This window comes from Pagrus pagrus, assembly GCF_965226575.1.
Source record: "Pagrus pagrus genome assembly, chromosome: 12".
Lineage (NCBI taxonomy): Eukaryota > Metazoa > Chordata > Actinopteri > Spariformes > Sparidae > Pagrus > Pagrus pagrus.
The window spans coordinates 9,405,958-9,640,419 of NC_140196.1; the positions used below are offsets into that span (position 1 = coordinate 9,405,958).

At 41.2% G+C, this 234,462-nt stretch overlaps 16 protein-coding genes across 35 annotated transcripts; 11 read left to right on the forward strand and 5 right to left on the reverse strand.

The window, feature by feature from the left end:
* Nucleotides 1-503: 503 nt before the first annotated feature.
* Nucleotides 504-26,922, reverse strand: kif1ab (kinesin family member 1Ab). 10 transcript variants are annotated; one of them, XM_084369479.1, is made up of 49 exons: nt 26,499-26,922; nt 25,230-25,388; nt 21,130-21,203; nt 20,726-20,905; nt 20,511-20,579; nt 20,058-20,236; nt 19,837-19,948; nt 19,412-19,489; nt 19,176-19,241; nt 19,049-19,066; nt 18,856-18,934; nt 18,685-18,763; nt 18,058-18,200; nt 17,847-17,885; nt 16,674-16,804; nt 16,403-16,482; nt 15,321-15,396; nt 15,162-15,241; nt 14,979-15,085; nt 14,753-14,836; nt 14,406-14,586; nt 14,223-14,295; nt 14,038-14,128; nt 13,792-13,940; nt 12,948-13,126; nt 12,678-12,815; nt 12,456-12,574; nt 12,258-12,343; nt 11,954-12,119; nt 11,429-11,609; nt 11,121-11,211; nt 10,894-11,012; nt 10,732-10,787; nt 10,502-10,610; nt 10,288-10,354; nt 10,077-10,161; nt 9,859-9,964; nt 8,794-8,817; nt 8,529-8,643; nt 8,256-8,389; nt 8,098-8,159; nt 7,843-7,988; nt 7,530-7,718; nt 7,331-7,402; nt 6,534-6,640; nt 5,456-5,575; nt 5,117-5,309; nt 4,912-5,030; nt 504-4,610 (listed from the first exon to the last, which is right to left on the reverse strand). In XM_084369479.1, the coding sequence occupies exons 2-49, from the start codon at nt 25,333-25,335 to the stop codon at nt 4,553-4,555; spliced, it is 5,115 nt and encodes a 1,704-aa protein (XP_084225605.1). In that variant the 5' UTR covers nt 25,336-25,388; nt 26,499-26,922; the 3' UTR covers nt 504-4,552. The 10 variants fall into 10 exon arrangements, with proteins under 10 accessions (XP_084225605.1, XP_084225603.1, XP_084225602.1 ...); XM_084369477.1 differs by having other exon boundaries at nt 11,984-12,119; nt 16,674-16,873; XM_084369476.1 differs by having other exon boundaries at nt 7,358-7,402; nt 16,674-16,873.
* Nucleotides 26,923-29,586: 2,664 nt separating this feature from the next.
* On the forward strand, nt 29,587-33,289 carry agxtb (alanine--glyoxylate and serine--pyruvate aminotransferase b). The gene is made up of 11 exons (XM_084369504.1): nt 29,587-29,911; nt 30,446-30,638; nt 30,769-30,833; nt 30,941-31,041; nt 31,135-31,205; nt 31,291-31,375; nt 31,494-31,592; nt 31,754-31,823; nt 32,475-32,570; nt 32,663-32,791; nt 33,050-33,289. The coding sequence occupies exons 1-11, from the start codon at nt 29,639-29,641 to the stop codon at nt 33,155-33,157; spliced, it is 1,290 nt and encodes a 429-aa protein (XP_084225630.1). The 5' UTR covers nt 29,587-29,638; the 3' UTR covers nt 33,158-33,289.
* Nucleotides 33,290-34,157: 868 nt separating this feature from the next.
* On the forward strand, nt 34,158-38,643 carry thap4 (THAP domain containing 4). Its single transcript, XM_084369512.1, has 5 exons — nt 34,158-34,316; nt 35,953-36,112; nt 36,828-36,937; nt 37,220-37,323; nt 37,525-38,643. The coding sequence occupies exons 1-5, from the start codon at nt 34,292-34,294 to the stop codon at nt 37,639-37,641; spliced, it is 516 nt and encodes a 171-aa protein (XP_084225638.1). The 5' UTR covers nt 34,158-34,291; the 3' UTR covers nt 37,642-38,643.
* A 289-nt stretch (nt 38,644-38,932) lies between these two features.
* bokb (BCL2 family apoptosis regulator BOK b) lies at nt 38,933-48,921 on the reverse strand. The gene is made up of 5 exons (XM_084369510.1): nt 48,588-48,921; nt 47,800-48,136; nt 45,405-45,533; nt 41,249-41,412; nt 38,933-40,055 (listed from the first exon to the last, which is right to left on the reverse strand). Exons 2-5 carry the CDS (start codon nt 48,020-48,022, stop codon nt 39,930-39,932), a joined length of 642 nt encoding a protein of 213 aa, XP_084225636.1. The 5' UTR covers nt 48,023-48,136; nt 48,588-48,921; the 3' UTR covers nt 38,933-39,929.
* A 5,387-nt stretch (nt 48,922-54,308) lies between these two features.
* elovl1a (ELOVL fatty acid elongase 1a) lies at nt 54,309-59,348 on the forward strand. The gene is made up of 8 exons (XM_084369508.1): nt 54,309-54,677; nt 55,314-55,406; nt 55,604-55,794; nt 55,908-55,988; nt 57,148-57,204; nt 57,314-57,419; nt 57,571-57,710; nt 58,237-59,348. The coding sequence occupies exons 2-8, from the start codon at nt 55,346-55,348 to the stop codon at nt 58,543-58,545; spliced, it is 945 nt and encodes a 314-aa protein (XP_084225634.1). The 5' UTR covers nt 54,309-54,677; nt 55,314-55,345; the 3' UTR covers nt 58,546-59,348.
* Nucleotides 59,349-60,460: 1,112 nt separating this feature from the next.
* cdc20 (cell division cycle 20 homolog) lies at nt 60,461-64,384 on the reverse strand. The gene is made up of 11 exons (XM_084369503.1): nt 64,219-64,384; nt 63,710-63,920; nt 63,216-63,358; nt 63,032-63,128; nt 62,808-62,933; nt 62,377-62,573; nt 62,173-62,267; nt 61,874-62,090; nt 61,591-61,716; nt 61,082-61,199; nt 60,461-60,945 (listed from the first exon to the last, which is right to left on the reverse strand). The coding sequence occupies exons 2-11, from the start codon at nt 63,897-63,899 to the stop codon at nt 60,767-60,769; spliced, it is 1,488 nt and encodes a 495-aa protein (XP_084225629.1). The 5' UTR covers nt 63,900-63,920; nt 64,219-64,384; the 3' UTR covers nt 60,461-60,766.
* Nucleotides 64,385-66,131: 1,747 nt separating this feature from the next.
* On the reverse strand, nt 66,132-72,674 carry LOC311266881 (uncharacterized protein). The gene is made up of 6 exons (XM_084369509.1): nt 72,402-72,674; nt 71,076-71,258; nt 70,728-70,985; nt 69,144-69,242; nt 68,826-68,843; nt 66,132-66,894 (listed from the first exon to the last, which is right to left on the reverse strand). The coding sequence occupies exons 1-6, from the start codon at nt 72,469-72,471 to the stop codon at nt 66,809-66,811; spliced, it is 714 nt and encodes a 237-aa protein (XP_084225635.1). The 5' UTR covers nt 72,472-72,674; the 3' UTR covers nt 66,132-66,808.
* A 5,426-nt stretch (nt 72,675-78,100) lies between these two features.
* ppp1r7 (protein phosphatase 1, regulatory (inhibitor) subunit 7) lies at nt 78,101-82,945 on the forward strand. Its single transcript, XM_084369505.1, has 10 exons — nt 78,101-78,204; nt 78,993-79,088; nt 79,305-79,360; nt 79,883-79,948; nt 80,115-80,245; nt 80,359-80,521; nt 80,656-80,772; nt 80,855-80,959; nt 81,099-81,185; nt 81,980-82,945. The coding sequence occupies exons 1-10, from the start codon at nt 78,165-78,167 to the stop codon at nt 82,154-82,156; spliced, it is 1,038 nt and encodes a 345-aa protein (XP_084225631.1). The 5' UTR covers nt 78,101-78,164; the 3' UTR covers nt 82,157-82,945.
* A 2,247-nt stretch (nt 82,946-85,192) lies between these two features.
* Nucleotides 85,193-94,540, forward strand: ubxn7 (UBX domain protein 7). The gene is made up of 11 exons (XM_084369501.1): nt 85,193-85,313; nt 87,176-87,329; nt 87,540-87,604; nt 87,731-87,796; nt 87,899-88,011; nt 88,375-88,521; nt 88,884-88,974; nt 89,588-89,718; nt 90,092-90,596; nt 92,268-92,347; nt 93,460-94,540. Exons 1-11 carry the CDS (start codon nt 85,208-85,210, stop codon nt 93,619-93,621), a joined length of 1,620 nt encoding a protein of 539 aa, XP_084225627.1. The 5' UTR covers nt 85,193-85,207; the 3' UTR covers nt 93,622-94,540.
* A 9,301-nt stretch (nt 94,541-103,841) lies between these two features.
* LOC311266871 (serotransferrin-like) lies at nt 103,842-111,897 on the forward strand. The gene is made up of 17 exons (XM_084369497.1): nt 103,842-103,951; nt 104,041-104,189; nt 105,145-105,247; nt 105,344-105,535; nt 106,068-106,197; nt 106,371-106,426; nt 106,739-106,902; nt 107,039-107,192; nt 107,299-107,462; nt 107,556-107,652; nt 107,745-107,765; nt 108,229-108,393; nt 109,262-109,412; nt 110,392-110,459; nt 110,558-110,739; nt 111,195-111,387; nt 111,531-111,897. The coding sequence occupies exons 1-17, from the start codon at nt 103,912-103,914 to the stop codon at nt 111,575-111,577; spliced, it is 2,076 nt and encodes a 691-aa protein (XP_084225623.1). The 5' UTR covers nt 103,842-103,911; the 3' UTR covers nt 111,578-111,897.
* A 2,702-nt stretch (nt 111,898-114,599) lies between these two features.
* Nucleotides 114,600-123,392, forward strand: LOC311266872 (serotransferrin-like). Its single transcript, XM_084369498.1, has 17 exons — nt 114,600-114,680; nt 114,770-114,918; nt 116,462-116,564; nt 116,663-116,854; nt 117,554-117,683; nt 117,857-117,912; nt 118,298-118,461; nt 118,582-118,735; nt 118,833-118,996; nt 119,103-119,199; nt 119,292-119,312; nt 119,780-119,944; nt 121,280-121,430; nt 121,860-121,927; nt 122,026-122,207; nt 122,701-122,893; nt 123,037-123,392. Exons 1-17 carry the CDS (start codon nt 114,641-114,643, stop codon nt 123,081-123,083), a joined length of 2,076 nt encoding a protein of 691 aa, XP_084225624.1. The 5' UTR covers nt 114,600-114,640; the 3' UTR covers nt 123,084-123,392.
* Nucleotides 123,393-125,378: 1,986 nt separating this feature from the next.
* eif4g1a (eukaryotic translation initiation factor 4 gamma, 1a) lies at nt 125,379-145,156 on the forward strand. Of its 4 annotated transcripts, none has more exons than XM_084369469.1 (32): nt 125,379-125,859; nt 127,704-127,830; nt 127,916-127,999; nt 128,230-128,262; nt 128,989-129,009; nt 129,337-129,516; nt 130,266-130,365; nt 132,230-132,423; nt 132,630-132,722; nt 133,638-133,713; nt 134,128-135,105; nt 135,202-135,290; nt 135,873-136,062; nt 136,420-136,553; nt 136,797-136,916; nt 137,072-137,464; nt 137,592-137,738; nt 137,848-138,084; nt 138,225-138,329; nt 138,554-138,874; nt 139,086-139,203; nt 139,300-139,402; nt 139,643-139,995; nt 140,101-140,225; nt 140,344-140,516; nt 140,641-140,766; nt 140,974-141,055; nt 141,146-141,244; nt 142,085-142,228; nt 142,347-142,428; nt 142,570-142,710; nt 143,672-145,156. In XM_084369469.1, exons 2-32 carry the CDS (start codon nt 127,756-127,758, stop codon nt 143,851-143,853), a joined length of 5,298 nt encoding a protein of 1,765 aa, XP_084225595.1. In that variant the 5' UTR covers nt 125,379-125,859; nt 127,704-127,755; the 3' UTR covers nt 143,854-145,156. The 4 variants fall into 4 exon arrangements, with proteins under 4 accessions (XP_084225595.1, XP_084225596.1, XP_084225597.1 ...); XM_084369470.1 differs by having other exon boundaries at nt 125,380-125,859; nt 132,230-132,381; XM_084369471.1 differs by lacking the exons at nt 128,230-128,262; nt 128,989-129,009 and having other exon boundaries at nt 125,380-125,859.
* Nucleotides 145,157-147,863: 2,707 nt separating this feature from the next.
* Nucleotides 147,864-155,574, forward strand: fam131aa (family with sequence similarity 131 member Aa). Of its 2 annotated transcripts, none has more exons than XM_084369506.1 (5): nt 147,864-148,133; nt 152,166-152,277; nt 152,369-152,548; nt 154,327-154,461; nt 154,614-155,574. In XM_084369506.1, exons 2-5 carry the CDS (start codon nt 152,187-152,189, stop codon nt 155,153-155,155), a joined length of 948 nt encoding a protein of 315 aa, XP_084225632.1. In that variant the 5' UTR covers nt 147,864-148,133; nt 152,166-152,186; the 3' UTR covers nt 155,156-155,574. The 2 variants fall into 2 exon arrangements, with proteins under 2 accessions (XP_084225632.1, XP_084225633.1); XM_084369507.1 differs by lacking the exon at nt 147,864-148,133 and adding an exon at nt 150,291-151,911.
* Nucleotides 155,575-158,873: 3,299 nt separating this feature from the next.
* Nucleotides 158,874-210,780, reverse strand: clcn2a (chloride channel, voltage-sensitive 2a). Of its 7 annotated transcripts, none has more exons than XM_084369490.1 (25): nt 210,697-210,780; nt 191,090-191,258; nt 183,195-183,326; nt 179,735-179,863; nt 179,205-179,338; nt 178,749-178,838; nt 176,420-176,443; nt 175,859-175,937; nt 175,004-175,129; nt 174,718-174,802; nt 174,186-174,287; nt 173,157-173,259; nt 170,378-170,533; nt 170,222-170,291; nt 170,026-170,136; nt 169,299-169,512; nt 169,062-169,195; nt 167,296-167,534; nt 166,694-166,805; nt 166,517-166,563; nt 164,571-164,633; nt 163,981-164,019; nt 163,783-163,887; nt 162,131-162,217; nt 158,874-161,982 (listed from the first exon to the last, which is right to left on the reverse strand). In XM_084369490.1, the coding sequence occupies exons 2-25, from the start codon at nt 191,256-191,258 to the stop codon at nt 161,461-161,463; spliced, it is 3,072 nt and encodes a 1,023-aa protein (XP_084225616.1). In that variant the 5' UTR covers nt 210,697-210,780; the 3' UTR covers nt 158,874-161,460. The 7 variants fall into 7 exon arrangements, with proteins under 7 accessions (XP_084225616.1, XP_084225615.1, XP_084225612.1 ...); XM_084369489.1 differs by lacking the exon at nt 210,697-210,780 and adding an exon at nt 205,990-206,286 and having other exon boundaries at nt 173,157-173,241; nt 178,758-178,838; XM_084369486.1 differs by lacking the exon at nt 210,697-210,780 and adding an exon at nt 205,990-206,286 and having other exon boundaries at nt 178,758-178,838.
* Nucleotides 191,666-193,820, forward strand: LOC311266859 (zona pellucida sperm-binding protein 4-like). The gene is made up of 8 exons (XM_084369461.1): nt 191,666-191,975; nt 192,074-192,261; nt 192,464-192,561; nt 192,651-192,808; nt 192,885-193,077; nt 193,158-193,305; nt 193,406-193,481; nt 193,653-193,820. The coding sequence occupies exons 1-8, from the start codon at nt 191,714-191,716 to the stop codon at nt 193,754-193,756; spliced, it is 1,227 nt and encodes a 408-aa protein (XP_084225587.1). The 5' UTR covers nt 191,666-191,713; the 3' UTR covers nt 193,757-193,820.
* A 5,754-nt stretch (nt 210,781-216,534) lies between the features above and the next one.
* LOC311266869 (solute carrier family 12 member 9-like) lies at nt 216,535-225,374 on the forward strand. Its single transcript, XM_084369492.1, has 14 exons — nt 216,535-216,875; nt 217,660-217,794; nt 218,051-218,188; nt 218,339-218,436; nt 219,399-219,600; nt 219,821-219,928; nt 220,163-220,274; nt 220,590-220,747; nt 221,316-221,398; nt 222,635-222,759; nt 222,877-223,069; nt 223,182-223,356; nt 223,792-223,938; nt 224,070-225,374. Exons 1-14 carry the CDS (start codon nt 216,668-216,670, stop codon nt 224,942-224,944), a joined length of 2,757 nt encoding a protein of 918 aa, XP_084225618.1. The 5' UTR covers nt 216,535-216,667; the 3' UTR covers nt 224,945-225,374.
* The last annotated feature ends 9,088 nt before the right edge of the window (nt 225,375-234,462 follow it).

Genomic DNA, 234,462 nt, shown 5'->3' on the forward strand with positions numbered 1-234,462 from the left:
TACCTTTCCAGTTGCTTATGGACGATAATGTTTTCTTGTTGAAAGGGAGGAATAAAAGCAGCCTCAGATCTGGATTTAGGAATTCAATATCTGTTGTTCTAATTCTGTTATTGCAAAGTCAGGACATTCTTGATATTGCGCAGACAAGTCAAATGGACATGAAAATTAAATTTGATAGTGAATAAGATTAAAATTATTGTGGAAAAAGATTCCTACAGTTGTAAAATTGTAAAGAAATTGACTAAGCCATTCATGGCTTTTGTCTTGTAGATGTCAAGATGTATCTGCAGCTTGGTAGGACAATATAAGGAAACAGCAGTCCCACAAGTTGACTGATACCGTGCACAATAGTGATGCAAAATCATAATCATCACAGAAGTTAACGCAAACATCTACTCGTCCATCTGCGATAAAATAAACTTTACTGCACATGGTGTGTAATTAGAAATGTGAACAAAAATTTACAAAGACGACAATAATACACATCACACTAACACGTTTCATAAGTTTCAACACTCATTTATTTATTCACCTTATTTTTTTCTTGACAACTTTTGTTACGTGTCCACAGACATGAGAAAGAACTCCAGAACACTCAAAAGATAAACGTGAGCACTGAGATAAAGACTTCATCACAGGCTTGGACCTGTTTCTGCCTCTGTCAAGCAGCTCCGAGCAAAAGAGCAGACCTTGGGATATTCAACCCGGTCCACGACGGCCACCTCACCCACACTGAGCTGAAATGTGCAAAAACTGATCCCAGATCAGCTCTCTTTACTCTGACGTGACACTTGACGAAGCAGCAGGCCTAGTTATTCTTATTCATCATGGTATACAGAGGAAGAGAGAGTTAATATCATCTGTGTGATGAGACCCAACACAGAAAATCTCCATTTATATACAAGACAGAGCCAAGAGGAAGGTTTCCAGTTAGTCATTACAAGGATCATGAATGACAATACTTTACAAGAAGCACTTTAGGGGGGAGATAAGCTGTTGTCATTAGCAAAGGGGTAAGGCAGGAGAGAGGGACAGAGTACAGCAGAAGATAAGTGGACCTGCATGCATCGATCCAGAGCTATGACAGTTAAAAAGCGGCCAAATATAAAATAATCAACTCATTTACCTTTCAACGATTATTGGCCGGTGCACTAAAACTGTCTCACAAAGTGTTTATTCCTTAACATGATACCCTGAACTATGAGGGCTGGAAGCATTGCAAGTCATCCGCCAGTTTTAAACTAAAAACAAATCAATGCAATTTGGTGCAGCGGTTTGTTGGTGGTTTGATTGCTGAAGCAAAAATGACACAGTCTCAGATATATAACCTTCTCCTCCCGTCAGGACAGGGCTGTAAAATGTTTTTTAAACACAAGCCAGTCTTTTCCATACATTCTTAAAAACATCATCATATAAAATCATAGTAAATAAAGATGCTTTGTGCATGAGTGCAATATATTATAACATAATAATATAATAACATAATCCATCCTTCAAAACTTTATAAATAAAACTTTCCTTTGTCTTCTGTTCCAGCAGACAACACACAGTATATATCTTTGAGTTTTTTACAAAACAATTTAAGTTGATTATACCAAGATGACCCAAAACATTCAGAAATAAATGCCACAATCCCATTAAATGCTTTGCTAACAGACAGAATACAATTTTAAAAATCACAGTAGCAAAAAGTACCAACACATCTGAAGTGAAATGTGAAATAAAATCACAAATTTTGAAAGTATCAGGCTGCATTGCTCAACAGGTTGGCTGGCCCGTGGCGTACAGAGTCCTGAATACTTTCTATTGACTGATTATACGTCAGTCTGATAGTTGACAAGAGGAAAATGATAAAGACAAAATGGTTGGCTGACCACGTCTTTGATAGAGGATGTTCTTCAGATACAGATGATATCCCCTTAAATGCAGATAGCACAACACAAATTCAGCAGGATAGCCTGTTATTCATTTACCAACATTAACTAACACTTGGGGTCATCTTGGTATAGTGGAAAATAACATATTGCAGGTAAAATAAACTAGAAACCATCCCTGAACATAAAAGTCAGCACCAAGCTCATCATACTGTACTGGTTTCCGACACAAGCATCAGGCTGTCAAATATCTAGCAGCTACAGTACAAAAGCTAAGAGCAAAGAGGGGGGGCATTGCTTTTACTGTAAATGCAACATTTACGGTCAATGATAATGAGATATACGCTGTAATCTACTGTTACAGGCTGTACCAACATACTATAATAGCATCATTGATAATATTCACTCTCCAAAACATTAACATAGATCATCGATATGAAAAAAAGCATCTAGTTTAACTCTACGTAAAAGCTTAATCCTGGACACATGTGACTAACTTCAGTGACAACGATGAAGGAGGGAGAGAAGAAAAAGAGGTGAAGAAAGGGAGGCACTATCTGGTGCATGGACAACGCTCTTGCCCGCTCAAAGCAACTGCCTTCGACAGATTACAGGTCCATGGTCAGTTACAACTTTCTATTTTAGCTACTAGACGAGACTTTAAAAGTAAACTTTAATGCAGCAACTCGGCTGACCCATAACGGACAGAACAAGCGCTCATTTGTTTAAAGTAAAACCACCAATCTACAGTACAGCTGTCCTCCTGGTGTATTTATCATGTAAAACATCTTAGGTCAATTTAGGTGATAAGTGATAAGTTTGTAGAAACAGTTTGGGAAATACAGTAGGCTTCTTCGCATTCTTGCCAACAGGTACAGGTGGAGGTTACGCATGTAACCAGTGTTCCCCGAGGGAGGAAAAGTCAGTGCAACACATCAGTAACGGGACTGTGTCTTCACAAGGATACTACACTTTGGTGTTTGTGCTGAAGTGATTTAGTCTAGCATAACGACTGGAGATGGTGAAAGCTAGGCAAAAACATTTATTGGATTGGATCAACTTTTTGTAATTATTATTATTGTTTTTACATTAATGTTGTATTGTAGTGTATTACATTGCTGTTGTTCCTTTTTTCCTTTTCTTGTTTCATATTACATAATGGTAAAGATTAGAGCTTAGGAATGCAGGTATTGTTACCAAGGTTGAGCAAATTGTCCTTTTTATTTACATATTTACAAGTTAACTTTGGTGCAACAGCTTTTTTCTGGGGTACGGCAACACCACTTGGACAAACCACACACAGAACTGCAGTACACTGTAAGTTTAGTTACTGCATGTATATGATTACATTTGCGAATGATTACTTCGGACTGCGTTGCGCGGCTGTCTGTCATGGCATATATTAAGGGAAACGTTGCGAGCATATTTGAATTAACATTATAATTACTGCCCTGTTAGTGGTGCTGGTAGGCCGGTATTGTTACCTGTGGACAGAACCAGGCTAGCCGTTTCCCATTGTTTCCAGTCATTATGCTAAGCTAACCCAACCGGCTTCTTGCTGTAGCTTTATACTTACCATACAGCATCGTGCCAATCTTCTCATTTCCTAACTCCCGGAAAGAAAGCGAATACGTTTATTTCCCAAAATGTCAAACTATTCATTTAACATCCCAAATATCTGTTAATGCAACTGTACAAGTGGACAATGATTTGAAAGATTTAGAACAATAAAATAAAGCTTTGGTAAGAACAAATGTGTGAATGATACAACACATCAACTCAATAAAGACAATAAAGTGCCATGCAACATAAGTGGTCAGTGGTCCTGTCACAATAAATAACAGTGCAGAGAACCGACGATAGCAACGATAAATAACGATATTCTTTGTGGTTCTAAGCACAAGGGATCATGTTAAAAAAAGGCAAGGACACGAGCCATCTCTCCTGATAATGGATTATTTTGCCTCAGTGTAGTCAACGAACTCATTTAGAAAAGGAAACGACACTAACAACAACTCACCCTTTTGTCCTAGCAAATCCCTCATGCTACTTCAAAGTTGAAACGACTGATCTGTTCTTTATCTGAAACCTCTGCAGTGAAACGAATACTCTATGCTGTAGAGCACCAAGCCAATCCAAACTGAGGTAATGCACAGTATATGATGGATACATGTGGAGCTATTGTCATTTTTCCTCCTCATCTGACGGCGTTATTTAGAAATACGTGAATGGCTGATTCAGACCGGGGACTTACTTTTCAGCTACTATGATGAAGAAGGGACTTGACCTTCTGATAACTATACACAGGGAACTAGTAGCCTCGCAGATTTCTACATGAAAACTAATCAAAACTAGTCCCAATGCCCAGCACAGGTAAGTTAATTAACAGGTTTAGGTGGTTAGTTTGTCTTAGGTTTCTTCTAAAGGTCAGGGGGGAATCACACCATGCAGGGTTTTCAGGTGGCGGCTGCAAAAACAGAGAAAAGACGGTTTCGTTGGGTTTTGGGATGAGCGATCGAGTGATGTTTGGGACTGGGACAGTCATCATATAGAAGGTTATTTTAATGAGTTGTATAATGTTTATATGGTCTATGTTCATTAGAGCAGGATGGTAAGTGGAGCTTTTAGATTGTATTGTTTTGTTTGTTTGCTTGTTTTCCGTCGGACCGGTTCACTTCTCACATCCTCTGAGCAGCGGGGGCCGACTGGACCGACTTTCTCCGGGAGAGCTTTGACCTGAGGAGAGGAGATCAGAGAAAGAGGACTAAATCTATTTCTTTGAATCAAGCAAAATAAACATTTTAATGGTGTTTTTATTATGCCACTAATAACTAGCAACTATAGACAACCATAAAGGAAAGAAAAGCACTTTAACAGACGACTATGGGACCTGTGAAATTGTTACTTTTAAAATATACACCACAAATTGGATAATCTGTGCTGCTGAACAGTTTGTCCTGGATGTCTTATGTGTGATTATATTGTGTTATGTTGGATTACCCCTCTACAGTTCCTCTGTATCATCTTCTATCTTTACCTGATGGTGCCGGCTAACAGTGGGTTAAAAGCGTACAGCCAGTCGTGCATCTCTTTATCATTGGTGGCTTGAAGCAGTATCCCACGATGCTCGGTGCACACAGCAAACGTGTTGGGAGTCTGTAGATATGAAATAGTAAAAATAAGTTCAAGCGGGACATTTATTTAAAAAGACGTGTTATTATTGAACCGAAGCTGGGTCGTACCCGCAGTAAGGTCTGTTTGTCTTCACTGTATTCCACCTTCGCAGACGACAGGTTGATGACGGCTCTCTCAACGCTGTCCCTCTCGCTGCGGTACAGGTAGACGTAGGGCCGGCGCACCACCACGTAACGCTTCACCCAGCCGCTGGTGTGGGGCTCCAGGAAGTGCAGGTAGCCTTTCTTTGACACAATGGGGCTGCATACAGATAAAGAAATCGTTGTGTTAAGAAAAACTGACACAACTTTTCTTAATTCCTGTTCCCCACAGGAAAACAGTTTGCAGGTTATTGATAAAATGTTCAACCACAGTGACTCAGGATTAATTATTGTGTGTGGTCAGACCTGACACGAATCTCCTGGATGTCAGGAACAAAGGTGCATCCTCTGAGAGCTTTCTTTCTGTCCACTGGGCTGTATGGGTCCAGATCTGGTGTCGAAGCTCCTGAACTGGGTTCAGTGTGTCTACACAACATGAATAAAGTGTTTATAATGTGACAAAAGGAACATACTTGACTGCATTCATTTAAAGGCTTCAGTTACTGGCAGGATTGTGGTTAAATGGATTACATATAATTGGGATTATGTAATAAGTGATTTGTCAATGATTACATCTTCAACTAAGTTTTGTCACGAATATAAATATGCCAAGATGTGTTCTTCCGAATATCAAAGTAGGTTAGTTGTCTAAGTTTAACAGTTTTATGAATGGTGTTTTTTTGTTTTTTTAGGATAATAATGGAGTTTTTATTCCTTTTTATTTACACTAAAAATGGAAAATGAACATTCTGAGTAAGTGCTCCTTGCATTACAAGACCAAATACCCCCATGTGGCCTTTGATTTAAAAAAGACAGCAACGACAGCTTACAAACTAGAAACAGCATCCTACATGTTGTGTCACGTTGTAGAATACACACAGTACATCTAGAGGGTGGACCAGTACTGTTTATGTAAAGGTCAAGGTAAAAAAAGCCATTTTATTTCTGTTTCCAGAGAAAAGAAAGATTTTGAATGCAGAACCTTCACACATAAAGCATTTTTACATTGTGATATTGCTCCTTAAGTGAATAATTTAGCATTATTTAGCATATCAGAAGCATTTTCTATACACCTATGAGGCATACTACTTTTCCTGAAAAGAAACTGACAGAGCCAGCAACAACAATGGGTTGCTGAGAGTAAATGTAGGAAAATCGAAGCTTAGATGCAGTGTTTTGGGACAGTCAAGCAAAAATCATCTACTGTATCACCGAAGCAGGAACTGTAATCAAAAGACATGTGCAGATTATCTAATATTACAATAAAGAACCTTTATTTTATTCATCTCCTCAGGCACAGTGAAGCGAGGTATCTTAAACCTGACAGATCTATACGTTGTATTACAGTGATACTGCGATGAGTAGCAGCATTAGCATCACATACCTGATGTCATAATGTCCCTCGACCAGTGAGGGGCAGGTAGAGGACGGAGTGAGCGTGCTCAGAGACGAGGAGGAGTCTCTCATTAGCGACGCCGACATCTCAGAAAGCTAAAACGCACCCAACCACACACAGAGACACATTCACGACAAACCGTGCGTGGAGCAGCACGCACACACACACACAAGACCAGAGGGACGAATACAGATACAGACAAAACAAACCGGCAAACAATTAAGCACGTACGACACAGACATGCATTCAGAGAACAGCTCAATCAGACAATTTGTCATTTTCTAGCAATGTACTGTAATGTAGAACCATTCCTGTACCATTATAATATAAATCCTCATTATCTAAGAGCCCCTCGCTGATTAACATGTTAAAGAGGACATGCAGGAGTAACATTGGGTTAGTGGAAGCCTCGCAGGGTCTAAAGTGGAGGGATGAGGGTGGGTAAAGGAGGAAAAGAGAAGCTAAATCAATTTAAGGTATGAGATATGGATGCACTGGTTGGACAGAGTGAAGCAGTAGACCTGAGTCAATATTGTCTCTCATCCAGCCGGTTCAAATGAAGCCTGGGAATAATATTTGACTCATGTCTACTGAGTGGTTAATATGACAGAAGACAGAAGATGGGACAAGGAAGAATGAAATGTTGAAAAATAGAGGAATCTGTGCAGGAAAAATGATAGAATGATGAACGAAGAGAATGGTTGAAGTGCGGGGCTTTAATATTTTTGCGGTAAAGGTTCAGAAGGATTAACGGGCCGGGTTAGAGGGCCTAGGCTGGGGCTCACCTTGCTCTCACTGGCACTGCTGCTCACCTGGCTGTACTCCCTGTTGAAGGTGTGCATCAGAAGACGCAGACACTGGAAAGAAGAAAGTGAAAGACCTTTTCAGACGATGTCAAATAAACTCTGTATCGGATCAAAACTATTTCAGAACGAACAGTTAAAGTGAGATGAAGCGCTGGAGGCCTCGGAGAGCAGCGGTCACCTTGGCAGCCAGCTCCCTCTGCCTCTGGTTGGGGCTGTCGAGGGCAGGGCTGCTGCCAGGACTGTGGCTGAGGACGGGGCTCTTTGCAAAGTCGCTGATGTCGCTGCTCTTGTAGAGCGCGTCCTGTCCTGCCTGCAGAGTCGCCTCCAGCTTCTCCCTCAGCAGCAAGTAGTGCCTGGTCTTCTCCACCTAAAAACACCAGCAGGTACAAATTTAACATCAGCTGTTGTGATCCGAAAAGGCTCGAAGGGAGTTTCATTGGGACTGTTGACATTTCAAGTAGGTTGTAGAGAAGATTATTAGATTGGATCACCTCCTGCAGTAAACTGAGTTTCTCCAGCTCCCACTGGTGGTCCAGGATGAGGCTGTCACTGCGAGGCCTCCATCCAGCCAGGTTCTCCTCTCCTCGGACGTACGCCACAGAGGTGTCCAGCACACGTCTGCGACGACGCTGCATGCCTGGACAGAAGTAAAAACAAGAAAGATTTTCATAAAATGCTTTAAAAAATACAAACAAAGGAAAGTATTTGTTGTTTTTACTGATTATTTTCTTTGATTTCAGGCTCACCCGGACTTCCATTGTCCGCCACGTGGCAGAGGGTGACTTCATAGACTCCAGTGACGCGGTTACTGAGAAGGAAAAACATTTCAAAAGTGTTGAGAAGTGAGACGTAATTAGTGAAACTACCAACACATTTCTGACTGTGTGAATCCATAAATCTGTACCTCTCAGAGGGCCGGAGGCAGCCGGTGCTGAAGAGGTTTCTGATGGAGCGAGAGGCCGGCAGCTTCGCATCACGGGAATAAAACACCATGCAGAAGTCTTTGGTGATCACTGTTGGCTGAGTGCAGTTCTCCATCTAGTTAAAATACATCAGACAGTGACAAATCAGCCCGCCAAGTATCTGACTATGATGGAGATGAATTTCTATGGCTAATTCTACTAACAACAAATTAAGTAAAATGACTGTCACTAGCATCACTTGTTGTCTCCAGTACCTCTAGATAAGCAGAGAGGGTGATGTAGATCTTCTCTCCATAGGGAGTGACTCTGTTCAGCAGCAGAGAGTTGTGCATCGAGCTGTCCCACGCTGCCTCAAATCGGTAGAAAGTTCTGCAGCGTGACAAACAAAAACGTCATCATCTGTCTGCATGATTTTTAGAAGACGAGAAGAGTCAACTTTATGAAAATCCTAAGAGCAAATGGACACGTTGTTCTCAGAAATAAATATTGAAAAGACAAAAAGTGATTGTCATTTTATACCTATGATCAACTCCCAAGGAGACGCTGCCGTTAACAAAGAATAAAGAGAAACAGGACACGAGTTAGAAACTTTTAACTGCAGCTGTTAAAAGTTTGAACTCAGCAAATAATACTGATCAGTGCAAGCAGAAAGAGGCATTGAAGGTAAGGCTGGGCAATATGGCCTGAAAATAAAATATTACATTATCCATAGGCAAGATCTGGATACATGATATAGATGTAGATATTTTTAAAATCTCTTATAAAGAATTTTATAAATGGCAGGACTTGGCGACCAAATACCTTGATATGGATGTTGCAACAGTATTGTATGGAGGACTAATGGTACGTTCATAAAATACTAACACAATGAGATATTTGATGAATAATCATCAGTAATGTCGATATAATGACTAAGTGGGTAGAGACTAAGATAAGGACAAGAACACTTATAACTCACTAACAATATAATATATCATATATACAACATATTGCCCAGCCCTGATTAAAGGCAAACTATATTCGACTATAAAAAGCACATTGAAGCAATGTTAAATTACTAAACAAAGCAACTGATATATCATAATGAAGCAGAAATGCATAAAAGCAATGTAAAAAACTAAACAAAAAACACAGAAATAAATATATTTGTGGTAAAAGAAATAAATAAATAAAATTAGGGGGTACCGCAAAGAAGAAAATAATAAATAAATAAATAGATTTAAAAAATCAATAAATTAATATTGAAAATTTCAAATCAAATGGGAAAGTAAATAAATAAGGTAATTAATATAACGGCAAATAAATGCAGAAGCTTTTAAAACAAAAATATCAATCTGTGTCAGATTTTAGAAATAAATTCATGCCTATACTATTTTTTTAAAATATTATTTTTGGCTTATTTAATGGCATATTAATTAATGTATTCATTTATTTAGTGATTTTTAATATTGGCAGTTTTGATCCTCTATACAGATTTCCCTACACAGGTTTGTGAACACGTTGAAAGAAGACAGCTGTTGTTGAATATCAAGTAGTAAATAAACAGACAGAGAAGTAAATGAATACTCAGTCTCAGAGTCATACTTGTCGTTGTGTTTTGGCCAGAAGTATCCAGAAGACAGGATGTTGAGGGACAGGATGTTTGGGTCTATGATGGTCTCATCGGCCTCTGGTGTGTTTCGAATGCGACCTGAAGACAAACGAGTCACGATGAGAGAGAAAATATCCTTCTAAAGATTTCTTTCCCACTAAAGTCAAACCATCTTGGCCAGAGACGTGTTCGAAACGTCTTTATTACTCACCGATAACCAGCTCCTTCACCTCTTTCCACTCGATATCATTTCCTGTTTCATGAGCGATGGTGACTGTGATCCTCCTCTGAATGCCCTGTGGAGTCGAGAGAGAAGACGGGAAGAAAAACCTTTTTGTTTCGGTGGTGAAGATAAAAATATATTAAACTACAACACAGACGCAAGAAACATCTGGAAACGTGATGGTGTAAAATAGTCAGACCTGATGTAAGAGGAACGTGCCGTGGCAGGGCATCCCGCCCCTGTGGTCAACAACAGCTGGGATGTAGCTAGAAACAGGGAAACAATCAGCACATTAATAATAATTTTAAATTCTTTAACTGAGATGACCTTTAGATTAACTGCAGAAACAGACAAAGTGCACATGATCATCCGCGTGCCTCGCTTTGTGCTACAAAGTGGAAACACTGACTCACTCTCCGTTAGCTTCCAGCTCGCAGATCTCAAAGAAGACCATGAGGTCGTATTTGGCGTGACAGGGTCCTGCGGTGGAGCGAGTCAGGGTGCTGAGCTTTGTGGCCGGCACTGGAGGAGAGAAGAGCGAACAGATGAATGAGTGACAGAGTAAATGAGACTGTACTAAACTGAGCTCAAAGGTGGTTAAATGTGTGGTTAAATGTCAGACACATTGAATGTCACTGCTAACCTGGTTTGGATAAGGGCATCACCCTGGGGAACTGCCTCCTGGAAGGTCTCAGTGGACTAAAAGACAGACAAACAAAAACGTGAGGAAAGTTTCTTAACATCTGAAACTGACACCTCAAAATTATTAAATTGGAGGAAATTAAAGGTTAAATTTCTCCCTGACCTGATCAGGTCTTTGCAGAGCGGAGGGAAGGGCTGTTTCTGATAGTGACCGAACACCTCGAAGACGATGGGCTGAGTCTTGATGTACTCCACGAAGGACTTTGTCACCTCCACTGTGATCTAACAGAGAAGAGAGGAAATACTTTAAAAGACAAGTACAAATATTTCAGTAGCAGTAATCATCAATATTTGTTGATAATGGGTCCAAATATGCAGTTTAGTGTTTACATTTTGAACATGGTAGAAGCCCAGCGGAGGTCCTCTTCCTGTGTTCTTCAGCGGCTCGGTGGAGAAAGCTTCGTCATGGCGGTGGATGAAGCTGAAAAAGGTGACTCCATTAATATGCCATTATTATCTAAGAGTAGAAAGTTGAACTGCATGAATAATTTTACTGAATTTAAAGTGATTTATCATTTTTATTTGCATTGGATTGGATTTATTAGATGTTTCACAGAAGAAAGAGATTTCTGACGAAAACAAGGATTGGAACTGTGTCTCAAAATAACATGATACAGGACTTTGGTGCTTGAACTCACTTGAACTGGCAGAAGATGTCGGCGTACTCGGCCGAGATGCTGGAGGCCTGCAGGACGGTGACTCTGAAGGTGAAGGTGCTGCCGATCTTCAGGTGCGACAGAGCTTTCTCTGGGGAGAGGTCCAGAGGAAGATCCAGACCCAGACCTGTACTCTTGACTGGGCTTTGCGGAGCCTCGATGGCTTCATGGAAGAAAAAAAATGCTAATTTAGATAATTATCCTATTCATTAAAGGATTTAGTTCAACACTGGTGTACCATTAACTTTAGCTGGGTCAACTTCAAGGCCTTTAAGGACACAGATTTTGGTTGCTTATCAACAAATATAAAAGGTCAAGCTTTTCCATTTAACTCCTCCATCCTCTTTATTCAAGGCTAGCTGTCACTTAAAGTGGCCGTGCCCTTAATCATGCAAAAGTTGATATAATTTAAACAAGTGAGTTATATAAACAAATCACCCCTTGTACCAGACTTTAAACAACATTATATGTGCATTTTAACATGGGGGTCTATGGGGATTGACTCGCCTTGGATGTTGCCGCTTTCTGTCTCCTCACCTGGACAGGTGTTGTTGTTGACTTCATCGGCAGAGATTCCAATGTCGGCGGTCTGTCCTTCTCCCTCCACGATTCGCAGCTCCTCCTGGGAGGTGTTGGAGTGTGAGAGACTGCCAGGACACGACTCGGTCTGGAACTGAAGTAAGACGGTAAAACAGTCTTTTATCTATTTGTTCACATCAAACACGAACATTTAAGAAATTCTGATTATTTAATCCAATCACTTATATCTTTTAGTGGTCATAACTGATACCAGTACAAATCACTGTCGTACCTTCTCAAACTGTTTGTCTTCAAAGGAGATCTTGGCAGTGCCTGACTGCCTCACACCGGAGCCATAATCAGGGGCCTCTTCATCGGCTGAAGTGAGGCAAAACAAGAGGACGAGATGTTAAACGAGCTTCACAATCATTCTACATAATAATAATAAGTCAAAAGAGCAGCGACAATGCCGTGATAAGACTACTTGTACCTGAGATGGCCTGCACAGCCACTCTGAGGAAGCCTTTCACCTCTCCTTTCTCACTGACGATGGCCACGCGATGTACCAGGGGCACCGGGTACAGCAGGTTACTCAGGTACACAAAAGCCCTGAGGGAGAAGGAGGATGTGATCAAAGCGACTATTGAGCGATGAAAGAGCCGGATTTAAATCAAAATCAATATCATTCGCTGGCGTTTAGTCGGTGACGAACCTGCCGACCAGACGGAACCAGGGGAAGCGGTCGTAGAAGGGGTCGCCTCCGGTCAGAGCGTGGTCACAGTCCTCCACAGCACTGCTGGGGAGCTCTGCAGCACGGTCGTACATTTCTCTCATCAGGTCCAGCCTCTGCCTGCAGGGGGCAGTATAACAAGAGGAAAAAACTGACATATCTTAAGTGTATGTGCTGATGCATGAGTCAAAACTGGATATAGAGACAGAGCTGAAATAAAAACACATATCACAGCTGACAAAACCACTGTACCTGAGTTTCTCTAGAGTCCAGTAATGTGTGGCTCCGTTCTTCTGATCCTGCACTTCAACGGCCACGATGGTTCGAGGGAAAGGTCGTCTCTCCCTCTCTTTGGCCACACAGGGTGGCAGCAGGTCGGGGGGCAGGGGAGAGTAGAGAGTGTCGGTCAACAGGACGAACTGGAACTGCACCTGTGGACGACACGAGGAACAAGACATGAGGGACTGCTTGTTTTATACCCTCCTGCATCCCGTCTCAAAGAGAGAGGAGAAAGAGCAGGTCTGACGTTGTAACATTTTCCTTCAATTAACAGAAAATATCCAGCACTAAGGTAAGAGCTTGATCTTCTGCTCCTTGTAATACAAGCAGCTTGGAGGGCTCATCAGAAACTGAGTGAGACATGAAACAGTGAATGTTAATTTTAGCCTAAAACAAGTCAAAATTATGCTTTGTCATTTCTGCCTTCTGCCGCAGCAATTTTATATTCAGTATGCAGCGCCGCGTATTACATTATGATGACTCACTGGAAGACAATCAAGTGAGACAGACTCGCTCTGATGCAAATCCAGTTAACCTCAGTTTTGTCAATGGCCACTGACAGACACTTTTTAATCAGCACTCTGCCTGCAGTCTGGACTGAAGAGCTGACTCTTCATGAAAATGGTGAGAAATTTGCACTCTGACATAAAAAAAAAAAGATTATTCTCATCTAGATATTGTGATTTTAAAGAGGGATAACACCAAGGAAACAACAAAGGACAGATTTTAGACAATCTTAAGGCTTTTACAACAAAATGGAAGTAGGAAAAACCTGTTTTCTGTTTATCTAAAACATAATCTCACAGTGCTGCGTTACCTTTTTCTTCAGCTCCACACTGATGGCATTAGCCTCTTTGAGGAAGATGGCGTTGCCCCAAAGTAGATCCCTGAGAGAGGTGAACTGGTAGAAACGCCACTTTCTGAACGCCCACAGAGCCAACTCAGTCTCACGCTCCGTCCACGGCACTGGAGGGCACAACACAAGACATGGGTGAATACCTTTTGACCAGAAAAGAAGAGAGCCGCCTGATTCAGATAATAATGGTAAAAGTGACAGTATCACCTTCCTCCTCAGGCTCCTCTTCTTCCTCAGGAGACTCCAGGTACCGAGAGTCGACTTGTCTCTGAAGAGCTTCCAGTTTACTCTCGTAGTCCTGAAAGGACACACACGATTCAGATCAAGAATGGCCGTGTTAGAACTGGTAAATAAAATAGTGAACTTCTTTATTAAATGCAGCTCGCACTCACCAGCCTCTGCTGCTCCAGCAGGTTACTGGCTTCTTCTCTTTCTTTGCGGTACTGATCTTCGAGCTCCTGAAGCCTGAAAGGAATTCAAAACTATAAGTTAAAACAAACAGTAATGATCAGTGAATAGTAACGTAATGCAGTGAGCCCAATCATCATCATCAACTCAGTTTCTTCTCCACACACCTCTGCTCCATCTCCTGCTTCATGTCGATGCCTTGTTTCTCCAGCAGCTCCCTCTGAGCGAAGGCCCAGTCGACCGGCTCCACCGGCGTCTCGGCGCACGGCGTCCTCTCTCGCTCCAGACGAGCCTGCTCTGGATCATTGAAGCGGAACACGTGGCTCTTCCCCATGATGATGCGGTTCCCTAGAAAATCAAATGGAAAAGTTCAAATGCAGGAGACTCACTCCTGATTAAATGTTCGTATTGATGATTTTGTATTTTCCTTTGTTGTGTTGTGTATTTTCTGCTTTGCCTCTAGATACGATTACTTCCTGTTCTCTAACAAACTAATATAAAGCGTCAAACATACCAGACCGCAAAACAATAGGAGAGGTCACTCTCTTCCCGTTGACGTACGTCTCTGTCCCCTCACATGGCTCCAGGATGACACATCCTGTTCAGGACAAGATTATACAGCTATTACAGCAAAGTATTTGATAAATATACAATATAAACCATGGCTTTCTTATTGTTCAACATGTATATATATATGTGCCGTTTATGTCACACTGCCATTTGGCACTGGCATCCTTTACCTTCTCCCTGAGGGCCTGTGGTGCTGCTGAAGGTGCAGTGTTCATCTTTGATAAAATGGCCGCTGAGAACAATGTCTTGGCGAGTCTTGGCATTCTCACGGCCAACCCTGAGGGAAGATGATCCATTTGAGTCTCAGGAAACAGCACAATATCTGGATTAGATCTGAAAATGTAAAACCTTACTTGGTGGTGCCGTCTTTGATGTAGTACAACAGACACTCTGACATCAGCGGGTCTTCGTTCAGGTTCACCAGATGAGGGGTCTAGAAGGGCAAATATAGTTGAGTGTTTGTGTGAGTTTAGATAAATGTAAATATTGTGCAACAGTGAAAAGCATCTCACCTTTTTCGGGGAAAAGACGCCCACGGTGCCTCCATCTTCTCTCATGGCGACACCCATTTCAGCCAGCAGGGCCTCTCTGCAGGAGGCAATCACACAGTTAACACCAGAACGTATCATTTACAGAGAAAAATAAGGTAAAAATAGTTCAAAAGGTATAATTTAAGGATATTTTGCCTTTGACGTTACTTCTACCGTTGTTAATTTTAACACCCACTGTTCAACCCACAAGATACTCGGACTATGTCACTCATTTATGGACTGCTGCTTCTATGAAAAGTTGAACATAAAAATGCAATTAATGCATCATTAGATTATTAGACTATGGTAATTTTCATAAAAAAAAGCCCTGCTGTTAGAATTAACCAAAGAAAACACAACTGAAACCTGCAGTCATGCTAACAGCTCACTGAGGCTGTACTTTGACAGAGCGGTAGATTGAGCTTGATGCTAGTTTGCATGCTAACATACTCAGCATGACAATGCTAACACGCTGATATTGAGCAGGTGTAATATTTATCATGTTCAACATCCTAGTTTAGCATTTTAGAATGCTAACATTTGCTAATTAGCCCATTAACGACACAACTACAGATGAGGCTGTTGGGAGTTTTTTTGACCTGTTGGTGAGAGATGAACAGTCACTATAATTCATCCTGAGTGGGACACGAATGCCTGAAGTGATTTTCATAACAATCAGTGTTTGAAACATCTCACTAAAGCACAGAAATGTGAACCTCGTGGTGGCACTCGAGGTCAAAAATATCACCAGAGTTATTAGGATGCATCCTCTACAAGATATAGGACAGGAAATATTTGTACACAATTTCATGGCAATCCGTCCAACAGTTTACTCTGGACCAACCAGGACAATAGACAACGCATTTTCACCCAAGCGCTACAAATAGGATGTATTTATACTTCAGCACGAAGAAGGAAGTGGTCTGGCATCCAACACCGTGATATATTCTTTAAATAGGTAGACTCACCCTATTAAAAGGCTAAACATATTGTACATTTCTTGGAGGAGATTAATCTGATCACGCGATGACACCATGACTCATGCATGATTATGTTTTACTTACCTGTCCATACGGATGGCCTCAGTTCGTCGCAGCTTCTCCTCCCACGTCTCATTGAGCTCTGCAATGATTTTCTCCGTTTCCTGTTGGCAAAATTAAGATTTAAACTTCAGCACACTCAAATTTGAATTATTAACTTTGCTCAATCTTGGATTTTTAAGAGCCTCTCCACCACATTTCTTTGATTTTCTCATCCAAACTCACCTCACTTCTGTCTGCAAGCACATATCGAACCTCCCCACACACTTAACAGTTTCACCATCACCCTTCCTACCTTGAGCCTCTCAATGGCCTCCTCGCTGGCCGGGCTAAAGATGCGGTCCTGGAGGTTGGCGATGGACCCGGCGCGACTGGACAGGGCCGAGAGCGAGGGCGAGGGGCTCATTCCTGTCATGGCATTGGACACTGCGGAGAGATCACCCCTTTGATTGACAGCCTGGCGATTATTCACAAAATTCTTGTAATCGCACAGGTCTGCCAGAGAGAGAGGCGTCGCATGGGAAGTGAGCAAGGAAAGAAGAAAGGAAGGACAGACGGACGGAAGGTAGGAGCAGACGCCGGGTAATTAAGGAGAGACATCAGGGATTGAGAAGGAACACGCGGAGAAACAGATAAGAAGGAGGAAAAACAACAACAAGGGAACAACGGGGAGGAGTACAAAAAAAAGAAGAGAAAGCTCAAATAATGGATCAAAGAAGCAGAGGTCATTTGCTTACCAAAGCCATCGCAGACAGAGACAAAAGAGCAACTCAAACTGAGAGCGGGCACAAAATGCCAAATTCTTCTCTGACAGTGAAATACACGTGGACGACAAGCTCGCAAGCATGAGAATGTTTTTGAGAAAGAAAATCAACAATATATTCATCACTACAATGCATGAAGATCAAATACAGCCCGATTTGTTGTCTTTTGTCTTATGTGTGGCATGTCCTGATGTTTTCCAACTGTTCAGCACAGCCTCTAAGCACCTGACTCATAGCTTCAATCAGCTCCACACACAGAGAACCAAAATGGCGTCCTCCCAGTCAGTCCTTTCTTCCATGATCACTGATCAGCTGGCTTTGACTCTGTCTGCTTTCAGATTCTCAATGAACCACAGGATCAGGAGCCAATTTAGATTTTTTGCTTTAATGGGGATGAAAGTTTTTAGAGGCTGAGAGAGAAAAAACACATCTTGCCATGGAAACCAGAACTAAAGGAAAGAAAGGAGGAGGCCATTTTGCAGAATTCCTGATAAAAGTCACTTACAGCAACAAGGTTTAAACTCTGATTATTGTTTGTGTTGCTCTAAATAATCGTGTCTTTCACTTGATTCACGTCTTGTCTGAATGTCGTCATTTATAGTGTCTTGTTAGTTCGGTCTCTGGTGTGGTAAGAGAGGAAGAAGGCCGGCTCGGGATTCATTTCTATTAGTTGCAAAGCGCAGGCTTGCTCGAGTTATACACACATTTCAAACCAGTGATGTCGGGGCCGGTGCAGCGATACGCTGATAGGACAGAGGAGAGAAGAGAATGAGCGTGAGCGACACCCACACTCCAAGTTACACCATCATCCTCTGTCTGACACGTACAGTCAGAAGATAAACTGCACACAAAAAATCTAAATTCAGGTTGTGCGTGTATGTGGATATACGAGTGTTTTGTTTGAGGGACACTCACTCTCGATGATGTCTCCCAGGCCCTGTGCAAACAGCAGGTCTTTGAGGCGAGCCACCTCCTCCTTCAGCTCACGCACCAGACGGTTGTTGGGGTCCTCGTTGATCACAGCGTTGCAGCGGATCTGTTTGGCGCGATCGGCATACCTGCAGGGACGGAGGTCGTGGCGGACATGTAACCATTACGCTATGAAACATGATGCCTTGTCCTCTGCATACTGAGTAACGAGGACTAATTCATGACAATATGAGCTCAAGGGGAGACACTATGTTAATAGATACCACCATGAATCACTCCATCACTCCTAAATCAGAGAATATTGACAACATCCATAAATAATCGAACGTTGCCAAGTTTATATGAATGAAATGTTATGTAAATCAGGCTATAAATGATATATGAACAAATCCTATAAAATCCTTTCAAATATAGATAGAAATTAACCTGGAGAGGGTTAGGGTTAACCCATTTTCCTCACTAATATGCAAATATATCCAGCAAAATGCTCAAAAATCTAACCAGTGCATCTGTTCTACACGTGACATTATCGTCAAAATGTTATTCACGGAGAAAAGACGCATCTGATTTCAATGATCTTTAAAAAGAGCTTTCACTGATATTTTCCCTCACCGGAGGGTGCTGAGGGTCTCATCGTAGTTAATATCAGCGGGGCTGAGGGCGGCCACCATGGCTGTACGAGAATTTCCTCCTGAATGACAAGAACATTTGACAATGTAATAATTTAGATAGCGAAATTATTTTATCATGTTCAAAGCTGAGGTTTATGTAAGATGTGTTTACCCAGATTCTCCCTCAGCAGCCAAGTCAGGACTGAATCTCTGTAGGGGATGAAACTCTCCACCTTCTTCTTTTTCTTGTTCTGCAAACAGAAAAAACACAATATCTCCTCTGATCACACCAGAAAAGTGCTTAAAAAATATATTGAATCTTTTGTATTAGCTGTTTAAAATCTGTGATAGTTGGTATTACTCACCTTGTTTGGTGCTGAGTCCTGAAAAAACGGAAGAGAGATGCCAACGTTTGTTATTTTGAACAGCATTAAATACAAGTTTGTTCCAGAGTAATTTTATGAAGTGTTAAAAGAAAACAAAAAAACATACCACTTCAGCAAGAGCTGAAATAACTTTCCCCAGTGTAGTTAGAGATTTGTTGATGTTTGCTCCTTCCTGCAAATACAAAGAAGTAAAAGTCAGTTTTATCAAGTTTTTTTCCATCTATTCACAAGAACATTTTAAATTAGAAATACTGCTATCAAACAATCTTTAATAATGTTTCTGTGGCCTCCGAGTGTGCAGTAATACCATTAAAACAACCTTAAACATCAGCTGCCTCTCACCTTCAGTCTGGTCCCTTTAGCACCGGTGGAGTCGGCCCTCTCGCTGCCGGCCAAGTCCACCAGACTGATCTTGCTGACCTGTGATGATACAAAATATTTTCAAAATAAGATGAAGGAGATAAAACATCCACCGCAGCATACATATTTCACTTGTAAATGCACCGGGAGAGCTGGCCGGGGAGCATCGTACGTGGTTATCAATCAATACAACAACACAATCATCAGATAACAATGCCACAGACGGCCTCGACTCGGGTCATTAAAGGTAATAAAATTATTAATCTCTTCTGAGGCTGCTGTGGTGAAACAAGGTTCAGAAAAAGAAAACTCCTCCTCTTATTGATTTATTTGTCTGAGAGGCAGAAAAACATCATTTATTTCAGTGCTACAGGGAGATTTGACTGAGCTGAGCTTGTTGTCAGCACCTTTTCCGATGTGTTCTCCGACTCCATGTCGTGTTTCTTCTGCGTGAAGATGATGTTGAAGACGGCGTGGGAGCGGCTGCTGGTCTCGTTCATGTTGGTCGCAGCCACAGTCCTGAAAAAAAGGAAAAACGCTGCATTCAATGCGTATTACTGACTTATTATCTGCTCCAGCCACTGAATGCCTCATGTCTTCCACAGTCCACTCAGTCTCGTTCTGTTACCTGGCCTTGTTTCCAGAGTCCATCAGGTCCTGGATGTCGTTGTATGAAGTGACGGCGAGCTTGGACAGATCTTCGACGTAGGGTCCCATCAGAGGGTGCTCTCTGACACGCAGGTTTCCTTTGTTCTTGGGATTCAGCAGGTCACGCACACGCTCACAGTAGATCTCCATGTAACTCACCTGCAGGAGGCAAAGAGCAGTGTTTTAAATAGTGGCCAAAAGTCATACTTAAATAAAAGTAAGGATGTTGTGTTAAAATATTACTTTGGTAAAAGTGACAGTCACCAATATGAATAGTAGAAGTCTTAAAGTATCTGATATTAAGTTAAATGCACAATATGTCATACTTTTATACTTGTTTCATGATTGAGACAAACTGTCGCACAGAAAAGCCTCCAAGAGCTCGAAATGTGAAAAATAGCACACATGAGCATTAAAGTTTGACATCACTCACCTCCACAGAGTAAGACATGCTGTTGTCATTATTGCTGCCATTGAACTTGGTGAAAAGGTCCTCGCACAGCTACAAAGAACAGATGTAGAACAGATTGTCACTGCTGCGGTCTCATTAAAGATTAAAGACGAGAAGATATTTGCTTCTCTGTCGGCAGGAATACGTAAATCCTTTTGTATTTTGTGTTTAATTATAGATTATTTATTCTGTATTACCAGAGGTATGATTCCTTGCTGGTCCTTCTCCTGTCGGCCCATCATGGTGTAGCTTTTGCCTGCTCCTGTCTGGCCGTATGCAAATATGCACACGTTGTAGCCTTCAAAGGCATGAAGCAGCATCTCCTCTCCGATGTCCTTGTACACCTGCATCTGGGACGCATAGTTGATGTCCTCAGGCTGCAGACAGAGAGAATAAAGGCAAAAAGATGAGAGAGGCGAAGAGATGAGAGAGGCGGCAAGTTTTCACAGCATTTTTCACAGCATGAATATGTGCTCAGTCTTAGTGCTTTGATGTCTCTCTGACATCAAAACACGCTTGTTGCTCAAACAAATGCGTTTCTTCCCCAGTTAAGTTAAATACTTGCTTTGTTTAAGAGCAACTGAGTACATTTCAAACTCACCGTGGTGTGTGACCAGTAAGAATAGTCAAAGTTGAAACTCTTGTTTTCTTTCGGCTGTTTGGGGTTCAGGATCGCTAAAATAGAAGGAGACAGATCAGTTAGAGGCATCCGAAACAGAGTCACTCTAACAATCTTAACATTGTTTCTTTTCAGTCTTGTTACTGTCCGTTTTATGTAACCTGCAGACTGCAGACATTTAAGTCAAAAACCTTCCCATTTAAAACACTCTCATTCGTCTCATTGCACCTCTGCAGTACCTTTATCGTCTAACACACACAAATTCAATATAAATTAACAAAAAATTTCCGTCATGATGAATTTATTCCATTTATGCAGTGTCATCTTGATTATAAACAGCTTTTCTTGGTTGTTTTGATGCATTTGCTGGAAACAGAGGCACCGTTTTGAGGGAGAAGTGACTGCGAAAACTCTGATCCTATTTGCCAAATGCTCCAAAACGTGCCGTGTTCTCAAAACTCTTAGTACAACAGTCAAAATCATTAATTGGTGTCTAAAAAAGAAAATTCTGTAACATTGTAGATGGTGATGGATCTTGAAGGCGTCCACAATCTACTGCTTGAGCTTTAGCTCGCATGACAGATGATAAGCTTGTGCCAAAAAAGAACGATTTTTAATGCAATATTGTGTTTAAATGGTGCAAATAGAGAAATCACTGGCAATTAAATTGATTTTTATATTATTTTTTGCCTGATCGCCCCCCCATAACAGAGTCTCTTCATTGAGAACAAGACTGACCATTTCAGGAGAAGACTCTCATTCAAACTGTGTTCAGTGTCTATAATTGTGTTAAATGTCTTGAAAAGAAGCATAAATCTAAATGTATTGAATGATAACGTTCACTCTTTATTTCCTTTGTCTTATTTCATATTTTATCTGTCATTCAATCACTGTTTCCCCTCTGCTTATGAGTCGTGAAGTGAACGTCTTATCTAAAATCATTAAGAGTTCGGTGATTGCATTTGATGTCAGTGGAGAAAAACGCATTGCCCCTTTATGTGCTTATTTCTAAAGGAAAATAATCGATCTTGAACCACCAACACATATAAATAGAGGAGCTACAGATGGTTGACTGGTAACTAAAATGCATATAATCTGTCACAGAGGGCAAGGTTTGATTCCAAGTTGTGATGTTTGTTGTCACCTTGTCCCATTACTTTTTTTTTTTAACCACCAAATAACAGCAAATAGTGCTTAGAACAAAATATATACACAGTAATGCAATACTATTGTGGTTAAATGAAAGCATGCACTCTGAGTTAAAACAGATTTATCAGCATTTTAAGTGTCAAAACTGCATCAACATAGAGATGAGGCCCACAGACCAGAGACACTACAGTGCGGGTCAAAAGCAGCAGTTTTTAAATGCATCACTCATCCTTTTCAAAGAGAGGAGGGGCAGAGGAGGGAGCAGAATATGAAACAAGAACTGAGCCGGAGCAGCTGCTCTTCTGGCTGCAGACTGAATCCACTGCATCGCCCCCTGTGGACAAGTTCATCACAGCAGCAGCAGCAAGGTCCTGCTGAAACATGCACTCAGCCAAAAACAACACAGCGTGACCATCCATCCATCCATCCATCCATCCATTAGCAGATAACGGGGAGCAGTGTGATCACAAAGCATAAAAAAACATAAGAGGACAACTGTTGGAAAACGTGAGCCCTCACATTCAGCGGTCAGAGAAGTTACTCAGACAGAATAATGAAAGTTTGGCTCTAATGAGGTCATTACAAACACACACAGCCACAATAGGCTCTGACACACTCCCTCTTTTCTCTTCCACATACACACACTTGCATCAGCTGACCCCTCGTCTGGCCTCGACCAGAACAACGAGGTCTTTTTGGTCCCTGCAGCTCGTATGATGAGAGGAGAGCTGCGGCAATCACTACATCCTACACACACACACACACACACACACACTGACAGGCTTCAGGCCTGACTGAAGCTTTTGTTTCGTTCTCAAGCTGCCAAGATGCCGCATGCCTCCCTGCCCACTCTCTCGTTACCGGAGGGCAAAGCTGTCTACAAGATAAATAACTGGAGGTGAAAAGGCTAAACTTGTCTCGATGTAGGTCACAGGAATTAGATCAAAACAGGAGCATGAAGGTCGCTGCGCCTCTGTGTTTCACACCCTGAAATCACGAGCGAGACATTAAAAACATACGTGACCTTAGAGCTGCTCGATCAGACTGTCTCAATTATTCACATGAACGTGTTGTGAGGCGGAGTGGAAAATTACCAAAGAGCCCTTTTTTCTTTGGAGGCTTCCTGTCAGCTAACATGAAGTATTCAACGTTTCAGTTACATTTTTCAGTCAGTTATATTCATCTCTTTTAGGGAGTAAAGACAAAGGACAAAGAATACAGTAAGAGTGATATTTCTAAAGAAAAGGAAGGAACATATCACTGCAGATTCATTTTACAGATTATATACAGTATGCATGCATGGTACTGTATATTTTATGTATTATATCTTATTTCCTGATGAGTCCTCCTCATTTTCATTTTTTTCTGACAACATACGTGTTTGTTTGCAAAAAGAACAGATAATCCGGGTTAAAGTTGGTGTTTATACATCGCTTTTAGCCCACTAATCCCCGAGATTAATTTCTTTTTTTAAAGCCCCCATCCGACATGTTATAAAATATATAAATACTCTTCAGCTCAGGTTTTACTAAAAAGTAATAGGGGTAGACTGATTATCAGCCTGGTCAATTATCGGGCCCTATTGCCGATACAATTAATTAATTTAGGACGAACTACTTTGGCTCTGATGCAACATCCTTTCGCCATCACAAGTTATATCTTATTAGTAACTAGTGCCTAAAGTTATTAACTACATTTTGTGGATTGGAAGATTAAAGTAGCAGAAAATGGATATACCTCAGTAAAGTACCTCAAAATTGTAAAAGTAAAACACTTGAGTCAGAACCTCAGAATTGCCAAGTAAAGTAGACTATTATATATAACCTGTTAAGCCCGAGCGGAGCCCAATGTGGCTATATTTTGAGCACCTATGGTAACATATAAGGGGGGAAAAAAAACGCAATTTGTTTTAAAAATCTTTCATTTATGCTGTGTGCCAACTTAATTTACTCAGACCCAGTGACATATATACTTATACTTGCACATCTGAACACATATTTCAAGTGTTCTCTTTATTATGATACCTTGATTACTCAAATAGACCTTGTAGTTGCAGAGATAGGTTAAGTTGTACGAGCTAAAAAGTTTAAACAGCTTTCAAATGATTAGATTATGTTACTTGGCCATTTTGAGGTCATTGGTTTCCTCAGTTTTTTTAAATAAAGTCACTTTGTCAGTCTTTTTCAGAGTCGTTTCACAGAGAATTAAGTGGCAACTATTTTGATAATCCATCAAATCTTTTTCCAAGCAAGAATTCCAATTATTTACAGGTTCAAGCTTCTTAAATCTGATAATATGCTGCTTGTTTTGTCTTGGTTGAATAATGAGTTAAATATCTTTGGGTTTTGCACAGTGGATCAGATACAACAAACAATCTGAAGATGTCAGCCCGGGTCCTGAAAAATAATAATAGCCATTTTCCACTATTCTCTGGCATTTCACAGAACAAAAGATGAATCAACTGATTGAGAAAATGATCGGCAGATTAAAAGGATAATCATTCATTCATTCATCATAACAGTCATCATTAGCTGCAGTGCCACATGTTAAACTCAGATCTACGGTGAGCGCAGAGACACTTTCCCTCTTTAAGTAGGTGGATGTGAAAACAGCCTTCGTGTGTCAAAATCTGCAACTAAAATCTTTCTGCAATTAAAAAAACAAACATCCAAGTGAAGGGACTGAAGGGTACGAGGGACTTTCAACACCACTGGAGGGTTCAATTGTGGCTTTAACCAAAATAGGAGAAATATGAAAGTATAATAATTGAAATCTGTCCCAAAGACTGACATGCTCTTATCTTGCTGCCATTACAGTGTGGTCATAATATGCAGCACATATCCACAAACCTAAACATTCAGATCCGTCAGAGTTGACGGTTACAGCCACATCACCTCAGCTCAACTCAAAGAACGACTCAGATTTGAACTCACTTGTTGTGTTTCCTGACATCTGAATGATGCACTTGCTGTCCTTCCCCATCTCTCTGGAGTTGAAGGGTCGGACCCTCACCGCCACCTTCACCGAAGCCCCCGCCATGTTGCAGGTGGGTGTGTGAGCGAGGAGAAGAGCTGATGTCACACAGCTGGAACCTGCACAGGTAGATGATGAGAGGGGTTTAAAAAAAACAACGCAAGCAGAGACGTGTCGGATGGAAACAGGGCTTCCCTGTTGTTTTGGGGTGATTTAAATTATTTATCTGAGGTCTGTTGTTGTTATTACAATTCAACATTCAGGACAGGGGCCTTGTTAGCTTCAGCACACAGCTCAGACTGCGACTCATCCTCCATTTCCAGGCCCTGAATCGGTCCCTTTGGCTTCAGTCAGCTCCCTAAAACACGCTGACTAAAATGCTGGGTCATTATTTGGCAGGAAGATCCTCAGCATCCCTGTTATTCCACAATAAAATGGCTGCTTATTCTTCCCGGCATCATCATCATCATCATCATCCCCTGGCCTCATCCATCACTGAAGGCTGGAGGCCTTGTGATGAAACTGGATCCCCTCTCTGCCTCACAGAAAATAACACACATTCATAAATGTCTGGGATCAGCTGTGATGTTTTTTTCACAGCATCTCTGCAGTAATTTGCTTCTCACTTCAGTTGAAACCTCTAAAGGTGGCTTTTATCTGTTTTCTCTGCTCATCACCAGGAGATTTAGTGATTTTTTTAAACGGTTTATTTGCGTATTTTGCGCGGCGCACATCCATCAACTCAGCCTCGGATCGATGCCAGACACAATTCCTCCTGAACATCTTTACAAAGGGCTGAAGGACGCTCATCCTGAGGGGACATTTGCGCGTAAAGACAGCGAATATTCATCTGCCATGTAAATATTGCCTCCTCCATCTTGCTCTGCCTGCCGCACCTCAAACACAGGCCGCGTAAACACAAACGCCACAGACTCCACATCATCTACCACTGCGTCAGAAAGCAGGTCAGAGCTGTAAACACATTTACATCCTCTATTAGCTCGTGTGTTCATCTATGTCGCTCGGGGTGCAGGCGGTGTCATTTGTGCTCATCTGTTTGTTTGTTTTTAAAGACAATTGTTGACATCAAACCTCCTGACGCAGCGTCCTTATTTACCCAAAAGGCCTCGAAATCAACAATACGCACACGCACCGTCCTCGCCGAGGCGTGACACTCATCAGCTGCGATGCTGCGCCGCGAAAAACACCTCAAAGGAGCCGTTTCTTACCTCAGCAGCTCAGCGTCGACGACCGCAGAGGGTGAATCCTCTGCCCATTCAAAAGCAGGAATCCTCCGCTCCCTCCTTTCTTCAGTCTCCTCAGCAGCCTGAATTATTTTTTCTGTCTTCCTGTCGTCAGCCTACAGCATCCCTTTCCTTGACGCATCCATACATGGAGAATCCGCCGGAGAGCGAGGGAGAGAAAGAGGGACGTGAGCCTCGGCTTCAGCAGCGGCGCTGGGTGGGCTGCTGCCGGAGCGGTGCGTCAATTAGAGGCGAGGAGTGGGAGACAGGAGGAGGGAGGAGGAGGAGGGAGGAGCGACGGCCGGATGAATAAACAGGAGGATGGATGCGGGATGCTCCAGCCGCGCGACGTCAGGCTGTCCGTCGGTCCGTCAGTCAGTCTGAACCGAGGGAAAATGGCGGTGCTGCTGTGGCATGCCAGCCAGGGATGCTGGGAGGCAGTGATGACATCAGCATCAGCATCATCGGCAGCCATGAGGCACAGCGATGCAGCACAGAGGCACCACAGGGGGAGGAGGGGGGATGGATAAGAGGACCCAGAGTGACAATATATGGGTGAAAATAGGAGACTAGAGGTTTAGAGTGAGACTAGACAGGAGAAAATGGCCCACAGCTGCCATCACACATCAGTCACATCAGCTGTGAACCACCTTTCTCAGAGGGTCAAACTAAAGCAGCATGTAGTAAACCATGACTGTGTGGAAGGCACAAGCTAAATGTTGTATCTGCTTTTGTTTTCTTTTACATAACATCGAAATAAAACCGAATAAACAAGAAAATAAGGTCCCCAGAACACTGTTTGAGGCTAGAAAGGTGGCAGGGTCCGCCACATATAAACAAAGTAAAACAGTATAAAACTGTGTTGTCCTTTAAGGTCGGTTTGTTTATTCAGTCATAAAAACAAAGGGTTTGTTTATTTAGTTTCTTTAGGCGTAAAAAGTTAGTCAGTGAAGATCGTCCTCTTCTGATTAGCTATCAAGCTCAAATGTTCTGCAGGTGTTAATGTTAGAGAGACACATGTTTTTAATAGGAGCAGATTAGGGGTGGGCCCATTCACTGGACCTTTACAGGGTCCAGTATTATTCACTAACTTTGTGGCCTTGCAAAGATCAGTTGTGTTATTATTATTTCAGTTCCGATTGTGCTCAGGTGAAGCTTTATCCACAATAAAAATGTTTTGAGTTAAATTTACCACAAACTAAAACATATTACTCCATGGCTCCCAGTCCTGAAGCATCAGGGTCACCATGTGGACAGTAATAATCAGAATTTCAGATAACGCACTGCCTACTTATATTTGGTGTGTGGAAATCAATTTTAACCTGGGACTGGATTGGTCGGTTGAACTGACCATGTGGCCGTGTGCGTAATATCCCATTTTGGATGTTAATGTCCTCAGTACTGACACTGTTATGATGCCCTCTATGACTGATCTTGCATATAAACACTGCTGTCTCTCTCTTTGTGTCCATCCCTCCCGAGCTCCTCCTCCCACTCTGTTTGGGCAGATTTTGAAGGTACAGTCCAGTTCAAAGGCCGCTGAGAAAGAGTCCCATTTATTTACCAGTGGTGTAATTATTTACCCAGTCTGACTCAGAGAGGGGCCTGTTCGCTGTTACAAAACAGTTTCAGATATTCCACTCAATTCCTGTGAAAAGGCAGAAAAACAAACATCATCTCTCTAATTCGTGTAGCTAAATTCAGCTTTTGTTTCCTTTCTTGTCATTTATAAAATGCCACTTGAATGGAATAAATCTTTAACATAACAGTACAACGATAAAGTAAATGTTTGACACTGATGTGTTAATGGTAAGCTGTTTCCATAGACAGTGCCACAATTATAAGCCACAACAACTCTCTCTCCATTAACAATACAGCCTCTCTACTAGGGCTTGGACAGCTCTGTACACACAAATCTGGAGTGAAACAAATTCAAAATAAAAATAGAGATGTGATATTAATGTTATCCCACACAGATACTACCAAACGTGAAAACGACTTATGTGAAACATGGAGGACGTGGTTTTAATTTCACAGTCTTTTCATCGTAAGGAGCCAATCTTGTATTTTTAATTTCACCTGGAAAATTATTTTTATTAAGGCTTGGATGTACTACACTCTGCACAGATAAAATCACATTGGAGATGTATGTATGTATGTGTGAGGTGCCACCTGTCTCAGCTGAACTCATAGACAACTAAAGTTGAATCATTTTCTATTCTACTCACTTATTCTGAGGGTGAAACTGGACCGTGTGACGTTTCATTTGAAAAATATCTGAAACAGTAGTGTGTGTGTGTGTGTGTGTGTGTTTTGTTTGTGAGTGTGGGGCTGTACATGTGCCTGCCCCCCCCTTCCTCCTCTGAGGGAGCAGATTGGCTCTCTGAGAGGAGACTCCTCTTCACAAACCCAATGCTGCTGTGTGACATGTGGCGGCAGACAAAACCAACAAACCACCCACAAACTAACCTAAGCGGGTTCAAGGCTGCCAAGTTCAGGTCTTCACTTCTCTAGGCCTACACGAGTTCAAGAGTCCTTAAGGTGCTTTAAGGAGTCACAGTAATCAGTCCTGGTGGATCCAGACTGTAACAAAAGTGCCAACACTGACAGTCTTTGCACTGGAGGCACTTTCTGTAAATGTAAATAAAGATATTTTGTTTTAAATGTTTCTTTTTCACATAGATATCAGAAGTCTGGACACTGTATAGGCTGGACCATACATAATAATGCCCATGATTTGTGGTGTATATTTCCACTTAAAGGCTGATCCAAATGGGAAAAGTGTCTTGATAACCAGCTGCTCAGACTCTATTTGAGTATTTTACCAGTTTTGAAAGTTTCATAAGTTTAAAACTTGAAATACTGGTGCCATTTACAGAAGTTAACCAAAAACCTACTGTTACAAACACCTTTTAGTATGATTTACTATAATAAGTTGATATGCTACTGTGTCCGTTATTGCCCTGAAGTCAGGGGCAGGGTTGGCAATAAGGGGAGGCACACCGTCCCGTGGCCAACAGGTCAAAGACCTGTTTGTTTTAAATCTTCACTCAAACCTCACAGCCAGGCTCAGTTTCTCCGTCTCACTCGGTGCAGGCTTCTCAGGAACCAGGACAGCAGCCGTGATGCAGCGGGCTTTGTTCAGCCGGAGCGCGCAGCTCGCCCAGCAGGCAGCAGCGGCCCTCGACAGTCCGGTGGCGGGGAGGAGCGCGCCCCTGCTGCAGCGACTGGACCGCTCCATGTCCTCCGTCACCATCCCGCCGCCCGCATGCATGCTCAAGCCGCTGGAGGCTCCGCTGCGTTACCTGTTCGGACCGGGACCCTCAAACGTTCCTCCACGCGTCTTAGCCGCAGGGGGCAGGCCGATAATTGGTCACCTGCACCCGGAAATGTATGAGGTAAAGTCGGGCTGAGTTGCTTTTGTATATTTCCGTCCAATTAAGCTTCTTTCAGGTGGAAAAACACTTTCTCTTAACTTTAGTACAGTTTGGAGGCACAGGTCCATTGACAGTCAGTAAATCCTAAAATACACTCTGGTAATTTTCCTTTTGCTTAGGTAAAATTGGTAAAACAATTTTCCCACCGCTGAAAGTTTTATGGGACCAATTTCAAATTAAAAATGCTGTAACCACTGATGTTAATAATTCAATTTTCTGTTATTTTCATACTAAGAAAATATCAATATTTGTATGGGGTCACAGATCAGAACAGTTTGTGCGTAATTGCGCACAGGTCGTGTTCTACCCACCCGCTGAAATCAATATCTGACAAATGTGGCTAAAACATTACATCACAAACGTAATGTAGCCTACATACATATATTTGAATATTACTAAAGTGCTGTGCTCGCTGTCTGGATTCTGTTCAGAGTATACAAACGTAAATTCTTGGAGACGGTGCTGTGGTCATCACGCTTTCATTGTGTTTCATAGATTATGAATGACATCAAAAAAGGGATCCAGTACGCCTTTCAGACAGAGAACAACATGACTATATCTATGAGCGGCTCCGGGCACGCAGCCATGGAGTGTGCTGTGTTCAACACGGTGGAGCCCGGGGAGAGCGTGCTCGTGGCCATCAACGGAATCTGGGGAGAGCGCGTTGCAGACATCGCAGAAAGAATGGGTACGTATTTACGCACGGTTTTACGCACGCATCCACTGGGTCTCCAAAGAAGAGAAACAACTACATATAACCTGATTGTTCTTTCTTTCTTTCTTTCTTTCTTTCTTTCTTTCTTTCTCTCTCTCTTTAGGTGCCAATGTACATAGAATGGTAAAATCACCAGGAGGATATTTCAGCAATAAGGAAATTGAACAGGTAGGCACAATGTCTCTGAAACAGCCCATAACTGACTCACCCTACAAAAATAATCAGTTACAAGTCAGAGACCATGTCATTAAACTCATTTTCATATCTTTCTGTAGGCCGTAGAAAAACACAAGCCTGTCCTGTTTTTCCTCACACACGGAGAGTCCTCTGCTGGCCTCTGTCACCCAGTTGATGGAATTGGAGACATCTGCAAAAAGTGAGCCTCGATTTCCCCATAAAATGCACAGTTTCATGTGTTTACCAAATTATTTTGTCACATTTCTCACTGCTTACTGTCAAACTACCGCAGACATAACTGCCTCTTCCTGGTTGACACAGTTGCATCGCTCGGTGCAGCACCAATTTTTATGGACAAGCAAAGTAAGACACTGATGAAGGACTCAATTCTGTTCCCTCCTACCATGAGCTGATGTGTGATATAATCTCCCTGTTATTGTGTCCCCAGATATTGACATCCTGTACACTGGTTCTCAGAAGGCTCTGAACGCACCTCCCGGCACAGCACCCATCTCCTTTAACGAGAGAGCATGGTAAGGAGGGATTCTGTGGTGTGTTTCCATATGCATGATTCCAGCCCAACTGCATAAAATCTGAGGCCAACAAGTGACTAAAGCAGGCATCTCTTTGTCTCTCTGTTACCCCTCACAGCCAAAAGATGTTTAACAGGAAAACAAAACCAGTATCTTACCTGTTTGATATGACACACCTGTCCAACTACTGGGGTTGTGATGGCCAACCAGCCAGACTGTAAGTGCATTATGATTCCCTTCATACCACCTAAATCTCACTTTAACTGTGATTAACTTTTATTATTATTATTATTATTATTATTATTATTATTATTATTATTTTTAAACATCAGTGCACATCGGTGAATAAAATGTGATCATGTGTGTTCTCGGCTTTAGATACCACCACACTGGTCCAGTGTCTGGTTTCTTTGCCCTGAGAGAAAGTCTGGCAATTCTTGCTGAGAAGGTAAAGGGACATTTCACCCCTTTTTAGTTACTTTAGTGAAAGACATTCTCGGCCTTTATTTATGTCGTCTTTCCAATTATTTTTGTTAACCAAAAATGTATCAAGGTATCAAATTATATTATGGTCTGTGTACTAAGCGTTAGTTAATGTGTAATAAGTCCTTACAATATGCTGATGTTAATAAGACAGTATTATTGTTAAACCTTTACTAAGCTTTACTTTATTATGCATTTATTAGCAGTTAACGTTGCATTAATAGTTGACTTTGCAGAATACATTTGTTTATTATGCTGTCAATAACACAAATATTTTTAATCACACAAAATAATGTTAACTACAATGACACTCAGTAGAGTGCTGTGGTCATATTCACAGATACCAGATACTTTATTTCAGCACCTTCTTCAAACACTCTTAATTTTACAGCAGGGAGTTTGGCAGGGGTTCAAATTATTGTCTGTGGCATCAATTTTTTCCCCCTTTAGCTAATTACCATTTTTAGAATCGACGTCTACTTCTTTAAAATGGACATATCGCTCTGAATTAGCCTCTCATAGTGCAGTTGTTTTGTGTGAGGTATTGTTGGAGCAGCTCCCGTCTACCTTCATGTCTGATTATCACATACTTCTATTCATCTTTGTCTCCCTCTAGGGGCTGGAGGAGTCCTGGAGGAAACACAAGGAGGTGGCGGCCTACCTGTACAGAGGACTGGAGGACTTGGGCCTCAAGCTCTTCGTCCCTGAACGGGTGAGGCAGAGCCTGTAACGGACTGTTTATGTTGCACTATAACTGATACTTCATCCGTGTTGTGACCACTCATTTTGTGACGTGTCATGCAGGATTTGAGGCTTCCCTCCGTCACCACAATCGCCATCCCTGACGGCTATGACTGGAGGGAGTTGCTGACCTACATGGTGAAACACCACCAGATTGAGATGACTGGAGGCCTGGGCCCTTCCATCGGCATGGTAAGTTGCTGCTGGTAGTTCAGGCCTGTACAGTGGACAGATTAATGCCTTAACTTTGTGGTCATGAGCTAAATTATCATTCCTGTATTGAGAAATGTTTCCATGAGAAATAATAGTCACCTCATTCCCACTGTGACGAGGTGAAAAGTAATAACAGGAGCAGCGCCATCAGTTCGGTGTCTTTACAGCTGTCTGAATCATGCTGCTGAGTCACTGCAGGCTCTGATGCACTGTACTTTCCACCTCTCTTTTCATTAGGTGATGAGGATCGGATTGATGGGATACAACTGCGAGAAAACTAACGCTGACATGGCACTGCATGCCCTGGCAGACGCTCTCAAGACCTGCAAAAAGAGCAAGGCTTAAGAGACCAGAACAAACACTTCTGAAAATTGTCTGTGCTTTTGACTGCACAGACTTTATAAAACATAGGCCACAAGCCACTATTGTGTAAGAGTTTTGAAATGAAAAAGCCAATATTGTCATATGGGTCATGCTGAGCGCACTGAAAGATTTCAATAAAGTGTGCTTTATTTTATCAAACTCTTCTCCTGCTTCAATGTGCGGTAACAGCTTACCACGACTCCCTGCTCTGATTGTGCCGTCTATAAAAGTACATCTCAATGGAGCCACATTGTTGCAGAGTGACTAATAATTTAGTGCCATTTAATCATCTGATTTTATACCAGGTTGATTTATTAGTGGCATGTCCTGTGCATCACACATGTAGGATGACATAGGCTAGAGGAAGGACCCCAAAACTGCTTTAGCTTTTGAGGTTCCCCTCCTGGATGTAGAACAAATTACAACAATGTTTGTCATATTCACTAAGGTCTCCCACAAATGAAGTAAATTCTTGCAAAAAAACATTTGCCTGTCCAATCGGTTTAATCAACATATACTGTTTCACAGCTCATACATGAAGGAAGTGCCAAATAAATATGGGCCAAAAGGCTGATCTTACACCTGAGCTTATGTTATTTCATAATGAAAGCTGCGATTGATCTAAAACTTGGTGTGACAGTGGACAGGGGGGTTCCTCTGTGATAGAAAAGGGTATTTCCTGTGGTCCCATCACTGCAGACAGTATCGGTGTGTGATGTTTCGTGTGTGTATGGAGACAGTAGATGATGCAAATGTCCCTTTGCTTGCATACGAGACAAGCAAAACGCGTATACATGTGTCATCTCATTTAATTGTAAGAGGAAAATGTGGTTGTGCAAAGTTTACTGCATGTAACTACAATCTCTTATCATCTACCTACTATATTGGGAAACCATTCTGTGGAAAACTACATTTATTCAAGGTTATCTAACACATAGTGTTTTGCTGTATTAACTACATTTCCCAAGATTCCTTGCTCTTATTGGACCGGCTGTAAAACGACGTCACACTGGATCAACAACATGCAGCGCAACTATTAATTTAGTGACGTTTACCTGTTTTGCTTCCGCCAGATTTTATGCATTTCTACTCGTTTGACTGCGCTTTCATTCAATAATGGCGTGTCCTTTTAACCACACAGGTAGGATTATATTTCAGTTTGTAATTAAGAGTAAGAAATATTGAATAATGTCAACTGTTAGCTAGCTAGTTCCAATGTCACGGTGACCACAGGCTAACCAACTACCAACTCTGCGCATCAGGTTAGCTCCTTATTAAATACCTAGTAGCCCTTAACGGAATAATGTACATTATATTATGAAAGTCCAAATGTAAAATGTGTCCTTTAGTATCTCGGTGGCCCTTTTTTTTTTTTTACATCCAACTCGAGCCTACCGTTGACGGTTGAGTTTTCATTTAAGCTAGCTAGCTGCCAAAACGAAAGTAGCTAACATCAGCTGCCGTGACGGCAAACACACAGCAACGGCCGGACATGTTCAGCCGTTTGTGTGCTGAGTCCTCACGTTGCAGTCGGTGATCGATACATAAATGATGCTGTCATAATTGCGTCTTGTTTTAACGTTTAGATTTTCATAAATGCGACGTACGACAGTCACCTCCCTGTGTGTTTTCCACTGAATCGTCTTCTTCTGGTTTTTGGTTGTCTTCTTTTCGTCATTACTGCCACCTAGGGGTTGACACACGCTGCTGCTTCACAGCCACAGAGAGATGAAAAAGCACCAAACCCTCTGTCCTTGTGTGGTTTTTCAGTGAATAGTGTGTTACTTCATTGTGAGGCAGTATTTAGATATAATAATGATAATAATCTTTATTTCCATGGCTTAAAAGGCAACATAAAATGCTTTACGTAACAGTCAATGTTAATTATGCGCCACATACTGTATCTGGAACAGACTGCAGGTCTGCTCCGACTCACCTCTTTTAAATCAAAGGACCTTTCTGTTTGCCACTGCCTTTCTCTGAAGCAATTTCAAGGCTTTGAACTGCACTGTGACTTTTATTCTTTAGTCTTGTCTCTTTTAAACCTTTTCTATTTTAGCTTACTTTCCTATTTCTTAACTTGTTATAATGTTTTTGTTTCTTGATGTCTTCCTACTTGTTTTTAATGTCTTTCAATGTAATTTCTATGCCCCTGTGAAGCACTTTGAGTTGCCTTGTGACTGAATTGTGCTATACAAATAAACTTGCCTTGCCTTAATGATAAAATATAATAACTGCAAAATTTAAAGTACAATGAAACACTTAATGCGTTGAATGAGTCATGATTTTAGTGGGAATACTTGCATTTATTTTCACTGAAATAAAATCAATACAAAAGATGTAAATGTGATTTCTACCAACAGGGCATGTTCCCTTTTGTCTATTTGTTTATTCAGAGTAAAATAAAGATACACTGAAATGAAAGAAATGGCAAGATAAAGAATAAAAGGTGAAAAAAGGCGTCTCAACACCATTATATTGTAGAAACACATGTCCTGGTGCTATGACAAGTCAAAGCGTCCACTATAAAAAAAAAATTGTGTCTAATTTACAACATCTAGTACTCAGAAACTGATCTCCAGTGCCTGTAATGTCAGCTGACTTGTAAATTGTTCTGTCACATGGTATTACCCAAAATATATGTAATTATCTCTTTTTTCATATTAAATTCAAACTTACTTCAGATGTAAAGTAATACCAGTGTATTTAGTATATATGGCATATTTCGATTTCTCTGTTTTCACAATAATACAGCATAAACTGTTTGTGTGTTTAAGCATCAGTGGAGTTGAACCCAGTCCTCCTCCCTCTGGACTGGCTCCTGGGTTCCTGGGAGTCAGATGAACCCGGTGAAGGCTGTTTTCCGTCCATAAAACCGTTCCACTACACAGAGAAACTGAACTTCAGCCATGTGGGACAACCAGTCATCAACTTTATGTACGTTATTGTGAGCAATCACACTTCACCACCTCCAACCACTCCCTGCATCAATGCTGGGTGTGATTGGAGATGAACTTTGATGCACTTACAACCACACCCAGCAGTAATGTCACAGCAGGTCTCGAGTACATCACTGCAGCAAGGTGAGAAGTTAAACCACTGGAGGTCAGCAAAAGCAAGATTTTCAGGGAGTGTTGCTGTTGGAAAGCTGGTGAAAAAAAATACCTCAATGATGTTAGACAAATGAATTGAGAGGATCCTGCAGGATGGATCCTTGCTTTTACGTTTTCAAACAAGTCACATGAGCTTCTCTCCAGTGGTTGAATGAATGTGAGTTTGAGAAGAGGTAGGATTTTCTTTACTGTGAGTGTTTTGTGGTCTTTTTTATCCACTCTGTCATGAGTGCATGAGCTCACAAAAGAGGTTTTAAGTCACGTTTATGATGAATTTACATTTTGCTCAGGACACAGCAGAAACAGTGCAAGCAGAGAAATACCAGACCAGGAAACACTGAGTGTCTGGTATTAAATGTTATTATGGTAAATAGATGCATTAGTCATCCTGAGCCCTAATATAGATGCACTAGATTTGCAATGCTAAATCACTGGTGTGTGTGCGTCAGTACTAAAGTGAGAACTGCTATTGATTCCTGTCGTTTAGAAACCATGTTGACAGACTTCATCTGATTCCTCACTGTTCCTGTCTTTGACAGGTTTAATGCCTTCCACGCAGAGAGCAAGAAGCCAATGCACAGGGAGTGCGGCTTCATTCGAATGCAGCCCGGAACAAACAAAGTGGCATTCATCATCGCACAGAACTCAGGTAGTGAGGATGAGGAGAGAAAACTCTAAAATGTATGTTTGGCTTAAAAACACACCAACACACCTGAATCAGCTCGTCATCAAGCTCTGCTCAGGTGATAACAACCCATTCATTTGATTCAGGTGTGTTAGGGCAGGAAAACAGCTAAATCACGCAGGACAGGGGGCCCAGAGGAACGGGATTGAAGATAAAATAATAAAATATAGATCACTCATTTCTTACTAGTATAAATTGAAATTAAAATGTGCATGTACTGAGTTTTTTGTGTGTCTTTTTGTGCAGGTTTAGTGGAGATTGAGGAGGGAGAGCTGACAGCACAACAGCTGACCCTGCAGAGCCAGTCTGTGGCTAGAATCTCTTTTGCCCGGGAGCCACATGTTCAGCAGGTAAAACTGACTCTCTGATCAATCATCATATGCTCGTCATCAATATTAGTTACTTCGTGTATTTGCTAAAATCAATTCTGTGTAATATTACTGCTCACAAAACATCAACTCCAGCTTTTCTCCGGAACTTATTTTGATCAATAAAACAACTTCTTTGCTTCTTCTGAGCGATGACCTCGCCTGCTCTTCTCCATCTCTCAGATTTCTAGAGTGTTTCAGCTGCGACCTGATGGCAAGCTGGAGCAGACAGTTTCCATGGCAACAGACAACCAGGAGCTGATGCAGCACTTGCACATCACCTACCGTCGGTCATCTTGACCCAACGGGCTTCTTGAACAAAGAAATGCCTCGGTCAGGGACGATAAAAGTTGCTAAAAAAAAAAAAGAGCTCGATCAATAATCACAGCTGAGTCAGATCATATGAACAAATATACAGCAATATAATAATATATGAAGTGGTAGAGGAGTTATGGTGCCATATCAGAGTATCTGTGTACTAAAATAATATAACTGAGTAGTGTTTAGGCACTACAACGAGGCAAATCCGCCCAGAGTTAATGCTAGTCAAATTAAAAAGATTAAAGGGGCCCTGTGGAGTTCTCCTGTAAACAAACAAAAGTGATGTTTACGTCCTGTTGCCCACCAAAACACATTGTGTGTATCCTCGAGGTCTAAGAAATGCGTCTAGTGCGTTTCCTTACTCGGGACATTTTAAACCCTGCGTTATTTATGTCCATGTCTACTAGCTTGCTAGTTTTCTTCTTCCCTGCCTTCTCTGCCACACTGCTGCAAAACTTGGCACATTACCACCACATGCACTGTAGAGCAGTCGAATAGTGTGAGATATCAGCAGCAATGTGTACCAAACAAGATAACAAAAGGGAACACATCCATAGAAAAATGGCTACAAAGTGCTTCAAGAGGGCAAAAACTCCACAGGGAACCTTTAATCTAACAACGTTAAGACTTCATATTGCACTTTTATTAAGCTGTTGCATTTAATGGCCTCCGTTAAGCATGGGTGCTTCCATTATCTTGATAGTTATTGTCCAGTTATTTAATCTTCTAGCTGTAAAGCTTATAAAGCACTGATAAATTATTGTTAAGCACCGTCTTCTTATCTTTACCTGTACTTGCACTATCATAAGATTGAACGCTAAAGTAGCTGCTTTCCTTTTGGATTAAATACACTGAATTTTGAGTGCATTTTGTGTGTAAAACTTGTTGTGTAAGTTGTTCTTACACTGGGCCAATAAACGGGACCCCTTGAGACTGTAAACCTATTCTGGTAGTGAAATAAAATTATGACCCTGAAAATAAGCACGTCTCCTTTTTAAGAAAGTTATTTCACCTGTTCTTTGTATTGATATCTTGTTTCTTAGCCTCTTGTTCCACCTTTAAATGTTTTATGTGGTCTAGCAGGCTTTCCTCAAACTCAAAATGGACCCATTAAACCAGAGTGAAGCAGTTTTATTGCCATTTTTGTTTGAGTTACTTTAAGTTCACTGCTTTTAAACTGTCAAGATCGTCTCATAATAAAGCTGCCTGTGTACCAGATCAGTGGGATAAAGTATCATAAAATAATCAACATAATAACCAAGTACATGGGTGAAGATTTTGTCAAGTTTATTATGGATATTTAAAAAAAAATGTTCATACACACATTTATAAATTAACACTGTGAAAGTGACAACCATCAAGCATACCACACAATCATCCTTAAGAGCCGTGGTCGTGGCGGCCTTTATACTGCAGTGGCTTCAATCTAAATAAAAAAATAAAATCATAAACTATTTACAGATTAAAAAGGAATCGGTACCTACAAAACCTGGATGCAGTACGTATCGTTCCTCTGTCCTTAAGGTCTTTGGCCAAAAATGGGCAAAATTAGACCCAACATTTCTCGGTCAGTGGTGTTTAAATTGCAGCAATAAAGTTAAGTAGGTCACAACATTTTTTGGTAAGAGACACTTTTGTGCTTTGGTTAAGTACAATAGTGTGAATTTAACCCATATAGTTGATACCAATTGATATCACTCTTAGCTGTGAAGAGAGACACTGTTGCTTCATCGCCTGATATCTTTTCAGACTCAGAAAACTAACAGGATCCAGCCAGCTGAGCATCAACTGTCATTACACACCTTCATTACTCCTTCAGGGACATTTTTCTGAGACAAACATCACATGAAAGCATCAGACAGTTTATCTCAGGAGCGCAAACAGCCTCCTATTGCTCACATTCACTGTCATACATTGCAGTTACAACACTGGAGAAGCACTGGTTGGTGTAAGCAGTATGAAAATGTGTAGAAGAGGTGGAATGACACAAACTTGTTCCACTGTAATTTATGCTGTTAAATATCACCGTGACTACTCTTTGACTGAAGGGTAATCACTTACAGACTTATCTGACAACACAACATGATGCTGATGAAACATTTGCCGATGGCCATTCAGCAACAGACTGATATCTGCTGACAGGCTCAGTCTCCATCGAGCACAGCGACCACCTCCACTCCATCGTTTATTGACAAGTCTGAGATTTCAATCTCATGTATCCAACAATGATGACGATGATGACGACAGCGACTCCTGTGTGCGGCCGTTCACGGTTCCTTCATGATGTAGACGTACACTGTAGTGAGGAAGTACTTCAGAGACTCGATGGAAGAGGACAGCCAGCTGTGTTCAGGCGTGAGATCCTTCTTCACCACACATTTTGAGATCTCCACCTGATAAGAGGACATTTGAATTAAAAAAATTAGACTACAATGAAACATCAAGTATTAATTCTAATAAATTTTTAGCCTAATACATTCCAAATGTTAGTTTTCAGGAAATTCAGGAAAAACTGCAGCACTCCAGTGGTTAAAACATGACGAGCCTTTACAGTCATGCCTTCTCCCATCGAAAAAACTGAATAAATCTGAGGGAGGGAGGTCAGCGGGCCACGATGAATTTACTGTTACGTCACACCACAAAAGAGACAAGAATTAGCTAGCTAGCATGCCGTTTCCTAACTGTATGTTTGTCTGGTGTTGTGCTTGTGTTGTCTCACGATTGGTTTGTAAAACAAACAACCAGCAGCAGAGCTGATGCAGCGGATTGTCTGCTGTATTTTCCCCAGTAAACACACTGACCGCTTCGGCTGTCTCAGCTGCAGCGTCTTAGAGTGGGAAAGCAGGGCAGCCCTGCAGACAGCCCGCCCTGCAGACAGCCAGCCTGTCTGCCCAGAGACACTCTTGAGGCATATTTTGGCTTTAAAAATAATTTCATGTTTTGATCATTTTTGTGAAATGTACGTCATACTGTATGCTCTGATGTTATGAGCCTTCTACTTCACCGAATGTATCATTTCCCTTCATTTTAACCAGTGGGGTGCCGCATTTTCACTTTGCTTTGAGAAAACAAACACTTCAAATATGTCAGACTGGCATTTTTAAAATAAATCTTATTTGAATCGAGCAAAACAAATGGTTAATAAAAATGCTTTTTTTTTTTTCGCTGTCTTTTACCCATGAGACGACCACAGAAACAAATATGACCAATCTTTGCCTTAGATCAGCTAACAGGAAGCTACAGAATGTTCAGAAGAGCTTTGTGAGCGAGCCACCATCAGATTTTATGTAACTACTCTAACTCGGACTCAGAGCTTATGAAAGCAAACCCAGCTCCGATCCATAAACAAGATAACAAGATAAATTAGTCATCTAGCTTCAGCAAAAGCACGTAGAACACAGAAATGTTGCCAGTGTTTTTCCCTCTTGCCGTCTCAAATGTCAAATAGTTTAAATGTCATGTTTCCCCCAAAATGTCACAGGGACACTAATCCTACAGCGGCATTTATCATATAGAAATCAAAAGGGAAAATATGCTTTAAACATTATCACAAACACCTTCTAAACGTCTAAGAGCAGTCTCTTACCCATCCTCCTCGTCTCTTCAGCCAGGGGACGAGAAACTTGCGGACGAACTGGCCCAGACTGTCCACTATGATGTGAATGGTGGTCGGATGGCCTTGTCTGACACAATCCACTGCCAGGGCTCCGGCTACTGCATACATGGCTACCACCTTACCCCACGTTATACCTACAGCCAGAAAAACAGACATTTCATGTCTTTATTAAGGTCTATAGAAAGATGTGCAAGCCCTTATGCTCATCATTAATGTGTTGCTAAAGCCAACAAAATATTGCTGTTAAACACACAGTAACTTCTGCCACTAGGGGTCTCAATCAAAACAATGAAACAAAAGATGAATTTTGATGATGCCATGTAATGAGGGATCATAAAAGGCATTTCCTTCATTGTTAAACAACCACCATTGCCAGTGAAGCTTTATTCACGTTACGTTTAGTCACGTTTGCTAACTTCGTCACTCTCTGACATATTATCTGATGTTTCCCAGGAAGTCAGAGTGAAAGGCAACCAAACAAGATGCACTGTGGTTCCAGAAGATTTTTCGTATTCTTGTATGATTGCAAAGTGAATATCCTAAAAGATTCAACAAGACGTCTGAAGACGGCGTCAAACTTGTTGCAGCTCCATCTGACTTTAAGACCTGTACATACGAACAGGAATTTGTGACATCACTACTAGTTTAGAGCCAATCATGGTCCAGTATACAACTTACACAAATATGTTGCTAAATCTTGAAACCTCCAGAGCACGCACACGGAGAATAGACTGTTCAGTGAAGTAGGCGACATCAACTGTTAAACTGTTTAACTTTGGAAGCGAACAATAGGGATGGACCAATTAACAGACTGGCCTATTATCTGATCCGATCCCTCTGTTACTATTAACCACTCTGGTCTCACCCATGTCCCGCCCACAACATTATCTGATTGGTTACACATTAGGAGTAATAGCCCATCAAAATGTAATATTCTGAATCTGCAAAGTGACGGTGAAATGTGGTGGAGTTAAATGTTGTGGCGTTTCACTTTGACTGTAAATGTACGTATATCGGTTCCAAACATGGGTTATCAGCCTCCTTGATTACTAAGGATCAGCATCTGCCGCCCCCCAAAAAACAGCAATCAGTTTATCTCTAATTTGCATATTCATTGATATAAGTTTTATCAATGAAGGAGAAGAAGAAGATGTTTAAGTTTAAGAAAAATCATATTAGATACAAATAAATCAAAGCTGAGAATTTAATAAGTCTGCAGCGGATCAGCAGCTTCACCAACTCAAGCCGATGTTGATTTTGTCTTGCAGTCACAGAGCACTTGTTTGATAAGTGAGAAGCAAAAATCACACTTTATTCTGAAAAACCTATTCCTCAAGCCTCCACGGTGGCAGAATTTCCTGTCTGGAATCGATAAACTGCCACATCTATCCCAGCATAAACACTCCTTTCCTGTCCTTGTGACACTAACACCAATCTCCTCGATGGTTTCTCCCCTTCCTCAAAGCCTGTTACATATTCTGTGACCTGACGCGACGCATGTGGGGCAGTCGGTGGACCTTGCACTGAAATAAACTGTAAATACAAGGTTTAAGTCAACAAACCGGTGCATTTGTGTTAATGCAGCTGATAACACGTCTTACAGCGCCGGCTGTAAATCAAAGAGGGTGAGACTGTGTTGCCTTTGCTGCGAGGTGGGTGAACGATGACGCAGTTTTTTGCTGTGCGTCAACAGGCTCTGAAAAAGATTTCGTCTCCACCACAAGAGTCATAAAGATGAAAAAATCTGTCCTCGTTTCTAGCTAAACAATCCGCTCTGATAATTAAGGGCATCCGGCCATTTCTAGGTACAGTTTCCAGGGCAGCGGGGATTGTTATAACGACCGCCAGTGATGGAGTGCAGGGCCTAATGGCATTAGCCTCCTTAGACCGGCTTGCACTTTCATGACTGTTTCTCAGAGCTGACCCACAGCGTCTGACTGAGGCTATAAGGAGCTAGAGTTCTGGGCAAGCTTAAATGAGATAACCGTCCACGGAAGCTGTCAGAGTACGTCACGTCTCACTCCCTACAGAGAAGCAGGCCAAGAATAGATGTAAGATTGTCAGGGATAAAGCTGGAGGAGAGGAGGGCGGAAAGAGAAAGAACAGGAGTGGGAGGCAGGCAAAGATAGATAGGACAGACAAGCCATGTTGATTTTACTGAGGGAGACCACAGTACAGATGGCCACTTCCAAAAAAAGTATACATAACATTCCTTTGTGGGCTCTAGATTCATGTAAAGCACTTGAAGACATAATTAGGAATGACAAAAAGCCAAGCAGGAAAAACAAACTTAGATGCTCTTTTCTATTTATATCCAGGTTTTAACCCGTCCCAGAAGGCTAGGGCAGCCCGGGTTCACCGCTTTGTTATTCTACAGGAGGAATCCCACGCTGTTTCCAGAAACTGCATCCCCGTGACGTCAAAAAAAGCACAAGTTTTTTCCAGAGCACAGGCATGAAAATTATATTCAGTCAGTCCGTGTTTGATCCGTCCTGGGAATGTGCCAGTTTGCAGTGGTGCATCACACCGCGGTCAGACCATCTAATCTTCCCCCGGAGGCTCACACAAAGGACATAAAGTTGGCCTTTTTATTTGGATGCTTCAAAATGTCAGCGCCGCTTTGGAAAGTGTACAAAGCACATCTGTTGTCAAGACAACGTAGGACAAGGCCGATCGCCAGCACAAACAAGAACAGACTAAAAAGGGTCTTAGCACTTGTCAGGTCAGGTCGTGACCAAGCTGGACTGACAAAACCAAAGTCTTCTCTCAAGACCAAGACTGAATAAACACTTAACCAGAAACCATTTTATGCTCATTCTGTTCTGTTATTCACTCAGGACAGGCCATCAGTTTTAAATGTGACATGAACATGATATCACGTTGCTATTCTGAAGTATGGTGAAGTAACTGTATCACTACTACTAACCCTGATATCAGACCAATATTACAGCCATAAGTCATAAATACAAACCACCTAGTGTGTTGCATTTTCCATGATGTTTGTTTTTTTATAAAGCATTATTAGGACTGAGCCGACATGACATTTCAGGTGGACTTTGGACCTGGTGGTGACCCAAGATTAAAAAAACGAAGGGATCGTAATTCAATCGATCCAATAGGTGCCGAGATATTTCACTCAAAAATCACAAATGTCAACCTCATGGTGCAGCTAGAGCAGCCGGATCGTCATCAAAGTCAATCGGATCCATCTTCTGGAAACCATCAATGTGTCCAAATGTCCAAATGTAATGGCAATCCATCAGTCTGAACCAAAGTGGAGGACTGACTGAACAACAGATGGACATCACTGTCCCAGTCTGCAAAAACTATTTCCTAAAAAATCCTTGGTCCTTGGTCACAGCACAGGACCACAAGGAGACAACATGCAACGATTAAGTCCAGACACCTAGAAGAAGACATTAACACTGATTCGTTATCAAGAGTGGCAGTCATGTATTTGAATAGCACAATATCTACATCAGTGTTTATGTTCTTATTAATTAAACTGGCAAAGGACAAGTTCTTCAATATGCTTTCACGCCTCCATTATAGATTTCATGGATGAATAAACCAACATTTCGTCGTGTTTCGCTGGTGGTTGCTACACTGAGAAAAGAGAAAACAGTCCAGTTGTCATTGCGACAGAGGTGCCAACAATAATGCCACTCAGAAACTCTGGTGTGTTTGCCATACGATGCCGAGATTCAAGACTAAAAGTAAGGTATAATAATCTCCTTTAATCCACCGTTTGATCCAAACCTCCAAGCTACCAACCGATCCGTGCCATCTGATTAGGAAACACCATTATGTCTAAACTTAGTGACTCCAGATAACTGTAGGAGCAATTATGTGTTAGATGAAGTCTCACTCCACCTACGTATGATTCACACCCTCTCACTCTCTCTGAAAGGCACGTCCGAGCCAAAAGAGCCTGATGGAAACTACAGAGGCACACCTGTTTAATCACAGTCACTGCCTTCATCAGGAGCCTGAGACACCGAGGAAGTGTAAATCACTTCCTGTGCTGGCAGAGGACTACATGTTTGGTTTCTCCCTCGGATAACATACATTATCATCATCATCATCATCATCATCATCATCATCTACGTCAGCAGCAGCCGTGTACCTGTTGAGAAGATCTCTGTTGCCACCCCGATGAAGGCATCTGAAACCATGCTCTCCATGGCAACAGAAATGTTGAGCTGCCGCGCCACGTTCCTGTACAAGCTGGGCTGTATACTCTCCAGTTCATCGCCTACGTAACAGACCAAAAAAAGAGAGAGAAGCATCAGAAGTCTGCTCGAGGTATCACAGTTAACCTGAATGAAAGAGACAGAAACAAAAACACGGATCATACAAACTATCGTATCGTTCAACTATTCAACTGATGCAGAGTATTTATTCTGTTGTCAGGATGTTAAAGTACATCATGTACTTCTCTGCTGGCATCTCTTAAAAAGACGCCGGGCACTTAAGCTCCCGTCTTCACGCCCCTCATGCTCATCATAGCATAAAATATACAATATTCAGTCCATTTAAAAGAGTCAAGCCTGGAGAGTTACTCAGTCGAGTTTCTTAGGTTCAAGCTCTGTTGACTCATCTCCGTCGTCAGCTCTCCTTTTATCTAACGTAGATTTGAAAGCAGCAACTCTTTGGTTTTTAGGCCCGAGAGCAGCGATCATATCACACCAGTCAGCTCTCAGTGACTTCCTGCTTAAGCCACATTACATATTGAGAAGTTACCGATTGCTTTGAAGGCAATCAATCTATCGATCTGTGTTGGGCCGCAGAGCGTTTCAATTCCAGTAAACAGAACTTAAAGCAACATTATGTAACTTTTTTATCTCAAAATAACAGCTACAAAATCGTGTTGATGGTGCAGTGTCTTGTAATAGGGTGAATGGTGTCTCTGTCTCAGCCTATCACTGTTCTGCACTATGTAACGTCAATGAGAGGGTAGGATCACAGCGTTACACACATGTTTACTTCAACGTACAAGTTTTCAACACATATTACTGTTATGATGTAATGAGTTTGTTTGTAGTCTGCACCTACGTCTGACAAATTGTTACGGACCTGCAAATTCTACATAATGTTAAGTTTTTAATTTTGAAGCCTTGAAAAGAAGATTTATGTTTCATCTTAACCTGCTCTTGGAAACAGACACAATAAACTTTCGTTTGAGAGTCTGTTGTTTTTGGCTCTCACTAACAATTATAATCAATTAAAGTCTGATTGGTTGATTGGTTTGTTGGTTTGTCAGCAGGGTTACAAAAAAACAACTGAACACATTTCCACGGGACTTGGATGCGAGATGGGTCTCGGCCCAGAATAGATCTGTTAACTTTTGGTGTGGATCCGGATGAAAGAATTGTTTTCTCACTCTCTTTAAAAGATGCTACTTGTAAGAAAAGTTGATTTTTGAGTCTCATTCCGAACTCATCAAATAATGACGCTTTGGGATTGTCGGACAGGTCAGTCACCATCCCAGAGCGTCATTACTTGACAAGTTGGGAGTAAGAGTGAGATAGGACAAGCTCAAGTTTGTTTAAGCAGCTAACGAGTGATACAGGGCTATCAAGTTTGATACTGGATTACGCTTGACTGATTAAATCTGAGGTATGCGCTCTACTGAGTGTCATTCTAGTCCACATAGGGGGCTCTCTTTTAATTTCCATCAGTTTGTTAGTTTCTAGCTTATCTCAAATCTGTGTCAACATATTTCTGCTGGCATCTGATGAAAAGTTAAGCCGTGATTAGTTTCTGGCACAAATTTGGATCCAGCTGAGGAATTTTCCAGGATTTCATATTATACGAGATGGTGACAGTATCAATAAATGCCACGCCATATTTTCTCATGAACTGCTGCCTTTACAAACATGACAAACATCTGGCTCATTTATTCCACCACTGTCCATCACTTGGTGTATTTTGAGACCCAAACGGAAAATACTGAGCATCCACAGCAGACTAAAAATGTCCTTTCTATCTTTGTCTGTCTAGTAAAAAATGAAGTTGAGGTTTAAGACACAGACAACAGCAACGTCCTCTGTGGTCTCTCTACTGTCGACACAAGCTGCAAAAAGATAATTTTACTTCCTTTTTATCTCATTGTTTTAATTTCTTGTTCTCATAAACCCCCTTTTAGCATCTGACATGACTATTATGCTACTTGCATCAGACAGCTGTTTCATCTTTCCCTATCAAATGAAATAAATAATAAAGTTTGAGACTCTGCAGCCTTTGTGGGGGCCTGCACTCTCACAAGACATTTCTAGTTTAAAGAATTATGTTTTAATCATGTTTATGTCGACCTTTATGTTAAGTATTAGGACCGAAATGGTACAGAAACTGTAATGTGGCCACTTCAGCTTGCTCGAGCTATCCTCCGCTGAATTCACAAGGTTCAAAGTACACAAGGAAATAACGATCATGCCCTTGAATGTGTGCATATGTTGCTAGAAGATGTGATTTTTGTGAAAGCCCCTCATTTAACTGATGTTTGTTCAGGTTTCTCTTACCAAGACAGAGAAGAACCATAGAGACCTCGGTGAGCGCTGCGTTTGAGGGAGAGAGGTTGAGTTCAGCTTTGGACCATCCCAGTCCAGTCTGGTTGAGCCTGGACAGTATGTAGTCCCTGCACAAGGCTTTGGACTGGGACACCAGCTCCTTCTCAGACAACGAGCGGTCAAACACATCCAGGACCTCTGCAGCGAACACAGAGGACCGCCGCAGGACCTCCATGTCCTCCTGCAGGGGATCTGGGTCAGAGAGCTGTCTGACCTCTTGGGATCAGCGAAGTCTCGGTGTGTCCTCTCTTTATCCCAGAGGAGCCAAGTTTAACACCGAGGACAAAATCTGCAGGGAGAGAAAAGCCTTAGTTAGAGGCAGCTTGAGCAAAATGGTCAGCATTTATCTTGAAAGGTGCTTGAGCAGCTTCAGTGATTAAATCAACAACCATTCCTGCTGTCTATACATACTTTGGGTATATAAAAGACACCCAGAGTCTAAAACTGAGCAGGAACTTACATAAGAATATGATGGAGGCGTTATTGTTGTGAGTCACATGGTGGGATAGTCAAGATATTGCTACACTTCTTGGATTATGCAACAGCAAGCTGATACCACAAGATGACAATGGGAATATATATTTTTTGTTTTTGCTGCTAGGACACAAACAGTCTTATCGTGATTTCAGATTAAAAAATGCATGAAGCATCCGTTTGTCAGTGCAGCATGAAGTCGCCTGATAAAGAGTAGAGTATTATACAGATTAAATAAAGATCTGGGCTGAAAGAGCCACGCTTACCTTCAACGGCGTGTCCACATTGAGATGTCCTCTCCAATCAATTAATTAATTAATTAATCAAGGAACCTGTCAGTGTGTTTGAGGTGTTTCACAGCCGGAAAAATTAAAAATAAAAGTCTCTCCTCTCAAAGGAAGCGTTTCCAGACCATAAAGAAAACCCACTAAAGGCGAAGATTTGTCTCATGTCTCATGTCCAGGAGAGATCATGGTGTGCTGCTCGGTCCACTTGTTTCCCCGCGAATCACCGACTGAGGCGCGGGACGCAGCTGGAGGACGCCTACCTGTTGTTCCACCTTCCCGTGGACGCGTTGGTTTCACAGTGAGGGGAAGCCCGGAGGAGGAGTTAGACGCCTGCCTACCAAGAAAAAAACCTCTCGACGGCAGGCAGAGGGAGACAAATCAACCGCAGCTGCATGTCCATTCACAAATCTGGGCAGATTAGTCCTCACCAGACGTTTTCTTCCACTAAAACTTGACTTTAAAGTGTGTGGTGGTGATGTAGCCCAATCTGACATGTGACTGATTAAATTGGGGTTTCCCAGTACAGGTGTAGCCAACAAGGGTGTCACTCCACAGCTGATCTCCTACGAAGGTTTATGTAAGTGTTCCCTGCTGGGGCAAAAGGTGACACACCTTTAATCCCGTTCAGAGCAGGTAAATATAGGTGAGGTGTCCTACTCTGCTCTACAGCTCAGAGATGAGGTGATGCTGTATGATATTTAAATGTTAACTTTTTAAAAGCAGGCCTATATCAAGATACAGTGAAGTCAGAGCCAAAGCTTGTTTTTAAACAAAGAAAACAGGCCAGTCAGAGGTTAACAGGGGAGGACTTAGCCTGTCTGAGGCGCAGGGGCAACACAAAGACAAGAGGGCACCAAGTGCATCCAGTGGGGCACCAAGCAAGCAGGAAGTTTCTAATCCGTACTTAGATAACTTCTACGTTGTCACGAGTAACATTACGCAATGGTTTCTGACCGCGGTGAAGTTAGTTTTAGGTTGGATATTGGACAGACATTCACTCCGGAGACACCCAGCGGTGTCTCTTTCTCAGTTTCACCCAGTGTTGGCAGCAGGAGGACGGTTAGCTGCCTCCCAGAGCCTCGTGCTGCGCTGGAGGCTGATTTAGGGACCATCAATAAATGACCCTATTGTTTGTTTGATTTACACAAAAACAGTGTTTTATTCATTCTGACTTGATGATATTAGTGAAAATTGTGATTTAAAAAACTTATAGTAAACTGATTTTATGTAGCACACTTATTTTGATTGCTAATGTGCTATGTATTTATTTAGCAAAAATGTTTTTATAAGGCTTTTTTTTTCAATAGCTTCCATGTCATGTGACCCAGTGACTCCAAACCAATGCTGAATTGTATTAGTGAATGGGACAAATAAGACACACAGACCCTTGTAAGCCTGCATAAGCTGCTTATTAATAAGACTATATAAGTGTTGATAATGGCATAATAAATACGTTTGTTGTTAGATTATAATACATTTATTAGCCCTCACAAGAAACGTGTTAAAAGTTTATAGACCAATTAAGAAAGTTATTAAAAGCCTATATTTGCTCACACATAAGATAAGAAAAAATCAGATGATTAAATGTGTCAGAAAACACAAAAAACAATAAAAATGTATATAACATAATTTGGAAAAATTGTGCCCAATGTCAGCAAAAAACAAAATAACAAAAAAAATCAATAGACAATGATCCAATAAAAATATAGGAAAATATTTAAAAAATTAATACAAGGAAAAAGGAAAAAAAATGTACAAGAAAACTTTAGACTTCATGAATTAAACTTGATGACAGTTTTCTTTTAAACAGAGACTACACAGATGCAGATGGCAGAAGATGGGTGAGGACTAAATGTAGGTAACAAATCAGTCTTGTCTGCTGAGCTCTTTTGTTGTAGTTAACTGTTTGGCCTGTAAGTGTCGCTGTTACGCACTTGAGATCATTTTGAACTTTTCTGAGTTGGTGTGACATTTTTCTCAAAACCAGGCACAGACTCAGCCCAACAGCACTAAATAAACACAACACGGTGACATTTGGAAGTGGTGCAGATAATAGTTTGATTTATTATGGAGTGATTTATAATCAAAATCAAATTACAAAAAACGTTTTAATGCTGTTATGCTATAAAGAACATTTCATTTTATTATGACCTTTAGCAGTTTGTCCACAAGCTTGTCTGGGAAAGAAACTCACCAGTGTTTTATTTTTGTTATTATTGTTGTTTTTGTTGTTGTTGTTGAAAATAAAGTAAAAACAAAGATGTTTGTGTTCACTGTGAATAAAATCAATGAGGTTAAACCCAGAATCTCTTTATTGGATATTTAAGTTGGATCTTAAAGGCCGATTAGCTGTTGATATTCCTCCATAAAATTGAACTGCTATAATTAATCATTAAATGTAAAGTGTCTGATTGAATGAATGAAACTCAAAACAGTCGTGTTACTACGAGACAAAAACAGGCCCCTGTTTGTTTTTTCCTCTCGGAGACGTTTCAGTCATTAGCATGTTAGAGGGTGAGTTTCAAAGGAAAGTGTGGCTGGAGGAGAAAACCTCGCCCCCTTTTGAGTCAGCGTTCATTTGTTCAAATGAGAAACCTGAACTGTTAAACAGGATCACAGCTGACCCTGTTTCATGGCTGTCAGATCCAGAGTGTATAACAGTTGTCAGTAAAGGTTGGATTACAGTTATTGTCGTGTTTTTGACCCGATAGCTTGTCAAGAAATGGATGTTACACAGCGAGCAAACGCAGTCTTTATCTGATAAGACACCACTTGGAATCTTGTTTTGTCTCGGAGTGATACTCCAGATACGTCAGTGTCAGCAAGAATGCAAAAGATGAATTCATGATCTTTGGTGATATTTTATTTGGCCACCTTAAGTTTCACAAACTCCTCACAGGGAGAAAAGCTCGTCTACATTCCTGCACATCCATTCATTCTGTCTCATCCCGAGGAATCTCTCCTGTCTCTTTCTTTCCAATTGGCTAATTGGGGACGACCGGTGTGTCTCGAGGCTGCTGTCCCCTCTCTGGTTGTGCAGACAGTCCACAGACAATGTTATGCTGTTCAGTTTTTTTTGTTACTTATGGGATAAATCATGCTACTGAGCCTAACCTAAGATGAAGTCGATGTTAAACTGTCACAAGACTAAGTTAGAACAGGGAGCATGTTGTAGTGTGCAGTAATGTGGCAGCTATGAAAAACAGCTGACTGTGCGGTCGGAGACAATGACACCAAGTCGCACATTCGCAAACATGTCAGTGTGCAAAATGCTGACATGTTTGAGTCATGCTTTGTTGTTTTCTGCACATTTTTTGTGAACAAACAGGCATTATTGTGTTAAAATCCAGTGTACAGTAAGAACACATTATCTTAAAGTTGTCAACAAACACATTTATATCATATTGGGTTGAATTGCCACATTACTTTTGTGCCTTTGAATTTTTAGAGAGTAAATAATGGAATGAATAATTTTACTACTGTTGTCATCTAAATTAAATTAATGAATGTGATGTTTTTGTGCAGTAAACAAGTTGTCTTTATTCCAGTCTGTTCCCAACCTTTCCTCCCTGTTTGTTGTGTTGTTTGCTTGTTTGTTTTCTCTTCATGTGTATGTTTTAATTTGCTTTGTTCTTTTTCTTTTTGTGTGCTTTGTGTTTATATATTCTCACAAACATATGAGAGAAATAATGATAAATGTCTGAAAGACAAAGTTTGGTTTGTTTTAGTATTGTGTGTTTTGTATCTTTGTTTATTGTTATCTTTAATGTTACTGTTTTTGTTAACTGCCAAGGATACCGTGGGTGCAAATTATCCCTCTTGCTAAAGCTAGCAATGCACAATCCAATTAATAGAAAAATCTCCAGTCTATACAGAAGTTTTTTTAAATTTATCAAAATGTATATATTTTGTATATCAAGTCTTTATCATATTGCCAACCACTCATAGATGGACTAGCTCACTATCCAGATCCTTCTCTGTATTTAATGACACTGGCAGCTTTGCAAGAAATCAGTGCAGCTTCTCCTTCACAGAAACAAGCAGGCCTCTTTAGAGGTCAATGAGTGAAACTTAATCTTTGAATATGTTAACAAGCTCAGTTTCTCTTCCATTGGAGTTTTTGATGACCCAGTGCAACTGGGGCTGAGAGCCACACCCTCAAGTGGCCTTTTAGGACCTTTTCTGAGACATGTACCTCCAAGAATACATATGAAAGTATCAAATGCAGTGACTGTTGCTTTCGTTTTCCCCAGAATTTACTTTGCGACAAGCTGTGTAGCACAGGGATTGTATTTAAAGATATACGCAACTTTATTTGTTTGTTCAAAATGATTCCAGCAATGTTCAAACCCAGAGAAATCCATCATTTTATTCAAGGTAACGTTGTGTTTAATTGGTCGCTTGTCACGAGAATTTCAGGGAAAACAACACATGGTAGTTGGCGAATGTGAGCAAACGTAACATGAGTGAAACTTTAAAACATTATCTCGTCCATGAACATGGCATGTAAATAGATTTTCATCAGCAATAGACCATATTCACAAAGGCGGCCATTTTCCTCCAACTTCACGGTCGCATCAAAACAGCATCATGTCAAACAGTAGCGTTGGTAGACGTGTTTTACCTTGAAATATGGCTCACCGTCCCTCCGGATTAAACTACTCATTGTGTTTACAGTTGCTAATAAATCAGGAAGCACTGAAATTATAAGAATTTTTTATCTTATATGACTTGTACCTTTGAAAACAGCGGTACAACATTCAAGCTTCCCAGGAATACGGCCTCCGTGTGAATACGGTCTATGGTGGTTGTTTAAGAAAGAAGACAATGACCGCCACGCTTTCATGATACTGAAGTGTTTTGTTTTGTTTTGACTGAGAGACCACAGCAGCAGAAATGACAAGCTGCGCGTTTGACTCTTAATATTAAACTTAAAAAGTAAAACAACGTGTGGCTCTGCTTTGATGTGGGTCACTTCTTAATCCCTTTATCTTTTTCAATGGAAATTCACCATGTCATATTTACTTTTACATTATTTTAAACTGATTAAATATCTGGGGTTTTCCTGCAATTCATCAATGAGACACCATGTGCTAAACTGTCATACAATGGGCTATGTAAACACAATGAGGATTCCTGCCTCCTTCCCTGTCTCTCGTGCACGGATTCTTTTCATTCCAGCCGATCATACGTGTGGAGGAGTAGTTATGGTTCCTCACGCCCAGTGTTGCTGGTGCTCGGGGAACAGGTAAAACCAGAGGCGCAGGAGAGCTCGTCATAGCTGGGAGGGTTGGACTGGAACCCAACCTCGGTGCCGCGCCACTGGGAGGGATGGGTGAAGGGAAAATGTTACGCTCAGCTTGTGAATGTCTGATATGTGGTCTCACCTTTGGCCCAAATCATGTGAAATGATCTCATCTTTACTTTAAAACTCTTCTCATGTTATACATTTTCACCTTGTAACTTTAAAGTCAGCAGTTTCCTCATTTTAGTTTAACTTTTCACAATAAAAGCACGTTGATTTTTTTAATACTTATATGCATTTTTATTGTTTTTTATTGGAACCAGTCATCCCTGGGGGCTTGGTTTCTTTAACCTGGGCCTTCATCTCCTTCACCACCATTCATTGAGACAGGCCAATCACAAGCAGTCAAAGTGAGGACAGGAAGGTGGAGCCTAGCATTGAAACAGGGTGTGGTTCTGAAACTAGCAAGCTCTGTAGTAGTGCCTTGGGGTTTAAATTGACTTGAATGATCCCAGTCCCATACTTAGCACAGCCGGCTTCTCACTCACTTCAACTCATCGCCCTCTTGCTTCCTCTCTCAGTCTTTCTCCTTTTTTTGTTACCGGTGAGACCTTCAGCTCTTGTAGGATTTTCAAGTAAATAATCAGAGACACTAAAGGACAGCTGGGTGCTACCAGCACTGGACTAGCTTTGCATGTAGCTTGGCTTTTACCTGATCCCTCTCACTGGTGTTGGATCCTCTGGACTGAGTGCTGCCTGCCTTGGCTGTGCAGCTGATTTCCTCACAAACAGGAGCGTGCGAGCTGAGGACTTGTGCTCAGCAGGTGAGTCACTCACAAAAGCAGGTATTTTAGCAGAGATCGTGTAACATTTGTGCTGCTGCTGTTAGAAATGACTGGTGTGTTTTGTCAGATACAACTTCCATTACATGGTAAAATAAGACAAACAAAACATTTGTTACTTTTAATGCTTTGAATGAAGCGTGGTCTTTTGTTCATTTTGTAGTTCCCCCCACTGGAAATCTCTGAGCACTGATCTCGGTAGCTTGACTGGGTTTGCCGTATATGGGCCAAGTTCTTTGCCTCACCTGTTTGACTTGCTCTGTTAGTCAGCACGAGAGTATTTCATTGTGTTTAGAGTGACAGCTAGCTCAGATGTTTCACAATCCTTCATAAAACATCCATAGATTGTAGTTTACTCCTTGAATTTCTAAACAAATTAAAGCTTTTGAGTCATTTCATGCTCCACCTTGGGTTAGGCAGTAAAAGGCGCTGTATTATTTTTTTCAAAGGTTGTACACAAGGGCACTCGGGGGTGTTTGATGAGCCTGTGCAGCTGTCTCCTGTTTGCTCAGTCAGTGGGAAAGCAGGTGGAGCTCACCTGCCCAACCAACCTCACTTTCAGCTCAGCCTCATCGCCCGGTTTCCAACTCTCTCTCTTCTCTTATTTTTGTTTTTCAGGGGTTTAATAGGACGAGAAACGAGCTGTCACCATGCTGCAAGACGCTGTGTCAAACATTTTAAAATTCCACAATTATGTGCAGGCGAGGACTGGTAAGTGTCTTTGTCTCTGTTGTAGATTTACACCTGTGATTATGTTGAAATATGAATGAATAACTGGTGATGTGAAATACTGTGTAAATTTTCTTTTCTTGAATTTGCCCAAAGCGGTGTATAAATTGCATACTGTTGACCTTCCCAGATGTGTGTGTATGTGAGACAATGAGGACTGTGTGTGTTTTCTCCACCAGATGCCCGAGTCAGAGACTACCCACTGATGCAGAGCCCGGTACAGATGACCTGCATCCTGTTGGGCTATGTCTTCTTCTCGGTGTACGTCGGACCTCGCCTGATGGCAAACCGCAAGCCTTTCCGTCTCAACGTAGCCATGATCGTCTACAACCTCAGCATGGTTTTACTTAATGCCTACATAGTCTGTGAGGTAAACAAAGTGATTGACAAGTTATTTGCTGATGGGAAATTCCTGTTTCCTTCTTCATAAACCAGAGTGTTTGTGAAATGTTTAACAGCTGCTGATGTGTTTCTAACACCCAGTTCATGTTGTCTGGATGGGGCACCACCTACACGTGGAGATGTGATCTCATTGACTACTCAAGTAGCCCGCAGGCTCTTCGGGTAAGTCCCTGAACTGTTCTGCCGACACTGTAACTGACATTGTTAAGTTGAAACAGGCCAAAATAGTTTAAAACTGCTGCCTTACATGTGTGATTTAACTTTGGCTGAGTAATTTGCACTGACGGAATGTAACCAAGTACTTCTACTCGAGTACTTTAGTCTGTTATTATGTTTTTGTGTTGTACGTCTCACTCTTGTGAACGCAATACCTCAACTGACGCCTTGAGGGAAATTCTAACAATTTGGTACAAATGTTCACTTAGACTCGAGGATGAACCCATTACATTTTTTTGGTCAAAGGTCACTGTGACTCATAGTCCCATTCTCTTGAATGCCATATCCCAGAAATGCATTGAGAGAATTTTCTACAAATTTGGCACCAATGTCCACCATGACGTCAAAATTGCTGTTTAAGTGTTTTTTTCACATATATTATTATTATCAGGTTATTTAATGACTCTAGACAAATACTTTTACTTGTTGCTGGAGTAACTGCTAACGAACGATGACAGAGGCCAGTTACAGTAACAAGGTAATTTATGGAGTTTTTTGGTAGACTTACTGGTAGCTGTGTTGCTGATTTAAGTGCTATACTGCTGCTAAATGTAGTTACCTGCCATTAGCATGGTGAGCAGTCCTTGTTTACTCAGCCCGGCCACAGAGAACCACCTCATTAGTGCATTCGTCAAGTTTGCCTCCGTCTGCTCGGAGGCTGAGCTGCTCTGTCGCGGTCTGGCCGTGTTAACTGGGAGCTAAGTGTCAGAAGAGTCAGCGGCGGCAAAATGATAAAGTGATGACATTTTATATCCAAAAGATCAAAGGTCAACTTCACTGTGACATCATAATGTTCTGGGAAAAATGGCAAAAAGAAATGTTATTCAGCATCAATCTGACTGGTGGCTGGAAACATACAATAAAAATGTATTAAAGACACACAAAATCTCACATGTTCTCTCAACCCAGGCAAGACTAAAGTTCTGTCTGGTTTCTTTTTTATTTATTTATTTATTTACAGTGTGTTTGGTTCAATTTATTCAACCTTAAAAAACACAAACCTTTAGGCTCAGCGCTCTAGTGGCTTTAGAAAGAAAGATTATTGTCTTTGCAGGATTGTCTACAGTCAGATATTTAACAGAACCTTTCTTCTTTCTCCCCTCAGATGATCAAAGTAGCTTGGTTGTTTTACTTTTCAAAATACATCGAACTCCTCGACACAGTAAGGACCTTTCCATCTCTACCATCATTTAAATTTTCGACCTTTTCTTGTGACTTTTTTAACCGTTTTTTGCATGTTAACTTAAAGTTTGATCTTTAATTTATTTAAGGTATTCTTTGTGCTGAGGAAGAAACAAAGCCAGATCACGTTTCTCCACGTATTCCATCACTCCTTCATGCCCTGGACGTGGTGGTGGGGCATCACCTTGACTCCTGGTGAGGTTTACTAAGCGTGATATAAATGTGAAACACTTCGTACATGCACACATTACGCACAAGAAACAAGGAATATAAGTTACTTTCACACTACTTTGCATCCAAAGAAACAGTTGTATGACACAATTCTGTGTATGTTTCCCCTCTGAAGTAGGGGGAATGGGCTCCTTCCACGCCTTGGTGAATGCATGCGTCCACGTTATCATGTACTTCTACTACGGACTCTCTGCCGCAGGACCTCGCTTCCAGAAATACCTTTGGTGGAAGAAGTACATGACCGCCATCCAGCTGGTAGGTCTCCATTTTAAAGAAACCGTTTACCCCCAAATTAAAAATGCAATTTTTCCTCTTACCTGTAGCGCAATTTAGACATCTAGATCGTTTTGGTACAAGTTGCCAAGTTTCAGAGAGGTCTGCCTTCTTTCGAATATAATGGGACTAGATGGCTTTCGGCATGTGGTGCTCAAATAGGCAAAAAAAAAAAAAATGCTTGTGTTGTGAGCAGTTTTATGTAGGAACTACAAGTGGGTGACATAAAACTGCTCATTACAAGGTGTGTGGATTATCTTGAGTAACCGGGTCATTACTTCTGGAAAGATACACTGATGTTGAGTTTTTCAAGTGTTTGTTTTTGGCGCTTTAAACACCACAAGCCTAGTGCGATATAGCTCCATCATATTTGAGAGAAGGCAGAAGAGGAAAAATGTGTTTCTGATTTTGTGGTGAACTGTCCCTTAACTATTATTTAATATTACTATGGATCTGGTTGCAGATTAAATTTTTAACAACAATCCGTCCTTTCCCCGTCATTTCACAGACGCAGTTTGTTTTGATATCCGTCCACATCAGCCAGTACTACTTCATGGAAAAGTGTGACTACCAGAATCCCCTTTGGATCCTCCTCATTTGGATGTACGGCACGTTCTTCTTCCTGCTCTTCTCCAACTTTTGGTTACAGGCCTACATTAAGGGCAAGCGCCCTCCCCCCAGCAACGACAAGCCGAAAACGAACGGCTCGACCAGTGAACCTATCACTGTGGTGGCCAATGGGAAACACCTGGGGAACGGGACTGCACACCACCACACCAATGGCACAATCCTCCTGGGCAAAGTAAAAGAAATCTAACTTTGTGACTCTGGAAATGAGAAGGAGGCTCTGGAGAGCTACGTCATTCATATGCAGGAGCACGTTGGAACTGCACAGATTTCAATATGCTACTTCTAAACTTCGTAATTGTGTATATAATCATAGTTTTTCTTAAGCACACTTGTTGGGATATGAATGGCATGTTGTGTTTTGCCGGTGATCTCTACTTTGCCACATTGTGTTTGTTAGTTATTGCGAAATCTATTAACTGTGATGAACACTGTATGACGACAATTGGTGCTCGTTTTCTCACTGATGGTATTTTTCGACCCACGCAAGTTCGACTTACACTAACTGCTGTTTAGCTGGCATGACTTTGTCGCTTGGGAGAATCGCACAGTTTCCACTGAAGGCTAGCACATTTAAATAACTGCTACTAAGTTACATTGTAAATGTCAAATATTTAGTTTTTTGTTGTTTTTTTTTTATTTATCTTTTCAAATAAAATACATTTTAGATAAAGGTCTGTGTCATTTGGAAAGCAATTGTGCTCTTTGTAAGACACATACCACACCTCAATTTTTCAATTTTAAGAATTGTGGAAAAGAAATGTTATACTGTATATTACAGTATTGATGCATTTTGCATTTTTGCATAATTAGGTAGTGACATATACACTGCTTTGAATGTTCATCCCTATGAATCCATTCTGAGTTTTGCAAGACTGTATGGTCTTTTCTCGCAGCACACTGTGTACATAACGATAATAGAAATAAAGTGCTTTTCTATTAAATTAGGATAAAATAAAAAGTGTGCTGTAGACGTCTGTTTCTGAATATCACTGCAGAATGTGTCTTAAGATTGATAAATGTACGAGGTTTCTACTGTTGTTTACACGTGCAGAGGAGGGATGATGATTTGAAGCACTGCTAGCCTTTTTAGAAATTGATCTTATTCATAAAAACTGAATGAGTGGATGTTTAGATGTATCCAGAAGCTGTTTAAATGTTAGTTAACCCCTCACAATGTCCAAGAGATTAACTTGTTTCTGACTTAAACAGAAATAAAAACTCTAAATATTTTATTATTTTGTTATGTTTCACCTCAAATAAATCTGATCCAGGTTTTTTATGATTTTCTACACAATGTCCGTCCAAACAGGCAAATAGAGGCCCGATGAAAGACTTGACTGAAAATAATGTGCACAGGCACCATTAGCTAACAAGAAAAAAGACAGGAAAAAACAAATGAGAATGTAATTTTTTAAAATCCTGTTATTGTAAGCAACACAATGGCAAATAAGCATTTTGTGTTGAAAAGTGTTGGGAACATCAGGGCTCAGGTGAAAAAAACTTTTAGACAGCCTCCAACATCTGCGAATTAATCTCCATCTCCATATAAATAGACAATCTTGATTGAAAAAAAAATAAAATCAAAACAAAAAGCCTGATTCTAGCATCAAAAATGAATGTGTGTGACACTAGACAGTTGTAATATTTGAAATGAAATTCGATGTTTGAATGCAGTGTTAACTTGGAGAGAACATACCTGGTAAACCATAAATAACTGAGCTGTATAGATCTGTCCTCGTGTCAAACGTCTTTAACCTGGGTCTGCAGCAGGTTTAAATTATACCTCAGACAATCCCTCTACGGGACTCAGCAGGTTCAGACTAAACCACAAATGCAAAATTATCAGAAGTACAGCACTGCAGTTACAGTCAGTGACACTAAACAGGTTTTAAACCAGTCTTAGACCACAGCTTCTCTACTACCAACACAGGTCTATTACTTAGAAGTTGCAGGATAAGCACACCATTTCTATTCTTCTGGCAGGTGTCAAGATGCCGCGATTAATATAAAATGTCTTTCGCTACATCTTATTACTTGCCCTAGTCCTACAGTTTGCAACACGGAAGAACTAAAAGATGCCTTCAAACTGACAAAACCACACATGGGGAACAAACCATTTATTTATAACCCATCTTACTGTATACAATGCATCAGAATTACAATAAAAGCCAAGTGAAGGTCATAAATACACTTCAAAAAACAGAACTGCTTAAAAGCCAACACTAAACAATTGTACTTTACCACATAAGGCCTGTATAAACAACGGAGACTAACAACCCCCAACACCACTGATCAGAGAAGTAAAGTTGCCACTTAAAGGCAGAAACACTGGGGGGAAATCTTTATTGTGGATAAATAAAACATTTGCATACAACTGATTTCATAGATCAAAAAACCTCAAAACCTAATTATCTGATTGACTGGTGGATGACACCGCTAGTTGATTTGACCATCCTCTCTTTGGCTGCCTTCTTTACGGGATCCACTTCGAAGCACTTCCACAGACGAATAGTCTCGTCTCCAGCGACAGTCGCAATGGAAGAGCAGTCTGGGCTCATTGTCAGGCTCAGGACTCTGTCCTCGTGGCCTAAAATAAAAAGCATTAGATGTGTTAATACAAGAAAACGTGAAGTACAGCACTTCACTGAATGTTCCCTTTAAAGTAAATTACATGTGAATTACAGAGCCAGTCAAAAATAAAAAAAATAATAAAAAGTACTTACCGTTGAGTTCTGCAACCTTGGTGAGAGAGGGGTACTTCCAGATAACGACGCTGTTGTGGGCGTAGCCATGGGCAGAGACCAGCTCCTTGTAGTTGGGCGCAAAAGCCAGTGACGAGATCTGAAAAGTAAAGATATGCGATTTGAGGAAAGACTTTCATTGTCACCTCCAAGTTAAAACAATTTCCAAATTAAACAGTTTATAATCTCTACCGTGGGGTCTCTCAATCAAAACAATACATGTAAATAGTGTGGCATTGTGGTAGTTGCCGTCTTTGTTGCTAAAATCACCAACATTGCTGATTAAATCTACAGACTGAGCAGAAAGGTTTACAGACTAGGCACGTACGCAAGTTTTATTCACATTATCACGTTTGCCAACTTCCTCCCTCAAAGTTATAGCAACCAGACAATAGACATTTTAATCCAGAGATGTTACATATTATATCTTTAAGTACATTTTCAACTAGAATAACCATTGAACCTAAAAGGATCTAGAAGTGTGTAGTTACCTGAGACTGAGTGTCAAGAGAGCTGATGCAGGAGCCGCTGTTTACATTCCAGATGCGGATGTGACGGTCGCTGGTCCCACCTCCAGTTGCAAGTATACTTGGCTGCCACGAACACCAGGCCAAAGCCTGAAATAGTGACAACATATCCAAAAGTGAATTTCAAACTCGGCACGATCTACAGCAGAAGATTAAATACAAGTATTGACACTTTATCCTGGCAGTTTTAAAAAGGTCTAATTTGCATTCTGATGATGTTTGCCAGTTCAGGTATGAAGTCCCTCACCTTCACAGCTCCTTGATGTTCACTCCAGCAGCGGACCGGCTGCGACTGCGCACGGGACCATACACACACCAAGTTGTCATTGCCTCCACTGGCCAGGTATCGGCCATCGGGGGACCACTGCAGCCCACAAACCTCCTGTGAGTGACCAGTGAGCGTGGAGATGTGATGTTCTGCCACCCGCACATCATGATGGTGGATGTGTCCTGATCTCGAGCCACTAAGGAAGAAACATTACATTTGAGTCCAAAACACAACACTGGAAATGTAATCTTTTATAACAGGTGAAGAAACAACTGTACCTGGAGAGAACATGGTCATTCCAGCTCAAGCTTCCAACTCGAGCCGTGTGGCTGGCCATGCTGCGCAAACGCTTCTGGTTTTCAACATCCCACAACTAAAAAAAAAAGGAGACAAATATGTATGAATACAAACAATTACGAAACAGTTCTTTGAATGCCATGCGTCCCTATGAACGTAGCTGGGGTGTTCATTAGCACACTGACCTGAACTTTGCAGTCACTGGTGCCGATGGCCAGGTAGCTTCCCTCTTTGGTCCAAGACAGTGAGCAGATGTAGTCTTCCTCTCGCTCCAGCTTCATGAGAAGAATGATGTCTCCTTGAGTGGCATCCCACAGGTAAACACTGTTATGAAGCGCCACAGCCATGATATTTCGACTACTCCAGTCAAGCAAATTCAAATCTGGAAGAAAAACGACAAAATAAATGTTTGCTAGGTTTACAGGAGTGCTTTGAGGCATAAAGCTCAAAAATACACATAAAATCGTTATATTCAAACACAAAGACTAACACCGTACTGATATGCAGCCTCACTGGATTGCTCTAAATCCAAGATGTGACAAGTTACGCATACATAGCTGTTGGTTAAGTATAAAATATTTTCATGAATGGATGTCATCAGGAAAAGCAAACTTACAAAAATCATTTCGAAGCTCAGGAGCATCCAAGATCCTGTCAGGAGTTGAAGATATGTATCTGGTCTTCTTCATAGAGGCAGGCGTTATAGCCTGACTGTAGAGGACTTTCAAGTTGTTTTGATAGCCTGTAAATTAGACCCCAAAAAAAGCAAACAATAAATTTAAAGACTCCTTGCTCTCTGCAGTCATGCAATATTCCTGCCAAGCATTCATATAGCCTTACCCTCCGGAGCATTCAGGGGCTTCCCGCCAAGGTGCAGGATCTTTGCATCTTCGATGTTGTATCCATTTAGTGACATAGACAAGGCCTTCTGGCTTTCCTTTAAAAAAAACACAGTTTTGGCGTTAATTAAATTCTCAATTTACAAAATGTATAAAAAAAAGGTGGATGTATCAGAATAACGTACTGATGATCCTCCTTGATTGTTTGCGTCCACAGGCTCATTCTCCTTTGACAGCAGGAAACTTGCGACATCCATTTGTTTGCTGTTTCGGGTGGGAATGAAGCGGTCGCCTCCCATCTTAGAGGGCGTTTGTTTTTTATTTTTGCCTATGATACAAAAAAAAAAAAAAAGTTTAACATTTGAAATTGCACCCATTTTTCACAGAAAACTGCCTATGAAAACAATGAAACCTGCTTTCTAAAAAGGTCAGATGTTGACATATATTCATATGGAAGTCTAAAACATCCAAGTAGATCTTTAAAAAAAAACCACAACATTAAAATTCAAGTCAATTAATCCACTCCCAGACAACACAAACGTAATTTTAAATGAGCCAGACTGAAACTTAAGGTTCACTTAAATCAAACACTGCAGTATGAAAAACAAAATAAAGGAGGGGCCCGGCCTTTGAGCTTTGCTGAGCCTCAAGTTGGACCCGTGCACTGGGCACACGTTACCTGGTGTTTTGCTCGGTGTTTTTGATGAGCTCAGCGACGAATTGGCAGATTTACCGGGCGAAAGACCGTTCAAGGCGGATGTGTTTGATGAGCTGGCCTTCCTCTGCCACCTCGCCATGGGAGCGTTGGTGATGGGCATGTCCAGCTTCAGGATACTGTGGATGTCATTCTCGAAACCAAACTGCGCCATCTTTCCAGGTTTTCACACGACCTGTACATCAGGACAAATGAAGAGAGAGTCAGATGTGCAACAGCAACATGCTAATATAAGCTACCGCTGAACGAGGGCTAGCTTGAGAGCAATGCTAACTCTCAGAGGGTCTCAGAGTTAGCTTAAATAAAACTTAAACTATATTTCAACCACAGCTTTCTTTGTCACTTCAGTTAGTTAGTTAGGTACGAATGCAGTTAACCTCACTTAAAGTAAACAACCACAAGTTAGCATACAATTCAGTAGCGTTAACCGCTTTAAAAGTTTAATTACCGTTACGTAGTAATCTGAGACATACCTGCGATGATTAACCGAAACAAAATGTGCCACTTGTACACTTCACAACAATCAAAATGAGCTCTCCTCTTCCAGAAAACGTGGCATACGCTTGCAGCAGCACTGGCCTTTCTCTCTCTCGTCGCTCTCCGAAGTTTGAATTTGGTGCAGATGACGCCACACCGTTTAAATCCCAGAAAGCGCCCCTGTGATTGGTTCATTCAAGGAGGCACCGTTATCGCCATGGCATTCCTATGGTAACGCCTACGAATGCGATTATCTGATTGGTTGACGGGAACTTCCTGAAAGCTCAACGCCGGAAAACGATCCTCCGCCCCAAAAATCTACCGCCATCTGCCGGCCACGAGAGGATGTTAGGGTAGTAAAAATCAAAATATATGACGAAGGAAAAACGACATTATCTGAGGAAAATGTAGTGTAGGTTGCTTCACTTTGAAACGTCAGACAGACATTTATTAAATGTCTTCATTTGATCATTTGAAGGGTGAAAAATATATTTGAAGGCGATATAATCACAGAAAAACTCAATGTTAAGATCACATGTGCACAGCTGCAGTAATACAAATGTGTGTCTGATTATACTATATTATATTATATTATATTATATTATATTATATTATATTATATTATATTATATTATATTATAAAGTTGAAGGGATACATCAATAGAGGACTCATTTTATACTGGAATATAAATTTAAATGCAAATATAACATAGGCTGTAGTGCATACTGTAGCCTATAAAAAATACTGTATGAGACATTAACCTTTAGATCCACTCATAATTAACTTACCCATGATTTATTTATTCACGAGAACCATAGTGAACATCACTTCTCAAATGTCAAATTATGATTGTGGAGTTATCTGATTGGATTAAGAAAATAAAATACTTCTCACAATGTGCAGGATAAGATAACAAAGCAAATGGTTGAGCCATTCACAGCTGATCAGTTGTAAAAAGAAATAAGATTCACTCCCATTTCACTTTCTGTTCATAGTACTCCACATGAAGTATTGTCAGCGATTGAAAATGCGATTTTTTGAGAGGTAGTAATGCTGATATTAGATTCTTCTTTTTCCTTTACAGTTGATTAATACAAAATGTTCCTATCAAAGTAATAATTCCATGACTGCTCTTTGATTAGAAGCAAAGATTGATTTTGTACCCAAATGTATGTGTGATAATTACATTAATGGGATTAAACGACTGATCAATTAAGTGAAAATCTCACCGCATGCATAATATGGATGGTGTGCTCTAATGCTCAAATATGATCAAAGCCAAAAAAAATACAACTAGAGTTATGTTTTGGAGATTATTGACCTACAATAACATAAAATGTTGTGACTGCAGCAACCAGGAAGCATACGTTCCTGAAAATAAAATAAATTGACAGCATTCATTATCAGTGGATTTCTACTAAACCTCATTTGTTCATTCATTAACTTTGGCATTAAAGGTGTAATCAGGCACAATTATCTTGGGAGCGCCATGAACAGACAAATTAGATGCTTGAATGTATGAGTTTCAAAAGTCTAAACTTCTTAACCACCATGAAACCATTACATACACTTATCTGACATTTTTTATAACTCAATGATCACTGATGAGGTGCAAATGTCCTACTCACTCCCCCTTTGGTTATAAACCGCCTCATCAGTATTTTAAGAGGGTGAGTAAAGCACTAAACAAAAGAACAAGGCAACACTAAAACTGCTTGTAACAAGTGCTTCATTTTAGATAATCCTTTTAAGTAAATGATTAAGAGACTGAGCTACCAAAACATAAATGAACTGTCCAGAATTATTATTATTTTTTTAAAGTGAATTTTGGAATTTGCCTTAAAATCAGTTTTCCTTATATCGCAGATACTAAGTGAAATAATAAATCTGACAATATAAAACAAAACATGCCATAAAAGTATCTTTAATTCAATATTTTCTTCACATTTTACATGAACAAACAACAGGGAAAAACAGACACTCACAACAATGTACAGTATCACAGAGAAATATATTTTACCAAATTAACCAGACTGTTTGAATAACTACAGACTTAGTCAATCCAGTGTTTGGCAGAGTTTCTCTGTGAATGGTCTATCAGTGGCAAAACACTTGATTTCAGCAGGGCTTTATCTACAGATTGATAAGACAGTTTGTGAAATTGTATGTCTTAACTCACAATAGATACTGTGTGTGCTTGTGTATATTTGTTTACTTGCGTTGCTTACTCCAGGAATTAAGACGTCTGCCCTTACAGTTACAGTGCAAAATGAAGCTTGTACATTGCTGCAGCTGGTGAATATATTAACATTTCTTTGTGTGTGTCTATATGTGTATATGTGCACGTTTTGAAAGTATATGCAATAAAAACACCAATGTAAAGTGAGATACATGCATTAAAGTGCATATGATAATGTTGGTCACAGATGTTTCATACAGTGAGCTGTTGGTACTTCAGCTTAAGGTTTGGTTACATTCATGGAGCAACACAGTCTGACTGTGTTGAAACAGTAAAGAAGACATTCAGCAGTAGAAATGGAGCAGCAAGCTCGAACGTGACCCTGTTGACCAGCTGGAACTTTTAATTAAAGGGTGCGGTAACCATTGGCCTTTACCTCTGGAGCCATTTCAGTCATGTCCTTCGGATAATGTATAACAGAGCCAATAACACCTGCAAGGAAATCAAAGAGATTAGGCTGACATTCATAAAAGGAAAAAAGAAAGCTAACATAATGAGCTGCACACTCTGAGAGGCTGTTCACATTTGGTATCAACATGCGTCCTGAGTGATCCAATCACAAGCAGACAGCTTAACACCCATCAGTTCACACCTGGCATCAACACGCGTCTCGACATACACCGATCAGCCACAACATTAAAACCACTGACAGGTGAAGTGAAAAACACTGATCATCTCATCACGATGCGATGTTCTGCTGGGAAACCTTGGGCGCTGGCATTCATGTGAATGCCACTTGGCACACACCACCCATCCAAACACTTGTGGACCAAGTACACCCCCACATCACAACAACACTACCCGATGGCAGTGACAGCAGGACAATGTGCCCTGACACACCGCAAACAATGCTCAGGAACAGCTCGAGGAACACAATAAAGGACCCAAGATGTTGACCGGGCCTCCAAATTCCCCAGATCCTAATCTGATCGAGCATCTGTAAGACGTGCTGGAGCAGGTCTGATCCATGGAGGCCCCACCCCCTAACATACAGGACCCAGAGGATCCACTATAAAACGCCCTGGTGCCAGACACAACAGGACACCCTCAGCGGTCTTAAGTCCATGTCTTGACAGGTCAGAGCTGTTTTGGCTGCACAAGGGGAACCTTCACAATATTAGGCAGGTGGTCATAATGTTATGCCTGATCAGTGTATGTCTGGACTCCTTGTGATCGGATCTCACGCACCGAAATGCAAATAAACACGCACATCAATGAAACAAACAGATAGAATAATTTTTAAAAATAAAGTTTTGTCGAATTAACAAGGAGGCCCAAATAGTTAATAATTTGTTGTGGACAGCATTTCACAAAGTTTATAAGTTTCTCCTAACTCCACAACTCACAAAATTGAGTGAATTTTAAAGGGAGTCTGGGGACTTTCTCCACAGTTTCCTATATTAGTTATTGTTAACTGTATTTGTAAAACATGACATGTTTACCTACAATAAAATATCGTCTTCTTCCATAAATTGAGTGTAATGGATGAAATCAGTTGAAACAGCAGCTGGGAGTTAAGATGTACTTCGACACAGAAGCACAGGGGCTGGTACAGTGTTGCCATGACAAACTGACACTTTACACAAGGAAAGAAACAACTTAATGTATTTCATTTCACGCCAAATTTAAAAGAAGGCATTAATGATTTAGAATTTGTCGTGGCAAAGTTTTGCAAAGTTTGTCAAGTTTCTCTTTCACTCAACAACTCTTAAAATCATGCAGTTTCTATAGGGAGTCTGGGGATATTGCCGTCACTAGTTCAGTGGTTAGTTTGCCTGTTGTTGTGACTTCTCCTTGTTTAGTGGAGGACATCAGTTGAGTAGGCGGTCCTTCAATGTGGCCCGGGACACATGTGGGTACACACTGCGCAAAGAATGTGGTCACATGCGGCCCAGAAGACCTCCAAACGTGGTCCGAGTCATCGGATCTCAAATGCATCCTCGATGCATCTTGGGGTGTTCACACCTTTACTTAGAGCTGTGCACTTGTAATCAGATCACTCAGGATTTATGTTGATACCAAATGTGAACAGCCTACCTCTAGGTCACTGTCCAAGATTATTGCTTTGCGTGTCACTTATAAAAATCTTCTGAACATTAACAAAGTCATCCCTGTGTCAACAGCTGACCTGCAATTGCAGTCATATTCAGTAATAATAAAACTGAGGTCGTACTGTATACACAGTAACCCTGAATGACACACCAACACCTTGAAAATGAAAAGATCATGCCCATCCTAGGGGGATACTGTTTGGATTTGATTTAATATTTAACTCTCTGGCTGTCTTCTCCCATGACTGTTAACAGAGAAGTCTCCAGTCTGCTGTGAGCTCAGAGAAAACATAGGGAGTGTTGTTGTCTTACCTCCAGGGTGCCTCAGACCTAGGCAGAGAGTGAGAGAAGGACAAAACACATGACTATGCTTTACATTTCCCCGTGAGTATGAGAGCCCATACCAAAAATCATGTCACAGGACATGTGTGAAAATAAACCCAAGTTATGCTGCATTTCATGCGGGTAAATGACGCAGTAAAGTAAAGCAGATATAAAGATTGTTTGATTACTGCATATGATAAGATATTTTTTATGTAAGGGTGCTTTTGGGAATCTCCCTGTGATTAAAGGCTGTACAGCTTGTTTTACCATTATCCAAACGGAAAGTAAAAAATCTTATTTACTCACCCAGCCTTTTGGAGAGGAGGAGGCTGATTATGATAAGTCCAGTAAACGCCGTGAGTGCCAAGATTGGGATCAGAAACCGAGGCAAAGGAGTCCCTGCAGCTAGAAAACATTCCAGAAATAAGTAACCTGAGAGTGTCAACTGAACTGGTCACCATCGAATGTGTTGGTGCTGTATGTGGAGGTGGATTGTTGCAATCACTCGGAGAAAACTGATGTTTCACTGTAGGATAACACTTTCACTTGTGTCATATGACCCACAGTCAAATGCTATCAGCTGCCTCCACAATCCACAGCCAGCAACAGTGTTCAGGATTTCTTCTCTCTTGATTTTCAACACTAGAAATATTCAGGACTACCAGACAGGTACAGCTATGGACCCAGAAAAGGTGTTATCTAATATTGTGATTAATTATATCTTGTATTAGTCACCTTGCAGTGAGAATATCAGTTAGGACTGCACAATATGGTTATGGCGTAACTTTCATTTTCACTTTAAAAAAAACTTAAAACCATGATGATGTTTACATTTTGTTGAATTCTGCACCAAAGAAACAGGTTTCTGTGCCGCTCTGCAGTTCGTCATTATAAATCTGTTCGCCACACAGTATACTCTTTATTAAAAATTGCAGCTTCTTGTGATTTGGATATTGCACTTTGCCATATTTCGATTTGATTGACTGATTGTGCAGCTCAAATATCAGCTAATTAATAATACAGAATGCGCCCTACAGCCTGAGGTTAAAGTTGAAAACGTTCATTCACGTCTCAAAAGCATCAATCAGAGCTAAAATCAAAATGCCATTGTGGAGGGAATTACTGTATATTATTCTTATTGATGATGTCATTATTTTGCAACTTGATGTTGGCTCCAATATACAGTTACAGCTATTGTCACAGGTCCAGTGTGTAGGGTTCAGTGGCATCTAGCACTGAGGTTGTAGAATGCAACCAACAAAACACACATCACCCTCCCCTGCACAAAAAAGAAGAAAGGCCCTCCAGCGTTTGGTTTGTCTTCTCTAGGCACACATTTTAAATAGAGCTAGATAGTGTAGTTTAATGAGAATTGCTTGCCTGGGCCATACGCCAAAAAGTTTCCTTCCTTCACGGTTTACTTCCTGGTTATGCGGCCCACAGAATAAGCCCTGCCCATTGACTTTACATTTTGATGGCAGCACAGATTTTTTTTAATCACTTTTCTTGGTTCAAGGAAAGTTTGATGAAAATTAAACCACCATAAATCAAAATTTATAATAAAAACTGTCATTATTGACCTTTAAGTCAGTTCGACGGGTCCTGTCAACAGTCAACATCTCACTTCTAATGGCGGTCTATGAGGAAAATGCATTTTGGGCCACAGGGAAATGTTTTGGTCACAAGGCAAAATTAGAAGAAAAGCTAAACATTGTCTCAGCATCCAGGTCTTAATAATACATTCATGGTGCTGGGCTCCTGTGAAAACATGGCGGACTCTGTGGATATAAAGGCTCATTCTAAAGCAACGAGTCCTAAATCCTACATCTGCCCTTTAAGTAAAAAAAAAAAGATAGGTAACACACACTCAGACACAGAAAGAATATTTACCTGACGGCTCTCCAGAAAGCCTCAATTCTCTCATTAGCTTGATGCATCCCTCCTGAAGGCGGATCCTCTCCGTCCTCGTGCGCTGAGGCTCCTGGTCCCACAACACTTTAAGGGCCTGTGCTTGCGGTACTTGGGCTGTCCACGTGTCCGCGTGGTCCAGACTCAGGTAGACCTTCCCATCGTAGAACACACGGTCGGTCCAGTGCAGCTGAGAACCCTCCAGTATGCACTCCCGAGACCGAAGGACAGTGTGGTTTCCTTATGAAGTGAGATAAAAGCTATTAACAAACAAGTTGTCATTTTTCACAGCGATTACAGTCATTAGTGTCACATTAAGGTTTTTCTTACTCGTGGCTGAAGTCTGGTTGGCACTTGTATGAGTTGGAAGGAGTGCATCAGCTGACAAGGTTTGGATGATTCGGTCAGCTTCCTGGCTCGTCCCAGTGAGAGAGACTCCATTGAGAAGGACCTGGTCCACGACCCGCTGAGCACCCACGACTCCCGACTGTTGGACCTGCACGATGATGGTATCTGATGGGAGACAACCAAAATAGATGCATTAACAGCTGAGAAAAGGGATGAGAAAATGAACTGGACTACAATGAACTTTAAATTGGGGATGAAGCCTCAATTTAATACTGATGTCTCTATCGACAAATAGGACAATCAGCGTGGAGATTGGCTGTTCCTGTTTCGTTAAAGTAGCTATTGTTAATACCATGTCATGAGTTGTATAAGTCATGAAGTGAAAACTATTTTTATGGCGCAGCGCTGACGATGAATTGAGTGGTGTCACACCCTGAGGAAAGAAGCTGCTCTGCAGTCTAGTGCAACAGTCTGGCACTAAGATAAAGCTTGCTTTGTTTCACCATCATCATTGTTTGTCCACAGGTGCTGCCAGAATCAAAATAAATACATAAATAAAAGAGTTCCTTGTAGAAACTGGCCCACGCCACAATGATAGAGTACACATTTCAAAAGAAGCAAAACATGATTAGAAAAGCAAAAGCAAAAGCAAAAGTACTCATTCTCATTCAACTATGATCTCATAGATAACTAAAAGTGGAACTAACGCCAGTGTCAACAGTAACTGCACACTAAATTTCACAACGGCAGGATTTATTGCAGGGTTAATGTGTTGACATTGTGCAGGTGTAGCAACATGACACTTGTGTAAATCAGCTGCACAATAACCTACTTGTGTAAAGAAGAGGCGTTTAAGTGTGAATCTCAAAATTAAAAGGGGCACTAACTCAGAATTTTCATATTTACAGTATGAATGAGGTAACAAGACAAACATTATGTCAGATAACAGATATTTATGTTTTCTGTAAACTGAACAAACAAGCTGTTAATATTTATTTTATAATAAATAAACACGGTCCCCAGAAGGTGGCGGGGTCTGCCAAATATAAACAAAGTAAAACGGCGTGAAATTGTGTTGTCCTTTAAGCTCAGTTTCTCCAATCAGTTTGTTTAGGCAGAGCTTCCTCTTCCCCAAAACTACATAATGCACCTTTAAAATGACTGCACAGAAAAGCTGCAACAGGTAATGTGAATTGTTTGCAAAGGCAAAGTTAACGTACATAACCCACTTTTGTCTTAGTCTTCTCCTTAGTGTCATTATGTCTTGTTGTTGTAACGCAAAGCAATTCAAAGACACACCCTTCTTACCTACTGGAGCGGGAAACCCCAGGGACAGCTCGCTCATCATCAGCACGAGAAAGGCAAGAAAATGCATCATAGCGTCTCTTGTTTCGGCTTCAAATCCAGCAGCGTTCAACCGTCAAGGAAAACCCGTCAGAGTTATAAATAGCACGGATTGTTTAAAGCCATTTAAACGAAACCAGTGCCGCTATAATACAGCCTAGACTTTGTGTAAGACGATAACTTCAGCACAGCCCTCCTCCTCTTCTTCTTTACGCTCTCATCTCGGTTTCACTTTTAGCCTTGTTTAAGTGTCCGTCTGGTTCGCCTCTCATTGGCTGATGAAGCTCACACGTGGTCCAGCAGGTCCTCGCCCATCACGTCCTGCGTGTCAGGGCCCACAAACAAACAAACAGACAAACAAACACCTGAGTGCAAACGACTACCTGAGGGTAAAAACTAACATAACCGGTTGTGTAGGTGGGAGGAGAGAAAATTCAGTGTCACAGGTGACAAAGTCCTGCAATGAAACTGTCATGTGTGATCAGGAAAGTAAAACTAATTAAGAATGAAAGTCTTGTGAATTATATGAGAAAATTAAAGCTTTAATTCTGATGCATTAGTGTGGAAAGGGACTTGAATTTCATTTGCCAACCTGCCCATCAGTATCAGTTTGGGGTTCAGTATCTTGCTCAAGGATACTTTGACGTGCAGCCAGGGGAGCAGGGAATCGAACCAGCGACCTTCCAATCGGACTGGAGGACCCTGAAGTTATCATCAGCTAAAACATTAAAACATGGCGTACGCGTTAATAATGCATCACTGATACTAATAAAAATCCAATCATATACATGACTAGGAAGGATTACATGAAGGATTGTATTGGTTTTACTTGTAATTATTAAGTATTGCTACTTCTGCTTCAGTAAATTATCTGAATACTCCAACCATCACTGACAACTACTTCAAAAACATATAAACTATAAGATGAGATTTGGTTTAACTTTAACTTTAAAGGTAATGCTGAGAAGCAAACGAATGTAAAAGTGGAGTTGCAGCAGTCCCGTTGTTTGAGACCGGCTGTCTTTATTTGTTTTGGGCTGATTTTCCCTCATGACTAATTGCAGCGGATTAAGATCTCCTGTGCACAGGGTGGGGGGACTGACTCCTGATTGAGGAGTGGAAGCAGCTTTCCCTCCGAGCCAATCGTGGTGTGACGACACCCTGTTTGTGAAGGCTTAAAAGAGCTGGGGAATCACTCTCAGTCTGAATCTGTCCCTGACCCATTGGGAGCCTCATTCCCCTTAGATTGCTAGCCAGAAACTCTGGTCTGTTTAGGCCCTACTGTGTTTTCCTGGCTGCCCACATCATTCTAGTGAGGAAAAAGTGAGGTGTTTATTTGGGAACCCCTTGAAACCCAAATCCCTACACACCTTCAGTTTGATATTTTATTTCTCTGGGGCTTGTAGGAGCACATTTGTTTATTATACCCGGACGAGGCATTTGTTTATCGGCTTATTGTCCAAGTAGCGGACACTGGGGCGTTCCCCCTAGATTTACATGTTTTTGTTGATATTTGTTTGTAGGTCGGGCCTGTAAGCATTTTACTGCCAGTACCGCCACAGAGTCCTTCCGCTGGTTTTCCCTCTGATATATTTTGCACTTTTTTCTACTGAAGTACACTTTTGAATTTTGTTTTGGTCAGTGGAGTTTACAAGTGTTCGGCTCCTCTCTGTTTATTCAGCTGCTGTGGAACAGGAAATGGTGCTCTGTCTCTAACGCCTTGTGGCTTTCCCTGTCAGTGTCGATGAAGCTGCGGTTACTCGGCCTTTTTAGTTAGTGTCTCTCTGTGGTGGCTCTGCTCAGATAATCTGACACTAGTATGTTTTGTTTTATGTTTCATGTTATTATGCCACACACATTGTGTTTTTGTAGTTCATGCCTAGTGTCCTACTCTCTCATTGGCTGTAATCTTTGTTGTTGAGATTGAGCATCATGGCCTGCTGGTTTTGGCCCAGTTACATAGTAACTCTGCTGTGGGTTCACTGGTCATGGGTCAACAAGGAGAGGGAAGACACCATCAAACTCTTCACATGTATTTTTACTACTCTGCACAGATCTAGCTTAGTGAAGACTCAAGAGAAATGTATGAGGAGAGTCTGTCCACTAGACTTTAACTTATAGTCGGACATGTCGAAAAACTCCTTCGGGAGCGAGGGGAAAAAAACTCAGGGTTAGTTGATGTAAATCTTAACAAACTCAAGAGTTTCTGGCAAACACCCTTTGTGGAAAAGGGCCCTCGTCACTTTGTCAGAGCAGGTCACAGCATTTAGATCTGCATGTGTCTGTTGTTGCTCATCCGACTTCACCTTTTTAAATTCCCTGAGGAATAAAAAAGTATGTTTGGACTATCTGTGCAATAACATACGGGAGGTTATATTGTTTCTGTGCCTGTGTAACACCCAGACAAAAAAAACCCCATTCTGTTGTTTGTTTTTATTCTTTTTTAAGAGTTAATAAGTAAATTTAATTGTTATCTACCTCGTCAATGATTCTTTTTCAGCGTGATCCTGCATTGTGTCAGTTAATGTAAAACTCCTGAACTGTCCCTTAGTGTTGTCCTGTCTGACACAGTCGGTGGTTTCTATTTGTCTGATAACGAGGAACACTTTGTTCATCTCTGTCTCTCAGTCCGCCGATCAAAAAATTACAGCAGGTCAAGCATGAATGCTGTGTTCCTACTCTTATCACACATGATGCTCCATTTACATGAGTATACTAATGATAACATGTTGTAGCGAGTATCTCCAGTATGTGTTACGCACATGTGAAATGTCACATGTTCTGCTCTGTTCTGATAAGACTTAAGGATAATCATTTGGGCACTGATGTCGCGAGCAGCCTTTTATATGAAGTGCCTCAATCTTCTGCAGGCGTATTCTTAAACAGGAAGGTGTGCAAGATATTCGGGATGTGACTGTATAAACAGTCTGATGTGAGAGTGCAGGGGACTTTATAGGGAGAGGGAGGGGAGTTTAAGAGTCAGACTGTTTTATGCTCTGTCATCCAACATGGCTCCGCAGTGATATACAGTATACTAATGAAATGACTCGCACCACACTTTTAGACGATCCTTTCACAAGCATGCAATCCTGCTCAGTTGAAATTATATGTTTCTTTATGTTGTTTTTCCTTTTTTAGGTTTCTTGAATGTACATCTGCCTTTCTTATATGGCTCTCATAGCATTAGTGAGCTGACACTGCATAAACCCTGCGTCACCCTCATTGTGTAACAGACTGATACACCCCGAGTGTGTGAAGGAGAGATATCGCAGGTACTTCCTTCCTGCTGCTGTCAGACTCCACAATCAGCACCATTTTCTTATATTGTTTATTTTTTCACTTTTATTATTGTTTATTGTAATATTATGGTCCTTCGGCTGCTGTGACGCACAAGTTTCCCCCGTTTGTGAGTTGAGATCCCGTGTAGCCAGCTTCATTTGGGCTCATTTGTCCTTTTATGTAATTATCCTGTGTTATTTTCCACTCATGTCAACATCAATTCAAGATGGCGGCCAACTGAAGCCCATGAGACATACGTTGACCTTGGCAGCATGAAAAATTCTTCACTGGACACGTCAGGGTCCCAAAATAAGACGCTATAAAAATTCCACGCTGGTACATGGAAAACTATTTCTCAGCTGGACTACTTAGGTCCAGCACGGACTGAGTGTGAACTGGCAGCCCTTTAGCAAGGCACAGAGCCAGCAAGTGCTCAATCTATGGGATTTCTCCCATTAATTGCATGTCTGGTCCTGTGTGCATGTCTATATTCGAGCCTATGGGTGCACATGTGTGTGTGCTGACTGTTAAACTGAGCGACAAAATTGAATATCCACCTTTAGGATTAACAGAGATGTGGACACTGTCATTGTGACCTGAACTCCAGTGGACTCAAGCTACTGAGAATAAATAACTTGAGACTCGACTTGGACTTTGAGCTTAAAAACTTGTCTGTGTTCATGTTATGTTTTAAGTTTAGTTTTTTACATTTGTTTAGTCTGACTGCCGGTATTTCACTGTTCGAAAGTAACGGGGATGGAATATTTAGTTATTGAAGAAGAAATAAGCTCTTTATTATTTATTATTATATTATTTAACTGAATCTCAAATCATATACAAATTCAATTCATTGTCTTTTTGAACAGGTAAGACTCCACTACAGAAATGGTGAATTGTAATAAGTAAATAAATTGTATGTAATAATAAGGTTACTTTATTTTAGAGCACACTATAAGATGTAATAAGCTGTACGTTTTGTCAAGTTAGGCAAAAACTAGAAATTATACGGTCTTTATTATACAATAAACATATATTAGACACTGGTTTATTCATTTAGGTTTTTTTTATTGGTTTAAAATAAATATATCAACAGTTAACATTCCTTTATCCCTCCAAAAAATACTGAAAAACACCTGAAAAAAGTGCTTTAAAATTGAAAAATATTTGACAATGTGTTACTTACTTCTTGTGTTACTTTAAAAGCAAAAACAAAAAACAAAAAAAAGAAAGAAAGAAAACGCCCCAGAAAAATGTCACTTTCTTTCTCCAGGGTCAAAACTGCAGGTTTCTCAAACTATGTGTGCACACGCATGGGTGGCTGTCTGCTTCACAGCTGACCGTAGAGGCCTGAGTGTCTCAGAGGCTGATTAGCGAAGCAGTTACAGTCTTATTGGTGTATACTTTGTTTGTTAGGATCATTTTTTAAATTGCACTCTTGATCACCTGAAATGTGTGACTTTAACAGGATCGAGTCACGAAGCTGGGAGCTCAAGGTACCACAATGAACCTTCTCTGATCTCTACAGAAATGATTTAATCTTTCATCAGAATATTTTCTTGCCAGCATAACAATGAATCATTCAGATTGATTTAGAGGAACATTAATACAAACGCTTTGAACCTTTGTTTCAGACACCTGCAGAATGAGGTGCTCGTAACGCTCAGAGAGACGATGAACGCTCCAACTTCCAATCTCTTGATGATCTGAAGGAAGGAAGTGTGAAGTAGCTTTCATTGTCACTGTGATCAATTGTCTTTTCATGATCATGAGGATGACTTGACCTATGATGGATCTGACTGTTGTTTCCTCAACTAGGTGCTTCAGAAGAAAAACAACAAAGCTGAGGCTGAAGACTGTATCGAGGCAAGAGTTAAGTTGTCTGTCAGTCCCTCAAGTGTCTGTGTGGCATCATCGTCATCATCATCATCATCATCATCAGTACAATAATAATGCAATATTTTGTTCATACTTGAGAGATACAAGATGTGAATATTGTCCTGGTGTATATGTGGCTTTTGCCATTTCATCACAAATAAATACAGATATCTGTTCACCTCTGTACCTTTACCTGAAGAAGACACGATCAGATCAGTCAGATCCACATCAAATAACAGACGGTAGTGTGTTTGGTGTTTTTCCTTTTTATTCGTGGCGTTAATCACAACTGACAACAAGGACTTTCATACTCATAGTCATTTTGATCACTAGATTTTTTCATTTGAGAGCATGAAAAAAACCTCACTCATGTCTAAACCCTGGCTGTGACCCTGCTGGTCAGTGTGGTCCTCCCTCCTCCCCTGCCTGTTGCAGTGAGCACGGTACACTGTGTTCACTCCTCTGGCCCTCAGCTGTTCCTCAGTGTGCTGCAGCAGCGCCCTCTTGTGTCTGACGTCAGTATGAGCCTCCACCGGATTGGCTGGGCGGTTGTCAGGACTGTTTACAGGAAACATGGCTTCCCGGTCTGTTGGAGAGCTCCAAGAAATGGAAGGTGGGTAAATATGTCAAAGATGCGCCCGAGCCACGATTATATTAGCTGGACAAGTCGGTATTAATATAGAGAAACGTGTCTATTTTTATATGAGCACATCCGGCGATTTGTTTTCCTTGTTACTCATCAGACCTCTCCATCCTTAGCTTGCTAGCTAACAAGCTAACAACAACCCTTGTTAGCTGACGTTAATCAGTTAACTCATGCTGCCCTGCTAATCGATATCTATCTCAGTTTCTCTACCCTCTTGGTCGTATTAATGGTTTGTAAATTGTTTTAATGCTATTGTAGCTTGTCTGCCCATACAACATGTTACCAATTTTGGCTCGTAAACGTGTCTACTGTGGTCCAATCAGCTACCCTGCTAGCTAACATGGTTAGTAGCTAGTGTTCAGCCTGTGTCAATGTAAGAAAGCTAACCCTAGCTTGCTAGTTGTCTCTAAACTAGTAAGATTGGAAACAGCATCACATCAGCAATTGAAACAGATTTAATTAGATAGGAAGTTTAGTCTCGATTCAGCACACATGTTTTAGCGATGTATTCACGTAACAGGGTGCAGAAACATGATCTTGTTAGCATTAATGGTTTGTTCATCCAGACAGAGGCAGGATGCTCCACATGACATCCCCTGCCTCATCAGTGGGCGAGGTGGAGCTGGGCCTAATCTAATCGTTTCATCATATTACACGTGCATCAGCTCAACGTGTCACTGATACAAAATCAGGCAGCAGCTCTGCATCTGCATGGTGTCATGTAGCTCTCTCTTCTCTTTGTCTGCTGACTGTAGTGGACAGAAGGGGTGAGTCCGAGGAGTCTGGTGATGATGAGACCAGAAGGAGGAGTATCAATGGCGACGTGGATCCCAATCAGCCCTCTAACACAAGTAAATCTGCACACCTCCAACATGTCCGCCACGTAGAAAGGGACACGAGTCTGACTGTCAGATGTGATGTAATTCAACACGAATGATCAAAAAGTGTGACACAGCATGGCAGCATTACATAACTAAGCTTTTTGTGTCCGTATCATGTCTATTAATACTCTACCTTGGTGTAATTCCCATATTGGTTTATCTGATTTAGTCTTGCTTTCATTAAAGATAAAGAAGAGTCTCCTGTCGACATGGACACCATAACCTTGGACCCGGAGGAAGAGGTAGGAAGATTGTCTAAAACTTACAACTCTGGCCCCAGATAATGTCTTCAAATGTCTGGTTTTGTCGACAAACCAAAGATATTCAGTTTGCTTTGACAGAAGAAGCCAGATGATATTCTCATTTAAGAAGCTGGAATCAGAGAATGTTCACTCTTTTCTTTAAAAAAATATTTGATTAATTGATTAGCAAAATAGTTGCTAGTAAATTAAATAGTTGACAGCTATTCGATTGATTATTGTAGCTCTACTTTTAGTAAAATGTCCGTCTCGTCTAATGACGTGCTTTGGTTGGAGCTGTAGTTGTGTTTTAGGGAGTTAGCTTGTTTGTGGTAGACTGGACTTATTTGCAGTGCTGCACTGTATGCCATGTCCTCTATTGACAAGTGTTTCGCCACTTCACCTGTATTTTTGTTTTCCGTTAAGTCCATGTGTGGGCTGGGCACTTGTGTGTACATGACACAACAAACCTTAATAACTGCTTAAAGACAGTACGTCATCCTAAGCTGTCTGTTTTCTCCCAAGGATGTTGATCTTGTTCATTGTCGTATTGGAAAGATTGAAGGATTGGAGGTGCTACAGAAGGCGAAAGTGAGTAACCTCTCGGAAAAACTACAAGTAGACTTTGTACTAGAGGAATTAGTGATATTTTCTTTATTAAATCATAACATAAATGAAGGATTAAGAGCTCAGTATTAAAGTGCAGCTATTGATTGTATCTGTTAATTGTTTTTCTTTCATCTGTCTCTTCATACAGACACTTTCCTTACGACAGAACCTCATTAAAAAGATTGAAAACCTCGACAGTTTGTGCTCACTGCGGGAACTAGATCTCTATGACAATCAGATCCGCAAACTGGAGAACCTGCACCACCTCACAGAGCTGGAGTAAGTAAGAAAAGTGTAGAGATTTCATCCAAAAAGACAACGGGTCAAGTTATTCATGGCAAATCCAATTTCTGCATATGAGCAATGAGCATGTCTGTTTTACCGACCCACAGGCAGCTCGACGTGTCCTTTAACCTTCTGAGGAAGGCGGAGGGTTTGGAGCAGTTGACTCGGGTGAAGAAACTTTTTCTGCTCCACAACAAAATTGGCAGCATTGCCAGCCTGGAACAGTTAACGGACCTGGAGATGCTGGAGCTGGGCTCCAATCGCATACGGGTAGGACAAGAAGGGTTGTTCAAACCTGGAAAATCAATACGACACATTTTGTTCTTCTTGTCTTTGGTGTGAAATAATTATTGAATCATGACGTTGAGCTTATTTGTGTCTCTTTCATTCGGTTTCGTTCACAGGTCATAGAGAACCTGGACACACTTTCGTCTTTGCAAAGTTTGTTTCTTGGCACCAATAAAATAACTACGCTTCAGAATCTGGACGGTTTACACAACCTGACTGTTTTAAGCATTCAGGTATTGTCACGCAAATCTTTTCAACACTTGTATGTTGTGTATTCTGGAAACATTGGTTAATAATTAGCACATTTCTTCGCAGAGTAACAGGATTACTAAAATCGAGGGCCTACAGAACCTCGTCAACCTGAGAGAGCTCTATCTGAGCCACAATGGCATTGAGGTCATCGAGGGCTTGGAAAACAATGTGAGTTATAGAAATTCCACAGCCTATTTCTGAAAGGACTGAATGCCAAACTGTCCATCATGTATTTTGCTAACTGTGCAAACATGCACAACAAAGTTTGTTCTGTACATTCCAACAACGTTTGTTTTCCCCCTCACAGAAAAAGCTAACAACCCTGGACATCGCAGCCAATCGAGTAAAGAAAATTGAAAACATCAGCCATCTAACAGACCTGCAGGAATTCTGGGTAAGGATGATTTGGGAGGTTTAACAAGAACCTTTTGATAAATGAGCACCTATAGCTTTACCAGCTCACCTTTTCCCCGCAGACATCTTGACTCGACGTAGCAGGAGAAGCACAGGTGTAACAATTACATTAACAGTGTCTCTGATCCATTTAAAGTCTCAGTAAGCCAAAGAGCCGACATGCACAACAGCAGAGCTTACCTTAAGGGCTGCAAGTATTATATCATGACACAACAGTTGTCCTCTTGATATTAAAGGCTGCATTACAGTAAGGTCAGGCCATTTTCTGAACTTACCAGACTGCTCTACTTGTTCTAATACTTGACTTTACCCACAATATATCAACGTCATCTATCAAAAATCACATTGTGTAAATATTTTGGAAAAGTACTAAACTATTTTGATATAATCTTTCTTGAAAAATCAAATCAGTTATGAGAATAGTTGGCGATAGCTTGTTATGACTATGACATGTAAAATTCTTCTTCCGGTGCCAGCCATGTTAAGATATGCTGTATTTTATGTCATTTATTATCTGTTTGAACACACTGTCTCTGTTCACAACATTATAGAGTGTAATAACCCTTTTTCATTAAATGTTTATATACTGCTATGTAGCATTTTTATTGATCTAGTGATTTGAAATGTTAATCTATTCATTTTTAAAGTCTTAAAGTCTTAAGAATTGTTCTTCTTATTAACAATTTTGTTTAAATGTACTCCACCTCCTCCATACCGTATGTCACCAGTCTGTGTTGTCCTCTGATTAGCTACATTGCGTATGCTTCTCCCCAGATGAACGATAATCAGATAGATAACTGGTCAGATCTGGATGAGTTGAAGAATGCCAAGTCTCTGGAGACGGTCTACCTTGAAAGAAACCCTCTACAGAAGGACCCGCAGTACCGGCGAAAGATCATGCTGGCGCTGCCCAGCGTACGCCAGATCGACGCCACCTTCATCCGCTTCTAAACTGCTGCGTACAGCTCACCTGCCACCTTCAGTGTTCGCCCCCACCGCCCTGCCTGCCCACAACACAAACTTCATTTTAAAATGCACTGGCCTCACTGAAATCACGTAGTCACTCCGTACACAAACAAACATTCCGACACTAAACTCACCCACGGCTCACTCGACATACATGTATGCATGTATGCACTCATTCACACCTCGATCTATGCTATTGTATGGACGCTTATTTATTTATTAAGCAGGATATGAACTGTGAAGGTAATTCCCCCTGAAAGTACCCCAAGCCCATTTCTTCATTTCTCCTCTGAACTTATTTTCCTTTTATTGTTTTGCATGTGGGATAGAGTACAGAGACCTCGTCTTTCCTCCATCATGCAGTGCCCATCAGGAAAATGATTATTTATCACTGTTTAAGTTGCACTGCTGTCACGTTTGAGGAAAGGCTGGCATTCTTATTATTTGAGGGATTTTGTTGCGGGTTAATTTCTTTTGGTTGGACAGGATGAGACTGTTTTCACAAAGGTTCACAGCGGGTGGAAGAATGATTCAACTTGAAAGAGAAAGTCCGTAATAAAGTATAATTTACATATTTTAATCTTAAGAATACCTCGTTATCTTCTCCTTTGGTTCCAACGTGCTTCAAAACTGTCCTGAACAAAAACTTTAGAGTCAGAGAAACGTATAAAAGTAAAGCCTAAGTGACGCCATGCAGATCCTCTTTAAATCTGTGTTTTTCAGGAAAACGGCAGAATCTGATGAATCATTTTAATAAACTGGTATCATAACCGATGAAGGGCAAATTTTAATGTCCGGCAGCCTCGTCTCTTCCTTGTCCAGATATTTTACAGCTCCTATGCCCTGTGTTATTTTTTTATTAATAAGACTGACCTCTGCAGTAAAATAAAGCTCATGAGAATGTAAAGTCATTTAACGTATGTCCATGACACCCCTCCCTTTTTTTCTTTTGGTACCTTGAACACATCATTGATTACAGCCAATTCCCAAAGTCTAACAACTTCGGGAAACTTGTTCGTAATTTTTTATTTGTTTTTAACGGATAACGGTAAAATGTAGGTTGTATTGAAGTGAATTTACTTACCGGTGGTGAGTAAAAGTGTTGTTAACTAATGTGATGCTCAGACAATTTTTTAAACACATTTTGAGGTTTAAAACGCTCAAATGTGTAAAAAAGACACGACAGTGACACATTCTGCAATATTCTCATTTGGCCTTCAGTATTGCTTAAAAATAGATATTCATGTATATTTAACATGACCTTCAACAAAAACTAAGTGACCTATTCCTATTGTCCCCTGTATATAATGCTTGAGTGCACTTGAATTATTCCCTCTTACAATTATAACGTGATGCATCTTTTCTATGAAATAATAACTTCCCACCTCAGGGCTGAAAGGTCACGTGTGTCCACAGAGCAGACGCATCAGATTTCAGTGCGTTTCTGGGTTTACATGGAGAGTTTAAGATAAGTGCTTTCTGTGCAACAGAAGATGCTGACCATTATCGTCTAATTCCTTTCATGTGGGACTATAATTATTAAAGTGGCCTGAGTTAATATCGAACCTCCCTTTGTAAGCAACAAGACAACAGCTTAAAATGCTGGTTTGTATTATTGGTGTTTTGCTCTTTTTCAAATGAATTGACATTCAGATTATAAACCTTTTAAAAACAATTGTTCACGATTAGAAAACTAGAACATTTATGAGCCGTTTCAGACTATCAGCAAAACTGAAGGACACTGTGCATTATTGATGTGAATGTAATCTTATTTTATATTCAGCTTTAACTATAATTAAAATTGGCCAGTGGGATTAGAAGTGTCACTTTGTGTATTTGTAAATATAGTTTGGACATATCAATGATGTAGAAAGTCAGTGCCATCACCACTTTCCCTTTGTAAACTGAACTCCTTTTTTTTCTTGTTTATGCCAGGCAGGACAACAGATTCGTGTGAAATAACGTAATTAAGATCTTAACTTGACCTCGATTGGTCACTGAAAGAGCAGTTGTTCAAATTGCTGGTAGCTTGTCGTTGGTAGAACTGATTCTTCAGGTTTTGGACTCGGTTGAAGCTGTTTTGAAACTGAATGTATTATGCAAATAATAAAATTACACTACTTAAAGCGCAAATCTGTGTAGTCTTAATTTATTATGTATAATATTTGTCATGACTAGTCTGAATTTTGAAATTGAACTGAACAGTCAAAGTTATTCCTCATCTTTGATTTTAACTTTATTTATTTACAACAATAATATACAACAACAGTGGCCCAAAACAGTGCGGAGACTTGGTGCAAGGAGTGAATCAGTCCAGTATAAATACACTAAACCTATTTAAAGTCTGCATAGCCTTTTTGTTCTTCATGTCGAAAGGTGCCAGACAGTCCATCTAGATTTGTGGATGTGAAATTGATCTTGAATGATCAGCAATTGAATTATGTAGGTCACTTCATCCCCATGACAAGATTCACCATCGCGTCAAACAGACGACTGTGCACATAACACCCATTTTCCTAGTGACAAACTGCTGCATGTGAAAAAAGTGTATTCCTCTTATGAATCTGTCTTATAAATACATTACAACAAGACTTTATTTTATAATACTCAATCTTTTCATTTCATCTCTATATCTTATTACTATGTCATTTCTCTTTTGTTTTTTTTTACCAGCTATATTGTTGTTTGACTTTATTACCTATTGCAATTAAACCTTTTTCCAATGCACACCACCAAATGCAGAGAGGACCAAAATAGTTTCGTTCCTGTTACAACTTGGTTTAAATCTTAATATCCATATTTACAATTAAATGGTTGTTAAGCAGATGATGTTTAGGGTGAAATTATTTAAAAACTTAAGGGAACTGTATTCAAACAAACAAACAAACAAAATAAAATACCAACTTGTTTCAAAGAACTAGCCAGTGACACGCCATTTGTAGTTACTGAACCACATAACCCACAATGCAGCACAATCCTTTGGTGACGCATGGGGCTCGCGCCGCGCCAGACAGGGGGGAAAGGACGGCGTAGCGCATGCGCCACATTTATGTTGTTGTTTGTGGCGGTAAGATGGCGGCGCTCGGAGACACCTCAGCTCCGGGGGTGAATGGGTTAATACAACAATTCACAGCAATAACAGGTAAAAATAGCCTTTTATTTTGGGTTTGGTCTATCAAGTAGGTTTGGTTTGTGCAACAGGAAAAGCTCAGGAGAGAAAGAAACAGTAAGAGCAGACAAGAAAATGGACGTTTAGTCTTGCCCTGGCCCCTACGCTGTCAGTGCTGTGCAGAGGGAAAAACCACAGCCAGTTATCTGATAAACTCAAGTGAAAGACTCGGAAAAGGGCTCATTAAGCCACCTGCTTTGAATACGATATTACACAGGCACTTAAAAACATCACATATTCCTCGTGGTGCTCATTAAAGACACCATATCGCCAGCCTAGAGCTGATTCCCAGCTCCTTTTTGCCCTGCATGTTGTTTGATAATGTGGAATGGACGTCGGCTGTGCAACATTTCCCTTCTTCATCACCAGCCAGGCTTCGTGTGGTGTTACTGTCATCTTCACTCAGGCTGTAACGTGAACAGCACTCGTACGAGCAGCGTTTACGTCTCCGACTACTCGCCGAGGTCTCCTTAATTGTTTATGTGTGCTTTGACGCGATGGACAGTGTTTAAGTTTTAAGTTATTTAACGGAGAAAAGAGGAGAGACTCAGTTCGGGGGCTGCTGCTGGACTTGGAAAGTGAAACGGACATGCGCAGTAGAGACGGAAAGATCATTGTAGCCAAACGGAGCTGTACACTCATAAAAAGACCCAACGTTAATGCTTAAATCTGCTGTTTTATCACATGCTAAATATTTTTTTCATAATTTTATGCATTGTGGCGGCTCACGATCTTAAAACATCTTGCCACAGTTCTGGTGTTTCCTCACGTTTTTGCCTGTCAATCACTTAGCATACACGTTAGCTACACTTTCTGCCATACCTTTTAGCCTTTTTATTAGACTAGATGCTTTTTTTCCCCTCACACTTTTAAAAGGTTTTTCCGGCTTTATTTTGCGTAGCGTTCAACTTGCAATCACTATTTGGAGATGTGGTTATCCCTGATGGTAAAGTTAGATTACTGCTGCACGTACACCCCATGATTGGAAAGTTTCATTCTGCATTTGAACAAAATGAGGAAGTACATTTGTACAAGACTAGACGGGATGTTAACATTGACCAGGTAGTTGTTTCAATTGTGTCCAAGTATGCTTTGTCACAAAATAGCGGAATGAATGAAAACTAGTGGCCCTCTGAAAGACAACTAATTAAAAAAAAAAAAAAAAAAAAAACGTGTTGGCAGTATGTGTACATGATAAGAAGTAAACAGATTGTATGCATGAAGAAGTATTGTACTTTAAATTGATCCATTTAATAAACAATAGAAGGGCTGCAAACATATTCTACTATATAAGTGATGCTGAAGTAATGTATGTTACTATAAGATGTGTCATCACTGTAGATTTTGGCAGATAACTAACAGGAAATTGCAGAACAGAAATGACAAATATTTTTTTGGTAATTTAGAAACATTTTCCCCAGTACATAGTTTGTACCCCCGGCCCAGAGAGCACTGACAAATCCTGATTAGGACATATTATGGTCACGAATCTTTATCCAAATTACAGGAGCCGTATGAAACATTTTTGTTCATATTAAAATTTGAATATTGACCAGTATATATCGTTTTTAATCCCTTTGTTTTATAAAAGTAACTTTAAAAAGCTAAAACATGCACAAAAAAAAACCAAGACAGGTTTTTAAACAGCTTATTTCACTATAAAACAGGGGATCTTTGAAGATCAAATTCTCATATGTTACTGAGTATGTACAGCTTTCCGTCATAGATTTTTTTCCCCCATGAATTACATGGAAATTTTGAGTTGTCACACACATCTGCATTACAGTTTTTGTCTATTGACAATATCAATATGCTTGTGTCCAACGCTCTTCTAGGGGCCACAGAGAGTGTAGGAAAACATATGTTGGAAGCATGCAACAACAACCTGGAGATGGCAGTGACCATGTTTCTCGACGGAGGTGGAATCGCAGAGGAGCCCAGCACCAGCTCCAGTTCAGCAGCTTCAAGCAGCAGAGCTCCCCCTTCAGAGTAAGCTGATATTTCTCCTCACAAACTTGTGTCAGACAAAACTAAAATGCTTCAGGCCTTTTTTCTCCACATTTCTTGATTGTTTTTATAGTGTTCCTAATGTTCTCTCCTAATTTACAGTTGTTATTAAGTGAGCTGGAAGGAATGATTGACTGCTGTAGATTGATTCGCATCTCAGAATAACACTTTATATGTTGCCTTTTGTCTCAGTGAAGTCCGAGCACCCATTCCCCAGAAGCAGGACATACTGGTGGAGCCAGAACCTTTGTTTGGAGGTATTACGGTGCTTCCTTTCTTTTTCAACCTCATGCAAACAGATCTTTTACTAAATATTTTTTTTTAGCTGTGCTGTTTCAGTCATCTGCTGAATGTGACTGTTGTTGTGTCTGTTACACATGCAGTGCCAAAGCGAAGAAGACCTGCTCGATCCATATTTGATGGTTTCCGAGACTTCCAAACAGAAACAAGTGAGTACATTTAAGCTTGAAAATCTGCCACGTTTCTCTCTGTGTCAGCCTTTTTCACTGTGTCTTTACTCCCTATAATGACCATAAATGTTCTTTTCTTAGTTCGCCAGGAACAGGAGCTGCGTAACGGTGGCACGGTGGATAAGAAACTGAGCACCCTGGCAGACCTTTTCCGTCCTCCCATTGAGCTCATGCACAAAGGCAGCTTTGAGACGGTGAGGAGTCACTCAGCGGACACTTTACACCTCCCGTCTTAATTCTGGTTGTGTGAACTTTCAGTGAAATTTCAGATGGTGACCATGTAGATCTCAGGTGGGACACCAGGTGTGTCGAGCATGCAGGTTGTCATTTTTGATGATGCTTTTTCCCTGAGCATTCTTACAGTGTTTGAAATGGGCTTTTAAAATGGAAACCTGTATAACCACCATGACATGTAATGGCATGACATAGTTGGTTTTCCATAAAGAGACTCATGTTTACTTGGTGGATTGAGTTAATTGTCCTTTTGGTCTGTATCCAGACTTACCAATAATGACTAATGACTGAATCCATTCTATATTCCTCTATTGTGCTTTCAGGCAAAAGACTGTGGACAGCTGGAGAACAAGTGGCTAATGATCAACATACAAAACGTTCAGGACTTTGCTTGCCAGTGTCTGAACAGAGATGTTTGGAGTAACGACGCAGTGAAGACCATCATCAGAGAACACTTCATATTCTGGCAGGTATGCAGTCTCAAAACTCATGGTCACAAGTGATCTACAGTGCTTTCACATTCCTGAAAACTTTGTGTTGAGGTCTTTGCAAGGGTCCAGCTGCAAAACTGATTCAATGGGAAGGTCATGTGATGCAAAAATAGAAACCATAGGTCATACAGCAACAGAAATGGTACTTAAAGTAGTGTTTAGCAGTGCAAAACAGTTGAAAGAAAGATTTTCTGATTGTGGAAAAAGCCTTGTAAAAGGCCACAATAACACACTTTGTCCTGAAGTCCAAACCTTTACATGCTTTTATTTACACACAAGTCACTCATTTCAAGAATATCTGGTGTAATACGTATTGTAATGTGCATTTTCTTTCATTACAGGTATATCACGATAGTGAAGAGGGACAAAGATACATCCAGTTCTATAAGCTGAACAAGTTCCCCTATATTTCCATCCTCGATCCCCGCACAGGTGAGTGGGAAGTTAGTCACAGCATTATCCACAGTTCTGATGCCTGATCTCCAGTGACACCATGTATCTGCTGTTTCTTGGGTGGAGTTATTTTTGAGAGAGGGCATCATATCCATCCCGCATGCGTACCAGTTTAAAAGGACAAGACAGCATTAGACATAATACATTGCATTTGTCATCATAGGCATAGAACAAATTATGTTTGGTCGCCCTCTGAAACCAGCAGCAATAGAGCACAAGAGCAAGACAGATAAGAAGAAAATATCTTAAACACTATTAAAACAAGAGTAAAACAAATAAAAACGAGAAAAAACAAGGTAGAAATAAATAAATAAGAAATATATGATGAGGAAAATAAACAAGATAAACATGATGAAGAGATATGATGAGGTCCTAATACTACAAGGTATCATTCAGGAAGTAATAAAGAGCAAGAGATCCTTTTTATATGATTACTCGATGGGATCAGTAGAGGCCAACAATAGGTTTTTGACTAACTAGAAAATGAAGATATCTGTTACAAGATGTCTTGCCCTAGCTGTTTACATCCACAGAATATCTGCTTTTGCTGATTTGTTGTTGACCTGTGCTCTTGGAAACGTGTTCACTTTAGGTCAAAAGATGGTGGAGTGGAACCAGCTGGACGTGGCATCGTTCCTGGAGCAGGCGACTGGCTTCCTGGCAGAGCATGGGCAGCTTGATGGACCATCGTGCCATGCACCCCCTGCCAAACGAGCTCGCTCTGTGGGTCTCTCATCTCATGTATCATCTCTAACTCTCACATTTGTCTCTGTGTGACTCTGTTGGATTTTTTCTGTCACAACTCAGAATTATCTATCAATTGTAGGGTTATTATCTGGGATTTTCGTTATTATATGTCGTGACACTACATGATTGTTGTCTCTTCCTGGTTCGAAGGCTGCTGCATCACAGACTTACTGATGATATTTTTCCAAATTTGCACATTATCCTTTGAGGGCTTCATTAGTAACCTCCAAAGATCGTCACATTATCATAAATACTGACTTATTAGTAGGCTATTTTAAGACACTTCTCTGTGATTTTTCCAATTCTTCAATTTGTTTTCTACAGCTGCACCCTCTGTTTTCTGTTCCAGGAGAGTTTGATTGACGCCAGTGAAGACAGTCAGCTTGAGGCAGCAATCCGAGCCTCCCTACAGGAGACCCACTACGAGTCCTCAAATGCCCCGGAAGCCCCCGATTCTCCCCGATCAGACGACGAATCAGACGCAGAGCCTTTCTCTGACAGCGAGGGTCCTATCTCTGTCGATGGCTCAGACAGCGAAACGCCAGTACCCCACGAAGAGAAAAGTTCCACCAGCAAACACACCCCGCTCCCCTCGGCCACTGCAGCCCAGCAGCGTCTTCATCCCGATAGTTCGACCTCCTCTCACAGAAAGTCTCCGTACAAAGAAAACAACCACAGTCACAAGAAAGAGGAGAGCAAAAAGAACCACCTGGAGCCCTCGGCTGCTGGTCCTCGTCATCCTCAGCCCGAAGCAGATTCTGGAGGGAACCACTGCACCACATCAGCAGAAAGCGCTGGACCATCCAGGACCAGCACCACCCCACCCTGTGACGATGACTGTCCTGATGACAATGGTACGTCAACATACACCTGAAACACCGATGTTTGTGTGTTTTATAGTAAATTTCTCCAGCCTGCAGAAAGACCACTCTCAAAATGTTCATTAATAAGCAGCATTCAGCAGTACTCAGTGAGAAACACAAATTTAGATTTGAGAGGTCACAGCATAGATATTCAAAGTAGAACTACAACTACATGTATGTGGTACGACATTACAGATATAATCGTGAGATCTCAACAACTGTATTCAACTGTGTGTACTTTCTCATTCACTGTGAGATCTCACTATACTCTAGCTCTATACTGCTGACTATGGACACTGTTTTTCAAGGGACAATGATAGAAGGTCAAAGACCCATTGTTAGAGGTGTACACGGAACGCTCATGAAGACTTCTTTCTATCTGACATTATCACCGGCTAGTTTGCTAAATCACTTATCACCCTGCAGGATGAAGAATGTCAAGAATCAATTGAGGCCTGTTTGCACTGCACATACAATTCATTCTCAGACTAAAGCTCTATTTGCACGGGACAAGTATTACCAGGGGACCTCATGTGATCAAGAAATTTCCTCCATGTTTCAGGATTTAAAAAAAAGACTATTTTACTTAAATTTACTGACATTATTCCCCAGATAATGATGTCAGGGCTCCATTGCATTAACATTCAAGAAGCATAGCCTCTGTTTATCAGCAGCCACATTAATTATATAGTCTAGAGTTGTGTTGCTCATTTTTTGCATGTACATTTCAGCTCATTTAGCTCAAGTAATGGATGCTTTGTGGCTGTACTTTAATGCCTTTTATCACAGCATAGCTGTTGGCTGCTGTTAAAGACATTATGAGCTGCAATCAAATGTCTTTTTCAGTCATCTAACAACAGAAAACAGATGTTTAAAAAGAAATACAACCCAAAATAATATTATCACATGACCTCTGTGTTTGGATTTATGTAGTAAATAATATGCAGTGGAGTATTTACAAATTACAGACATGGCAGAGTTGCACGGGAATAATATCAAAGACAAAAGGTAATAATAGGTCTGTGCCAGTCAGCATGTTGGTAATTTGGGGTTGTATTTCATTTTGAATATGTTTGCTGTTGTCAGACAACTGAACAATTCTCAGCTATATTGACGTTTAAAAGAAGAAAGACAAAGTTAGGAGCATCCAAAGGTTTTCATACTCAAGTACAACCACAAAGTATCTTTTACTTAATCCAGAGCTGCAAATGTGTATTTCTGCTATTAGCACATGCAGAAAGTAGGCAAATCAACTCTCATCTGTCTTAATGTGGTTGCTGAAGAACAGATGCTTTACTTTGAAGAGTTGATGTTACATGGAGCTTTGACATCCTGTCCAGGAGATGATGTCAGCCAATATGAGTAAAATACAGATGTTGCTTATCCCATGTGAATGCGCCACACCAAACACATGGGGTCATTTGGTAATACTAGTACTGTGCAAATAGAGCTTCAGTGTGTGTTTTGTTTTTTGCATTTTTCATCTGCAAATAATTTAAAGTGTAGAAGGATGTGTGCTGTCAGTGATTAGCCCAACAAAGTCCTCATTAAATTATGCTGTATGTTCTGCACATGGCCACTGCTTCCTTTTACTGATTGGATAGAACATCTGCATCATTTCTGAAAGATACTAACGTCTTCTCTTTTTTTTTACTCCCACAGGTCCCAAAGCCAGGTTAATGCTCCGCTACCCAGATGGACAGAGAGAGCAAATTTCCTTGTCTTCTAGAGCAAAACTTTTGGTGAGAAAACACCATAATAACTATTATAAAGGAGAAGTTCAACATTTTGGGAAGTGTGCCTCTTGGCTCTCCTTGCCGATAGTCATATGAAAACATCAATGTCACGTTTTTGTCTAATGTACAAGTATGGCACTTAGCTTAGTTTATTTAGCCTTAGCTTAATATGCATAAAGACTGATAGAAAATAGCCCGCCTGCTCTGCCTAAAAGTAAAAAAGAGATATCTGCCTTCCAGCATCTCTGAAGCTTGCTAATGAACACATTACATGTTGTTTGTTCGATTTAAACAGCAGTTCAGCAACTTACAAGGGGTCATGTATCTGTCTATTTTGCACAACATATGTACTTGTACTTCATTAGTATTTTAATTTTCAGCTTCTTCATACGCCCACTCCACTACTTTTTGGAGGCAAATATCATATTTTTACTCCACTATGATTATTTTATAACTTGAGTTACTAGTTACTTTGCAGACTGCATCCTGTATCAGAGCCAATCCAGCACATTTTTAATTTCATTTTTATTATTGGCAATCAAACTTAAAAATAAATGCTGATTCCAACAATCAGAAAAATGCTGAGTATCGGATCAGATGATGAGCCAGGTGGATAATTAGTCAGCCCATAGTACACAGTATTTACATACATGTAAATATATGTAAAAAAAAATGTGCTCGTATTTTTGATACTTAAGTACACTTAATATCAGATACTTAAAGACTTTTACTTAAGAACGATTAACATTGGTGACTTTTACAATTACTATTATTATTATTATTAAGTAATATTTTAACACAATGGCATTTGGGTGCTTTTTCCAACTCTGTTGTTGTTGATAATCAGTGAATTTTAGAGGGCCTGGTAGGTGGATTTTTCACATTGGACAGAGCTAGGTGAGATCTTTTTCCCTGTTTCCAGTCTTCGTGCTAAGCTAAGCTAACTGGCTACTGGCTGCAGCTTCATATTTAAGCTTATTGCCCTGAATGTCAAACTGTTGCTTTAAGTAAAATAAATGTGAGCATTTCCTCTTTATGCCCAGTTGACAGTGCACATTATCACATGAATACTGATTGTTATTTAAAATGTCTGACCTCTGTTATCTTCTTAATTCAAGGCCCTGGTCAGACACGTCCAGTCCAAGGGTTACCCTAACGAACGCTTCGAACTCGTCACCAACTTCCCCAGAAGGAAGCTCGCCCACTTGGACTATGACATCACGCTGCAGGAGGCGGGGCTTTGTCCACAAGAGACTGTATTTGTGCAGGAGAGGAACTAGCCTTGTCAGACACACTCACTTTTTGCTTGTCTGTATCTCTCTGATAGACCTCACCCTTTCACCAATGATCTGGGACGATGTTACTGGCCTTGATCCCATAACCTTCTGTTCTCATGGAATTAGGACCCGGTTCTTGCCAAGACCACTCGTAGTGGATGGACTACTTTCCCCGCCACTCCACTAGTTTGAATACTGACATCTCTACTGACAGCCTAATCCCTTTGTAGTGCTCTACAGTTGGCCAGTAAGGTGTTACGGATGCCAGCACTCTTTAATTTTATAATGTGACTTATTCTTTTCTGATGCAGGCTTCATTTTGTTCTGAACACTGAGGCTCATCAGGACAGAATATATACAATATAGCTCATATTCAAATAAAAAATACCAAAACAATGGATCAGTAGTTGATGATGAGGCACCAGGGACTTGTACAAAGAGACTTTTACCTCCCATAAAGGACGTTAAATGTCAGAGTTTATTTTCTAGGTCTTCTTGTTATTTTCTGTACCTGGGGACAGATAAAGGGAGGCTCATTCTTGTTTATTTTGACCCAAATTTGGTCTCACATGGTCATTGTTTGAACAGTTGTAATTATTGGAAAGGGGGGCACTAAAAGAAAAGTCAAGAACACGTGTCAGACCCTGTGACACACACATGTAGATCTGAGCGGATTCGAGTTGATCTGCACATTTTTACTCGAGTTTCTATCGGCTAACTAGAGACTAGTAGATTGTTTTTGGATTTCAACTTTTGATACAGAAGGGAATGAATGAAGGGTGGTACATCTCATCAGTCGGACCTACACTGTACAGAGATGGCTTAGAGAGACTGATATTTAGCTGTAGTCGTCGTTTCCTTTCTTTTTTTTATATGCTGCCAAGAAAATATGCTGATGTTGAAATATAACCACCAAAACCAAGGGAGATTCTGCTTGATCTTTTGTTCCAGTTTTGGTTTGTCCTCTAAATAAAACTCAAACTACACGATGTGATGAGACAGATATAGGATCTACCCAGTGGTCAGAATAAATGTTGGCAGTGTATGCTTCTGTAAACCACGGTTATGTAGAAACTTTGAGTTTCTTTAGGTTCATGTTGTGCTTCTGATCTGGTTAGCTTTAGGCACAAAAACTGGGGATGCACGATATATATCGGACTGATAAATTTCAGCCTGATTTTGGGAAATTTATATCATCAGCCATTTCTCAGTATCGGTGAAATTCTAGCCGATAAATGGTGCCAATTATATAAAGCAAGATTTCGTTAACTGACTTAATAAGCGCAGCATTTACAAACTGATACAATAAGTGACTGTTTGCACCCTGGAAGTTGGTTTGTAATCCACCAATGACGATGAAGACGAATAGGGCAACAAAGAAGAGTAGCAGCTCGTTGTGCTTGTGCCATCAAACCGCTGCACCTGGAGCCATGCAGTGTAAAGTAAACAAACACGACTGGAGATGTCCCAACTTCTCATCAAAAATATCAGTTTTATTGTCACCACAAGGACAGCTGGACATTGTCCCTTGGTCTTCTTAGGTATAGTTATCCTTACAAATGTTAAAACGCCACGGTCCCCTGTCAAAAATATCCAGTGGTTTCACATGTGCTAATGTTCAGTGACTGCTGTCACTGGCTGGGCAGTCTTCTCTCTTTTAACTCAACAACCATCCCCTCCACCTCCTGATCTGAAAGTCGGGTCATAAAGATGACATCGGAACGTGATATGATATTTATTGTACAATTATCAATATGGTACGCAGCCTTTGACGCACAAATGTGAACATATCAGTGGTTTGCAGAGATGTTAACTGCCAACATTTTGTGCAGGATCCAACCAAAAATTATATCAAAATAAATACAGAAAAAATGTTAGAAGAAGAGATAAGCAGCAACTCCTGACAATCAACTGCAACAACTTAAAAGGCAAATGGATAATGCGCTTTAGATGGAGTGCATTTTAAAGAAATTTGATCATTTGTGTCTGTAGGCTCCTTTTTTAGTCAGATGATGAAAATAAAACCCATAGGAATTTCATATCATAAACTGCTACCTAGTCTTGCATGTCAGATTATCAGATGTGTTGCAATTGAGGCCTACATCAAAGACTGACGATGTTTAGTAAATGAAACGAATGACGACAGTTCATTATCAACGTCAGAGTTCTCAATTGAGACGTGATGAGAACTGGGATACATGATCATAGAGCTTTTAGGTGAGAAATCATGTTGACTTGTATAGGATGCCACATGGACAGCTGGTGGCAGTAATGTGCCTTAAATGGCAACGATTCTTCAGTAAACAAGGTGACGAAGACCACCACCAGCCAGTGTAAATAATTAAGATTAAGATTAGCTCTACTAATGTTTGATGGACTTGGAAATTACTACAGGAGTTTTTGTTTTTGAGTGACAAACTCACAAGAAAAAGTAATTGTGTACCTTTTAAGTCGTTGCAATTGGTCCTGTGGAGTGATGTTTTTCCTTTTCTGTTCAGCTTTTCTGTATTTAAAAGTTTTTACCAAACGCTCCAGCCCTGGAAGAATGGAGGTGATGTACTGTATGCTGCCATGACAGTTCACTGGTATCCAAATAAGCTCCTTGGTACAAAGTCTGCTTGAATCACAAGCAGATACCTTTCTGTTCACAGTTAAAGCTAAGTTAGTACAAACCTATTCATTGTGAATAAGCCAATCAGGGTGACAATGGAAATAAGCTGGTGGTAACTATTAATAGCAATATAACTGACCTTTATAACTGAATAAGAGCTATAACAATTTGTCGATCCAAAAGAAAATTAGTTGCCATTAGTTTTGATGGTTGCAGCGTCTTGAATGTAAGAATTTGCTCTTTTTGCCAACTGAAGAGTTTTTTTTCTTGTTTGGATAAAAAGAAGCAACTTAAAGACGTCACTTTGTGCTCTTGGAAACTCTGATGAGCATTTTTCACAATTTTCTAACACTATAAAAAAAAATGCAAATAATGTTTTGTTGCAATGCTAAACTGAACTACTGGCAAACACACTTTTTTAAGGATATGGGCTCAAATCTTAACCTGTGATCAATTCACAATTTCTCTCATCCACAGTACTGGTGTGGTAGATTGGGTATTGTTGTCTCTTGAAGATCAACGATGGGATAAAAAAGAAGTGTGTCCAGTACTACATTATATAGAAACAACCAATTTAATGCTCCATTTATAATGTCTGAAGATCACATGTAGTGTCAAGCCTCTAATTATTTTTTCATATTCCCCTTCCAGTAAGGGGCCCAACTGATAATAGTAAGCATGTTTATACGGGGCAACGGTCAGAGTTGAAAGAAAAGGACTTGCAGCTGTACAAACAGATGAGGACACCGACTGCTTCACTGTCCTTGCTGTGTGGGTGCTGCAATACATGGGGGGCATTCCTTCATCACCTTGTTTTTTGGTGTCACGGACAAACGGCGGGAGGTAATATGCCGATAAAGGGCTCAATAAAGTAGTACTGAACCCTTTACCCCCAGAAACAGAAATGCTTTATTTGCCCTGATCAGCTCCCGAAAATACAGAACAACAAGCCATACAACAGAGATATCTCAGTATTCTTTGCACGATAGCATCTGCTGGGTCTTAGATGTTGGAAACAATGTTTTCAAGATTAGGAATATTCTTAGATTAATCTGCAGTGAAAATAATTTGCAGTGATAACCTGCATTCAAACCCAAATGTAATCGTCAGTGCTGAAAGGTCGATGAGGTAACCAGGACAGCAGACAGCCGTCAGAACTGGCCTGTTTGAGGTTTCGTCTGTTGCATAAGAAGGGTGTTGACCTCGGTCATCTCTGGACCTTTCAGCTGCTTCTCAGAATGGAAGTCAATCGAAGTTAATGTGTGATCAGTCCTGAGTTTAAAGGGGCACTCGCACCAATTCTACACACAAAGTTCAGTTTGTTTGTCACAAGGATTACGACTCAGCCTGGGAGGACAGTTGTGTAATGTCTTCTGTGGCTCTGGAGGAGGTTTCTAAAACTTGAAAAATTTAAGCTTGATGAATTTTTATTATTATTTTGGGCGAAAGGCATGAAACAGAAAGCATGTGTCACAAACGGGAGGTGAAGAGATTAAAAGAAGTTGGCATTTAAGAGGCATGGAGGTCTTGGGAAGATGCTGTTTAGTTGCATTATGGGAAATGTAGGATCCAGTATTTTAGAAGCTTAAGTCAGGATATATCTGCTGCTGTTTTTCAAATCTGTCTCCCTCAACTTTATGACAGCAATACTATATCACGGGAATACCCGTAATATGCAGAGATGACTGGATCCTGCTGTTTAGAGAAGCATGTTTGCAGATGGAAGACTTGAATCTCCTGAATCGCCGGTGAAATGTGTTTGATGTCACTCCAGTCCTGCAAAAACTGCTGGATATCGTGTTCACAAGAAGTGGACGGATGGACGGATCTACTAGCAGTTCCACCAAACACATATTTACCCCCAAAATATCTCAGATTGATTAATCATGATGACTTTTAGAAGTTCCAAAGAAATAAACCTGTCCCATATTTTTATAAAACAGCCATAAAATAATAATAATTGAGAATTTGTAATCAAATTAATACAAATGTATTTTCTGAACTTAGTGTGTTTCTTCTGGTGTGCTCCATTATTCATCTCACGGCCTCTCTGATGTATCATGGAGGTTAGGAACTAATAGACTAAACTACTAAACTGTAAATAAAGTAGGTAAACGTTACTTCCGCCAGCTACAGGAGTAAAAGGCTACCTACGCATTGATACTGTTAACACACATTTTGTTTCAGCAGGACTTTTATTTTTGGTACTTTAAGGACATTTTACTTTACCGTACTTTGACTTAAGCGTGTAATAGAGTATTTTTACATTGTGGTACTAGTATGATTACTGAATACTTCTTCCACCACTACAAAGGCACAGTAAAAGCTCACTCTGAACATCATAACAGCACGAAAAACTGGTATGAGCAGTGTCAATACCTCCTGATTAACATTCCAGGTGTGTTTTTCTAGAAACTGTGCTTGTTTTCAAAGCGTGCTCTCGTCATGTGTGGGTATTACAATGAATCATCACTGACTAAGCTTTATGTCAGGGCCATCTCCTGCAGTCATACTCAACTTTTACTTAGTCAGGTGCAAAACACAAAATGTTTTGCCCTGGCAGCACTTTTCTTTCATGTAATACATTCACTTATATTGTGGACAATTATTACGTAGATCTAAAGGGGAGGGGTGGTTGCTATGATGTAACATAGAGCATATTTTTCATGTACTTGTGTCTCACCACACCGCACGGACCGAAAGTGTGTTTGTATGTAATGTCCGGTCTGTAATGCCTTGTTAGCCCTGTGCTCTGCATGTTTCAGGGGAACAATCATTGATGATAAGCTTATCCGCTCTGATTTGGCACAGTCAGGAGTCAGGAAGGCCCCGTGGACTCACAGACGTGCAGCCAATCACAAGAGGCCCAGAGGTATTTCGGGAAGCTGGATTACAAAACTCTTCATTAGTGAAAAAAAGGGAGGGGTTTTAAATTAATAGCACCAAATATTTCTTTGTTTAATAGGCTACTACAAACGTAAATTTGGGATTTTTCTTAACTTTTTTTTTTTTTTTCAGTAAGTGTTTTCTTGTCTGTGGATGTTTTTATTGCCAAAGAAAAGTGTTAAAAAGAAAACAACAAATAATAAAAGAATAAAAGAATAGAAATGAATATACATAGATAAGTAAATAAGAAAAAGGAAAATAAACTTAAGTATAGGAGTAGAATAACAACCATGCCAGATTTCTGAATAATTAATGCACACAGCATAAATGTCAACTTGTGCACTGAGCACAGCACAGTCATGTTTTTGGCTCGCTGACTCAAGAGGTGTCATTACAGTGATGCTGCTGAGTCAAGCGTCAGCACAGATTGACAAAGGCACAGTAATCTGTGAGGGTTCAGGGAACTGACGCAGGGATAAAGACTCAAATCAACATCAATCATGAGAGGAAAAGACAGTCTTTCATCAGTCAGAGAGCAATAACAACGTAAAGCTCGCAAACCAGTGGCTACGTCAAGCAGGTCTGATGACTGTTATTGGAAACAGGTGTGATGTGAGGAGCTGCAGTCCTGAGGACAACTGGTCGACGGGTGAGGAGTTACAGGAGATGTTGGTGACCGGAACAAGCTGAAAACAACCTGTCACGCTTTTATTTATTTGTTTATTATTTTAGTAAACATGTTCAGACATGGTAACAATTAGAAAAACTCACTTTTCCAAATACAGTTACACAGTGATTTGTCCTTCACACACAGTCAATATAAAAACAACAAAATCATAAAAAATATCCAAAACAAACCAACAAAACATGAATACAACATGGAACAGGCCGAATAAAACACACATATATATGTATATACATACACACATTATATATTAGTTGAGTTAGTATATATGTATACGTCAGTCTATATAGGTGTGTATGAAATTATGAGTTAAATGAAGGGTTAATATTTTGTATACAAATTATAAATGAATGAATGATGTATTGGGTAAAATTGGCTTATTAAATAAGTGTATACTCCCTACTCCTTTTCAAACTTGTTGTTTTTGAGAATTTCTTTGTTGAATTTGTTGTATAGGTTACTGTTTTTCCATTGTTTCAGTTGTTCTTGTCTTGTTTAGTTTGTTTTCTTTTATTTTTACATGTTTGAAATAAAAATATATCAATTCATCAACAATAAAAGTGATTAAAAAAAGAGGAAAAAGGAGAAAACTGATTTACTATATTAAAAAGTAAGTTCTGAGGAGTGATTTTTCAAAAGGCAGAAAATTAAAGGTTACTTACCTTTTATTTGAATACAATAACCTACTTCCTCTGGAGGCTCCTCGCTGCACTGTGCGGACAGCTGAGAAAGCATCAAAGAATCAATCAAGAACCTACGGTGAGTATATTTTTAGGGCTATTCTTGATCGAATGTCAATTTCAAATCACGTGCACTGCAGTCATGATCTGCTGATAGTGCGTGTCACTGAATCATGTGACACAAACGTGTGTGTGTACACGCAGTGTATGGGTTTGTGTCGGTGGACAGGGGAGAAAATAAAGATTTAGTCATGGCAGGGTGAGACTAAGGTCAGGGTTACATGGTTCAGCAAACAGAATTTTGTGCAAAATCTATTATGGCACCTGATCAATCATCAGGTGTTGTGTAATGTGCTGATCTCTTTTTTTTTTTTTTGACTTTGACAAACAAGGATTTAGCTGCTTTAAAAGGTTGGTACGGAAGCCCTAAAGGGCCACGCATTCATACATTTTATTTCCTCCGTTTTCCCGTGATAACGAGTTCATTTCATTTGTTTTCTCGAGATCTCAAGTTATTATCTCGAAATAACAACTCCCGTTTTCCCCAAATAAAGGGATAATTTTCTCGAGATAACGATATAATTAATTAATTACATTATCATTTTTATAGTTTTGATATGATAAACTTTAAGACTTTACTCAAGAACTATTTGTAAGTAAATATTCTAACACCATATCTTTACTTTAATTTGACTTTTACTTATTTTGGGTACTTTATACAACACTGTGTGGATGTTACAGGACAAATGATTTGCTTCTTATTTTCATCACTTTTCTTATCGAATAAAGAACAAAAGATAGAAACATCTGTACAGAGCTCGTGAAAATATTCAGCAGTTTTTATGAGTTTTGGTCCAGCGGTCCCATGTTTCTTATAGTGTCCTCCCTCTTCAATGCTGGGAAACTCCATCCCATGTTTGCATGCAAATATTTGCTTTACAGGGCAAAATGTATAAGAGTTATAGTTTGTGATACAGCACAGTGACTGATATCTTCATCTGCAAACCTGAAAATCATTTATAAATTTTTTTTAACACTGATTTATATTTCCTGCTTTATTTATTTGCTTAAACAAAAACTTATGCTATAAAATATATAATGTAAAGTATAAGGTATTGTGGGTGGTAGGCTCAGAAGGCTACACACAAGATAGCACATTCAAAATAAAAGACAAACAAAGAAAAATAGAGCACAAAGCAGTGTATAGAACAGGGTAAGAGAGATGGGCGAAGATAAAGAGACAAGAAAGTGGCGAACAATGTAAAATAACATGGGAACATCTTTTCAAAAGCCTCTGATATTAAGTTATGAAAGAATTTGGCTGTTGATGCAGGATGGGGCTGTCCTCTGGTTACCAGACAGGCTCTGGATAATAAAAAGATGTAAACGATTATTTCACTTCCTTTGGCTCTTCATACCAGGAACCTCTTTTCTTACCTATTGTAAGCAGGCTATGAAGGATTGGAGTTGGTTAGGTAAACTCTCATCCATTCAGTCGTCCAGTGTCACATATCGGACCTTCCAAAGTTGCACCATCCGTGACCCCTCATGAAACATGAAATCTATTGTGAAAGCGTTCTGGCAGGTGTAGCTGGGAACAAAGAAAGATGTGTTGTAGGTTGAATTTACAAATCAACAGGAACCTTTGCTCTTCTGTTGGGTAACATCGTCTCTGTAAACACGACTCTGATGTGGGTCACTGCTGCTTTTCTCAGTAAATGCAATTTTTCACAGATTTTTGCCTTTTTCTTCTGACATTTGTGGCTCTGTGTGTGTTTAATATAGCCGAGCCATAAAGCTCCTCTTTAAGTCTCTGTGTGACTGAAGTGAGCTGTATTTCCAACCCTAATGATGAAGCATAATCTTCCGAGAACACTTTAATTTACATTCTTGAATCGCATATGTCCATGCATTCCTTGTTCTGTGGACTAAAATAAAAAGGCATAGAAAAAGAGTGACTAAGCCTACAATTAAAAAGATTTATTCCTATCTCATAATGTATCATCCTTTGTCCGCCTGCTCATCCCTGTGTCCAAGGCTATTCGTTTATTTATAAAGATCTCAGCTATTTCATTGTTCTATATAGGTTAATTGGGCTTTTTTTTTTAAGTAACTAAAAAGTAGTGTAATAAGTAATTTATTACTCTACGCAGACTAATATTGTAACGTAATATATTACTTTAAGACGAAGGTAACTAGTATAATTGCTTTTTAAAAGTAACTTGCCCAACACTGTGCAGGACATATAGCAAATGTCATGTTAAGGCTGCAATCATACAATTTAAGGGCAGAAGGTACGGAAGCCCTAAAGGGCCATGCATTCATACATTTTATTTCCTCCATTTCCCTGTGATAACGAGTTAATTTCATTTGTTTTTTCGAGATCTCGAGTTGTTATCTCGAAATAACAACTGCCGTTTTCCCGAGTAAACGGGATAATTTCCTCGAGATAACAAAACTTTGTTTTCCCGAAATAACGATATAATTAATTGGAGATCTCGAGATAACAAAACTTTGTTTTCCTGAGATAACGATATAATTAATTCGAGATATACTATAATATATTAATATATATCAATATATTTCTCAAGATCTTGAGAAAATTATCCCGTTATCTCGGGAAAACGGCAGTTGTTATTTCGAGATAATAACTCGAGATCTCGAGAAAACAAATGAAATTAACTTGTTATCACGGTAAAACGGAGGAAATAAAATGTATGAATGCATGGCCTTTTAGGGCTTCCATAGCTAGATGCATCCCAAATTCCTTCTTTATTTAGGGCCACCACCGGATATTGATAATGCGTCATCACTTCGCGTGTTCAACCGGGCCTTACTAGATCTGAGCCAGCCAAGGTGATAAGAACCTGGGTCTACTGCAGAGTCAGTCGACCCGGGAGTTTATGCATTCCCATTGCACACAAAAGCCCGATCTTAGCGGGTTTAAGTTGGATTTTTGACCAGTGGAAAACAGAATTGCAAAGGAGGAACGTGTGAAGCTTAAAAATGACTTGATCCTATTCATTGTTTTATTAATTATTCATTAACTAATTAATACAATAATTAATATTATTAATATTATTGGTTAATAATGTATATATATGTATATATAAACATTAAGATAACATAGAGGATCGTGTCTTATTCAGCTCCTCTGGATGATTTCAGAATAAATGTAAATAGTTTCATTAGTCTGTGAATTTCCATTATGTGGACATCTGGGACAGCCCAATCTGTGTTTCTCTGCCATCTCCTGTACCAGCACACTAAAGTACACACACCCACGAGCCTCCATGCACGCGCACATTAGGAAACCTGAGCAAACAGTGGGGTTTTTTTGTTTTTTTTTCTGTCAGAGAGGTTTTGGTATAAAAGGCCGAGCTGCCTCCTGCACACTCTGCTCTGCTGACCTGGAGACCCCGAAGTCCAGCATGAAGACTCTCCTCCTTGTGGCGCTGCTCGGATGCCTCGGTAAAGACTTCATGCTTTTATTTCCACCACAGATTCTTTACAGGCTCGATCTGTCTGCATTTGTTTTACAATCCGTTTGCGTTTTGCAGCCGCCGTGTTCGCGGCCCCCGCTGAGAAGGTGAGATGGTGCGTGAAGTCGGACCAAGAGCTCCGCAAATGCACGGACCTCGTGGCCAAAGCCCCCGCGTTCTCCTGCGTGAAGAGACAAAACACCATCGACTGCATCATCGCGATTAAGGTGAGGAGAGAAACACTCACCAGAACATTAATGAGAACTTTGATTTAATCTTTAAGCAAAGGCCAGATTAATTTTCTTATTTTTACATTGATGATCGATTGATTGATGGTGATGGAAGAACGATTCAGATCATTTACTCATGTCCTTAATAATTAGTTATATATTATATACTTATAATTACAAGAAGCCTACTGCTTGTCCTTCAATCCAATCTTGATTAGTAAGATAACAGAACTATTTCCACCAAAACAAGCCTGAAAGTATCACAACTACAAATATATTTTTATTATATTTTTTTAAATATGAGCCAAAAATAGTAATTAAAAATCTGAATCTGCAGAGTAAAAAGTACAGATGTCATAATGTTGTAAAGTAACAAGTACAGTATTTCCCTCTGAAAGGTAATGCAGATAAAATGTAAATACTTAATTAAAGTACAAGTATCTAAAATTGTACAGTACTAAAATAAATCTGCTTTGCACCAAAATGTGAAGATACTCGAAAAGTTGCATTTTATGTAAAAGGGATGGGACGATAAAAGATTTTTAGATTGCCATTACTGAAAGTTGTTGTACAATGTAATAGAAATAAATATATCATTTATCCTTTATTTGTTCAGGATGACCTGATTTATGATTACTTATTCATTTGATTGATTGGTTTTCATAAAAAAAAAAAAAAAAAATTAAAAAAAAGATGTTCCAGGAAAAAAAAGTTAATGAGGTCTATTCTGGGCCTCCATCCATCCCCAATAGAGGAGCAAAAAGTACAATATTTCCTTCTGAAATGAAGAATAAAGTTGCATTTAATGAAAGTATTGAAAAAGTCCACGTATCTGAACACTGTGCAGAACTTCAGCACTTGAATAAATGTGTTATTTTCCACTGCTGCATTTATTTTGGAGTTGTTGGAGAGGTCAAGCATCATTTTGGTGGTTTGTGTCGCTTTAAATCAGGCTGGTGAAGCAGACGCCATCACTCTGGATGGAGGAGACATCTACACTGCTGGACTGAACAACTACGACCTGCACCCCATTATTGCTGAGGACTACGGCACCAGTATGTTTACTGATCAGTACAAGAAAGAGGATGTCTCAGCATTTTTTATGACCTACATGTGAACTTTTGGCTCATGATTGTTCTGCATTCATCCAGCTTCGGAGACCTGTTACTACGCTGTTGCTGTGGTGAAGAAGACCTCTACCTTTGGCATCAGAGAACTCGGAGGGAAGAAGTCCTGCCACACTGGACTCGGGAAGTCTGCAGGCTGGAACATTCCTGTCGGAACCCTGCTGTCGATGGGTTTGATCCAGTGGTCAGGTTCTGAAGACAGCCCGGTGGAGGAAGGTGAGTGACACAAAATGTTCAGTTTAATCACTTGGTGATATACGCTTATTTGCTCTCTTGCTGAGAGTTAGATGAGGATATATGAAGCCACAACTAGCCGCCGGTTAGCTTAGCTTTGATAGAGACACGGGAAGACAGGTGTTTTTTTGTTGCTAGGCTAGCTGTTTCCCTGTGTTACCATTTGTGAAGCTAAGCTAAGCTAAATGGCTGCTGGCTGTAACTTCATATTAGATTTAAGGGTGGTATCAATCTTCTCATCGAACTCTTAGAAAGAAAGCAAATAAGCATATTTCCATAGAGGCTGTTTTATAGGCTGATTTCAGTATTTTTATTCCCATTATATTCAAATTTGACTACATTAAGGCCAACAAAAATAACTGCTTTTAATATTTCCATACCCAACATTGATGTGATCTGACGCAGCTTTTACACCTTCACGTCAGAAATGTAAAAAAAATCCAAACAGAAACATTCTTAAAACCTCGGTATTTCACAAATCTTTGCCTCTGCCCTGCTTTTTTGTTTCTTGCAGCTGTGAGCAACTTCTTCAGTGCCAGCTGTGCCCCAGGGGCAACAGTCGGCAGCAAACTGTGCCAACTGTGCAGGGGAGACTGCTCCAGGTCCCACAGCGAGCCTTATTATGACTACGCCGGAGCCTTCCAGTCAGTATCAGTCTTTATTGAATCCTTCTCCATTCTACTATGACTTCTACTGTCCTCTATTAACCTCAACACATGTATTGTCTGAGTGGTGACCTGTCACAGTCAGACTGCACACTGCTGGTAACAATCTGACCTGTAATGCTGATGCACCTGTGGACTGGTCTACTTTACAGATGTCTGGCAGACGACGCTGGTGAAGTCGCTTTTGTGAAGCATCTCACTGTCCCTGGTCAGTATCACACAATCATATTGTCAATTCTGCCGGATGTATAGGACACATAGAGAAGACTGAAATGATGTTTCTGTAAGACCTCAGTGTTTGCATATACGATTGTTAAAATGAAAAATGCGTGATTTCTTTGTGAAGGATTTTCCTTAAGCTAATTATCTGCTGCAGGTGGATCCAAACTGTACATAACTACATAAACCAAATATTTCAACGTAACATAATGTGGTAGTGAAAGGAGGGTTAAAAGCTTCATTCAGAACAAGAAGATTGGAAGAGAAAAAACCTTTGAATCATTGTTGTTCACACTCTCAGAGTCCGAAAAGCACAAGTACGAGCTGCTGTGCAAGGATAACACCAGAAAGCCTATCGACAGCTATTCAACCTGCCACCTGGCCAAAGTACCAGCTCATGCTGTTGTCACCCGCAAGGACCCACAGCTGGCCGAATTAATCTGGACAAGCCTCAACTCAGTGCAGGTATAAAACATGTTTATACTGCACAGAGAGAGAGAGAGAGAGAAAGAGAGAGAGAGAGAAAGCAGTGCACGGACTCATGATATAAAGGGATTCAACTAAACATGTCAATAACATCTGCTTACTTTTTGCCTTTCAGGAGTTTAACCTCTTCTCCTCTGAAAACTATTCACCTGCCAAAAACCTGATGTTCAAGGACTCGACAGTGAGGCTGGTGAAGCTGCCCCCGAACACTGATTCCTTCCTGTATTTGGGAGCCGAATACATGAGCACCATCCGCTCCCTCAAGAGAGGTACTATAAGCAGATAATCACATCTTAACATCTATAAAGCATCAGATAAAACCATTCATTGTTCGGCAGACACTGGCTTACGGTTATGTTGTACTTCGCTTTCCAGAGCAGATCACAGCCTCTACATCCTCTGCCATCAGATGGTGTGCTGTGGGCCAAGCCGAGACAAACAAGTGCGACGCATGGAGCATCAACAGCATGACTGACAGTGGCACCGACATTGAATGCCAGAATGCTGCCACAGTTGAGGAGTGCCTGAAAAAGATTATGGTAAAACACCCTTGGATGAAAATACAAGTTCTGGTACTAGCTTGAGCCACATTTTGTGGCGTCTGTCTCTGATTTTTCTTGATCATCCTGCAGCGTAAAGAGGCTGACGCGATGGCAGTGGACGGAGGGCAGGTGTACACAGCTGGGAAGTGTGGTCTGGTTCCTGTTATGGTGGAGCAGTATGATCAAGGTGTGAGACTTAGCACAGAAACCATTACATACAATCCTGTGTTTAACTTTACCTTTTCTACATGACTAATATTTCTCTGTCTCTGTCTACAGCACAATGCAGCACCACTGGAGGTAATGAACCCGTCTATATTTCTGTTCCTTCTAGTTTCAGTGATGTAGACTAAATTAAATGTTAAAACACTTTATTTCCTGATAATTTATGGGGATGTGTTCTGCAAAGATATATGTAGTTGGTGCAAATTATAAGAAAAATATAATCCATTTAAATCCATTTCAGTATTCATTCATCTTAATCGCTTATGGGACAAATCTTACAGACTAAAAGGCTTCATAGGTTATGCTAGCAGTTAACTGGAATTAATTAATTGGAAAGGTACCAAATTACATGGTTATATTTAGGAAAGTTCGTGAAAATTATTAAGAAATTATTCGTTTGAGCAGAAAAATATGCTTGTTTTTAAGCTTGTATCTGCCAGCTTGGAGATTTACTTTTAAATTTGATAAAATAAATGATAACTAATTATTATCTGTCCGATAGCTTTCTGAATCTTCTTCTGCACTTGCACTCTTGCAGGTACAGCCTCCTCTTACTACGCTGTTGCTGTGGTGAAGAAGAATTCAGGGGTGACCTGGGAGAGCCTGAAGGGGAAGAAGTCCTGCCACACGGGCATCGGCAGAACTGCCGGCTGGAACGTCCCCATGGGCCTCATCCACAAACAGACTGGTGACTGTGACTTCAGTAAGTGACTTTATGCTTCTTCTTATTCTGCTCATATACCACTAATTTGAAATATCAAGTATGTTAAAGCGGCTAAAAGGAACTATCAGTTCTTGTTGATTCTGGCGCCCCCTGTGGACAAAAGTGGTACGACCACTACCACAGCCCATTGTAAACATCTTGATCTGGCCGGCCTGGGCATTTTTGAAAGAAAGGAATGTATTTAAATACTTTTTTTTTTTTTTTAAAGCAGCATTAAGTTTTTTTGCCTTAAAATAACTGCATCAAAATCCTTTTGTGATGCTTTTTGTTTGGAGTTAACACCTACATCACATCTGACAAATTGTGACAGACTTTGGATTTGTATTCACAACAGTGGTGTTGCACCAAGAAACAATGGGGGGCACAGCTGTTTACAGAATGCATATAGCGATGATGTTATGTAGGCCCGTCTATTCGTGGCTATGTAAGAGTAATAACTGTTTGAGTGCCGTTTATACACCGAGGTTACATGGAAGCCCACGGCTAACAGTGTCTCATATTGTTATGTCTTCATTGTAAGCCAAGAGCAACATATAGCTCAGTAGCAAGGCCAACATAAAATGTTAGTGATAGGCCAGTTGTTCTATCCACTGCCGTACCACCAGACTACTGAGCAGCTTCTTTCCTCAGGCTGCATGACTCCTCAATTCTTGGGTTAAAAAAAACCCAACGATGTTTTCCTGAAGTGTTTTTGTAATTCCGCCCAAAAACATCCACCCTACAACGTCTGTGCTGTCGAACACCGTAACATTACCTGCACTGGAAGAAAAATAATTTTCGGGAGATGTGATTTCCTTTTCCACACCTCTAACCCACCATTCTGTCTGTGTCTCGTCCTTCTCCTCAGGTAAGTTCTTCAGTGAAGGCTGTGCCCCTGGAGCAGACCCCGCCTCTGTGTTCTGTAACAAATGTGCCGGCAGTGGCCAAGCTGTGGGAGACGACTCCAAGTGCAAAGCCAATGCTAATGAGCGGTACTACGGCTACGCTGGGGCCTTTAGGTAAAATGCAACAGTTAAATTATTCACAGCATAAAATTTTATGTGCATGCATGTTGAAGAATGGTTTGACATTTTAGGGAAGGCGCACATTTGCTTTCCTCCTGTGAATTAGTAAAGGTTCATACCACTCACATGTCTGTGTGGAGCCTGAAACAAGAGGTTGTTAGCTTTGATTAGCACACAGACTGTAAGCAGATGGACACGGCTAGCTCTCTGCAACAGAGTTCATCTCATTTTATATAGAAATGTAAAAATATGTAGTTTTAGGAGGGCCTCTAAAAAATGTATCCACCCACTCACTGGAGCTTTTCTGCTGGTTGCAGCCGAGTAGTTTTTATACTTCTCGTTCTGTATGGATTAAACAGTTGAGATAAAATTGTATTAGTTAATTACTTAGCTTTGTGGCTACTTATAGGCATCATTTTGAAAGTTTTAAGTGAGCCTGACCGCTAGCTGTTCCCATTCGCTAAGCTAAGCTAACTGCCCTTCCAACTCCAGCTCTGTACTCAAAGGCCAACTCCCCAAATTTTACACATTAGTGCAACTGCATAAGTGAAAAAAGTAGTATAAAGTCTGTTGTGGCTCCAGAGGAAGCTGCATGTAATCTGATAAATATCACTCAGTGGCTAAGTTGCATTCTGGGTAATGTAGGCGACAGGTTTTGAAAAGCAGTCCACTGGTCCGGCATTACATTCCTGTAACACTGTTGGACTCATTATTGATTTTAAAATAAATGAAAAAAATCAATAAAGCAGGAACAGAGAGAGCCTTCTGCTTCGTTTTTGTTAACCTGTTAACACACTTGAATGTGTAAAAATGGTGGAGTTACCCTTTAACACAGGATGGTATCAATCTTCTCATCTAACAAAGTGAAAAAATATATATATTTCCAAAAATTAAACCAAACTATTCCTTGAATTACTCCTTCTGAACGTCCTTCTTCTTATGGCCCCATTTAATGTGTTGTGTGTCACTACAGATGTCTTGTTGAGAACGCCGGCGATGTTGCCTTCATCAAACACACAATTGTTGATGAAAACAGTAACGGTAAGAGCCCGACACTAACCTGTTTTTCATCTCAGCCGTGACTGTTCTGTTGCCTACAATGCTATAACATTCCTCCATGCTGTCTCTCCTTGTCAAAGGACAAGGTCCAGCATGGGCTAGTGGTGTGAATAAGGATGACTACGAGCTGATCTGCCCGGGTAAGACTGCAGTGCCGGTCAGTGAGTACCTCTCCTGCCACCTGGCTCTTGTGCCCGCACACGCTGTTGTGACTCGTCCAGAGAGCCACGGCGACGTGGTCCGCATTCTCCAGGACCAGCAGGTTGGTGGTGATTTTTAAGTCACCTTTAGTTATTGTTTGCTTCACTTTATCAGAAGTGTAGAAGTCTTTTTGGTGTTACTGCACGGAGCAGTTTTGTTGAACTATGAAGTATTACATTTGCACTGCATATTATCTATTTTGCTTTATTTTATTTTTATTTTTCTCCCATGCTGGAAAGTATGCAGATGCGTTGTTTTTTGTTGTTGCATCTTTGAAATCATTCAAATTCTGTGCCGTTGTTTTTCAATCAGTTTTACTCCAGCACACAAGCAAAACAATTATTTCTGTGAAACTGCAAAGACATGCAATATTTGGTACTGAGGTGGAAATATAGAGGGTAAAATTCGTGATTTGGGGGAATCTTTTTGCACCATTATTTTCAAGCCTCACGTCAACATAATATTTTTACCCTGTTTGCCTCTGTTCCAAACCTTAATTTTGTTTTCCTTTGTTAGACCAAGTTTGGTACCGGTGGCAGCGATCCCACATTCAAACTGTTCCAGTCGGAGTCAGGAAAGAACCTCCTCTTCAAGGACTCCACTAAGTGTCTGCAGGAGATCTCATCTGGAACAACCTTCGAGCAGTTTTTGGGACAAGAGTACATGGGTGCCATTACTTCACTCAGACAGTGCACCGACAGCACCCCAGGTTTGTACAACTGTGGGTTGAGTCGAGATTAACAGGACAATAATTTAACAGATACGCCTAGAAGCATCACACACTCACCATGAATATGACGTGTTCCTGAGCTGCATTGTAAGAATGTTTTTGTCTTTGTCTCTGTCCATCAGATCTGGAGAAATCTTGCACTTTCCATTCCTGCCAGCAAAAAAACTAGTGGCGACCATTGACCACGTGGTGCCTCATTCTGTCCTCAGTAATTCAAGCACCCTACCTACACTTCCCACGCTCGACGCAAAAATTGCCTTGTGTGTTTTCTTACTGGTCTTGTTGTAGACGTTTTTAGGATCGCAACCAACAAATAAAAATCACATGAATACCAGAACCTACAAATCAACTATTCCGTACCAATCATCTCCTATTGTAGTTATTTTCATGCTGTTGAACCGTAATGTTACATTACCTGTGTTATTGGATCAATGTTTAGTATTGCAAACACATGCCTGACTTTTCTCAAATAAAGCCTTTTTAACGCTCTTTTGTGTTGACTATAAGGTTTGCTTTTGTAATTGTGAGTTGTTTGTATGGAGTCAAATGAGTGCCATAAAAAGAGATAATTAGTCTATAAAATAATTAGAAAGAAATAGTGATTAAAAAGAGGAGTAGATAAAAGAATAAGTAAATATAAAATGAGGAAATAAAAAGAAATTAAAAAAAGGTGAAATATACAAAAACAAAATATAAAATAAAATCTTATTTTCACATTAATTTGTTCATTTATAATTCACTTTGCACATTATGTATATTCTTTTATTTTAATGTATCTATGATCTATCTACAATAATATCATTTATCACTTTATTTTTCCTGATTCATTCCTTATTTTTCTCCATACTTTTTACATGGTCTTATAATTTGTAAATATCACTTAAAAAGTAAGTACACAGTAGTTGAAAAGTATGTAAAATATATATAAAGTGACAATAATATTAAACATTTGGTACATATGCAGGGTTTCCCCCAGAAAACTTGTTAAGCCCGGTGGTAGGGTGGCCCACCGGTGCCCAAGCTGTTTTTTTGTGTCAGGGGCCTGACCCTGACCATTGACTGATGGCAGGGCCCTATAGGTAACAGATTCATTAATGGAGTAGTAGAACTTAGAAGGAGTGATTCCATAAGGCTTTAAGATCAATGTTAAAAGTTGACTGGAAATTTGAAAATATTATCATTATCATGTGTGTTATTATTGATTATTTTATTATTATTATTATTATTATTATTATTATTATTATTATTATTAATGATTAATACCAATAAAAAAAATCACCAAAAATATGCAAAAGCCCATCCATCCAAAACAGCTGTTGTAGTATGACCATGAGGAGACTCTTGGTGTGTGTGGTGATTTTGGAGTCTCAATACTGTATAACAGTGGAGTTATTGATTTTTGTTTGCAGCGTCTTGCTCTTGTATTGCAATTTGCAGACGGTCCCTGCGCACTCGCCCGGCGCATAGCGATCAATGTTCTCCGTCCAGCTCGGAGGACGGCTTATTTTTGTAAAAATCGGCGTTTTGGTCCTTGTAGCTCGTAGTCTATGCTATTACGGTGGGATAGAGGAAGTCCAAGGGTCCCTTCTTCTGTCTCTGACTGGATGTAAAGTTGGCGGCCGACTTCTTCCAGACCGTCTAACACTGCTAGCTCAGTTTGCACATCCATATCGGCGTTGAGCTGAGCCAAGTCATCCATCAATCTATCCAGACGAAACTGAACATAGTCGTTGGTTGCATGGTTCTCTAAATCGTTCGCTAATGATCGTAACTCATTCGCAATCGCTCGTACAAAAACTGCCATTACTAAACCAGAACTGCAGCTAAGGGTTAGCTGAGCGGGCGGGCTGGTAGCCAACAACATTCCTGTACACGAATCAGCGTCGCTAGTAAGGCAGAAGTAGTCGACTCGAATCGAGCACACTCCTGTAACCAATCATGCTGTTGACTGAGGTTAGGACCTCCTACCTCATTAATATATGGACACAGAAATACAGAAATAAATAAATGTAGGTGAACAGAAATGTAGAAATAAATATAAAGCATTTATTTATTATTTTATTTATTTGTTTATACATTTATTTCAGCATTTATTTATTTATTCATTTATTTCAGCATTTATTCATTCCTGTATTTATTTATACATTTATTTATTTATTTATGCATTTATTTAAACATTTATTTATGCATTTATTTATTTACTTATTTCAGCATTTATTTATACATTTATTTATTTATTTATTTATACTTAAGTCATGTTTAGTCCTCCACAGTATGCAGGCTTATACTGAGCAATGGCAATCCTTTTTTCTGTCGGCACAGGTGGTCGGTGGCTCGGGAGCAGTGTGCGAAATACCCGTCAATATTCGGGGGTCCCCATCTCCCGATTGTTGCGCAATACCGATCTAAACCCAGTCATTGACCTTACCTCAGGTTACCTCAGGTTCCACAGATCCGACCTGTGATGACGTTCTAGACTCCGCTGTAAGACATCTAGGCCTAGCCTTTATATACATATCTATGGTCCCAACAGCCCCGAAATGACTCGTTTCACTATCATAATTTGAGCTGCACCGTTAATTATTTTACCCCCATTCAAGCTAGCCCGGCGCCAAACCAGAAGTTAGCCGGCTCAGTTGGATCCAGGTATTTTCATAGCCGGAAGTCTATTCCTTCTTTATTTAAGCGCCACCACCGGATATTGATAATGCGTCATCACTTCGCGTGGAGTTTATGCATTCCCATTGCACACAAAAGCCTGATCTTAGCGGGTTTAAGTGGGATTTTTGACCAGTGGAAAATAGAGATGCAAAGAAGAAATGTGTGAAGCTTAAAAATGACTTGATCTTCTTAATTGATTTATTAATTATCAATTAATTGCTAGCTATATGAATTAAAAATAATATTGGTTAAAAATATAAATATTTAGATAACAGAGAATCTTTTGTGAATTCCCATTAGCCTATGTGGAGACAGCCCAATCTCTGCTTCTCTGCCATCTCTTGTATCAGCAATAAAGCAATTTCCCCTCTGCGATCAATAAAGTATGTCTGATTCTGATTCTGGTTAAAGTACGCACTCCCACGAACCTCCATGCACGCGCACATTAGGAAACCTGAGCAAACAGTGTTTTTATTTGTGTTTTTTTTTCTGTCAGAGAGGTTTTGCTATAAAAGGCCGAGCTGCCTCCTGCACACTCTGCTCTGCTGACCTGGAGACCCCGAAGTCCAGCATGAAGACTCTCCTCCTTGTGGCGCTGCTCGGATGCCTCGGTAAAGACTTCATGTTTTTATTTCCACCACAGATTCTTCACAGGCTCGATTTGTCTGCATTTGTTTTACAATCCGTTTGCGTTTTGCAGCCGCCGTGTTCGTGGCCCCCGCTGAGAAGGTGAGATGGTGCGTGAAGTCGGACCAAGAGCTCCGCAAATGCACGGACCTCGTGGCCAAAGTCCCCGCGTTCTCCTGCGTGAAGAGACAAAACACCATCGACTGCATCATCGCGATTAAGGTGAGGAGAGAAACACTCACCAGAACATTAATGAGATGTTTGATTTAATCTTTAAGCAAAGGCAAAATTATTATTATTATTATTTTTTTATTGATGATCGATTGATTGATGGTGATGGAAGAACGATTCAGATCATTTACTCATGTCCTTAATAATTAGTTATATATAATATACTTACTGATTGATTGATTGATTAGTAAGAAAACAGAAGCTTGGACATATAACAACTACAAATATATTTTTATTATATTTATTTAAATATGAGCCAACTATTTTTGATTAATCTTGTAGCTGGTCAAGCTGGAGTTAATCAATAACAATGCATCATGTTTTATAACATTTTTTTTTTTAAATTAAAAATCTGAATCTGCAGAGTAAAAAGTACAGATGTCATAAGAATGTTGTAAAGTAACAAGTACAGTATTTCCCTCTGAAAGGTAACGCAGATACTCAAAAAGTTGCATCTTATGTGAAAGGGATGGGATGATAAAAGATGTTTAGATGTTTAGATAATGATGAATATCCTCACATGAATGACTTGAAAAAGCCGTCCAGCACCCTGTCGTACAGTCATTTATAGGTTTCTTGATTTGTTTTGAATTGCCTGTCACCGTGGCTGAAGTCATGGCTTGTACATTGTATCTCCCCAAAAACAAGTTAAATTGGTGGTTGAGGTTACCACCATTTATTTAGATAGATAGATAGATAGATAGATAGATAGAAAAAACGAAAAATAGACACCAGAAAATATGAAATTTCAATCAATCCATTCCCCCTGCCATAAATGAGAGTTATTGTACAATGTAATAGAAATAAATATATTATTTATCCTTTATTTGTTCAGGATGACCTGATTTACGATTACTTATTCATTTGACTGATTGGTTATGTTTCCTATCTTTGTTGCAATGAAAATATTTGTTTCCTAACAAAATGTAAGATTAAAGTGATTCCAGTATGTTTAAGTGCAATTGTAGTCTTTATTTTTTATTTTCTTATTTTAAGTAATATTTTGCTATGTAAAATATCAACACTAAAAGTAGGCTACGCATTATGCAATATATAATAATGACGTAAGTCATCAATAGTATTGATGCATGAACAAGAAAGCAACGTCAACAGAAAAAAATCCAGGATCAAAAGTTAATGAGGTCTATTCTGGGCCTCCATCCATCCTCCATCCAAGTTCTGTGGAAATCCATTTGATAGTTTTTCTGCAAACCTGCTGACAAACCAACCAACCAACCAACAAACAAACAAACAAACAAACAGACAAGGGTAAAACATAACCGCCTTGGTGGAGGTAATAAACATAGAGGAGCAAAAAGTACAATATTTCCTTCTGAAATGAAGAATTAAGTTGCATTTAATGAAAGTATTGAAAAAGTCCACGTATCTGAACACTGTGCAGAACTTCAGCACTTGAATAAATGTGTCATTTTCCACTGCTGCAACAAAACATGCATCAAAACATTCTGCATTTATTTTGGAGTTGTTGGAGAGGTCAGGCATCATTTTGGTGGTTTGTGTCGCTTTAAATCAGGCTGGTGAAGCAGACGCCATCACTCTGGATGGAGGAGACATCTACGCTGCTGGACTGAACAGCTACGACCTGCACCCCATTATTGCTGAGGACTACGGCACCAGTATGTTTACCAATCAGTACAAGAAAGAGGATGTCTCAGCATTTTTTATGACCTACATGTGAACTTTTGGCTCATGATTGTTCTGCATTCATCTTCAGCTTCAGACACCTGTTTCTACGCTGTCGCTGTGGTGAAGAAGACCTCTACCTTTGGCATCAGAGAACTCGGAGGGAAGAAGTCCTGCCACACTGGACTCGGGAAGTCTGCAGGCTGGAACATTCCTGTCGTAACCCTGCTGTCGATGGGTTTGATCCAGTGGTCAGGTTCTGAAGACAGCCCGGTGGAGGAAGGTGAGTGACACAAAATGTTAAGTTTAATCACTTGGTAATATACGCTTATTTGCTCTCTTGCTGAGAGTTAGATGAGGATATATGAAGCCACAACTAGCCGCCGGTTAGCTTAGCTTTGATAGAGACACGGGAAGACAGCTAGCAGCTCTGTCCAAAGATAACAAAATCCACAACAAGCTCCTCTAAAGATCACACATTATTATATTTGTTTAATCTGTACATAAAACTGAAGTGTAACAATTACAAGTTGCAAAAACAATCGGATGTTTTACACTCCGATCTAGACACAACTTGTTAATTAGTGAGCTTTAGAGGTGCTGGTAGGTGTTTTTGTTTCCCCGTGGCACCATTTGTGAAGCTAAACTAAGCTAAATGGCTGCTGGCTGTAGCTTCATATTAGACTTAAGGGTGGTATCAATCATCGAACTCTTAGAAAGAAAGCAAATAAGCATATTTCCATAGAGGCTGTTTTATAGGCTGATTTCAGTATTTTTATTCCCATTATATTCAAATTTGACTACTTTAAGGCCAACAAAAATAACTGCCCTTAATTTCCACACCCAACGTTGATGTGATCTGACGCAGCTTTTACGCCTTCACGTCAGAAATGTGAAAAATCCAAATAATAAACAGAAACATTCTTAAAACCTCTGTATTTCTCAGACCTTTGCCTCTGCCCTGCTTTTTTGTTTCTTGCAGCTGTGAGCAACTTCTTCAGTGCCAGCTGTGCCCCAGGGGCAACAGTCGGCAGCAAACTGTGCCAACTGTGCAGGGGAGACTGCTCCAGGTCCCACAGCGAGCCTTATTATGACTACGCCGGAGCCTTCCAGTCAGTATCAGTCTTTATTGAATCCTTCTCCATTCTACTATGACTTCTACTATCGTCTATTAACGTCAACACATTTATTGTCTGAGTGATTACCTGTCACAGTCAGACTGCACACTGCTGGTAACAATCTAACCTGTAATGCTGATGCACCTGTGGACTGGTCTACTTTACAGATGTCTGGCAGACGACGCTGGTGAAGTCGCTTTTGTGAATCATCTCACTGTCCCTGGTCAGTATCACACAATCATATTGTCAATTCTGCCAGATGTAAAAACAAAATATCAGAAAGTGTTTATGAATACGTGAATATTTACAAGTTAAGCCAGGGTTCGGTGGGGACAGTAATAAGGTGCAGGTCAAGAACAGAAACTATGATCTATTCTACTATGTATTGTATTCAGCACTTGAAGAAGTAGAAGTTCAAAAGAGCCCATTTAAACTCAAGCTAATTATCTGCTGCAGGTGGATCCTACACTGTACGTAACTGATATATTGGGACTGCATGAACCAAATATTTCAACGTAACATAATGTGGTAGTAAAAGGAGGGTTAAGAGCTTCATTCAGAACAAGAAGATTTGAAGTGAAAAACCTCATTGTTGTTCACACTCTCAGAGTCCGAAAAGCACAAGTACGAGCTGCTGTGCAAGGATAACACCAGAAAGCCTTTCGACAGCTATTCAACCTGCCACCTGGCCAAAGTACCAGCTCATGCTGTTGTCACCCGCAAGGTCCCACAGCTGGCCGAATTAATCTGGACAAGCCTCAACTCAGTGCAGGTATAAAACAAAAATATTTATACTGCAGAGAGAGAGAGAGAGTAAGCAATACACAGACTCATGATATAAAGGGATTCAACTAAACATGTCAATAACATCTGCTTACTTTTTGCCTTTCAGGAGTTTAACCTCTTCTCCTCTGAAGACTATTCACCTGCAAAAAACCTGATGTTCAAGGACTCGACAGTGAGGCTGGTGAAGCTGCCCCCGAACACTGATTCCTTCCTGTATTTGGGAGCTGAATACATGAGCACCATCCGCTCCCTCAAGAGAGGTACTATAAGCAGATAATCACATCTATAAAGCATCAGATAAAAACATTATTGGATGGCAGACACTGGCTTACGGTTATGTTGTACTTCGCTTTCCAGAGCAGATCACAGCCGCTACATCCTCTGCCATCAGATGGTGTGCTGTGGGCCAAGCCGAGACACACAAGTGCGACGTATGGAGCATCAACAGCATGACTGACAGCGGCACCGACATTGAATGCCAGAATGCTGCCACAGTTGAGGAGTGCCTGAAAAAGATTATGGTAAAACACCCTTGGATTAAAAAATACAGGATCTGGTACAAGCTGAAGACTTTTTTTTGCTCCTTTTCGTGGCGTCTGTCTCTGATTTTTCTTGATCATCCTGCAGCGTAAAGAGGCTGACGCGATGGCAGTGGACGGAGGGCAGGTGTACACAGCTGGGAAGTGTGGTCTGGTTCCTGTTATGGTGGAGCAGTATGATCAAGGTGTGAGACTTAGCACAGAAACCATTACATACAATCCTGTGTTAAACTTTACCTTTTCTACACGACTAATATTTCTCTGTCTGTGTCTACAGCACAATGCAGCACCACTGGAGGTAATGAACCCGTCTATATTTCTGTTCCTTCTAGTTTCAGTGATGTAGACTAAATTAAATGTTAAAACACTTCATTTCCTGATAATTTATGGGGATGTGTTCTGCAAAGATATATCTAGTTGAAAAATATATATAAAAATATAATCTATTTAAATCCATTTCAGTATCATTCATCTTAATCGCTTATGGGACAAATCTTACAGACTAAAAGGCTTCATAGGTTATGCTAGCAGTTAACTGGAATTAATTAATTGGAAAGGTACCAAATTACATGGCTATATTTAGGAAAGTTCATGAAAATGAATAAGAAAATTATTTGTAATTGACGGAGCAGAAAAATATGCTTGTTTTTAAGCTTGTATCTCCCAGCTTGGAGATTTACTTTTAAATAAAATAAAATAAATGATAACTAATTATTATCTGTCTGATAGCTCTCTGAATATTCTTCTGTACTTCCACTCTTGCAGGTACAGCCTCCTCTTACTACGCTGTTGCTGTGGTGAAGAAGGGTTCAGGGGTGACCTGGGAGAGCCTGAGGGGGAAGAAGTCCTGCCACACGGGCATCGGCAGAAGTGCCGGCTGGAACGTCCCCATGGGCCTCATCCACAAACAGACTGGTGACTGTGACTTCAGTAAGTGACTTTATGCTTCTTCTTATTCTGCTCATATACCACTAATTTGAGATCACAAGTGTGTTAAAGCAGCTAAAAGGAACTATCATTTCTTGTTGATTCTGGCGCGATAGATACACACTGGGATTTACATCCTGCTGTGAGTGTCAAAGTTTCAAATCACTCTTGCAGCAGATCCCTCTTGTGTTTGTGTGTCGCTTGATCGCTCAAAGCAGGATGTAAATACCGGTGTGTATCTATTGCGAGTCTCGTTCATCTTGTCTGGCGCGGCTTCCGTAGTGCAAACGCTGTGAGGGAGACTTGCGTGAACGCGGAGCGTGCCTCCAGGCAGATACAGTATAGTGACTGTTTAGGCTAGAAAAATGTCCTAAATGACATCGTTTCGAGTAAACTCTGGATGTCGCCACTTCAGGACACTTGGATTGCAGCGGACGAGCAGTATGGAGGAATATTACAAAGTTTTGTGTAGTGTTATGGACTTTTTTGTCTCGGGCATCACTTACGCTCGTTACATGGATTATTGTTGCTGGAGGGTACCCCCGCGGGTCTCCAGCTGCACTTTGAGGAATAAGAAACTACACCGGACTTCTCATCAGCATGTGGGTGAGTCGATAATGACTGAATTTTGTTTTAGAGTGAACTATTCCCTTAAGTTCTCAACATTGTCTCATAGTGTTATGTCTTCATTATAAGCCAAGAGTAGCAAGGCCAACATGAAATGTTAGTGATAGGCCAGTTTTTTTGCGACCATCTAGAGAAGTATCCACTGCCGTACCACCAGACTACTGAGCAGCTTCTTTCCTCAGGCTGTGAGACTCCTGAATTCATCCTCACCACTCCACCATGAAAAATAGGTTTAACTTTCAGAATAAAAAAACAAGCTAACCTTCTCGCTGATGGTCCTCTTTACTTATGTAGGTCATATAGAGGCATCAGTGTTTAACCAGCCAAACACTCATAGAAACATAGTGGTCCCATTCAGTGGAAATGTTTTACAGAACTGCAATGTTGTAAAATGTTCACATATTTAATTTGTTGGCCTACAAAGTCCACTTGTGGCAACTAAAACATTTATTTGTAAATGTCACAGTATGTTTTCACAATTCGAACTTGGATAAGTTCAATGAAATACTGTTGTCTTTGGTCAAAAAAACCCAACGATGTTTTCCTGAAGTGTTTTTGTAATTCTGCCAAAAAACATCCACCCTACAACGTCTGTGCTGTCGAACACCATAACATTACCCGCACTGGAAGAAAAGTAATTTTCGGGAGATGTGATTTCCTTTTCCACACCTCTAACCCACCATTCTGTCTGTGTCTCGTCCTTCTCCTCAGGTAAGTTCTTCAGTGAAGGCTGTGCCCCTGGAGCAGACCCCGCCTCTGTGTTCTGTAATAAATGTGTCGGCAGAGGCCAAGCTGTGCAAGACTTCTCCAAGTGCAAAGCCAATGCTAATGAGCGGTACTACGGCCTCTCTGGAGCCTTTAGGTAAAATGCAACAATTAAATTATTCTCAGCACAAAATCTTATGTGCATGCATGTTAAAAGAATAGTTTGACATTTGCTTTCCTCCTGTGAATTAGTAAAGATTCATACTTTGTTTTTGAAACCAGGAACATGATCCACAATGCACCTTAGCCACTGACATCAGTCAAGGCAATTTATCAGATTACATGCAGCTTCCTCTGGAGCCAAAAAAGGCTTTATACTACTTTTTCACATAATTAGTTGTACACCCCAAGACCTGTTAACACACTTGAATGTGTAAAATTGGTGGAGTTACCCTTTAACACAGGATGGTATCAATCTTCTCAAGTGAAAAAATATATATATTTCCAAAAATTAAACCAAACTATTCCTTGAATTACTCCTTCTGAACGTCCTTCTTCTTATTTAATGTGTTGTGTGTCACTACAGATGTCTCGTTGAGGGCGCCGGCGATGTTGCCTTCATCAAACACACAATTGTTGATGAAAACAGTAACGGTAAGAGCCCGACACTAACCTGTTTTTCATCTCAGCCGTGACTGTTCTGTTGCCTACAATGCTATAACATTCCTCCATGCTGTCTCTCCTTGTCAAAGGCAATGGTCCAGCATGGGCTAGTGGTGTAAATAAGGATGACTACGAGCTGATCTGCCCGGGAAAGACTGCAGTGCCGGTCAGTGAGTACCTCTCCTGCCACCTGGCCGTTGTTCCGGCACACGCTGTTGTGACTCGTCCAGAGAGCCACGGTGACGTGGTCCGCGTTCTCCAGGACCAGCAGGTTGGTGGTGATTTTTAAATCACCTTTAGTTATTGTTGGCTTCACTTTATCAGAAGTGTAGAAGTCTTTTTGGTGTTACTGCATGGAGCAGTTTTGTTGAACTATGAAGCAATACATTTGCACTGCATATTATCTATTTTGCTTTATTTTATTTTTATTTTATTTTTATTTTTCTCCCATGCTGGAAAGTAAAAGGTTGCCTCCCAGAAAAGTCTCTGTCCTCAGCCAGACACATACTGTCCTGCTCTTTACCGTAGCAGATGCGTTGATTTTGTTGTTGCATCGCTGAAAATTCAAATTCTGCGCACAAGCAAAACGATTATTTCTGTGAAACTACGACATGCAATATTTGGTACTGAGGTAGAAAGATACAGGGTAAAATTCATGATTTGGGGGAATCTTTTTGCACCATTATTTTCAAGCCTCACGTCAACATAATATTTTTACTCTGTTTGCCTCTGTTCCAAACCTTAATTTTGTTTTCATTTGTTAGACCAAGTTTGGTACCAGTGGCAGCGATCCCACATTCAAACTGTTCCAGTCGGACTCAGGAAAGAACCTCCTCTTCAAGGACTCCACTAAGTGTCTGGAGGAAATCTCAGCTGGAACAACCTTCGAGCAGTTTTTGGGACCAGAGTACATGGCTACCATTATGTCACTCAGAATGTGCCCCGAAAGCACCTCAGGTTTGTACAACTGTGGGTTGAGTCGAGATTAACAGGACAATAATTTAACAGATCCACCTAGAAGCATCACACACTCGCCATGAATATGACGTGTTCCTGAGCTGCATTGTAAGAATGTTTTTGTCTTTGTCTCTGTCCATCAGATCTGGAGAAATCTTGCACTTTCCATTCCTGCCAGCAAAAAAACTAGTGGCGACCATTGACCATGTGGTGCCTCAATAATTCAAGCACCCTACCTACACTTCCCACGCTCGACGCAAAAATTGCCTTGTGTGTTTTCTTACTGGTCTTGTTGTAGAAGTTTTTAGGATCGCAACCAACAAATAAAAAACACATCAATACCAGAACCTACAAATCAACTATTCCGTACCAATCATCTCCTATTGTAGTTATTTTCATGCTGTTGAACCGTAATGTTACATTACCTGTGTTATTGGATCAATGTTTAGTATTGCAAACACATGCCTGACTTTTCTCAAATAAAGCCTTTTTAACGCTCTTTTGTGTTGACTATAAGGTTTGCTTTTGTAATTGTGAGTTGTTTGTATGGAGTCAAATAAGTGCCATAAAAAGAGAATTAGTCTATAAAATAATAAGAAAGAAATTAGTGATTAAAAAGAGGAGTAGATAAAAGAATAAGTAAGTAAACAGAAAATGAGGAAACAAAAAGAGAAATAAAAAATGGTGAAATATACAAAAACAAAATATAAAAGAAAATCTTATTTTCACATTAATTAGTTCATTTATTATTCACTTTGCTTGTGTATATTCTTTCTTATTTTAATGTATCTATGATCTAGCTACGATAATATCATTTATTTATCACTTTATTTTTCCTGATTCATTCCTTATTTTTCTCCATACTTTTAGACATGGTCTTATAATTTGTAAATATCACTTAAAAAGTAAGTACACAGCAGTTGAAAAGTATATAAAATGTATATAGTGACAATAATATTAACCATTTTGTACATATGGACCTGTTGCAGTGTAGTGTTCAATAACAAGTACTGTGAGCGGTAACTCATCCCGATAAGAGATTCCAACATATATTTATCACTAAAATAATCATCACTTCATTTTACTAGTTGGAAATTTATTTCACAAACCGAAATATGAAAATATAAATACTGTGTGTGTGTGAGTAGGCCAAAAACACATGGGACACCAGGCTTTTTTAGTATTCTGGCCGTTAACAGTCATAACATCCTATATTACAGGGTGAGTATTCAGAGTACATGGATTAAATCTGTATCGTGCTTTCGCGATGTCAAAAATTAGGCAATAGACAAACACATTCTTGACTGAAGCTGTCGGCCAGACAAACCTGCTGTCGGGCTCCACGGCACAAATGAACTTTGGGCCCTTAGTAAATAATACAAGACACACCTCAAGGCCTTTATCTTTTGATTCGGTTTTCTTTTACAGAAGCACATATTCCCAAACACTTCCTGAAAAGCTTTTGAGCTTTTGACTCTAGTCAGACGATTGTTCCAGCATCTCAGCTGTGGGATTTGTTGATTTCTTTTAGTCATATGTGATTTTTAACTCAATATCTGTTTGTTGACTGTTTGTTGGAACAATAAATATTTATTAGTTATTATTATTTTTACCTGTGTCTGTTTGTTTTGTCGGTTTGTCAACAGGTTTCCACTAAACTCAGATGGAGAACGGGTCTCGGCCCAGAATAGACCCTGTTAACCCTTGGTGCAGATCTGGATAAAGGGGTGGATCTAGGAATTTTTTCTCACTTTCTTTAACATTGTGAGATAGGGCACTTTTCAACATTTAAATAAAAATCCAGATCTAGCGGATTTAACTATGTCCTTATAGAGGGTAGTCTTTCAGCTATACAAATAACAAACAGGGCACTGGATTAGACTGAATTAAAGGGCTCTGAAAATATTCAAATGTTACTTTTTTCTGGCATTTTAAAGAGAAAAATATGAACTGATTAGTGAAGGAATCATTGTCAGATTACTGGATTATGAAAATAGGGCCTAATTTAAAACTCTCATTATTTCTATAGTCAATAATTACCTATCTATTAACCACGAGTTGAGTGAGTTAAATGAGGTGCACGGCAGAGTACAACATTTCTGTTGTATGGGCCATTTCATTAACTAGCTCATACTTTGACTAATTTGACAAAAGGACACACATCGGCACTCTTCAGAGAGAAACTTTTTTCAGTAGACTCTGTGGTTGGAAAGATCAAACCTCCTTTAGTCAATAAAGAGTGAAAAAACAACAAATCGCTTAACACCTTGCGAAATACATTAAATGTGTAGGCCATATTGTTTTCGTTTAAGCTACACATATTGGGAGCAAACATATTATAAAATTCATACATGTCACAGAATAAACAATCAAGAGTGACACTGAAATATCCTCCCTTATTTTGAGCAGTGTGCTACCTGGATTATTAAATGGCTGTGAGGCATGGGCGGATGAATTGATCTGAGCTCCTGTATCACGTGACCCAGGAAGCAGCATCACGTCGTAATTTTCCCGGAAGTTACCCATGCGACTTGGAGGCGCACCGGCTCCATAGACCAGAAACATCGCATTATGGCCTCGCTCTGAGCCTCCTGATGCGACAGTTGTGTACATACCTAACCGGCAATCCGTCACCATCGACGCCTTGATCATGGACCTCCGGTCCAGAGGCTTTTTTCGGGGCCATCGGAATTGTCAATAGTACTCCCGAAGTACTATATTATTTGATTTTGAGCACTGTCACTTTTGCACGCCCGGGGATTTAAACCGAAGTGACAGTAGTAGCACTCACCCCATCTGCCGGTCAGCTAGCTAGCTCGCTAAGTCAATAGCTAAGAAGGGCATCACTTTTCTTTTGGAGTAAAAGGACAAGGAAACTGCAACACCACTCCTTTCATTAACAGAAGACTGAACAGAGGCTGATTCCCCGAGTTCCCATCTTACAACATATTCACTATTGATTCCTGGTAAGAATAAAACCAACTGACGGCGGTAATGCTAGCTAGTACCCCCGATCTGGGCTTCATATTTGTCAAAGGCACACAGGCTAGCTTGCTAATGTTAGCTGGTCGAACAGGCCCAGCCGGCTGTCAGTCCTCACACTTGGAAAGCTAGCCAGCTAATCTTGCCGAGAATACGAAAACGGACAAAGCCGAATTAATTTGAATGTTTTCCCTGTAGTTTAAGGTAGGTTACCGAGTTAATCTCTTGGCTTTCTTTAAGAGCGGCTCAGCTAAAGTTAAGCTAACGTTAGCCAACTGAAATGACAGCCGGGGTTCCTCGGTCTCGTGGCTAATCTTCATTTGGTAACCGTTACATCGTAGACTCCGTGAGGTAACGCTAGTTAGCCCTAATGCTTACAGTTTCATGCTTAAAAAAACGATCTACACTGTGTTTTACAGCTAGCGCAGTTTTAAACCAGAATATTATTGGCATGGTCGATATAATATCGGTTCAAGTTAAATGTCAGGGTGATTATTTCATTCGCTGGCGGAGCTGGCTGGGCCTGCAACTAAATACACCTCGTAGGACAGGGCTGGGCTAACCCGCTAACATTATTACCAACAATAGCTTAACTGTAACCTAATCGGTGTCAAGTGTTGCAACATGGACCGGCTTATTTGTAGTTTTCGAGTTTTGATTGATCAACAATATCATCCATCCGCACAGTTAAACTGATCAGACAGAGCTCTGTGTGCGTTAATGTTAAATGTGGACTCAACGTTCAGCCACGTAGCGTAACTTAGCAAAACGTCTATGGTAGAGGGACACGTAATGTTAGCCGGCGCTGGGCTAGCGATCTAACCTGCTTCGGCCGGGAATGCTGCCTCGCTAGCGGGCCAACAAAATGCCTTTCATCCTGTAATTTGGCTAAGACGCATTGGAAAGCTTTTCTTGGATATCTTGTCATATTTATTGACGATCCATACGACTGTTAGCCATCTCTCCTGGCGGAATCGTATGTTAGCTTTGTACATTGATCCGCTGTCTAAAAGAAGCATGGCACAAGCTAGCAGCTAACGATAGTTCCTGTGTCAGCAGGTGGATGGTGCATGACACGTCTGCTCGTAGTGTTCATTTTCGTTTTTATTAAATCCACCATGTGTTAGCTGTTCCAGCACCTATACGACAGTCTTGATGAGAAATCGGCTCTGAAATGATGATCGACTTTACGGTATTTGAATGGATTATTTGCGCATGTAGCTAGCACAACCAGGGGGCATTGGAGTCACAGTTAACACAGTACATGAACTTTGACCTGAGGTATCCATTTTCTTAAATTCACTCAAAACCAGACCAGTCCAAAAGATTAGGTGCATGTGAAGTATGAGCTGGGAGTAGATGCTCAAACCATTATAGGAATGAGTTTTTTTCACACGTAAAGTCCCCTTTTTTGTAGTGATTTAATAGACACCATGACACTTAATAGACTGTTTTGGGTGGAGGCTAAAACACACGAGTCCATTTGCCATTTGATTTCAGCAAGGGATCCGCAAAGGTTATTATCACTAATCACTCATAAGACTGCACGTATGAGCCATGCGCTGTGTGAGCGATTAACATTGTGGGAGGTGATGGTGTTATCATAGGCGAAACCACAGGCCACACCCTCGCTGCTTGGTTAGATGTTGCCACACTGAAGGTTCACGTCGTCTTACAGTGTCGTCTAACCTGTGTGGCTGCACCTATCATGTTTAATAGAGGTCACATCTGAACTGAAAGCTATTTCATCTCAATGCCTTTGAAAAACACTTGACTTGTGCTTAATTCTTCTTTTTTTGTGTGTATCTCTTGCTTCTCTCTTCCTCAGATAGGTTGGCAACACAACGCCACCCTAATGCAGAACCACAAAAGAACGTGAAATGAACAAACCACCACAGCCTATAACGGGACCTACGTCTGTCCCAAACCCCGCCCCATCCCCCGGATTGACACAGGTGAGAGCGGCTGACCTTCACAGAATCTAGTTTGTATCGGTAGTTTAAACTTTGGTAACATCTGTATTTCTTCCTTTCTCTCAAGGCGGCCTACGGCCCCGGACAGCCCCCGTCTCTTGTTTTTGCCACCCCTCCACCACAAATGAACTCTGCACCACAGCCAAGACAGGTATTGTTCACAGCAGGTTTCTTTTCCACGTTCAGCGTTAGGTATGGGACGTTTTTTGCCTCGTATAAGAAACCTCCCTTTCCTACTCTTTCACGAAAATTCTGACACGGCTTCTTCTGCTTTAAGGCTTTGGCTAAATCTGTGTGTGCGCGTGTGTTTAAAGCCTATTTGCCATCTTTCTCCTGGAATGTCGGTCTTGACTTCTTTCCTCTCTTCTGCTGTCCTCCCAGTTTGCAGCAGGGCCCCGTACTTTACACCAACAGGTACTAACACCCCTCACTGTTCCCTACATCTCCTGTCTCCGTAGTGTAATGCATGCCTTTAGTTCCATATGTTGGAGAATTAGAGGAAAATGATGTGCTTATTAGCTGAGTTAACCTTTCCTGAGAATTAATGACATTTCCTGAAGTTATGTCATTATCACAAAAGCAAATTCTCTGTAGGAAGTTTTATTTTAAATATTTCAAAAGAAGTCTCCCCAAGCCTCCTTTGTTCATCCTGCACCTGCACATACCTGAAGTATCATCCCCCACGTACATCTCTGCAATTTGCAAGACGCCGTCCCAAACCTGCTGTCAGTATGACACAATAACTGACTGTGCTATTTATTTTTAAAATTTGATTTTGTTGTAGGGTAATGCATTTTTGCAGCTTCAGATAAAGCTAACACACAGCGTAAAATTAAAGTGAATGTTTTTTTTAATTCATTGCCTGCATGCATGTGTAGCCTGTAAATGATTCTTTAATCTCTCAACTGGGACCCAGAGGACTTCAGGGGATCCTTCTTCTATGCAGACCTGTGCAGAGTTGCATGTGCCGTTGTGGTTGTTTGAGCTTACTGTTCCTGGCTGTGATATTTTGCTGCTGCCTTTCATTCTCTTTCCTTCTCACACCTTGTAATCTCAACCTTCCACATTGTCTCTTGTCCTCATTTTCACCCTAATCTCACTCCCTCTCTTGCTCTCTGCTCATGTGTTGTGCGGCTGAAGGGTGGATACAGAGCACTACAGGTAACAGCTTTTCTCTTCGTCTCCGTCCTCTCTTAACTTGCTCTAACCTCAGCGTAGCAGGGACATGACATGGCATGACATTCAGTGCAAGTTAGACTCAGTGTAACCCAAGAACAGGACTCGTTGTACATGTTGGCAGTTGCTGTGAGCGCATTGCTTCCAGCTGAGGTTAGGAGTGTCTGTGACTGGACAAACACACGACAACATTCGTAGACATGGGCTAGGACTTGTGTAGTTGAGACACTAAATGTACAGAGCAACAGGTTTGCTTGTGCTGTGACTTGCCCTTCATCCCTCCTCCTTCCTTCTCCCTCATCTGTTCTCTAGAGTTACTATCAGAACCGACCAGCCATGGCCACCAGTGCTCCAAGGGTACAGACGAGTAGCGGCCCACGACCTGTCGGACCCCCTCACGTCTATCCGCCCAGCTCCCAGATGATGATGATTTCCCAGCAGCAGCTGTCGTTCGCTGGCTCCCCTCAGGGCTACTTCATCCCACCTGGACAGGTTGGTTCACGTTATTAATAATCAGTTTGTTAAAGTGACGCACATGTCACCGTTCTAGCCACATAATCCAGACCACATGCTCATTATAATGCCGTACTGGCCCTGAATATAAGATTTTTTGGAAGAAATTACATTTGAAAGGACTAAGTCGTTCAGCGTTAACAACCACCGATGGAGAGGGTGTCTGCTCCTACAGAGTGAGCCTCTTAGATTAAGTGTTGCACCATGTAGTTGATTTTTCTGGTCGAGCAGGTTCCTTGAGGTTTCACGTTATATCGTGTATTGGGGACTAAAGCAGCCCTAAAATGGGGAAAACCGGTTTAACCTACTGGAATTTCTGAACACTTATGCAGCTTGTTTTGCTGCCATGGAGAAATTACATTTTTGACCAGTGGAAAGTTGAAAGCAGTGACTGACTCATGTGACAAACAATTACCAATGTCACACAATAAAGGAACAGTCAGCTGCAAATCATTCTGACTGCTTCCAAGAGCCTGACACGCCAGTGTGTGAGCATGTGACTGATAGACACAATGAAGAAATAAACGCGTTTTAAAAGGTACTTGTACAAGCTACACAAAATGTAGGAGTTTCATGTCTCCGAAAAAAACAAGTTAGAAAATGGGGTCATCTTATTCGGGCCAATACTGTACACTGCTGTGGAAGATGCAAAGATTGACTTGAAGCTCTCACAACTCAATTCTTTCATCACTTGATGTTGTATCTGACTCTTTATTTTGTTTCTGCAGTACCGGGCCCCATATATGCCTCCTACTCAGCAGTATCCTGTGACCAGCGGTACAGCAGGCTTCTATCCAGGAACTAGCCCTGCTGAGTACTCTGCTTATGGTAAGGGTTGTTGCCCGAAACAAACAACAGCCAAGCACAACCACAAACATGAATGATTTTCAGGTATACCAGGGGGAATTTTAAACATGAGACTTTTCATTGAAGCATTTAGTTTTAGGCCCTATCCATTTGCACATCCCCTTTGTCCTAAAGGTATCACAGGGTGCTAAGTGGTTTTGCTTGGCTGGTTGGTGTGTTTAATGTCTTTCTGGGTCAAAACACTGCTGTATGTGGTGAACTGCCAGTTGCATGTGGTCTGGCTTGATTCTGCTTTGGCCTGTGTTCTTTCTATCTGCAGTCTCACCTGACACTGCCTTACAGGTTCCATGAAATGGCTTTAAGACAAGAGTTTTGTTCTTTTCCTGGATGATGTTGGGGTGGTATTCAATGTCAGCACGGATCTAATCTGAATATTGATAAGAGTTTGAAAATTATGCAGGACAAAGACTCCAAAATGGAAGGCAGACATTTCACTGCTTTTTAAAAATATATATTTATTTATAAATGCCACTCCAAACGCACTTCTGACCTGTGTTACTGCAAATGCTCTTCGTAAGGACAAATCATGTTCTACATATTTCATTTTATATGTGAGGCATTGGATGAAATTAATAGCAGGAAGCAGTGTGGTTCAGTGAACAGAACTTTATACTTTCCTGAAAGAATAAAAAAAACCCAAAAACAACAGCGATAAGAATGAAATGCAGCCAGAAACACAAGTGAAGAAGTAGTTAAAGACGGTGTTCATTTCATGGGACCTTTTTAACACCCTGCTTCCTCTGGATCCTCTCATTAACTCATTCTGCATCTGTCTCTTCCTGCCCTCTCTCCTTCTTTCCTCCCTCTCCCGTCCCTCACTCCCTTCCTCTCGTTTGCTGCGTTGGTTCAGAGCCCTCTCTTGCTGCGAGGGAGAGGCGGGGTGGTGGGGGGAGAGGGGGCGGGCGAGAGAACGGCCGTCTCTCTCTCCACGGTGCTCCTCTCACCTCCCAGCGCTACCCTGGTGAGTAGTGTTTGTGCTTGTGTGTTGGTCAGCAGGCTTTAGTGGCAAAAAGCTCTGTGGCACTTCCTGTCTCTAATAGAGATTTAAATGTATGTTTTTTTTCCTTCTGGTGACTCACACATGTACTGTATACTTCTGTCATAAATGAGTGAAGTTTTACGTAAATGAAAAATGGCTGCCTGCAGTGTACGGCTGCCAGCCTGCGGGTTCCTTGCTAGCTGGGTACTCTGCACACGGTCCCGCGCTGCAATTCCACATTTACAATTTCATGTGTTTCACATTTACCTAATGTTGTGATTCATGTAATGAAAATTGAGGATGAGGAGTTTTTTGTGATGGTAAGTAATGTTGGGTGTTTGTTTACTACACAGGACTTTAACAGTCTGGATATGAAGGTCATCACCAAATTTATTTTAGTGTTTTTGGGATTGAATAACTTGAACGTTCACACAGGCTGCATTAATCTGAAGGCGGGGCTGTTTGCTGACCACAGTGTCTGCCTACCTTTGAGTTTGGCCACCGCAGTAATGGCAGCATCTCTAGAAAGCGCACCCCATGAATCAGCTTGCGGATCAGTCTGCATGTATATATTATGTACATATTTATACCTTGATCTTGGTCTTGTATGTGTTCCTGCTGGATTCTCCTCTCAGTACACTGACGAATCCCATTACATCATGATTGCATACAATCATGCAGGGTTTTTAGAAAACAAACAACAAAAAAAGCATTTTGGGTCACAACTACCGGAGAAATGTTCTTGTTAATCCTGGATGGATGGTTATTTAAGCGTGAAGCTGCCTCTGGTACTTCAGTTTTGCCCTCTTTCCAACAATTTCGTTGTGTTTCTTTCTGACCTTACAGCCGGAGCATACTATCCAGCTCAGCCGCAGTACTCTCCGTCTGTCCAGCCGGCACCGGTCATGATCAACCCCGCCCAGCAACAGCAACAAGCCCCGCCTCCTCAGCAACCACCGGCGCAGTCACAAGGCCCACTAAAGAGGGAACGCAAACCGGTAGTGTGTCACAACAAAAGGGCAACGCACCCCTTGTCTGAGGTCAAAAAAAAATTTTGAATGGACAGAAAGTGTTTTGTCTGTTCAGTGTGGAACTTTCTCTTTTACCGGAAAATAACAATAGTATTTATTATGCTGGGTGGCAGCTGTAGATCAGCAGTGACTGGATCGTTACATACTGTTAGTATTATAATGTTGTCCACATGTTCTGTGGAAACTTGACCAATATTTACCCTGTCTCCTGATAGATAAGAATACGAGACCCCAACCAGGGCGGGCGCGATATCACAGAGGAGATCATGTCAGGTGGAAGGTCCACCACCACACCGACTCCCCCACAGGTAAGGATGCTTCTGGGAAGACTGGTTTCTATTAGCTGATTTTTAACTCTGATGTCATGTAACTAGAGTTGTATGTACATTGTCAAAGACATCATTGATTTATTGTTTGTATTACTGATTTTAATTCCCAAGTGTTAATAATGACTCATGTCTGTATAACTGGTGGTGGTGAGGTGTAGTTTTTATTTTAGAAATCTACATTGTTATTGGTTATTCTGTACTGACTTCAGGTCATTTTCATGTGAAAAATAAAGTGAGCGAACAGTCAAGGAGTCCAAACTGGTGAAACTGGAAAAGTTTCAGTCTGCAACTCCTAGTTTTATTTTGTCTTGCATTGTTAGTTAGCTTCTCTGAGAAGGTAGTCATTTATCCAAAAGTGGAGCAAAAATGTGTTAAGAGTTTGATGTCATACACTTTAATTACACATAACAACATAACTGATTTAAAAACGTACAGCTTGAGCAGATTATCGCTGACATTTGGTCGGTTTGTATGAACAAAGGACACATTGTCGGAGAAGACAAAGCACAGTTTAGGAATACTTGCCCACCAGTTCCCAATTTATTTTTCATAGAAGTAATGGCAGGATTTCACATCGCTGTGTGTCTTGTTATCAGCACTGCACAAATCTAGCATGGCATTTCACTGAACAAACGGCAGAAAGCAAATGCACACAAATATGCACAGCTGTTATGAGCTATGGTTATGTTTTTCAGGCTAGTTTGGCTTAACCTCCGAGTTCATTGCGATGACGGCAAGACAAACTTCAGCCTATTAATGACTAAAGAGTTTAATCAACATTTCTTTGATACAGTCTTTACAAAAAGTGAAAATGACCTAATAAAGCTGCTAAAGTTGATTGAAATCTGTGTTTCCATTTCAGTCAGTGTTTAAAATGCTGTTTTGTGTCTGTAGGCCTCCATTTCAGATGTAAGTCCTGCACAGACCAATGGCGAAGTTACACAAGCTGTCACTACAGTGACTAGAAGAGGTGAGTACTTTTTCTCAGCTAGGGGTGAGGGGATCTGGCCAAAAAATAATTTCGCAATCTGTTTAATGGCGACCAGGCTCCGCTATCTAAATTGCAATCTTGGAAGAGCCATGTGAAGTAATTAGTCCAATCAGCATAGCCATCTAGTTGGCTACGACACTCTGTTGGCTTGTTCACACAACATGAATCCAGGAGTCAGTGAGGTTATATGAAGTTTGGAAACAGAAGTGAGAGGACATTTAATACCCCATCTCTACAAGTCCCCTGAAAAGTGGATTGCGGACACTCGAGATTGGTCATGATCTAGAATTGTCAGATCCCCCTGCCCCATTCTCAGGTATTACTTAAAAAAAGGAAGATGGCTGTATTCCACATTTTCCTGATTGTGATTATTTCATGTGTTTCACTCCTCAGATGAAAACGTTGATCCTCCCCCTAGCGCTGAAACCCCACCACCTCCTGCCACAGCAATTACAGAGCCTGTGGTGGAGGCCAAACAGGAAGTGGACGACCAGATTGCAGCACCTGCTGAGATGGCTACACAATCTGTCGCCCCTGCAGCTGCTACTGAGGTGCCATCCCCGTTGATAAAGGACCCGCAGTCTTCCTCCCCCCTCCCTGCAGCAGCAGCAGCAGCAGCAGCATCTACAACACCTCCTGCTGAGGAAGAAAATAAAGTCGATACTAAAGTTGGTGACACAGTAGACGCTCCTGTCGGCCCGTCATCATTAGCAGCACAAGAGGCGCCTGTCAAGTTGGAGGAACCAGTGATTGCCCCAGCTCCAGCTGAGAAGATGCCAGAAAAGGAGGAAAAGAAAACAGAAGAAGTGAAGAAATTGGAAAAAGAGGAGGAAGTGACCAACGTGAAGTTGGAGCCTGAAGTTGAGGTTGCCGCGACGGTTACCGCCGTTAACACGGCGAAAGAAGAAACGGCTACAAAGACTGCAACTGAAGTCCCTCAGCCTCCACCCTCGTCACAGGAACCTGCTGCTCCACAGACCCAGAGCGCTGCCCCGATCTCCGAACCTGAACCTGAACCTGAACCTGAACCCAAACCCGAACCCGAACCTGAACCTGAACTCGAACCCACACCTGCTGAAACGGCAGAGCCTCTTCTCTCCAACGGCCTCCCTCAGGACACAGAGGAACTCTCTGAGGATATGGCATTTTCAGACACTACAACCCTTGACAAGCCTGATGCTTCTAAATCTCAGGAATCCACACCTGTGGCTAAAACGGCAGTGCCAGCCCAGGAGGAGGAGCCAGCAGCAGAGGAAGAGGAAGAGGAGAAGGAGAAGGTTGAGAAAAAGGAAGAAGAAGAGAAGGAGAAAAGTGAGGATGCCCCTTCTACCGCTGTTAGCTGCCCTACAGAGGAATCTACTACTATGCAAGGTAGTGTGGAGTTGATTCTCACCTGCATTTATGATCTTTATATGTGTCATGCTGATCTAATGTGAGATTTAAATGTCAATGTCCTTTTTCTTGAAGCTGCTACGTCTGTGCCAAAGAAGAGGAAGAACATGAAGGAGATCAACAAGAAGGAGGCTATTGGAGACCTCCTGGATGCCTTCACAGAGGTGTGTATCAGTCTCGGATGAAAACATGACAGATTGAAATTGACACACTCTTCGCTGGATTAACAGCCATTAGCAGTTATTTTAGCAACAGCTAAAGCTATCTTTCCATAGTTGAGGCAGAGCAGCTGGAGGACGGCAGAGGGAAAAGCCAAAACATTTTCTCCATAAAACCTGATCCAGTTTCTAACAAATAACTAAAAGTGATTAAGTTGTGTTGAGGCCAAGGCCCCAGAAACACTCTGCTCTGGTGGTGTCCTTCTCTTTATACATCCATGGCAGCAATATGAAAATTACAAAAGCATTCATTGGATACAAAATTGGTATGAGTCATCAACTTTTTCCAGGAGATTAAAACTCTTGAATGCCAATCAGAATACCTAGAAAAATACTTTCCTACAATTGTCGGGCCCGATTCTGACGAGTAGGTGAGATAGAGAGCAAGACGTGATAGAAACACTTCAATTTTGATTTCATGGGAACTCCACTTCAGCTGTATCAATAAGATATTTTTTAGGACATTGTCTGAAGAGTAACTGGGTTAATATAATACTTACTCATCTCTTCCTGTTGTGTTTGCTGCAGGAGCAGGATGCCAAGCCCGCTCCCGAACCCTCATCCCCTCAGGCCGACCCCGTCCCTGTTGCTCCAGCTGAACCTCCCGCTGAGGTTGCAGATGAGACCTGGGAGGAGAAAGAAGACAAGCAGAATGCAGAACCAGACAGGTCTAAAGCCACACCTGAGCCAACTGGGCAGAAATACCAGTACAAAGGGGGTAGGTTGTGACTAAGATTGTACAGAAATGACACTGTAAAGCGTTTGTGTTTGATGTACATTTGTAGTTGAGTTAGTTATAACATCATAATATAAATTGATTCCTGTAGGTATCAAGGGATTTTTTTTAAACTTTGTTTTTCGCAAATTCATTCATAGTAACAATGTAGATGTGCTGATAAATCCTGCAAGAGTCTAAAAGGTTTCGGTTTCGGTTCCTCAAAAGTGCTTCAATTTTACTCTGTTTTTACTTTAAACCGCTGCAGCTTAAAACTATGTCAATGCAACATAAACATATATCACGTAAAATTCACATATTTAATCCCTTGCATTCACACGTCTCTCGTACGTTTCTCAGAAAATTGGAAGCCGATTGACCCTGAGGACAAGAAGCGGTACGACAGGGAATTCCTCTTGGGCTGCCAGTTTATTAACGCCAGTATGCACAAACCTGAGGGCCTGCCGAGCATCAGTGATGTTGTCCTGGACAAGGTAGGTGATATTTTATTTCATTTTGCTGTAGAGTGCGATAATAATGTTAGTCGCACATCAGTGGACGTTGAATTAGAAGTTGCATGGAAGTGTTTTATTAATTTTTTTAAGCTCATCAGCACAACTAGTTTGTGAATAAATCTCTGTGTTTAGGATACAGAGTTCAGAAACCTGACCTACCTCTCGTCTTGTCAGTGTTTTGTATTTTTGTATCGATAACTGAGATCATTAATTTTTCTTCAGGTGAACAAGAATCCACTGCGGCCTGTTGACCCATCTCGAATGATGAATGTTGGCCCTGATTTTACACCCTCGTATTTGGGGAACCTTGGGAGGGGATCAGTAGGAGGACCACGAGGCCCGGTGAGTAAATTTTTCTCTTTTAACTTTCTGCGGTGGTTTATTACGAGACCATACCATTGTCCCCTTTTTCCTAATCATAATTCAATGTATTTGTTTTGTTGAATAAGGCGTCTTTTCTAACTTTTCTATATATACATTCCTTCCCCACCACTTAGCCGCCCGGGCCACGTCGCTCTCAGCAGGGTCAGAGGAAAGAGCCCAGGAAAATCATCATCAGCAGCATGTCTCTCGGCGACGACGTGCAGCTCAACAAGGCTGAGAAGGCCTGGAAGCCCACAGGGAAGAAGGTTTCTCGCACCCGCGCCGTGGAGGAAGTCGTAGACGATGATCCCGAGCAGGCGAAGACACAAGAGCTGTTTAAGCGTCTGCGCAGTATTCTCAACAAGCTGACCCCTCAAAAGTTTCAGGAGCTGATGAAGCAGGTGACAGAGCTGACGATAGACACCGAGGAAAGGCTGAAGGGAGCCATTGACCTCATCTTCGAGAAGGCCATCTTGGAGCCCAACTTCTCTGTGGCGTATGCCAACATGTGCCGCTGCCTTATGGGGGTAAGTTTTTTGATTGTGTCTGAATCTTGATCATTTAATCACGTTTTTATGCCATATAATTATTAATGACAATGAAAATGAAAATGTATTTAAAAATGTTCCAATACTCGATGCTTTTCTCCCTCAGTTGAAAGTCCCCACCTCAGACAAACCAGGACTTTTTGTGAACTTCCGCAAACTGCTGCTCAACCGCTGCCAGAAAGAGTTTGAGAAGGACCAAGATGACGATGAAATATTTGAGAGAAAGCAGAAGGAGTTGGAGGCTGCCAAAGATGTAAGAACCATTAACTCACACTGTCCCAACCACCACCGTTTCTGTTGTTTTATGTAGATAATTTTACCCGACCCACTAAGCACAAACACCCACTTGTCTCTGCCTTCAGCCAGAGGAACGTGAGCGCTTGAGGGTGGAGCTGGAGGAATCCAAAGACCAGGCCCGACGCCGCTCTCTGGGCAACATTAAGTTTATCGGCGAGCTCTTCAAGCTCAAGATGCTGACAGAGGCCATCATGCACGATTGTGTAGTGAAACTACTGAAGAATCATGATGAAGAGTCTCTGGAGTGTCTCTGCAGGCTGCTCTCCACAATTGGCAAAGACCTGGACTTTGAGAAGGCCAAGGTAAAGCAAAGCATTGACACGGTTGGAAATCAGTCACTGTTTATACAGTCCTCTACATATACATCAGTCCCTCTTATTAATTTACACTAGACCTTTTTGTAGATGTGACTCATCAAAACTGCTTTTTGTGTCCCTGTTAGCCTCGTATGGATCAATATTTCAACCAGATGGACAAGATTATCAAAGAGAGAAAGACCTCGTCCAGAATCCGCTTCATGCTGCAAGACGTCCTGGACCTCAGAAAGGTAAATATTAATAAATCTATAATAAGATATTGGTATGAAAAGGTTTTATCAAGCACTTAAGTCAGTGACTAATGCTCAGAAGTATTCCTGGATGAGCAGTATTGTTTAATGCTGTGTTTGAAGTAATCCACAGGGATTATGAGTGAATGGGAATCCTGAATGTAGATATTAAAACGTCAGACTAAAATATATATATATAACCATTTTCCACCTGTGATTCACAGAATAACTGGGTGCCTCGTAGAGGAGACCAGGGTCCTAAAACAATCGACCAGATCCACAAGGAGGCAGAGTTGGAGGAGCACCGGGAACAGATCAAAGTCCAGCAGCAGCTTATGTCCAAGAAAGACTCAGGAGGCGGAGGAGGCGGAGGAGGAGGAGGAGGAGGAGGAGGAGGTGGCAGGATGGGAGGGAACATGGGGGGCCGAGGCCCTCACACACCTGGAGGTGGAAGGACAAACCAGCCCCAGGATGAGGGATGGAACACGGTGCCCATCTCCAAGAATAGACCCATCGACACCACCCGTCTTAGCAAGATCACAAAGGTAATGTTAAAGTCTAACAAGGAAGGTCTTCGCAGATTTAAGTTTCTAAGTTTTTTAACGTGTGTGTTTCCTTTGGGTGCACAGTAAGAAAAGCTTGCACTATTCAAGAGCCTTCAGAATCAAACTGTCTTTAGTTTAACCTAATGTTTTAGGGCTTGGGTAAATGTGTGTGTGACTTGCTTTTAAACGTAACTTTCATGTTTCTGTTAAGCCTGGTGCTGTGGACTTCAGCAATCAACTGTTGGCTCCAGGGGGAAAAGGCATGTGGGGCAGCTGGGGCAAAGGCAGCAGTGGAGGAACTGGAGCTAAACCAGCAAGTGGAGAGCAGGGTAAGACAACTTAATAAAAAAATAGATAATAATTAGTGTGGTTTTAAGTTGTTTTTAGTAGGTGTGGTGTTAATCTCTCCTTTTCCCCTTTTTTAGATTCTGGTCGTCCAGCAACCAGCACCCTCAACCGCTTCTCCGCCCTGCAGCAGTCTGGTTCGTTGTTGTCTTCATCAGACTCTGATCGCAGAGCTCCTCAGAGGTAATCAGCAATTACCTCTCACCAAGTGAAATCTTCTGTCTTTATGCTTTGATCCTATTTTCTTTCTTACCTCCTTCACTATTGAGAAGATTAAATGGCTTAAAGTTTTTTTTTTACTATTTTACTTATTAGACATCATAAGTAAAATATGTGTTCATGTGATCTGCTTAGCGACCAGTGTTAAAATGTGTTGACACAACATTGTAACAAATTTGGACCTGTTTTCCTCACAACCTTTAGGTCAAGCTCCAGCCGTGAGCGTGGTGGCGACAGAGACCGGGCCGATCGCGACAGGGATCGGTTTGATCGATTCGATCGCGGTGAGGGACGGGAAGGCCGCGATGGCAGGGGCAGCCAGAACCAAATCAGCAAGAGAAGCTTCAGCAGAGAGTCGCAGGAGCACAGCGGGAGGGGCGGAGACAGTCGGCCAACAAATGAGCCCGTGCGTCGCGTGGCCAGCATGACCGACGACCGGGACAGGGGAAGCAGGGACAGGGGAAGCAGGGACAGAGGAAGTCGCGATAGAGGAAGCAGAGACCGAGGAAGCAGAGACAGAGGAAGCCGGGACAGGGGTCCAAGCAAAGATCTCACAGGTGAGTTATAGGATGAGATGATGGTGTGACGTGTACGCACAGAGATCAGGACGAGAGATGTAAGAGGAATATCGTTTAACTGGTATTGTCCCCTTTTCTTCTCAGTGGTTAAACGTGAGAGTGCTCCCACTCCTCCTCCTTCTCTTCCCAAACCTGCCTTGACCGAGGAGGAGGTGGAGAAGAAGTCGAACGCCATCATTGAAGAATACCTCCACATCAATGACTTGAAGGTACAAACACGACACACTGCACACTCGCACTTAAATGCATGCATTTTATCAGGCTTACCAGCAAATGCTCGGAGCATGAACCCACTCTGATGGACATCATCTTCCTCTGGTGTTGTAGGAGGCGTTGCAGTGTGTGTCAGAACTCAACAGTGCCTCGCTGCTCTACGTGTTTGTGCGGAACAGCGTGGAATCGACGCTTGAGCGCAGCACCATTGCTCGAGAGCACGTGGGCCTGTTGCTGCACCACCTTGTAAAGGCAGGGACACTGCCCACACAGCAGTACTACAAAGGGTGAGCATTTAACAGGAAAAACATCAGCGCACTGTTGCCAATGTTTGAAAAGTTTCCACCTCTAGTGCATCCCCATTGACTCAGTGTGTGTTGTGTTTTTGTTTTTTTCCTTTGGGGACTGTAGGCTAGAAGACACCCTGGAGGCTGCAGAAGACACGGCCATAGATATACCTCACATCTGGCTTTACCTGGCTGAACTCATTACCCCCATGCTCCATGAGGGAGGCATCCCTATGGGACAGCTCTTCAGGTGAGCTACATGCAGCAGAAGACAGCAAAAATGATATAATGCAATAAGTCTAAAGCCAAGTTTCTTTGGATTAATGTCTGTCAGAAATTAACCCTAACCCTCAAGTATAACTATGGTTTTATCAGCAATGGTAATAAATAAAGCAACTGAATAATAATGTAGTTCAAAGAAACTGGAAAGCCTAATTCAGTGTAACTGTGTCTTCAGGGAGATCTCGAAGCCTCTTGTGCCTCTGGGGCAGGCTGGCGTGCTGCTGGTACAGATCCTCAAGTTGCTCTGCAAAGGAATGGTAGGTCCAACGTAAATCCCTGTATGTACATGAAAATGAGACATTTTAGAGCCACTGAATTGAATGTGTTTGTATTTTTTCGTCCATCAGACACCTAAAAAGGTGGGAGCCATGTGGACAGAGGCCGGTCTGAACTGGAGAGATTTCCTGCCTGAGGATGAAGATGTCAACAAGTTTGTCACTGAACAGGTCGGTAGGCTTCATTAGTTTGAGGCAGCAAAACACAAACTACTGAAAACAACCAGTTTCTGTGTTGAGGGTGTGAGGTTGAAGTTTTTCCTGATCAACTGGTTCTCTGTCTTTTGTTGGTTTTCTCACAGAGAAACAAGGAGAAATAGAAGGCACACTTTATAATACAATGCCTTCACACATCTCAGAAAAAAGACGCATAATGTGCCAATATATCTTAAATATTATGACAGTGGAAATAAAGATGTTAAATTGCATCATATTATCAACTTCAGGACCCTCTTGTCCTTTTTGCCCTGCATCTGAACCTCATTGGTAGTAAGGAGGAAGATTAAACGGGCTCTGTGTAACAATTAATAGCAATTTACATGCATTAATCACTTTTTTATTGGCCATATGTGAGCAGTTTGTAATTTGAAGTGACAAGGTAGACCTTCCCTGTCTCTATAGTGGCCTCTATACAAGCCTGCCAACGATTAAGTTGATTAATGCTGCTGGACTGTGGATTTCTTTGGAAAGGACTTGTGACTTTATGCACGTTCTCGAGTGCCTCGTCCCAGTGCCTCTCTCAGGAAACAGAAGTTCCACAGCGCCCCTTTAAATAAATCCAAAAGATAAAAATAGGCAATGACACTGAATATTTGTACTTTTATCACATTCTTTATCATTGAAAAAAACAAACAAAAGCCAGGGAAACGGACGGAAGTTTTTGTTTGGGGGCTTTTTTCTGTTTTTGTTTTTATGTTTACATTAAAATACAGAATTTAAAGCAAACACCTTCCAAGTTGATCATCACTTACATGAATATCTTCAATTTTCTTTGTTTGTTACATTATTTAGAAAGTGGAGTTCACCACAGGAGAGGAGACGGAGTCAAAGGAAGACGGTAAGAAGAAGGTCCTCAGTGGAGAGGAACTCGGCAAACAGCTGGACAGACTCCTGCAGGACAAGGCCAACAACCAGCGAATTAGAGACTGGGTTGAGGTGTGTGACCGTCCTAGTGATCATGTTTTTCTCAGGCTTGAATAATTCATACAGAGTTATTTATTCAATATAAAAGTGGCATGAGTAATTTATGTTTCCTTTCTTTTTTTTTTATCAGGCTAACTTGGAGGAGGAGCAAGCTGTTTCCAACCAGTTTCTACGAGCATTGATGACATCAGTGTGTCAGGCTGCCATCGTATGTAAGTATGACTAATATAGCATGTAAAAGTAAGGGCTTAAATCATCCTTTATCTTTATCTGTTAGTCACCACCACAGAAAGCACATTGTGTTGTAGAGTTTGCAGTCGTGGAAAGTAAACATTTTTTGCTCCTCGTTTCAGGTGACAACCCGTACAGGGTGGACGCACGGCAGATCAACCTGAGGGCCAGTCTGCTGCAGAAGTACCTGTGCGATGAGCAGAAGGAGCTGCAGGCCCTCTACGCCCTCCAGGCTCTGATGGTGCACATGGAGCAGCCAGCAAGTGAGTGTCCTGCTAGTCATCTTGGTGCATGCAGTAATGTGTCAGGGCTAATCACACAGAGGCGGATAAAATGACAAATACTTAACAATACAGTAACCCTGTAATGATGGTGGAGCTCATAATTCTCAGGTTACATATTCAATATTAAATGTAGCCATTATTAAGATCATTATTTGTGGTGTTGGATTAAAAAGTTTGATCTGTGAATGGTAATGTTGACTTAAGACAGAGATTTCACAGAAAGTTTGAGGTTCTTCTTAACTTCACTGCCACACATTCCCTGACAGTTTCATTGCGATTCCCTTTTCCAACTGCAAATGCAAAATAATACAATGTGATGAGGGAAAAGTCTCAATGTTATTATGTCTTACACCAAACACAGGACGTGTTCATTAGCATGAATGATTTTGCACTGACTAAACGTAACTTGATGGGATATTTCTCTATTTGCACACACGTACTATTAGATTTCAAAATCATATACTTAGGCGATATCCCTCCAGAGGCAAGGATGAGAAAGCTTTTGACAAATATTTAATGGGTGCATTGCTGGCAGCAGAGAAAAGACCAAAAGATGGATGAAGCATGTTGGATCTTAAGTAATCGGATAGATGTGACCATGGACCACTTTTTCTCTTAAAGATGGACATCTTCACACAACACTGTGAAAATGAGTGCAGTTTGTCAAACCTTTGAGACTTGATCTTGTCAAGATGATAAGATGAGAGATGAGATAAGATAAAACTTTAATAATCCCGAAGGATGCCTGAGAATGCTAAGAAATATAATAACATCAGAATAAAATACAAACACACTAATAATAAAAAGAGTTAGAGGAGGAAATCCTGCTTCAGTTTACCGCAGGGCTGTTTATATTCTGAGGCTTGTGTGCAGGAAGCTGTGGGTGAGGTTTAACCACCGATGCTCAATCAGTTTTGACCTTTGTATTCTGTCTCTGCAGACCTGCTGCGGATGTTCTTCGACGCCTTGTACGATGAGGACGTTATTAAGGAGGAGGCCTTCTACAAATGGGAATCCAGCAAAGACCCCGCGGAGCAGACCGGCAAAGGTGTGGCCTTGAAATCAGTCACCGCCTTCTTCACCTGGCTCCGCGAGGCAGAGGAGGAGTCTGACAAGGAATAAAAGACTGGACTGAAGGCTGCCGCCGGCCCCCCCCCTTTGGCAAGGCGCGGGCACTGCAGGCAGCCGCGGAGAGTCACGGACAATATTCCCAGAGAGAGGAAGACTCAATCAATCCTCAATGAGGATAAATCTTTATTATGTTTTCTTTTCCTTTGAGGGATGGACTCGAAACAATCATTTCTCTCTCCCCTCCCTCTCTTGCTTCCTCATTATTTCCCCACCTGCTTGTGACAGCAAGTGTCCTCATCAAATAAACTTGAAAACTGATTCAGCAGGATTGCTTGTTAACGAGGTGTGAAACATCCCACATCACTACGAAAACTTTTTCTCTCTCTCTCACACAATAATACAAAACCAACAGGCTGCTTTTTTTATTGTTCTAGATATTGATGATGCTTAACATCGGATGTGATCTAGCGAGAATAAACAGCGGGGTGTGTGGTGTAGTGGGTTCCCTGGGTATCGTCACGCCATCATGTGTGTTCAATCCAAACTCAGCTCTTATGTCTTTGTCCTTTTACTGGAGTGTGCAGCATGACTGAAGTGTGTTTCTATTAATGATACCGTGGCCGACACATTGATAGACGAACGTACATGAACTAATATGACTTTGATGGATGGAGTTTTTAAAGCAAAAGGTCATTTATTTTCTCTTCCTGTTTCCCACCATGAACTTAGGACGGACAGGAACACGGAGGACTGATGTTGACCTTTGACCTTGACTACTAGGGGGTGGTCTTAATGCTTCCTCTAAGCCATCCTCTCCCATCCCCAGTAGTGTACCACACTGACTGACTCTTCATCTTTACCTCTTCTGTACTTTAACCTGAGCTGTCGTAGAGGACACTTAATGACCCAATCACCGTTGAAACTTGAAATCTACAGAAAATTGACTTGATGATATATATAAAGTTTAAAAAAAAGAAAAACGGAAAAAAAAAAAACCAACAACACAGAAATGATCCGAAAGCCTTTTCTACTTCAAGTGGAAACTTATTTCAGGAGCGTTCTGTAAATATATAATAATAATAATAATAATTACAAAAACGTTTTTTTTTTTCTCAGTTTTATTTTTCAGAAACGATAAATTGCTGATGTAATTGCAGTGTGTCCTTTTCCAACAGAAACCGCAGTTGTCCGGATGCAGAGAGGCGCTTTAGATAATCCATTGATTATTAGTTGTATTGGAATTTTGTAAATATTTTTTTGCTTTCTTTTATTTAAGAAATTATTGCTTCTTTTGCATCGGAAACTGGAAACATGAGGTGACGGAACATTGCAAATAAAGGACTTATTAAGTTGCTGAGCAGAGTCTGTGTGAAACATGTCACCTGAGGCACCAGCGGGTCCTGATGGCTGTGTGTGTTGTGGTCGAAAGAGCCGGACGAGTAGCTGCACTGATGCTGACCTTGTGAACGGGGAGTGTGTGTCAGTCGCGATGTCGCCAAACATTAGATGCAAACTTGGGTAACACATTGTGAAATCCATCATTAATAAATTTATAGATAATTACACTTCAGTTATTAGGTATTTAGCAATGAAGTGCTTTAGAAGCCATTTTGTTTGTTTTCTAAATTTAAACATTGGATACAGTTTCTCTACCAACATTTGGACCATTATAAAGTTGCAATTGATTTTTATTAACCCTTACAATCGCTTAATATAAGATTAACGAAGTGTTTTGTTGTTTAACAGTGAAAACTATAAATTTACCATTTATTAATGATGTTATAAAGTGTTTACCCAAATTTGTCCGTTGACGTCTCACAACCCCGACTCTCATGTCCCCTTTGGAAAGTTACAGCCACCAAGGTATAGAGTTTTAATTTGGAGAAAATAACACGCTGGTATCCGATCAATACGTAAAGAGAGTCCCATATTTACGTCTGTTGTCAGGCGGCGACCTCACACATCCTCATACCCAAACGGCTGCGTAGGTCAGTGGTCAGCATCTCCCAAAACAACATGGCCGTTGCAGCGTACAATTGGGAGCAACACGACCTGGACCTCCGGCGCATGGCTGGCTGGTTAGGTTTAGGAAAACATCACGGTTTGGGTTAGTAAATTAAAATAACTCATCGTTGACTTCTGGTTTCACACTTGACACAAACAGCGGCCTCCTGAATTGTTTAATCCCTCCACCTTCCCTGTACCTTCTCCCTCGACGGGGTTCCTTCTTTGTATACTACTCCTCACTTCCTCCTCCACAGCCTCCACAGGACACACTTACTAACCCTAACCTTTACCATGATGTTTTACAAAAGACTGACCGAACTGCGACAGTGCGCTGAAGGTCCGTTATGCTGCAACGGCCATGTTGTTTTGGGAACAAACAATGTATTCAGTCGTTAAGGTGTGACGATGTGTTGCTACAGGAGAGGAAAAGTTGGATTGGAGCCTCTGTATAGGTGATATCACTAACCCACTAGGTCACCGTTGTGGGGGAGAAACGGGCTTTAAACCCTCCACTGACCCTCTGTTGAGCTGCTTCTGACAAATATCTGGAGGATTTTATTTATTGTAAAATGTCAGGAAGAAGATTCCAGAAAGACGGTTTCAGATTTTGTCCAAAAAGCAAAAACATTCAATACACAGAGAGTTTAAACAGAAGAAAAGGAGCAAATCCTCACATTTGGCTTTTTTTTTTGCTTCATAAATGACTTAAAATAATCCAATGATCACTAAGATTATCCCATCTGCCGGGATCTGGCCTCAGTTTTGTTGTGTGTTAAATGGACTTCATTTGTGTGGTGCTTGCTGCTTTTCTAGTCTTAGCAGCCACTCGAAGCTCAGATTCACCTGCTCACACGCGTTCACACATAATGAAACATGAAGTAAAAATAGAGTAAAATTAGATTCTCCCACGAAACAGCAATATTAGGTAACAGCCACGGTGCACTTTTGTTTAATCACCTTGTTTTGCATTTATAAGCAGTATATAAATGATTAATAAATGGTTTCCTACACAATATAATGTAGTTGTAGGCAGATAAAAGTACTTATTACTGTATTTGTAACTGTAACTGTAGCTGTGACGCACCGCTAGCTGGCTACAAAGAATGAACGTCAAAATATTAAAACTCAGATGTCATCGTAACATTTCTACACAGAAGTTATGTTTTAAAATACTTCACTGTACGTCAGGGATGGAATGTAACTAAGTACATTCACTCAAGTACTGTATTCAAGTACAATTTCAAGGTACTTTACTTGAGTATTTTTCTTATGTCTGCTGTTTTATACTTCCACTCCACGACATTCTTGCAGCAGTATTGTAGTTTTTTACACAACTACATTTATTAAATTAAATAACTTTAGTTACAAGTTATTTTGCAAATCGCATGTTGCATCTAATCCAGAGTTAGACATTTTAAAATCAGTTTTCAGCAACAGGACAAAATCCAAACTGATTCCAATAATCAGAAAAATGCAGAATATCAGAACCGATAATCGATTTTAACGATAACATACCGTACGTACGTTCAAATACGTGTATAAGTGTACTTTTACTTTTGATGTAGGCGACTTAAGTACATTTAAAGTCGGCTATTTAAAGACTTCTACTCTAGTACTTTCATTTAAGTCGCATTTTAACACAACAACTCTACTTTCATTAAGTCTTTTATGTACTTTTTACAACACTGCTACATTAATAAACACTTAACATGCTCACATCTCTTCACAACTACATTATGGTGTTATAACCATTTATTAAATAATCATACTGTACATATAAAGCAGTCACAGTGAATGTGGGGTTTCATGTGTTCGGCTACTCTTGCTGTGTGTTATAATGTGTAGCAACATAACACAGGTAAGGTCAGATCATCCTCATGTCTCTTGTCACCACAATGATTTTTTGGGGATGTTTGCAGTGTTTCCTTCACATCAGACAAAATAAAATAGAATAAAATAAAAATGAGCTGCAGTGCTTTGTGAGGAGGGCCAGAGCTGCTGCAGGTTACTGTATCCTGATCTTGGCTGCATGAGGAGGAGGAGGAGGAGGAGGAGGAGGGTGGATGTGACACCGCCTTGCGTTGATGACGCTCGCCATCGGGAGACATTTGGACGAGCCTGTGTAACCCATATACCGAGCAACAAATGGTGCGTCTGATCCGGAGACCTGATGCTGGAGTTGGGAGCATGTTTCCACCGACCGTGTGGCTTTAACGACCCACTGCAGAAGCTGCGGCAGGAGGACAAACGGCGCGGTGTCATCTGTTGATCGGATCGGAGACAATTAAGCGCATTATGATGAGCCGCCGCGGTCCGACATCCAGGTAGGTACCGAGGGGGGGAGAAAACAAGCTTCGTTAGAGCCGAGGGGTGCACACAGAGGGCAGGGAGCTGCTGGTGTTTACCCGCTGCAGGGATGGACGGACGGATGGATGGAGCTGTTGGGATGCAGATGGAGACCTCAGAGGTTGCCAGGAGACCCGCTGCAGCATCCGCGCCTTATTCCCCCCCCCTCCTCCTCTCCATAATAATTGCAGGATACAGGCCTGCACCCATCAATGGCGGGGTGATGTGTCGCTTAAAGAAAAAAAAATCCCCTCCAGAAAACATCAGCACTGCAGCTCACACAGGCTGCAGTCACACTGGATCCCACTTGTTGGTCCTGTGGAGGCGGATCTCTGCAGAATAATACAAACACCTCGAGCAACTTCACGACAATCAGCAATCCGCCGCTGCTACACGTGCTGTTATCAGGATGGATGCCAATTAAGCAGCGTGTGTCAGCTGCAGCGGAGGGGCTGGTAATCAGCATGGTAAAGAGAGAGGTTTTTAAAAAGCAACATCACACAATTAACGGCTCCAGAGAGGCCAAATCACGAGCAGGTGCAGGGTGATATAAAAACAGAGAAGGGCCAATTAAACAACCAGGTAGATGATTGTTTTGAAAGGGTGTTAAAGGATAAGTTCACCCAAAAATGGAAATTCAGTCGTTATCTGCTCAATGGGAAGTCTGGTGAAGTGTCTCAGTCCACGAAATGTATACGAGCTTCACAGCAGAACAGTCCTGCAGCGATCTCCTAAAGAAGTGAAGTAGACGGGGACAAGAAATGACTCAATACAGCTCGTCCGGTGTGATCCAAGTCTCTGGAAGCCACACGATCCCAAATGCATTTGAAAAAAAGCGTTATTTACATGCTGCGGTGCATTTTAGCGTAGCAGCTACAGTGAAGACTTGAAAAGGGGTTTAAATAACATCTTTTCAAATCAGTTTGGGATCTCAGGGGCTTCAGGGGACTTGGTGCTAGATGCTATGCTAGATCATCTGTATGGATCCATTTTATGTTTGTTTTGTTGTTGTTTTTTTTACATTTTAAAAAAGTCCCCATCTTCTTTGGTTGTTTGGGAGGATGCTGCAGCGCTGTTTTGCTGTGAAGCTCCAGAAATGTTTTGTAGACTATGAAACTTATCCTGACTTCCCATCAGCACGAGGGTGAGCAGATAATTACCTGCTACCTTTTTTACGCTGAACTTATCCTTTAATTAATCTGTCAATCATTCTCCTATGAATTATTCAGCCTTTAAAGGTTAGAAAAAAAGTTAAAATACACATCACATTTTCTCTGAGTGACGACTGCAAATGTTTTGTTCAAGATATCCAATCAGAAAGACGATCGAGGCAGGAGGCAGTTGAAAAAGTTGCATTCTTGCTCGATGAATGACTAAAACCATTAATCATTTATCAAAACTGTTGCTGTCCTCTGTTGACTCATCTACTGACTGATCTTTAAACCACTCAAAAAAAAACAACTGCATCAGCAGATGAGCTGAGTTCACGAGCTCGAACCAAACGACCGCCATGTGTGACCTACATACCGTCCACAGCAGTGACTCTTAACCTATGGGTCGTGACCCCTCCGCTGCGTCACGAGAAAAATCTAAGCGGTCGTGAGATGATTAACGAGAGAGAAAAGAGGAAAAGAAATTGTCCTGCTATGTTTATTTATATCGATTTTTCTGTGACTTTTCTCAATTTTTTACTCTTTTTATTTAAGAAGATCAAAATGAGAGAACCAGTCAAGAGCGTCTGAAGAAGAAAATCAATGTTTGGCAGAACATGTTTATCCGCTCTGGTAACAAATGCTGCTAACTGGTATTCGACCCAACGTGATCCTCACCTCTAAGACTGCCTGCAGTTATGGTTCAAAGTAAAAGCGAGTCTTATTTTGCCGACACGATTTAAGAGGTGAGCTGTCCGTGGAGTCTCAGGAGGGAGCCGAGCAGAGCTCCTCATGCTGAACATGTGCCGCAGCGTTTATCGGTGTCGAGCATGAGGGACGTCTGCGGCGCTCACAGGTGTGTGCTGCAGCCGAAGCTTCACCTCTGAGGAGTGCCGAGAGCTGTGAGAGCTGTTCGCACCTGCCCGAGTGTGCCAATGACACACATTTACTGTCATTTAGTGTGTTTATTGGTTTTCAGTTGTACAGATTCAAGTTCAATGAAAAAGAGAGAGGAGAAGAGAAAAGGAATAAATCACTGATGGAAGATTAAAAACACAACAAAACTAGGTTGCTTAAGAATTCAATATGGAAATCAATCAAGCTTGATTTATGTAGCACATTTCAAAGAAATTAAAATACAATTTGTTTCAACAGTGATTGAAAATATGGGGAATTAAAAATGGATTTAGACTAAGGCTCAGCAAGACAGCAATAAAATATGGGTAGTTCAACTAATAAAAGACAAAGAATAAAAGATAATTTGAGGAAATAATGACAGTGACTGTAGTTAAAGTTACATATGAGGAGATTTAAAGCTCAGATTCAGTGTAATGCCACCAGAGCTGCAATGATTAATCGATTAGCTGTCAACTGTTAAATTAATTAAACTGTTTTGATGATCTAGTTATTGGTTTAAGTAATGCTTAAAAAAAAAAAGTCAAATTTCTCTGATTCCAGCTTCTTAAATGTGAATATTTTCTGGTTTCTTCACTCCTCCAGGGCTCCAGACTAACTTTTTACACTAGTACACTGGTTTTGTCTAATGAGACCTAAATTTCTGGCGCACCGGTACGACCAGTGAAAATCTTTGGTCACACTTGACTCGGAGCCGTCTCCTCTATGACTGAAAAAACTGAATATCTTCATTTTGTGGACAAAACAAGACAATCCAGGACGTCGTCTCAGGGCTTTGGAAAACACTGATGGAGATTTTCAGACTTAGATTTTGATTCATCTTTATTGCCAACGGTACAATGAAACTTTGTTTGGCTTCTCTGACATGTAACTGTAAACAGAATGTAGGACGAAGACAACAAGATAAAAGCTAATAAATAAAAAAAACAATATAAGTAAAAGCAGCATCAGAGTTTAGGGCATCTTATAGACAAAACGACTAATCGATTAATCAAGAAAATAATCATCAGTCGCAGCCTTAGTTGCCGCATTTTCTCAAATTTGTTGTCAGAAACTGACAGTGTAAAACATTCACTGTCATTTTTGACTTCACTAAGCCTTTAACACTTCTTTCTTAGCTGCTTTGGGAGCCAATCTGCTTAAGGATATCTGTCAAGTCATGCACGTGCCCCGAGCTGTGATCTGGCAACATGTTTCCTGCTGGTTGAAACACTCTCCTGCCTTATAAAGGAGACATATTCCCAGCTGCTCCCATGTAGAGCATGCACAGATTCGTCTGACCCACCACATCTACAATGTGTATTTATTTTTTGGACGTGCCGCTAGTTAGGTGGCACTATCACTTTTAATAGGGATCAGCAGCTTTGGGGTGAGCAGGCCCGGCTTGAAGCTGCTTACCGGAAGCTGGTCACACGCCATATGTTTGGCCGGTCGCATAGAGACGGTCACCGCTGCCTTAAACCCCCAGAACCATACAAACCGGTTTCGCCGGCTTACCGTGGCTTTAGCATCTGTGCGGTAAATGTAGGGCATAGCTGTTTGCTTGTCTGCCCGGTGGTTTAAACAAGTGATCCCAGGCTGTGACTTTTAGTTGTGTCGGTCTGCTGCGCTGTGACAACATCTCTGCATGTCCACCATGAGGCTGAGGTCGAGGAGTAGAGAGAGAAGGGAGAGACAAATGGAGGACGAAGTAGGAAGAGTCTTTTTTTGTTTTGTTTTCTGGCACAGAGGACAGAGCTGCGTGTTTGTCCTGTGATTCATATTTGATTTTGAGCTTTTCATTTAGATGCTATTAGAACGTTTCTCACAGTGTAAATATTGGCAGAGTAAACATTTACTGGGTTTTGGGAAATATTGAAATAGCCGACTACTACTGCTGGATGGGACACACAAAACAGCGCTGCTTATTTTTGGCTTTTTTTCTAAACTCGCTCTCTGTTGCAGGTGAAATTCGAGGAGAGTGAAATGATTCCAAAGTCAGGAAAATCTCCAGCAGACTCCAGGAAAAGTGTCGGCATCCATGAGTTCGCAGCACTTGCCAGATCCTCCTTAAATGGTGATTTTAAAAAAACAACTTTGTCTGTTTTTACACTCAGATCTTGCACCTTCGGACTCTGACCTCTCTCTCTCTCTATCTGTGTTTCCAGGTATCTCTCAGGCAGTGAGGGACCATGTGACAAAGCCCACCTCCCTGGCTCAAGGCCGGGTCGCCCACCTCATTGAGTGGAAAGGCTGGCCCAAACCTGCGAACCCGCCGCCGGCTCACACCCACCTCAGCTCCTACTGCCACCTGACTGAAGGAGAGAAGGAGGCTCGGTTCGCTGCAGGTATTCGCCCCCGTGACCCTTTAACCCAGGGCACGTTTTGAATGTAGCTTTAACGACCTGGTGTCACTTGTTTGTTTGGCCATCCTGCTACCGACTCGGTTTAGCCGCAGCATCATCTCCTGACAGGCTCCCACCTTCTGTCATACACCTAATCCCCCTAAAACTCCTGTATGTCGGCGGTCCGCCACGCCCACCACGCTGTCTCTTGGGTGACAGCTTGTCTTGGCAGCAGATGGTGGCCTATTAGACACTCTCCCAGAACACTTCACTGCCCACCAATGGTACAGCAGCTCCTGTTGTTTTGCTGTGACTCATCCTTTTCTGGCGCCGGTGACATCGGCACAGTTTGATCGAGAGGGAGAATGAGAGAGAGAGAGAGAGGGAAGTAGGGTTCATAGTGAGTGTGCATCCTGTATTTACTGTCCCTTATATCTTTTTCTTTACATCTTGATCAATTCTCCACAGTAAAATACTTTATCCTGCATTTAAGAGAGACGATCAGAGCAGAAGTCAAATATTGACATCAGCTATTGTGATAATTGTTTAATCTTTTGAGTCACTTTTTAAGCAAATATACTAAAAAATATGCTATAATCAGCTCCTTAACTGTGTGTTTTTGGATTTTCTTTGTTCTATATCATTGTAAACAGAATATTGTTACATTTTGGACTGCTAGTCAGACAAAATGAGCTACTAAAGTGTCTAACTTTGAGCTCTTATTAATTGTGATGGCCGATTTTTAAGACGAGGTTACAGTATTAGTCCAACCTAATTTAATATAATCATTAATATCCTGCTTGAAACACTGGAACTAGCAGACTGGTCTCTGCTACATTAAAGGTGCAACTTTCTTACATGCCTATAAACAGAGACAGAGCTCTTGATGTATGAGGAGCAGTTTGCAAGAGCTAACTTGAGTTTTCGATGTACTTTGTGTTTACATTTGTATTTGTAGGCTTTTATTTAGTTACAGTGGGATGAGAACAAAAAGAGCCCACTGCCCGTCGAGAAGCCCTCAAGATCAAGAATATGACTACGTAACTTAAAGGAGACACAGTATGCTCATTCTCAGGTTCATCATTTTATTTTGGGTTACTACTAGAATGGTTTACCTGCTTTAATGCTCAAAAAAACACAACACTGTCCAGTGCTGCAGCGCTGTATTCCCCCTCTGTCTGAGACGCTCTCTGTTTTAGCTCCTGTCTCTTTAAGAACCCCCCCCCCCGTACACCCACGTCTGCTCTGATTGGTCAGCTCACACACGCCTGAGCCAGCACCGATAACAACAACTGTGCTAGATCAATTCTTATGTGCCAAACTAGCAGTGAGGCAAGAATTACGCAAATGTGTGACATGGCGACGTAGTGTGATGTCATGAAGTCACGGAATTAAAGGCGGGACTACTGACGAGGCGTTTTAGGAGCTGTGTTTTCTGTGGGAGAGATGAGCTTCTGTTGGTGTGGACTTTGAGCTTTTTAACTGAAGGAAAGTGAAGAAACAAAAAAATAGGTCTCCTTTAAAAAAAAGTTGCATAGTGCACCTTTAAGTCAGCATTGCCCACCCCCTTTTAATGAGTCACAGGGCAAGTCTGAGGCGTCAAGAGATGATTAGCAGGATGCAAAAGCAGAGAGAAACACTTTCTTACTACAGGATTTGTGCTTTTTTCTTCTCTTTTCTAAATTGTCAGTTTCACACTCAGTCATTTCTTCATTTTAAAGGGTCACAAGCCCAAAAAGGTTTCTGCATTAATTAATTTATTTGTCTTGTGTTCCTGCTAGGAGTGGCTGAGCAGTTTGCCATCGCCGAGGCAAAGCTGCGTGCCTGGGCGTCTATGGACGATGATGACGTGGAAGACTTCAACGATGAAGAATCCCACGCCAACGGACAGACTCTCACCTCCAGCCAGAGCTCAGGTATCCACAGTCGCCGCCATTTTGATCATTTTCATCTCATTTCACTCTTCATTCCTGCATCATCGCTGACAGAACGCCTCATCTTCCCTCCCCCTCCCCCCATTATCCATCCATTCATCCCCAGGTGTTCTGACTTTTTGCTCCTCCCTCAGACGCCGCCACAACCAACCCTATCGCAGGACCGCCAAGCCAGCCTGAAGTTGATGGCAGTGAGGCTCCGCCCTCTGAAAGTCCCCTGGGCTCCAGCAGCAGCAGCCTGAGCTGTGGTAGATCTGTGTCTCATAATGACCCACATTCATCCCAGACCAATTCACCTACTTTACCCAGCGACTGCATGAGCCCCTTCCTGGAGGAGGAGGAGGAAGAGAGGCTGGGTGGTCATGAGAAGCAGCATGTTACTTCACAGGAGCAGAGCAGCGAAGTCTACATCTACAACAAGCCCGAGTGGAGGCCTCGAACCAGGAGCAGCAGGTTCGACTCCTGCTACTCCACCTCTGAGTCTCCCGGAGAGGAGGATGAGGAGGACGAGGAGGAAGATGGCAGCGTGTTTCACGAGGTCCGAGTGTGGCACTGCAGAAGCTTCTTCTCTTCTGACCGCACCTCCTCTGGAGTAGCGTCCTTCGACGAAGAGGAGGAGAGGGATGAAGAAGAGGAGGAGGAGAAGGAGGAGGAGGAGAAGGAGTTCTTGATGTGATGTGACGTCCATCTTTATGTCTCTGTGTTGATTGCCACAATCTGTTCTGCTTTCACTGTTGACCTCTCTCCTCCTCCTCCTCCTTTCCTTTCCTCTGATCATCTCCTCTCCACTCGCTGCCTTCTGTCTCTCCTCCTCCAGGCCTTTCATGCACTGACCTCGTCCACCGTTTATCGCTGCTGTAAACAGTATATGTATATATATATATTGGAGAGTTCAACCAGAATGTAAAACTGTTGTTCCAACTGAGTTTTGTACATTTGTGTGAAGAGTCATGTGTTGCTATTGCGTCGGTTTTCTATGGATATTTTGTAGTGTTGTTTTTCTGGGTCATGCTGTGTCATGTGGGTCGGGCTATGTTTGATACTGAATGTCTGAATGTCCTGCATAGATAAATATGAGTTGTTTTTTTTGAAGGAGGACTTTGTCTTTTTGTTTCTCTCCCCAACAAACACAAGCCTAACATACAGGAAGCAGCGGTGGAAGAAGTACTAAGATCATTTACTCAAGTAAAAGTATCAGTACCACAGTGTAGAGTAAAGAACTAAAGTATTAGCATTAAAACATACTTCATATACTCAAAGTAAAGTACTGATATTGCAGAATGACCCATTTCAGAATAATGTAGGCCAACATTATTTTCACAGATCATTAATCTGTAATTTGGTGGATTATGGCGTGTATGATTTTAATGCTGGAGCTGTTAAAGCTGGGCTAATTTTAAATACTTTATACGCTGTTTTGTTGCTCCAAAGTGATGATGACAGTGTATTTACAGGTGTTGGTGAGTACTACTACATATGTGAAAAAGTAGTATAAAGTCTTTTGTGGCTCCTGAGGTAGCTGCACGTAATCTGATGAGTTGCATTGTGGGTAATCTAGGCACCAGGTTTTGAAAAGCGGTCCACCGGTCTGGCATTACACTCCATCACACTGTTGGACCCACAATCCAGTAATAATATAAAAACAATAAACTTTGTTTATATAACACTTTTCTAAACAAGGTTACAAAGTGCTTCACAGAAAATGAAAAGAAACAAAAACAAACGACGGCTTAAAAAGAGGCTAAAAATACAACAACAGGATTATAAAACACTGTGGGATGATGAAGTTGAGTGAGAGTAAAATGATAAAAGCCACTAATTTATTCAAGATTCCCTAAATGCCTTACCATGAAAGGTTTTTTTTGACAGTTTAAAAACTAAATTTCAAATCTAGCCACCTTATTCTTCACCCCCGTGATACCTTGCATGAATTATGTGCGCGATTTGCAACGCATCCCGTCACTTAACCTGAACAGACGTTTTCCATGATAACAAGCGATTGGCACAGCGTATCATTCATTCATGAAGATCTAGGTTAGTGACTTTATCGAGTTAATACAACTAAGACTATAATTATTGCTTAGCCCACTTAGCTAAAGCTTCTGAAGCCACGATTGTCCATGAGTGTCCACGATTATCAGGAAACTCGTGGGTACAGCACAAAAAAACAAAAACCTGGCGCCTGCATTACCCACAATGCAACTTAACCACTGAGTGACATCACTGGAGGCTATTTATCAGATTACATGCAGCATCTTCTGGAGCCACAAAAGACTTTATACTACTTTTATTTCACATATGCAGTAAAACTCCCAAGACCTGTAAACACACTTTAATGTGTAAAATTGGTGGAGTTACCCTTTAATCTATAATAATACATCCTTTTAGTTGATAAAATTTGTACTAATGGTCCTTTTTTTAATTATAAACCATGTCGAGGTGCTGTATAAATACTAACATTCAATCCACAGAGAAATGCAAATGAAAACTTCAGACAAGCTGTGATGTCACAACTATACAGTCAAAAGCCTGTGAGGGCTGACCAATCAGAGCAGACTGGGCTGACCAATCAGAGCAGACTGGGCTTTTAGGGGGAGCGTTCTTAAAGAGACAGTGTTCAGGCAGAGGGTGAATAGAGGTGCTGCAGTGATGCACATTATCAGAAGAGTAATGTGTTTTCTGAACATTTCAAGTCAGGATTATCCTGTCCAACATAATTTTACAATATTTAAATATAATCATTAAAATATTCTCAAAACTTTTCAATGGTAGTTTTCATCAAAACTAAACTTGGAATCACTTTAACCTTACATTTTGTTAGGACACATATTTTTTATTGCATCACAGATTTTAGTGATAAATCAGGTCTCCCTGCAAAAATAAAGGATATAAATAATGGGTGATGTCTCATCTCCCTGTCGTCTTTTGGTTTCCGTAGTATTTGCACACATCTGATCTGACTTGTTTTTGTGGGGGATAACCCAATATCAGATGTACCTCATTGAGCTAGACAGCTTTTTCAAGAGGATGTTTCACGATTATCACGATAATGAGAATTCCCCACGATCAACTTCTCGTGTTTTTTATCTCAAATCCGTGTGAAATATTATATCGTTCCATCCTCACTTCCCTGTAAATAAAAGCATGAACCTGAAAATGAGAGTAAAATGGGACCATTAAAGTAACTAGTGACCCAATTCATCAAATAAATGTAGTGGAGTAAAAAAAGGCCGACAACATGATATGTAGCCAAGTGGAAATACTTACCACTGCAAGGAAGAAACACAACTTCTCAGCTTGTTTGTTTTTTTTAAAGGTGTTTTTGTTCTTTTTCAATTTTAATCATTCACTCATGTACAAAAACAATTTCATGTTCTCTGAAAAATAACAATGGCTGTCGGATCTCAAATGCATAATTCTCCTATGTACAGTAGCGTGTGCGCAGATCTCATCCGTGTATGTTCATATGTACAAAGCATATACAGGCCAGTGCCATATAAAGGGAGATACTACAGACTTATTGCTTAACTAGATACGCTGCAAATTAGCTTATACACTCTCTACATTTAACTCCTTATACGTTATCTTATATGGCGAGCACTACTTCACACTCTATATGCAAACAGAAAGTTAGGACGTTAATAAATCGTTGCACGAATGTTTTACACGGACCCAAAAAAAATGAGCTGCGATGACGTCACGTAAGATTGAAATATGGCTCAAAAATCGTCGCGTGAAGCTAAAATACTTACACCCATTTGAAGGTCGTAACGAGGACTCACACACACACACTTTGCTCTACGACAGTTTTTGGGTATCACTGTGCTTCAGACAGAGGTTACATTTCTCGACGTTGCATTAGAGGCCGGGCTGGATTAAGATACGTGTAACATATCACGGTGTTATTGATATCTACAGGCCGCGTACATGTGTGCGCTTAAGTGTACGTGTGTGTGTGTGTTTTGTGTGCTCTGTACAACTTCCTGCGTCGTTCCTTTTCACTCTGAGCTCAAAGTGTTGTTCCTTTTATCATGCTAGAAACACGGTAAACACAGATAATTCACATAGCAGGAAAAATGTGGAGGCAGTTCAAGTGACAAGAACGACAAGTCTACGTTTGCCCTTATTGAATCAGCCCCTATAAAGCCAAACAAGGCTACATGTGCAGGAAATTATACTCATGGTAATTACAATGTGCTTCATCGTTATTTGGAGTCCTGTACTAAACTCGGTGGACCTTTGTAAGCTGCCTTTGTCGTCATGTGAACAGTTAATTGGGGATTTTTGGGGGGCTGATATGACCCGACACAAATATTTAGTTGTCAAATAAAAAAAAAAAAGGAAAAAAAAGGCTACTGATAACGACATGGACAATATAGTGATGACGCTGTTGCTGTTATATCACCTTTTACTGCATTATTACTGTAAATTTATTGCATATCAGCCAACATGTAACCAACACCACCGTGTCTTTTTTAGTCCGGTGCTGGGGAATAGGTAGTTTAAATCGATAACATCATGTGCTCATTTGAATAATTTTCTCTGTTCTTCTGTGCTTTCTTCTCTGTTATTCACTCCCATTTCTGCCCCGTGTGATTTATCTCCCTCCTCGTAATGTTTGAAGTCGTGTTTACAGGATGTTCTTTTGGCAAAAAAAAAAAGACTCTAATTATGTCGAAGAGTCTGAACCGGATTTGAGCAATGCAAGGAAAGTGTCAAAAAGTCTCTCTCTCTCTCTCTCTCTCTCTCTCTCTCTCTCTCTCTCGCGCACACAATCACACACACACATTTAAAAGATAAAGCTGGTGATATTCTGTATTTTTCTATATCGTTAACAAATCCCATGAATGCTGCGATTTATTCGAGCTCAAAAAAACTTATTTAAAACACACAAATGAACCACATCGTCGCACTGGTTGACATGTTCCTGAATATAGCCTGAAAGTGGTCCCAACAGATTCACTATTTTACCCTGTTTGAGTGACATGTTCATTCATCACAATGAATTTGGGCACTACATGGTGAATATCCCACGAACAAACTCCTGGTGCTGCAAAATACTCGAGTCACCAAAGGCTGAGAGACAAAGCCACTATTTATTCTTGTCTGAGAAATATAACCTTAAGTGTCCAGCTGTTTTTAATGAAAATATATTGATAAAATAATCTCACCTAAAGGTCCTTTTATTAGCTGCTCTCAACCTTTCGATTATGCCACGTCATTTCAAAACAAACTGGTTAAGTTTTAAAGGTCATCCTTGACCTTGGAGAACCTGCAGGTTCAGTTCAGCTTTCAGGCCAAAAAAAAGCTCAAGCATCAACATCTGCAATTATCTGACAACCGAGCAAACCCAGTTGCGAAAATCAAAAAGTTGGCAGGTCAAGTTTCTACAAAATGTGTCTTATCACGTTCACATTACATGTTTAAGACCTGACTTTAACATCAGGAGGTGGCGGGGACGCAGAGGCTAACTTTTAACACTGGTGCTTTTTTATTCAGGTGCACTGACACGTAACACCCAGTTATACATTTTGATTTAAAAAGGTGCAGTATGTAAGAATTTTAGTTTTTAATTTTAAGATTTAGTAAAATTATCAACAGAATGTAAAGAAACAACAGTTTTGATGTTATTTCCAAGATATTTTTCTTTTGTATACCGGGGATATCTACTGAAGTTAGCATGCTAACCACCTAGCCCCTAGCTACATTCTACCTCAAGAGGTGAAAGTCCGATAGTGAACAACACCAACAATCCCCCGGTGCTCCGTCAGTCAGCGAACAAGATTGCTAGCTTCACGGTAAACTGAGCTTCCTTGCCAACGGAAGCTACAGTTAGCAGCAGCAGCAGTTAGCGGTTGCTCTGGTAATATGCTACCCCTGTTTATTTGAATTGAACAGGTGGACAATTCTTACATACTGCATCTTTAATTTCTTAACAAATTATGTAATTGATTTTAAACAGGAATACATTTGCTCAAAGGCAACTGTTTTAGTCGCACTTGAAATGTTTAGATTTTTGGGTGCATGTGCGACAAAAATAGCTGCTCCCTGGACCAACGGGAGGGTGGTGGAGTTACAAACAAGAGGCCATTGACCAATGTTCGAGATTGTGTTTCAACATTTGTAAGTGTGAAACCACTGGGTATTTTTAAAAGACAGCTTCCAGTCGAAACAGTTTCCAGACGTGTTTGGCGACAAAACTAGGTGATTTTAAGGAGACGTCTAGACACTGAGCAGTTTGTGATCTTTTCCAAACCCTTACCAAGTGTTTTTGTGCTAAAGGCTAACCAGACCATAGGCACGGCACTGAAACAAATAAAGGACTTTGAAAAGGAAGAAACTCAAAGTTGCAGCAGATCCGTCATTTGCAGAAACGTACTTTGCCATTTCCTGTTTAAACTATACATTTATTTCTTGTTTTTCAAAGAGTACTCCACTGACTTATCTTTTTTATTCCATGACTTCTCCTTCCTTGTCAAAGCCTGGCGCCTAAATTACCTACAATGCAACTCACCCACTGCTTTGAGCAGAGATGAAGAGCTACAGAGGGCTGGTATGCTCTATTCTGTCTAACTCTACAACCCCAGATTTACTTATAGTTTTCACATATGCAGCACTTACTGTACTTCCCAAGACTTCGACATGTAAAATCAGTGAGTTTATGTCTCCAACAGGAATGAATGAGCCTCAGAGAGGAGAGGAAAGTGTTAAGAGACAAATCAATTGTTGTGTTTGGTCTTTTCATGGGATTTGTTGACAATAATAAAAATATCACATAAACATAACTTTGTCCTTTATCTACACACTTTATCCAGGCATTTGCACAGTAACACAATACTAAATGTCACACTCTCACTCGCTCACTCAGGCCACAACAACGTTAGAAACACGGGTATCTAGGCTGGACTTGGAGGTGAGAGTGACCTCTACAAATGTAAGAAACGTCAACATTCATGAGGCGACGGTATGGATCCCCTCTGATCATTCTGATTGGTCCTCAGTGTGGACGGGGCTACCCTCTCCCTCAGGTTCTGATAGGTCCTTGTTCGAAGACGGACTCCCCTGTTCTTCTTGCTCCACTGTTTGGTCCAGCTCAGGAGTTTGGGCAGGGAGGTCATAGTCACAGGCCAGCTCTGACTCCTCAGTGTGGGAGGGGCTGCAGTCAAAAGTAAACTCCGATTGGTCCTCCGTGAACGAGGGGCTTTCTTGGAGCACCAACTCCGACGACGGACTTGTGGTGTCGCCGGGGCTGGTTTCCAGCTGCAAATTCGTTTTGTCCGAGAAGTTGACAGGGATCTCTTTGTACTGGAGATCTGGTTGTTCCTCCACGTCGGGAGGGTTGGGCTCCCGTGGCAATGAGAGCCCCCTGTGGCGGATGCACAGCTTGTGTAGTTCTGTTACTTCGGACACACTTGTGCTGTTCCCACAGTCACGGAAACTGGCCAACGGAGGGCGTACTTTAACTCCAGTCACTGTCACTGAGCCCTCTATGGCCTTACGCAGCTGGAGATAGAGCCACAGCCAGCAGGAAGAAAAGAGCAGAGCCAATGAAAGTGGAAAAAAAAAGAGATGAAAGGGATGGATTAATGATCATTTAAAAGAAAATATTCTCATATCAGAAGCTTTACTGAAGGACAACACGCACGCTCACCTCTTTGAGAGAGACCACTCCGACCAGACGTCCCATGCTGGTCACGTAGGCGTGATCCAGACCCAGCAGAGAGAAGATCGTGTGGGTCTGTGGAGGAGGAGAGATGGGTCATGGCCTGGATACAGACTCAGGGAGGGGCTTCATTTGCATTTTGGATCATCGTTATGGAAAATGTCACACCAGGATCAGACATCGTGATATTTTTGCCTTTAGAGATGGTCACAGTGAGGGGCAAGCTACACGTTTGTCACCAACAAACCGTGAATGTAATCGTATTTTTATAAATGTAAATGGAACTGAAACGATTCAAGGTCACTCTGTGGTGAATGTCGGCTCCATCTTCCCAGTTGGGAAAACGAGAGCGAGTGTGAGTTTGTCCCGATGTGCTGCTGTACCAGCGAGGAGGCTTTAGATGAATTATAGCTGCGTTCACAACACATAAAGTCAGCTGCTTACTCACTGTCTATGACTGAAAAACCACCTATATTTTATGTTAACTAATGCAAAAAAACAACACTCGAAGCTTCAGCGTAGTATGTCTTTGACCTTACGATATGATTACAACAAGCGCTTCACTTAAAGTACGCTCTGTGTGGGAAGCACACACTCATACACATCAAATGAGATCAGAACAGCTGATTTCAAGCAGACTGGGTCAATGATGCTGCTTAGAGCTGCTCGAAATCTCAAAATGCCAAGGACAGGTGCTTCAATGCTAGCTTTCTTATCTCCTTCAGCATAGGACACACTGGACCAATGAAAGTAAAGGGGATAAAGCCATCCCAACATTCCTTGGTGCAGTCGGATCCTCTTAGCAAAGCAGTTGTCTTTTCCTAAGTCCTCATAACTGTTTCCATTGAGTTCAGGGAAAAGTGTTTTTGATTTTGATGTACTTATAGCAGAACACCGAATTGTTGTAAAACTTATATCAGAGGGAAATATTGTACTTTTTATTTCTCTACTTTTCTCTGATAACTTCAGTTACTTTACAGATTTAGATTATATCATCAACAAATAAATTATAACGACGCATTTTTTAAAATTAGCTCCACTTTTCCCGGATTCAACATCAGAGTGATGTACACATTAATGCATCAATGATCATAACCCCGTAAAATAATATTCACTTTTCTGAAATGTGTCATTTTGTATAATGACTGCTTTTACTTTGTAAAATAGACTAATAATTTGCTTAAAGCAGTGATTTTAAGTATTTTAAATACATGTAATGTCTATTACATGTAGTTCAATGTAAAGTGTCACATTAATATAAAGTTTTTCTAGTATGTTGAGTCATTGTTTATAAATTAAATAACTAAATGTCTGATTTATTAGAGGATGTGAATGCATTACCTTTGTGTATAACACTTGTAATATAAACACTTGAAAAATACATTAAGTTAATGTAGAAGTTAACCTTAACTTTATATGTAATAAGTGAATAAAGATAAAAGGTTTTTGTATAACTGCATTAATTTAAATGTATTCAAACCGCATCAACATGATAGAGAAACTTTGCATTAAATATGACACTTCACATTGAATTTATCCATTATAATCAGAAGGAACATCTACGTTAAAATACTTAAATGTTTTAATGAATGTTTATAATTGTATTTCACAGTGTTCAGTTCTTTCTGTTGATATTGAACCTTATGCAGAGATGTTTGCTCCACCAGCTGGAAAGGGGCGGGATCAATCTTGCAGTTCTTGAAATCCACCGGCTCGTCGAGCTGCTGCTCCTCCCACTCCCCAATCTGCAACGAGACGGACGACACGACCGCACACTTATAAGCTCTGCATTTTAAAACACTCATTCTTGTATATTTCCTGTTCGGTGCGAGCCTCACCTCTGATGGAGTCATGCAGTCCTCCACTTCAGAAGAGTCCTAAAAGACAAAATGGAGTCAGACATACGTTTTCCTTCTACATATATAAAAACAAAGTAAGATTTTACACTAAAACTCCAGTTCATACACTACATATACATAGTGTACCAACACGTACACAATGTAACCTAAAGAATCACTTATATGCAGAGTTTCTGAGGTAAAGGTGAGGGAAAAGTTTGGTTTATGGGTCAAACGCTTCACCTAATACCCAGAAACAACAACAGCAATCACAGCATTAACCTTAAGAATCAACCACCTTAAAAATCAAAAACACAAAACAAAGTCTCAAAAAAACACAGGATCGCACAACCAAACACACAGAACGTCACCAGCAGCTTATTGAGTCGAAGCTGATTAAACATTTCGTCTTAACACTGATGTTGAAAAGACAATTACACCTCTCTTACACACTTTCTCTCGCTCTCTCTGCAAAGCCACTCTAATGCTTCGGTTGGTGCACCACAAATATTTTGGTCCTGCGCTCACTACGTGCGTGTCGCAAGGCAACGGTTACTAAGCAACAGTCTCTAGGCGGCAGACAATCTTACCGCCATGGAGATCCTCACTCGTTTGGGCTTTCTTTTTTCAGGAGGAGCCGGACCAGCCGGGCTCTTCCAGGGGGAGAGAAGGCATCAACACAGCACAACATTAACATAGCATCAGCGAAACTGGACAGTTTTACCCCCTTACATGGTGTCATGGCAACATTGGATCCCAGTCTGACTTCTGCTGGGAGAAGTCCCCGTGATGTGAGCACAATGTTGCTGAAAGGGTATAATTACTACACCACAGATGAAGGTGAGGGCACAAACTCTGCACGAGAAGCCCAATGCTAACACAGCATTGGATGGTAGATACACGGCCAGAACAAAAAAGGTTTTTGAACACCTTATATTTGAACATTTTAGTTAAGAAATTTCATCCTTTATGTTTTCCCTTGAACGTCCTCTTAGGTAGCTTTAAGGCTGGAAAAAATCATCTCATTGCTGCCTATTCCACACTGTCTGACAGGAATATATACCATTAACACAACTTGCTCCAGCGCTTCGTTAAAGCTGCTCTGTAGAAGTGATTCCCAAACTGTTCCTGCAGCAGAGCCGTGGTTTTTTGGTTTCCAGGAAAATAACTCAACAATTAAAACCGCCGTGAAATTTTTGTTTAAACTTTCATGACCCCTGAGGAGGAATTATAATAACTCTGTTGGTCGTTTGATCTTTCATTTGGTGCAGGGGCCAAAACTTTTTCCCTTTGAAGGCAAAAACTTAACAGTGGGCCGCAGCAAGGACCTCGACTGCATTGATAAGATTCAAAATGCTGCGAGGATCCCGCGTCCCCTTCACTGACTGACTTCCGACAGGGCGTCACTTCCCTCCAGTGCTCAGATTATACAAATAATTAATAATTAGGGATATGTGCCGACATGAAAACGATTTTGGCAGTCGGAGATTATAATGCAGAAAAAGATACTTGGGATCATTTTAATTAATAACTTCGAGTGAAGTTTACCGTTTTCTGTGCACTGATTTATCATTTTGGACCAGTGATTGCCAAAGTGTGGGCCGCAGCCACCTGGTTGGCCATGACGGCACTGCAGGTGGGACACGACAGGCCAATTAGAATATATTTTCTATTTTCAAATTTGTAATTTAAAGTTATAAATTACACTAAAACATGTATGATTACATTATTCACATTTTTAAAAGTGATCACTGATAAAACAAGGGAGTTAAATGCATGTTATTCTTCATTTATCTGACGTATTTTTATGTGGTGTTTATAAATTGCTGTGTGTTTGTTGATGAAAATTTCAACTTGGGCTCTTTTATTAGTATGTGTGATTGACTCAATATTGCAATTGTTCAAAAAAAAAAAGGTGGGTTTAACATAGTTTTTGCTCATGGAAGAAGTTTGGGAAACATGAGCTCTATGATCTTTAAAATATCTAAATCAAGACCATCAATCCATCAAAAAGAAATTCGTTTCTACACATTTTCCCACAAATTGATCCCGACTTATCTAGTATCTTTATAAACGTTGGGATCTCCATAATCAGAATAAAGTTCTCTGGGTTTTGAACAATGTCTGGCTGTACAGCCCCAACGTTTTTAAAGACTGACCCGACAGTGCGTCAGCAATGTTTAAGAGGTTAAAGATAGACAAAACAAGCTGCATGACACCATCATGCATTGCGTAAAACTTAACCAAAGATGCTCAAATGTAGGATGTTCAAAAAGCGTTTGACTGGCAGTGAATGTGTTTTGTGGTGAGGGGGGCAATGACTCACAGAAGTTTTAAAACAAAAATCCACGACCACAGCGTGAGATCACACAGGAAATCCCTGCTGCCTGTGGGTGGATCCTGCCTGTCAGCAGGAGGAAGAGGAGGAGGACGGTATATGCGTGGACTCAGAGAGAGCACACACACCCACGCATACGATACGCGTCACATTCATACGGTACCGCTTGCACCCACACATTTATTACATCCTTCTCACCTCCAGCAGCTCCTTGTCTTGGTCTGCACAGGAGAGAGTCTGAGAGCCTCGGGGAGAAAAAAGAGAGTCAATTTCTTTTTAATTTGGATTTGAAATGTGAATTTTTTTCAATCAGTTTCTTTTCAGTATCCCGTGTCTGTCTGTGCGTGTCCGTGTGTGTGTGTGGGAAGGACATACTGTTTGGTGTCTCTGTGTCGCTGATGGCGGACACAGTTTTCAGGGCCGATTTCAGAGGAAGCTGAACGTTGGACACCACTGGGCTGAAGGAGGAAGACTCCTCTGTGGAGATCTACATGGAAAATGTATTAACAGACAAAGCCAGACACAAGCATGCGCAACCACACACACACACACACACACACACACACACACACACACACACACACACACACACACACACACACACACACACACACACACACACACACACACACACACACACACACACACACACACACACACACACACACACACACACACACACACAGCAGATCCACAGAAAAGACAAATACGAACGAGCACATGCACATGAACGAACAGGACAGCACAGGTAAGGGCACAGACGACAGAGACACAGAGGACACGTGTTAATAGAAATCAAGAACATTTATACAGTTTGTCAATGCTTACAGAACCGCGAGAACACCTCCATCTGTGCCTTTACCTACTGCTACATGCTTCAAACATGCTGATCCACTTTTACTCTACTGCTACAACCCAACCCCAGCCAGACTTTGCCCCAGCCCAGCCCCTGCATGGCGCCCCCGGACGCCTCACACCTGTTGCGTGCTCACCAGGAAGCGGACCGCTTGGCGAGTGTTGGACGAGGCGTTGACGTGGGTGTGGGCGCAGGGGGAGCTGGGCGTGCTGTCGGTGGTCAGGCTGGGCAGGTGATCCTGGGTGCCGTTGTCTTGAGCCAGCTGGCGGAGGTACTCGAGCCTCCGCTTGCGGCCCAGCTGAAGAGAGAGCAGAGACTGGAGCTGCAGTCGCTCGATGGAGCCCAGCAGGATCATGGAGTCTGAGGGAGCGCAGACAAAGAAAACAGGTAATGAGATAAAGAGACTAGCTTAAACTACTGCAGTCTAATAAACCTGTGCTTTTAATTAAGACTAGTTGAAACTGTTAGAAAGGCGTTCATTCAAGTTTGTGGTGCTAATGTGCTGAATTGTTTTATAGAAGTGTTTGTAATATCCAGTCTAAACTTACTGGTTTAATTACGGTGGAATAATAGGATCAGCCTTCATGAAGGTAGGATTTATTGCAGGATTGTTCTACTAAATTGAATTCATTCCAGCTACTGTAGGTGTACCCAATGATGTGGCAACGGAGATTTAAAATCATAATTTTCCTCAGAGATGTTTTTACAAAAGAAATGAAGTCATTTTGGCTGATTTCAGTACAATAAAACTAATCCTTTGTGCTCAATTGAGCTGCGCATTGTAACTGTCAAACGTTGACAACATTTAACCTTCGCTAATTTTGGCTTGCTTTTCAGAAGTATCATTTTTCTTTCTGTACTGAAACACAGGTATTATAACAGCATAGAAACATTACAAACAACACCCGCTCTATTCCTGAATTCCTACAACTATTGACACGATAGGATCTAGTTGAACCTCGCGACTTTTTAAGATCAATTATTTTTCTTAGCCGGTGTTCCTGCACCTTCTTAAACCTCAAATCAATGACTTTTCAAGGACCCTCCAGGCCCAATTACCTCAAATTCAACTACTCAACATGGCATAAACACATATGAGTTAAAAACAGTTACATCACAGAGAATTTTATAACGAGAACCAGCAGCTCACAGACGACAATTAGAGAAAGAGAGAGAGAGTTTCATGTGTGATCACTTCTCAGTTGTTCTCAGCGATGACAGAAAATGTCAGGAGACACGCAGACAGTGCAACATGGCATATTGACAAACATTTTGTCTCAGCTGTATTTGTGACAAGAAGGCAGAATTCAAAGCTCCAAAACTATACGGGCCACATAACTGCTGACTGTTGCTCAGTATGCTATTTGTTGTAGTGACTAGCTGCCGTTAGCAAGGAGCTGGACTATTTTCACATTTTACTCTGTGAACTGAGGATTTATTTCGACCAAACCAGAGGTGATGTGGAAAGACAAACCATGTGTTTTACGGTGAGTTAATGATGTGAACAGTTTTATTTTATTTTTTTTACTTATTAAACTAAGCAGCGCACTCCCCGCTTTATATATGCCCCACCTGAAACTACTGGGAGCTATCAGACTATCGCCTCTTGTGGTATACAGTGGTATTACAAGACAGGACAGGCCTGGCTGGTTAGCATTATGACTTCAGTAGAAATCTGCACAACAAGGTGCAAACAAAAATGTTGTCCATATCTTACAAACTTGCTCCTTTAAGAAAAAAAAAAAATATCAAAAGTATTTCAGTTCCCATTAAACAAACAAACAAACAAAATAAATAAATAAAGACCAATGTCTATTTCAGTCCATTTTTCAAGCCCTGACCCCCCATACTCCTCAAATTCACCAACTTTCAAGGAACCCAGTTTACCTCTGCCCTCAACCAGGGCCAACGTTTTGAGCTGACCGGTCAGCAGCATCTCCTGCAGCTCCCGATAGGAAGAGTTCAGAGTGATGAAGCGCACATCCCTGACCATGATGTCCTCCACACGGATATTATACTTCCTGAAACACGAAAGAGGGGAGAAAGAAAATTGAGTTTAAACGAGGAGAAGGGTGAACAGGGTGACGAGGAAAAAAGAGGCTGAATTATAAACCAAATACTCACTCGTGATGGCCCATGCCCAGCTCAGGCAGATATGGAAGTTTCTTGATGCGGATGATGGAGTCGTACAGCGACGGCTGAAGCGACTGGGCCACGGCGTTGGCCAGGATCACAGCGATCATCACAGGCAGGATGTGGGAGATCTGACCAGTCAGCTCAAACACTATGACCGCTGTGGATACAGTGTGGGTGACTGCTCCAGACAACGCTGCAGCACCTGTGTAGGAGGGAAGAGGATTTAAGAAAAATCCTCTTTCTGTCTAGTCTCTTTAAATCCATTCATATACAGCTAATAGAGGAGTGTGTGTTTTAAAAATGAGACTTTTCAATATGAGGTGTTAAATGTGCAAAGTGTGTGTTATTAATCAGAGGCGAGTTTACCGCCAGACAGCCGGTCCAAACAAGCTTTTCTCCGGGATGTCACTCTAATTCATTACATTTAACGCCGACCTGTCACACTAACCAGTGAGTCACGACCGGAGCAATTTTGTGTCCAACGATTTTATTTTTTTACCCTCAATTTTCATCAGTCACCTTCTATAAGCTGCTATGAAGTGATAAAAACGACTGCAGCTTTGCAGCGGCGTCAATTTCAATCACACGGCAGAGAGGGAAAGTGAAGAGTGGCCTGAAAATCGGTTATCAAGGCAAATTAGATACAAGATGGTGAATTTAAGTACAGTGCGTAAAAAAAAAAAAAAAAAAAGGAAGCAGATTCAGAGCCACTCACCAACTACAGCATAGCCACCAGGAACTATGGGATACACGCTGCCGTCAGCATGTATGCCATCAGGAAACATGGCCGCCATGATCTCTCCGACAAGTCTGCCAAATCCTGCGCCTGTCAGTCACACACAGATACAGCACCGAGTTATTTCAAGGCTTTCTTACTCACTTAGAAAACATGGACATATTTAGAAATTCACCGATAAGGAAAACTGGCATGAAGGCCCCGCAGGGAACGGGCATGGTGGTAGCCACAGCAGACATCCAGAACTGAAAGAGAGAGACGAGAAGTGTGTGACACATCTTTAACGTACTCAAATCGCTCACAGTGTGTAGACCTACTGTGTAAAGCTTACCTTCATGATGATGAAGAGGATGAGTGTGATGAAGACGTTGACCTGGGGGTGCTTCCAGGCGTGGTGGTGGCTGATGTAGTCGAACTCTTCCGCCACGCCCTGACGGCACCACGTGCGGTTGTCGAACAGAGCGACCAGCGACTCGTGCTGCGTCAGCTGATGTGGTTGACACAAGAAAAATAGTTACAGCACCTGAATGTTTCTTAGGATCCCCTCATACCTGACAGTTTAATAGGCTCACACAAGGTCAGAAGCAAAGGCGACATCTACTGGAAATGCTGCGTTTGATACTACTGGCTCATGTGTCATGACTTTTATTTTTATTGCTGTCAAGTTTGCCACGTTTTATCTTCATGTCGAAACAGTGTTGATAGTCTTCAGTGCATGCTATATTCAAAGAGAGAGCCAGTACGTTTACTCAAGTACTGTACTTAAATACAATTTTGAGGTACTTGTACTTTACTTGAATATTTCCATTTTCTGCTCCTTTTACTTCCACTCCACCACATTTTGGAGACAAATATTGCACTCCACTACATTCATTTGAATGTAGTTAGTAGCTACGTTGCAGATTGACATGCTGCATTTTAAAATAAATGTACGACCAGGCCAAGATAGCGACAGAATACATGTAACGGGGTTACCTAATTAGGATACAACACAAAGGTAACTGTGTTCTGGTAAAGTTACAGAAAAGAAAAGAATCGATTAGATTACAGATACATTTAGTAAAAAATGGGATTACTAACAGGATTATAATTTTAAAAACACTTCACGAGTGTCACACACACACTAAAACAAGTCATCTTTTTGATATTTCTTTTCTCTTGTCTTTGTTTGCACATGTTTAGTAAGTAACAGAAAGTTATCAAGTTATATTACATTTACAATGTGATACCTGGATTACGTTACTGACTATATTTTTTAACAGGTAGGCTGTAACAAGCATATTTTTGGCCTTTTCATGGCTTTATTGACAGGACAGAGGGGGGATGACATGCAGCAAAGGGTCGCAGGTTGGACTCAAACGCTGGGTTGCTGCAGCGAGGACAAAGCCTCTGCACATGGGGTCGCAACCTCTACGAACTGAGCTACTGGGTGCCCTCGAAACACATCTTTAAAGTGTCCCTCCCAACCCCGAGTACGACTTCTGGGAACGCTTGCCGGGATGCATTGCCCACAATAATGTCTCCTTGTCCGTGACTTCCTTTCCACTCAAAATCTGTGAAGCCATTTTTGCTGTTGGAAATGTATCTAGTTTTACAAACGAGAGAACGAGTTATGTTTCTGAGCTGCAGAAGGCCCCCTGGCTACCCAGAGGCTCAATCAAAGCTAAAGCAGCTTCATACCAACCCTTCACTGCAGAGAAGAACAGATTTTGCAGAAGTAAAACCCGACTTTCTTGGTTAATATAGTAGCACACAGTGAAGAATGTATTCCTTTAATTACAGCTACCATTAACACTGATTGGACGTCCACATAAAGATTAGCAAAACTTCCCCTTTAATGATAGCATTAATAATACTGAGTGGAGTTTAATCTTTTTTGTGGAGTTAAATCTATTTCGTAATGTGTTCACTGCACTCCGTTCATACTCCATTTTAACTGGTGATTTGGGGTGTTAATGACTTTTAAATTCTTGATTTTCTAAAGTGGAAAAAAATCTGCTATCAGGCAAGTTTTTCATTGAATCGAGGGTCTAAGGACAGAAGATGTCGTTCACTGTACGGACTGTAAAGCCCACTGAGGCGATGCGATTGTGATTTTGGGCTGTATAAATAAAACTGATTCGATTAGGGTGAGATCATTCCACCTGCCTTTACAATAAAACTCCACTTGTTACAAATATTTTCTAGAAACAAATGTAAATGTGCAGCAACATGTTTTATTCTCCGTGAAGAGAATCACTGTCTGAAAACAAAGACACCAGAGACGTGGCTTTCTTGTTTTCAGAGGCTCAAAGAGAAACTTCACAGCTTGTTATGGAGGACAAAAACTATGTTCTCTGCATTTCTGCCTAAAAACAGTCAAACTATATTTCATTTCATTGCGTCAGTTGTTAAACTTTTTCATTGTCAGGGCGATGCATCTGAACCAGCAGCTTATTTCTTGGTTTTAGGTTTGGACATTGCTACAGTACTGGATCTGCAAGTTTTGTATTTTAGAGCTGCAAAATTTAGCCAATTAATTGATCGTTTCAGTCGTTATTCAAGCAAAAAATGCCAAACATTTGCAGGCTCGAGGTTCTTAAATATGAGCATTTGCCACTTTTCTTTGTCATTTATTTATAGTAAATGAGGAATCTTTGGGTTTTGGACTGTTGGTTGGACAAAAGAAGCAATTTGAAGATTAATTTTGGGCTCTGGGAAATTGTGATGATAATTTTTCACATTTTCTTTTGACATTTTATAGGCTAATCGACTGATCGTAAAAATAATCACCAAATAAATCAATAATGACTATAATCGTTACTATAAAAAATGATTCTAACACTATGACAATAAACATTACTTTTCTGCTGGTTGGAAATGTTGAAAAAAAGTGAGGGTAAAAAGAAAATATTTGTTTTTAATGTGAAGCTCCATCATCTACACACACGGTCTTTTGCTGAGAGAACCATATTAGGCAACACGACCACTTTTGAACAGTTTAAAGAGGAGCACAAAATGACTCACTCCATGACATCGACTCACACTTCATCTGAAATCACCATCAATCATCCCCCAACAGTGGAGGCATGCTTTCATACTGTCACAAGAGTGTAAAAGCATTTTCTCACCTGTCCAGCCATGAACTGCCCGAAGCCCGGAGGGAACGTGAGCGTGGAGACCAGCAGGGTGACGAGTGCGGGATACACCAGACGCCTGACAGGAAGAGAGGGACTGCGGGGTCATTAATGGGTGTGCCTGTCACACTGTATGTGCACACTGGATTTCTGGGTGTTAAGGAGGGAAGAACTATAAATAGCTCCCTGTGAAGTGTGAAACTGACCCAATTCATGCCAGGACTTTACCTAGATTTCCTCAACACTACATTAACATTGTGACATTAGACACCAAGCTAATGTTAAATACAAGTTTAGGGGCACATTGTTTTACTTTTTAACCTTAAAATAACGGCCGCAAAATCATTTTGATGGTACAGTGTCTTGTAATAGGGTGGATGGTGCCTCTGTCTCAGCCTATCACTTGTTTCTATGTAACTTCAGTGAGAGGGTAGGATCACAGCGTTACATACATGTTCACTTCAAGACACAAGTTTTCAACACATAACACGTTCATGACGTAATGAGTTTTGTTTGTAGTCAGCACCTACATTACATCTGGCAAATGGTTGGTGTTGAAGCTGTAGTCATATCAACAAATCATGTTTGAGTGGGCTTTGGTTGCATGCAGCTAAACATTTCATGTGGAGAGAAAAGGAGGCGGACTGCATTGACCGAATTGCAGTCTCTATCTGATGTCGATTTGGCTTTTAATTAGCTTTTTAAAAATGTATCTGGATTCATGTGCAGATAAATCAGGAGTTCTGTCAACTCCAACTCCATTCTTGCGTCTCAAGTTGCTAATCTGACTGTAAACGATGACCGGCGCACAGAGGAGGAAGTCCTGCGGTGCGTCTATTTGATGTTGGAAGTCGCAATTTCCGAGTCCCCAGTCGGCACTTTCAACTGGACAGCCCCCTTAAGTCAGATATCCGACTCAGAAGGTCGGATGCGCTTCACCAACGCCAATGTAGTGTTGAGGAAATATTTCCCAAAATGTCGGCCCACAGAGCGTCAAGGTTGTGTGTAACATCAGACACTCACTTCCTCAGCAAGAACTTGTTTATCGTCTTCTGTTTCCTCATGCACTCTACGATCAGCCGGTTCAGATAAACAAACAGGGCACCACCAAAACCGCAGGCAATCCTGCAAACAGACAAAGACATACATGTTTTAATCTGTTGAAGGTAAAATAGAAGAGAAACGCTGAAAAAGAATCGCATGCCACTGAAACACACCTCGACTGTCTCTGGTTTAGTCAGTCCGAGGCTCTTTGACAGGAAGCCAACCAAAGTTAATTTATTGCCTTTCTCTATAAAAACGTTTTGGCATCAAACAAATCAAACTTGGCACGTGAGGATGTGGATACAGCCTCTACTTGTGATCGGCAGAGTAAAAAGTTAATTTCATGCCTTGTTCATTGAATACAAATCAACCTTCAGACTCTCAAAGGGAATGTGACTACAGAGAGTGAGAGAGGGAGGCTGAACGGGAGCTCAGATCTCTTCAGTAAATCAGGCGCCAAACTGCTCCGGGATCAGTTTAATGTGGCGTCAGTCCAGAGAGAGCCACTCACCCGAGGATGGCGAACGCTGGCAGCTCCTGAAGGTCAAACGGGAAGTCCAGGCGGAAACGTGTCTTAAAGAGAGCAGTGATGGTCTCTGAGGAAAGATAGGATTGTTCTCACTCTGTTCAGACTGTACAGCAACATAACACTGACTTTTGAAAGGGACAGGACACTACGCACAAAATAAACATATATACTAGTATACTGTACTTGATATAGTATGCTTACAAATACTGAATCAGCATCTAGACAACAGAGAAAAACACAAAGAAAACTCTGGGATAAGGACTTTTACCTTCCTCCTGGTTCCACACAGCCAACACTCTGAATATGAAGGCACTGAAGGTGGCGGCAAAGAAGCCCCTCCAGTAGTTCCTCACCGCAAAAAACGTTGACGTGACCTCAATACTGAACAGCACCCCTGCAACACATAAACATCACAACTATAACTCGGAGACTTGGTTTAAAACAGACATTTCCTGGTCCAATATTGTAGCGGGTGCCAGTATGTAATGAATGAATGAATATCCACAGCAAAGTAGTTAAACCTGCAATATTCATACATTATATTATGCACACAATATTAACATTTCATCAGCTTTTAAGCCGATATAGCAAAGTTGTCAGCCAACGCCTGCTTATTTAGACTTTCCTGCAATTACAGAGAAACATCATGATTCGATCGGAGCCATGTTTGTGTCCCAAACAGCCCAATATTTAGTCTTTTTGCTCTTTTTTTGGTCTCTACCAACTCCCACTGGCTCTTCAGCAGCTGTGCTCCACTGTGTTCACCAGCTTGTTGCTAACCGTTTTTGTCTGCTGTTGGGTACTGAGCGGCTTTTTTTTTTTAAAGTGTTGATCAAGTGATATTTTTTGACTTGACAGGGGTGTCAGATAAAAGGTCACCCCAAACAATGTGAGACATCCTGTCACATGAATAATTGTGTCTGATTTAATGTTACGTGGCCAACAGTTGCTGAGATACAGAATGTGGCTCCAGGAGTCCAACAGTTAGATGGATGGACGGACCAAGATTGGCACTCGCTCTCTTGCTAGCGGGGTAAATGCTCTCCTCATCTAATTATCTCCCGTAATTATCTAACCATAATTAGATACCATTCAATCAGAGGCTGCAGCCATGTTGTCTTACCTCCAATAGGGGCAGCGAAGCAGCAGCCCACACCCACTGCACAGGCGGCCGACAGCATCTCTGTGTTCCTCAGCTCGTTCTGTCCAACGACAATCAGATATAGGCACACACACACACGCAGAGCCGTGCATTCAAGAAAACACACACACACACAAATCCCAACAAGTGTACAGTGCATGGACGTGCAAATGCCACAAACACACAATACATAACAAATGCATTTCTCATGAAAACCCCAGAAACCAGCTGTTTACAAATGCAACAGTTTTGCTGTAAAGCTGCCGCTGTATCTTCTCACATTGGATGAGATTACATATATGAGCGAGGGGCCATAATTGAAAACCCAGGATTGAGTGTTGAAATCATGGAATGAGATGTTTGTATAGAAGCTAAAGGCAGCGCAGATCGATGCCTCGCTGTGACGGTTCACTGAACAGAATCAAACAGCGCGGACAAAATGGAAAAAGCATCAATCTATCTCAGCTTCTGAAATGGACAGCATGGATTATTAATGTTGATGGAATTGGCAATAGAGAAACTATCTGACTCGTGCATTCATACCTTGCTTCCCTCAAAGGGCTCTTCCTTTAGCAGTGAAGGTGAAAAAAAAAAAGACAGAAATATGTGTGAGCGCGGTCTGTGTCAGCGTAGAGGTTACCTTGTGTTTCTGCTCCTGGAAGACATCCAGCTTATTATCCAAACCACACAAAGTCAAACAAGCAGAGAATGAGCTTCAGCAAACACAGTCTTGATTCCACAGTGAACTGAATTAACATTTTCCCTCATTGATTATGTTTAACGGTTGCACAGTCGACCCCTGGACTATTTCAGTCTCTCTAACTGTGCTGACATGAGTTTTTCTTCCTCCACGTCACTGCAGTCTATCTTCATCCGTACTGATGCCGACGCTGGTGTTGGTGGTGCACGGAGGAGAAGCACAGCGCAATGTCCAGTGCAGAAATAGACAGAAGCCCGGGGTGTGGTCTCACATGAGTGGAGGTGAGAGTGAGTCCTGGGGAATGGCAGAAAGTCAAGGAAACATCAAAGACTTTTTAAAGAGCAGCTGTGATTGTGTGTTCTTCTCGCAGCTTCACACCTACGGCAACCAGAGAAGATACAAAGATCAAGAAAATCCTCCAGTGTTGCCCATCCTCATTTCTTTTCAGCAACTATTTAGCTTTAATATGAGATAAGCTGTCATTACACATTGTTGTTTTTTGTTAAGTTATTTTCCTGAAAAGGCTGTGATGATGAGATGCAGTATTTCCAGTGCCAGAATAAAAAAATATTTCTAAAATAGTTTTCGAAAACATAAATCATCAGTGGTAAAAATCTTGATGTGCGTTCTTCTCAACAAGAAAAAGCCTTAATAGAAACTATCTACCATCATTAAAGGAATGAAATAGTAAATGGATCCCACTTCTCTAGCTTCTTGTGAAACTGGGGTAGGCTATTGCTGCCACGCAAAGAGTCTCCCCCTGTGTAACACCATCAATTAGGACTCACTAGGGGACTGTATGGTTGTATGGTCCAGCGTGGTGAAAAAAGATCTCCAGCTCACACAAAATAGAGCCGACTCGCTTTTCACTGCTCTTTCATTTGACCAAAATTCAATCAAAGATGAAAAACTGAACAACTTGTACAGACAGGTCTAATGCACAATCATCAACTTCTAAAAACAAAAACAAATCAACTTAAAGACATATTTCATTCACAGAGACTCCAGCTAGTGAAACTCATTACCTTCATACATTAAACAAAATCAGAAGCAAATACCAATTAAAAAATCATTCACTCAAACCACCCATAACAGCTTAACCATAATTTAATCCGGATATTTCTGCATCAAATTGTACTCACTCACAGATACCAGCCACCTTAGTACGCCTGATTGTTTTCATCAAGATCCATGTATTATTCCCTGAGAAATTAAAAACCTTTAACATGGATCTGCACCGTAAGTTAATGGGGTCTATTCTGGGCTGAGACCCATCGTCCATCCAAGTTTCATGGAAATTTGTTCAGTTGTTTTTGTGTAATCATGCTGACAAACCAACCAACCAAGCAACCAACCGACAGATGTGCTAAAACATAACCTCCTTGGCAATAGCATTAAAGGTTAGAGAAGTGTGCTTGAGGTGTGATTGTCCCCCTAAATGCTCAACGACAGCTCTCCAGCTTTGTGGTGTGAATGTGTTCAAATCGGGCGATCCTGAAAGAGAAAGCTGTGGTCCTAATGAAATTTCCCTCGAGGAAAAAAGGTTGAAAAGCATTCAGGCTTCCTGGCGATCGAATGCTTTACGACATATACTAAATGTACATGTAACTGCGATGACATCTGTTTGTTTCTGGATGTTGTCACATGCCCCCCATCCGATTTAATTTAAGTATTTAGACAAGTTCAGAACAGGTTAACAAGGACTCTGAAAAATATAGTAGACGAGGCAGATACCAGAGGTGCATCAAAGTTGTAACCTTAAATGGATTTCTGACTCCGAAGCAGAGACGTGAGAGTGACATCGATCTTCTCACTCTTGGACATTGAGCAAAAAATTTGTTAAATTGGTGAACTACTCCATTAAAGCTGCAGTCTGAAATGTGATGCTGGATTTTTGAATTAGCCTCGCCTCGGCCTTGTGGTAGAGCAAGGAGACCGTTTGAACTGAATTAAGTGAGGAGACATCTTGTATTTTCAATAGGACAAATATGAACCAAAAAACATCATCAGTATTTGTATTACTGTAAATACGGCTCTGAGGGTTTTACCACACACGGGTAAAATCTGGATATGTTAATTGAGAAAGGGGTTAGAGATACCTGAATATCCACAAAGGTTCAACAATTGAAAAAACGTGTGAATGTGTGTATCAGTGTGTTTGCATGTAGTTACCATTCCTACCATGAAAATCCCCCCAAACAGCGCGGCCATGAATTTGCTCAGAAGAGCGGCGCAGAGACTGGCAACGTGAACGAAGGGTCCCTGGGAGAGATGATGGAGAGAGATTAGGATGTTGGCAGACAGGATACGACTGAGAGCGCATTTTATCACCGAGTGGAGCATGATGCACTCAAGTTCAGGGGCATTATTCAAAAACGATTAAACCCTGCTCAGAATCAGAATCAAACAACTTTATAACCCCCCAAATGGGAAATGCAAGTGTTATTAGCAGTAAATCACATTTTTTATTTTCCCAGCCACGACTTTAATGAGACTCAAAGAAGCGAGATTATCATATCCTCCCGACAGGAAACTTAAAAAAAAACTGTCAAGCAATCCTTCATGTGCAGTTTCTCAAAGCCGAGAAGACTGTGACGGGAGGAGATGAAGGAAGAATAAAGCCTCTACCTCCTTCCCCAGAGGCATGCCACTGCCCAGGGCGCAGGTCAGTCCGATGACTTTGGCCACGAATGTCTTAAAGGTCAGATACTCCTTGAGGACCACCCCCCTCAGGATCGTCTTCATCTCAGGAATACCTGAACCTGGAAAATGAAAAGAGAGAGATGCCAGGTGGGATGATGGAGTGCAGAGGAAGGATGAGTTGAAAGAAAGCAATTACAGAGACAGAGGGATGAAGAGAATAAATGAAGAGCCAAGGGGGGTGGAGGGTGAGGGGGGAAAGGCTGATTGATATTCATATAGTTTTCTGTATGCACATCGCATCAGAGGTATATTTTATAGATTTGCTGCAGACGTGACCACTAATAGACGTATAGAACACGTCCTTGGAGGCCCTATGGTGCATTATAGAGCGGATGATACTATTCAAACACAGAAATGTGGCCGTGAATTTCAGATTTTAATACATGTTTGTGCATAAACTGCTTAAACGTGTGTGTGTGTGTGTGTGTGTGTGTGTGTGCGCATGTGTGTCTTACCCACAGCCTGAGGCGCCAGTATCTGTGTGAATCCTGCTGAGAAAGTGATGAGCACCACAGGGTAGGTGACCCAGGCGATGTACTGCAGAAGCAGGTTACTGTCCAGTCCACCATACATCCAGTTCTGTGCTGCACACAGACACACACACAACACACGCAACTTCATCTCAGTATAACGCAGTAGAAAAATAAACCTGTTGTGCACAGATTCACCTGATTCTTCTCCTCTTCATTATCTCCCTTTGACCTCCTCCCACCTCTGCCTTATTCATGAATTTTTCTTCATTTTAGCAGCTCAGTGGCCTTCTGCTCCTCATTCATCATTTAACTCGCTTAGTATCAAATTTACCATATAACAAAACACAATAAAAGGAAGCGCTTCTTGGATAAAAGGGAACTGTCTACATACATAAAGCATTATTGTCTACCCTTTGTCCACATTACGGCAACATTTTTCTCACTTAAAAATCACAGTGGATGAATTAAAATAAACACAAAAACAACAGGGCAGTGCAGGAAGAAGTACTCAGATCTTTAAATAACGTAAAAGTACGAATAAAACAAAGAAAATTTACTCAAATACATGTAAAAGTTCAAAATCATACTTCAGTAAAAGTGCAAAACAATGTTCTTATAGTGTGATGGGTGATTGAGCCCATGCACGTGCAGTTCAACTCTTCGTGTGATTATGCAAAAAGTCTGAAGTTAATAACTTTTGTAGAATTTCTGTTCCAGGAAATTAAAAGTCAGCACTGTCTGAGAAGATGGACAAGCCCACAAGTCCACAGTGGCAATGGATGCTATACAGGAATGAGGATTAGGACTGGTTTTGCACCTCTTCCCAGAAATAAAGAAGGAGCTCAGCGGTCACCATCTTGACGTGATTGCTGCTGTGGACCACTTTAGAGGTCCAAGACAACAACTTCTAAGGAGTAATTATCCATATGCACCAGTCATTTTAGTCCATTGTTAATGCTGATGCAACAATGTGTAAACAGGATTTTAATATTGTAGCTGCCAGGGTGGAGCGAGTTTTAAAGAAGACATATGCTCATTTTCAGGTTCATCTTTTTATCTAGGGTTACTAATGAAGCTCTAGTGAAGGTTCAGACAGGAGGACTACCCTTCGCATGCTCAGTCGCCGATGGCTGACATCGACAGGCTCCCCACCAGAGAGCACAATTACGTGGCGTGTCCCCTCAGAGTTGCCGTAGGGCAAGAGTTGTTGTTTGTGATATGTGGGGAGAGGAAATGAAAAGAAGTACGCTGCTGCTCAGTGCACTAACATCACGTCTCCATGACCCGTTTATTATTTTCTTATTGAACCAGCTCGGTTAGGCGAACCCAAGAGACCTGGTTAAATTTGTGGCAGCAGCGTTTCTTTTCTTGTGGGCGCTGTCATGCCGTTTTTATACACCGTTTGCTTAACTTAGCTTCGCTAGTTTGGCTGTGTCTAGCTGCTGTGATGTCACAAAGTCATTGAATTGGAGGCGGGACTACAGACGTGGCATTCAGGAGCAGTGTTTTCTGTGGGAGAGAGGAGCTTCTGTTGATCTAGGTCTCCTTTAACTACTCTATTCAGTCCAGTGGTTTCGACCTAGAGGACGAGCCTCGAGGTTATTTTCTGAGCTCTAAAGGCTCAAAAGAAATCTCAAGGGTAAACAGATGATTAAAGGATAAGTACCGTTTTTTACAACCTGGACCTTATTTCTGGCAAAAGATATGGTCATTTACTCACCCAGATAACTTTGGTGTCATTCGGCGTCGTTCGGACGAAATTAGATCCAGTGTAGCGGCGATATATCCATATAATGGGAGAGACGGGGCAGCGACACACAGCCTCTATATAACGCATTATCTGCCACGAAACTAGTTAATTTCATCAATATTTTGTTACGATATGCTAGCGCTATTAGCCTCTGAGTCCGGGCTCGTCCGTTATCAACATCCGGGGTCAAACTAGCAGCAGCAGCTACAGGTAAACAAGGCGCGCTGTCGCGGGTGCGCGCGCAGCTCAGAGACGACATCTTCCAGGTCAGAGGTAGTAGATCAGCCTACAGACCCCGGATGTTGACAATAGACGAGCCCGGACTCAGAGGCTAATAGCGCTAGCATTTCATAACAAAATATTGATGAAATGAACTAGTTTCGTGGCAGATAATGCGTTATATAGAGGCTGTGTGTCGATGCCCCGTTACTCCCATTATATGGATATATCGCCGCTACACTGGATCTAATTTCGTCCGAACGACGCCGAATGACACCAAAGTTATCTGGGTGAGTAAATGACCATATCTTTTGCCAGAAATAAGGTCCAGGTTGTAAAAAACGGTACTTATCCTTTAATGGAGGAGGAAAAAAGAAAAAACAAGTTGTGAGGCATTTTTGTTTTCTGTATTTTTCTTTCATGTGAAATATGATTGAATTTTCCACATTCAGGCTTCATGTAGTGGAGTACAAGTAGCTCCTTGAGTAAGAGTACCTAGTTAATTTTCATCACTGGTTCAAGAAAAACTGAGGTGAGGGAGAGAGAGAGTGATATGATGGATGTCTCAGCACTTGTTAACTGGAAGTATTTCTGAGCTGCAAGCAAATGACCATTTTCTGCTCATTCAGCAGTCGACAACACATAAATATGTAGATCAGAACCACTAAATCATGACTTTGGCTGCATTAATACACAGTGCAGGTGATCACAGGGGAGTAATAAGAGGTTTAACCAGCTGCAATGTACCAGAGGAACCACTCAACAGTTGTGTTGTTGGATGTTAACGGTGCTCCTGATACACGAGTGGATGATCTCTAAAGAAAAGTCATAAAATATCTCAAGAAGAATTTTTTCTTGTTACCATTTTCCACTTCTCTTTACTTTCTCTTTTGTATTGTCTGTACAAACAATACACACAGCGAAAAACCGCTTTAGTCTGCTCAGATAAACAAATATATTCGTGGGTGTGCATTCAATCTTCAAAAACTCACAGTTGTGTTTCTGTGGTTGTGGCCTTTTCATTATTTACAGATATTTTATTGTCATCTGTTACGTTATCTCTTCGGGAATGTTCTGTTGAGGGTTTATCGTTTCAGAAGATTTCTTTCCAGATTTTCTTTACTGTTAAATTAAAAACAAAAATCAGCACCTGGTGTGTTAATTCAAGTCTTGAGAATGGTACATTTGACATGTTGTGGGAGTACAAAATGTATTTATTGATCCTTGAAATATTAATGAAAGCCAGTTTGTCAGCTTCTGTTCAAAATCAATATAACTCGGCGGCAGAATGACGGTCAATTTGTATTAATATTTTAATATCTACTTTCACATCACACCTGACAATTTATTATAAAACACTGCTCCTCGCGGATTAATGCTTTTACAACTTTCCTGCCTCTGCGAGGACAGCTCATCATTCACTGTCTTCGCGGCTCTTTCCTCTCTCTGTCTGGCTCTCTGTCTCTTTCCTACCTTCTTGGCAGAAGGCGATGGCGTAGTCCATGACCCAGCTGACCAGAGCCATGAGCAGCCCCAGCAGAATGAGGAAGATCCAGTCCTCTCCCACCCGCGAGATCAGGAACTTCTGGCAGCGAGACGCACACACTGAGGACACAGAGACAGAAAGTGGAAACGTCTGAAATGAATGTTCACAGCGTGACAAGAGATATTTGTTGGTGTGAGACTGAAAAGGACCAGCGGTGTCAAAGAGGTAAAAAGAAGTGGATATTTGGTGGCAGAGGAGACGGGAATAAATGGAAGGACTTAGGCCGGGGGACCCAAGGCGGGTATATTTCATACCAACCCAATATCACGGTAGTTCACGAAATTTGAGCTTTAGGATTCATGTACATGGGCACGAATTCTCCCCTTTTCTGTGACATTCAAAATAGTTTACATAAAAAAAAGAAATTTCAAGATTTGTGTTAGCATATAACTTAACAATCACAATCTTTCTCTAACCATAACCAAAGTGAATCCTGTAGATTTACATTTCACACAATGAAATAATGTTTTCTTAAAATCAACCAAATTGCTTTTGTTGCCTAAACAGAACCACAAACTGGATGCAAAGACTGGATTCTGGTGTCCGCACACCCTGACCTCATCCCTGCGACTCCAGCAAAAAGACGAAAGATAACAGCTCGAGAGTCATGAAAACAATTTAAAATTTGTGTGAAATAAATATAAAATAGGTTAAAATGTAATCTATACATTTCCACCATGTCGTGGTCACTCCCTGTTTAATATCTCCAGTTAAATCAGGCGAGTAAAGGCAGTGCTACAATACACAGAACTGGATTTGAAGTGCATCAATGTACAATTGTCACATATTAAATTGCCAAAAAGAAACATCACAGTTAATGTCTAGAAACATTCCCATAGTTACCTCCGCCAAAGAGGTCATGTTTTCACCCGTGTCCATTTGTTTGTTTGTTTGTCTGTTGGTTTGTCGGCAGGATCAAATGAAAACTACTGAAAAGATTTCCATCAAACTTGAATGGAAGATGTGTCTCGGCCCAGAATAGAGCCCATTAACTTTTAGTGTCGATCTGGAAAAAGGAATTTTTATTCTCACTTTCTTTAAATTTGCGAGATTCTTTTTCGAATTTCGAGGACGTTTTTCTAAATTTTTGTTGCAGCAGGTTTGATTTTGGGTCAGGCTTGATTGAAATAAAGGGGGCTTCATCATGATGTCTATCATTTATGTAATATAACATCCATATTTTGTTTGTGATACATGATTTTATCCCTAACATCCACCTCTAGTGCAATGTGGAAAATAAGGAGTGCTTTTAAGCCCCTCTCCACTCAATAGCGTGTGGTGTGTATCGTTTCTTCGCTCGGATGTTTGACCTTCACGCAAGAACACTTGAAGGCTGTTTGCAAATTAATCTGCTGTGTGAGTTCAACACATACTCACGTGAGCAGTGGACATAATTTTAAAGAATTTTGAATGACGTAATTGTTATTTTTTGTTTGAAAACCACATCTTGCACAAGTTACTATAAAAAGAGGGGTACTTTTTAATGATTTGAAACAAGTCTGGAGAGGATCTTTACAGTTCAAAGCAGTTTTCAGCCTTGATTGCCAAAATAAGGGCACGTTTTATATCTTCTGGAGGTTTGTTTCATCTCTGCGGTGCGTCGTTACTATGTGCTGCTTCCAGATTACGGTTTTTAACTGGTAAAATGATATAAAAAAAATCACTTCTTACTCTATTCTACTCCACTCTAGCAACGTCATTGCGATTTTGGCGGGGATACCTGAGAAAACATCACTACACTGGTCTAATCTGGTGGAAATAAAGGCATCAACAACTGGTTTATCATGCCAGGACATGAATCATCAGATAAATAAGATCCTCATGCTGTGTGAATAAAAGAATTGAATTAAAGTAAAGCAGGTTATGATGTGATGAACGTGTTGAGAGAGAGAGCGTGACTTCATCTTCATCCACCTTAAACATGAGAACACAGACACAAAACAAAGCCAGGTCACGGTTATAAATTCTACCATTACATTATAATCTATAACTCTGAGCTGGGTCAGCTAAAAGAAGCATCGCTGGACTCATTTCTTTCTCTCTCGTCTGCGGACATTGCCAAAGCCTGGAATTCACTTCAACATCCAGAGCATTCATAGATGTGCCCGTCCCTCGAGGAGCTCAACATGTGCCACTAACACATTTACCAGATCCATATTTCATAAAAACGCTGCAGTCGTCACATACACACATATACCGCAGTGACATTTGCCATTGAGAAAACTGCGCAGTTCAGGAGAAACCAAGAGATCGACACGTGTGTGGAGAGAGAGAGGAACAATAGGTTGGTGATATTATCGGTTTCTCTTTTTGTCCATGAAAAGACAAAAAAACAACAATTACTTACACCTACTAATACAAACACATCACTGACTCATGCCGCTGCCCTTCTAGACATTTGCTTTGTCTTTATTTTCATCATCTGGTATCTGTTCTGCAGCAGTTAAATATTCTCAGTGAACATTGTTCTGATCATTTTACAAAAACACTTCCTCTTTCCTCAAAGATATCCTAAAATTATTTTTTAGGAGACATGGTTGCTCTCAAACGGAAATCATCTTATGGTTACATGGTTTGTATGTATGGGCACGGATTCTGGACAGCACATGAGAGTACGGGGATAATTCTGGTTTAGTGAATGCAAAAATACATCCAGTCCAGTTTTGCCAGGTGCTATTTTCTCCCCAAACTGCTGGGGGAAAGGAAGAGTGGGGAGCAGTATAATAAAACCGAATCCAAAAATTAAACAGGAAGTTCAAATATTGCACTTTAAACCAGCTATTATCAATAAATTCATAATAACAATGTGAAAGGTACCAATGAACCTACAGACAATGAATCTGCAGCTGTCCTAGGCCTTAGAGTGAGTTTTAACGTATTGTTTAACTGTCTCGTCTGCTTCTGAAAACTGAAAAGTCGTTCAGTTTTCTCTCATGGAAAAGCCATTAAAATGCTTCTTGTGAAGACGCTGAAACAGTCAAATGTTTTGGCATCTTTGCTGGACAAATGACTTCATCTGCTGATTAATTTTCTGTCAATCATCCAGCTGGTTAATCAACTAATTGTTGAAACTCTAGTGACATGGGCACTGATGTACATTTTGAGTGACTCCCACATACATCTGCCATTTATACTCACTCATACAACAAATGTGTATTAATCCACAGCGGAAACTAGTCCCCAGCAAGTGCACAAGTTACTCCTGTTTGAGCAACATTTGCAATAAGCTGCAGCGCCCAGCTGTTTGGGGAAATTATGGAGCCTCTTAAAAAATAAAATTATATGTTTGTGGCCAGTTTTAAATGTTTAGATCTAAGTGCCACAGACAGGAAGTCCCCAGGTATTTAGATAGAGATCATTGATAGGTTTTTTTTTCATACGAAACAACAACAACAAAAAAAAATGTTGAAAGACTTATTGTCAATTTCCACTTTAAAGCTCTGCACTATTTCTAAAAATCAAGGAAAGACAACAATCGCTCAGATACATTGTCACCCTCCCTTCCCCTTTGGCTATGTCTTCAATAAATGCTGCCATCTGACACTGATGATATTTTGCTTATTGATGGTACTCTCGTTCTATAATTGATCAAATCTGTGACTCTGCTGCTTGTGCAATATATTTCTAATCATAGGAAAAAAAGTCACACTGCCCCCTTCATGATCATGTTCACAAACTGCTCTTGTTGTTTGAATGACCTTGCTAGACATAATAACGATGCCATAAATTGCACCAGTCTTTCTGGTGCAGGATTCAGGTCACGGGTCTCCCGAGGGAGGCGGGGCACAACTGAGTGTATGACGGGACAAGCTGCCCTGCAGACAGGCCACCTGCTGGATGGAGGGCTGCCAACAGATGACGGATACGTGCACAAGGGAAACACACCCTCATGTTCAGACACGCCCGTCCACACAGTGGACACACGGCACGTTAAAGGGACAGTTCACCCAAAAATTGAAGATGCATATTTTTCCTCTTACCTGTAGTGCTATTCGTCCTTTCGGATTGTTTTGGTGTGAGTTGCTGAGTTTTAGAGATAGCGGCTGTGGAGATGTCTGCCTTCTCTTGAATAGAATGGAGCTTGACGCCTTGTTTTTTATAATTGCAGCTTATCCGACAATATATACACCGATGTCGATATATTCATGAGGCTCTACGAGCGATCTAAGCTGATTAAGCTAGCCAACGTTAAAGCAACGTCACATACCGGGCTGTCGCGAGCACAAGCTTCTCATCCATGCGTAGATGCATGCTTATGGTGATACGGTTGAAAGAAAATAGTTCCTACATGCTCGCAACGAGATCTGTGGATAACCAGGTCATGATTTCTGGAAAGAGAAATTGCTTTTCAGTTTTTAAAATGTATTTTTTGGCACTTTAAGCACCATAAGCTGAACGCCATCTAGTTTTATTATATCTTATCCTTCTTATAACTCATACCAAAACAATCTAGATGAAGAAATAGCACGACATGCAAGAGAAAACAGATGTATTTTTGATTTTGAAAGAGATATATTTAAAGATATCTGTGCAACTTAAACTGCCACGTTCGTCACTGGACGTATAATTTTTATTTTAGTTCACTGGACATTACCTTGTGGAGGAAGAAGCTGGGAATATTCCCACAGCTTCTCCTTCTTTATTCCTCTCTCTCTCTCTCTCTCTCTCACACACGCACACACACACACACACACACACACACACACACACACACACACACACACACACACACACACATATACACATACACACACACACACACATCTAGTCTGGCACCTGCACAACCACATACTTGTGTGTGCATCTTGGCTCGAGCTCACATCCGCAGGCTCAGTGGCGTTCACAGATGTCTTCTCTTGATCCCGTAATAAAAAGAAAAAAAATTCACACCCAACGCCAGACATTTTCTACACCTCTGCTAGTCCTGCACTGCATCACCTGAAGACAAATAGCTGTAATCAGGAATAATACTAAAAATACAGGGAGATTTTTCACCTATAAACAGCATATTCAAAGCCACTAAATATACAAAGCCCAACACAACATGTGACATAATACGTTAATGCCTCTCCCTGGAGTAACTGGTTGACTGTGATCTGAGTAACGTCAGCTAGAAAACTGCAGAAAGATTCACTCTGTGAGTCAAAATAAACACAGTGAGGCAGTGTATGTTTTTAGCTCTCCATCACGACCGGCAGCAGAGCCTTTGGCAGCGTGTGTAGGCTGCCTTGTTCAAAAGCTGCGGCTCCAGTTACTGATCTGAACCGAGGCACACACTCGTAGTCCATCACCCACAGATATGATGTTCCCACACAGATACATGAGAGGAAAACACTAAAACTCCCACTCCCACCAAATCTGAAGCTTCTTTGCTTACACTTAACAGGACAACAGCAGAACCTGTCCAGCCTGAGCTCCTATCTGAAGACATGGCTAAAAATACAAACACGTGTCTTGATCTACGAGCACGCACGGCACACAAATCACTCCGGCTGGCTTCTGATCTGAGAATGATTGTTTTAAATGGCTTTCATTACAGCGAGCAAGCGAGGCTGGCCTGATATAGTGTGGCTTTCACCTATGGTGCAATCTATCGAGCTCTAATCAGATCACTAGTCACAAGGGCAAAGAGGCAAAAACAGAGAGAGCGAGAGAGAGAGAGAGATGGATGCTGGAAAACAGCCACATTGGCTCACTTGTGCAAGCACGTGTGAAAACAAACGCTCAGGCTTTTCTCACTTTTGCTGAGATTATCGAGTATATTTTTAGACTTTCTGTATCGATTTCTGTATGTAAACGGCCAGTTCAACCAAATATAGAGTGCAACTACCTGATATTTTCATTATAATCTCATTACTTTTTTCTTTTTATTCTATTTTTTTCTCTTTTTCTATTACCTACTATAAGATAATCTCTATTTGACTGTACATTGTATTGTACGCTCTGTGTATGTGACAAAAAAAGAGCCTTGAATCTTGAGTTTTCTTCCCAACAGGGGCTTATAAAGTCTTACACTTTAGGACAGAATTGAGACAACATGTCTCATAATTTGGGGAATATAAACTGGAAATATAATGGATCAGTGAGTTACACTGTGGGCTAAAACATGAGCCACGTGTTTATGACCTGTTTTTTAGCCTCTTTTGTTTACATCAGGGCAACTTAACACATTAAAAGTATGCCAAATTAGCTAGTACCAGTTCCTGGGTGCAATGTACCCATAAATGTACGGACAACTTTCACTGGATTACTTTGATTTAACAGCCTAAAACCTAAAATTGGACAACATGTCCAATGATTTCAGGGATGTAAACAGGAACTATAATGTCACCATGGGTTGGACTGTGGGCTTAAACTTGAGCCCTATGATTTAAACCTATTTTTGTTTAGATTATGGCAAATTTACACCATTAAAAATATGCCAAATAAGCTACTACCAGTCCCTGTGTGCAATGTAGCCATGGATGTACAGACAACTACCACTGGATTACTTTGATACTGAAGAAAACCTAAAAAATGGATAATTGTAAAGCAATTTCTGACTTCTGGAGAGTGCTTTTTCAACGATTTTCTAGTGGATTTAACAGTCTAAAACCTAAAAGTCTAAAACAACATTAAGTTTGCTATCATAGAGCATTAAGAAAATCAGGACACTCACATTCAAAGAGCTGGAACAAGTGACCTTTTGGCATTTCTGCACAATCAATGGCAAATGATCGCAGTCTAATTTCAACTAATTCTCTTTGTATGGACTAATCAACTAATCAATTAAAACTACACATTTCAGTTCTAAGCAAGATAGCACACACCCGACATTTTTGTTCCAACTCTCCTCTAGTACTTTATAACCAGGCAGCAGCTTCTGTGTTATTTCAGCCGCTTATTAAATATACATCTCTAAGTCTCATCCGTCACGTCAGTACAATACAAGGGAGGATTTCATTTGTGGAGCTCAGAGAATTTAAAAATGACATTGAAATGTGTCTTTCCAAAAACAGTGTCCTTGTTATTGAGGATAATCCCAAGACATGAGTGTAAATGAGTTTTTTTTGTTTTAAATAATCGGGACTAATTCTGCAGCAGAGAGTAGCTCTAATGTTTCAATTTGGGCGAACTGACTCTTTAATAAACGCATCGCTGCTCTGTTGACTTTCAAAAAAATCCCCTGATTGATTGAATGAAGGTTTAAATGAAGTTCAAAATAAAAATACGCACATTTGTGGGAAGCAAACACACACACACACACACACACACACACACACACACACACACACATACACGTCTATCACTTTATTGTTGCGTACATGAATCTGAAGTGAAGCTCTCCTCTGGTGCCACTCCCTTATCTGCAGTCATCTGGGACGACTAGACTTAAAATAATCTGACAGTTCAGATCTGAGTTCTGTTCACACAAACAAAAATACACACACACACACTTGCGCACACACACACACACACACACAGTGTACGCGGCGGGCCACTGGCAGCCAGCAGAGGGGGCTTTCTTTGTCTGACATTGAGACAGCCCTTGTTGGCTGGAGGTCATTGCTCTGATCAGTCACATTTAATCGTGTTCACATCCTCTCCTGCTCCCTTGTGTCAAGTAGCTGCTCTGCTGTACTTTAAGAAGTCAATGTTTTCACGCAGCTATCTCACTTGGCTGGATCACACACACACACACACACACACACACCAGATCCACTTTGTTTATGAGCACTTAAAACACTGCTGTGGTCTGACCTTCACAGCATGTCGGAGCTCAACACTACCTGCACACTTTGTCTCGGCAAACACGCTCTTGTGTTGCACGATCATCACTTACATTGGCACTTTGCACAGGGGTCTTTCTCATACTCGAGCAGATCTGCAGCACGACTACGAACGCTGGTGTTCCTCCGCAGTCCTCCACCATCCCGCACTCCTCCATCCCGTAGGCGGGCCGCTTCCTCCTTGGCATACACACCCAGCTCCTGGGTGTACCGCCCATACATCTGTGTTTTTGAAAGACAGAAAAAGACAGCTTTTATACAGGTGGTGCAGGTGGGAGGCAGTGAAAGAAGTGTCAGAGTGATGCAGCAGGTTTTTCAGTTAAAAGATGTATACAGTATCGGGTCACAGTAAACAGGGACAGGTGTCAGGATTTTCACTGCCTGCAGCTCCACACTGTTCACAGCTCGTCTGAAGCCTCTTTTAGAAAAAAAACACCCCACTCAGCTTTGACTCAACAGTCGTGTAATGACTTCTTTTCAGACAGATGAGCAGACAATAAGCTCCACCTGTCAGCTCCCAGCTGATTAACTCTGCAGGGCTGCCACACAATTGACTCCTAACGATGAGAGGCGGACTTCTTAGCAAACTACACACAATCAATCATGTATAAAGCCTGCGTCTGAGCCAGAGGTGCTGTTATTGCAGTTTTGGCCAGTGTGTAGCTCTTAATACCACAATGGAGCTTTTCCAGCGTCTGTTTAGTGTTGTGGTGGTTGTTGTTTTGGTTTGTGATGTTGCTGCCCAGCCTCACTGGATGCTGCCTGTGCAGAAACACCAACCACAACAGCCGAAGGTCCCTCCACCTGCAGCTCCCTTTGATAAATGCCAGGTGGAGCGGCATGAGAAGATCCAGTGCGGGACTGACGATATCACAGCCGAGCAATGTGAAAACATAAACTGCTGCTTTGATGGGCGGCAGTGCTACTATGGGAAAGCAGGTATTTGAATAGTTTCTATAGCCTCACGTGCAAATGCTACGTGACGAGTGTAAATATGCACGGCAACACAGTAATTCATCTGTTTTCCTCTCACCCAGTGACTGTGCAGTGTACCAGGGATGGCCAGTTTGTGGTGGTGGTGGCTCGAGATGCCACTGTGCCCCACATAGATGTGGATTCAGTCAGCCTGCTGGAAACAAACGACCCCTCCTGTACCCCTGTCGACTACACAGCTGCTTTTGCCATCTTCCAGTTCCCTGTGACTGCGTGTGGTACAACATTAAAGGTAGCGAGTGCAGTTTTTGCTTTAGCTAATGTGAGCACTTACATGGTTGAAGTCCAGCCTACAATTACTAGGGTCCAAAACCCAAAGTATTGACTTAAAAAGTGGCGGGGGAAAAAAGCCAGTTTTAGAAGTCTGAAACACCTTTTGCCATGTTATCGCTTCAACATTCTCAATTTTCTTGTTTGACTGTTTCCACCTGCAGGAGGAAGAGGGTTACGTGATATATGAGAACCACATGTCCTCTTCATATGAAGTGGGAGTTGGACCCAGAGGCTCAATTACCAGGGACAGCCATTTTGAGTGAGTCTGCATAAAATCAATCTCTCTGATTGCTTTTGTGACCCTGAGCTTTCCTGACATGTAAAAGTCCTCATGCTCTCTCCCGACAGGTTATTGTTCCAGTGTCGATACTCTGGCACAGCGGTGGAGGCTCTTGTCATGGAGGTGAATACGGTTCCTGCACCCATGCCTGTTGCTGCTCTAGGACCCCTCAGAGTGGAGCTGAAACTGGGCAACGGACAATGTCACTCAAAGGGATGTTATGAGGGTGAGTGGGTCAAGAGCTGTGTAACACCAGCTCGTCCAGGATCTTTGTTTACTAAAACTGGACCATTTGATTGCAGTAGAGGCAGCGTACAGCTCCTTCTACACTCCAGCAGACTATCCAATCACTAAAGTGCTGAGGGAGCCAATCTATGTGGAGGTGAACATCCTGGAGAGGTCTGATCCGAACATCGTCCTGAACCTGGAGCACTGCTGGGCCACTTCTTCCCCTAATCCCAACACCCTGCCTCAGTGGGACCTTCTGGTTGACGGGTATATAAAAACATGTCTCTTAAAACATGGTTATGTAAAGTTCTTGCATTATGTTTAACATGAACTCTTGTTGCTTCCAGGTGTTCCTACCATGATGACCGTTACTTGACCACAATGGTGCCTGTAGATGGCTCCTCTGGGCTCCTCTATCCAACGCACCACAAACGTTTTGCTGTTAAAATGTTCACGTTTGTGGATCAAAACACCTATTCTCCTCAGAAAGACACGGTACAATTATTCACATCAGTCCCTTTTTTTTTTTTTTTATAGTCCTTTAGTGACAATCTGGAGTTTCAATGACAAATAAGCAACTTGCAATCTTTTTCAGGTGTTCCTCCATTGTGCTACAGCAGTGTGTTATCCCAGCAGCACAAACTCTTGTGAACAGCCATGCCACCGGCAACGTGAGTAGCTCGTTAACTGTAATGCATGGTTTCAAGTGTATTGCAAGTTGTGTCAATCAGAGCTTCGTCAATGTAACAAAATTCGGGATTCCTACATTATCTTTACATGAATTTTAAATTTTTTTTAAAAACCTGTCAAATCTAAGGTGATTGCCATCCTCTCCTTTGCAGGAAGAGCTGCAGTCACTGAAGTTTCCTTGAGTCAGAGGGCTCTGGTCTCAAGCGGCGAGGTGATCCTGACTCCATCTGTTCCCAACACCAAATCAAAAAGATGACGAGCCACTGGCAGCCATTTCTGGCCGTGACTTTTAATAAAAGCTTGACAAAAGCTCATGCTTATTACGGAGTCTTGTCTGAATTGCTGTTTGAAGGTCGCTCGCTATACTTTTTTTGCTGACGTAGATTTTGTGCAGAGGCAGTGAAGTCGTGCAAGTAATGCAACCCCCTCTTCCTGTTTTTTGTGCTGAGAAATCACAAGGTTGCATTACAAATGGGCGCTTTGCTGCAAGTCATGCTTATCTGATAAATGTAACGGTAAGCTGATGCACACACTGGTTATTAGCTGAGAAAAATGACTTTAAAGTGGTATTTGTGCTTAACTAGCAGCACTAGTTCTGCAGTCCTGGTGGTAAGGGCATGATTCAAACCTTTATTTTTACCTTCTCAAACAGATCTCTTTCTAGCATGCCACATTAGGATGAGCATCACGACTCCTCCAGGCTCGCTGCTCTTCTCCCCCTCTTTATTTTTTGATAACAGTCCCTCTAGGTTTTTCTCTGTATGCTACAACTCGCAACATCTCTCCTCCACTGCTCTGCGCACCACCTCCCTCTTTGTCCCACTCCAACTCCTCCACCCCCTCCTCTCATTGAGATGGGCATCACGACTCCTCCAGACTCGCTCTTTCTGCTCGCATGAACAGGAGGTGCAGAGAGAAAGCAGAGCAGCCGTATAGCTTCGGTCTGACTGACAAGCAAAGGGATGGACCGTGCTGTCAGGATGCTCATCTCCCTCCACCTTAACCTCCAACCTGCTGCGAAGCATTTAAGCAAAACCCCAGCTATACATCACATTCAGACAGCAGCCTCATCCATAAGCCGCACTCCAAAATCCCAGAGGAATCGGCCAATAGGTGCCAGCTGACAAGAACTAACAGCAGCTGCTGTGTGGACATGCATAAACATGTCAGCAAAGTATGAATGTAAACAAGTTTTGCCACTGGTTAAAAATGCTGTCAATTAGAACAAGGTGGTGGATGCAGAGCAGACAGCAGCACGTGTGTCGAATACTAAATATTTGGGAAAATTAAGAATAAAAGTGTTGCACACTGAAAACTGGACAAGTCAGTCATTGTATTTGAACAAATTACTTTGTACAAAATGGAGGATCTTAATAGAAATAAGGGCATAAAATACAAATTCTAATACTGACAGTTTTTGCTTTCAAGCCTTTTGCCTACAACATTAAACACTGAATATTAAATATCTTGTGTTTGTACTGTTCAATTGAACTGGCAAATCATCAGCGTTGTACAAAACGTCAGAGCTATTCACGAGGTGGATTCTGTTGAGTTTTAAAGCTGCGATGACAAAGAAAATTGAGTAATGAAACTTAATATTCCAACTTTGTGGCACTTTAAATCCAACAACACAATCTTCACACCAGTGGTCAATATAATTTCAAAAACTCAGGAAACAAGGAAAAAGAGCAACAAAGGTCCCGAGTCAAATCCAAATCAGAAATGTGTTTATATATCTTAAACATTGGGCAACCAGATGGAAGGAATATGAATCACTTTCATTATGTAGTTCGCCTACTTTTTCAAGCTAAGCGGCCACATTACCGCATCACCGCCCCGCATCGATTCAGACTGTCTCCAGTTCAGTCCAAGTTCAGTCTGTTTCCTGTTCCAGCAGATGAGTATTTGTCTCCGTGGCTTCTGCAGCATTTAAGTCAGCTTTTAACAAGTCAACACGATACACTCAGTGACCAGTGAGGGAGGGTCTACTACTAAAAGCTTCTGATTCTGTGATGATAGTGATTCATTGTAGTCAGCTGAAGATTCAGTAGGGATGGGTACCAAAAATTACAGAAAATGTTGTTAATTCTTGTAACCTTAGCTGCAGGCTGAGACAAACCAGCCCCTCCTTCCTCTAGGAGAGGTGTCTGCGGGCAGTGAATCACATCAGCAGAGGTATAAGGACTGATACTGACTGATGTCTGCGTTTTTCATTCTTTCTAAATTTCACTCAGCATCTTAATGTCAGGAATATCTTTTATTGTTTTGACATTTTAGGTTTGTTTCCAGTGACGTATTATTGAGTTTATAGTGATTTTAGTAAACATTGCTGTTGCTGCTTTAGAGACAATATATTTAAAACACAAATATATTACTTTTAAAAAGCAATAAGAGTATAAATAAATAACTGAGGAGTATCAGTAAGAGCAGGCGTATCGATTCTAATAATACCATCCCTAACATTCAGCGTTCAACATTTGTTCATACATGCATCGAACACCTAAAGGTCCAGTGTGTAGGTTGTAGTGGCATCTAGGGCAATGTAGCAGATTGCAGCTAACAAAATACCCCTCATCTCACCCTCCTGTATGGCGGCTGCTAAAACAGCAACAAACAAGAAAGGCCCACTCTAAAGCAAGTGACTGGTTTGTCTATTCTGGGCTACGTGGAAGTGCAACATGGACTCTGTGGAAGAAGACCCACTCCCTCTGTAGAAATAAAAAGCTCATTCTCAGGCAGTGTTTTCAATCCTGCTCTCTATGTTTGAGACATATGCCCCCCTGCTTCAAATTCATTTTTCATTATCAGACTTCAGGGGAGCTTGATAACGAGCTGATCATTTGAATCAGGTGTGTTGGACCAGGAAGACATTCGCCCTATGTTCCAATACCCATCCTACTGTACTATTTAGCATGCCAGAAAATGTAGTATGTCCCAATACAAAGTATGTGAAATGCAGGATGCCAAAAATACCAGGATGTCCTACTACATCCAATCGCAGTTTGCAAGCCAGCGCCCTTTTATGGCTATTCTGACCCACAGTCCTGTGCAGCGGAAGATACGTCACAGTGTGTCAAGCAAATGTAAACAGAGCAGCAGAGCAGAGAGAGAACAAACATTTCACAGCTCATTTGAGAAAATGGCAGAAACCGCAATGACACATGAAAGCACATTTAAGTGGAAGTACTGTGTTCCAAAATGTCATGCTAAGGCCTCAGCAGATATAAGAGCCATAGGGTTAAAGTTCAGGCGCACGGTCATGACAAAGTAGTCTGTCCCAATGTACTTCGTAAGGAAAGCTGCAGTACATACTAAAAGTAAAAAGAAAAAATATGTGATTCGAAACGTACCCTTAAATCATGCTGGGCAGGGACCAGGACTGAAAAAACCTGTTCAAATGTAACAAAAATAGATAAATGAAAACATAATTTTTATTAATACTATATTTAATTTCTGCCAATAGATCTTCATAAATCACTCTGAATCCAACACACTGCACCTTGAAGAACAGAACTGCCAAATTCAATACAAAAATCCAATTTTGCACACAGTTGGAAAATAAGCACACACTGAATCTGAAAACCCCACAAAATTGACAGTTTAGAGGACAGTGCCACGTTTTCTTCATCATGGTTGTATTTCCTAACTTGAATTACCCACATGCCCACTTCTAAAGATGTTTGACTAGCGATGTGAAGCGTGGAGGAATGTGACAGACATTCCTGGTCAGTAACTGGTCTATATTTCTATTTCTATTAATCTATTAACAGCCACACCATTTTATTTTTTTTCCCAGTATATTATTTGTTGGCAGCTAATTTTCATGCACCCACACATACAGTATAGACGCACACAAACCCACCACCAGCACCAGACAAACACCCACCACGACTATAAACGGGGCCTTAGTGTTTCTTTGGCCTGTATGGAAGCAATCACTGGCCATCTGGAGCACGGCCCCCTGGGAGTGCAGCAGTTGGGACCCTGTGGGTTAAATGAGCTGTTATCTGTAACCGGTTTACCTCCCACATGACCAATTTCTGCATCTACATTAGTCAGTTTACCTCCCACATCACAACCCGCTACACTAGTTCAACTCCCACAGGTTGCTGGTTTAATGGTTTGTCGTAGAAAGTGACGAATGCAGAGACTAGTGTTTCAGTTCGGTGCAAAATGGTTTCACAAGGGAAGAAATTACCAGTATGTATTGGCTATAAAACCTGGAAGATGATCAAACTCACATTTGTTTTATTAATTCAATTGTGCAGTCACAGACTGAAACTCCAGAGAGTCCAAATTTGCACACAAAGAAGAGGAAGCCTGAGTTTTGTCTTCAAGGGTTGTGTAAGTCGCAGCTGTCATGGTTGACTGTGATAGGCTGAGTCAACTGTCAATCAATCAAACATGACTCAATTTCATCCTCCTGAATATCTCCTTTATCTGAGCCATGGTTCAAATAGCTGCCATCTAGAAACAAATATGAAAAAGTGAAATTAACTACTAAGATCCAAACTTTTGCACCTGGTGAGAAACTGCAAACTGAGACTCTTTTTTGACATGAGGATGAGGATATTCAGATGATCACTTTGAGCTTTTATCTTAATATTTTCCAAAATGAACGAACAGTCTTCCTTCCTTCTTGCTAAACTTTTGACTGGAGCCTTCACTTCAATATTTCTGGGACTGCCCATTGCTCCGACAGCCAATTATTCTTAAACCCCAATAGTCCAGAAAATGTCCCACTGGACTGAAAGCCCATTTGTCCAACAGCATGTTATCCTGAAAAAAAAAAAGCTGACTGCTTCGAAGACCCTTTGTTCTGAAAATAGACACTCCCTGGAGTATTTTGCCCTAACATTTCTTGGTTAGGGTTAGGGTATGTTGTTTGGTGTAAGGGCAGAGACATCGCTTAATAAAACCCCTGCCGATTCAGCACCATACACAATACCGGTAGTCACTGAAGTAACAACTCCAATGAGAGTGTGTATTTTCGGAGCAATGGGCCTTTGGAGCAGTGGGCGTTTGTTCTCGGCATAACGGGCAAATGGGACTTTTTTTTTTGTCTCCTGGGGTTTTGGAACGATGGGCCATGGGAACAATGGCATGGCCCCAATATTTCTGCCATGGATTGTAAAGACAATATACACCATGAGACAATTTCAGAGATTGTCTTTTTTTAACCTGCCTGCATGGGTTTCTTGCATTTGGGTCCTTTTTTTGCAAAACCTCCCAAATACAGAGAAGCCGCACCAGGTTTGAGGTTAATGTCCTGCTCTATATGTGATGCTTGCTTGCGGAAAAACAAAACTAATGGGTTTGTAACCAGATAATTTGTGCATCTATTGTGTTTTTGTTTGAAAAAAAACCCCCCAAAGTATATGATTCCCAAATATACAGCCCTTCCTCTGCAGAAAAAATGGCCATAGGTTGTCCATGCAGGCAGCTTATCACGATCCATATTTACAGTTATTGTTACCTGGCGACCTATAGTGGCTGTTGTAACTATGACGGGAGCAAAGGAGGAAGTCATATGAAGTAGTATTACTGCAACTGTGTGTGTGTGGTGTAATACAGTGCGCAGCTGTACCTGCTGCACTTGTGTGCGGGAAAACAGACGTAGTGCCGAAGAAAAAGGCTATTTGACGGCAACGTAAAGCATCAAATATGTTCAAAACATAGCATACATTAAAACCGATATTTATTTTTTAGGTGGGACTTATTTTAGGTGCTATAATACGTCTTGCTACTCGTCTGGTATACAGCAGCACAATGCCCTGCTTCCTGCCGGCGCTACTCACCGCTTCTCCACACAGGGGGAGAGCTGACAGTCATCCACTGCAGGGAAGACATTGACGAGGGATAAGCACCTCATACACGTTTATTTTTTCAACACTTCTGACTACCCACAAGGGGCGCATCCTTCCAGCTTTCCTGCAGCAATTATATTTCGCCCTACAACACGCCTTGCTGCACAGGTTCATTTACCAGATTGAAAACTTTTCAGCAACATGGAGAGAGCACCACATGTCCACCATGTCTCTACTGCGCAAGACCCCCCACTTCACTGCCACATCACTCACTCTGCCACCTTTCTAAATCAGGCCATGTGCAGGCCTAGCACAACAGATGAGATAAAAAGTTCTCTATTATTCAGCAATTCCCAAGGCACTGCAGAATAATTTATTCACTGTGAGGCGACAGCAAGGACAAATATTTGACACTCTAATGATGAAGGGCTTGAACATCTACAACTTTCATCCTCGTTTCTCTTTAATAATACATATTCATAAGACGATTTTAATCTCTTCAAATTTTGCAGGGTTTTAGAGTGAAGGGAGCCATCACTGCGGAGAGAGAAAGATGGATGTTTTAGACCCTTAAACTGCTGTGTAGTGTTGTGCCAGTGTGATTACTTAAACGCGCACAGAGTGTGTATTGATGAGACCAGGGGAATAACAGGAGGACTAAAGCACTCGGGCTAATCTCAGCCCTGAACCCTCCAGGGACAAGATTGAAAATTGAATTAGAGGAGGAAGCGACAAATTTGACTCATCCTGCTGTCTACATTTGCATTAATATAGGTAGCGGAGGCTGCCTTTAGAGTAGTTACCTATGAGTCAGAGCTCATGCGCTCTCTCACACACACACACACACACACATACACAAACAGACGTCAGAATAAACATGAAAAACCTTGATGCTGCCGAGGCAGACCTGCACACGTGTGAAACCCAGACAAGTAAAAATACACCAACACGCTCTGATCATGTTGGGTCGGGCGTCCTGATGTCAGAGAGACCGAAGGATCAAGCTGCTTGTCAGATAAAGACTTGACGGGATGAGCTGGCTGTTTTGTGTACATCATGACACTCATCCACAGGGATTATGTTGCAACAGGTTTAAAATGAGTATTAATGGAGTCTAACCAGCAGGGAAAAAAGACACTAAAAGTCTGTCTGTGGTTTCGACAGTGGGTTTAGTTAGTAGGTTAGTAGGTTTCAAAAATGCAAAGCTGGCCAGGACGAGACGTCTAACCTGACCAAACACGTAGCCAAAAACAAAATATATCTAAAGCTGTAGAGTGCACCATGTGAAAGCCTGAAAGCCAGCTCCCCAACTGCAGTCACAGCTGATGTCGGCACGCCTGCAGCCAGTGCAGAAGAAGCTGAACCCTCCATGGATGACAAAACTTTAAGTGATATATTGACATCTTCATGGACATCTTTAGGTAATTATTTAATTAGTTGGATAAACTGTTGTTGGAGCTAACAAGGCTCTTTCCGTTAAGAGTACATTATCTGTACCAGATGCTTTTTAAGCCAAGCACTTGCTCAACCTAAAGCCTCGTTTCGATCAAGCAGCCTGGTGCAGTTCAGTTATTTTTGTGTTTCCATTATAAAATGTCATGAATAGTACCAAAAAGGACCGCTCCTTGCTAGCCTGTTTTTTAGTTATCCTTCTGTTGAGGTACCTGCACACTAATCCGATACTAAAAAGGTGGAGTTAAAAACTGCCCACCACTGATTGGTCAGTCTGTATAACCTGAGTCATCTTGTTGTGATGTAGGATTTCCCAATGTTCTTTGTTTCAGCAGGCTTTTGTCTTGCTACCTGCAAATCAGCAGCAGAGTGATGGTGAATGTGAGGAGAGCTAAGAAAAAAAGGCTGGCAGTTTGTATGTGTTCAGTCTGGCACTAATGTACAGTATAGGTCCATGTGTCTCGCGTGGATTGTCTCCGGGAACTCTGGCTTCAATTCAAACACATGCAAGTGAGGTTAATCGGCCACTCTAAATTGCCCGAAGGTGCGAACGTAAGTGTAAAAGGTGGTTTGTCTGGCAACTTGTTCAGGGTGTAACCCGCTGCTTGCCCGGTGTCAGCTGGGATAGGCTCCAGCCCCCCCGCGACCCTGTAAAGGATTAGCAGTAACGCATACTAAATTAATGAGTTTCTCAAGAGTCAAGATCAGTTTCTGAAAGGGGTTACCCCTGAAACAGAGCCAAGAAGAACCCCGCCTACATTTAAGATTACTGTATGGAAACACAAAACCAATCTCGTGTTTAGGTACAGTTACCACGGGTTACGTAGGGATTCAAAGGATACTGTACCGAAAGTACTTTGGGGCTGAAACTTAGGGCTTCGAAGAGCTTCCTCCTTTGAATCAATGCCGATGTTACAGTGTATTTGGTGAATCATGAGTCACCAAACATTTTTTTACAACTAAAATAACAAAAAACAGGTACCGTTAGGAATCGTTCCCAGCACCCAATTGTACCCAACTGTAGCTTTGGTACAACTGTAACATATTGCCACTCACACCGACGGCAGTGATTTCCATCAGAAGCGACAGCGTTTTGCTTAAGGACACCTCGACATCGAACCACCAATTCTGTGATTAATGGACGACCTGCTCTGCCTCCTGAGCCACAGCAGTCCTCAATTTAGAAAAAAAATACTGAATTTTTTTACTCTATTTGACAGAAGAGCTGAACCAAGTAGATGATCAACCAGTCAGTCAGTCAAGAGAAAATGAATAACTGATTATAATTATTTATAGATGCTTTAATAAATTATAGAATAACAGTGGTAGCCCTAGCTGATAGAATAAACTAACCAACAGGCTATAACGTAGTTCACATGATCTCCACACTACAGCACTGAAATACTGCTAATGTGTCAATGCATCTAAATCTAATAATAGTCAGTATTAAGGTCATTGATATAATATACAACTCCCTGAATTCTGAATTCTGGATTGTCAACTAATGTCTATTATTACAAAGCACTCGGCCCTGCACCCTCTGAGATGTTGTATAACAGTGTTCAAGTATAATGTATCCTCTAAATGGCAGCTATGCCATTTTGAAAATGTAGCTCTCCGGTTAGTGAACACACTCCACAGTGAGCGTGGTCTATTTTACCAGTCAAATGAATTGAGATTTGACAGATTTTTTTTCTGTCTGCAGCCTCTGCAGTGACCCGTTCAATAGTGCGCAGGTAACAGCACTATTTGGAAGTGACAGGACGTGAAATGGACTCGCGCCAGCCTCTGTGTGGGAGAACGGACAGAATGCTGACTATAAGGAACTAGACCCCCCTGAAGAGACAGCGCTTTTATGTGTGAGTGTGTGTGTGTGTGAATGTGTGTGTGCGACAGCGACAGAGGGAGAGAAAGATGCTGAGATACGCAGATATATGTATGATAGTCAGACTCTACTCAAATGTGTGAGTTTTCATCATAAAGCACAAGGAAAACTTCTCATGAAAGTTGCACCAAATGGTGGATGCACGGTAACATTGTGTAATTTCAAAAAAATCCTTCAAAGTGATGGCACTAAACTGCAAACAGCATGCCCATATTCACCAACCCAACTGGTCTGTGACACTTTACGCGGAACAATAGAAAAGAGAGAGGCAGCAGATCTCACAGTCCAGTTTTCTGTGGACAGAGCGCTTTCTCACTGAGACAATCTGTGTCCGAATGCTGCATTGTGCAAACTAACAGTATGTGCAGTCTCAGTACCAAGTAGGAAAAATGTTTGTGCACAAATATCCAGGATGTACAAGTCAGATATTTTGAATTTTTCCTTTAAATTCTTCAATGGCTGCCGATTCCTTGTCTCAGCGAGGGACTATAAGTCGGTTCTAACCTCCTGCATTGTATTTTTACATATTTTTTTGTTGCAGCAGCATTTCTTTAAATATTAATCAACCGCAGACATATGGGAGAGTGAGAAGTGGATTATCTCAGTGGTGAGTCTTGACAGTCAGTGCAGCAGGTTGCTCAGAACACACATTCAGAAAGCCCGGCAGCCTGTGTATTGTGTATATCCTATCTGCGGTGCTGCAGTGCCCTGTGGCGAGGGTTGGAAGGGGTGGGGTTGAGGGGAAGTGTGGGGCGGCAGCTTTTCCTCTTCAGGTGGATGATGACTTTGATCCCTGCGGCAGCCAAATCCTCAAACCTCCTGCTGCTGGAAGGACAAGAACAAGCCGTCTCTAACATCTGCTCCGACAGAGAGTTACCACACGCCCATTTAAGCATGTATGTGTGGGCATACAGGTACAAAAGCGTGGGTGCAGTGCACACACACACACACAAACTAAATGCACACGCAAGACCTATGGAGCAAACTTGCCCACGCTTCTGAGAGGAGAAAACACATGATGCACACACGCAAAACCCTGTGACACATCCAGACCTCCCACACCTCTTTTGAAAGAGCTTCAGCTGCAGCACTTCGACACCAAGTCAACACCGTCTGTCTCCTTTCTTTTCAATCTCGGACCTGCCACTTCTCCACTTTACCTGCTCCATACCTCCATCCCACGAGAAGCAGACGGCCACTGCCTGCTTTCCCAGCATGCACTGCTCCTGACAGCAGTTGTAGGAGCCAGTGACCCATGCACCGGCCCCTGGTTGCTTGTCAGTCGCTGCTCACAGGATCTCTTCCTGCATCTCCACACAGGACCCAGAAAATAACAGCTGCCGCCTAAAATACTGTAAAGAGTTCCTCTACTCTGCTCTGGTTATCAACATCTTGCTGGTTATAAATAGCTTGTTTATTCTCTGTTTTACTATTCCCTTTGGATAATGAGTTCAGAGAGGTTAGCGCTTTCTAGGAAATCTGTTTGGTGCAGCAGTGGCTGAAAATTTCCGTATAAGCGCTGCTGTGCTCGATATATGAACGGATATTTGCATATCAAATAATTGTTTCTTTGATTTTGCAGAGGGAAATGTAATCACGGCCACTTGCGGAATAATTATATAAATTATTCAGTCGTTGGCTCGTTTTTATGATATGTTTACGATGCCCTCCACATTTGATCTTAATGGATTGTCACAGCAAATGCTCACTCACTGTAAAACTCGAGTACCAACAGCAGCCATAAATTAAAGGGTTGTTTTTGTTCCACTGTCTTGGCAAACGCTACAGTCAATCAGCTGCCTATTCTATAAAAGGATTGTTGAAACGATTGTATGAATACAGGAGGGGAATGGCATTTTTTTAAGTGCATCTGTGAATGAGGAGATGACATTTCTGTGCCTCTTCCCTCCTGGAGAAGTTATCAGACAGATCTTTATTTTTCTCTATCGGCTCGGTGTCATCTCTTCGGCACCAGTGGTTCTGCTAAAACTCAAGCGACCGCATGACTGAAAGTCCCTGAATCTTGCTGATGGCAAACAATCAAACACAGAGGATCCTTTTGTCAACATTTGAATTCAATTTTAGAGCGCAGCTACAGCGGCGAGAACCTCTGTAAATCCTTTGCTTATCTGATTTAAATGTGGGGCTAATATCTATCTCGACACGCCACTCGGTTTTCTCAGGTTTTTGATGAATAGCGCTGCCACTTTGTACTTAGAAAGTACTTAGAGACGCTTGCATGTGCCGAACCACACTGGCGCACACTTGCATCTATTTTTGGATAATGGACTGGTGTGCTGGGAGTAAATGATAAAGCCATTGATCTGAGCACGATGGTCAGAGGAGAGGGAGCGGGGCAGACAGCACGTTCCAGTCCTCAGAGACTCGGACTGCCATTTTACATTACTATTGATCTTTGCACCGAGACACACAGAACGGCATCGATCTTCACACCTACAACAGCAGAAGAACACCTCTGTAGCACTTGGGCCCAACACAGCTGCAGGACCGGCAGATAGTGCACAAAACACAAGCGTGCACAGGCACAAAGAGAAGAGAGAGGCATACAAATCAGGGTGGAAGGACACATCAGTCTTTCTGTCCCTCTATCTGAATATAGATATCCGTGTGTAAAGTGCTCCAGGGTATCACTTGTCACTCCTGCAATGACACGAGTGGGGGAAACTGGTGCATGAGGCAATTAATATTCAGAAACACTCCACTTTTGGTTCACAAGAAAGGCCGCTCTAGCAAACAGGAAGGGCTGAGGGGAGGATAGACAGAGGGAATAGATGAGGGGGCACGATGAGGGACAAGATCTGCAGGAGAATAAGGGGCAGATAAGGAAGACGCAGGACGTGAGCGAAATACATTAGGGCTCAGCGGCAGAGAGGGGGCTCTAATCTTATATTTCAAGGATATTAACATCTTAATAATGACCCATTAGGCCATACATAAAGTGATCAGAGATAGTTGTACATGCATTCCTTCAAGCTGAACAAATTAATCTGACATGGTTTGGTGAAATCCAAATTGATAAGACTTAATTATGGAGGTGGGCCAGGCACAGGCTGGGAGTGATGCAACACCTGTGGATCAAGGTGAAGGGAAGGAAGCAAGTGGAGAGAAAGCAGACACAAAGACGCTAAAACCAGCCAGTAAAGATAACATATGAGAATATTTCATTAAAAAAAAAGCCTCACACAGTCTCCTCCTGTTCTCATACAGGACACAGCTGAGCAGCCAGCAGCTGCATCCTCCCCGGCCCGACAACGCATCCTCAAAACCCCGACATGCGCCGACACATGACGCCAAACGCCATCTATGACCTCATCCGAAACTCACCAAAGTTTGCTGATACTGAAGCGTCCGGTCTTCGGCCTTGTCCTTCACCATTGCCGCAATATCCTCATTAAGACACCCGATCCGAGACTCTCAGGAGTGCAAGTCGCCCGCTGATTAATCTGCGGATGAAGAGGAGGACGACGTGGAGGAGGAGGAGGAGAGGAAGGACTCGGCGCAGCGGACTGCCATCACATGTGCGTGTAACAGGTTTCATATCATGAGCCCTCCCGCATGATGCAAAGCGCCGCCGCGGTGTGTGCGTGCGCGAGCGAATGTGTCTGTCTGTGTGCGTGTGTGTGTGCGTGAGCCAGATGAGAGAGTAGCTGGATGTCGCCTCGCAGCAGCGCTGGTGCGGTTTGACTGCGAAACACCGCCTCCCTCCTCCACTCTCGCTGAGCTGCTGTCTCTCCGTGGACTTACTGGACTTGATGATGTTCGGGATTTTTTTTTTTTTGGTGCTTTTGTGCGGAGGCGTGTGCAGGTGTGATAAGTGGCTGTTTTGGATGATGATGATATGTAGTGTATGTTTTTTTATTCTCGTGTTTCTGAGAGACTCAACTGTCTTTTGCTCCTGGTTTGAGTCATCACTCCATTGATCAAATGTGATGAGTAATTCACAAGGCTGAGGCTGGAGTGTGGCTGTGTCAATGTCATGAAGAAGCCTGACTGATGTATCTGATAGGCCGATATTGACCTTCAGATATATCATTATCGATATGTTGTGAAATAAATGAAACCTTCGCTTTTTACAGAGCGTAATGCTGAAAAGATGCGTAGGTTGTTAGATAGTTGTTAACCTCCCAGTGAAGTATACTTTTTTAGGTTTTTTTGGACAAACAGCTGTAAAATATCCAGCGGTGTACTCAGGATGTTTGAGGGGCAGCGGTGGAAGAAAAAGGGCACCGGCTGTATGCAGTAGGGCACCAGTGTCCAGAAAATTGTGATATATTTATAACTAAAAGGGCATCCAGAGGGCATTTTATCATGTTTTGGACACGTTATTATGTTTTATCTTCCATAGGAGCATCTAAGAGGGCCCTTTAACGACATGATGCTCCCATGTTTCAGTCCACAAGTGAATCCAATATGTATCAAGTGTTTTATAAAGACATTCTGGGATAATTGCAAAAAAAAAAAAAGTTTTTATGTATATATGGTGTGTATATATTTGTATTATAAAAGAATATTGGCCAACATGTCGATATCATATTTGTTTGACTCCCTTATATTGGCATTGGCGACAAAAATCCAGGCTCTATATATACAACATATCTTTATTTTATGTGGCAAGATCAACTTTACTCATTTCTTTACCTACCTCCTTCATGACTCTTCCAGCTTTAGTAAATGTCAGTGTCTGATAATGGCTCTTTAATCACGGTGCCTGACTGTCATGTAGTCTAACAGGATAAGTAGTTTCAGGTTAAGTGGCTTAAACTGGCAATAGACAACATGTTTTCTTTAATTTGTCATTCTGAAGTAAATACTGATGCACAGTGGCTGTAGAAAAATGACACCATCCACGTATAGATTGGTTCCCTATAAGCATCGCTTTCACTACGCTATCCAATCTACCATCGGGCTGTAATACGGCACAAGGGAAGCGCGTTGGTCATTGTGCAACCAAAAAAGGAAGAGGCATTGATTTCCCCGGTCGTGATCCTCAGGTAACGGTTGAACAACTGGAATAACTGTGGAAGCTCTACACTGCAAAATAAAAAGAGCCCAGCTGACGGAGGAGGTAAAGAAGGTGTAGACTGATAGTGACACTGCTTGGACAGTAGCCAGGCTTCTAGCGGTAGCCATGTTGCTAATGCGGTCTATGCAACAGTGGTAACAAAAGTAATACCACAGGGAAACGCTACAGGAGGTGATTTTGAACATTTGTACGATCATTATTTCTGGATTTGATTTCGGATAATATAAATCTCATTACATTATTTTTTACCTTTTTAGTAAGGTGTTCTTAAAAGGGCGCTCCAACAGTTGAGTATTGCACTATTATAAGGAAGGGGGTCTCCATGTATGTGGTCGCACAATGCAGGAGTAGATACATCTAATAGGAAAAATGAAGAGCACTTTTTTCTGACAGCAACACCAGTACAATGAACTGCAGCGTTTGTATCTGACTCATGTAACTCAATGTGTTTAATCACACCCTGTCTGCTTGGTTTATGTCTTTCAAACTATTTGCCTCCAATTCGTGACACAGGCTGTCTGTTTGTGTGTCTTTTCAAAATTTCAAGTCTCAGAGTCCAACATAAAATATCCCTGACAACATCGTCAAGGTTATTCACTCAGACCTTGGAAAGGATCCTTCTAGACCCACAGAAGACTTTCAACTGATTTCACAGGTTACTCTCCACTGACATTATGATGCAATCAGAACAGGAATGAAAGTAACTCAGGTTTTTGTTCCTTTTGAAGAAGGGAAGCAATAGATACCCAGTGCTTTCAGGGGACAATATAAGTGATCATTGAATGCATTACAGAACCGTCTCGTATTTACTCTCTCACGTTCTTTTTCTCTCTAGGCTTTTATACTTCTTCCACCTGTGATAAAACAAATTCAAGTGAAAACATGATGAGAGTGGTCTCTTCCAGCAATAGCCCTATGTTCAGGGTAAAAGGGGTCAATGAATGAAAATGAAAATGATGTCAATTACATGCAATGATCTTCAGAGACACCACATCTCACTCTTCGTGAACACCTATGGGCGATTTTGGGCAGATGTCTTAGACAGACATGCAGAGGAGCACTGAAGTTCATAGTGGTCCAGTACCTTACTAAAACTCCTTATGGTGGCTTTTCCTTGTCACCCATTTGTATATAAAAGATTGGTCTATGGCCCCAATAGTCTTAGTCAGAATTTATACATTTCCTCATATCCAACTGTATTTTAAAACAAGAGAACCGCAGTCTTCTACTATTGTCTGCCAAACAGCTCTATAAGGAAGCATTTTGCAGTGAAGTATTGTGCTCACGGGCACCACAACAATCACCGTTGAGGCCCATAAAACCTGTGTTTATGTGTGCGTGCGTGCAGAAGCATTTCGATTTCATCCAACACTAAAAGTTCACTTGAAGGTCCTCTCAGATCATTTCCTTTCCTCAGATGACACATGTATTATAACACCGTGAGCTCACCTCTTTGGGCTTTCAGTAAAGGGATTTTCGAAGATGCTACTCATGGCAGTGAAATCTATTGCACTAAAAGATGTGCTGCCAAGCGAGACACGCACCTGAAAGATAACCGCTGATCCGAGGATTTGCAGCTGCTTCGTCAGGACCAAACATCCCTCATGTTTGCCAATATATGCATCTATTGGATGGGAAATTCGGGAAGTTGAGAACTTTCTCAGGCCAAAACAAATATGCTTACCTTACCCATCCCTGCCATGGTTTCAAAATTGTGCCACCAAGGCAGCAGATCGCTGATTAAATCAAGATTTAAATCGATGGCATCACATTAAACAATTTAAAGCAGTCACAGGCCAGAGTGCATTTGAATATCAAACTGATCCATTACAAGTTAAAAGACTTAATTCCCCTGGGAGTCAAAGCCTCTGACTGGCTGACGGATAAAACAGTCCTGCACAAGACTGCAGCTGATTGGTTGTTGGCAAGGCAACCAGTTCAAAGCACCGGACCACAGGCACCAGAATCAGCCCGGGCCTCTGAGACCACTGAGCGATGGGAGGGATTTCACCCAAAAGCATACTCACTCAAGTATATGTTTCCATTCACAAATCTCATCATTCATGCACCTCAGGTTCACATGCACCTTAGGCCTTTACAACCTGCCCTCACATCATCACAAAAAGCGCCACCGACTTCATTTTATCAGGGAGCTGGCAGCTGTAGGCAAGCAGGGGTACGGTGGCCCCGACAGCTGAGGAACTGGGTGCTCTGCAGCCCCGAGCACCAGCACACTGACCCACATCTCTTCATCTCCACAGGATTCTTTAGAAATATACCACCCACCTCTGCGTGGAGGCCAGTTTGTTACCAAAATACAAGAGGAAAAACAACATGTCCCCCGTCCTGTGTGACAGCGAAGAGAAAGATCAATTGTCCAATGTCCACATGATGACACAGCTTGAGAGAATGTATTTTTCCAGACCTTGTAAAAAATGTTTAAAGCAAACAGGGATGCAATTCAATTAAATGCAGTTTTGATTTAGTTTAGTGTAATTCTTAATCAACGGTAAAAGCTATTGTAGAGAAAGTTATGTCTTAAAATTAGGTAATCACAGAAATAATCTCATTTTCTCACCTTTTATAATTAATCATGTGTCTAAAAGTAACAGTTAAACAATTGTATTGTTATATCTGATACTATTATACTATAAAATGAATGTGTGCCTTTTCTCACAGTTATTTTACTGCAATTCATCTACAGTATTACAAGGACCTTGAGTCCTTGATGCATTAGGATATACAACCACCTGTGCACCTTTTTGTTTTGTGCGGCAAGTTTCTCAATTATCATTCATTCCAGTGGGCTACAGCTGTCAGAAAATACTCGGCAATAACATCAAAATGACACCTGTATACCAGCAAATACACCATAACCCAATCAGACCTTCAATTACCATTTGCCCTTGAGCAAGATATGGGCAAAGTTCAGCACACACGCATGGATTTGACACTTTGGAGCGAGAATAGAGACAGTGATTCATCCTGTCAGGACGCAGGATACTTACGGTTTCCCCTGAGTCTGCTTCCTTCTCTTTTTTCTTCTCTCCTCCTCGGGCTACGGATTCAAAATCGTCAGCTGTGTCCCTCCATTGCGCCTTGGAGGAAACGATGACTGAAATATAGGGGCACACAGCTACAGGTTGCAGCGCACGCCTAATCGATGATGTGGTCGGGGAAGCGGATGACTCCCGGGGATCACACTTCACTCCAGCGGAGGGAAATCTCAGTGGATCCCGGAGACTGCTCTGTTGCCGATGCGCAATCCATAGGCTACAGCACCGCGCCAAAGTTGTCAACGCGGCGCGTAATTACCGGTTTTGCGCCTCCAGAGCAGCGCACAGCGGAGCAGGCAGCGGCTGGCTCGCTTTGGAGACCAGGAGCGACGAAAGCCAGCCGTGTGAGAGCGCGGCTGCATGGGACTGCGAGGCAGAGAAACTCTATGATGAGATGCTACAGTCTCCTCATCGGCTCCAGTTGAGGTGGGAGGGAGACAGCGGGGTACCGGGTGTCGTGTCCGTGATGCAATGCGGGTACCGTCAGTGCCATGGCCCGCAGTTTCCTCCTTGTGTGCAGAAATCCAGGCGCTCCGGTCATTATCTGCCGAGCCGCGGCGCACATTCGTCTTAATTACCGGCGGTCGGGATTGTCTGCAGTGATAGGAGGAGGCTTGGAGGGAAAAGAAGAAAACATGTGTTTAATGTTCTCTCTCTCTCTCTCTCTCCCTCTCTCTCTTTCTCTCTCACTCACTCTGTGCGTCCCCCCTCTCTCTCCTTGTATGTGACACCCCGCACACACTCACTCTTGGGGTCTAATAGACGTCATGCGCCTTGATAATGGCACGCATGAACAGCTTGGGCGCAAATAGAGGAGGACAGGGGCTCAGTCAATGTCCAGGCTGAGGTGATGATGGTGTGGACCACGTGTGTCTGAGATGAGGATGGATGGTGCATTCCCCCATGTTTTCTCTTACCCATGCCTTTGACAGCTATTATACCTCCTCTACCCCCCACATGGCAATTGAATTGGAGCTCACTGCGTCTTCCAGCTGCGCCCCGCAGGCATTACAACCCGATGGATGATTGCAGTGTATCCGGGTGAGGACCGCTTGTTCACCTCTCCTCCTGGGTGATAGATACAGCGAGTGAGGCTATTAAAGGATCCTCGGATGGGTAATCACCTTGTCACCTTGTCCTACCTGCAAAGACTACATGCAAGAGTGCATGGAGCAGCTGTAGTCAAAATAAGGTGTAGTTATTACCAAAGACTTTAATAAACAAAATAAAAATCTTTGCACAATTTGGACATTTTCTTTCAGATTTGAACATCTGGCTTGGTGATACTTCAATAACATTGCACATGGGAATGTGGGTCTCTGAAATCCTACATAAACACTATTTCCGCGTCCTGTACTGTAGGTGCATTATGTCACTCACCACAAACAGGCTACACACCAGCTTGTACCTTGGACACACCTACACGCTGTGTGTGGGCTGTGTATCCCTCTGACTCTCAATTTTGTGAGTATAATAAACCCAAGCTGCTACCTGTATTGGCCAGAGCAAACCTTGACAAAAAAGTAAATAGCCTCCAGCAGTGGTGACTGGATTTGATGTCAGCTGTGTAAATGGAGTCTTTCACAATAATAAATCATTAACCTTTTAGTCAGCAAGCACGCTGTCCCCTGAATGCCCCGAAAAAGCCAGCTCCGGCCAAACCGAGAAGCGAAAACAGCCCCGCTAATATCAATGAAATGCCATTTTCAGTCTATAACATTTTGTTATGCTGAGCCGCAGGGAAGTTGGAGCGCATCCTGCACTCGGGCTAGATAACACTCGCACTTCCCACTCCTGTATGAGAAGGTGGGAAATCAAGTGGTGAGAAGACAAAAAGGACACACAGCTCCTCTACAGTGGACAAAGGGGCATTTTCCACCTGGCACATTTCTTAATGGAACAAATGTGGATTCTTCGGGAGCGGCCTAACAGGGCATGGCGTTAAGCAGTGAGTAGTGAACATAAAAAGTTTGACTTGTGAGGACTTAAATGCACTTGTTATGAGCTGAACAGGCTGGCTTGTGTTGTGTTTGTCCAGGACTCCTGCTGCTCTGTATGGTAGCCTCTGAGGTGTGGGATGCTGAGACCAAACCTTTAGATTTTGTGTGTAATAAAGGCGCCAGGAGGGCTTTGAATATTGTGGCAGAGACGGAGAGTGCACTGGTGAGGATATGACTGTCTCTCTTTCTGTCTGTTTGTTGTTATCTGTAGTCCATCATCAGTCTGTCTCTCTGTAGTCCACCTATTCTGTCCGTCTTCTGTCACCTGTTTCCTCCCTTGCAGAGTGAGTGTAATGACGCCAAAACCTTCTCCACACTGGTCCAGCTACCCTGCACCGAGCTCCATGTAGCATCTTGGAAGAACAAATCAGTATGTTGGCATTTTGACTCCAAAATGTAAATTTTTTTACTTGCTTACTTCTGCTTTTATAACACAATGCTTTTCTTTTTCTTTACGTTTTTGTGTGTGTTTGTGTGTTACCTCAGCATCAAGGGATAAGAGGGGACATAGTTGCATCCTTGAGGCTTCTTATTGAAGGTGTGAAGGTTGTAAGGGCCCAGATCCAGCCAGGATGTGCCTCTTTGCCACTGCAAAGACTGGAGAACAACATCAACAACTACCTGCTCATTCTCACACACCTCCAGCTGAGTGTAAGAAGTGCTCACAGTGACAGAAACAAGTACATGTCAAGGTTAAAATCACTCTAAATAGGGATGCAAATTTTTTTTCTTGGATTCACATAACCATTTAAATAGCTGTTAAGAAGGAAAAAGACTATAAAATACTTTTTAAACATCCTTGGCTTGTAAGGAGCTTTCACGTGGCTGCTTTAATGACCTGCAAATAACCAAATCAAAGCTAACTGGGCGCAGTCAGTCTTCTTACACTCACACACAAACACATCACAACAAACAGAGCCAAGTAAAATTCATCAGTGTGACAATGAATATTCACACGAAGTGAGTGTAGACGTGTTAATGGGCTTCTCTCTCGCTGGCTTTGCATCTGAATGAGAGGCATTATCAGTTTCCTCTGGTGTGGAAATATCCTGGTTTCTCATAAATTTGTCGCTTGCTGGAATATCTGTGCCCCGGGAGTGATGATGTTATGTTGTGTCACCCCGAGCCTTCCTTCCTCAGGATGAGAAGGAAGATAGCGGTGCATACTTTCCCAGTGAGACAGACTGCAAGATGGGTGTCCTGTGATTTGTGTTTTACATAATATCCTAAAATTTAGGAAGTTAATCTGTGAATTTCTGTTGGCAAAAAAACATTTATGTCAGTGTTTCTGTTAATAAATAGTGCCATCTTTGACACCCGTGTTGGGTGTTGGGTGTTGGGTGTCACAATCTTTTTTGGTTTCATTTCCAGCCTCTCACATTTATTCATGTTCTTATTCATTTCTAATACCGTCTTCATTGTTGTGTTTTCTGTTTGGACCAGCAGGGGCCAGCGGTGAGTCCAGCACTGTCTTGTGTTCCTCGAAGCACCTTGAGTCTGAACACAGTCCTGCTGAAATACAACCAACTGATCTCAGGCAAACTGGAGTGGTTCATGGTTGACCTGGAAGACAGATGCACTTCCCAGTGACAAGAACAGCTTCAGTGGACCCAATTTTCCTTATCAACAGGGGGATGAGTTCAACTAAAGCCCCAGGTCAACAAAGAACGATGAAAATCCACCAGAGCAAAGCAGCTGAGCGGATCTGGATTTTCTTCTCACCATGCAGCCTTTCTTATTTGCGAAAAGTCTGCTTTTGCATAGTATGATGTGTAGACTCACATTGATCAGGAGTAAAAAGTAGCAATGCACCCTTCTCTGCTGGTCATTAAGAGGAACTACAGCTGGAGAAGGAAAATGAAAGAGCAATGGGACTGCAATCATGAGCATCACGGATGATTGAATGTATAATATGATGGCATTTTTAGGACAATTCTACATAAAACTGAGGATTCTTTAAATTTGGTTTTGAGCAGCAGGGGCTTTGTAAACGTTTTACAGGGAGGATGGCCCAAACACTAACTCTAACTAAAACTTATAAATACACAGTAAAGCTGGGCCATTGATATTTCAGAGCCATGACTGGGGCCTTAGAATCTAACTTGCACAAACCTCAGTCAGATAAAGGATCAATGAGTCAGGCATACTAGAGTAACATGTTCAACTAAACAAACCCCTACACTCTCTCTGCTACTAAGGGATGGAGAGTGGGGAATGACATGTTAAGAAGCAGGTCATTTTGCTAAGTAGGGATATGGCATCCTCCCTCATATTGCCTAATGGTTGCGGGATTATAAAACCAATACAAGTCTACAATATATTTTTTATATTATTTAGCCCACAGGCAGCTTCTCCTAGTCTCCAGTGTATGCAAAATTACCATATCAAAATTATCATAAAAGTCATCTTTCACTTTTTCATGTTTTAATACCAGATTTGTTTTGCTCACAGTTCATATTCAGTTCCAACATTGTTTTGTTTTTTAATTTTATTCTGCTTATTATACAGATACTTCTAGACAGCCTGTGCACACTAGCTCGATTACAAAATCATACATATTTATCAAAGACACTCACTGAAGAGTAATAGGGGATTGTAAAGTGTTGATATGTTTCTGGTTTGAATTTTGTGAGTAGATTTTTTTTCCTTTTCTCATTGCACTTTTAGATCTTATCTCTGTTTACATTTTTATCTTAAAAATCTATTGCTGTAGATGTGTTTCTATGTTTCGCTTTTTTCGATTCAGAAAAACTTTGCCGTCTTTGTAAATCTGTGTGTGTAAATAATCATATTTTGCATTTAAGAGGACATTTTTGCGACACTTTATTTTAAAGAATATTGTTTATCAGTGATAGAATGTAACTAAGTGCATTTACTCAAGTACTGTACTTAAGTACAATTTTGAGGAACTTTTCTGCTACTATATACTTCCACTCCATTACATTTTGGAGGCAAATATTGTACTTTTTACTCTCTTACTATGAACCTTAAAGAATAATTCAAACTCAGAAATATTTATCTTTCCCATAACTGAATAAACAAGCTGTTCTTAGAGGAAAATAAGGTCCCCAGAACACTGTTTGAAGCTAGAGAGGTGGCAGGGTCCGCCAAATATAAATAATAATAATAATAAAAAGTAAAACAGTATGAAATTGTGTTATCCTTTAATATCAGTTTGTTTATTCAGTCATGAAAGTGAAGAAAGTTTGTTTATTTAGCTTGTTTAAACAAAATGTGTCAATGAAGATCTTTCTCTTCTGATTAAAATTTCTTTCCCAAAACTACATTGTGCACCTTCAAGACTTTTACTCAGGTGTGATACTTATGGGTGACTTTCACTTTTACCAAAGTAATGTTTAAACACAATATCTTTACTTTAACTCAAGTATGTCTTTTGAGTACTTTTTTTTTTTTTTTTTTTTTTTACAACACCACTGTTTATGATACATAACCTTTGTCATATAATATGCAATAAACTGATTTCAAACACAAACCTCTTTAATTAAGTTACTTATTTGTTTGGTTACTTAGCTAGTTAGTGGTGTAGAGATAGTTAGCCAACTCTATTTTCGTTAAGCTAACTTAGTTATCTGCTAAGGTTTTTCAATGAATATAAACACATTTGCTGGTGAACTAATCAATGACACAATCAGTGAGAAACTGTAATTGAACGGTCAGTAACAGGAAGTAACGTCATTTTATCCAATAACAACGCTCATTACCTGCAGAAGGTGGAGAGGGCCGGCTGGAGGTGGAGGTGGAGGTGAAGGTGAACGGCGGCCATTTAATGAGCTAAACGCGGCGGATCCGAACGTTAGCAACAGAGGACGTCAGACGCAGATTGCGCACGTGCACTTAAAACCGTGCTTTTCAACTGAAGCGGGTGACGTCAGCGAGCAGAATTAACCATCAACATAACCGACATGTCGGAAAAGAGACCTCTTCTTCATTACCGACTCACCGCCAGCACCTGCTCGGAGCCCAAAGATGTATCCAAACACAGCGGGACCAAGGCGGGCAGAGGCGGCCGACGGTCCAACGACAAACCCGCCCGGAAGCTCGGAGTGGTGTTCGGCGTGGTCGTACCGACTTTACTCTCCATGTTTAGCGTCGTTGTGTTCCTGCGAATTGGTGAGTAAGGCCGGAGAAAGTCTCCCTAAAAAGATTAGCATTAGAGCAAACTGAAATACAAATAGATAAATCTTCTGAATAAAGTCACTCCGTTTAATTTGTACCAGATTAGTTTAGCAGTTAGGTTGATGCTAGGTTGATGGCGGCTAGCCTCTGAGCCATTCAGGTGAGTCCAAATAAAATGTAAACATTAAAGTCATGTCAGTTCCTGTAACCTCAACACTGGTCATCATTATAGTATTATTATTAATTTAATCCGCCTGGCATCCCTTTTCCAAGCGCTGTAGCTAATGCTGTCTTGTCAAAAATGCTAGTTACCTTAGTGCTAAATGATAACACTCGCTAACCTCTCCTAATCCTAACCTACCTATTGAGATGTAGTAGGTATATAATCTCAACCGGTGGCATATTTTACAGCACAATTACCACCACCACCTACATTAATCTGTTTTTTTATTATTATTAAATGTCTTAAAAGTTATAATTGCCCGTAACAATTTCCCAGAGCCTCAAGGTGAGCACTTCAATTTTGTCCGGCTGCCCAAAATCTTAAAATGTAGATAAAATTTAGTTTACAGTGTTATAAAGCAGTGTTTTTTAATTGGTTGACATCTGTTGTGTCCATAATCTAAGTTAATAGAAAATATCAGTAGAAAAATATTCCTACTACTAACTACTTTACAAGCAACAGTGACGTTACGGGCCTAAATATCAATACTGATTTTTGAAACCGCTTCAATACTCGACGACACTACATTACATCAAGTGTTCCTACCTCTTGCAGGATTTGTTGTGGGTCAAGCAGGGCTCTATCAATCCATACTCATGTTCCTTGTGGCCTACTTTATCATCACAATGACCGTGCTTTCGGTCTGCGCCATCTCCACCAACGGGGCTTTAGATGCTGGAGGTGCCTACTGTATCCTTTACTGCTGAGAGAGAATTATGCTTTGCTTAAAAGCCTCTCTTGGGTGTCTGTCTGTGATTAAGCCTGACTAATGGATTGAGAAAAAATGTTCCTGCTTTATGTTTCTCCCTCCCATGATTTACTTTATCCACCAGTGGCACTCGGTTTAAATCTGACCACTGGTTGATCTTTATCCATGTTTAAGGTGAGATAATGTGCCCAGTTTTATTTGGTTTATATGTATGAAAACCTCAACTTGGATCCTCAGACATGATCAGTCGTGCCCTGGGTCCAGAGTTTGGTGGCAGCATTGGGATCATGTTTTTCTTTGCCAATGTGTGCAGCAGTGCCCTCTATGTTTTGGGTCTGGTCGAGGCTGTCATGTCTACCTTTGGCATTCCAGAAGGTAAGGTCCTTGCATCACAGTTGAGACATCTATACTTGGGATTTTACCAGACTATCTTGTTCACAATAGTAATACCTGTTTAAGTTTTAATAAGAATTTTTTTTAAATTATATATTTTTTAATAATTAACCCTGTTTGGCTGTCCCACAGAGGGTGTTGCAGGTCCCCATCAGGTGTTTCCTTCAGGATACTGGTGGTCACTGCTTTACGGCACTGCCCTGCTCTTCTTGTGTTTCATTGTCTGCTTGGTGAGACTTTATTGTTTGGATTCTACTTCATTTTTTTAATTAAGATGCATCCTGTCAGCTCATCTTTGTCTTATACAAATGGAGGGAGTAAATCATTTTTTTTCTGAGAACTATTTTTGCTAAATACACAACCATTTAAGGACTATAAATCCCCACTGGCAGCCTGTTTAGGCTGTATTGCTTATTACACTGCACAATAAACAAAGGGGTAATAAGAGTTTATTGCTCTGTGGATAGAAACTGAATTTCATTACGAATGTGAACAACTGCAGAGTTTGTCAATACTGCATCCATAAAGGAAAGACTATAAATATCTAGAGCCAATAATGGTGCTGCTAAAGGAAAGGTCAAGAGGTCATCATGTGTTGTTAAAAGTATCCACTTACGGCAGTGGATATAAACTAGCAAAATCTTTGGCTGGTAGCTTTAAGATATCTCATCTTGGGCCATATTGACAGTCAATATTGGACTTGAGAGTGGTGCTAGATAGTGCACTGTATGTCATGAGGTTGATTTTTATTTTTGGATAAGCAGACTGGAAAAGACAAATCTGAACAACAGTTTGAGTTTGCTGGCACTTTTTTTTTTTTAGCAGGAATGGATTCACAGAAGAGTGACTGTTCCTGTAATTATCCTAATTATGAGACACTTGTCTGAGACTCAATTTCATCTACATTACAAGAGACTTTCAACGCATTTGTTCTTGAGTTTCCCCTTAGCTCCAAACAGGATTGACTCGGTTTTACCCAAATGTATTGAAAGCTTTTTGTCTGAGTCACTATTGTACACTCTTTAGCTAATTACTTATGAGTGTTCTCTATCTCACTGACATCATTCCAAGATACCAGCAAAGCATACAATAAGAGCTTGCATTTCACAGCTGCATGCGTCATCATTTACATACATTAGAAATAAAAGAGGCCCTTGAATAATTCCCTGATTTAACTTGCTTGTCATTACAGGTTGGAGCCCACATCTATGCCAAAGCAGCCTTTATTGTCTTCATCATAGTCACGACAGTCCTGGTTTCTGTCTTCATGAGTTTCTTCATCGTGGGGCCTATTGTGGTGATTTTACCAGACACATCTAGTTGGAACAGTACCAGCCTGAGCACTGCAAATTACTCTGGCTTCCGGCTTCACACCTTGGAGGGCAACCTATTGCGTAAGAGATTTGGATTGAGTTTGGACATTTTTTAGGGTTTGAAACTATTTAAAAAATGTTGGACCTGTGTGGGATGACCCACCCTTTTGTATTATTAGCTCTTATTTGTTGATTCAGGACTTTCAGTATTCAAGCTGAGGATAGAAAAAAATGAATTATTAACCTAGCATATTTAAGATTCCTGTTTTTTTTTTTTTCTTTTCAATTTCCCCTTTTCTAGCCAAATACACAGTAGACTACACCACTGGTGCCATGATGAGTTTTGTCACAGTGTTTGCTGTCATGTTCAACGGCTGCACTGGAATCATGGCAGGCTCCAACATGTCAGGTAAGGTTGTGTTAAAATTACTTAAATAGATTGTTTTGCAAAGGGCAAGGGCCTTTTTTTGTAGCTAGTTGTCGCTTCAAGCAGGAGGGGATCCCATGACCGTCAAAAAACACAAAGACTATGAAGCTTTAGCTGAATCTAATCAGATATGGTCAGGTGCTCTGGCTACACCTTCAATAAGGTGTGAATAGATCAGGTTTTGTGAAGAGGGAACTTTTGTCATATGTTTTCCAGGTGACCTGAAAAACCCCAGCTATTCCATCCCAAGAGGAACCATTTCAGCTGTTCTTACAACTTTCATCACATACAATCTGCTTAGTTTGCTGATTGCGTGGTCCTGTGATCGGTGAGACGCACCAACACTGACACAGTCAAACACGCTGATCTAGTGCTAGTTCAAATATGCTGAAATAGTAAAAACTGTGGTCACTTGAATTTGTAATCTGGGAATTTTCGAAAGATGTTTTTGCATTTAAGCACTTATTTTTGCTGTCTTTTTATAGAGATAGAATATCGGTAGTTGTACTTCAAGAGTTTAATTCTGAATTGTCTTTGTTCACATATCAGGTCATTTAAACAAATGAAGTTGTATGAACACAGTTAATCTGATAAAGTAATTATTTTCATTAATTTCTTGGTTTTTTTTATCCATTATACTTAGTCACCTTCTCCAAAGAGACTACAGTTTCCTGGGGGACATCAATATATGGCCGCCAATGCTGACAGTTGGGGTTTACTCCTCCACTATGTCTGCTGCCATGAGTAACCTGATAGGAGCCTCTAGGATCCTGTATGCCCTGTCCAAAGACAACCTGTTTGGTGAGATCCGTGAACAACATGTGTTCCGCTGCCCAGTGTTTGCAATTTGTTTCCCCTATTGTGCCTAGTACTAAGAATTGCATAATAAAGAGCAGCAAATTGTTTATTCATTGGCAGTAGGCTTTTATCTAATCTGGCCTCTGACCATTTGTGTAGTGAGAAGGATTTAATTACTAATCTTTCTTGTTAAGGTTATAATCAGGGCTAAATAAATGGTCCAGAGTATAAGAAAGCATATCCAGCTCCAGCTGGCCTTCTATAAAGCTGAGTCAACATTTTAATAATCAGCCATCTGTTGAAGGAGGCCTCCATCTCAAATGTGAGAAGTTAACACTTGTTATTAATTTCATCATGTCTCATTTTCCGAGTGGAGGCATGTTAATTTGGAAAGCCTCGTTTGACAACAGATGGCTTGCACTGTTGAATTTCTTAGAAGAAATAAGATCCTCTCATTGTGTGTTTGGCTTACGGATGAGTGCAGGATGACTCAGTTGTTTATCTGATTTAGGACAATGTGAAATGATGGACAGAGTGACTTTGCGTTTGTTAATGTTATTAATCTCTGTAGGTGGTGTTCTGGCTCTGGCTAAGAAAACATCTCGAAGCGGGAACCCCTGGGCCTCAGTGCTTGTCTCCTGGTTGCTTATACAGGTAGGATGGTATACTGCTTAAGAAGTGGTAACATTTTTCCTGCGTGCATCAAGTTGAGTCTCTTGAGCTTATTTGATTTCATTTAGCTCTATGTGTTCGTGACCTAGTTCAATATTTTGCCCAGTGAAATGGCTATTTCGCCATCTTCCAAATGGATATTTTATACCACAGTTTGCTGATGGCTACCCATAACCCTTTATTGATCGAAAGTAGAAAGATGAGCAGTAAAGGGCAGTAATACAACATTAAATTGATTATTGAACAACATAAGATGAAAAATGATAGCCATTTACACCCCGATTGTTTGTCTTCACTTGCTGTTTTCCATTTTGCTTTCTGCTAGTGGCATCATTTTTAGTAATTAGGAAGATAAAGTGGGCAGAGTTCAAACCTTGATGCCCTGATGGAATAATCCACAATTGTTAGAATTTAATAATCATTGACATTATCCTGTATATTGCAACTGCTTGTTTGTTTTTTTGTGAATGTGTTTGTGGTGGGGAAATGTATAGAGCAGTACCTTCGTAATGGAGGCAGATACATTAGCAGCTGACCATCTAAACTGTCACATTTGGATCTAATGATCCTTTACCTACCACTCACAGAGCAAAAACATTTGCCCAACATTGTACTCGGTTTCGGATTGACTAAACATCTGTCAAATAAAGAGCACTGAAAGCTTGAAAGGTTTTGCCAGGAAGACAGTGTCCTTTTACACTAGTACAGTAAGTGAACTCTTCATTTCACTACCATGTTACTAAGAATCAGCATATTAGCTAGATACTATAGCAAGGTTATATTTCTTCATTTTCTTTAGCAATCAGACATGTAGTATAGCTGTAATTTAAACTAGTTGATTGTGGTGGTTCGCATTGGGATCAAGAGACATTCAGCGGTCAGAAACTTTTCATGTAGACTTGATATATGGATGGTGTTTGTATACATTGTTAAAACAATTTTGTGCCAAAGTCTGGTTACTTTTGGTGCTAGAAGTATTACATATTTTAATTATTAATATTTAAAACATGTAGCTCTAACCTGAATGAGATTTAAGCACCACAAATGATTGATTATTATATATTATATTTGTCACTGTTCTGCACTAAAGCTAAATTTAACAGGGAATTTTTGGAAAGTGTCTATTTTAGAAGCTCTGTATTATTAAACAGCTGTTCCTCAAGGGGTGTTTTGAATGTAATCTGTCGCCAAATAAATGTGCCTTACTCCTTCCACTAGGTGGTGCTGTTTACTGGTAAATTGAACACCATTGCTGGCATTGTGAGCATCTTCTTCTTGTTGGTCTATGCTGCTGTGAACTTGGCCTGTTTGGCTCTGGAATGGGCTTCTGCACCCAACTTCAGGTACAGTGCTGGGTGTTTAAGTGAGTTAGTCTTTCTGTTTTGGAATTTATTCAATCATGGTTGAAAATGTGATTTTCATTCCATATTCTGTCATGTCTTGTCGTTTTTTTAATTTAGACCCTCATTTCGTTGTTTTACGTGGCATACCTGCACTCTAGGCATTATTGGCTGCCTTGTCATGATGTTCCTGATCAATGCCATTTATGCATTTGCCAGCATAGCCTTTATGCTGCTGCTTGTAATGCTTATCCACTACCTTGGCCCCATCAGCAACTGGGGCTACATCAGCCAGGCTCTCATCTTCCACCAGGTGCACAGTTACAAAGGGGCCACCCTTGTCACATTAAGTAACAATATAATGCCAGTTTGCATTAATAAGTACATAATCAGATCTCTTTTTAACCTGATTTTTATTCACTTAGGTGCGCAAATACCTGTTGATGTTGGATGTGCGTAAGGATCATGTGAAGTTCTGGAGGCCCCAGGTGCTGCTGATGGTGGCAAACCCCCGCAGCTGTACAGGTCTCATGACTTTTATTAACGACCTGAAGAAAAGTGGCCTCTATGTGCTGGGACATGTAAAGCTGGGTTCACTGGGTAAGACAAACGTAGGAGATGGATAAGTATATTTCTAACTGATCATATTAAACCTAAAGTTACTAGTATTAAACACTGAGCTAAAGAAAGCTTTTAAAGGTAGCTGTTCTCGCTAAAGGCTTTAAGGAACAGCTGCAATGTTAAGCAAATATCAGTTGTATAAATGCAATGATCGTTGGCCAGGGGCCGGGATCAGCAGGCTTTAAACATGATTGTCCATGACAGGTGACTGGCTGGCTGAAAAGTGCCTGAAAGCTGTCCTGCAGTGTAAGCTACATCTCTGCAGTCCAGCCGTATGCTTAGTATGCTCCAATCAGTCACACTTTCACCAGACTACACCCAGACACACTGTGACAAATGCTGCCCTTGAAGAAATGACACGTCTTTTTTCCCACGCATTTGACATTTTGTGTTAATTTGTGTGTGATTTTGCAGATAGGTTGCCCTCTGATCCTCTGCAGAGCAGTTATGTCTCCTGGCTGTCTCTAGTGGACCATCTAAACATCAAGTCATTTGTCAATCTTACCCTAGCTGACTCTGTACGACAAGGAGTTCAGAACCTGCTTTTCATCACAGGCTTTGGTAGAGTTTACATTATTGCTGTATGATATTTGATTTCAGTGACTTCTATCATTGAAGCATGATTATATATTACTTGACAAACCTTACCGTTCTTATCCAAATGTGCTTTTAATATATATGTTTGCATTTAGGGGGAATGAGACCAAACACCCTAGTCTTGGGATTCTATGATGACCACACCCCTGAAGACCACCTCCTGGGTAAAATTCTTCTGTCTACTGGCCGTGGCATGGATGCGAGTCCATCCATGGACTCCCGAGAGCAACGGTCTCCCATCTTCCCCAGTTTACGGGGTACTGACGAACCCAAAGACCTTCAGGAGGAGGAATATGTATCAGTAATTGCTGATGCTGTAAAAATGGGAAAGAATGTGACACTGGCTCGTTACTTCAACCAGTTCAACCGGGAGGAGGTCTTGGGGTCAGGAAGAAAAATCAGGGGCCACCGGAGCAAAACGGGGCCATTCGTAGACGTGTGGCCTCTTAATCTTCTTCGACCAGACAGTCATGGTTATGTTGACGTCTGCTCACTGTTCCTATTGCAGCTGGCCAGTGTGCTTCAAGAGACCCGAGCCTGGAGCCAGGCAAGACTCCGCCTCTTCCTATGTGTGGAGGCTGGTTGCAGTCTGAAGAAAGAGGAGGAGACGAAGCTCCAGGTGATGCTGAAGGAGCTCAGGATCTCGGCTCAGGTGCAAATGGTGGCATGGGACCAGGTGGTGGCTCTGCACTGGCAGAGACAACAAGAGGAAGCTGCGAAGGAAGATGGTATCCAAGAGTTTCCCAATACTCCTCCTCAGCTGGCCGATGAATACATCTGTGCTGTCAACAATCTCATTCGCAGACACGGTGCCCCTCAGCCTGCTGTGCGTTTCCTGTATTTGCCCCGCCCACCAGCAGACACAAGCCATTACCATGCCTACCTGCACCACCTGGACCTGTTGAGTCAAAACCTGGGCCCAACATTGCTTATTCATGGGGTCACTCCTGTGGTCACAACTGACTTCTAAAATTTTACTATCAGCCACTCTGATCTAGTATTCATCCATGGAGCTGTGCATGTCAGAACCAATTAATTCACCTGATAAATATGCGAATTTAGCATTTATGCAATTTTACTCATGTTGCTAGGACACTTTGGAAAATGGATTTGATGAACTCAAGTTTACTTGTGTTAAACGTTAAAAATGATTTAGTCATCACCATGGATAAAGTGGCATGCAAGTGTTAAATTTGCACATTTTGTGAAAATAATGGCAAAGGGTACGAGCAGTTCCCTATTAACATCAGTAAGAAGTATATCTGGCCTGTACTCTTTCTTAATGTTTTCATGCATGTGTTAAAATCCTGTTACCACATGAGAATTCCTCTTGAAGATTGTAAAGTTTGACTTTTTGTACCTAGTTAATTGAAAAATAAATTAAATTAATTGTTGTATTATCTCTGATTCCTTTCCTACAGTTTTTTTTAAAAAATGTTTCTTTACTTGAGCAGAGAAATTCCTGCTGCTCAACTTAATCTGTCGAGGCACCAGTGAGGTGGAGCCGAGTCATGCCTGTTGAATTCCTGCAGGGGGCGATGTACACCCAGTATCATGGCTGTGCTGATGGTTGCTGTACCAAGTCTTGTTTTACTGGGCTGTTGATGTACTGTAGTAATGGTGCTCGTGCCAGTTAATACATAATGATCCTGTACAGTTAGCACATGCAGGATAATCTGATGTGTCAGATTTTCTGTAACTCAAACTAGCAGCCTCCCCATCACTGACTCAGCACAGACCAGTAATGGTAGATCTGTTGCTGACAATACTTCAATCTCGAAGTACCTGTTTTGAAAGATGGTGAGAGGTAATTGTTTCACGAGTGGAATAAATGGCACAGAATGACTAAGGAACATCCTGTGACAGTCACATTGCATGGCTGAAATGTAGTCTTGATAATTTACATGGTAATATGTATTTAAATTGACCAACACATTGTCATCGTCAGCAGTAGCTTACACAGCTTGTTTGTATTGCGAGTTTCAACTCATTAGTTCATTTAAATTCATATTGCCATTTAAGATAAAGGCATTTGAATTTTTCACAGATCCTACAGTGTGCCTTGGATTGTTTTTGAAGGTGACTTGCTTTTTAGATTTTATTGTATCAACACTATATTTCAGCCATGCAATGAGCCCTTTGCAAGTTGCAGTAAGCAGAGTACACCCTAACTTTCTAAAGATCACCTGTATGTGATCACCATAAAGACCCAGCAGCGCTTCCATCCACTGTCTTCATGATTTCAGGAAAGCAAATATTAATTTTGCCAGGGTCATTAGGCCTTAAGTTGACTTTGGGATTAGGCCAGTTTGTAGTGTGCACGTGCACACGTCAAACAGATATTTGTCAAATATATCATCATGAAGGGATATCTTACTTAAATCCCATAATATTTCTACATTTGGTTCTACAGTGAAGAATACCTTGTTCTGTATACTTGTAGCTAGTTGTGTTATCAATATTTTTGTTGGATTGCTTGTGCATTATTTGAGTATTAGCTACAGTGCATTTAAAAACTACCTAAATAACGAGGTATATAATTTGGTACAGGAAGTGTGTGGTGGGCAATGGTGAGACTGCACCTACTGACGTAGAGCCAACGCCATCTGTGGCATATGTCACGTTTGCTTAGAGAAAATTCCATGAGTTTGTATAGAGGGGTATTGACACTCGCCTACACATCACTGACAAACTGCATGTGGGAGGGAGTGTGTTCACAGATGGAGGCAGATTGGGCTCCAAGTACTATTAAGGGATTCACAGTCAAGCGAGAAACATGAGCATGAACGTGAAACATGATTTATAATGTAACGCTCTGAATGTTTTCCGTCATCTACGCCTTTCTCAAGACGAACCCTATTTGGCAGTCACTGGTATATCTGTAGATGGACCCACATGGTCCAGAGCAGTTTGTGGTGTCAGATAAAGGGTTAACCATCTCTTCCGCCTCAGCCAGCAAATGGAAAGATGGAGAGACTGAATCACTTCCGACCAGTGATTGGTTTGGAGAGAGAGAGTTGCTGATGAAGGAAAAGCAAACAGGCAGACTCTTAGTAATCAATGAGTTTGGAGAACAAAAATGGAAAAACACTATAACACTCCAGCTTACAGTATCTTCCTGATATAGTAGGAGAAAACCAATTTTAAAAGGTGCAGAAATGACTGGTCCTTCCATCTCGCCCTTTTCATTCAAAAGTAAGATAAGTGTGAAATCGTGTACATGTGTCATCATCAGTAGCGGAAGAGGAGCTGAACAGGAGTGCAGTTCAAGGTGTGAAGTGGTGCTTGTAGCCTGCTGACGAATATATTTAGTTTCCGGTTACTATATTAGAAGTGGGATCCTGACAAAATCTAGACATGGAAATAATTCTGATCTGTATGTTTTAATGAAACATCCACTGATTAGTTGGAGGATTTGTGGCATCCTGTTTTCTGCCCCCAAGATCACAAAGCCATATGTGAATTAGGATCATACAGGAAATGTCACCTTTTGAAAAGCTGATCAGGAAACCCGAATGAGTTAAGAGTGGAATCCCAATACTGTCACACAGTACTGCTACTGAAAATAATTACTCATCATCAGTAGAGAAAAAGGAATTACAAACAGTGAAGAACATCCTCATTAGTCCCCAGCAACATCTCTAGGTTTTAGAGGAATAATAAAACAGTGCTCTGAGCTGCTTACCTTTTCTGGAAAATAAACAATCACTCATCAGAGTTGGATGATTCAGTACCTTCAGCACACTGTGGCAGATATGATCTCTCTCAATTTAGCCTCAGTATTTCTGTAGCTGTTCAAATCACTTGAGAAAATGTCTTTGAAAATACAGTATTAAGATGTATGATTTATTATATACATGAGTAGGTTGGGCATTTGGCTAACCTACAACCATCACAGCAGACTATGGCGATGTCTTTAAGTGTGTGGTACGATTAAGTGGCATCTATTGTCGTTGCAAATTGCGACCAACTGAAAGCCCTTTGTCCCACCCTCCCCTATGATGGCCTCTGAAAGCGTGAAAAACCTGAAAGGGAGAGCCAATGTTTGGTTTGTTTATCCCGGGCTACGGTTCACAGAGGAGAACCCGTTTCATCTGTTTCAAAACACAGTTGCTGATTTTTTATTCCTTTTCTACTTTTCTACTATTTTTTGCACCCAAATTTACTGGAACTTTAAGATAAAGCTCATCTAATCACCATTAAATTTTAGTCTTGACTCAAGGTAAAAACCCAAATTACATCCTCAGTAACAGTCAGTCTGACAGTTGTACATACTGTACTTCCACACTCCACTGTCTGCAGTCCAATTTTCAGCTAGATTAGTACGGCATAAAAAAAAAAAATAAGCTGGCTGATGAAATTGATCACGGGTAAGGGGTTTGGTGGCGGTGAACAACAGCTTGAATTTACCTTCTAACCAGGAGACAGCGCCATCTGTGTCATACATCACGTTTCTGGCTTAATTCCACGAGGTGTCACATTGTACTGACATCTGCCTATGTCTGGGGTCCATCTGCTATAAACGACTACCAAGTTCACAGTCATGTTAGTATGCTGGATAGGACTGAATACAGCATAAAGAACTCCTACACACTTTATGCACAGAGCAAAATTTTGTCAATGTCACGAAAGAAGTCCGCCCATATTTCCTCCACAGCGTCTGGTGTCCTTTTGAGGGTGGTCACTCCACGCAAGCTGAAGGACTGGAATCACTTCCGATTGGCAGTGGGATGGAGAGTTGCTGATGTAGGAAAAGTGTAGAGAAGTGACAGTATCTGTCTGTGGAAGTTTATTTGGCTGGCACTTGTGTTCAGTTGCACAAGCACTGACAGTTATTTATTTCCTAAATGGTTAAGGTGACAGAGAATTGGCACCATTGCAGGTGTTTGATCTTCAATGAAATGGACAAATCGTTTCTATCAAAGGCAACTACGATGACACTCATCAGCAGCTCTGGTCTCTATTAAATTGGCAATAAGAAAGATTAAATATGGAGAAATTGTTTTTTAATCCAGACATATTGTCTGAATTTGATTATATATTAAATCCAAGGAGGTGAACAAATATTTTTATAGTCCTTTTTTGGTTTTCAGGCTGGCACCATCTAACATAGAGCAGTTGCCTTTAAAAATATAGCAACCGAAATCGCAGTACCTGTATGATGTCCTGTCATAAAGTAGTGGACCCTTTTGGACACTGCATTGAAAGCTGAACATTTGTGTTGGAGTCAAACATTATCAAAACTTTTTGTACTGAGCTGCTGGGGCAGTGAGATCTTTTGACATTTAAAAATCTGTTGGCTTTGATTTGAGATTGACAGTCCTAGATAGACATCTCCCTGTTGGCTTAATTTGGAGAGTTTTTCCACATTCAACAGCTTTCTGCCGTGCTTTTGCAGCCCAAAGTGATGTACCATAGGCATGTTATATGTATAATTGATGAATGAAAGCAAAGTGAGTGGTGCTGGATAACGCCCTTCTAGCTCCCTGATAATGATCATATTGTTTTTCAGTATTGCTGGGGGCTGCTTGTGGAGAAATACTGTTTGGTGTGTGTGGGAGTCACACAGTCATGTGCCATTATTTTTTTCCTCTCTTTGAACAGAACTTTGTAGCTGAAACTAAATTTGCTCATTTCAGAGAAATCAAAATGTCTAACGCGCCATCTGTCACACCACTGAAACTTTCTTGGCAGGAAATGGAAAAAGTATAATACATTCCCGTTTCTGATAAACCATCAGCCTTTCCTGAAGTCTGAGATGCGCTGAAATGTAAAATAGAAAGTGTGGGAGCTGGCAGCGTCCATCTCACAGTGCTTCTTATATCTGTAGCCTGATGTGAATGTATCCCACATCCTCTGGCAGCAGTCTCTGGATCTCTATTAGTGACGTAGTTCAAACTGCTGTCACTGTGGAAATAGCTCCACTTCATGTCAGAGTAGGAGGAAGACTGGAGGCTTTAATATCCTGTGGGAGTGCATGCATCTTTCTTCTACTCCACGCACAACCTTGGTATATCAAGTTATTTCTGGACCATTGGTAAAATACATATTTTTTCCTCTAGCCATATAATTCATGTCCATTTCGTCAATGCATAATTTATAATGATGTGTATTGGGATTGAATGCCAGTTTTGTGGTATTGTGCCTGGAAGAAGACACTTTTGCTTCCGTCATCTTACTGTGTTAGAGTATAATGTGTCTGTAGGTATCAGATTTCAGAAAAAACGCATGTACAGTTTTCTTCTGGATAAAAGGAAAGTTTTAGTGTCAGAAGTATCTCTAAAGTAACAGAACTGCCTCCATGTAGGTCATGTTTCTTTAGTTAGATAGCACGACATCCTCAAAACAACAGATTTCAATTAAATCTGGCGGAAAGTTACCACAGCTGAGGAAGAACTGATTTGTTATTGATGCCAATAGTGAAGCCACATTGCCAATTATTAAGCACGAATAATGCTCTGTGGTAATTTGGCACAATATTGTCGCCTTGTAGTTCAATTTAAAGACTGATGTCATTAGTGTATATGTTGCCTCCTGCATGCAGTTTGAGGGATACTAATGGTGATACTGATGATTATACTGTATATGGTAGCCGTCTCACTCCAACCCCCTCACGACGGGGATGCCCTTCTTATCATAGAGGCCTTGGAGGACTGCTGGGCTGATTTGCGTCACTCTCACACTTTTTACTGTCAGGCACCAAACAAGGGGAACACTTCATGCATATGCATCATCGTGTCTCATTGTGTTTTTGAGCCATCAACGGCTATCATGGATATTATTAATCCCCGCTCAACGACATATTTGGACATCTGCGTCACTGAGTGCGTAAGGGCAGATTCAGCTGTAGGGATCTGAGGTTTGTTTCCAGCGCAAGTGGAAACACATTTTTTTTCTGACTGATTCACGTAAAGGGTTTTTTTTGTTTTTTTTTCAAGCTTCAGACATTAAAAATAGAACTGTCTCCATTCAGAAATCATGTTTCAGAGTAGTCATGACTATTCATTTGTTTTGATTTTGTTCTGTTTGTTACTGTATCTTATTGTTCATTTGAGTCTGATGGTGTGTTAAATGGTGCACTAAACAAAGGGATCAGCATCTTTTGGTCTCTTTTGATGAATGAACTAAATTAAACTCAAAAGCAAGCTAAGCATCGGGAAAACACAATTTCCTTACGTACGTCTTCTGTCTGTGCTACTCACACACACTCCCTTTCATTTGGCTGAATTTGTCAAGAAATATTAAGCATCTAAAAGAGGAACTGCACATAGTATGTATTAAATGGCAACACTTCCTATTCATAGCCCATCGTAACAGCAATCACTTTAAAATGCTATAAAATCACTTGTCTATGCACTTGACATGATTACGTGGGTAAAAGAGGATATGAGGTTGTGGCAGGTGATAAATATTGTGTGTGCGTCCTACTTATTTTTTTGGGGCTTCACATTCTTGGTGTGCTCACCCATTTTCTCACCGTTTATCTTTGCATTGGCTCAGCCCGACGCAGCGCACGAGGCAACCAGCACCAGTCAAGACTGGCTCGTTTCCACCATCTGGTGCTCTGTAGACTTGTTTTTCTGTGCAAGTATAGGTCACAGTACAGACTCGGTTCCATCTGTGGACCCAGTTAACGATGCAAGAATCAACACGACCATCTTGATTGTCTGTACATTGTTTATCTGTTTGTTTTTTTGTGAATACAGGTTTGTTTTGGTGGTTAACAAAAAAAACTTGCCCGTGCTGCACGTTATTATTTTATATTTATGAAGTATGTCCCTTAATTTAGAATTTGTTTACACATGTTGTGAATTTTCTACGTGGCGCATTTCTACTCATGACAGAACGGCAAATCGTCACGTTTTCAATTTATTACCAGCGAAACTAAATTAGCATTTTGATGGAGATGTGAAGTGACTGACTCTTTTCCATTTATCACCATCTTGGGTTGACATTCAGTTGATGTCAGCTGTCTGTGCCTTGAGCAGATGGAAAGACAGTGTCACTGCAGCTGTCTGAACGTGTGAACGGATGTCGGTATAGTGTGAGAGATGCGTTAATTTCATACCAGTTAGTCAGAATGGATGTAAGAGTGGCTGGTTGCATGTTTAGAAAAAATCTTTGAGACACTAAAGTGCTTGTTGTTGTGCCTATTGTTATTAAAAATGTTTCCTAGATTTGAATCCAGCCAGCCAGATTGGCCTTTCTGTGTGGAAAGGTGGCTTGTGTCTCTGTGAGTTTCCTTCTGGTGCTTCTGTTTCCTCACACAGTCCGGAAATGAAGGATAATGATTGGAAATTTCTTGTAGATGTGAGTGTAAATGTGGTTATCTTCATGTGTTAGCCCTTTCATAGACTTGAGGCCTGTCGAAGGTATTCCCATCCCCACCTGGTGGATTTTGAAAAAGGATGCAGGGAGGTATCAAGAAAGTGATTAGTGATGTTTGCTAATTGCATTTTAAGGCATTAAGTCTCTTTTAGTGTCTGACTGATATACCGTTATTATGGAATATCAAATGATGATAGCTGATACAGTGATCCCTCACTGATCCTTATCAAACACTTGTGGAAAACATACATTTCACAATAAACTTTATTGTCTGAAATGACACCAGTACACTGAAACAGTAAACTTCAATGGGATGAAGTGTACAACATGTACACCATACCAATATATCTGTGATAAGACTATCAGCTGACCAATATCAGTCAGGCTCTGGTCTCTTTAATGGCGTGCTGTTGGTTATTGGTGTAGAGATGCAGAAGTTATCACTGATGTGCATAATTAAATGACATCCTCTTAAGTATCTGTGTGTCAAACTGTGTTTACTTTGAACTATTGACCTTTTAATTCACATTTTAAATTTGCTGTAATTGCAGTGGATGAAGGAGATCACCAAAATAAGGGCACACAGCATTGTGTCTGGTGAAGTCCGTTTCTTTCCTTTTTTTTTTTTTGGACAAAATAGGGAAATAAATATAATTACTCTCCACAAAAATGTGACCAATGTTTCTTCCACATGCTGTAAAATCATCCCAAGTTACTTGTTACATTGTTTGCATTGGAATACAGCCAGAGTCCAATTTAAAAAATACTATAAACTAAATAAAACCTATAATCTGCTGTTCACTGGGCCCTCATTATCTACCTCGGGATCATTCTGCTTCAGGTATCTGCCTATAAATGTAGTGAATTCAAAGGGATCCAAGTAGGTCAACAAGCCCCTAAAAGAAGAGCGTGAAAAGCCATTGAAAGATTTTTTTTTACTGGCGTCACTTGAGTGAACAGACAAGCCTTTAGTAGCAATGAGAACATAAAATAGATTTGGCATAGCAGCAACTCCTTTGCAACACATTTTAGGCTTGGCACCGGCAGCGTTTGCATGCTGATCCAAATAAAGGACTGAAACAAAAAGCAGCACAATACAAGTGCAAACACAAGCACATTTTGTGATAAACTGAAGGATGCCAAACTCAGAGAATCCCACACATGCATTATTAAAACTGTGCCATCAGGGTAATGAGCGTTGGCAGCAGTCAATCAACCTTTGGTGCTAGAGCCAGTGATATCTGGTTTGACCAGCAGCTAACGTGAGTCCAAACAACAGCCACTAGGGGGACAATTTGACTTTGACTGACTTCTAAGAAGACCAGAATTCAAAACATTCAGCTGTTGTAATGAAATTGTTGTTAAGGACAATATGAACATTTTATGCACAGTCTTTATTTACCAATTAATATGCAAGAGCTAAGAACTGATGTTTAAATATACTTTATGTAACAGAAGCTTTTTGACATTAACAGAAACTGAAAGATAAATATAGATGAAAAACACATTTTAAAGGTGCACTATGTAGTTTTTTGGATGAAACGTTGATCAGAAGAGAAAGATCTTCATTCACTTATTCAGTTTATGCCTAAACAACCAAATAAACAAACTATATTTGTTTTCATGACTGAATAAACAAACAGCACAATTTTATCCTGTGTTGCATTGTTTATATTTGGCGGACCCTGCCACCTTTTCTAGCTTCAAACAGAGTTCTGAGGACCTTCACAGCTTGCTTATTCAGTTACAGAAAAGACACATATTTCTGAGTTTGTGTTATTGAGTGATTAATAGGGTAAATATTATAATTCTGTTTGAATTTCCTCTCCAAAACTACACAGTACTGTATATTTTTAAATAAATGCGTCTTTTCTGTCAGTCTATTGGAATTTGGACACGCAGTAGCTCTGATATGGGACATAAAATACACTGCAACATATCTGAATTCTTGGGGATTTAAACCAAATAACAACTGACTAACAATAAAAAGTGTTTTTATTATGCGTATGTATCACAACATTTATTAAACATGGCTGCAGCCTCACTGCAACGTTGCACTTATTTTTTTTACATAAGGTTCGCAATGGATGCGGTAACAGCCCCGATCAAAGACATATTGTGTTATATCACATTTGTATGCGACTCCAGTAACTTTTATGC

Coding starts and splice junctions, on each gene's coding strand:
- kif1ab (XM_084369473.1), bottom strand. CDS start 25,335: ATGGCGGGGGCTTCGGTGAAGGTGGCGGTGAGGGTCCGACCCTTCAAC. Junction 19,949..20,057: donor GACTCTGGAAACAAGGCCAG/GTAACAGAACGA, acceptor CCTTTTTTTCAG/GACTGTGGCTGCGACCAACA. Junction 10,788..10,893: donor CTCTGCAAAGACCTGATCAG/GTCAGGGAGAAA, acceptor TCTGTCTTTTAG/TCCACTGAGACCTTCCAGGA.
- agxtb (XM_084369504.1), top strand. CDS start 29,639: ATGCAGCGGGCTTTGTTCAGCCGGAGCGCGCAGCTCGCCCAGCAGGCA. Junction 31,206..31,290: donor AATTTTTATGGACAAGCAAA/GTAAGACACTGA, acceptor TTGTGTCCCCAG/ATATTGACATCCTGTACACT. Junction 32,792..33,049: donor TGGGCCCTTCCATCGGCATG/GTAAGTTGCTGC, acceptor TCTTTTCATTAG/GTGATGAGGATCGGATTGAT.
- thap4 (XM_084369512.1), top strand. CDS start 34,292: ATGGCGTGTCCTTTTAACCACACAG. Junction 34,317..35,952: donor GTGTCCTTTTAACCACACAG/GTAGGATTATAT, acceptor TGTGTGTTTAAG/CATCAGTGGAGTTGAACCCA. Junction 36,113..36,827: donor CAACCAGTCATCAACTTTAT/GTACGTTATTGT, acceptor TGTCTTTGACAG/GTTTAATGCCTTCCACGCAG.
- bokb (XM_084369510.1), bottom strand. CDS start 48,022: ATGGAGGTCCTGCGGCGGTCCTCTGTGTTCGCTGCAGAGGTCCTGGAT. Junction 41,413..45,404: donor AACAGAGATCTTCTCAACAG/GTACACGGCTGC, acceptor TTCTGGCTGTAG/GTATAACGTGGGGTAAGGTG. Junction 40,056..41,248: donor TGAAGAGACGAGGAGGATGG/GTAAGAGACTGC, acceptor TCCTCTTATCAG/GTGGAGATCTCAAAATGTGT.
- elovl1a (XM_084369508.1), top strand. CDS start 55,346: ATGCTGCAAGACGCTGTGTCAAACATTTTAAAATTCCACAATTATGTG. Junction 55,795..55,907: donor ATGCCTACATAGTCTGTGAG/GTAAACAAAGTG, acceptor TCTAACACCCAG/TTCATGTTGTCTGGATGGGG. Junction 55,989..57,147: donor GTAGCCCGCAGGCTCTTCGG/GTAAGTCCCTGA, acceptor TTCTCCCCTCAG/ATGATCAAAGTAGCTTGGTT.
- cdc20 (XM_084369503.1), bottom strand. CDS start 63,899: ATGGCGCAGTTTGGTTTCGAGAATGACATCCACAGTATCCTGAAGCTG. Junction 62,091..62,172: donor AATGACCATGTTCTCTCCAG/GTACAGTTGTTT, acceptor TTTCTTCCTTAG/TGGCTCGAGATCAGGACACA. Junction 61,200..61,590: donor CTCTTGACACTCAGTCTCAG/GTAACTACACAC, acceptor TTTACTTTTCAG/ATCTCGTCACTGGCTTTTGC.
- LOC311266881 (XM_084369509.1), bottom strand. CDS start 72,471: ATGATGCATTTTCTTGCCTTTCTCGTGCTGATGATGAGCGAGCTGTCC. Junction 70,986..71,075: donor CAACCAGACTTCAGCCACGA/GTAAGAAAAACC, acceptor TCACTTCATAAG/GAAACCACACTGTCCTTCGG. Junction 69,243..70,727: donor GCTTTCTGGAGAGCCGTCAG/GTAAATATTCTT, acceptor AATGTTTTCTAG/CTGCAGGGACTCCTTTGCCT.
- ppp1r7 (XM_084369505.1), top strand. CDS start 78,165: ATGGCTTCCCGGTCTGTTGGAGAGCTCCAAGAAATGGAAG. Junction 78,205..78,992: donor AGAGCTCCAAGAAATGGAAG/GTGGGTAAATAT, acceptor TGCTGACTGTAG/TGGACAGAAGGGGTGAGTCC. Junction 79,361..79,882: donor CCTTGGACCCGGAGGAAGAG/GTAGGAAGATTG, acceptor TTTTCTCCCAAG/GATGTTGATCTTGTTCATTG.
- ubxn7 (XM_084369501.1), top strand. CDS start 85,208: ATGCGCCACATTTATGTTGTTGTTTGTGGCGGTAAGATGGCGGCGCTC. Junction 87,330..87,539: donor AGCAGAGCTCCCCCTTCAGA/GTAAGCTGATAT, acceptor CTTTTGTCTCAG/TGAAGTCCGAGCACCCATTC. Junction 88,012..88,374: donor ACAAAGGCAGCTTTGAGACG/GTGAGGAGTCAC, acceptor TTGTGCTTTCAG/GCAAAAGACTGTGGACAGCT.
- LOC311266871 (XM_084369497.1), top strand. CDS start 103,912: ATGAAGACTCTCCTCCTTGTGGCGCTGCTCGGATGCCTCG. Junction 106,198..106,370: donor GACTACGCCGGAGCCTTCCA/GTCAGTATCAGT, acceptor TCTACTTTACAG/ATGTCTGGCAGACGACGCTG. Junction 110,740..111,194: donor GCATTCTCCAGGACCAGCAG/GTTGGTGGTGAT, acceptor TTCCTTTGTTAG/ACCAAGTTTGGTACCGGTGG.
- LOC311266872 (XM_084369498.1), top strand. CDS start 114,641: ATGAAGACTCTCCTCCTTGTGGCGCTGCTCGGATGCCTCG. Junction 118,997..119,102: donor AGTGCCTGAAAAAGATTATG/GTAAAACACCCT, acceptor ATCATCCTGCAG/CGTAAAGAGGCTGACGCGAT. Junction 119,313..119,779: donor ACAATGCAGCACCACTGGAG/GTAATGAACCCG, acceptor CCACTCTTGCAG/GTACAGCCTCCTCTTACTAC.
- eif4g1a (XM_084369469.1), top strand. CDS start 127,756: ATGAACAAACCACCACAGCCTATAACGGGACCTACGTCTGTCCCAAAC. Junction 137,465..137,591: donor TGTGCCGCTGCCTTATGGGG/GTAAGTTTTTTG, acceptor TTTCTCCCTCAG/TTGAAAGTCCCCACCTCAGA. Junction 139,996..140,100: donor TCCAAGCAAAGATCTCACAG/GTGAGTTATAGG, acceptor TTTTCTTCTCAG/TGGTTAAACGTGAGAGTGCT.
- fam131aa (XM_084369507.1), top strand. CDS start 151,849: ATGTCCACCATGAGGCTGAGGTCGAGGAGTAGAGAGAGAAGGGAGAGA. Junction 151,912..152,165: donor AGAGACAAATGGAGGACGAA/GTAGGAAGAGTC, acceptor TCTCTGTTGCAG/GTGAAATTCGAGGAGAGTGA. Junction 152,549..154,326: donor GGAGGCTCGGTTCGCTGCAG/GTATTCGCCCCC, acceptor TGTTCCTGCTAG/GAGTGGCTGAGCAGTTTGCC.
- LOC311266859 (XM_084369461.1), top strand. CDS start 191,714: ATGGAGCTTTTCCAGCGTCTGTTTAGTGTTGTGGTGGTTGTTGTTTTG. Junction 192,562..192,650: donor ACCAGGGACAGCCATTTTGA/GTGAGTCTGCAT, acceptor CTCTCCCGACAG/GTTATTGTTCCAGTGTCGAT. Junction 193,306..193,405: donor ATTCTCCTCAGAAAGACACG/GTACAATTATTC, acceptor AATCTTTTTCAG/GTGTTCCTCCATTGTGCTAC.
- clcn2a (XM_084369485.1), bottom strand. CDS start 206,040: ATGGTGAAGGACAAGGCCGAAGACCGGACGCTTCAGTATCAGCAAACT. Junction 174,803..175,003: donor TGTGTGGAACCAGGAGGAAG/GTAAAAGTCCTT, acceptor ATCTTTCCTCAG/AGACCATCACTGCTCTCTTT. Junction 162,218..163,782: donor AGCAAACATCTCTGCATAAG/GTTCAATATCAA, acceptor CCTCCTCCACAG/ACCCACACGATCTTCTCTCT.
- LOC311266869 (XM_084369492.1), top strand. CDS start 216,668: ATGTCGGAAAAGAGACCTCTTCTTCATTACCGACTCACCGCCAGCACC. Junction 220,748..221,315: donor GTCCAAAGACAACCTGTTTG/GTGAGATCCGTG, acceptor TAATCTCTGTAG/GTGGTGTTCTGGCTCTGGCT. Junction 223,357..223,791: donor TGTAAAGCTGGGTTCACTGG/GTAAGACAAACG, acceptor GTGATTTTGCAG/ATAGGTTGCCCTCTGATCCT.